The sequence below is a fragment of the Heterocephalus glaber genome, unplaced genomic scaffold (assembly GCF_053883595.1).
Source record: "Heterocephalus glaber isolate CG9 unplaced genomic scaffold, H.glaber_assembly_v1.0 deba00001465, whole genome shotgun sequence".
Lineage (NCBI taxonomy): Eukaryota > Metazoa > Chordata > Mammalia > Rodentia > Bathyergidae > Heterocephalus > Heterocephalus glaber.
This window is the reverse complement of record NW_028258312.1, coordinates 18,264,367-18,527,968: the sequence shown is the minus strand read 5'-3', so window position 1 is coordinate 18,527,968 and position 263,602 is coordinate 18,264,367. Positions and strand designations below refer to the sequence as shown.

The following is a 263,602-nucleotide window of genomic DNA, read 5'->3' as shown; positions in this document are numbered from 1 at the left end:
TTGACCTAGAAGGTGACTGCCCAGATATTTACACATACAATGACTCATCACTCTAAAAATTGGTGTACCTTACTAAATGTACACTATATCTCAAAGTTAGGGAAAATAGGAACTGGGTAATAAAAACAGTTCCTGGGTCTGAGGGAGAAAATCTATTTGCAAATCTCTTTAATATCTAGTTTTGCAAATCTCCTTGATAACTAGTTTTGAAGAACACACCTGGCTTCTCATATCTGTTTCTGGATTTAATCTATTGGAGCACATTGTTTGGGTTAATATAAAGAAAATCCTGCCTCATACAGATACATAGCTGCAAAAGAAAGAAGTATTTTAATAGTTTTTCCAGATAACTATGGATATTCTTCTTTCATCCTTTAACATTATTCAACAAGTGATCATTTCTTTTTTTTCAATTTTTTTTTTGGTACCAGGGATCGAACTCGGGTCCTTGCACTTACGAGGCAGGCGGTGGAACTACTGAGCTAAATCCCCGACCCAAGTGATCATTTCTTAAAGGTTAGTTGCAATTTGGATGCCTTATCAACGAACTTTTTAATACTGTTACATTAATAATTGTTGGTCTGTTTTGTATATTAAATGGCTTTTTCACTAATACATGATTTTGTAACATCATGCATTGATTATTTGGGTAACATTGGTTCTCGGAATTATGCAGATTTTCCATTGATAGATTATAAAAACCCCACCAAAATAAAACAAAAGACAAACATTTGTTAGTAGCATAACTGGGCTTATCAGAAAGTCTTTAAATTTGGGGAAGTGATTGTATTATTCTATTGTTATACAACAAATTACCCCAAATTCCATAACTTAAAACAATAGATTTTTATCATGTCACAGTTATTTGGGTAAGGAATTCAAGAATAATGTAGCTTGGTGGTTCTTGCTCCAGGTCTCTGAAGAGGCTACAGTCAAGCTGTTGGCTGGGGTGTGATTATCTTAAGGCCTAACTGAGCTGATTCACTGCCAAGCCGCTCAAGTGCCTTCTGTAGCCTCCAGAAGACCCACTTCTAAGTTCACTCAGATGGCTGCTAGCGAGTTTCACTTCCTTGTCACATGGGCTGCTTGAGTGTGTGTATCCTCAACTGGCTTCCCTCTCCCAGGGCTGCCTTACCACCCAGCAGCGCATACCACAGCGAGTGCTGAGAAAGAGGGGGGAGGAGGGAAGAGGAAGGGAAAAAGGAGAGAGGAAAGTGGGAGCGCGGAGGGAAGTCAGGACTCTGGGTCATTTTATAATCTAATCTTAAAGTGGCAGCTGCTGTCTCCAGCCACATTCTAATTGAGGTAGGTTAGAAGAAATAAAACCTAAGCAGAAAGGAGACAAGGAAAATTATAATTTTAAAAATGAAAACTGCAACTTCAGGACACAAGCCCAGTTTTGGTGTTTGTTTGTTTGCTTGTTGTTTTTCTCTTCTCCCAGATCACAATAATCCTGGGCCATTCCTTTCACTTGCCAAAGGGTTTGGTCATTTCCTTTACTTGCAAATGGTTCTTTTTCACCTGTAATTAGGATTTCCCCTGTGAATGGATGGCTTACTGTGGCTGAGCCACCTTTTCTCAGCCACCAAACCAAGACTAGAGATTTTCACCATAGTCTTCACCTATAAATTAGGCCAGCATCCAAAACACACAAAGATTGTCTTACTATGGGTGGGCCACTCCCGCACCAGACCAGGACCAAGACCCTAGGTTATCAAATTCCACAGATTTCCACTACCAAAAACACATAAACATTTCCAGTTGCAGACTTTAATGTGTCTCATTTCTCTGGGAGCCTGCACTCCCCTATTGAGTACGTCCTAAAAATCTCTGCCTAATAAACACTTCCTGTGCCTCCTATGACTTCTGAAAGTTTTTTCCATGATGGGAGTCAGTGAACCTGTTCTTAGCCTACACAGACAATCGAGGGCAGGGAGAGTAATGCCTACCTCTTGGAGGGAGCTGACTGTGTCTGCAAAACCACAATTTGTTAAGCTCTTAGGACTGGATGCAAGTTTTCATAAATTCTAATATTTGCTTTAAAGCTCACACTTCTGGTTGGCAATCAGCACTGCCACTTGTTTTCCTAGACGTGACCGACTTCTTTTATTTTTCAAAAAAATATTGCCAAGTACCCAACCCCATATAACAGTAATGGCGAACCTTTTAGACAAGTGCCCAAATTGCGACCCAAAACCCACTCATTTATTACAAAGTGCCAACACTGCAATTAGGCCTGAACAGTGAGTTTTAGTTTAGAAAAAAACAACACATACATTGACATCTTTGGTCTTAAACGAAAAATAAATGACATGCGTGCCATAGGTTCGCCACCACTGCCAAATTATCATAAATGTCAGTCACTTTTTCAAGAGAAAATGGCTATCTATGAAAAAGATCTCGCAGGCTAAACAATTATACAAGACCTTTTCCTTCAGGCAATCATGCATTTCGGTGGGCAGAATGGCTTTGTGTGTAGTTTGTATTCAATTACATAATTGTATCGAATATTAAAATATCTTCTCAAGGGTCACTAACGTATGTATTTAAGCTTCTTAAATAAAACTGACTTTTTGGACTCAGCCTAGACTGCTTGGAATTCAGACGAGTAAAATCACTGAGGGAAAGAGTAGGTCAGGAAGTGCTTCGTGGAAAAATGTGTGCACTGAGATTGGCTGAGAGTAGCATTCAGGCTGGAGCAGAAAAGGAGGAGAGGTGGAAGCAAAAGCAGTGGGCCCGGGGTGAAATGAGCACATCAAATTTGAGAATGGGGAGCAGAGAGGCAGAGCACGGAGGAGCTGTGGACTTGTTATGGATAGCTGTGGAGAGAACCAGCCTGAAACCTTCACCACCAAGACCCCATCAGAGGAGCCACGCGGAGTAGGGCTGCTAGAAGCCAGCAGCTAGGTTGTCACTTCCCCAGAAACACAGTGAGAAGTTCCCAGCAAGGATCTGCGAGGCCACGAGTCCCCTCAGCCTGCTTGCCACTCCTGAGAGCACCAAGGCCAGTCCTGGCCACAGAGCTGACCAAGAGCTTCCCTGCCTCGCCTTTTCGCCTTCCCTCTGACAGCTCCCAAATGGCCAAAAGCAGCAATGGAAGAGGGAGAACAGGACTGAAGAGAGGAGAAGCGGCTAAGCAAAGCTCCTTCCATCCTCTACTGAAGACTTCCACATCAGGAGCAAAACTCAACTGAGAAAGGGAAGTAGCTCGAAAGGGAATGAGATGGGAGTTTGGTGTACACCAAACTGTACTCTATTTATTTTTTTAAACAGACCATTTTTTTTTTTTACCAACTAAGAGCAACCACAAACCTATGAAATTGACTTGAGATTTCAAGGGTATGAAAGTGGAGTACTGTGGGTTGGAATAAATTGACAGTGCAAGTTTGAAGGACAGTGACAGAGGAAAGAGAGACTTGCTGTCAGCAGTACTGTGCTCTGTTCCACTCTAATCAAGTGCTTACAATAGTTACTATTTTTTGGGCATCTATTTTTGCCAGGCTGATGGTCTACTGCTGTGCCTCAAGGAGTGAGCACTGGATTAGTCAGCTTTTTATTGTTGGGACCTAATACTGTAACTACCATACACAACTTAAAGGAGAAAAAGGTTATTTTGGCTCATGGTTTCAGAGGCTTTAGTGCATGGTTGGCTGGTTCCAAGTCTGAAAAGGCATGACAGAAGGCTGTGGCAGAGGAGAACTGCTCAGCCCATGGCAGTCAGGAAGCAGAGAGAAAGCCAGAGAGCCAGAGAAAGTGGAAGGGGTGGGGACAGGAATGCACCCTGCCAGGTCATACGCCCAGTGACCTACCTGCTCCAGGGAGGCCCCACCTACTGACAGCACGTGGAACTCATCGATGGATTGATCCACTAATGAGTACCGTGCCCCCACTTTTTACCTTTTAAAAACCCATCTCTGAACACATGAGACTACTGAAGGACATTTTAAATCTAAACCACAATAAACCTGATGTTGAATACTGATTGGAACCAGGCTAACCTAAGTTCATATCTCATCTCTGCTACTTAAAAAATTATACACATAGTTAACTTTTGCAGTCTCAGTTTTCTCATCTATAAAATGATGATAAATGATGACTAGTTCACAGGGTTATTGTTACGAGTATACATGAGACCATGTATGTATAGTAACAGTGTTTGGTATACTTGATGCACTTGATAAGTGGTAGCAATTATTATGATCATCATGATCTTAGTGTAATGATCTGATAAAAATAGTACTTTAGAAAAATTTACCATGCATTAGCATGCAAGATAGACTAAAGGTGAATGAAGACTAGGAGCAGGGAGAAAAACTGACACACTGAGTAATATGAGCCATAAGTGGTAGCCATAGGAACAAAAGAGAAGGGACAAATATAAAGCATATTTGAGAGGAAAATGAACAGAGGTGATAACTGCCTATATATAGCAAATGAAGGAAAAGGAAGAGTCACAGGTGGCTTAAACTTTTCAGGCTTTGCTGGATGGGAAAATAGTAGAAATGCAGAAATTGGCACAGTGAGCAAGTTGGGTGCTTGACAGTCATGGAAAGAAATATTTCTTTTGTTTTGATATATTTTAAATTTAGGTAACAGTAGGATTTTATAATGCAAATATCTTGTAAATATTTAGAAAGTAATTATTTATTTATTCACTCATTCATTCATTTATCTACTGTTTCTCAAGAGCCTCTGGTACCTCTGCTACCAGACTGGGATCTAGTGAGAACAATCTAGCAAAGAGTTGCAGTCTAAATGAGACGTAGGAGCCAGGCACTCTCAACACAGAACTGGCCCCTGAAACCATGAATCTCAATCAGTTTTCTCTGGAAAATATCAAGAACAGAAAACTGCTGGGAATATTTACAGGGAGCCCCAAGGAGTATTCAAACGAGTGAGAACTACATCAGGATCATATGTTGTAATTATTTTTATATTAAATCTTAACCACCCATAATTTATAAACATTTATCAGCACAATGAATCAGTTTTATGGTAGCTATTTGTATTTTTTTTTTTTTTTTTTTTTGGTACCAGGGATTGAACTCGGGTCCTTGCACTTTGAAGGCAGGCAGCAGAACCACTGAGCTAAATCCCTGGCCCAGCTATTTGTATTTCTACAGCTTTTTCACTTTAGAATAGAGATCCACAGTCAGTTACAAAAATAGTAGAGAGGTCTCATTTCCTTCATTGTAATGTACATCTTGTATAATTATACAACATCAAAATCAGGAATTTTACATTGGTGTAATCCACTGATTTAATTCAGATTCCACCAGTTTTATGTGCATTTGTTCATATGTATATCATGCTTATGTATTACAAAATGTATAAATTCTCCTAGTGGGAAGATAGCTCTTTGAATGACATATTTGGTTTTTGTTCTTATGACTAAATTTTCTCTTCTGTCTACTAGGTTTGTATACTGGACCATTTTGGGACATATGGCAGGCACATGACTGCAGCAGCTCTAGTCTAAGGAGATGGAAAATGGTTTTGTGGAATCCAAACATACTAACATGAAATAGTTGATAGGGGGCAATACTTTTTTCACTTAACTTAGAAATGCATTTTTAGTTTAGACTCATATATAGAATGTTATACACATTATTAATCTATATGGAATGACATTTTCATTTAAAATAAAATATGGGTACCCAGCCAATTAATTGAAGAATATATAATTAAAGTATAAAACAAGCCCTTACAGTATGTTCCATACGTATATATTGTCTTAGTCTGTTTTGTGTTACTATAAAAATACATGAGACTAGGTAATTTATAAAGAATATAAACTTATTTTTCATAGTTGTGGAAGCTGAGAAGTGTAAAATCAAGACACTGGCATTTGGTACCCGAGATAATGCCTTCCTGCTGTACCCTCTGGAGGGAAGAAACACTGTCTTCCCACAGTGTAAAGATAAAGGGTCAAGAGAGTGTGTACTTCAACCTTGACCCCTTTTATAAGGTGCTAATCTCATTCATGAGGTTAGAGCCCAGAGACCAAAACACTTCCCAGAGACCAAAACTCAGAGTACTGTTGCATTGAGGTAAGTTTCAAGATAATTTTTGGGAGGGATACCATTATTCAAACTGTAGCTTGTATAATTGTATATTTCATTCATGAAATTTAATAACTCTATGTTATTGGCCACTTTCTTAAATTCCTTACACCCACATCTATCTATATATTTATCTCTATCGCCTCTATCTCTACATCTGAAGAATTCTGAGTGAGACAGCTGGGGGCAGAGTCAACACAGTTAACCTTTGGAGACTCTGCAGGGGAAGAGCCAGAGGAGGAAATTTAAAAATTTTTAAAAACCAATTACAGTAAAAGATACATTGCCATTAATCCCCCCAAAATACTGAAAATATTCCTCCTTGCTTCCAATTCTACTCCTTCTGATCTCTTCACTAACTAAACCTTCTGGAAGTCACAGGTCAGCTTCCCCGAGGAGAGAAGGTGGAAAAGAGAGAAGACTGGCAGAGGGGGGTGGGGGGTAACCACAGGAGCCCTGGGGAGGTATTACCATGAAGTTCAGGGAGGTGCTCACCTCCAAGAGGGGAAGAAGGTCCACTTAGAAGGCATACATCGGCTTACCTCCTTGATCTGAATGACAGAGGAGGGTTTGTTTTATAATTATTCATTAAACCATGTATTTCTGCATTATGCCTTTTGTATATCTCACAACTTTATAAGATTAAAGAAGAAAATAATGCATAATATTAAGAATTATAAAATATTTAAATTCTAAAAGTCACGCTATTTTTTCAGATGAACAACTTTGGGCCATTTAAAACAAATCTGTTTAAAATACTAGACAATATATTACAGCCAAGTTATGTAGGTCATGACAAGGGAAGTACTGTCAATAAGTAGCTCTGAAATAAAAACATTTCATTTTTTTAAAAAACTGCTTCTAGCCAAACAAGGAAGAAAGAATAATAGCTAGACACTCGATGTCTTTTACTGCTATGACAAACTACTTAGAGCAGGCTGGTTTATTTAGCTGCCAGTTCTGAAAACGCAAGGGCAAGGTGCCAGCAGTGCCTAGTCTGGGGAGGACCTTCCTAGAAGATGACAGATGGTAGCGCAGTGTGGGAGGAAGAGATCCCTGTTATAACAGGAAGCCGGAGAGAGAGAACGAGGCCGAGACTGTGATCCCCAAACCCCTCCTAAGAGCACGTCCCCTAGTTGACCTAAGGACCTCCCATTAAGTCCAGCGCTTGCAAGTCCCACCAATAGTCCCACCTTGGGGACCAAGCTTCCCCCGAATGAACTTTAGGGGAATGCACCTAAACTACTCCAAACCATGGCACCCGCTTACATCTGAATGCTAACAGTAAAGAGCATTAGAGAGGTAAATGTTGAAGCCACAAAAGAAGAAAGAGGAAATAGAGTGTGGTCCCTCTAAAATCAAAAGAGGATGTGAAGGCAGCACTCTTACAGGGACCGACTTTAAATAAGAAAAGAGATTGGTGTTAGTCAGCTTTGCATCACTGCAACTAAACACCTGAGACAGACTATCTATGAGGCAGAGAGAGGTTTATTCAGTTGCAGTTTTGGAGGCCCCAAATCCAAGATCAGGCCTCATTCTATGGCCTCTGATGAGATGGCAGATGGCAAGGCCAGGAGCTCATGTCAAAGGGGAAATCCTATCATAAGCCAGGAAGCAGGGACAGACTGAGAGAGAGAGTCTGACCATCCCTACGGAAAGCACACGCCCCGTGACCTAAGGATCTCCCACTAAGCCCAATCTCTTAAAGGTCCACAGCACCTCCCAGTGTGGGCACCTTGAGGGCTGGCAGGAATCTGGTAGGACATATGGGCCTCTGGAGGACACTCATCCACACCATAGCAGGATTCTTACTGCATTGAGACTGGAGGAGGAAAAATGACGTATCAAAGCATATGGTGAAAGTTTAAATTTTAAAAAATTGACCACAGTGAAAGACATTGCCATTAATCCCCCCAAATACTCAAAATGCCCCCTTTTGCTTCAAGCATACTTATCCCATTGTTCTTGCCACTTTCTGAAGCAGTTCTGGAAGTCCTCTTCTGTGAGTGTCCTTAGTTGCGCTGTCATGAATGCCTTGATGCCCTGAACTGATTCAAAATGTTTGCCTTTCATGGTCATTTTGACTTTGGAGAAGAGCCAGAAGTTGCCAAATCTGGTGAACAGGATGGATGAGAGCACACCATAATGTTTTTACGAGGTTGCCTTTGTGCTGGATGTCAATAGCAGCAGTATTCACCATATTCTTGATCATACCTTGTGAAGACACTCATGAAAGAGGACTTCCAGAACTGCTTCATAAAGTGGAAAGAAAAGTGGAATAAGTGTGTTGGAGGCAAGGGAGAGTATTTTAAGTTTTATGAGGGAGATCAGTGGCAATGTATCTTTTACTATAATAGACTTTATAAAATTTAAATAGCCACCATATCGTTTCATCATACCTTGTGTGTGACTGCATGTAAATTTGGTGACTCAGTTGTGAGATGCTAAGGAGAGCTCCCTAGCTCAGGCTTCCTTTCCCTCTGTGATGTGGAAAGTGCAAACTGATGGAACTATTATTAAAGGTAGAGACTGGAAGAAGGCAGAAGGCTGGAGCCACTAGGAGAACAAGAACATTAACTAGGTTTACCTGGAAGTACCAAATGCCTGACTGAAGTTAGAAACCTTACATTAACAGTGTCATCAATCTGCACAATTCCGTGACTTTCTGTAGTGATATTTCACAACTGAGACATGGGTAGAGAAAACAATCAGGTACCTGGGTTGATTCAGAATTGGAGTTTTGGACTAAAAGATGGTGGAATAAGGTATGTGAGAACAGGGACAAGAAATGTATCGGTAAATCTCAGATGGATAGGGAAGAAGTGAAAACAGAAGAGGACAAGCAGAGAGAGAAGAGATGGGAAGGTCACCAGTTAGGAAGCCCTATGAGCACATGTGCAGGGAGCAATTGAGAGATGAAAACAGGATAGAAGGCTGCTCGTCCAGAAGGTTGGATATTTGATGCACGTTCTCCATGTGAAGCAGCTGCATTTAGTGATTATATTTAGGGCCTGGCTATAGGTAATGTGAGATGAAATAGAGCGGAGGTGAAGGTCAGCAGAGATGAAGAGGCTAAAATGTTGGATGAGTGATCATGAGGACACTAGATCATGGAGGACCATGAATACATCTGGTGTCAACAGAAAGGGAGCCAGACATTGGGCATTTAATGAGCAAAATATGTGGTTGGTGGCCAGGGACCTAGCTCAGTGGTGTGCTCCTGCCTATCAAGTGTAAGGTCCTGAGTTTGATTCCCGGTACAGAAAATAAAATAAAATAAAGTAATTTTTTAAAAATGTGTGGTGTAGTGTGAGATGACACAGTTGACTGGAGGTTGCTAAATGAGAGCAGCATGGGGTGAGGAGTATACAGTAAATCTCTCTCCTGGATCTCAGAAGAATGGTAGTGCTTCAGCAGCATGGAGTAGTAATGGCTTGGTTCTCTTCCAGCCCTACTGGAATTGCAGAAGGTAGACTAGAAGTGGTGGGAAGAAATCAAAGTATGGGTAAAACCTAGGTGATCAGGATAAGTTTTGGTTGGGTCTACAAAAAGGATATCAGAAAGTGGGGCATGCTAGGTTAAACAGGCTAGGAAGCTTTCAAGAAGAATTTGCCTTAGAAATAACCTCTGGTACTGGATAGTGGGAGGGATTAGTGGCCTAGGTACCCAGGTTGGGTCTGGAAGACTCCAAGTTTTTAAGTCACTCCTTGATATGAAACACTAGTAGTAAAAATCACAAATACTTCACATGCAATCATTTTCATATCTGTTCAGGGAGACATAAAAATCCTTGGAAGAACCACATACACAGGTTGGCTTTGTGACTGTGCCTATTGGATGATCCTCATGACTAATATCATCAGGCTGATAGTTCACTAGTCTTTCCTTTCTGATTGATGGAACCTGATAATCAGAAGAGAAAACTCAGAAAAATCAATCAAGGGCCGGGGATTTAGCTCAGTGATGCCACCGCCTACCTCGAAAGCACCAGGTCCTGAGTTTAATCTCCAGTACCAAAACAAAGAAAAAAAAGAAAAATCGATCAAGGCATAGATCCGCTTAATGCAGTTTGCTCTGGAAAATAATGTCTTTCTATGACACCTGAATGTTGGTATAATTGTCATTAAAAATTTTATATATGCAAAATATCCTTGGGGTCAAAATGATCTGTACTGTAGGTGCTTAATAAGTGTTTGTTGAACTGAAAGATAATATTGGGCTTCGCATGTAGTCTTTCCTACTGGGGAAGGTGTCGGCCACATGTCATAAGTTTCTAGTCCCTCTGGTAGCCTGGCTTCTCATTATACGTTAGCAAATAGTTGTTGCAGTTTACATATTGGACTCTTGTACACTGGGTTAGCACAAGCTACTCCCCAGAGAGTGATTAAACATGAGCACCCAGACAAAATAAAGTTTCTGAACTTGCAAAACTGAGGAACGAGCCTCAGAAAATATGACTTAACTAGGGTAATGTCATCCTGAGGCCACCCTGAGGAGCCCAGCTGCCTTCACCCCATGACATATCTAGCTGGGTCGATTAGAATGAGAACTCTATTTAGATCAGTTTCACTTTCTGCAATAAAAATCTTGGAGACCACAATGATAATTGTTAGAAAAAACATTATAATCCGAGTTAATGTAAAAGGCCTGAGTAATTTATTAGATTATAGTGGGTTAGTAAAATTCACTGGCTGAAAATGCCTAATTCCAGAGTCTAGCATGAAGAGTTACTAATAGTGTATAATTTGTGCCCATTTATGGGTAGAGCCTCAGTGACAGATTGTTCTTGTTAAGGCTACTAGTGAGTACTAAAATGCTTGTACTGAAACAAAATGGAACAAAGTAACTTTTCTTTTGTCTGTTCTGTTTTGCTTGTACTACATATGCTTCATTACTTCTCATGTTTCACCACGATCCCACATTTCTGAGTGTCTCATTCTTTTCCTTCATTGATAGACTTTTTCCACAGTTCAGACGTTACACATAGTGATCTGTAAAAATAGAATTTTTTTCCAAATGTAACAAACATTTCAATAACAATTAGCCTTTTATTCTTTTGTTTCTATTCACCCCCCAAAAGATAGTTTCTGACTAGTTAAAAAAAAAGAAATGCCATTTCTTGGGTGATTCCACCAAAAGAAGTTTTCTGGCCCTTCAGGATTTAATAAATTCCCTTTATGATTTGCTAATTTCCATAGTAGTAAATCAAAGCTATATAAAGAAAAACTCACAGCATAAACAACACTCCTTCCGTTTTTTTTTTTTTTTTGGTTGACAATTTAATCCTTACTTTTACATTATATCAAGGAGGTACTTGACCTAAAGACAAAACTTGAGAAGACTTTGAAGAAATCTGGAGTTGTAGCACATCGCGTAATCTGCAACCTGGGTGGCAGCTGAGAGAAAGGCAAATGTCTAGGTATCAGTACTGGGGGGTACTCCAGAGGAAAACTGAAAAGCTCTGCTTTCTCCTGGGATTAGCCCAGAAGCATGTTTGCTTTGCTGTCCTTACTTAGCCTTTCACTGAGAAAGGACAGAATGCTTTCTAATGCAAATTGAGACTGCCTTTGTTCTACCCTGGTCCTAAAGCAGCAGGAGACTTTAATGCTAGAACGATTTAAAGAACACAAACTTGTCCCTACATCAGCTGGAACAGTCCTGGACATGTAGGAGTGGTGCCAGTGATTGGTTGGGAGTGAGGGTGGATCTGGCTACACCAAAATACAGCTGGAATACAGCTGGAGAGATGATGATGATTATACAAATCCAGATGCCTCAAGAGAGGAGAGTATATCAATCAAATATAATACTGAAGCTCTAGCTTAATATTTATGAAAAGTAATGGAGCTCTGAGGAGGAACATGAAGACCTGTGTTAGTAAGAAGGTACCTGGGGGAACCGCTGGAGAAGGTGACAGCAGGAAACAATGAAGTGAAAAAGAAAAGCTTCCTTAACATAAGCTGAAAATTTTAGATGTCTCTGCTGGGTGATGGTAGAATGCCCAAGGGGCTGTTCACCAAGGATACACACTGGCAATTTAATATTTAATGGCATCAGCTGAGCTTTCCTCAGGAAAAAAAAAATCTCTAAGAAAATTTCAATTGCTGTCACTGTAAAACAGAGTTTTTAACTCCAGCCGAGATTGTAGATTCAGAAGTGAAGAGTAGAAAACAAGTTTAGAAAAGGAAGAATAGAAAGTATTATATGAGGGCAAAAGAGGTCAGGTAAAGTGGCTTGTAATATTCTTTGAACAAAAAAGGGAGAGAATTTCCAAGCTTGTTTGCTGAATGTCCCAGTGGATGGCCATGGCAGAGGTGCCTGTCTCCCAATGCAGCAAGTTAAGGAAGCGCAAGAAATGGGGAGAATGCAAGAGGAATCGAGCACTGGAGATGGCACAATTGTTAGCACAGTTAAAACAAGAGCAAATCATAGTAATACTTTAAACATCTATTTTAGTGTATTAGAGATCTCAAAAAATTATCCATTTCAATCTAACATCCTATATTTCTGTATGACTACTAGTGGAAAAATGTCACAAAATATTATGCATCAATAAATGATGATCAATGTGCTTGATAGTAATAACTGTATTTTTAGTTATTAAAATGGGAGTTGTATTTTATAACTCAAAATAGTTGAATTCTCAAGGGCCAAGTAACAGAGCAGACATATTAAAGGACAACCAGATAGCTTTGAAGTTGAAGACTGAAAAGTGCTGATTGTTCTGGCTCAAAGGAGCATATGTTCTGGTATTTTCATGTAATATTTTAAACTGAAAATCAGAACAGTTGTTTGAAAAGCACCACTGACCACAGAGACAAACGTGGGTGGATAACAGAAGTTCAGAGAAACAAATATGTTACACCGTCTCTGAAAGAGCACCCGATAGTTGGGTTGTGCATGTGCATAGCATTCTGGATTCTCCTTTTGGCTTTAAACACAGGTGATTTTTCAGCCTTGCAATTTGGAAGGAGGTCATAGATGAGAAAAAACTGTAGGCTACTGCCCTGAGAAGAATCACCTAGGTAATAAAGTGAGTTAAGTCAATTTTCCTTATGACTGACCAAATGGTACAGACCCTGGTGAATGACTGCTTAGCTTACCCTCCAAAAGTACTGTATATGCAAGCTCTTATTGAAGAGAAAAGAAGAAAGCTAATTTTGAATTTTATGACTTTTGTGTAAATTTGCAAACTTTATCTCTCATTAGATTAGTTAAAACAATACAAATACATTCTTTCACCAAGCTGACTCCTAGGCAGGCAGATCTGCAGTATCTCCCTTTCTGTTCTTTACTTCCTGTCTCACAGGAAGCCCGCACTTCACTTCGGTGTCTTTCTAAGCCTGCCCTCCACCGAGCACTGTTTAAGGCACCAGCCAGAAGGCTCCCAACTTTTCTGACTGAGCACTCCATCAGAATGGATTTTAAGTACACCCTGAAGACTTTCATAAAGTATATGCATATATTACTGTTCATACAATATGAACACAATGTAACACTCTGAAATTGAAATGTTTCAATAGATATGAGAATTATCAAATAAATAGTATTTTAAACAATTCAAAAATGTATTGATAATATGAAAACTTTTCTCTGTAAGATGTAATTATTATAAAGCTTTTAGGAAGAACAATAATTGAGTATGTTGCATTCTTTAAGGTTTAATTTAAATGCTGTTTGCACTCAGATACAGCAATGTAGATGTCTGATTTTATGCTGTTTAATTAATAGGGCTCTGAAAAGAGCTCACAAAAATTTGTGGCATTAAATGAAGGGCTGCTTCATTCACTGGGTTACTAACTCATGATTTTATTTTTTAGCCACATAAGCCATTATGCAAAGGTTTTGCTTGAAATTTGGTTAATACATTTCCATCTTGCCTTGTATTGTTCTTTGTCCCAGCAAACTAATCAGAAGGTGGTGTACATTTTAACATGTTTAACTTACTTCTTCAAAATCCACTGAAACTGTATCTGTAAAATATATAAAGGAGTTAGAAACTTATATCAGATATGAGTTTTTATAAGTTACATGCATTATTTTCTATAGAAAAAAAATCATGTCACGAAGGAAATACTTTTAAACATCCATACACCGTAGTTGGGTATGGGCTTCGACCCTGGTATCCATCACCCGAGTTGTAATCCTTGCTCCTCTACTCAGTGTTTGAGTAGCAGTGGACACATTACTCAGCCTCTCTGTGTCCCAATGTTCTCTTCTGTAAATTAGGATACTAATAGAACCTACTCCACTGGGTTGTCATGAGAATTGAGTCGGTATTTGTAATTAATATAATGCTTGCAAAACAGTGAGTATATTTAAGTATGTAAAGGATTATGGGGAGAATTCTTGTGAGCTGATGTTGGGAGAGTAATGGGTAAAATCATCTTTGGAATCAGCTATTACCCACTGTGGTTGGACACACACATTCCCTGTGGCTCGCAAACTCTCAAGTATTCTGTACAGTAAAGCAAGAGGTCCTTGCAGCTTTGTTTATAATGAGCAAACACTAGAAATAACCCACGTCTATCTACAATGGAACAGATACATAAATGGTCACCTATACCTCCATTGGGTGCTATTCAGTGATGCAAAGATATGAAAGGAACGAACTGCAGCTAAATCAACATGGTTGGATCTCACAAAGATGGTGAAGCAAAGAATCGAGGTATAGAAGAGTGCACACAATGTGATGCCACTTACAGAAGGTTCAAAAGGGAGCAAAAGTGAATTATTTGTTTAGGAATGCATGTATACATGGGGAAAGGATAAGGAAATATAAATAATGATCATAAGGTCAGGCTTATTCTCTCTGAGGCAAGAAGGCTATCACTGAAGGGAGGAAGCGTGTGTGTGTGTGTGTGTGTGTTTGCACGTGTTTGTGTGTGCTATTGCATTAACACTGCTAATGCTGGTTTTTTTTCAAAACCCGGAAGACTTTAAGAATATTTACCTAATTTATAATTATTTACTAAATATAGGATCGATCCACTTTTCTGTATGTTATATTTCACAATGAGAACAATTTTATTTTTATTTTTAATTAACATATGTGTGCAGTACAAACTGTTTATGTTCCTTGTTGGAGTTGGTACATGTACATCACATACTCCAGTTCCTCTTTTCATACTCTTTACCTCTCCACTTCTTTCTCCCTGTATTTCTTTAACCCCTTCCCATTTGAGAAAGATCTACTCCCCTGCTTCCTCTTATCTATCTTTTAATTTACTCTTTATTTATAACTTTGGGTTTCTCATATAAGAGAAAGCATGTGATATTTAAGTTTGTGTGTCGGAATTATTTCACTTAATATTATGGTCTCAAGGTGCATCGAATTTCCTAAAATGACTGAAATTTATCTTTCTTTATGGCAGAGGAGTACTCCATTGTGTGTAAATATCTTTTCTTTCTCCAATCATCCATTGGTGGACATAAAGGCACTTCCAAGATTAGTATAATGACTTGTGTTGCTATAGACACGGGTATGCATGGGTCACTATGTTATGATGTCTTTAACGCTTTGAGGAAGATACCTAGAGGGGAATAACTGGGTCAAATGAAATTTCTAGTTTTATTTTTTTGAGGAAACACCACATTGATATCCATCGTGGTTGTACTCATTGACATTCCCACCAACAATGCGGAAGAGTTCCTTTCTTTCCCCATGAAAACAATTTTAATATGCTATAAAATTCTTGTTTTCACAAATTAACCACTTTTATCACTTCCTGTTCTGTTATATGTTCTGGCTGCAGCTTTGCTGAAATAGCTGCCTATGACCTATGCTGTGAATGAATTTCATGTGTTTGCCCTCATTATGAGCTTATCTTGGAATCCTTTCTTATTTCAAAAACGTTTTCTTAGTCAAAACAACTAATCCATCAGTAGTTACACCTACAAGTTTTGCACAAGATAGTTTTTTTTTTATTTTTAAAAAGTCAACATATTGTTTACAATATTGTTCAAATATGCACAAGAGAACTTGTATCTTCATTATAGCTTTCCTTCATATTCCTTGTGGGAAGTTGGGACATGCACTTAACCCAGCTCAACTCCTTTTCTATTTCTTTTCTTTTCCCTCCTTCCCCTCCTCCATCCATCTCTTGGTCCCCTTCCTTTTTAAAAACACATCTGCAGCTGCCCCTGCTCCCCAATTTCTCCTCCTTGTACTATTCCAGCCACTTTTATCTTGGAAAGCAGAAAACCATTTCCCCAGTGGTGTGTGGCTTTTTGACTTCCCGAATAGTTTTCGTTTGTTTGTTTGTTTTGTTTTGTTTCTTTAGCATTTATTATTGGTGCCTTTTCTTTAAATGATTGGCTCGAATAGGACAATACTACACAGGCTGGAAACATTCTGGAGTTCTGTCTTCATGTTTGGATGTTTACTTTTTAAATGGTAAGGTAATTGTGACTGACTCAGAATATCATTACTAATTAACTATAGAACACACTTAGAGTTTAGTCGATGGCTGCAAAGTGAATGTTAATTATTCATCCTTAAAAGAGTATTCAATTATTATGGCCACTTTGCAGATTTGATTAGTTGTTATTGCTGTCATCCTTCTTCTCTTTCTTCTCCTCCTTCTAACCTTAATGTGGCTCCTACAGCATCAGAACTGTCAGCCTGGCCAATTGTGTTTGTTTCGCTTGCATTTTAAACTCTATCTCCAATTGCTTCTCGGCCTTCTGGCTAAAATCAAGCGAAAACTCTATCTCCATTGTGGCATGCTGTAAGAGTTCGTTTACTTAAGGACCACCCATAATCCCCTTAGCTAGACCCCGAAGCTATAATCATGGCCACACACTGAAGGTGTACAAAGGAAAGCCCTTCCCTGCCCCAGGCTGCACAGCATGTCCTAACTTTATCTTAGTCACTTGCTCCTTTCTGGGGCAAAATACCAAATACTCACGATTTAAAGGAGAAGACGTTTATTTTTGGCTTCTGATTTCAGTCCATGGGCAACCAGCTCCATGGCAGGAACAGGATGGCAGAGGGGCAGGGCAAAAAAAAAGTCCTCAACCACGGCAGGCAGGAAACAGAAAGAGAAAGCAGGAGCTGAGGACAAGAATATACCCTTCCAGTCTGAGGCCCCAGTGACCCACCCGCAACCAGCCGTCTCCTGACAGAGCAATTGGCTATGAACTCATCGATGGAGGAGTCCACTGATGAGCAGAACATCTTCATGATGCAATCACCTCCCACACACATGAAAACTTGGGGGACATTTGAGATCTAAACCTTAACAGCCCTTCCCTCAGAACACCTTGTGGCTGTCCATTTACTGATCAAAAAGGTTGCCCTTGCCAATGTACACGTTAAATATTAGTAAGGCTTAATTTCCCCCTTTTTTTGGTTAAAAATATGCATTTGTGAATAGAAGCCTAAATATTTTAGTTTGGAATTTCAGTGGGATCTCTCGACTCCCATTTTGGAGACCACAGCTATAGATGTCATCTTAAAATATTTGTTTTTAACCTTAGCAACTTTTTAATTTAAGTGAACATGAAACTCTAATACTTAAAAGGAAAAGTAGCTCTGATAAAATGACTCTGGTCAACTTTAATCAGGTGGGGACAGTAGAGTTCGGATCTCTGATTATTTGGCATCTTTCTCTGCTGCCTCCTTAGGCAAGACTTGAAGATACCTCTGTAAAAACCTAGTTTTCATGACACACAGTTGGAAACATTTTTGCCACACCTCATTCTGCAGGGCTTCCCTCACCAACACTTGCTTCATCTTTAGTCACGAAGGAACCAGAGCACTTTTCAAAAGCTGTGACCAGCAATAGCTCATTGAGTTACCTCACATGACCATATGCCACATCTTATCCTGGGATAAAAACATCTAGCAGAGTGAATATGAAACAGCAGCATTTCAGCCACTAAAACTCTAAGAAAAAATATTGTTTGGGCTGGAAACCTTTCCTATATATTCCCTAGTGACCTTGAGGTTGAGGATATGTAATAAACTCGTATGTTCCCATTTGTTCTTGTAAAAGTAGTATGTTTTTGAAATGCTGCCAGTAAAGAAAATTAGAAATACATAAACTGCTGTGGTCTGGATTAGAAATGTTCTCCAAGGCTTGTTTGCCAGCTGATGGATTTTAGGGGAAGCGATTACATCGTGAAGGCTCTCTGGGTTAATACATCCATGAGATCATAATTTGATGTCATTATTGGGAGCTGGAGCTGTCATGGTTACTTTTCTTGTTGCTGAGACAAAATACTCAACATCCAAATTTAAAGGGGGAAAGGTTTATTGGCTCACAGTTTGTAGAGGTTTCAGTCCATAATCAGCTGGCTCCAAGGCAGGGTGGCGTGGCAGTCAGGCATTGCAAAGCAGAAATGGTTCACAGCAGGCAGACAGTAGCAAAGCAACAAGAGATGACCACAGCGCTTTCTAGCCATTATATCTTATCCAGGCTACTTAGGGCAGGTAGCACTCACACCCTTAATCCTAGTGTCTGTGATCCTAGTATTGCACCATGAATCAATCCCAGCATCACACACTCTAGATCCAGCCACCTCTGAATAAGTCCCACCGATGACTGCATGAGGCTTTGGGGAACATCTAAACATAAGCCATAACATTATAGAGTGATAGAAATAGGAAGTGGACTTAGTTGAAGGGAGAGGATCATGGGTGTTTGACCTTCGTGACTATGCCTGACCTTCCCAGACCCCTTCCTCTGACTCTTTCCCTTTTGTCTGCTTCACAGATGCCATGAAGTGAGTGGCTTTGCTGTCAGGTCCTTCCACCATGATGTTTCTGCCTCACCTCAAGTCCACAGCTCTGGAGCCAGCCAACTATGGACTGAAAACCTCTGAAACTGTGAGCCAAAATAAATCTTTCCTCCTTTAAGCTGTTTGTCTCAGGTATTTTGTTACAATGAGAAAAAGCTGAGAAATGCATAAGCCAAATAAAAATTTAAAATAAAAGGAAAGTACTAAAAAATGATCTTATATGAAAAGTATCTTAAGATGTCAGGAAATGGACTATCTATGATAGTCTGTTAGCCAAGACAAGAAACACCAGCTGCTATAATAATTGTCCTGAGGGCGTCTGGCTTAATGCACTAAAGATCTACTTCTCACTGACACCGCAGTACAATGCACGCTGTGAGGAGGGTCTGCTGTAACCAGCCACCCAGGGACTGGTTCCACACTGCGGTGCCAATGTTGTCAAACAGGGATTCAAGGCTGACTGAGCTTCCTCTGATTGATGGATGGAAAAAAGGAAGCAGAGAAGGCATATTGTCTCTCAACTGCTCAGTTAGAGTGCATTCCATGGGTGACAACTAATCATGGGGCTCTACTTGTATGCAGAGTTTAGGAGACAGTTTAGCTATGTTGGCAGAGCAAATGGGTTTGTTATCACCCGGCCAGAGTTGTCACCTATGGGGACTAGGGGGAAGGTGGTCAGGTCTACGCCACTTGGGATTCCCAAGCTATACGTCAGTCTGGAAACAGAAGCCTCTGACTTTCTCCTTTCTACCTGCCTTACCAGAGGTATCTGCACTCCAGCGCTAACTCCAGCTCTAGTTGCTCTTTGAACAAGCCACAATCATGCCCAACTCCACAGCTTTGTGCTGTGCTTTGCATATCTGTTCATTTCTTTCTCAATATTCCTTCCGGCCCATCTCTTCTTCCAGATCTAGCAAACTCTTACTCATCTTTTAAGACTCAAGACAAGGTTTACTGCCTCTATGAACTTTTCTCTGACGACGCATAGCATAGCATAGACTTCTTAACACTAACTGAACTTTATGCTTGTACTTGCACATAGCACCATTACTGAATGCATTAGCCTGTATTACAATTATTTGTTTTGTTCTGAGACAGGGTCTCCCTGTGTAGCCTAGGCTGGCCTCGAACTAGAGCTCTTCCTGCCTAAGTTCCTGAGTGCTGGGATTACAGGTATGTACCACCATGCCTGGCTCTGTATCATAATTATCAGCATATTTTCAAAAGGAACAGGTGTGTTAATGTTCATGATCTAGTGATTATCAGTGAAACTTAGCTTCTCGAGAGCAAGGGGTGAATCTTAAGCATCTTAGTATCATTCATGTCTACCTAGCACAGGCCTGGCTCATACCCTCCTTAACTGAGGAAAAAATGAATGCTTTCTCCCTTCCTGCAATTTCCTGGTTGTCACAGATCTGGTATCTGTTTGCTCATGTATGTTTTGTGCTACGCTAAGAAACACATAACATAAATTTTACCATCTTCACCATGTTTTTGGTGTTCGGTACAGTAGTGTTAACCATATGCATTTTGTTGTGCAATAGATGGCTATAAGTGTTTCATTTTGCAAAACTGAAACTCTGTGCCCATTGAACAACACCCCTTTTCCTCCACTCCCAGCCCCTGGTAAACACTGTCCTACTTTCAATTTCCAAGAGTTTGACTAGCTTAGATACCTCATGTAAGTGAACTAGTCCTCTTGGACTAGAACTTAGCATGATATTCTCAAAGTTCATCTGTGTTGTAGGATATACCTGGATTTCCTTAATCTTTAAAGGCTGATGAACAGCTCCTTGAGCCCAGTATAGTGCAGATGCCCAAAGTCCTAGCTACTTAGAAGCTTCAGGTGGGAGGATCACTAGTGGACAAGAGTTCCAGACCAGCCAGGGAAATGCAGTGAGAACCTATCTCAAACAAAACATTATTTCATTGAATTTATATCACATTTTCTTTATTCAGTCATCCATTTTGTGTCTTTGTGTTTGTCTTGTGGGTTCTTGGAGGGGACTGATTGAAAAATTATATTTGCTTTGGATCTATGAGAAAAGGTGATGTATGCTTGAATTTTTCAAGATAGTTGAGGTTCTAGAGACTAAAAGAAATTATACTTAGTGCCAAGGGAAATTAATTTTTGAAAAATCAGTGACTACATAGAGAATGTCTCCCATTCTACCCCATCTGAGCATGAGAAACTATTTTCAACTGAGCAAAAAGGACCCGGAATAAAAAGCTCTAAAGGCCTCTGTAGTGTTCATTACCCTTCTCAGTACCTCATGCTTCATACACTCAAAATAGCTCTGTTGAGGAAAGAAACAGTACAATTTTAAAGTAGGGCAAAATAAAGGGTAAACAAGAACCCTTTACGTGTGAGAATTTTAATGTTTATGGAGGAACTCCAGCGTGCTCCAGGCCCTCTGGTATTAGCAGTCCTGTGGTGTTCATTTGCACTGACATTAGTTTGGGGCCTTTGAGGGAAACCCACAACCTTTCCTTCTGCATGTCATCAAGAAAGAATCTCAAGTGTCCTCAGGTTAACATGGTTATTATTTTTTTCAGTTGGTTTGCGAAATATTTTTTAATATTTAGCCATAAAGTGTGCTGAAAAATCTCTTAGCAAAGTAGCGTAACTTCCTTTCAAAACGATCACACTAAAAATCCCAGCACTTAAAAAATCTTGCAGTTTTTGGCCAAACATAGCTTGAAATGGTAAATAATCCACCAGAAGTGACATTAGCCAATTAATTGGTGTGCAAACAAAGAACCTTTTCTGCAGCTGCATGAATGCTGCCTTTATTTTTTTCTTTTCTTCCAAGTATGATTTTAGAAAACAGCTGTACTGCGTGTTGACAAATGACAAAGCGGCAGGCGTGGTAGAAACACTTTCGCCCAAGGCCAAGAGGGGGGAAACTTGCGGGGTGGAAGCAGCACAAGGGCTTGGATCCCTCGTCCTCCGCTAGCCTTTCTTCTCCAGTCCACAGTGAGTGGTGGCCGCGTCGCCCCACCCCCTTTTCTGGCTCTGGTTACCCGCAGCCTTTCGAGTTGAACAAACTTGCTGCAGGCAGATTGGCAGCCGCCAGCGCTCGGGCCGGGCGCTGCTGTATTTATTCATTTCTATTCTGCGGCTCCTTTGTGTCCAGCCGCCGCCGCCCGGGCTCCCGGCCTGGGCGGGGAGCGCGTCCCCCGCGTCCCCGAACTCCCGGGCAGCACGTGTGGCTCGGCGGGCTCAGGGCCAAGGCCCCGGCCTCCGACGCCCCCCGCCCCCACGTCCCCGCCCCGGGGAGGAGGAGGAGGAGGAGGAGGAGGAGGAGGAGGAGGAGCGGCTGCAGCAGTGGGAGGCGACAGCTGCCCGCCGGGAGGCGCGGGGGAGACGGGGCTGCGCTCGGTGGAATCCTCTCGGGGCCGCAGAGCTACCGCGCGACCGGGACCCGGCGGTCGCGATGTCGATGTCCCCGCGCGCTTGGTGACCGGCCGGCCGCGCTCCGCCCGCTCCGGGCCCGGCGCTGCTCGGCCGCGCCGCGGTGGAGGCGCGCGAGGCGGACACGGCCGGGGATGAGCGGACTGCGGGCTCCCACGCCGCCCGCGGGCCCCGAGAGGCCGTGAGGAGCCGCTTCTCTCCGAGTAGCCGCCCTGCCCTGGGCTCGGAGACCATGTACGTACGCGTCGCCGTCCTGCCATTGTCCCGGCCGGGCGCGCGCCGAGCGCCCGGGCGCGGGGCTGCTGCCCACCTGGCGGCGCGCCCTGACCGCGCGCCCCTGCCCCTCGCCCGCTCTGTGCCCGTGCAGGTCCATTCACATCGTGGCGCTGGGGAACGAGGGGGACGCGTTCCACCAGGACCAGCGGCCGTCGGGGCTCATCCGCACCTACCTGGGGAGAAGCCCTCTGGTCTCCGGGGACGAGAGCAGCTTGTTGCTGAACGCGGCCGGCACGGTGGCGCGGCCGGTGTTCACCGAGTACCAGGCCAGCGCGTTCGGGAACGTCAAGCTCCTGGTCCACGACTGTCCCGTCTGGGTAAGGGGCGGCGGCTGCCCTTTGTTCCCCCCCCCCCTTCCCCCACTTCTGTGAATGTGGAGGGTCCACATTACCTGGGTAGAGTTTTGTTCTTACATTTTGGGGAAAATCTTAGGTCCTTTGTTTTATAGGCAGGGGACAGGACCACCGAGAAGACAGCTTTACGACCAAAAGCCCGAGTAAATTCGCAGCACTTACTCGTACTGTTAGCTGTCCCTTCCTTCGTGGACAGCTGACAGTTGAATGTGCCGACCCCAAGGGGCAGGGTCACCAACGTTCACTAGCAAAGAGCAATGCTTTTTCATACCAGCCCTGTGGAGGATAGGGTGATATTAGGGTACCACAAATACAGCCCTCATAGCTCAATGCAGGCTCAGGGACAGTTCAGAAATAGTATCCATGGAAACGGTGGGTGGGGCGAGGGGGGACAGGGACTGAGTCTGAAAAGATTTAGTAAGTGTTTTAAATTTTAATAATGCAAACACATTTTTATATTAGACACTTTGTGTTTAACAGCCCATGAATCAGAAATTGTACTAATTGAATGAAATTGTAGTAAAGTAGATGAAATTTAGCCTGATTCTTGAGTGTTTGATAAAAAGATGAAGGAATTTGCCTCTCGACACATAAATATTTTCAGTACACAATAACATATTAAATATATACATGCAAATGTTTTTATTTAATCCTATTTGAAAATGTCTCATTCTTTACTGGTATTGGTACTGGTATATAAGGCTAAAGATTGCGTTTTTTATAACAGAAGAAACTGTTTGACAAATACAAATTAGCATTATGTGAGATTTTATGTTTAAATAGCAATTTAAAAACGAATCAGGGCTACAGGGAACTAGCATACCTTCTAAAGAAATATATAGAATATATTCTAAAAAATTATTATGCCAATTTCCGTATTATGGGAAAAAAATCACTTGTCCACACCCATTTTCAATGAACATTATGTTAATGTGCTAAAATAAGCTAAAAGCAGGGCCTTCCAGTATCAGGAACGCTATTAAACTCTTAGGAACGATGATGGTGCTATCCATAAGAAGCTTCTATGGAGAATTTATTGGCAGGATTCTCCAAAATCAAATGAATTATTTCTTTTACTTTGGCCTTTTCATTCTGAAAGATCTTACAGTCTAAAACCTTATTGGCTCCACATGCAGTTGAACAAATATTTAGTAAGGGCCAGGGATTTAGCTCAGTGGTTCCGCTGCCTGGCTTGCAAGTGCAAGGTCTGGAGTTCAATCCCCGTACCAAAAAACAAAACAAATAAACAAATGTTTAGTGAATAGAGTAAATAAACATAGAGAAAATAATTGGCCAGTTTGTAATGGGTCCTCAAATGTAGTAGATTACGTTTGCAGAGTTCTACATTCTAAGGTGTTTTTTACCCCAGGTGGTAAGTAAAGACCATCAGAGATACTAGAATTGATTGTGTCAGAGGGGGTGAAGGGTGCACAGGTAGTGGGGAAAAAAATAAGAACCAAGATACATCATGTACAAGTACAAGCACCCAATGATAAATGTGAATGTATTCTATACCTAAAATGTACCAATAAAAGAATTTAAGAGGAAAAAAAAAAGGAATATAAACTTAGAGCAGATAGAGCACAAGTTTTAATACCAAAAGGACATGAATTCAGATCTCTACAGTGCCACTTGGTGCCTTTGTGTCTTTGGTAAATCATTTACCTTCTCTTGGCCTTAATTCCCTATCTACAGAGCAATCATACTAATCTCTGCTGCCTAGGGTTGTTCGAGGAATAAGCGAGATGTTATGGGTAGTTTTGTAAACCCAGAGGCTGGCTTCACTGGGAGTAAGCAGTAGCTACTCTTATTACACGGTGTTTATTATACCCTTAGTACAGTCATGTGTCACACTAAACAGCTTCCTAACATCAGTCAAAAATTTATGCCAATAGAGGACATGGGACAGCAATTTTAGTACCTAGTCAGTGCTGTATTTACAGTCCCACAAGTAGAATAAAATTATTTTGTTGTAGAAATTTAGATTTTTTTTTTTTTTTAAAGATGAGCTCAGTTCTCCAGATGTGGCGCCAAGCCCTGTGTTGCATAACCCCCTAGAGGAAATCCTGGAACTGATTTGCAAGGGGTGGGAGCATTTGATTTCCTTCATAATTCTCTTAAGTCAGTGGAGCATTTTCTCTTTGGCATAGCTCGAGAAGCAATGTGTTGTTACTGCCTTGGAGTTGGAATGAGGTAATTGTGCTTCCCTTCCCTAGTTATTTTGTGTAGATCCTTGACCTTACTCTGACTCCTTGTTGTACATAGTTGGCATTCTTAAAATAAATGTGCTTCACGTTTATTAGATGTAGCCTATTATTTAGTATCACTCTCCCATCAGCCTCTTTTTTCATGCAATTATATTATTTCATTTCTCATTTTTAGATGTTTCCTGTTTACCAAACATGTTTTGTAAAAAAGCATTGAAGTAGTACAGTCACAATTGTCTTCTGCAGGTTTTAAGCTCCATTTTTTTTTTTTTTTTTGACAAGGTCTCGTGTAGTTCAGACTGGCCTAGAACTCACTGCAAAGCCCAGGCTGGCCTCAAACGTGGCAGTGATCCTCGGGCCTCAGCTTCCTGAGTGCTGGGATTACACAGTGCCACCGCACCCAGCCTCGGATTTGTTTTGCAAATAAAAGTACTTAGAGTCTTTATATACTCAGTACGGTAGATTTTAATGATGCCTGAACCTTTTTTTTTTCTCGAGAGAGGGTCTTACTGTGTAGTTCAGGCTGGCCCCACAACACACTAGCCCAGACTGGCTGAGCCGCAGCCTCCCGAGTGCTGGGATTACTGACAGGCATACACCACCACATCTGGCTCCCAAACACATTTTTTTCCCCATGATATTTTCCCTTAAATGTCTCTTTTCCCATATACCTCTCCAGCAACTCTGGAATTTTGAACTCTTTGCAGTGTTTAAAGGAGCTACTTTTGATTTATCCTCTCAGAGTTACATGGCTACTGAGTATTGGTCCCACTTACATTAAATTTTGAATCCTATTTTTCTGACTTTGTCTTCCTATTTTTGTGGTGTTACTATGTTGTACTTGAATACTTTGACCTTGAATAGTGTGACAGATACAGTTGGAACTGAATGGGTTTTGTGGTTTGGAATTTGGAAGTTAGGGTGGGGTTCTTTTGGGCCATGTAGCAAATGATTCTGTCTTTCCCCTGTACACTCTACCAAGTTCAGGCTTTTCCCTTTAGTGTTGGTAGTCCCGTTTGCCTTTTTTGTGTGTGTTGTTCATTTAAACTTCCTTCAAACCTGCTCTATCCATTCCACTTTCAATAATGTATTTATGTCTAAAAATCCAGGGATTCTCAGAGGGTGCTTGTGAGAGACAGACGGGGGGTTGGGTATAGGGAATGGGGAGGCATTTGAGTTCCAAACAGGCATTTCTATGGAACGTGCCTCCATGGCAAACAGAATTGTCCATTGTAGGATGAAAGGTCTGTCTCATCAATTTGATCTCGACGAATTGATTAAAACGCTATTAACTCCTGTTTTGGATTCATATTTCAAAGTGCAACCTTTCATAGCCCAACAGAGTTTGGGCTGGTTAGGCACATCTAGCTTTCTTATTTCCTTAGTCTAGCTTTATTACATCCTAGAAATTCATACCAAAGGCCATAGGAAAGGACAAATGGTGATTAATATTTAACCAGTCTAAGAGAAAAAAGCGATTTGTGCATATTTGGCAACAGAATTAGGATACATAATATTTTCTTTACACTACTATTTGTTCACAGATTTACTTATGGCCCCAATTCTAAATATAAACATTATTAGTGGTAGTAGGAAAGTAAAGATTTTAGAACTGGAAAGGCCTATTCTGAATTATGTGAGCAGAATACATGAATTGCAGTTGTATTCCTTCCCATGTTGTAGTCCCTGTAACACACAGTATGAAGTTGAAGAGTATATATGAATTTTTCAAATGTGAATAATATAGAGAACACATGGAATTCACAGTGTGTTGCAATTTGAAATGCTGAAAAATCCTGCAGTGTCTTAACTAGATCACGGAAAATCCCCTAAAGCTTCATTGCTCCTACTGATACTCTTGCATCTAATGCTATGTTGTTACATTTTAAAAATGATTAGTAATTAAAAGGAGCATAATTTTAAAACAAAGTGCTTATTTTTAAATATAAAGATTGAAAGAGCTGGCTTTTTTTTTTTTGTACCGGGGATTGAACTCAGGACCTTGCACTTGCAAGGCAGGCGCTGGAACCACTGAGCTACATCCCCAGCCCAAGCTGGCTTATTTTGATCAAACTTAAGAATTCTTAAAGTAGCCTTTTTAGCCAGTGCATGAATGAATACAAATTTTAAAAAAAATTGGAGAGAGCAGTTTTAATATTATGTAGGTACCTATTCAAAAACAAATTATATTCATTCCAAAAGTAAAATATAGCAAAAAATTGAAACTACTATGCTACAGTTTATTTCATGATTGATTTGAAGATGACTAGACTAAAGCTTACTGTCTGCATTTTGGTCTAGGACATTTTTGACAGTGATTGGTACACGTCCCGAAACCTAATTGGGAGAGCTGACATCATTGTGATCAAATACAACGTAAACGACAAGTTTTCATTCCATGAAGTGAAAGATAATTATATTCCAGTGATAAAAAGGGCATTAAATTCAGTTCCAGTCATCATTGCTGCAGTTGGTACCAGACAAAATGGTAAGTTTTCAATTTTCTTTTCATAATGAGCATGCATGTATGAGATTAAGTTTAAAAAAAGCTAAGTTTATTAATGATTAATTGATTTTGTTTGAAAACCAAAATTATTACGGATTCAAATGCCAGCTCTGATCTCTGTTTGATATGATAATATCAGATAATATCAAATATCTCTATTTGATATGATAATAGCAAAAGCGAGGATCCCAAAGTTTTATTGTGATTCTGTTGCTACGTATGTGTCTTAAATTGTTCTTCCACAGCTGTGAAAGAAGCCAGTAATTCTGTTCTTTTGACGTATGAAAGATATTAGGCTGATGTTGAGCCCTAGAATCCTCTTTCTGACAGTTAAAGGTCCTCGCTGTTGGAAGGGTAGAGAGGTAGGTGTGGGAACGGGATTTTGAGGTAAATGATGAGAGAACTGAAAACACGGACAGTAATGGTTGAGGAAAGGATCGTTTCCCCCCAGCCGATGAATGGATTTTTTTTGGTTCAGGTGGTTCCAGTCATTGCTGCTCTGCGTACGATAGTTTAATAATTCAGGGCCAGCTCAGGGTTCGATAAGATTTGGTGGTATTTTACAGATTTTCCTAGTGGCATTTCCTCAGTAAAGCTATCTTTGACATTTTATTTTTATTCATTAATTTTTAAACTTTTTTTTTTTTTTTTTGCTGTTTAGCACAGTAAAGGACATGAAGTTCGTTAATCTTAGAGTATAGCTTAGTGCATTTGATCCTGTGCACATATCCCTTGTAATGCTCCTGAAAAGTCCTCCCTCTGGCCTTTTCCCCAGATAGTAACCCCTCTCTCTCCTCAGAGGTAACTGCTATTCCCACTTCTAACAATTTACATTAGTTTTACCTATTCTTGAACTTCATACAAATGGAATTATATAGTACCATATGTGGTGCTTATCTGTAGTTTGCTCATTTTATTGCTTTGTGTATTTCTGTATGAATATGCCATAATTTAGGTATCTGTTCTCCTTTTGGTGATACTTAGGAGTAGTATCAAAACTTTGATGTTCCCTAGGGATAGGAATGCTGGGTCATAGGCTTGGTGTATGTTTAGCACTAGTAGATACAAATAAATCGAGCTTGACCTACACTTGACCCTGCATCCTCTCAACTTCCCTGTCTTTTTCTCTTTCTCCCCTCCTCCTCCTTCTCTTTTTCCTCCTCTTCCTCCTCCCCGTCCTTCTGCTTTTTTTTTTTTTTTTCTTCTGGTCATGGTTCTTGAAAGAGTTATTCATACTTCCTGAGTCCACTTCCTATTCTCTCTTCTAGCCTACTATAGTCTCACTTTGAATTTCACATTCACACCAAGTTCTCATGTGGGGTTGCCAGGTATATCCTTTTACTGCCAAATTTAATACACTTTAGTTACAGTTCTATCCTTGAAATTATTCAGACATTCCTCTTACTCCACTTAATAATGTTACTCTTTATTTCTTGGTTCTTCTAATTCTCTCCCACCCCAACAACGAGCACTAACCATTGTGAAGTTGTTGCCTGGGATGCATCCTGTGGCCCTCCTCCTCTTTTTCTAGACCATTAACCTGCTCATTATTTCCTCTGTCAGCACACAGTGATTGTCTGGGCTCTCTTCTGACCCGCATCTCCATCCGCACACTTCTCCACCCACCGATCTCCTGTCTGGATGAATAATGCAGAGCCTCTCCCTGTACTCAAACTAGAATGGTGCTGGACTCACCTTTCTCTCCCACCCCCAACGTTTAGTTGATTAAGAAACTCTTTTGCTTTTACATTTTAAATCTCAAACTCAGCGATCTTTGGGGGCTGTGTAGTTTTTGATTGGTATTTTCTGAGACAGAAGAGTGTGGTCATCAGTTTTCTTCCTGGCATGTTTCTTCACTCTTCCCATCTTCCTGGCCTCAGCCACCAGTTTGTGTTGCATTCCTATTTCAACTCAGCATTCTACAGTCAGCTGCCAAATAATTGTGCACTGTAGGTGGCAGAGATGTCCCTGAAAGTCGTTCCTGTACTAGGACATTTACCAAACACTTAAGTGCACAAGGAAGTGACTGAAAAACACTTCTAAAACTTAGTTTCAAAACCTAAAGTTAAATTTCCCCTTATAGTAGAATCCCCCAGATAACCATGGTTTCTGGAGAGCTGCCTGGTCGAGATAAATTTAATTAGAGTGAAAAGAGACAAATCAAATATAGTTACAATGTCTTAGTTTGCAAATTTGGCAAATCTTATGACCCTGTGAAAGAATATTGTTCAAGTTCTTCCCAGGGCTTTGGAAATGAACAAAAAAGAAAGGAAGGGCCTTTAAGCTTCAGCTTCCTTAGCTTCATGATAAATTGACCTCTGGCCTCTTGTTCTTAGTTTTCCCCATTCTGAAATAAATTCTCTCAGAATAATCATGCTAGAATAAAGGTTAAATTGTGACATCCACAGCTTGGAATTCTTTAGGAACTTCCTTCTTCACTAACTTTTATTTTGCAAAATATCAAACCAAGAAGGTTTACAAGAATAGGACATTGAACACCCAAATTTATAAATCCATAGGGGAAAGGGGCCTGGAGGCAGGAAAAAATATAAAATAAGGACCTCATTGGGCTTTCTGGCAAATCCTGACTAGGAAGAGTTAAAACTTTACTGGAGAAAGCAATTAACAAGGCAAGAGGAGGTGGATGGGGAAGCCAGATGCTCAACCAAGGTAGCTGCCCCTCACTAACCTCCGGTAAAATGCAGAGGAGACAAGGGGTGGCCACTTAAAAGAAAAGTCTTTATTTAGTATACAAAAATACACACCTGTGCATCTGTATACTCATATATGTACACATATATACATACACACATGTACATATACATACATGTATATGTGTGTGTGTATATATGTATTCCCACTCTAGGGCCACTATGTTACTGATAGGTCTCCCACTACCTCAGGAGCTATTATGGATAGTAGCTGCCCTCTTCCTATCGTGCCTTGACCCCTCCCCTGTGTGACATCATGCCAAGATGGTTGCTCCCACCAAAGAAGAAACCTTTCTTCCCAGCATGCCCCTGTTCCCGCCTAGAAAGTAACCTAATACTCGCTCACCTCCTACCACTTAGTGACATCACAGGCTCCTCCATTCCCTAGTCACTACCTCACTCAACCCCACCTCAGCCCCTACAAACCCCACCCCAGTCTCTATAAAAGACTCTCCCTGCCCCGGCCATATTGCTTTTGTCTCTCCTTTGTTCAGAGACAGCCCGGCCGATCTATTCCCCTAATAAAGGCTTGTTGTGGCCTGGTCTGGTCTTGGTTTTCAGCCCTTTTACCTGACATTTCCTGCATTAGATAAATCACTAAGTTAACCTTGTAATCTTGTTTTATTTTATTTTATTTTATTTTGAGACAGGATCTGGCTTTGTCGTTCAGGCTGGGCTTGAACTCACTATGTATCCCAGGCTGGCCTTGAACTCGTGGCAATCTTCCTACCTCAATCTTCCTAATCCCCAAGGCTGGGATTACAGGCATGTGCCTCCACGCCTGGCCACTCACTCAACCTTGTATGCAAGGCTCCTAAGCTTCCCCTATAAATTCCAGAGATGAGGCCCTGACAAGGACAAGTGGGCCAACTTAGAAATGTGCACATAGACAGTGGGCCCCCAGGGTTAGGGTCAGGGGCCTGGGATCCATCTGTGATGGCCCAGGAGAATCCATCAGGTTATGACATGTTCCAGGTAGGAGGAAGGGCCCTGGCGCCCAATAAAAGCAGTGGGGCACAAAGAGCACGTGGGTCCTCTTATCATTCCAGAGGAGCCTGCCCTGATTCTTATCAGGGTAGCTATCTATTTTCTCCTTTTTCCCTTTTTCCAATAAAATGTCTTCCTTTCCTTAAACTTTGTACGGTAATACCTCAGTTCACAAATGGTTCTGTTTGCAAACAATTCGGTTTGCAAACAGAAGCATTAGACAGTATGTTTTTTTCTTTTTTGATACTGGGGATTGAACTCTGGACCTTGCACTTGCGAGGCAGGCGGCCTAACCACTGAGCTAAATCCGCAGTCCCATTAGGCAGTATTTTGCTTCTGTTGGCAAACTCCGCATTGGGTAACAAACATGACTGCGACCATCTTCCCCAGAATCATGAAACGAATGAAGTTTGTGAACCGAGGCAGTGCTATATATTGAATTCATGACTGGTGCTGAGTTTATGATCCTGGTGAGCAGCTCAGGCAGTGGAGCAGGGGAGCTGCTATGCACACCTCCAGATGCCACAAACCCAGACGTGTGTGGACAAACACACACACACATTTTGTGTGTGAACCATGTGAAGAGAAGTTGTAAATTCTGGGACTTCTTCGCCCCTAATTACTTCAGCATGCATCTTTTAAGAAAAAGGCCATTATCTTTTTAGCCATAATAAAGCATCACTCAAATTTAACATACTGTTATTTATTATACTATTTAAAATATAACTCATATATCCATTTTCCCAATTGTTTCAATAATGTGTTTTATGGCTGCAGTTTTCCAATCCAGGAAGTAAATTATACATTGGATTTATTTATGTCTCTATTGTGCATTAGTCCAGAATGGTTCCCCAATATGTTTTGGGGGTTCATTTTGTTTTACTGGGGGTGTCTTTCATGACATTGATAATTTTTAAAGAATGGGGACTATTATTTTGCCTATTTTCTTCAGTTGTGATATATGTGTTTGCAAGATAAAATAGTGATTTTCGTATCATTCCTTCTACATTTCTATCCTTATTTGTTGTTATTCTCTTCTGTAAATAGAACTTTCTATTCTCTTCACTCCTACTCTGTTCTTTTAGAATCACTATGGTTCATGAATTTGTTTTTCAACTCAACATCTTATAATCTGTTCTTCTGATTATTCTTCCTGATGCTCATGTTACTTCTGTTGGCCTTGAGGTGGCCTTGAGGGAGCCTTTCAGGGTAGCTCCAGGTAGTTTTTAAGCCTTCTTATTTTCCTGCATGAGATCTTCAGGGCTCATCTTGCTCTGCCATCCCAGCCCTGCAGCTGGCCCTTTCTTAGAGAACTCTGGTTCCTTTTAATGGGTGATAATACCTAGAAACCAATATCTGTACTTCAGGGTACTCATTACTTTTAAGTGTTATTGCTTCTAGATCCTTTCTTTGGAAAGAGCTGGAGATTATATGTGAGTACAGTGAATATTTAAATTTCAAAATGGCGGGGCAGGGGTTTAGCTCAGTGGCGCTGCTCCTGCCTCACAAGTGCAAGGTTCTGAGTACCAAAAAATTTAAAAATAAATGAATAAGTAAATAAATAAATTTTTTTAAAAAAGAGCTGGGTGTGGTGGTGCAAGCCTGATTCCAGCCCTCAGGAAGCTGAGCCAGGAGGAATGGCACGAGTTCAAGGGCTACATAGGGAGTTTAAGGCCAGCCTGAGCTACATAACAAGACCCTGTCTCAACGCGCCCCCCCAAAAAAACAAAATTAAAAAAAAAACTTTACTACCCAGTAAAAAACACATGGCCTTGGTTCCCTCTTTTCACACATACATAGCCCATCATTCTTGCCACTTTTGTGCCAGTTGTGGAAGTCCTCTTTCTTGAGTGTCTTTACAAGGTGTGATAAAAATTTGGTGAATGCTGCTGCCTAGTGCCATCCAATGAAAAGGCACAAAAATATTGTAGTATGTCCTCATCCATCTTACTTACTGAGTCTGGCACCACATAACTTCTGGCTCTTGCCCAAAGTCAAAATGACCTCAAAGGGCAGCCATGACAAGGCAACTAAAGACACTCATGAAAGGATTTTCAGAACTGCTTCAGAAAGTGGCAAGTATGGTGGAATAAGTGTGTTAGAACTGTGAGAGGGAGTGATAATGTGTCTTTTAGTATAATTTTAAATTTTATTTATTCATTTATTTATTTATTGAGACAGGGTCTTGCTTTCTAGTGAAGGCTGGCCTTGAACTCACTATATAGTCCAGGCTGGCCTCGAACTCACAGCAATCCTCCTGCTTCAGCCTCCTGAGTGCTGGGATTACAGGCATGTGCCACCATGCCTGGCTTGTAATGAATTTTTAAAAATTATATATTCACTATATATTTTGATCACCACTTGTGTATTTTTAAGTCATGGGCACCCATTGACACTCTTATTCCAATCCAGTATTTGGATTTCACTTTAAGAATTTTCTCCAGTAAAATCCTTATGTGAAATACAAGATCCCTCATGGTGTAACTTCCAGCTACTTCTAAAAACTTGTAGGGTACAATCCCGTGTCTACCAGTCACACTAAACTACTTGAAGAACTTAATGCTTTTCTCTAGGTTCTGGGAAAGCTTCAACTTTCTGTAAAAAAAACAACAACAACTTTTTTTTTTTTTAAACATATTCCCATCTCTCTGTTTTTCTACTGTGTTTTATCCTCATTAGGCGGGGGTTGATACTTCTGTCTGTCCTCTGATTCTCTTACCTTGTTGCTTTCATGTTTCTGAGCCTTTGTATTACATTTCTCCTTGGTCTTTTTTTCCCCTCCAGCACATGCATTATTTCTGCTAGCTCTGTTCTGTTTTTCTGCTTGATTAAAATTTTTATTTCAACCGTTTGTCATTCATATCTAGTGACTCTAATTGGATCTTTCATAATTTCTTGTTCCCGTCTTAAAGATACAATTCTTTTTGTTGTTGTTATTGTTTTTTTTAAGACATGGTCTTGCTGTGCAGTTCACACTGATTTTGAACTCACTATGTAGCCAACACTGAAGGATGCAAAATTCTTTATGGCTTTTCTCTTTTTTTTTTGGTACCGGGGATCGAACTTGGGTCTTTGCGCTTGCGCAGCAGGCAGCGAAACCACTGAGCCAAATCCCCGGTGAGAATTCTTTACGGAAAGAAACGCTTGAGTTACTAATCCTTACTCAGTTTTTCATTGGAATATTAAGTCTGGTTGGGTGGCCATCCTGTCTCTCCATTGATGGGATTTTGTTCCATGGTGTGGATGTTTCCACTGATTCTTAATTTGCCTGCGTTAGCAGTTTACTTTCCCTCTGGGAGCAAAGCCTTCATCTTGCCAACTGTTGTCTGGGGATTGGGGTGGAAGTGGGACTACACACAGGATCAAGAGGCCTCACTGCCTCCACCTTGTATCCCAGCTAATCACCAGTTAGCTGCTTTTGGGCCTCCCTCCTACTTCTTTTTTTTGGTACTGAGGATCGAACTTGGGTCCTTGTGCTTGCACAGCAGGTGGCAAAACCACTGAGCTAAATCCCCAGCCCATCCTCCTCCTCCTCCTACTTCTTGCTCCCTCTTTGTTGAGCAGTGGATGTTCTTTAGTTGCTGCCATGTGTGAGGCCCCACGAGTGTTCTGGGTTTTACACTCTGCGCTTGTCCTGTGCTGTCATTCTGTCAGGCTCTGCTACTTTCTGGGAAGGTGGCACCTCCCCTATGATTTTTTAGTGTTGCTTTAGATTCAGTCCTCCTTTCTTCTTTACCTCCCTCCATCCCTGTCTTCCTTCTTTCCTCTCCTCAGCCACAGTATTTAATTGGTCCTATGGTTTGGCATGGAGAGGAGATCATGGAGTGGCCTTAGCTTGCTGTCTAGTTTTTGTTTTGTTCTGTTTTGAACGGGTGGGGTACTGTATTGAATCCAGGGTTTTTGCATTGAGCTCCATTCACAGCTTTGCTTTTCCCTTCCTTCCTTCCTTCCTTCCTTCCTTTCTTTTTTTCTTTCTTTCTTTCCTCTTTCTTCTTTTGAGACAGTATCTTACTGTCACCTAGTTGCTGATATTACAGGTGTGCATCACCACACCAACCTCTTGGGTTACCATCTTGACTGGAAATTAAAGTGTTTACTTTACTTTCATATTTGGCTCTTACATATGCTATGTCCTATAACTACAGTGTCCTCTACCCATCCCTTATATCTGCTTAGCAAATTCATAGTCATGCTTTAAATCATTACACAAAAAACAGGATGCAAATATTAAAAAAAATTTTATTTTGGCCCCAAACAAAAAATGTGTAAAGTTGAAGCCAAAGGAGGTGTGGCCACTGAAGAGATAAGTGCCATTTAAAAGAAACCAAGTACTTTGTATAAGAAGAAAGACACCTTAGGGCCAGGGATTTAGCTCAGTGGTTTCACCGCCTGCTGCGCAAGCGCAAGGACCCGAGTTCGATCCTCTGACACCCCCCCCAAAAAAAAGTATATAGAGATCTCTCTACATACTATATAAGAAGAAAGACACCTTGAGGGCATTTCCGAAATCACTGAGACCCCACACATTACCTGTTCAGGGGTGCAAAAGTATAAACCTTGCATTTGATACGAGAGCCTCTGGGCCCCCTGATTGAGAAGGGCCTCCTTTGGGATTGGTTCCCTAGGATTCTTTTCATTGTACTCAGCCATCAAGGCACTCAGAGGCTGCTGCAGCCCTGGGGTAGGGGGCCCAGCTACTGCTCAAGCTGGCAACAGACCTCGTGTTGTCCACATGATGCAGTTTTGCTGTGCCAGGGAGGCTTCCATCCACATTTCAGAGCAACAGCTGGAGCCCCGGCAAGGAGCAGTACGTGAGGGTGTGAGAATGAAGCTGAAGGTTCAGTGGAGACCGCAGGCTGTCAGATACCAGGAACAGGGATCATTTACTGAGGAAAACTGCAGCCTGAGGGTGGAGCCAGCTCAAGACGGAGCTGTGAGGGCTGCGACTAGCAAGTTCGCAGAGGTAAGGGCTTCCCACACCCTGTGGGACTCAAATCTCATTGCCATGTGCTCTGGATGCTGGACACGGAGCTATAGGAAGGAATGTTTGTCTGCCTGGCTTTCTGTCTTGCTTTGGTCCTATTCTGTCTCTTTATTCCTGTCTTTTGAAATGGGAATATTTACCCTGTACCATTGTATTTGGGGATTATGTAACTTGGTTTTGATTTTTATAGGGGTTCACAGCTATGAGTTTGCCTTGAGTCCCAGAGGAGACTTTGATTTATACTTTTTAGTAAGGTTGGGGCTGTTGAAATTTTGGGGAGGGATTATTGCATTTTTGTTGTATGCAGGATTGTTGTATTATGTTAGGAGAAGTTATGAACTTGCTGTTGTCCTTATTTGAAGATTAAGTAAAGGTTTAAGGAAATGTGTTTGGGGATCAAGTTAACAAGGAGTGGGATGTGGTGGTTAACTTTGTGTCAACTTGGTTTCTTAAGAAAATGCTCAGGGATTAGTAAAGTACACTTGTTGGTGTGTCTGGGTGGGTCATGGAGGTGTGGCCTTGGGTACTGTATATGATCACCGGCTCCTTCCTCTTTGGTATTGCTCCCCTCCTGTGCTTCCCAGCCACCTTGAACTAAGCAACTTTACTCTGCCATGACCTTCCACCGTGATGTTTCTGCCTTGGGCCGCCAACCATGGACTGAGTCCCCTGAAACCATGAGATAAATTAAACCTTTCCTTCTTTACATAGTGGGTATTGTATATTATGTCCCAGCAATGAGAAACTTGACTAATACACATTAACGTTGTGCACCTTTATTTTAGCAGTTATTATATTATGTGAAATCATGATTATCTTGGCTTAATTGACTATGAGTTTCTTTTATATTTCTATCTATATGTCTCTAGTGCTCAATGCATGGTAGATGTTCAGTAAACTTCTGTTTAATAAATGAATGAATGGTTTATGAATAATCTAAGTGAAAAAAATCAATTTTACTGCCAAGATAAAATTAATTTACTGCATAAGATATGATTACAAAATAATTACAGAGTGAAACCTGCTGTTCAGCTCAAGAATATTTATTGTCAGCCTCACTCCTAAACCTGGTGATACATGAAACCGTGCTAGGTGCACTTCTGGTGATTCTCTTGGAACTCTTTTTAGAACTTGGTCAGCAAATACAGTCAGTCTCATCTCCTTTGTTACATATTTTTTGACAAGTTTGACTGTGTGGATATCTTCATTCTACTTGGCTCTGAATACATTTTTTGGCTTTTACTAATATTAAATATCTCTTTAAAAGATTTTTTTCCCCCAGAATGTGCCTAGAAGGTATTCATAGCCTCTTTTCTCTTCTTTAATTTTAATTTTAATTTAATTTAATTTTTTGAGATAGAGGCTCATTACGCAGTTCAGGCTGCCCTTAAACTCACTGTGTAGCCCTAGCTGGCCTCAAACTCAAGGTGATCCTCCTGCCTCAGTCTCCTGAGTGCTGGGATTATAGGTGTGCGCTACCATGCCTGGGTGAAGATGGGCATTCAGTCTTTCAGTTATGTTTGTAGTTCTGATAAAGCCTGGTACATTACCAGGTTAGAATTTTTGAAAGGAATTTCTAAAAATTTCAAACAGTGGAACATTTTAAGAATCATCCTACAGGTTCCTGAAGCCACACTACTTTAAACACAATAGCATTCATTTGAATGTTATAGTTCTATTGTTTTTGCATTAAAGAAAAAGAAGATACTTTATTATGGTACATCTTGAAAGATAACATGATGTCAGGCATGGTGGTGCACACCTGTGATCCCAGCACTTGGGAGGCTGAAGCAGGAGGATTGCTGCAAATTTGAGGCCAGCCTGGGCTACCAAATGTGATCAAGACGAGCCTGAACTACATAATGAGGCCCTGTCTTGGAGGAATAAAAAGATAAAAAAAGACAACATGAAACAAAAAGAGTATAAGATTCCCTAGAAGTGTAACACTCTGATTTCCAGAGCTACAGTGACCATAAGATATCAAAATTTGAAATTATTTTGGATCTTCTGATTGTTCTTCATAAAATGCGTAATATAACTTATTTAATCTAGAGTGTTTTGTTGGTTCTCCTGCTGTAATAACTTGTCAGCCTTTCATTTAGAATTTTAGATTAATAGCTGATTGATATGAAAAAATATAGGAGTGGTTTAGAAGAGAATCACAAAATAACTAATAACTAGGCACAAAAGCCTATGAAGGTTTTTAAAAATAATATTTTAGGGCTGCAGGTATAGTTTACTGGTTGAGTGCTTGCTTAACATGTGTGAGGCCCTGGGTTTTAATCCCCAGCATTACCAAAGATGATCTAATTTTTAAAAATACAGATTAAAAAGGTTGGTAGGCAAGTGGTAACTAGGTAACCTTATATGGTGATTAGGCATTTTCCTTTTTGGTGAGTGAACCAGAAGAATATCTCAGTGACATAGAGGAGATAGAAGGATTGGGCATAAGGAGGACTGTGTACAGGAAGCTGTTCACACTATCACACTACGCACAATGGAGACCCACTTAAACCTAAAATTAGTTGTATTTTCCCCTTCATTTAAGATTGTTTGTGCCATTATTTTATATTGTGTTCACTTCATTTTTCATTTGATTTTCATCCAGAAATAAAGTTTAACAGGATGATCTGCCGGCCCACCAGATTCCACAAACATAAAGAGACTTTTGTAGACAAGAGAAGGCCTCTCTCTGTCTTCAGGAAGGCAAAGGCATCGTTTATGAAGGCTTTGTACAAATGCAAAATGCCAATGTGTTATTTGTTAAGACAGACTGAATTCTTCATGAAAACCTTGGTCCAAACATAAAATGATTTGGGAAAAATAAAAGCAAAAACTCAGATTACAATGTGTGGATAATTAAAGAACCTGCACTTAATGTTTAACATCACTGTATCTTTGGAACCGATAATTCTTTACTCAGACTAAATTTTACCCTATCTTTTTTTCTCTTCCAGTACTGGGGCTTGAACCCAGAGAACACTGAGCTACATCTTCAGCAAACCCTGCCCCTTTTTTAAAAAAAGTTTTTGAGACTGGGCCTTGCTAAGTTGTCCAGACTGGCCTAGAACTTGGAATTCTCCTGCCTCGGTCTCTCAAGTCCCTGGGATTGAGGGCGTGGACCTCCATGCCTCATTTATCCTATCTTCCAATGTCACTTTATCAGGTGGAGCAAGTAACAATTAATCATTTCTCTATCTCTAACTCACCAGGAGACTTGGACAAGTCGCATAACCTCCCAGAGGCACAGTTCTCTCTAAAGTGAGGCTGTACATAACATGGGTTTTGAGTTCGAAAATACTTTCAGTGATGGTAAAATTATCTAAATTGCATGTGTCGCTGTGTAGGTGCATGTGTACACCTGCTTCACCAATATACATAGCATATAGTACACTAAATATCCTTAGTATGTATACACCTCATCTGTAGATGTACATGCTGTGATAAAAAAATCCCATGCATGTTAAATTAAAAAAATTTTTATAATAAAAGACACATTGCCATTAATTTCCCTCATAATACTCTCCTTTGCTTCAATCCACTTATCACATCGTTCTTGCCACTTTTTGAAGTGGCAGTCCTCTTCTGTGATTATTTCTAGTTGTGCTGTCATGGCTGCCCCTGAGTTTTCTCAGTTGATTGAAAATGTTTACTGTTCATGGTCATTTTGACTTTGGGGAAGAGCCAGAAGTCACATAGTGCCATATCTGGGGAATAAAGTGGAAGAGAACATACGTAATGTTTCTGTGAGCCCTCCCTTCTGTTGGGTGGCGCTCGGCAGCAGCATTCACCAAATTTTTTATCACATCTTATAAAAATTCATGACAAAGAACTTCCAGAACTGCTTCCGAAAGTGGCAAGAAGAAGGGATAAGTGTGTTTGAAGTGAGGGGGAGGATTTGAGGGGGATTAATAGTAATGTCACATGTCTTTTACTATAGTAAATTTAAAAAGTTTGAACACTTACCATATATATTGGTCATCCCTTGTATGTATTCCATCTGTATGTGGCCAGTGGTCAGGAAGTTGGTTGTGCATCTGCGAGGAGTTGCTCCAAATGTCCTCTCAGGGACACCGTACTCCCTCCCTCAGTCCAAGCTGGTTGGCTGATGGCACACAGCTGGGTCCCTTTCCAGGCATTATTCTCTGCTGATGGAGCTGCCTTGCCCAAGGTTATGCTCCTTCCTGATGCAGCCCTCAGCTAATTTCTAGTCAGTTTAGGAATAGTGTGCAAAGGCCCAGCTGCCTTTCGCCAGAAGAGGAGCAACTGATTCTCAGCTGGCCAGCTGAGTTCCGGCACCCTGCAGGGTCCGCCATGGCTGTGGTACAACTGCATTGCAGTTTAGGTTTCCCTCTACCCAGACCAACGTCCCTCAGGCCTGAGAAGAGTTGTTCCCAGCTCAGCCAGCTCAGCCGTTGTGCACACCATTCCTTGTCTCAGGGCGCAATTCCAGGAAGCCAGCCTGCAGCCGAGAACGTGTCTAGAAATGACTTTCCTGTCCTTTGACTTGGCTGCCTTTTGAACAGTGACACATCTGATGTGGTCATGAAAAAAAAACCAAAGTGAGCTGATGAATATGGAGTTGAATATATATTGTTAGCCTTAGTAAGGACTGTTCTTAGAGATAGGCTTGTTTGCATGTTCCCAGCTGTAAATCTGTATATGGTGCAACCACAAATCTGTGGACAATTTATTTTTTGAGTAAATACTTCTTTTTCCTTCAGGTTTTAATGTTGTAATCTTAAGATAAAAAGTGATTGAATTTTGTCTATGAAGTTGAATGCTTCAGAGTCAGATGGTTAGAGTGTTCAAATTAATAAAAATGTACTTAATATGAAATTTACAAAGAGAATGGCAGTTTGCAACCTTGAAAATCAGGTCCAACTGAAGGTTCTGTTAACAAAAGAGTATAGGCCAGGGATGTAGCTCAGTGGTACCATGCCTGCCTGGGAAGCTCAAGGTCCTGTGTTCGAGCCTGGTATCAGGGAGAAGCAAAAACAAGAGTATAAGATTGATTCAAACTTGGTGAATACAAGAAGTTTATTACCAAAAAACCCAGCCCACTATTTTTCAATGGGCCATAAAATTACTAAATTTAAATTCTTTTCCAACCGTTGAGAAATGATGTTCAGGGTTTCAAGGTTGTATAAAAAGCATCAGGTCTAACATTACTGGCAGTTAGTCTAATTGCTATACCAGTTTGGTAATATCCATTCACCTATTATTAAACTCTGTGCTCTCTCTCACGTGCTCTCTCTCTCTCTCTCTCTCTCTCTCTCTCTCTCTCTCTTTCTGGGACAGCATTTTGCTATGTACTTCAGGCTGGTCTTGAGCTCCCTGTGTAGCCCAGGCTGGCCTCAAACTCTCAGCCATCCTCCTGCCTCAGCCTCCCGAGTGCTGGGATTACAGGCGTGCATCACCATACCTGGGTTAAATTCTTCTATTTTCTAAAATGCTCTTTATTTTCCTTGCAATGAACGCGTATTTATTTTCCTTGCAATGAATGGTTATTTACTTAGGGACCTTTCTATTATCATTGACACTCTGGTCACACAGTGGTTCTAGTTTGATCCCTTAATTTGCTGTTCAGTGATCCTGTTTTCTATGCATATGCGTTTCTTGTTCAATTTCAAGGCTCTTTTCAAATTCATTTTCTCAGAAGAATTACCTTGTACCTGTCCACTGTGCACCTCTGACCGGGGGAGCTGTGTCAGTACAACAGAAGGAATCCAGCTGGCGAAGGAACTAGGGGCGACCTATCTTGAACTACACAGCCTGGATGACTTCTATATAGGAAAATATTTTGGAGGCGTGGTGAGTGGAGATTTCTGTTGCATATAAAGTCATTGGCGAGGCTGGCTCTTTATCGCTTTAGTTTTCTAGAACATCAGTTAGAACTTTAGTTTTAAAAGCATGATTAGTCTCAACCTAGAGCAGTGGTGGCGAACCTACGGCATGTGTGCCTTGGTGGGCTGTTTGTTCTCATTGAAAGCTCTATAAAAGGTTCGCCATCGCTGACCTAGGGAAATAAGATGAGAGTAAGTAGCAAAGACTTTAACAGGGTAAAATTGTACATCTTCTCTCCAAATAGAAATATTTTCTATTGTCTTGTATTTTAGAATATTTTGATATTTTGGAATGTCTGGGTGGCACTTCACTGGTCCACATTGTGCATGTTTTCTTACACAAACTTATGACGTCACAGGGCAGTAATATTCATACAGCTCAGTGAACTTGGCAACCTGAATCTGTGGGCCCTAACATTTCTCTTTCATTTCCATCTACTATTTGAAAGTAATGCTTTTTCTTCTGTCCATGCTTTGACAAGATTTCACATCCCAATCTTGTGGTTCAAACATACTCAGAGGAACCACTCATAGGAAGAGCTTCGTGTTGGATGAGGGAGTGAGGGTTGGCTTGCTCAGTTACAGAGCTGTGCAGTACCCCCTTCAGACCTGGGCAGTAGGGGCGCCTCTCTGGGAGCCTCAGGGAGCCCCATCTGGCCTTTATCCCCTCGAATCCCTTCCCATAGGGCACACATTGGTGGAGCCAAGGAGATGTGCCCACCCTGAGCTGATATGGCTTCCTTTGAGACTTGCACCAGCCATGATGGTAGCCACTACATGTAGCTATTTACTCTTAAATTCATTGACATAAAATTTAAAATAATAAAATTCAGTCCCTCAGTCATTCTCGTCACATTTCTGGTGCTCTGTAGCCATGTGTAGGTGGTAATTGTTTTACTGGGTAGTGCAGCTGTTGTGCAACATTTCCATCATCACACAAAGCTCTGTTGGACAGTGCAGTGACTCTGTTCCCAAACCCCAGAGCCCAGAATTCTCTGGCCCAGAGGCTGGAGAGTGCAGAGCTACTTGGAGGACACAGAGATCCCAGGGGAACGGGGCGGGGCAGGGCCAAGAGGAGAGGTAGTAAGGGCTTCCTTTCTTGTGCTGCAGGACCCTCCCGGGGGTCTGAGAATTTAATCTGATTGTCCAGGCCTTTATGTTGATATATCTGCTAAAATAAGAGTATAGAATATCTTTTACACACCAGTTTTCTTTCTTAATTTACAACATTTAAATATCTAGTTATGTGGGTGGACATCCATTTGTGTTTTTACCACGGGCCTTGCAGGGGTCACAGGCCTGGAGCATGTGGACAAGATTATTGATTTGTAAGGGACAGGTTTCAAAGACATTTGTTCAAGAGAAGAAAGTGAGTTTACTAGCTTTTAGGAACATCCATAGACATAAAGCCAGGTCCGTTTCTGCCTTGAATTTCACTAGCATTAACTGCATTGGTTGCCCACTGAGAAAATTATTGATAGCTACACAGTTGTAGTGTATGGCTTTTTGATTATTCAAGAAAATGATTCCTTCTTGAGTAGGTAGGTTTATTGTGTTTAGAGAAGGTACAACCTGTTCCCTTAGATACATTTTTAAGATTAGAAAAAATTATTTACGAGTGTTTCTTAATGTGTGGTGCTGACGTTAAAAATAATTGGAGAGCTGGGTGTGGTGGTGCGTACCTTTAGCCCCAATGCTCTGTGAAGCTGAAGCAGGAGGATCACCTGTTCAAGCCCAGTCTGTGCAACTTAGCAAGACCTTGTCTCAAAATTAAAAAATTAAAAAAGGGCTGGAATTTACCTCAGTGCAAAGGCCCTGGATTCAGTCCCCCACACTACATAAAAAAAAAAAAATCAATTGGCAAAGATGATTTGAGGTACAAGCAATCATATCAGAGATATAAGTTTGTTAGAACTCTAATTCAGATTTGATTCATGTTTTAGTTGGAATACTTTATGATTCAAGCCTTAAATCAGAAGACAAGTGAAAAAATGAAGAAAAGGAAAATGTGCACCTCATTTCATGGAATTAGACCACCGCAGCTTGAACAACCAGGTGTGTAGATTTTTGGTAGGTGTTTATTATAATTCACTCCTCACAGGTCTTAGAACAGCATTGTCAGATTTAAGCATCCCCAGAGCCCATTCACTCAACATTCTTACTCAGTGAGGCCCCCCCCGCCCCCCGCCACCGCCTCCAAGTTAGGCATTGGAACTCAGGAGGTTGAGGCATGAGGCAAGCCTGAGCAACTTAGTGAGACCCTGTCTTAAAATACAAATTTAAAAAGTGCTGGTGGGTGTAGAGCACTTGCCTTGCATGTGGGAGGCCCTGGGTTCAAGCCCCAGTATCACAAAAAGAAAAGAAAAAGCAATCACTTGATAGTACAGTGTGATGACGATAATTTACAACAACATATTATGTGGTTTTGGGGGGTTTTTTGGTACTGAGGATCAAACTTGGGATCTTGTGCTTGCGAAGCAGGCGGCGGAACCACTGAGCTAAATCCCCAGCCCATATTATGTGTTCTATGAAGAACTGGAAGAGTAGTTTGAAGGCACCAAAAATGAAATTAGGAGATGAAAAATGCTAGCTCCTGGTTTATTACACATTGGATACATGTATTGGATAGTCACACTGTACCCCATAAATACATAGGATTCTTACATGTCAATTAAAAGGAAATATTTAAAAAGTAGGGATGTGATAAGTATTTGTTGAATGCATGAATATAAATAAAAAACCAGGAAAATATAAATTAGAGTGGGAGGTCATTTCCAGATTTAAAAAAAACATCAACTATATAGGGTTTGAACTTTATAGTTTGCAAAATGCAAGGGGAGCCAAGGACTATTTTAGCGAACACTGGGGTGGAAATAAGTTCTGGGTTGGGAGATGGGAGAGAAGTTCCCGAATAAGTAATGTAGCTAGCTAGTTCTTGCTGATCGGGGGAGAAAGCACACCAGCTCCTCAGGGAAAGTAAAGTGGCCTGTGTCCTTTGGCACCTGGGGAAGCTGCCCTGGGTCCCTGCCGGGCTCTCGGTGCAGTGTGGCCGGGTCCCCAGGTGTCCCTGCAGCAAGTGCTGTCTCCATGTTCACAGGGCCGGTTCCTTTTTCTTCCTCCCCTCCCTATTCCTTCTCCTCCTCCTTGAGTAATGTCTCTCCTTCTCCTCCTTCCCTTCCTTCTCCTCCCTCCTTTTCTTCCTTCTCTTTCTCCTTTCTTCTTCTTCTTGTACTGGAGATATACTCAGCCCTTTACGATTATTTATTTGGACACAAGTTCTTACTACGTTATCCAGATGGGACTCAGACTTGTGATCTTCCTCCCTTAACCTCTCTTCCGTGCTGGAGGTACAGGTGTATGGCAGCGTGCCCGGCTTGGCAGTACTACAAACCAAACCTAGGGCCTTCACACTGAGCTACACCCCCAGCCCTTTTTTATTTTTATTTCGAGACAGTCTTGCTAAGTCCCTGAATTGCCCAGGCTAAGCTTCAACTTGGGATCCTCCTGCCTGGGCCTCCCAGAGTGCTGGCATTACATGTATGTGCCACCACGCCTGGCTCACAGGGCTCCTTTAGTGAGGAGAGCCATGGGCATAGCTCTAAGCATGACCCAGGGCCCAGGGTGATGCGGTCTGGGTAGAGCTCTGTGGCTGACTGGTTGTAATGACACCTCCTGGGCTCCGGGCCGTGTGGCTCTCAGATGTTTCTTTTCATTCGAGGCTCTTTGAAGGTCCCGAGGGCAGCAGAGGAGAGGATGGATGGGGTGCAGCGCAAGGAGCCCAGAGCCCTTGATTGTCTGTTTATAGCCCGGGCTTTGCTTTAGAATAAAGGATTTTCAGCTTTGCTAGAGAACTTGGAATTGCAGTGATTTAGGCAATTGCTTCAGTGGCCCTTCACTTCCCTCCGCTCAGCCTCAGGGAAAAGTGAGGTGGCACAAGTTATGTTGGGGTCTGTGGTGCGGGCCCGGAGAGTGCAGACCACACTGATGGGAGGAGTCTCGTAGTGTTGCTGATCACACCAGGGATGGGAGGTTACGTCCTCTTCAGGAAACGAGGGAGCTTAGGCAGCACCTTGCTCAGGTGTGCTGAGGAGGAAAAGCTACTATGGGAAGCAGTGTTTTTCTAGGAAGAAGACTGCGATCCAAATAAAAGGGGCACAGAGCTTTCAAACCGTTGGAGTCCAAGACTTGAGGGCTGCCGAGGAGAAGCTGCAGGATTTGAGCAGCTCGGGCCTTTGACCTTCTCTTCCAATCCGGCAGGGAAGGGACTTCCAGCGTGAATCTGGGTTCTCTGCTTACTCAGTCCTTTGTGTGCACGTTTTATCTGGTAGAAGTAAACAGAGATGACTACAAAATATTAAAGTTCAGCATTTGGGGCAGAATTTTATTTTGCAGCACACAGATAATGAGAAATGTTATCTTATTTTATTGCTCTTTATATCATTAGTAGTTTTTTCATTTGCGCTATAAAATATAAGTATTTGTGTGTGTATCTGTGTTGTACAATCCCTGAAAAATTAGTTTGCATCTGTGGGCTAAGAACCAACCAAAATTGTTGTCTGTAGGTGAAAAATGGTCACCTACTTGCCCTTTCTTATGGTTCAACCTCGTATTATGTAAAAATATTCTACTGTATTTAAAGTAGATCTGAAATTATTGGGTCTACAGACCTCAAAAGAAATTTATTACTTTTATTTTCTTTTTTATTTAAATTTTAATTTATATTAGTACATGTTTGCTGTACATAATGTCTACATTCCTAGCGGGGAGTTCGTACATGTAACATAACACACCTTAATTCTTTTTTTATCTACTTCTCCTCCCCTCCCTTCCCTCTTCATCTACCTCATGATCCCTGTCTTGTTTGCAAAATATCCATCTCCCTGTTTCCTATTATCATTTATTTTGCTCTTTATTTCTGCTTTGGGTTTCTCATATAAGAGAAATCATGTGATATTTAAGCTTGCGCATCTGGTTTACTTCACTTAACATTATCGTCTCAAGATGCATTCATTTTCCTACAAATGACTCAAATTCGCCCTTTTTATGGCTAAATAGTATTCCATTGTGTATAAATACCACATTTTTTTTATCCATTCATCTGTTGATGGACATACAGGCCACTGCCAAGATTTAGCTATTATGAGTTGTGTTGCTATAAACACGGATGTGCATGGATCACTGTAATATGTCTTTAACTCTTTCGGGAAATTTTCTTTTTTGATACAGAAAAGATGCCTGTGTTAAAGGCTGAAGCTTCGCATTATAACTCTGACCTGAATAACTTGCTGTTCTGCTGCCAGTGCGTGGACGTGGTGTTCTACCACCCAGACTTGCAGGGAGTGGCAGAGGCCCACAAGATCGTGCTCTGCGCCGTAAGCCATGTCTTCATGCTGCTTTTCAATGTGAAGAGTCCCGCCGACATTCAGGACCCCACCATCATCCGGACCAGCCAGGACCTCTTCGCTGTAAACCGGGATCCGACTGCATCGCCAGGCACTGGCCGGGCCTGCCCCGGCAACCCGCCGCTGCACGTGGTTGTCAAGGACGTGGCCTTCTGCTCTTGCCTGTCGGCCATCCTGCGCTTCATTTATTCAGGTACCTTGTTCCGTGGTGTTCACACACTCAGCGAAAATGGGGTGTGCTGTGGCCCAAGTTTTCTGCCTTCCTTCCAAATGTAGTTGCCTTTTTCTGAAAAAAAGCAATATTTTAAATTGTGGCAAAATACATGTAAATGTTACTATGCCGACCATTTTCCATTGTACAGCCCAGTTGTGTTAAATATATTCTTGTTGTACAGTGGCATCTCCGTGACTTTTTATCTTGCGAAAATGAAACTCTGTCTCCGTGAAACAGTAGCTCCCACAAGCCCCTGGCAGCCACTGTTCTGCCTTGTGTCTCTGTGATTTGACTGCTCTTCTGAGGGCACTGAGGACTGAACCCAGAGCCTTCACACTGAGCTTAGCCCCAGGCCTTTTAAAATTTTTTATTTTGAGACAGGGTCTTGCTAAGCTATTAAGTTGCCAGGCTGGGCTTGAACTTTCGATTTCCTCAGCCTCCTTTAGTGCTGGGATTGTAGGTGTGTACCATCGAAATCCACTGTGATTTTGACTACTCTTAAGTGTCTTGTGTAAGTACAGACACACAGTATTTGTGCTTTTTGGACCTATTTCGCATAGCATAGTTACTGTATATGTCACATTTCCTTCCATTTTAAGGCTAATATTCCACTGTATGTGTAGACTACTGTATTATCCATCCATCCATTGTGGACATCTGGATTGCTTCCAGTGTTTAAACTATTATGAATAATTCTGCTATGGTACTAGCATGGTTAAAGATGTATTCCTTTTGGGACCTTGCTTGCAGTTCTTCCTCATATATATCCAGAAGAAGAATTTATAGGTCATATGGTAATTGTATTTTTAATTTTTTAAGGAACTTCCAATACTCTTTTTTTTATACTGGCTTCACCATTTTACATTCCTACCACGTTCTGTGCACGGGGTTCCAGTTTCTCCATATCCTCATCCACAGCTGTGATTTTCTAGTTTTTGATAGTCACCACCTTAATAGGTTTTAGGTAGTATCTCATTGTAGTTTTGATTTGCACTTTCGTAATGATTATGATATGGAGCGTCTTTTTGTACTCTTACTGTGCTTAACTTGCTTTGGTTTTAAATCTGTAAAATGATAATCTCCTACTGAGCAGGTGTATTCATACTTTATTTTTTAAAAATCCAAAATATAAAATAAAATTTGTCAGTTTAAAGAAAATTTTGCAAGTAAAGATGAAGTCAAGTGTCTATACCTTAAAACGTAGCTGCTCATTCTCTAGTTTGACGTTTAACTTTGGAGGAAATTGAGGAGGGAAATTGCATTCAGTTCAGAAACTGGAGATCAGGGTATTTCGTTAAATCTGGCTGTGACTATCCTAGACCTTACTCTTTTTCCTGACTGCATCCTTATCTTTTTAAGATTCAGATTACTGATTATTTTTTCTTCTTGTCCTTTTAAAACTCGGTGACAACTATTCTAACTAATAGATGTCTCATCTGTCATTTTAGCAAATGAATCAATGGTCTCACATCTAAGTGTCCCTTATAAGAATGGAAAAGAATGGATGAAAAATACTTTTTGGAGTCATCACCTAAATATTAGTTTTCTGAAAATTCTTCCTCTCAATTTTCTTTTTCCACTTGGAATGATGTATTTGGATAGTTTTCATTGGAATGGTTGATGTTAAAAATAAGATTATTAACATTTTCATTTGGGCTATGGTTATGTAATTTTATTAAATTTTGAATTATGGTTTTAAAAAGTACAGTTGTAGCATGCAGATTTGTATGGAATTACATATATATATATTGGGGAATGTGATGGTAGGTCTGTGGAAAAAACTTGAATAAGCTCACATCCAGCACACGGCTCCAGTGTACACGTTTCCCATGAGTTTCAGTTGTGAGCAGGTTCTCGTATCTGGGGACCATCAAAGGAATAAACCAGACTGCTTAAGGTCTTCATTTAGTACTACAGATTTTAATGTTTAAACTTAGACTCTCACAGTTCAGAATTTAAGACTGATTTTGAGAAACCAAAATGTTTACAGGTTAAAAGAAAAAATATTTTTAATGACATGCACAAGAAACTGTGAGGAAGATGTGTTTGACTTTCCAATGATTTTACTGCTGAAATTCTATGAATTATTCAGCAAGTTTCCCACAGTGTCCATTCAGTCCTTTCAAAGGCACAGGAACACTCTGAAGTCAGTCACGTCTTCTTTATATGATAACAGTAAAATGGCTGTGGTGACCGAACCTGCCTGACTTTCTCTTTGAGAGTGATTTTTTAAATTGCAAAATAAATGCATGTAGATGGGAAAAAGGGGAGGGAGGGAGGGGGGGGGAGGGAGAAAGTTCTTGCATCCCAAGCCCATTGCCCAGAGTCAGTTATCTGTGATAAGGTCTTTTGTGTTCTCTCTGATGCTCTCTGCTCAACTTCACTTTAATGAAAATGGAGCCCTTGGAACTGCTCTCTTCTGAAGACCATGGGCAGTTTCCCAGCCAGAGCCCAGAGGGGGAGTGATGGCTTGTAGGAGGAGTCAGGCAGGGCCTGTCGGTGCTGTTCCTGCCTCCTAGAAGCCTTGCTAGAGGATCCCCCTTCCCAGGGACGGGGTTGGGACGGAACCCAGACCCTCGAACACGCTTGCCAAGTGCTCTGCATTGAGCTCCTGCCCCGGCCCACACCAGGCTTTAGAAAGCTGTCTCTGGTGATGCTGGGAGCCTGGGAAAGAGCAGGCAAGACCGGAGTCCGGTCGGGAGGCCCCATCATCAGGCCACATCCACAGGGAGGCCGGCATTGGGGTGTGCGTGGCATGGCCTTGGCCCCTCGTCCTTGCCTAGGCCAGTGCATCCGAGTGGCTGCAAGTCACCAGGCGATCTTGTTAATGTGCACATTCCGACACTGTAGGAGGCCTTCCGACACTGTAGGAGGCCTGGGCTGGCGCACGTGCTTCTGTGTTTTGAATGATCTCACATTTTCATGGTTGATACTCTGGGAAGAAGTGCGGATCCATCACAGCCTGCAAATGAGGGCTTGGAATTCAGTGGAGGCCTAGGATAGCGGCTCTGTTTTCACGTAGGGCGCAGAGTCAACGTGGGGTGAGCTGTCAGGCCCACTGATGCCGAGCTATGCAGAGCCGGGGTTCTCGGCGCCCTCCTGGGTCCCCTGCCAACGTGGGGGAGGTGGATGCTTAGCCATGGGGGGAACCAAGTGAGCCAGGAGGTAGGGATTTAGGAACTTGGGAGGGGGGCGAGAGCAGAAAGTGTGGAGAGCTTCCCTCGGGTCCCCTCTCTGAGCCTTTGCCTTTCTGCTGCCCTCATCTATCCCAGCCCACGCAGGAGGAGTGAGGTATGACAGATGCAGGCCCTGCCTGGGGCTGTAGGAGAAGGGGAGACAACTGGTTCTACACTTACCTGCTCATTGCTTTTTAATTATTCACACATAAAAACCTCTGACTCCAGCAAAAGTTGTATATAATTCTGTTTAAAGGAGATATTAAAGTTGTATTTACACAGTCTAGAAAAAATGTGAAAAATGCATAAAATTTGTTAAGAGAGGCAAACCAAAAAAGTCACCATTAAAATCCCACTATTAAAAGAAAATATCGGGCCAGGGATTTAGCTCAGTGGTTCCTCCGCCTGCCTCGCAACCGCAAAGACCCGAGTTCAATCCCTGGTACCAAAAAAATCCAAACGAACAATAAAAGAAAATATCTGAACATTATGAGGTTTTGCATTTTTCCCTCTAGTCCTCGTTTGTGGAAGTTATTTTTTTTTTTTAATTTTTTCTTTTTTTTTTAACCAAATTGAACAGAAATTTAAATCTACACTCTGAGACTCTTCAGTCCTTTTGGGGGAACATTTTTAAAGTTTGAACGAAGCACAGTGTCGAGACACGGCTCTACAGTGCTTTCCCGGAAGTGTGCGGGCCGAGGAAGAAAGGAGCCCACTGCTGGTGGAACACCGGCTGCACGAAGGTGGACGCCCGTGGCCTGGCATGCCCAGGAAGTGTTTGTCCTGAGCAGACACAGCCTAAAAAATCACAATAAATCTATCTCCTGCCTTCTCCCCCCACTTTCTAAAGAAAGAACTAAATAACAAGGAACATCTTAATTATTTTTAAGTGACATACTTTCTTGTTATCTTTATATATTTATATACATATATTTATATATGTTGTTATCTTGTATATATTGTCTCACCACGGGCATTTAGTCCTTTATTTAAGAGGGACCTGCTTAATAGTCTGGTTTTTACACCTATGTATATGACTTCAGTTTATTTTCCTGATCAAGTTTTTGAAGGAATAGTCACAATCGAGGTAGTCCAACTATATGTGAATTTTCCATTGGATAAACAAAGAGCACCGTTTAATGTGTAAGTATTTAAGGTCTAGTGCTTCAGGCAGAAGGAGTACTGGCAAAGTGAGACCTGCAGTTTCCTGGTTTTCGGGGAGTAATCCTTCTGTGGATACTATTGTTAACATTCCTGCAATACTTGATACAGTCTGGTGCTTACAAATTCCTGAGTCACATGATCTCAGATAGTTAGGAATTGAAATATTTGTAAGAGCCTCAAGAATGTAGCTTTGCGCTCTTCCTGTCGCAGATGGCCCTTAGAATTTTATATCACATACTGAAATGCTGCCAGTGTAGATAAATATGTGGGAATGAGCTTTCTCGCTCACTTTGCATTGCATTCTCCCATTCTTGGAATTATTCTGTAGCATGCTCTTTTCTGCACTGCATAAAAACATCCCTGTATCCGAGGTAGGAGTTTTGACACCACAGAAATGGCAAATGCTGCACATCAGGGCTCCGCCTCCCCAGGACACAGGAAGTGCAGCAAGCTCTGCAGTGCTTAGCAGCAAGGAGCTCAAGAGCCTCTGGATTAGTAGTCTGATCCTTCTGGTCAGGTTTGCTTCTGCTTAATAGAGGTTGGCTGCAATTGCCCGATCTCATTGGTTTAATATGTATGGACTCTATGGCCTCCCCATTCCTCACTATTCAGCAGAAGAAATGGATTGGGAACAGTTAAGAAGCATCTGAAGTTACCCAGAGAGGTGACGTACCTGGCTTATACTCATGGCAGAGCTAGAGTAGAATCTGGGTCTCCTGTCTGTGCCCCCACACTATACTTTCGGAGTTATACTTTAAGGAGTTAGGATTTTCTGTAAGTCATGGCATGGATATGGGTAAATCTCTTAAAATATAATCAGAATCATGCCTTTGAAACTTATCAGCATTGAGTAATAGGAAAGATTCCAAGGGGAAAAAGTCATTAGGGAGCAGGGAGGTGAGTTAGGAGGCTTCTGGGGGCCAACTGAGAGGGGCACTGGGGAGAAGGTGAAATTTCCCTGATCATATAGTTGGAGTTTGATAAGACACAGCAGAAAAGAGGTTGACAGACTGGGAGTAGACTGAAGGGACCCTAGGAAGGGCCAGCTGGAAGTGGGCTGGGGTGAAGAAGAGGGTGGGAAGGGCCAGGTGGGGTGATTTTCTTCCGTGGCGTGGTCATGTAGCTCATCGGGAAATGATCTTGCTGCCTTCCTGGGGTTGGTTTTGCAGAGTGGTCTGTCTGACCCACCAACATGTTCTGTCTAGCTGCAGAGCCCCGCTGCCCGATGGTTGTCACTGCTCTCCTTCAGTAGGATTGAGTTCAGAGTTGGGAAAGATCACACCTACATTCTTCCCTGAGGAAGGAAAGAGCTTGGGTGTTGGGCCACTTGTCATGGTAACTCATATTCTGGTTAGTGCACTTATTAGCTGCCAGGCGTCTCAGAGAGGCATTGGCTGGTCAGGGGGAAGACTGTCAGATTTTGACAAATAACTTAAGGAAGACAAACTTATCTGTTGAAAATGTGAGAGTTGTTAAATATATCCTTTAATTATAAGGATATATGTTTGGTGAAGAAAAATTAAGAGAAGATACCTAGAAAGGGGGATATTGATGTCTAGTAAGAGATTTATTTTTCTCACCCCTCCTGTATCCGCAAACTCTAACATGTGCTAATTTGTTACAGGTGCTTTTCAGTGGGAAGAATTGGAAGACGATATCAGGAAGAAGTTGAAAGATTCTGGAGATGTTTCGAATGTAATTGAGAAAGTTAAGTGTATTTTAAAGACACCAGGAAAGGTAAATTAATTTGTTTGGTTCTTGAGTTATAGCTGATTTACTGGGATAAATATATTTAGTCATTAGAAGAGTTAAATAATGCATAAATGGGAATGCTTTCTGTAAGTATATTTTCCCATTTAAGTTTTTAAAATAGAAACACACGTTATTTCTCACTTAGATTTTATTTTATGTAAGAATTAAAATATGTGTGAGTCATGTCTTTAAACTGCTTGTTTGTGAATTCCATCTTCTGAAACGTTCCAGCGGACCTCTGCGATACAAGGGCCATGTCAGGACTGAAGGGCTGTTTGATTTGTGCAGCTGTAGTTAAACTTCTGGGAGGGAGTGATTTCTCGTCCTCACAATTTAAGTCCAAATAGGTTTCAGGAACAGGGCAAAAATTCTGAGAAATATATTTAACCAGGTGGACAGTTAAGTATTCTCTCAAGTAGAGATTCAAATTATAAACTAGGGTCAAGGCTATAAGAATATCTTTTCGCTTGGATTATAGCCATAAAATGTACACATTAAAACTCCAGTAACTTAGATTGTAGAGTCTGTGGGGTCTTTGAAAGTAGATTTGTTAAAATTCTAAGATGACTATATTGCATAATTTAGCCAGTATGTTCTTGTTTCAGATTCTGTAATAAACACATAGACTATAATAAAAAAGATAGTTGTATGCAGTGTGTACGAGAATGTGGGTTTACATTAAATTTACAGGAAAGGTAATTCCTTCAAATGTTTTTATACAGATTAATACACAGCATAAGTTACTAATATTTTTAAATTAAAAGTTCAAAAATATAAATTGTACTACATTTAAATTTAATGAAAATTCCCAACTAGTTTTAACTTTTTAAACAAAGTAACATGAAATTAAGGGACAAGATCTTTGTTTTGATTCAATAACTCATTGACGTAGGTACACAAAAGCTGTCCAGTTTTCCAGATGGCAGGATAGTAGCTCTCTTGCCATCCAATTCAACCAAATAATCATTTTGCAAAACTATGCACATATACCTACATTCTGTTTTCAAAACAGTCTGGTTAACTCATTTATTGACCACTGAAAATGCATGTCCTATACATCTGTGTTCTCACCAAATTTCTGCCCTTCTTCTCTCTGGTTTTGTTTCCTCAAGTTTACAGTAAAAGTGACAAAAGAATCTGTTTATATAGGTTCCTATTCTCTCCTCTATTTATATACATATATACCATATACTCGTAAATAGTATACATCTACATATGACTCACAATATACACATTCATAACCTTTGTACGAATGGAAAGGAAGAAAGTTTTGCTTTTGTTCTGAGGCTGTGCCTTTCCTTGGGTCTGATTCTGCACATATTCTTTTTTGAGTACTGAAAATGAAATGAACTCCCCTTGGGGAAGTCTAGGGCCAGATGACTCCATAATACTGAAATAAACATCCCTCTTTCACACAGGAGGAGGAAAGAATTCTTCCACCCTTCCTCCTGGGCTTTTCTGGGGTTCTAGTCTGTCCCATCTACTAGTATGTCACAGAGGTAACACTGAGTGGGGACTCGGGAAGTACGGATTGAATTGTGAGTCTGTCACAGGTTATGTCTGTGGTTTTGAGCTTTCTGTGAAATAAAGGATAAACCAGATGATTCTTACGGCCCTTGGTAGCTCTCCAGTCCTGTGATGATTTTGACTGTTACTCTCCTTTTTGGATGACAGTCACTCATGTACTGTCGCACAGTTACTTAGTGTGTGTTGTGGCATGTTGTGTGTAGGCTCTGAGCATGTACTTTCTAGGACCAGGATTTGGATGATCCTGATTGCCTCTCTGTCTTGCTCCTGAATACCATTCTGGAGTGGTTTTCTTCTTCCTTGTGGGGAAGAATAGTATCATCCCTCTCCCTGTAGAGATTTAAAAATTCCCACCATAGTAGATTAGTTGAGAATGGGGAGCAGGTGTCATTTGTTCTTATTGATAAAGTATATCTGATTATTCCTTAGGGATAAAGTTTTCTGATCTCCCTAGCTGGTGAGGCAGAGGGTCAGAGTTCTGACCAGGACTGAGGTTCTGAGATTCTGCCAGGGAAGTGGGTGGAGCCATCAGGAAGGAGTAAAATAATGATCCTCATTATAAGGTCACAGTCCTGATGAATCCAGATACTACTTAAAATGACTTATTATTTCTTCATCTTGTGGGCAACTCTACTTGCAAGTATTGTTCCTGCATTTTTCTCCTACTCATTGTAAATAAATTAGAGTAAATATAAAGAAAAGAAATGGGTGGAGGGTGAGGAAAGGAAGGCTGCCCTCAACTGCTAGGGCTGGGCCAAGGGACATCTGGAAAGGCCACAGCAAGGATAAGCAGAGCACCACAGCCTGAAAGGGACAGAGGCTCTGTCCCCAGAGGCTGCCCACTGGAGCAAACAGGAGCGACAGGATGGGAGGGGAGAGGTGTTCCCAGGCCAGAGACTGCTGCTGCTTTCTCTAGGCTTCGGTATAGAAAACCTAGCTGGGATCATTATAAGATTGACAGTTAAGCTGGAGAAGAGCCAGTTTACCATCACACTCAGGTATTTTTTTTCGTGTTCATTCCTTTAGCAGAAAATGTTGAGCTACTAGGCAGTAAAAGGACGTGTGATAAGGAGATAATGTATTTTTCTTAATTGCATATTAACTTGTTGTCTATATACTTTCTTAATGAAAAATCAGATGGGATAACCTGGCATAGTGGCACACACTTATGATCAGTCCTAGCACTCTGAGAGGCTGAGGCAGAAAGATCACAGGTTCAAGCCCAGCCTGGGCAATTTAGCAGTTTAGTGAGACCCTGTCTCAAAGTAAAAAAGGGCTGGGGAAAGTAGCTCAGTGCAAAAGTTCTGGTTTCAGTCCCCGCCAAGGAAGTCAGGAGGTGTGTGTAAATGTATTTTATTAGGTATTCGTGTGAGATTGGACTTGTGTGCAGGAACTCTGGGTCCTGCAGCTTCTCAGCTGTGTGGTAGAGTTTGCTCTCGCCCAGCTCCTGTGCTGCTGCTAATGCTGGGGGGTGGGTGCTGCTCTTTGATGGTGGCAGCTGTGGGGCCAGAGGGTGAGTTTCCTTGAAAGCTGTCATCAGATTTGCCACTGAGTAGGTGTCATTATTTCTTCAAAGAGTTTACAGTTTCCAGGTTCTCAAACCGTATCAAAGGGTACTGGCCAACCTTCCCCCTTGGGTCTGTCTTTTTTATTTTTCTTATAGATTAATTGCCTAAGGAATTGCAAAACTTACCAAGCCAGAAAACCTCTGTGGTTTTATAACACTTCCCTCAAGTTTTTCCTGAATAAACCGATGCTTGCTGATGTTGTCTTCGAAATACAAGGTATGGCTCAATTTTCACAAACTTCCTTCTGTATTTTTATTTCTTGTTGTTTTCCTCAGTTTCTGATACTTAGGGTGAAAGAATGACTGTTGCAAGACAGATTAATAGCACCCGAATTTCAACAAAATTCAGGGAAGTGAAGTAGTTTATAAAAATAAAAAAAGTTATTTATATTTTGCTTCATATTTTTCTCCTCCCCTTACTGTGTAATTCATTAATTTTGGGGGATCAACAAAGGATGGGGTGATCTGACATATATTTTTTTGTTTGTGTATTTCTTTAAGATTCTAGTTTTTTGTTCATCTGAAAACAGATCCTATCTCTCTTTATTTGAGTGAAAGAAACTAACTGTGAGTTGAGGGTTATGCCTGGCCTACCCCAGATGCCCACAGATATTGCTACATTGATTTCTCACAGCGAGCATTCAGAATTGCTACCAGCAGAGCAACTGAAAGCTGCTTTTATCTCCATGGGAAAGTACTGCTAATCTAATTTTAATAAAGATGAGCTGTTGTAATGCCCATTGTTGATTACTGACATAGATAATTTTGTCACTTTAGTAGACTAAAAGCATAATCTTAAAAATGAGTTGTGAGATGCCTTCAATTATGCAGGAAGGGTAGAATGAGTTGCTTCCAAATAAATTAAGTAGAACTTTAGAGGGACTGTGACAGAGAAGAAGATATAATTCTAATGTTAGGGTAGAAATGTATAGCAGGTGACATAGTCATTTACTTTTAAACATTTTTCCCAAGAAAGGTTCATTTTGCTTTTATACTTGGTCACTTGCCAAGACAAACAGGGAATTGGGAATTTTCCAAAGTACTTTCCAGAGCTACCATCAGCACCTTCTGCAGTGTGACCCTGGGCACACTCAAGATGGGACAGTATGAGTGACCTTGAGATATACAAAAAATGATTGGAAAGAAAAAAGCTAACAAGAAGTTATACTTTCTCCAACCCTTCATCATGTTAGAGAAACCTAAAGCTGACTCTGACTCAACCCATAACACTATTACACCTTGATTTATCCGATGCTAAAATAAAACCCCAAAATGTAGATCTAAAGCCAGCTGCCATAAATTATTTATGATAGGTGGAGTAAGTCTTGTCAGTAACAAAGGCCCTGGTGATTACAGAATTTCCTTATTAGCTTCTAGGGGGAAAAACATCTCTTGCTGAAAGTGATTACGAAAAGTGCTTGGTACAGTGTGTCCATATAAAAGAAATATAGGATACATAATTTTTTACGAATCATCTAAGAAGCTTCACATTCCAACAGAAAAGACTACACCCATTGTTGAGAAGAAATATGATTCACAAATAAAACAATTATTTCTATCTTTCCAAAATGGATTTTTAAAAATCTATTTTAGAAAGTTGGAATAACAGTGTCTGTATTCTGGCAGAAGTGCCTGGTGCTCTTTTCCACATGACTTCCTGTGGGGCAGGGAAGGCTGTCCTTCAGCTGTTGCCATGTTTTAGGCTTGACTTCCTGCTGAGCAGACTTCAAAAGCTGAAGATAAGGTAGTGGCAAACCATTCCAGGGACTCTGACAGTCCAGGGTGGGCTTTTCCTAAGAGGAAAGAGGTAGTGATGGGAAGGCCATGTGGTGAACATACAAGAGCAGCTTCCGCTTCTAGTGCACTCTCTCCTGGGCTCTGTGAGTGCTTGGAATGCCTTCCCTTGTGAGGGAGGAGAGCAGTGTCTCAGTCAGATCTGTCAGGTAAAAGAGCCGAAAATCAAGACCAGACCAGAACCACAACAAGCCTTTATTGTAGGGACTATCTGCCGGGCTGTCTCCAAACAAAAGAGAGAGAGCAATATGGCCAGGACAGGGAGTGCTTCTTAGAGGAGCTGGGGTGGGGTTGAGTGAAGTAGTGGCTAAGGATTGGAGGAGCCTGTAAAATCACTAGTTGCTAGGAGGTAGCAAGTATCAGGTTATTCTTTTGGCGGGAAGAGGGGCATGTTGGAAAGAAGAACGTTGTCTTTTGGCGGGTGAAGCCATATTTTTAAGTGGGAAGCAAGGTATTATGGGAAGGAGAAGGCTGCCATTTTATGTAGCAGCCATTTTAAGGTGAGGGAAATCTTACAAGATCCAGTATGTCTGCTTTACTGCTATCCCCGTGTGGCCCAGCTGACCGCCCTCTTCTTACCACACACACAGTATTTGATACAAATCAGTCAGTATAGTCGCATAGGTGATGGCTTAGGTCGTAATCAGGTTCTAGTCCTCAGACGTTCTTGTCTTTTGGGTGTTTTTTTTGGTCACCTAGGTCTCCTTGATTGAAGTTTTTGGTGTTTTCAAACCTCTCAGACATTTATATACAGATAGAATCTTGGGTTTATTTCCAAAGGAGAAACTCATTTGTGTGTGTTTGTGTGTGTGTGTGTGTGTGTGTGTGTGTGTGTGTATGTGTATGTGTACATTATGAGAAATAAACTATAGCTCTAGTTTTGGAGAAAACTCAGTCCACTAAGGAAGGATCTGTGTTATTACATCTTTATGTCCCCTATGGTCCCCAGAACAACGACTTGCCTTTAATAAGTGGCTGTTGGTAATGAGATGAATGGTCCTGAAATTGGGAATCAGAATCTGAAGCATAAATGCCCTTCAAGAAGACTTTGCCTAGTGATGAGCGAATGAGAGGAGAAAGTTGTCTCTGCCGGCGATGTTATTTATGTAGCACAGTTTGAGAGCAGCCTCCCAAGTAAGCACGATATGAATTTATGGCCCCATCATAGATTTCACCGATTTGGAATTAACTCCTATCCCCACCTTTTCTCTGTTGTGCTATAGCATAGCTGCCAAATGTGCATAGCAGACATTAACACCTGCTTATAATTAGCATAGAATGCATTGACACCAAGCATTACGTCAGTGTAACCTACTGAAATGGGTGTCAACAGGAATGAGTACACAATGCATGTTATGTGTTAATTAAAAGAAAACAGAGCATCCTTTCTCCTCGGAGTTCTTGCTTTTCTTCCATTATTTCACCTACTGACCTTCTCTTTTGTTGCACCTGTGCACACCCCACAGGTTCAGGAAGGCTGGGTCAGGAATGGGCAGAATCAGAAGGACTCAAGGGCTCCTTGTCCTGAGAATGTGCAGTGGCTGCTGTGAGCCTTTTCACAGTCTTCCCAGATCAAAAACCAAATTGGGAGCAGAGAGGAACAGGAATGGGTAGAAGCAGGATCTGGCCACAGTTTCTCCACTGACAGCTGCAGGGGAGGCCAATCGGGAGGGTGGTGGGTGCTGGAGGCTGAGCCTGGGGCCTGAGTCCCAGCTCCCACTGCATGGAATGGAGCAGGGTTGAACACACTTGGTTGTGGTCACATTGGCAGTCGGCTCAGCTTCTCCAGTGGTAAGGGAGGAGTGGAGTGCTTAGAGAAATCACTGGCCTGCTGCATGTCCCTGAGTAACAGATGGCTGGATATATATTCACGAAGAAACTTATTATTTCATTCTGATTGTGAAAGTCATGTATGATTGCTATAGGCCACTGTACACATAATTATCTCACTTACAGAAAATACGTCTGTTTTGTTCAAAAATGTATAAAAGGGTCAGCAGGGGTATAGACTATATGACGAGCAGTGGTTATATTTAGAAAATCAGGGGGATAGTAGTGATTAGAAAAATGCTGTAAGTGCTTATTGTAGGATAGTCAAGGTAATATATAAAGATGCAAAAAAATTACTCATAATTTTGTTCTCCAGTGATGTCCAGTGGTTGATTTTTGGCATATTTGCTGGTTTTCCTCTGTTTAAAAAAGGGGACTAGGAGCTGGGTGTGGTGGTACATAACTGTAATCCCAGCGCTCTGGGAGGCTGAGACAGGAGGGTCACAAGTTCAAGCCCAGCCTGGGCAACTTAGTGAGACACTATTTCAAAATTTAAATAAACAAGCAAACAAGCAAACAGACGGGGGTAGGGGTGTAGTCCAGTGTAAAGGTGTTGGACTCAATCCTAGTACCAAAAAATAAAACAGAACAAATGAACAAAAAGTAGAGGGAACTAGGTAATAAATACTGTTTTCCCAATTGAATATCCTTCATTTTTAAACTTGTGCCATAATCATTTTACATAGTATTAAAAACTTAACATTTCAAATGTCATTATATAGTTTTATCTTCTTTTTTACAAATTTAGGTATATCTTAAATTTTCATTATTACAAATAACAGCTACATTGGAAGATTTAAGTGTAAATATTTCACTCTGAAATTACAATTACTTCCTTGGTTAGATTGTTAATCAAAGGAAATAACATCTGTAAGAGTCAATATTTGCTATTAAATTGTATGTCTCCAAAAAGACTACACCATTTTACATTCCTACTGGCAGTGCATAAGAGTGCTTACCCTAACATAGCTTTGTCAGCATTAGGTATGCTTATATCGCAAATGTTTTTCCTTTTTGTGGGGTTTGTTGGTATATATTTGAAACATAATAAATTCATTCAGGGGAATTGGTTCATATGTATTGTATCGTGATCAATTTTGATCGCCTTCTCTTTCCCATTCCATCCTCTGTCCTCTTTCCCTGAAATTTAACATGCCTGTGTTTTTTTAATACTCGAATCTGCAATGAAAAGCCCAGATTATGCAAATTAAAAGCCAAATCTGTTCTGATCCATTGAACCTTTTGGTCTTGAGACATTTTCATGGTGATTATTGTTAGTACAGCACATATAATGTAGTAGTTGCCCTGATTCTGGTGGCATTCCACAGACATCATATATGACAGATCAAGCGCTGAAGCAGTGCTATGTGTAGTGCTGGTGTCTGGCACTTGCCTGGTATTTTTGATTGTCATTTATAGCCCTTGTTGCCTAGTGATGACAGAGCAGAGATTTGCACCTAACTCCAACATGTACACTGAAGAATGTGCTTGAGACAGCTGGCCAGTGCAACTGGAACAAGTCGATGGATTTCACCATGGTTTAGTCATAGCTGTTGCTCTCTTTAAAGCGTCAGAGCACATTCTCCCAGGAATCCCATTGTATTTTCTTGTCATTCTCTGACAATTTATAGTAGGCACTGAAGATATGCTGTTGAGGTCATACTAATGCCTCTCAGTGTGACCACATTTGGGCCTATGGATTCTAGTTGTAGTTAAATTATTACTAGGCAGTCACATTTTAATGTCACTGTGAAAAACTGGCTAATGTAATTAAAATGTCTTACATCAAGAATGAAGAAGTGAAGTGTTCTTATATTTGAAATGATTGCTCTTTGACTTAAGCCAGATCCTTAGAGTAATGTCTGGATAATAACCTATCTCAAATCTTAATTATAAAAATTTTTAAAGTTATAGTGAAGTCTGAAACTTTCAAGTTTTTCTGTACAACTTTACCTAGAATACTTTTAGTGAAAAATACATATCCTGAAAGATTTGTATTTGTGAAATAATTCACAGCTGAGTATAACTTTGGTATCCTTTATATAAATTTATGTGAAGTGACAAACAAGATGATTTAAAAATTAAATACTCGTTTGCTTCACACAATAATAGTAAATCTGAAGTCCCATGTGATGAATCTTTGACTTCTTCCCTCTGGTTTTGAGGACCAGTTCCACTCAACTTGATACAAGGCTAGGGGAAATGCAGAGGAGGACAGAGGCGCTGGGACGACTTGGAGCAGAGCCGATCCATGATAGGCGTTCCTGAGGCCATGGCGACCCGGGCCGGGAAGACCGGCTGGGATCTTTGCTGGGATGTGGACTTACTGACTGCAGAGATTTGGCCGTGTCACAGCCCTTTCTGATCCTTTAAGGTTGACCTAAAATCCCAAGTGGACAGTCCATGCGCATGGAATTTGATAAGTAATGTTGACGTGGTAACAGAAATTTCCCATTCACAGTGTGGAGCATCTTTGTTTCCTCACCTGTAAATGAGGATTGTGTTTTCTGCCTCGTGGGCTGGTGACAGGGCTGGAGGTGGTGCCTAGGGAGGATGAGTGGCACCCGGCCTGCAGCCTGCGGGCCTGCCCGGAAGCCCCTGGATTTCTTCCTGTTGAATCCAGGCACCACAGCGAATCTGCGTGCAATGTTCCCGGCCGCCCCCATCAACCAGCTGGAGCTGACTGGAATGCAGAACTCTAACATGCGATACTATCGCTGTGTAACAGCGGGCCTTCGGATATATATTATTTTCACTGCCACCTGTAATTTGTTTGGATTTATTTTTTTTTTTAAAGTTACTATAGCAGAATAACCCTAAAGCAAGGCTTGGCAAATACATATTTACACATGATGTGGAAGGATAGGCGTTTCCTATCTGAATCTGTGTCACACAAAAAGTTCTTTTACAGAATTCTTTTCCTGTTCCACTTACATAGTGCATATTCACAACCTCTCTCCAGGTGAGTACAGTCACTCTCTGGAGGCCTTGCTGTCCTGAATCAATTTGAGGGAACTCAACCCATCTACGATATACGCAGATACATTTCCTTTTTTCAGAGTGAAATCAAATGTAATTGTAAAAATTTCACTTTTGAAACATGCAATGTATTTGAAGAAGGCATGACAAATGCAAATATTTTATTGTAATACATGATTCCATGTAAAGTGACTAAAACACTTGAGCTTTTAGATTTTGTTTCATTCTTAATACTCTTTTCCTCAGAAAATATTCTTAAAACTGTAACATCAAATGAATACTACAAAGAGAAAGTAGTTTGGCCTTAACATTTTCGGGGTACATATTTATCTTTTAACTAGAAAATTGGTGTCTTTTTTTGCTAGTTTGTACAGAAACACTGCTTTATTTTCTTTCAGCAAGTATTTTTATTTGCAGTGTTAGAAGTGTAACTATACTGGGGTTATTATATTACATTTCACAGCACAAAGAGTTATAAAACCAAAATAGTAAAGAGCTAAGTAACAGAAGTTGCTGTCTTCTTAACTGGAAATGTCATGGTTTTCCAGACTAAATTCCCTGCTTAACATGGGTTTAAAATTGCCTCAGACAGTGAGTGTTTTGTTGCTTGTTTGTAACACTGTTGTAATATCAGCAGAAGTTTCTGCTAAAATTTCAAGGTCTGCTTATCAAATTCCACCTCCACCTACTATCTACTTGGGAGTTTTAGTCAGTCTTAACTCACACATTGGATCATCTAGTTTGTTTAAGGTTTATTTTTCATTTTTTAAAAAAGGATACCCTATTTATCTTGAATAGTTTAAAACCTTAACAGTATCAATCGAACTGCATTACCTGTTTGAATTTCTCGTTAATTGCTGTCTACAAATATACCCGGTGTGCTGGTGTGTACTGGGTAGGGTGGGTGCTCCTTGAAACTGCTTTCTGGCCTCTTGGGCTGTGTGGCTGTGCACATCGCAGAGCCAACCACTGGGCTCAGATAGAGCTCTTCCCTGAACCAAGAGATGTTTTGTTTGGGTTAAAGAGAGATAAAGAACACAGTAATTGTAAATATTGTAGGGAAGACCGTAGAGCCAATATTTTTGAGATTTTAGGGGTATGTAGGCAAATTCGTGGGCAGGGCAGAGGGCTCTGGTTCACTGCGTTGTTTTCTGGAAGGGGACAGCCATGTCACACCCCCAGCAGTGGTGTCCTGTTGCAAAGCAAGGGTGTTTTGCTTTCCCCATCTTTGTACCTTTGATGCGTGGTGGGTGTTTGATAATGATCTGCAGCATGGACCTAGGCTGACTGGAAGGCTGGCAGTGTGGTCTACGTAGGTAAGAACTGCTTCACCACCTTATGAGTCCCAGGCCACCTGTGTCCCCATCTGCACTTCTTTGTGTGGTGGTGCAGTAGCTGGAGAGCTTAGCTTTCCCAAAAGGGTCAGTTTAGTCTGGTGAGCTTCAGTGTGGGGTGTGGGGTTAGGCAGCCTTGAAGATCAAAGGCCATGTGTAATGGTAATTACATGGAAGACAGTGCTTTTCATGTGGAAGAGTGTAAATTTTCTAGGGTCACATTGTGCTGGGAAACAGCAGGGACTGAGGACATCTCCTTCCACTCTTTTCTAACATGCAAAATGCTCTCCTTGGCTGCACAGTTTTCTTGCTATTCCTGCTGTGAGGTATGGACTGCCCATGGTTTACTCCTCACAGTTTCCTGTTTCTGATGTGGGGAAGCCTGGTGTCTTAGTCACTTTTTTATTCCTGGGGCACAATATGCTACACCCACGATAGAGAGGAGATTGAGGAGAAGTATGTTTTTAGAGGAGAGGTATATTTTGGCTCATGTTTTCAGTCCGTGGTTGGCTGCTCCAAGGCAGGAAGGCCATGGGAGAAGGGCCTGGGCAGAGAAAAGCTGCTCACATCAGGGCAGCCAGGAAGCAAACAAGAAAGCACCAGGGAAGGGAGACGCACCGTTCCAGGGCACAGCCACAGTGACCCACCTCCTAACAAGTCAGCTCTGCGCCACCATGATCCAGTCACTGTTCAGAAGCCCTGCATGAGAGCACGCGGCTTTGAGGGGCATTTAGATCCAAACCAATGGCCAAGTCTGTTCTGTCAGTTTGGCCAAGAGGGGGTCATAGGTTGTTTTCATGGGAGAATGATGGGCCGCATGGTGGTAATTCAAGCCAATTAGAAAGGAGAGAGGTTTCATTATAAAAACATAAACCAAAATGTACTATTTCAGTGTTTCTACCTTTAGGGAATGTAAGTTAGGGGCCTGGGATTTAGCTCAGTGGTGCTGCTGCCTGCCTTGAGAGCATAAGGTCTGGAGTTTGATCCCCGGTACCAAAAAAAAAAAAAGAAAAAGAAAAAAAATATAAGTTAAATAACAAATGCTTGCCTGGTTTGCAAATTGTTAGATTCAGAGTCAACTTTTGAATTCTCTTTATTGTTCAACTTAAAACTGAGGAGTCTCTGGAGTGAAGTTGGTCACCACCCGAAATTTTGGTTTCTGCCCATCAGATTAGCTGTGCCTAACGCAGTACCACACTAGGGAACTGCCAGCATAGTAACTGTGCAAGTCTGCCTTACTTGCCTCTGATTTCCTTTTGCGCCTGTTAGGTACGACAGTGCCAGCCCACAGGGCCATCCTGGTGGCCCGCTGTGAAGTGATGGCGGCCATGTTTAATGGTAATTACATGGAAGCAAAGAGTGTCCTGATTCCAGTGTACGGTGTGTCCAAAGAGACTTTCTTGTCGTTTTTAGAATACCTATACACAGACTCCTGTTGCCCAGGTGAGCAGTATTCTATGTAATATCTCACAATTCTTTCTATCCTTGACGCTATTTTGGTAAGTTGCTTTCTGTGAAATCTGTTTTCACGTAATGATTGGGAGCCACTGTGGGCTGTCAGACTCTGGCATAAGTTTCCATGTTTGCCTCATCCAGTGCCAACATGTGGTGATCCGCGAAGGCACTCCACAAACGGAGCCATCTGGGGCTACCCAGGGGCTAATTCTAGAGATTGGGGCAAAGGGCTTTATGGAGCACAGGACCCTTCTCTCTAACACAGAAGAGGGCTGGATAACTGCTCTTATGTCTAACTTCTCACTGGGGCATTTTCAAGGGCTTTCTACAGGCAGACAACACCCTTGTTTCTTTCTGGCCAGAGGATACAGACTTTTAAAGAATCCTTCTGACTTCTGAAGTCAGATTGTTATTATACTGACTTACGAAGACTTTTGGATTTATTTCCACATTCACTGGCCAGAGACTATCTTTGACTAGGAACCAACTATCTTTCGCAGCTACAGGTTGGAACAGATCTTGCACATTTCCTTTAGCTCAAGGTTCCCTGGAGAAAGAGCAAAATCTCTTCAACAAACAGGCCGAGAGCCTCGTGGTACAGGCGCGAAAAGCCCTTTCGTTATTCTTCACCCTTTGGCCACCAGGTGGCGTCGGTCACAAACAGAGCTAGATTATCTCCCATGTAGTTTGCCTACCTAGGCCCAAGGCCCGAGACCCTGATTACAAAACCTGGCCAGCACCCTGGCAAATGTAAAAAGAAAACACATTTCAGACCATGCCTCTCTTCAGATTCACTGCTATAATTTTTAGACTGGGAAGATTTCCTGCGTGTGTTATTGAAATAAGCTTCATACAAGCCATGAGCCCTCTAGTGAAAAGTTTTTGAAGTTCCAAAAAAGAATAATCCTTTTTAAACTGAATTAATTCTGGTCTTGCAGCTAGTCATAGAGTGTTTTGGAGCCAGATGTTACGGTGTTAAAGATTGGCTTTTCTCTTTTGCTTAAGAAAAATGAAAGCATTTGTTCTTAGTGGAAATAAATGTAATGGCTTATTCTTTCAATATTCATAAATTTGTATATTAAGTAAAAAATTGAGCAGATTTAAAATAATAGGAAAATTTCGTTTTTCATCATCTCATTTGAGTAAGTGAACCTGTTTATTTTAGGTTTTACCTCGTTAATTAGGAAGAAGTGCTCAGGAAAGCAATAAATCTAGAATGAAATACTATAAAAGTTGGTTAAAAAGTACAATGGGGAAAATTAATCAAAACGAGCAAAGAGTTATGCCAAATAGCTGAACATACGCATTGGGAGAGTTGCAGAATGTTCTTTATATTAACTGTTTGCCATACGCGGTACTCTTGGTTCCACTGCTGCAAAAGAATGTAAGGAATTCGAGGAGGGAAAAGAAAGAGAATTACAGGAAAGAACAGACTTCTGGACCAGTGTTTAAAAAAGAGGAGTAAATGGAGGTGGCTGCCAGAGGCTGGAAGGCGGGGAAGTGGAGAGTTGCTGGGTAACAGGTGCGGACCCCGCGGTGGGGACCCTATGGCACATGGGCTGCAGCAGGCCGCTTGTTATTGAAAGCTCTAGAAGGTTTGCCATCACTGGTGTAGGCGTTTAATTTAGCAAAATGGAAAAAAAAATGTTCTAGGGATGTGTGGCAGAGGTGGGCGCTCAGGAAAGTGAAGGTACTTCGTGACACTGAACTGTAACCCTGAAATGATTGATGTGAAGTTGGGCACTTGGCGCTGACCTGTAATCTCAGAACTTGGGAGGCTGAGGCAGGAAGATCATAAATTAAGTCCCACCTGGGCAACTTAGCCAGACCCTGTCTCAGAATACAAAAGAAAAGAGGCTGGGGTTAGCTCAGTGGTAGAGTGCCCATCCGACCAATTCCCAATACTGAAAAAAAAAAAGGATGAAAATGGTAAAGTTTAGATTATATTTATTTTATCACAATGAAAACGAAACAGAAAAACCAGGCTGGTGGCTGTATCCAAAAAAGAAAATCTTCAAGGGTTCTGCTAACAGAAGCCTTTACCTGAGAGCTCTGAATTGATTCTATGAAGGGTAATTACAGAATCGCTCCTCTGGAGGATTATAAAACAATTCTCTTCCGGATGTAAAGGCTTCAATGGACCTTTTGTGGTGGTGCACATCTGTAATCCCAGCACTCAGGAGGCCAAGGCGGGCGGAATGCCAAGGTGGATCACCACAAGTTCAAGACCAGCCTGGGCTGCATAGTGAGTTCAAGGCCAGCCTGAACTACATGGTGAGGTCCTGCCTCAACTCCCTTACTCCCCGCAAAATAGCTACAGTGTAGACTGCTGCCTGCCTCAAGGTTTCTAGGCATTTATTCTACGCTGGGAGATGTCATCAGCGTGGTTTCTGGTGTGTGTGTTTAGGTCAGCCTGGCATGGCTTTACCATCTGCGTTTTCTTATGTCCCTCTCCCCAGCTGGCATCTTCCAGGCCATGTGCCTGCTGATCTGCGCGGAGATGTACCAGGTGTCCAGGCTGCAGCACATCTGCGAGCTGTTCATCGTCACGCAGCTGCAGAGCATGCCGAGCAGGGAGCTGGCCTCCATGAACCTGGACATCGTTGACCTGCTCAAGAAAGCCAAGGTAATGGGCCCAGTGGGTCTGGTTCTTCTGATGTAAAAACAATGATAAAAATTTATACTATCCCTTTGATACTTTGTTTTTTAAGAGAGGGGCAAGGGATTGCAAGTTTGGGGAACCTGGGCAGCTTGGCAACTTAGTGAGACCCCATCTCAGAATTTTAAAAAAAATTTAAAAAATAAAACAATGGCTGGAGATGTAGCTCAGTGCAAATGCCCTAGGTTCAATCCCTAGTACTGGAAAAAATAAAATAAACAGATAGATATTAATTCTGTCCTTAGTTTGGAAGTTTGATTAAATGCGGCTCCTTCAAGTTTCTGTGGCTGTGTTAAAACCTTAGAGTTTTTGCTTTGTGCCCCTCTAAGTGGTAGAGATGGAGGGTTTTTTCCCACAGTGGCCCTTAGCAGAGTCATTTGAGAGTGCACTGCACTGTCACACAAGCGTTCTAAGAAACAGAGTTTATAGGGAATTTCCCCGAAGGATCACATCTCAAGGCTCCTGAAAGGAGAATGGCAGGTGGTCCATGTATGCTGATGGGCATGGCTAGGTTAAACTGACTTATTGTTTCATTCATGCATTTTGTGAGCATGTTTTAAAGGTCCAGGTGTGTGTAGGGGATATTATTGTACCTCATTTATTCTTGCAAAATGCCTTTTGTTGGTGTGTTTCACTGAATTAGGAATAGAGTTTTTAAAAGTTTGAAATTGAGGAATATGTCATACTGGTTCTCCTGGGCCTCTTCTAAGTTGAGGACTTCTTTGTTTTTTAAGACGTGCAAATGGCCAACAACCATATGAAAAAATACTCAACAGCCCTGGCCATTAGAAATGCAAATTAAAACAACACTGAGATCCCATCTTGCACTAGAAAGAGTGGCCATCATCAAGAAATCAAAAAATAACAAATACCAATGTGGCTGTGGTGAAAAAGGAACCCTCCCACATTGTTGGTGGGAATGTAAACTAGTACAACCATTATCGGAATCAAATTCTTTGAAGAACTAAGATTAGAAATTCCATATGGCCCAGCTCTTCACCCTCTATGTATCTTCCCCAGAGAGCTAAAGACCTTATACTATAGGTGCATACCAGTGTTTATAGCAGCACAGTTCATAATAGCTGGAAGCAGCCTGTATACCCATCAACAGATGACTAGATAAAGAAAATGTGGTTTCTTTTTTTTTTTTTTGGCACCAAGGATCGAACTTGGGTCCTTGTGCTTTTGTACTTGTGCAGCAGGCGGCGAAGCCACTCAGCTAAATTGCCGGCCCTATTTTTTTTTGGTTTCGGGGATCGAACTCAGGACCTTATTGCTTGCAAGGCAGGCACTGGAACCACTGAGCTAAATCCCTGGTTTCTAAACATAATGGAATACTACTTTGGCTATAAAGAAGGGCAAAATTGAGACATTTGAAGGAAAATGGATGCACCTGGAAAATATAATGTTGTGTGAAATAAATCAGACACATGAGCTTAAATACTATGTAGTATCTCTCATTTGAGCATGACAGCACAAACAGGGCATGCAGAAGGATGGATAGGAGGGGACAAGGGTATAGATCTCTTGCAAATGGGAAGGGGCCCAAGAAAATGTGGATGAGAGGAGAGAAGAAGGGGAAGTAAGTATCATAAAGATACGCCATGTACAGGAACCTAATAACCTCAAAGAATGTAAGCATTATGTGCCATAAACATGAGATAAGAACAATAACATCAACAAGAACAAAAATGAGGAAAGAGGATTTAGAAGAGGAGGGAGGGAAGGGAAGGGAGTTAGAAAGGAAGAAATAAGCTGTGGTATGTACCTGTACCCACTTCCCAAGATGATTGTAAACTGCATGTACTGCAAACATGTACTAATAAAACTGCATTGCTGCTAATTTTAAGGAACAGATGGAGTCTACACAAATTAATTGTGAGTGACTGTATCTGCAGAGACACTAGAATATAACAGATGTGACAAAGAACTGTGAATAAACTAGGATTGCTGTCTTGAAATCTTCTCAAACCTTCAGATGTAGCCCCAGTCACAAGTGGTAGGACACTTTGGGAGGCTGAAGCAGGAAGATTGTAAGAGTCTTACCTGGGCAATTTAGGGAGGCTCTGTCTCAAAATAGAAAAATTTAAAAAGGGCATTGGGAATGCAGCTCAGTGCAAAGGCCCTGGGTTCAATCCTCAGAACCACCACCCCCACAAAAAAAAAAAAAGTCATATCATTGCCACTCTTATTTGTCACTCTTATCCTGGGGACAGAAGACTTACCCAGATGAATCATACAACGATGGGACCTTTGGTTATTTGCGTTTCCATTCACTACCTGAGACATTGTGGACTTGAGGTTATGCCACACCACTGCTGTTATTGAACTTGACCCCTCTAGATCTTTTTCACAGCAATATCTTTGATCCAGCACTACACAATGTCAGGACTTCTTAAAATATGATCTGGTATACAACATACCATCTGTTCCTGGCAGCTTTGACATCCGGGATTTTAAAAGCATGGCAACTTCGTCTTCATCCAAGTTGCTGGAGCACATGCTGGGGCAAAGGACAGAATTCCATGACCCCTAAAAGCTTGCCCCCTGTCAGCATGCATATTTCTGGTCAAAGGGAAGTCATTTAAAGTATCTGCACCTTCTTTACTATCTCCATAACTATTTTGGACTTTATTTCTCTCATAATCATCTTAAAATCATATGTATTCAATATTAAGATTAAAAACACATTTAGAAATCAAGTAACCCTCATCTCTCTTTGTAATATATTCACATTGAGCTTGAGATAAATAAGTAGCCATCTTCCAAATTTAGTTTAAAAATGCTTTTTCATTTTTTCTAGTGTTTTCATAACTTTATTTTTGATGTATTTTTTTTACAAGGAGATGCGATCCATCCCTTGCCAAGCACTCATGATGATATCTTAAATCTTCTCAGAAATAAAATTCTGCATTTGAAGTATGTTTCTATCGCTCCTTGTTTGTCCCTGTGATCTCCTTTCCCTTGCAAAGCCACAGTCCCCAGGCAGTGTCCTGATCCGGAGGTAGGCTCTCTGCCTGTTAAAGTAGCTGCAGTTACTTACTTTGCTCCTAAGAGATCACATTCCTCTCCTAAAAGATAGGGGAGAAAAGACTGTTAAAATGGGACGTGAGATTAGATGAACCACGACATCTTTTCCAACTCAAAAATTCTGCTTTCACATACTGAACAGTAGTAATTCATGAAAGTATGTTATAAAATTTTAAAAGCTCTCATCCTTGAGCTTCTTTGTTAAGATTTGAGATTATAGCTCTCTTCAGTTTAGTGTCGCTCATTGCTTATTTAACATTTTTGAGTTTTCTGAAGAGTTGTACATAGCCAAAATGTATACAGACCACGGGATGTTAGTCTAGATGATGTATGCTACAATATGGGTAACCCTTGGAAGACATTATGCTAAGTGAAATAAGTCAGGGGAAGAAGGAACAGATGCTGTATGGTTCCACTTATTTAAGTGTTAAGAGTAGTCAGAACCATAGAGACAGAAAGTAGAATAGTAGTTACCAGGACCTGGAGGTGGGGGATTTGGGGAGTTATTGATTAAAAGGTACAAAGTTTCAGGTTGGGGTGATAGAATACTTCTAGAACTGGACAGTGATTCTGGTTGCACGCTTACAGATTTACTATGCCACTAAACTGTACACCCATTGGTAATTTAAATGTCTTCTATTATGTGTATTGCACCATGAAAATAATAATAATATAAAAGAACTATAGTCACGTACCAAGTCTCCTACCAGCAAGTTACTGTAACCCAGACTGGGGGCTGGATGACTCCATGATGCTAAGTAGCACCAAAGTCGTGCTGTCAGTGGTCAATTGATCTGAGTTCCCCTCTCCTAGCAGCGGCAGGAACTCAGAATGAGAAGAGTCACACAGGAAGTCCAGCTCGGGGTAACAGTGTGTCCATTAAAAGCAGCTATGCAGATATAACTTTCTTGTAGAAATATAGACACAGCCACCCACACCCTTAGGCAAATGATGTGTCCTCCTCAAAATATTTTTCGATCCGCTCCTCCAGTGCACTTGTTTATTAGGACTTGCTTGCCATCATCTTCCTGTCCTACTATTGTAGTTAGCGAAGCCTTAGATGAAAAGTTTAAACACAATCCCCAAGAACCTCCAGCAGTTGCTAGCATGCATGGCTCTGCTTAGACACTGGCCGTGCAGCAGCAGCAGCAGCTCGTTATTTACCATTGGTTTCTCTTCTTCATTAATATATTTATCAGTATTTGTTGGTGATGTTCCCGTTTCCTTCCTGTAGCTGTAATAGTTCACAGCGTTATGTGTAGACATAAACACGGACTCAGGGTCTGTGATTTCTGCCCAGCCCCTGTCTCCAGCTGCATGCTGATGGTCCTTGTGTACAGTATTGTTTCCCTTTTCATTTTCCTTGTAGTTTCACCACTCTGACTGCCTTTCAACCTGGCTCCTTCATTTCATTGCCACCAACTACCTCATCTTCAGTCAAAAGCCTGAATTTCAGGATCTTTCAGGTAGGGGAAAAAAACCCTTTATGTTCTTTTTTCTTAGATTTGAGGTTATAATTTGTAAACTGCTTTAACACAGTAATCCTCAGAGTAATACATATCTTTTAAATTATGCAATGTGGGGATTGAGGACACTTTAATTTATAGTCACTTGTGTTAGATAAGCAGCTTGACCTGTCTCACACAAGACGTATTCTAATAATTATGTAAAGCTCCCATTCAATTTTAAATGCATTTGTAAAAAATAGATAAAAAGTGGCAAAAATGTCCTAGGGTGACATTTGATTTTGATAAATGAGATCTTGGTTGTCACTAGGTCAAAAGCAACGTTTAAACAATACTTAAATTTTGATTATTATTTATAACATACAGTTTTATTTATGAGGTATCTGTATTTATGAAGAGTATTTGTTATAGGAGTCCCATATATTACTTTGGAATAATAATTTTTTTGTTAATGGTGAAACTTGCTGTTCAGAAGTGTATGTATTGTGATTTGTAAGGTAAACTATAAAGATTAAAACCAACCAAAGGGTGAGATTCCCAGTACTGCATAAGTGGAAGAAAAATGCAAGTAGAAGAGCCATCACAGTAGACGGTGAGGCTAATCAGACAATTAGATGCAGTGGTGCTCTTGTTATTACCTAGCATAGACTCAAAGAAATTTGAGCTAAAAGGGCAAGGCAGTGATAGAGTACCTAGTCAGTACTTTCATACCCTCAACAAAGAAATCTCCAAGGAGGTATGTGAAGGTCTTCAAGTTCTACATAAAATTTTACTAAGTAAAAAAGATTCTACTGGTAAAAGTTGTGAAAATCTCTTTATTTAGCCATTCATACAGGTGTGAAAGCAGGGAAACACGCGGTCAATTGTTAGCAGGTATATTCAGCCAGTCAGTAAACATTGTGTGCTATGGGAAGCGCCTCAACTAGAGCTCAGCTGTTAAGAGGCACTATTAACTGTTTTCTCAAGGGAAAACAAAGGCTTCATGAAGCTAAGGCCTGCTTCTGCTTTACGTCAGTAGGGACATTCTCATGTAGCTATTCTTTGAGAAATCGATAAAAATTAACATCTGTATCTTCATTTTACAGTCATTTTCACGATGCTACATTAGGTCACCTTCATTTGTAAAGAAGAAGAATATTATTTTCTACTTACATTTTGTATACATTTTGTGTGACATGCATGGAGTACTGTTACACCCCGGAGGAGGGGCCGGGGATTTAGCTCAGTGGTTTCGCAGCCTGCTGCGCAAGCACAAGGACCCGAGTTCGATCCCCAGTACCTAAAAAAAAAAAAAGCTGTTAATTTGAGCTTTACACCCAGAGGAACGATGCTCTCTAAATTTTCTTGGTTGTCAGTTTTGACTCTGTTTCATTACTCACACAGTTGCCTGTGGAGTATGGGGGTGACCAGGTGGTAATAGTGAAAAGCAGGGCTGCTGGGAGTTATGGGAGTGGCGGAGCCAGGGCTGGAGGCCACCGCATCGATTTCTCCTGTTCCTGTCTGGGAATGCGCGGCACCCTCAGAGCTCTCTTCCCATGGCGCCTTGGTGTCGGCAGCCTACTGCGCTGTGTAGTCTTCAGCAGAAGAAAAAGCTCCTGGATTGGGGAGAATTGAAAGCTCTAAATCAGTGGTTACAACTGGCAGTCTGTGGATTCAGTGTGCCTGTCAAGGGGTTTTATTTGGACCATATTTTAAAATTTTTATTTTGAAGTACTATGAGGTATGATTGAAAAATATGGTAAATGCTTAAAATTTTAAAATTATTACAATAAAAGGTGTATTGCCATTACTTTCCCCCAAAATACTTCTCCTCACCTTGAGAATACTTACTCCACTGCTCTTGCCACTTTCTGAAGCAGTTCTGGAAATCCCCTCTCATTAATGTCCTTGGTGTGCTGTTGTGGCTGCCTCAGTGTCCTGAATGAATTCAAAACATTTCCCGTTCATGGCCATTTTGACTTTGGGGAGTAGCCAGAAGTCACGCAGTGCCCAATCTGGTAAATAAGGTGGAGGAGGACACACATCAGGTTTTTACGAGCCTGCCTTTCCCTTGGCTGGTATTCGGCAGCAGCGTTTGCTGTATTTTTTAAATAAAACAAAATTTCATGACAAAATAATAAGAGATTAACAATATTGATGTATTAGATCAGACTTTGTAAGGACACTCACGAAAGAGATCTTCCGGAACTGCTTCGGAAAGTGGCAAGAATGATGGGCAAAGTGTGTTTGAAGCGAGAGGAAGTACTCAGAGATTCATGGCAAAGTGTCTTTTACTGTCATCTTTTTAAATTAAATATCTACTGTACAGTTTAATCGCTTCTTGTAATGGTGTTTTAGAACTCTAGATTTCTGGCCTCTTGAAAAGTCGGAAGACCTGAGACTCCAAGGCCATCTTTCCACATAGTGCCGGCCGTAGAGCACAGGAGCAGGGTGCTGGCCACCCTGGAAGACGCCTGTCCTCTGCAGGGCGTCACAGGCACCTCCCTTTCCACCACCTCACACCTGGCCTACCTCACACGGTCACTTAGGGTTCCAAAGGGTTCTTATCACAATTTCCTTACAGCTTCCTTGTAGAATTGCCCATTCTCAGTGACAGAAGTTATCAAACTACCATTGGAATTCTACAGATTGTTCTGACTAAGAATTTTTTTGTCTTTAGAGGTGTTTAGAAATCAGAGAAACTGGAAAAGTTCTCACATCGGTGCAGGCATGGATACCTCAGAGCCCAGTTAAATAGCTCATTATGTAGATATTTAGATATTGGATTCTGAAGAAACCAGCAACACACAGGAATATGTTATCCTTGGTGTCTATAGATTTATTTTTCTCACAGTTAGTTTAATTTAGCTCAGTAGTATATGGTATGGAGGTTTTTGTTTTTCTTTTTGCTGGCTGCCAGGGCTCATCTGTGATAATTTACCTGAGGAATCATCTCATGTTACCTCTGCTTCCTAGTGAGACTTAGAGAACACATTTCCCAAAGGAGCTCGGTTCTTTTCACCCAGGCCAGCACAGCTTGGCGTAGGGCCTTATTCATCCAGATTCCGATAGATGAAGTAGAACAGCAGGTAGAGAAGTGAAAACTGACTTACCAGGAGGGAACCTCAGTGAACACTGAAGGGAAAAACAAACTGCTTCACCCAGCAGGACCTCAAAAGCCCTAGATGGCACTAGGTTTCAGAGGCAGGGAGAAGAAAACAGTGGAATTGGTTGAATATCGATGAAAAAGCTTTTACTGTCCCCTCCACACACACAGGCAAGTGGTGCCCCATCTTTGCAGGAGATAGGAGTTTATTTCTGAAGAAATTCAAGCATACAAAGCTTACAGAATCATGAGCTTCGGGTATGGCTGAGATCCAGGGTGAGGAGCTGACTGAAACTCGGTACTCTGTGTAAGTGTGTACATTATGCAGCTCCCTTCCCTTATCCAGGTGCTAGAATTCCGGCAGCTTGGTATTTGCCAGCTTGGCTCCCTTACCCTGGGAATGAAGTGGCAGCATCCTTCTCTGGCCTCAGAGGGAGGTGCATATGTCCAGTCATTTGGGTATGTGTAGCTGCTACAGCATATTCCATCCGTGCCTCAGAGGTTTCCAAAATTTCCAGTGTCTTCCTCTTCACTATGAGAAGACCAATGGGTGTCAACAGATACAGTACTCAAAGCAATTGCTGACACAAAAAAACAGGTACCAAGAATGAAACAATAAATACAAACAACAAAAAAATGAACTTAGAGGAGCAAAGATCAGAAGAGTGACTTTTGTTTTTTTTTTTTTTTAATTGGAGGCTTAGTCTAGAAGATGCAGTATGTAACAGAGGTTCATATAGAAAAACAATGGGAGGGAATTTATCAGATAATATAAGGAAGTTATTCCAGTACTGGAGAACCCAACTCAACACATTGAGAGGACTAAATGAATGTACAAGGTACATTGGTTCATGTATGAACACTAAGTATAAACAGAAAAATCTAAGTTTCCAGGACTTAAATACACGCGCGCACACACACACACACACACACATATACACACACACCCCACCTACCCAGGACTATGAATCTGAATGGCAGCGGAGTTCTTAACCTTGCAAAGTAGAAGGCATTGGAGTACTGTCAGCAACGTTTTGAGGGGGGTTTTCGATCTGGAATTTCATACCAGACCAAACTATACATCATGAGTGAGGATAAACCAAAGACATTTTGTCATAAACAGGATCTCAAAAGTACTTTTCAGACCCTCTTTTTGAGAAGCGAATAAAGGTTGTGCTTCCCGAAACTAAGGAATAAAGTGAAGCCCCTGGAGTCCAGGAAAGGAAGGCCCAGCATGAAGGCTCGGATGGACCCACAGAGCCAGGGGAGTGGGGGTCTGCAGAGAAGGCCACCTCTGCTGGGCAGCACCACAAGGCTGGGCAGAGTCCTGTGCTGGGGAGGAAACATAACCAGGAGGACTTTGCAGAGCTTGGAGGATGAGTTAGCCACAAAGATAACTAAACAGGAAAAAATGAGTCTGTATCTCCAGGAAAAACTAAAGTTTTATTGAAAAGAAAGGAAAATAATAACCTACGACTTGATGAAGCATTGCACAAGATGTGTGTAATCATAAATCATGTAATAGCATAAATGCCGATGACTGATTTAACCAAAATTGTATTGGATGATTCTGGAAAGCTTCAGAGAAGAGTGGGGGATATACCAGAGCTTGGATTTCATCTATCACGTAGAAAATCAGCAGTTACTATCTTAACTTGATCTAAAATAAAATATGATCAATTAACATTCTTTCTCTTCAAATTTTAGTGGAAGAACGCAGTTTTGTTGAGAAACACAGGTGGCCATCAAATTTGTACTTGAAGCAGCTTGCGGAATACAGGAAGTATATTCACTCCCGGAAATGTCGTTGCTTAGTAATGTAACCTGGAGCTTTTATATACATACATGGTTTCATTAGTATGAAGAATGGGATAGCGCTGGATTCCAGTGACATTCTTATGACTGAATGACAGTATGGGTGTTAAAAAAAAATCAGCTTAATGTGTGTATCAGTTCTCTTTGAAAAACCTACAACTGTATTCTTAAAAGGGAACAAAATATAACACAGACTAAAACTAAGGGTTTACTCTAGAATATAAAACTGTTGTACAGCTATGTTTTCCCTTTCAGATGTTCTCTTGCTTTGGTGACCACCTCCCTGTTAAGAAATGCTTAAATTTTTTAAAAACTCAATTAGGATTAATATAGACATTCATCATGTCTGATTAGTTGCTGCATTAAAATAAGGGCCATTGAAGGACCCCATGTAACTATTTCTACAGTGAGCAATTTAGAGGAAAAAAGACTAATCAGTCCATCCTGAAATGTTTGAAATGAAAATTTGAGACTTTGAAAGTGGCATGCTACTTGGTTCCAAAGTAGTGTCAGTGTTTGAATCAACATCATGAACAAAACTCTCTTTCATCTAGACACTCCAGCTAGATCTCCTTGTCTTCCCCTGGTTTCTGGCCAGGCAGGAAACCCATCCAGTGCTGGCTCCACACTTGGAAGGGCTTCGTGCTTGTTTCAGTGCTTGGCTGTGGCTGTCGTGAAATTCTTGATAATGTTTGAAGAAGGGCCCCATGTTTTCCCTTTACACTTGGCCCAGAAAATTATCTGTATTTCCTGGCAGGAAAAATACCGTATTTACTGCTCAAACATCATTCTCTCTAAAAGCGGAAGAGAGGCACTGGTGTCGAGGGTATCTAGGGCAGCTTGTCTCTCGGAGGGAGAGAGGACAGTGGGGTTCCTGCTCTTGGGGTGTCTGTACCATGCAGGGCCGCTGCTGCCACCTCCCTTGGCGCTTGAGAATCACCTTGTGTTGGCTTAGTTGTAAAACCCCGTTCTGGCTCTGTTGCTGATGAACAAATACTTTTTTTTTTTTTGGTATCGGGGATCGAACTCAGGACTTTGAGCTTTCCAGGCAGGTGGTGGCACCACTGAGCTAAATCCCTGGCCCCTCATAAATACTTTCTTGATCATGCTATAAATCCAGGATATTGGGAAGAGTGACTATCTTGACTTTAATACACACTTATAAAGACACACACAGGAAACGATGCTTTCTGAAGAATTTGCTATGAAGGATCAATAACTGTTTAAAGTATATTTGCTAAGATTAGCAGTCAGTGTCAGTGGCTTGGGTTGTTTGAGTTCTTGCCAGGACTGTCAGGCTATTTGACATAGAGTGGGTTGAGTCTTGTCCTTTAAGGTTACCCAGTAAGTTTAAAAAGGATATAAATCAGAGACTTGGTATGTGTAGAGAAAATGGTACTGGGATAGAGGACAGAATTAGTTTCTCTCCTATCACATATGTACAGACATGATTATATCAGAAGCTCACAAACTTGAAGGTAGAAAACAGATTACTTAGTATTTATTGACCACACCATTGTCATCTGTAATTTAATATTGGAATATGTTATTCTTTTAAATTCCAGTGACTTTAAAATGCACATATTTTTTCCAACTTTTCTAATATTTGATTAAACAATCTTACGCTGTAGTATTAGGATTGTATGCAGTTAGCCCTTATTTGTGTACCAATACTATCAAAAGAAAGAGTAAAAACTTCCTTATAAACATATTTCAGGAAACCTGCTTTCACTTGGATTGTCAATGAAGATTACTTGGATACATTTTGTGGTTTTTGTATTTTAATCACTTAAGTAATCGACTATTAGCAAATCCCATTTAGCTAGGATTAGCATTGTAAAGAATAGATAATATAGCAGATTTCTAGAAATTCCTTCACATTTATGAACTTTTAAAGTGCAGCGGTAGCCTTTTGATCTTCATAAGTGCATTCTCATCCCTAAATTAATTTTAGCATTTAAAATTATAAAATGGAAAAATACAAGTTACAAAACAAAATATTTTCTTGAAAATACTATTTAATATTTAAATAGTAGCTAGTTCTTTTTGGTTGTTTGGCCTGAGTGGGAATTGAGTTTGGAAGCTGGTACTCCTGGGTGTTGCGATGTAGGTTTTATTTGGAAAGTTCTTTACCACCTGTGTGGGTGACTCAGCCAGATGCCTCAGTTCTCCAAAGTTAATTAAAATATAGTCAAATTACTCTTAGAACTCATTGAATGTAGACTCTTTGAATTCACTCAATTTAAAATAGAAAATTTGAAAGACTTATAAACTATCATGGAGAAATGAGTGCTAGTTTCCAGGAGGGTTTTTCAGTTGGCCAGTTATTTCTAGATAGATGTGGGCTTTTTGCTGATCTCTGCTTTAATATATTTCCCAATCATTTTAACTAGAGAAGATATGTATATTTGAACTAAGGCCTTTTCTTTCGGGGCCAGGTTTTCATGCTGCATAACCCTTTGTATACTTCCGGCTACCCTGTGTTCCTAGATTTGTAATAGAGAACTTGCAGTGTTGTAACTGAAGTTCATCCTGTCCACACCAGCATGGTGGCTTCACACTGGGTAGTAGCAAAAGACAGAAGAATTAGATAGATTTTATTTCCACAGTAGCTAAACTTTCCAACTATAATTTTACAAACTACACTACACTACACTACATTGCTATAGCTAATTGGACACAAATGTCCTCAAAGAGTACTTTATTTTATTTAAAGCATCTGTTTAATTCAGTCTTTAATGATTTTGCAAAGAAGGGCATGTGTGTAATTTTAATAGAGGCTGACCTGAATTTATATGTTTTTAGCTTTAGTATTTAACATTTTGTAACAAATAAACTTTTTTTTAAAACAAGTTTAATGAAGTATCCTGTAGTTATTTTACTTTGGATGCTGAATTGCTGAGATGATTGTGAAAATAATAGCTGGTGTTTCTCAGGCATAATTATGACTCACAGCTAATTTCCATAAAACATTTGGAATGTTGCTGATATTATATACAACTCATTGTGTGATGAGACTTCTAAAATTTAACATTACTTTTAACAACTGGTTAAAGAATAAAAGAATTTCTCTTAGCAAGGTGATGGGTTTTATTTAGAAAAATGTTTTGGTAATTATTTATTATCAGAGTAAGCCTTCTGTATACATGAATGCTGGTGAGACCCAAGAATTTGTGAGATGAAGAAGCTGCTGTGTGTAACAGAGGAACAAGAATTTGGAATTTCCCTGGCTGAGGAGCTGGCAGAAGGAGGAGGGAGAGCAAGGCAGCTATCCTGAGAGGATGTGTGGTACACTGAGATGCTCTGGAGATTCTCAAATTGTCAGGAATGTCTGCTACATTCATTAGGGGCCCCACGGCTGCTATGGAGTCACGTTGCCAATACAAATCTGATCTTCCCTGAAGACCCTCATTTCTATCTGTGACTATAGAAGAGCTTTACCATCCTCACAACCAGCAAGGCCGTTCATAAGCCAGCCTTGTCTTTTCAGCCGGGGCCACTCCTCTCACAAGCAGAAAAGATGCCCTATCTTGACAGCTGGCTTGTCATTCCGGTTGTCTTGTACATCTCAAAGGCTTCCTATGGCTTGGGTTAGATTGCAAAATCGTGTATGTCCTATAAGACCCAACTTAAATGTCATTTCTGTTTTCCTTTCTGTGACTTTCCCACAAAGAATTAATGGGCTCTGATGTCTTTTCCTTAGCTCTTTGCACCTTTGGTATGGTGCTCACACCATTCCTGGGTACACCTATATTGGTAATCTCTACTTGGCTCTTACTCAAAGGCAGGGATCTTCCATTATTTGTCTTCCTAATCCTCCATCAAGCATAGGTCTGGAATAACTGGGTCATCTGAAAAGACCAGGTTACCTCTGCTGGAATGATAATCCATAGGCTTGCAAATAAAAGTAAAAAGCATGCTCACACTTGAAGGTTTGTCTGCCCTGTGTCTGGTAGGCAGAGCCAGCTGGTGCATAGGGCCTGAGTCTTCAGGGTGGCCAGCTGCCTTGTTGAGTTGAACATAGAGCATGCAAAGTTTTAAGCCATCAGGGTGCAGAACATGGACAAGGGGTCCTAGGGGACACCTCTGCCCAGGAGTGTGGATGGAGGCCAGACAGTAAGATGGATGAGGAGCCGAAGTTCCTGATGGGCATAATGGAGGGGGGAAATGCCCCCATGTTACTCAGTGTGTGCATAGTAGTATTCTGAATGGGGCCACTGTCCTTACAGGCCCTCAGAAGAAAGCAGTGGAATAAGAATTGGGGCACAAGGCAATGTGATGGTGGCGAGAGATTTCAAGGTAGGGCCTGTTAAGGGAATGGGTCAGGAGCTAGAGGATAAGAACTGGGGTCTAGAAGCTGATACAAGCAAGGGAATGGATTTTTCCCTGAGAGACTCCAGAAGGAACCACTTCCTCTGACACCTGGATGTTAGCCCATTCAGTCTAACTTTTGACTTGTGACCTCCAGAACTGTAAAAAAATTAAATTGTTTCTCTGCCACTACCTGTGGAATCTTGTTGCAGCAGCTGGTCCCTCTGGTAAACCATTGGCTGAATGATGCTGTGGGAGGCCTCCGTGTGTTCAACAGCATGCCCTTGAACCAGTTGCTCAGGCTGTAGCAGTCACCAGAATCACTTGAAGGGCTCATTAACACATAGGACATTAGACCTCAGTCCCAGTGCTCTGGTTTGGTGTACGGGGGTGGGGTGTGTGTGACAAGTCCTCAGGCCGTGTTGCCGCCACGCTTTGAGAAGCCATGGGTCAGTTTGGTGCTCAGCCAGGCCACTCTGGCCCAGACCCGACCCGCCCTCAACGCCCCCCTCCCCGTCCGCTTGACCTTTGACCTCTAGACCCAAGTCCCTTCCTTTCTCCAAGATTTTTTCTAGCCTCTCTGTACACTTGTTTCTGATTCTGCTTTACGATCAGTTGACCAAAAGGCCAGGCTTTTCCCTGCAGACTCACAGTCATGCAAAGGCTCCTGGGACAGTTCCTCTTTGTGGGATGATAGGTAGGAAGTGCAGGCTGGACACAGCCACTTTCAGGGTCCCGAAAAAGGCCCTGCAGAACGCTGGTCCAATGCTGTTTCTTCTTTTTGTATTAGTGCATGTTTGCAGTACATAATGAGTACAACATTTGGGGAGCGGGTACATGCACATGACCGGCTTCATTCTCACGTCCCCTTCGCCTCCCCTGTCCCATCATCTCTTGGTCCCCTTCACATTTGCCAAAGATCTATCTTCCTGTTTCCTACTGTTTATTTTTTATTTTGCTCTTTATTTATATCTTGGGCTTCTCATATAAGAGAAATCATATGATATTGGAGCTTATGTGTCTGATTCAAGCTGAATCCATTTCCCTATAAATGACTGCTTATCTTCAGTCTCCCTAGTCAGAGTCTCAGGCCCTATACAGGGTGCTGGGTCCTCCACCCACTTGATGTGGGGCTATGGATTTTTAAGGAATTAATATAAGTTAAATTCTGAAAGTATTGCATTTTTAAGAGTTTAAAAGAAATTTGGAGGTCCTTAATATTTTTTGTTTATGCTGATAGAGTTTGCTATCTCAGAATATATTTGTTTTCCTGATTTATCTTTTTATCATCTTATTTATTTATTTTGTTTGAGACGAAGTCTCACTTGAGTTCAGGCTGGCTCCCTCCCCTACTTTCATTCCACTTGCCAGGAAACTATTTCAAAATCTAATCTGGTTAGGCTTTTTCATATGTTAGGACTGGTGAACATACCAAAATTGGGATTAATATTTGAAGTAAGTAATCTACAATGAATAATGGAAAAAACAACAGATAGTCACTCCGAAGTATTTGTAGAGATTGATTCCAGGATTTCAGCCCCAGAACAGCAAAATCTGCAAATATTCAAGTCTCTTATATTAAATGGTACAGTATTTGCATATAGCTATGCATACCCTCCCACATGTTTTAAATCATCTCTAGATTACTTAAGACAATATGAACACTATGTAAATAGTTGTTATACTGAATTGTTTGGGGAATAGTGAGAAGAAAAAAGTCTCTCCATGTTCATTACAAATAAGTTGTTTTTCAATATTTTTGATCCACAGATGGTGGAACCCATGATTCAGAACCTGCAAATGCAGAGGGCTGATTGTATTTCTGCATAAAGTGGTCAGAGAGGCGAGGCTGTTGCTACAACAAATACTGAAAACTGGAATTGGGTAATGGGTAGAGGCCGGAACTGTTTTGAAATGAATACTGAGAGTAGCCTGTGTTGTCCTGACTAAAGTCTGAAGGGTGATTGTGGTGAACTCATTCCTGCCTAGCATGAGTTCTTGCTTTAGTACAAATAGAAATTAAAACTAAAGTGCAAATTTACAGGAAAAAAAAAAAAACTTTCATTGGAAAGTCAGAGGGAAGATAGAGAAGGACTCCAGTTTAGGTGGCTGGAGGGAGCCCGCTGATGGAGGGGTTCAAACTGGCCCACACACAACAATGAGAGGCCAGCTTTCAGGAATTGGCCGGAGGGCTGGGGTCCAGCTGATCATTATTGCAGTCCTGGTGTCATAGTTCTGGAATCTTATGGCTAAGGGATGGTTTCATTCCTAGGAAAAGTGTTTCTGTCTGTAATGGCCTTGCTTATGTGGGGCTCCACTTTTCCTGGAATGCAGGTGATCACAGGTTTGGGACAATGGCCCAAGACTTCTGTATACACCTGAACATCCCTGTAAACCTCTTATCTTGATGTCCTCAGTCTTGAAGGGGGATGAGTTCCTGTAAATTCTGGACTAATCAACCCTGTCTGGCCAGCTCTTAGACAGACATTCCCTAAAGAATCAGCATAGCTATATGCAGGGATTTAACTGAAGATTTACAGTAACAAATGGTACAAAATGAAGGTCAAGCTTTGTTCTGCTTTTAGTTATCTATTGGTCATTTGTAGGCCCAAGTGAAGAGTCATGGTTCAGAATAAAAATGGCTTTTAAGTCCCTGACTGTCCTATCAGAAAACAAAAATCATGCTTTTAAGGGCCCAGGATTCTACCTTTCCCCGAATTCCTAAGGCAGCTTCTGACTATGCCATGACTGCATCAAGGGTTAGAAGAGGAGAGTAATAGGGAAAGTCTAAGACATTTTGGACTCTATTTAAGTGGTGATGAGAGAAGACTGGTGAAAATATGGACAGTATAGACCAGTAGTGGTGAACCAATGGCTCGTGTGCCACACGGGCTTTATCATTGAAAGTTCTAAAAGGTTTGCCATCACTAGTATAGACTGATGAGGTTTCAAGGTAATAAAATATGGAGTAAAGGTCGTCTCTGTTGTAAAGTGTCAAGGAACTTAACCATGACCATGCCCTGGGACTTTATAGAAGACAGAACTTAAGAGCAACTAGGACATCTGTGTTAGTTACTTTTCTCTTGTTGCTAAGACAAAATACTCAACACTCAAATTACAGGACAAGGGATTTATTTAGCTCACATTTCATGGAGGTTTCAGTCCATAATCAGCTGACTCCAAGACAGAAATGGCAAATAGGCCTCACAGAGGAGGAACAACATGGCATGCACAAGGCAGCAAAGGTAACAAGAGGATTTAACAACATCTTTCTGCCCCTTTTATCTTATTCAGACTACCAGGATTAGGGCGGTGCCAAACTAATCACTCACATGTAGTGGTTTAGTAATCACACGCCCTTAACCCCAGCCTCATACATTCCAGATGCAACTACCTCTGAAAAAGAAAAGCCCACCTCATCTGCTTGAGGCTTTGGGGGGACATCTAAACACAAACCATAACAACATCTAACAGAAGAAACATCTAAGCATCGAAGTGTTCAAGGTGCTATATGGCTTCTTTTGGCCACTTACAGTAAAATGAAAAAGAGAAACATTACTTAAAGATGGAACTTAAAATCAAAAGGAAAACAAGACTGAAAGGGTTGGAAAGTTTTCAGCCTGACCATGTTAGAAATGAAAAAAAGCATGTTTTGGAAAGGATACCAGTGGTGTAGACATAGGAGATTAGGGTGTGGCAAAGCTAGCTGGGAAAGTAGGCATGACCTGTTAATTGCAAGAACCCAGAATTCATGTGCAGAACAGTCCCCAAAGCCCTGCACATGGACTTCTCTCTAAAAGTTGAGTAGGTTTTCAATAGGATGGCCTAGACCTGATATGTGCCTGAGGTATAAGATCCTAGCACTGCCTTTCAGGACCCATATGTAGAAGTTCTCATGGATTTCCTCAAGATTTGGGCAGTGTAAAAGGACACAGATGCCAAAAAAAACTTGGTATCGTGGCTTTCTTCACAATACCTACCCTGCTTCCTCTGGGGTATACTTTTGTCTTGCTTTTTCCTCTTTCAGTCAGCCCAAGCTTGCTCTGCAGAGCCAGTTTCTCTCTCATTCTTCACTTTTACTCTTTCAAATAAACTTTGCCCCTGCTTTTTGCTCATTTTGTTCAGTTCTTTGTTTGAGATGAGAAGAACCTGGAATCTCACTCCAGAAAGAGAGGTGAACAATTCAAAACCTGGTAACATTTATTTGGTGAGCCACTTTTAGAAGGAGCTACCCAGTAACAGTGTGGCCAAATGACCTTTGCCAAATAACCCTATATCTTCAAGTCAGTTGGAGACTGACCTTAAAGGCACTTCAAAGATCCAGGAGGAAAGCTAAGACTTGAGAACAAAGTTTCCAGAGAGGCACCAGGGGAATGCATATGCTGCTCTTTACCATCTCAAGTCTGCTCTCCACAATCTGGCCAGGACCCCTCAGCAGCCCAAGCAATGGCTCAGACGTGGCTTTGGCTCCAGAAAACACAAGTAAGTGGTAAGCTCTGGTGAGGTTGGAGCTTGGGGCTGGGGAAAATTGAACAACTAACTGGACAGAATGTCACACAAACCCATGGCTAACAGGTAGGGTGAGATGTTTTCTAAAAAGAGATGACATGTGCAGAACACAAGAGCCAAAATGATGTCAGGCTTATGGTTGAACACTGTGTTGCTATTTTCAGTCCTTCCTGTGAATCTTGTGCTCTTTATAGGGCCAATTGGAAGATGCTCTTTTCAATCCTTATCTGCATGTGGGCATAGTCAATCAAAAGACACTGTTCCTGATCCTTCATTTACATCTGGTGGGAAGCCAAGCAAGAGAAGTTTTAATCTTCCAGGCCAAGCAAGTTTTTGATAGGAGAAATGGCCCAAGTCCTTATTTGGACCCAGGAATTTTGGATTCTAAAGATCACTTTCTAGGTACCACTGCTCCCAGCACAGAGGAGTTGAGCCATGTAGGCACCAGCATCCCCGAGTCCCCCAACCCCCATAGAAATGAGAAGACATGTAAACGAGCCTCAAAACCAGACTTCCAGATCACCTACAGCAACCCCAAAGGGAAATGAGTTGGAACACTCTGATACTCAATTACCTAGACTCCCTGAACTGGCAACAATAGAGGATATGGAAAAAATGAAATCAGAAATAATTTCTCACATAACAGCAGAGATTGTGCCAATAGTTCAAGACATGATTAATAAATCTAGAGAGGAGGTGAGGAACATGATTGAATTCCAACATAGGAAACAAATGGAATCCATAAAACAGATGCAAACAGATTTCCAGGAGATTAAAAACTCCATTGATAGTCTATGCAGCAGAATGAGCCAATGTGAGGACAGAATTTCAGATAGAGAGGAAAAGATTGCAATTAGTGACCAGGAAAAGAATAATTGCTTTAAAATTGTAAGGGACCATGAGAATTCAATCCAGCAGCTGCTAACCAATGCAAAGAAAAATAATATAAGACTGATTGGAGTCAATGAAGAAACAGGAGAGAGTGCAGATGACGTTAAAAAAAAAAACTGTTCACAGAAGTAATGCCAGAAAACTTTCCAAGCAGGGGAAAGGAACTTGATATACAGATAAGTGAGTCATATAGGACTCCATCCAACTAGCTGTGATCAAGAAAAAGTCTACACATAGGCATATAACCGTTAAGATTCCAGAAACCCAACAGAAAAACAAAATTGTAAAAGCAGTTAGAGACAAGAAACAAATCACATACAAAGGAAAACCCATCAGAATCACAGCAGACTTCTCAATGCAAACCCTCAAGGCAAGAAGAACTTGGAGTGATGTACTCCAAGCCATAAAGGAAAACAGCCTCCAACCCAGATTGATGTACCTGCAAAACTATCTTTCAAAATGGATGGAGAAATAAGATACTTTCATGACAAAGAGTATTGGTATTTCATGAATACCAAACCAGCACTCCAAAGAATTTTAGACAATATCCTAGGAAAAGACAATGAGAATCACAACCGCAGGAAGCCCAGAAGAAGGAATCCATTGGGCGCGACAAATTAAATGTAAAGGGGGAGAATCCAACAAAAAGAAAAAGTCATGACAATGGTAAGTCAATACGTATCAGTTATAACCATCAATGTTAATGGTCTCAGTTCACCAATCAAAAGAAATAGATTGGCAGAATGGGTCAAGAAGCAAAATCCAACAATATGCTGCATACAAGGAGCACACTTAATTCAAAAAGAAACTCATAGACTGAAAGTTAAAAAGTGGAAAACAATACTCCATGTGACGGGAACCCCCAAAAAGCAGGAGTAGCTATCCTCTTTGCAGATCAAGTGAATTTCAAACCAACACTGATTAAGAGAGACAAAGAAGGACACTACATCCTTGTAAAGGGAACAATCCAACAGGAAGAGGTGACAATCATAAATATATATCCACCAAATGGTAGCGCACCCAGCTATATAAAACAAAAACTAACAGACATGAAAAATCATATATGCACTAATACAATGGTAGTGGGGGACCTCAACACCCCACTGTCACAAATAGAACAACTAGACAAAAAATAAGTAATGAAATACTAGAACTCAATCGAACTCTTGAACAAATGAACTTAACAGATGTTTACAGAGTGTTCCACCCCACAAAATCAGAATACACATTCTTCTCAGCTGCACATAGGTGGTTCTCCAAAATAGACCACACACTCGCTCATAGAACATGTTTAAGTAAGTGCAAAGGAATTGAAGTTTCCCCTGTATATTATCAGACCATAGTGCAATGAAATTGGAGATCAGTAGCAAAAGAAACAACAAAAATTTCATAAACACATGGAAATTGAAAAACATACTTCTGAATAACCAATAGGTTACAGAGGAAATTAAAGAAGAAATCAGACAATTCCTTCAATTAAATGACAATGCCAGTACAACATATTGGAATCCATGGGACACAATGAAAGCAGTCTTATGAGGGAATTTCATAGCAGTGAATATGCATATGGGAAAACAGAGCAAGCCCAATTAAACATCCTGATCCTGAAGCTCAAGCTTCTAGAAAAAGAAGAGCAGGACAAACCCAAAGTTCATACAAGGGAGGAAATTATAAAGATCAGAGCAGAAATCAATGCAATGGAGACTAAGAGAATGATACAAAAAATCAATGAAGCCCAGAGTTGATTCTTCAAAAAAATAAACAAAATTGACAAACCCTTAGCCAGCCGTATCAGAAAAAGGAAAGAAAAGACCCAAATCCATGCAATTAGGAATGAAAAGGATGAAATTACAATGGACCCAGCAGAAATTCAGAGGATCATCAATACCTACTTCGAGAACTTATATGCCAATAAGATGGAAAACACAGAAGAAATGGACAGATTCCTAGATACATATGAATTACCAAAGTTGAATGAAGAAGACCTAAGAATTCTTTCTAAACAACCCAATATCAATCAATGAAATTGAAAACATAATAAAAACATACCAACTAAGAAAAGCCCGGGTCCTGATGGCTTCAATGCTGAATTTTGCAAGACATTTAGAGAGGAACTACTGTCACTACTGTTTAAACTCTTCAGTGAAATTAAAAGGGAAGCAGTACTCCCAAATTCATTCCTGGAAGCAAGCATCACCATGATCCCCAAAGCAGAGAAAGATCCAACTGAAAAAGAACTATAGGCCAATCTCACTAATGAACATAGATGCAAAAATCCTTAATAATATACTGGCAAATAGAATGCAAAAGATCATCAAGAGGATCAGACACCCTGACCAAGTGGGATTCATCCCAGGGATGCAGGGATGGTTCAACATACACAGATCAATCTATGTAATACGCTGTATCAATAGAGCCAAGAACAAAAACCATGTGATCATCTCAATAGATGCAGAAAAAGCATTTGACAAAATCCAACACACATTGATGATAAAACCCTACAAAAAATTGGAATAGGTAAGTCTCTCCCTCAATCTGATAAAAACCATCTATGAAAAACCAACAGCCAATATCATACTAAATGGTCAAAAACTGAAATTCTTCAAACTAAAATCAGGAAGAAGACAAGGATGTCCACTATCACCACTCTTGTTCAATATAGTTTTGAAAACATTAGCCATAGCAATTAGACAAGAGAAAGGAATAAAAGGAATAAAGATAGGAAATGAAGAAGTCAAATTATCAGTATTTGCAGATGACATGATACTATATATAGAAGACCCCAAGAACTCCACCAAAAGTCTTCTAGACTTAATAACCAAATTCAGTCAAGTAGCTGGATGCAAGGTCAACTCAAAAATCAATAGCTTTTCTGTACATAAACAACAGACTCACTGAGAGAGAAATAGGGCAAACAATTCCTTTCACAATAGCATCCAAAAAACTGAAATACCTAGGAATCAACCTAATGAAAGAATTTAAAGACCTCTTCTCTGAAAACTATAGCATGCTGGAAAGAGAGATTGAAGAGGTTATCAAAAAATGGAAAGACATCCCCTGCTCCTGGGTAGGAAGGACCAACATAGTGAAAATGGCCATACTTCCAAAACTGCTATATAGATTCAATGCAATCCCAATTGAAATCCCAGCAGCCTACTTCATGGACCTTGAGAAAACAATCCAAAAATTCATTTGGAACAAGAAAAGACCCAGAATAGCAAAAGCAGTTCTAGGTAACAGAGACATGGCAGGGGGTATTACAACCCCCAACTTGAAATTATACTACAAAGCTACTGTTTGAAAAACAGCATGGTACTGGTGAAGAAACAGACCTGTGGAAAAAAAAAAAAAAAAGAAACAGACCTGTGGACCAGTGGAACAGATTAGAAGATGCAGAAACAACTCCAGACACACTCAGCCATCTCATCTTTGACAAAGGAGCCAAAACCCTCACTGGAGGAAAGATAGCCGCTTTAATAAATGGTGCTGGAAAAATTGGGTTTCAACTTGCCAAAGATTAAAACTAGACCTATATCTCTCACCATGCCCTAAACCAAAATTGAAATGGATTTGAGATCTAAATATTAAAACAGAAATGCTGAACCAACTGGAACAGAGGTTAGGTAGAGCTCCTGAAGACGTTGGTGTAGGAAGAGATTTTATGAAGAAAACCTCAGTTGCCCATGAACTAGCACAAACAATCAACAAGTGGGATCTCTTCTTATTAAAAAGCTTCTGTGCAGCAAGAGAAACCACCAACAGAGCTAAGAGACAAGCCACAATGTGGGAAAAAATTTTTACCTGCTGTTCCTCAGACAAAGGCCTACTGTCTAGAATCTATAAAGAACTTAAAAAAATCAGACCTCCCAAATTTAAAGACCCAGTCCAAAAATGGGCATCTGAAATGAACAGACATTTCTCAGATAAAGAAGTAGAAATAGCAAATAACATATGAAAAAATGTTCAACATCACTGGTCATTCGAGAGATGCAAATGAAAACAACACTGAGATTCCACCTCACCCCAGAAAGAATGGCTGCTATCATGAAATCAACCAATAACAAATGCTGTTGGGGCTGTAGTGAAAGAGGAACCCTGCTCCACTGCTGGTGGGAGTGTAGACTGGTGCAACCACTGTGGAAATCGATATGGAGATAACTCAAAGAACTAGGACTGGAAGTCCCATTTGACCCAGCTATTCCCCTGCTGGTTATCTTCCCCAAAGAAGTTAAAGAATCACACCACAGTGATATATGTGCACCCATGTTCACAGCAGCAGAATTTGTAATAGCTAAAACTTGGAAACAGCCCAAATGCCCATCAACTGGAGACTAGATAAAGAAAATGTGGAGGTTTTAAAAATATGGAGTACTACTCAGCCATAAACAACGAGAATTTAGAGACATTTATAGCTAAATGGATGCACACTGAGGTGATACTCTTAAGTGAAATAAATAGGGCACACATGTATAAATACCAAATAGTTTCTCTAGTGTGAGAAACTGAAAGTGTAAATAAGGACTAAAAGGTATAATAGATAATGTGAAATAGGAAGAAAGGGGCCAAAGGGGAAGGGGAAGTAGGAGGGGTAGGGAAAAGGAAAGAAGGGAATGGAATTAATATGTGAAAATGAAAAAAAGGAAACAAAGTCTTTGTAAATAGGGAGGGATGGAGGGTTTGAAGGGAAGGCAGGGAAAGGGGGAAAAATAAGAATCAAGAGAGATTATGTAAAGGTGCAAATTTCCAGTGATGAATGTCATTATATTGTATACCTAAAATGTACCAATAAAATAAAATATGAAAAAAATTACAGGCCTCAGAGATGTGCTGCACAAATCTGCAGTGCAGAGAGGCAGACATTGAAATGAAAAAAATAAAAAAGACCACTTTCTGTAAGGTATTTCCTTGAAAAAGACCAGCTCAACAGATGTATGAGTATTAAACCAGCTCTTGAGAAAATGCTTAATATTCTTGACAGAAATAATGAAACAGATATAGCTAAAAACACAAAGGAAACCAGTGAAATCAGTGGATGAACAGCAGCAACAACAACAATAAAAAGTCAGGAAAAAAAATAGGATTCACCAACAGATACAGAAGGCAATGACAGTAAATAACCAACACATCTTGGTAATCTTTCAACATTAATGGCCTCAACTCTCCAATTAAAAGACACAGATTGGATCAAAAAACAGAATCCAGGGCTGGTGGTTCTGCTGCCTGCCTCACAAGCACAAGGTCCTCAGTTTGATCCCCTTACCAAAAACAAAACAATAAAATCCAATGATCTCTTGCATTCAAGAGACTAATCTAATCTAAAAAGATATGCATAGTCTAAAGCTTAAAGGATGGAAAACCACATTTCATGCAGCAGGACCCTGAAAACAGGCAAGGGTAGCAATTCTAATATAAGACATAGTAAACTTCAAGCTACAACTGATTAGAAGAGACAAGGTCACTACATACTAGTTAAAGGAATAATTCAACAAGAAGAGATAACATTGATAAACATGTATGCACCTAATACTGGAGCATCTATCTTCATAAAACAAAAACTTGCTGAAATTAAAAGATGAAATAAACACTAACACAATCACGTTAGGGGATTTTAATACCCCACTTTCACAAAGAGATGATCACCTGAACAAAAAAACCAATAAAGAAATATCAGAGTTGAATTACACCCTTGAACATATGAATTTAATAGATATATACAGAATATCCTGCCCCTCTATAAGAGAATATATAGTACATTCTTTTCAACAGCACATGGTACTTTTTCCAAAACAGATCACATGCTAGTCCAGAAAACTAGCACAAGTAAATATAAAAGAATTGAAATTACCCCATATATACTATCAGAACACCATGAATTAAAAATATAAATCAACAACAAAAGAAATTTTGGAAAAGGCAAAAGCTGTTGGAAAATTAACAGTATGCTCCTAAACAACCAATGGGTCACATAAGAAATCAAAGAAAAAAGTAAAAAATTCTGGAAGTTAATGACAATGACTGTACAACTCAACAAAACCTGTGGAACACTATGAAAGAAGTTCTAAGAGGAAAATTCATTGCAATCAATGCTCACATTGGGAAAACACAGCAAGCCCAAATAAATAACCTTATGAGAAATCTTAAGATACTTGAGAAACAACAACAAACCAGCACCAAACTCAAAACTATAGGTTGATCTCCTTAATGAACATAGATCCAAAAATCCTTAACAAGATATTAACAAGTAGAATGCAGCACATTATCAAAAAGATTATATAACACAATCATGTAGGTTTCATCCCAGAGGTGCAAAGATGGTTCAACATACATAAGTCAATAACTACAATACATGACATAACAGGAACAAGGTCAAAAACCATGTGATCACATCAATAGATACAGAAAATAATTTTGACAAAATTCAACAACTCTTCATGATGAAAACCTTGAACAAATGAGGTGTACAAGGACCATACCTGAATGTGATAAAGGCTATTTATGACAAACCAGCAACCTGAAATTATACTAAATGAGAAAAAACTAAAAGCATTCCCCCTAAAATGAGGAACAAGGCAAAGATGTCCACTATCACTTTTTCTATTCAACATAGTACTTGAAATATTAGCCAGAGCAATTAGGCCAGGAAAAGAAATAAAAGGAATGCATACAGGGAAAACTCAAATTATCATTATTTCCAAGTGACATGATACTTTACATGGAAGACCCAAAGAACTGCACCAAATAAACTCTTACAGTTAATAACCAACTTCAGCAATGTAGCAGGATACAAGATCAATGCATAAAAATGATTAGCATTTCTGTACGCAAGATTCATTAATTGGATGAGAAGGAAATTATGAAAATAATGCCATTCACAGTAGCTTCAAGAAAAATGAAATACCTAGGAATTCACCTAAGCAAGGAAGTGAAAGACCTCTACAAAGAAAACTACGGTACTCTGAAGAGGGAGATTGAAAAGGACATTAGAAAATGGAAATATTTCCCCTGCTCCTGGTTGGGCAGAACCAATATTGTCAAAATGGCCATTCTCCTAGAATTGTTACACAGATTCAGTGCACTCTCAATCAAAATATCAACAGCATACTCTACAGATCTAAAGAAAACAATCCCAAATTTCATATGGAGCCTGGAGAGAACTGGAATAGCAAAAGCAATTTTGGGCATCAAGAGCAAAGCAGAAGGCATAGTAATATTTGACTTTAAGCTATACTACAAAGCAGTAGTGATAAAAACAGCATGGTACTGGAACAAAAACATATGTGGATCAATGGAACAGAACTGAAGATACAGAAACTTCTCCAGACACATTCAGCTATTTGATCTTTGACAAAGGGATCAAAAGCATATGTTAGAGGAAAGAGAGGCTATTTAACAAGCAGTACTGGGAAAACTGGTTATCCATTTGCAGAAGACTGAAACTGGACCATTATCTCTCATTGTATACTACATTTAAATCAAAATGGATCAAACATTAAAACAGAAACATTAAAGCTACTGAAAGATAAAATAGGTAAAACACTTGAAGACATAGATTTAGGAAAGGATTTTCTAAACAGAACTTTCACTGCACAAGAAATAACAGTAAAAATCAACAATGGGATTATATCAGACTAAAATCTTCTGTACAGCAAAAGAATCATTTAGTACAGTAAAGAGACAACCTACAGAATGGGAAAAAATTTTGCCAGTTACTCTTCAGGCAGAGGACTAATATCTAGAACATACAAATGCAGGCTGTGGATGTAGCTCAGTGGCACTGCACCTGCCTAGCAAGAGCAAAGTCCTGAGCTTGATCCCTAGCACCAAAAAAAAAAAAAAAAAGAATATATAAACAACAACAACAACAAAACCCACCCCTAAAATTAAAGACCCAGTCAAGAATTGGGCAAGAGAAATGAACAGACACTTCATAGAGGAAAAAATACAGCTGGTCAACAAATACATAAAAAAATGTTCAACCATCAGAGAAATGCAAATTAAAACAATACTAACATCCCATCTTACTCCAAAAAGAATGGAAATCATTAAAAATCAAACAAAACAAATTCTGGCAAGACTGTGGTGAAAAAAGGAACCCTCCTTCATTGTTGGTAGGAATGCAAACTAGTACAACCATTATGGAAATCAGTACGGAGGTTTCTCAAAAAGCTGAAATTAGAAATCCCATATAGCCCAGAGATCTCCCTGCTAGGTATCTTGAGCTTGAGACATCATACTACAACAATATATACGTATTAATGTTTATAGAAGCACAGTTGGTAATAGCTAAATCCTGGAAATAGCCTATATACCCATCAACAGATGATTGGATAAAGAAAATGTGGTATCTATATATAATTGAATACTATTTGACTATAAAGAATAACAAATTTGAGACATGTAGGAAAATAGATGCACCTGGAAAATATAATGTTGAGCAAAATAAACCAGACACACAAGCTTAAGACAAAGTACAAACAAAGAATAATAAAGGGTGGGTAGAAGGGACAAGGGGATGGATCTCTTGCAATAGGGAAGTGGACCAGGTGAACAATAGGCAGAGGGTGAGGAGGAAGGGATGGGGAAATAAGTAGAATAAACATATCCATGTACAAGAACATAATATCCTCGATTCATATTAGCATTATATGCCATACCATGAGCTGTGATTAATAATATCAACAGAATGAAAATTGAGAAAGGGGAATTAGAGTAGGAGGGAGGAAGGGAGAGGGAAGGAGAAAGGGATTAAAAAGAAAGAAAGAAACAAGCTGTGGTGTGCAGGTGTAACCACTCCCCAAGATGACTGTAAAGTGCATGGGCTGCAAACATGTACTAATAAAATAAAAACTTAAAAACGAGACCCCTTTCCCTTCCCCTCAGGTGGCTGTGGGGCTTTTCACAGCCAGGTCTCACTTATTTTCCACCTTTAGTAAATGTACACTCTCCCTGCCTCTTCTGAGTGTCTTGTCCGATTATTCAGCTGGCGTTAATTCTGCAGACTTAGCATGGGGCTATGGTGGTCTCCACCTAGATGGTGGACAGCCTGCCTGGGACCTGGGCACAAATTCATCAGAAGGGTGGAGGCAGCACAGAGAACCCTTTAACTATGGTGTGTGGGCTGCTGCAGAGACCCCAGAGAGACACTTACCAGCTGGTGCCCAGCTCCAGCCTACAAGAGCTTCGGGCATGAGATGCGAGCCCATGAGAGCTGTAGCGACTTGTGCCAAGCAGAGCCCAGGCCTTGGAGGGCCGCTCCAGTGTGCCCAGAAGGTGGGACAGGAGTGAAGGAAGATCGCCCTTTGGGTGTGAGATGGTGTTTTCGCTGTTGGACTTTGGATTTACTTGGCTCCAGTTATCTCCTTTTCTTATTGATTTCGCTCTTTTGGAAAGGAACATCTATCCTATGCTGTCCCACATTTTAATGTAGATAATTGCCTTGATTTCTCAGGCTCACAGCTGGAGGTAATTCGCCTCAGCGTGAATCACGCCTTGAGTCTCACCAGATCTGATTCAAAGAGACTTTGGACTTCCTCGTGCACGAGTACAATGTGCAGCTGAGCATTTCCTAACCTCATTTAAGCATCAAACCTCTCTTCTCATGTAATATTTATTAACTTTCCATGGAACCAGTGTTCTTAGGAACCTACTCTGGGAAACATAGCTAAGCAACACTTCACTTTGGAGAAATACCTCTTCACTTTTTGGGTTTGTGGCTCAGGGTTCAAACAGGCTCAGAGGCCTGGGTGTGTCAAGTGCCTCACTGGGCCAGGAAACCCAGTCCCTTAAGTAAAAGGGTAAATGGAAGACAGTGTGTGTGTTCCTGGAAGCCTCCTGGGCTCAAATCTTGGCCCTGCTGATGGTTCTTGGCAACTTATGTAACCTCCCTGTACCTCAGTTTCTCCACTTGTAAAGTGGAAATGGTCGTAGCAGTAGGCTTGTAGGACTGTCATGAGATCACACGAGTGGAAAGATGTGTAAAAGTTAGAGTGTCCTTGGCCCCTTGTAAGTTCCTGATGGCTAGCCAGCCAGGTCTCTCTACGCTGCCCACCCCCAACACAGCGGGGATCTTCCATTTCAGCCAGTGGAGAAACCGCTTAACCCTTTAAATTGCCTAGGAAGCACTGCCGTTAACCTCAACACCGCTAAAAGTTAGCCATTATTTGAGACGCCCTCACACTGCAGCTGTTTGCTGGATTCTGCTTAAGTGGAACTCTGAGAAGCACCTCTGTTAGCTACCTCGGGGACAGAGGGGTAATGTTCCAAGCAGCACCGAAAAGGGGCGCGGCCACCTCACCTCATGTGCTGCTGGGCTGCAGCCATCACCCGAGGAAACAGCAACAGTCAGAAGCCACCAGGAGGCTGGGGTGCTTTTTTAAAAAGTAAACTAAGTATTCTGAATAGATCCTTAAATGAGTTTATATTTTATTCCCTACTGATGCTGCCATATAGAAAATAAACCAGGAAAAACTTGTAGTGGGCTAAATCAATTACTTATCTTTATTCCAATATTGGGAGAAATACATTTAGTAACAAAGAATGTAGAATAATCCTATTTTTATATAATCGCCGAACATAAGACTACATATGTGTATTCTCTGACACTCTATATCCCCGAGGACACCTCGCCACAAGGGTTCTGCAGCTCACAGGGGTTCAATCTCCTGTAGTCAAAGAAAAATCAGCATAGAAAATGTGAGTCCTCACTCTAAAGATCATGCTGATTAATAAGGAACCTTATCCTCTTTCCTCCTCAATCTCTGAACTGGGGAGATTTCTCTTTGGGGGTCCTATAGGGAACACTTTGTACCCTTTGCTCCTTCCCTCACTTGGAGGAGGACAAGGAGGAGCTTTCCTCACAGTTTACCAGTCACGGGACCACGTCTTAACGGGAGAGATAGGGGGCATGACCTGCAAAGTGGCACTAAGCCACCTTGTCCTCTCTCTGGTGCTGCCTGCTCAGAGCTTCTTGGATGAGGAGGAGAGCCAGGACTCCTCATGGGTTTTCCTGACCTGTCTGAAGATGGCCAGCCCCTCCCTTTCTGAAGTCAGCCTCTGAGTCCCCCTTTTCTTCCTCCTTATCTCTGGAGCTCTCCAATCATAAATGCCTGTCTTGTGAGGCTAAGGGCCGGGGTCTTCCATGCAGGGGCTGCACGAGGGCACCCAGTCAGCTCTACACACCCACTCTTGCCACACACGGGGTCAGTTCTAGGTGTGAGGGGGCAGCCCTGTGGCCACAGATTCCAGCTGAGTCCTTTAGCTTCTGCCTTCCCAGGAGTTGCTGGTCCTCCATCCCCAGTGGATCCTTTGGTTTCCATTTGACACCTCTGGTTAGAACCCACAGCAAATTGTGTTAAAGATCATCCACACCAAATGTTTGAGGCTGACTTGGAAGAATAATAGTGAGAAACAGTGCATCCTGTAAGCAACTTCAATGTTACCCATAAAGTATTTCAAGTCTCTCAGGCTCACAGGATGAAGGCTCAGCTGCAAGTGTCCAGAGCTGATCTGGAGAGCAGAATTTCAGTGGGCAGGAAGGTCTCTAGGGATAAAACTCCAAGGCCCAAGCTTTACAACATTTTGCCCCTTCACTGGCTTTCCTCATCCCACTTCTCTGTGCCCCCTTTAGCTCTCCACAGCTTTCCTGAAAAGTTGCCTGTGTCAGGGAAATCAGAACCTGTGCATAAATACAGACCTATATTTAAATATCACTTGCACTTACAGGACCAGGCCAGACTTCTCTTTCACCAAGGAGCAAAATTAAATTTGGCCCCTTGAGATATTCAGTGAATTTAATAAGAAAAGACGGCTATTGATGTGAGAAATGAATTTTAGGTAAAATATCTCTGGGACCTAGTTCTTGAAAATATTTCCCAGGCTGGAAAATGATATTATGGAGAAGTAAATTAGGGAGCATGGTTTTCTTTCACAACCACATGACAAGATACTGGTCTCATAATCCACCCGAGGGGTTTAAATAGTGTGGCCTGGGCCACACAGACTAATTCAACACTGTTGACTGCTGTTTCTCCTCCAGGGCCATCTTTGGACAGCTACGGATGGGCAGGAGTGGCTGTCAGTAGGCCAGGGCAAGGAGCCAGGCTGGAAGCAGCAAAGATAAAGCAATTAGAACAAGACATTCTTAGGAGAGTGGAGCCCTCGGCTTCCTAAGTCATGGGAATGAAGAGAACGGTGGCTGTGTATGTTTGCTTGGTTATTCTCGTTGCTTTCCTCTGCCTGCCCCAGTCGGTGCCAGCTTTCATTGCTCTTTGGGCCATAGTCCTTTCTGTCCTTGTGTATGTCACAGAATTACTCAGCAGAACGTGATCTGAGAGTCTGCACCCTGGCCAGGGAGCTGCCAAGTCCCTTTGGCCCGCTTGGCAGACAGGACCCTGGCATGGAAGCCCTGCCACGCTGCTCCGACACTGCAGAAAATGAATGGCTCCAAAGAAATGTCACCCGGGAACTAACATCTGGGGATCTCCCAGATCCACACCCGATCAAGGACTCCTTCTCTGAGTTCTTCCTTCGCTCAGCAGATACAGATCCAGTGCCCACTCTGCTGGGTCTCTTAGTGCTGCAAACAGAGCACTGAGCAAAACAGGCACGCATCCCTGGCCCCAAGGGGCTTCCATCATAGTGGTGAAAAGAGGAAGTAAATAAATCAGAAAATCATACCATTTAGTGAGTGATAAATGTCACAGGGGAAAATGAAGCAAGGAAATGGACAGGGAATGCAGGTGAAACTGAGGGCAGGGTGTTCCATGCTAGGCCGGGGGACCTGGGAGCCTGTGCCGAGAAGGTGACATTTGAACAGGTACTCCAACCGTGGCGGAGCCCATTTGTTAACAAGCCCAATCAAGGCACACACGTCTTCCAGCCAGGTGTTTTGGTGCCTCGTTCATGCCTTTTTTTTAGATAGGTTTCCCTAGCTTGCCCACGCTAACCTCTAACACTTGGGAAATCCTCCTGCCTCTGTTTCCCAAGGAGCTCTGATTAGAGGTGCTGGCCACCATGCTGGCGGGCCCAGTGCTTTGTTGTTGCATATGTACAGTTGGATCTCCAGATATTGGAGGAAACTTTTCAAGTGCAAAACAGAAAAATAGGGCCCCAGAGAGAGAAGACTGATAAAGAGAAAGACCCAATATGCTAATTTTCTTTCCATATCCTTTCTTCCCTTCTGTCTTTTGACATAGACCTACCTAAAGGCACTTTGGTACAGAGGCAAGGGGCTTTCCAGCTAGGGACTCCTTGGCTTAGCCCCTCTTGCAGCCCACTGCAACCACGAGACCAAGTTATGGCCATGGAACATGCTATGGTTTAGATCTAAAATGCTCCCCAGAAGTCTCGTATGTTTAAAAGGTGATGGGATCATGGGGGTCCGATACTCATCAGTGGACCAACCCCTTAATGAGATCATAGCTAAATGTGCTATTGGGAGGTGCAGCCTACTCAGAGGTGGTGGGCTCCCTGGGCTCATGACCTGGAAGGGTGTATTCCTGTCTCCAGCTCCTCCTTTCTCTCTTTGCTTCTTGACCACCATGGGTTGAGCTTTCCTCCGCCATATACTTCCACCATGCCTCTTCTGCTTTGGAGCCAGCCAACCATGGACTGAACCTTTGGAAAACCATAGGCCAAAATAAACCTCTCCTCCTTTAAGTTGTGGTATTAGGTATTATGTCCCAGTCACAGGAATACCTACTACTACAGGGCATGAATGGAATGGATGAGTATAAGTCCTGAGTCCATTGTGATCTCGTAACAAATGCCAGCTGCCTGCTCTGGACAGTTCTGAGAGAGGGAAATAAGCTTCTATCAGGCTTTTATGTCTTTGTGATAGCAGCTTCACCTGTATCCCTATGTGGGTCACATGAAATAGAAGACTTAGCAGAGGAGAGAGACAAAGGGATCCCCAGCATGGTGGTGAAGGGAAATGGAGCCCAGATGGACAGCTCTGCCTGAGACATGGAGCAGCTGGTCCAACTGGAGCTGTGTAATTCTCCATATGGAAGGCACTGCTGTTATAATTTTTTCTTTAATTTGACCATGCTGGGGATGGAACCCAGGGCCTTGTGCATGCTAGGCAAGTGTTCTACCACTGAGCTACATCCCCTGCATTTTTTTTTTTTTTAGTTTGAGGACAGAATCCCCAACATTTTGTGTTAATGTGACACCACTGGTGCCAATGAACTGACACCAGTTCTTGTTTGTCCTTAGCATGCCTTGGGCCGATGACATTTCTGTTCTCATGCCACATGCTTGGCCACCTGAGGAATGGTGGGCTTTGACCTGCTCCTGAAAGCTCGAGTGGGCAGTGCTCAGAAGCAGGAAGAGCAGAGCTGCCCATTCCCACTGAACGTGTTTCTGGGGTCACCCAGGCCTGTGTCTCCAAGACTCACTTGGGACCTCTCTGGCTTCCTTGGAGGTGACTCTGGTAAACTCCCAGGGAAGCCGAACCAGTGTAGGACTCAGAGCCAGCCCTCAGCTTCTCATGGGATTGTTTATTGCGATTGTGGTAATAAGGCTGTTTCCTTACACAGCTAGGTTGATATTTGCTGTTGCTATTCAAAAGTAAAATGTACTGCTTAGGGATATCACAGGGAGTAAAACTATAGGGAGTGGCATTAGAATAAATACAACAGAAATGAACTCTGGTCACCTGCGTGGAGGGTTAGGAGACTAGGAGGGGCACATGGGCCTCTAAGGTACTTTGTCAAGAGCCTTAGAAACACTATTTAGGTCTTATTTCTGATCCTAGCAGATAGATACATAGATAAGTAGAACTGAACAGTAAAATCACTCTTCTATATGTCTACATTTTACAGTATTTTTTGTTTTTTTGGTTCTTCTGGGGTTTTCTTTTGGGGGGGGTACTGGGGATCGAACTCAGGACCTTGTGCTTTCAAGGGAGGTGGCAAAACCACTGAGCTAAATCCCCGCCCTGGGTCTTTTGTTTGAGACAGGGTCTCACTGTGTAGTTCAGACTGGCCTCAAACTCACAGTGATCCTCCTGCCTCCCAAGTGCTGGGTTTACAAGCATTCACTACCACACCTAGCCTTTTTTACATATTTTTAAATAGGTATAAGTACCTACGCAATTGGTTAAGTGTATGACAGGGTTTACAAGGAGTGGACCAGGAAAGGCAGGCTTTGAATACTAGTTTTTGGAACTGTACACAATGTATTGCCTTAATAAAATGGAATTATGCTAGACACTGGGTTTACAAAGATGGCTAAGTTGAGATTCTTGCCTTTGGGTTTTCCTGAATCTGGCAAGAGACCAATACAGAGGACTGACTGCAGTGTAACCGGATCAGAGTTGTGACCTAACTGCCGGGTACTTCTGGGTTACAGAAGAGGGAGCAATAGCCTTTTTGGTCGGAAGGCAGGGAGAGGAGAGGGGAGATAAAGGGGGAAAGAAGCTGTAAACCAGGTCTGGAATCAGGAGGAGGAATGTGAAAAGGGGAGGAGGACAGCAGGAGGAGCAATGCTAGGAGCAAGGAAGGGTGATGTTCAAGCAAGTGTGAAAGAGAATGTAAGTGAGGGCTCCGGAGGACCGGGGGCTGTGCCTGACCTGCAGGGGCTATTCATAGTGTGGAGCAGTGTGGAACCTTCGCAATCAGCCATAGCAAGGGAGTGGCCAGGGCCGATGGGGGAAATCCCAGAAACATAAAGGTATCATGTGGGTAATGGAAAACTGGGATCTAAAATGCAAATGATTATTAAAGTCTAAACATTATGAAGCAGCCTAGTGCTAACATGTTTGTCATTTCAATAGGAAATTTAAAAATTACATCAACCTTTTATATTTAAACAGTGATGACACCACCTGTCTTTAATTATAATGGTGGGGACAAACACAAATAAAGCTTGAAGGCAGTGTATTTCACATTACCATTATCCCTTGAAGTCTTGAGAATGTGGAACAAAGCTAGATACAAACCACAAGCCATCTGTAGATACTTCTTTATTAGAAATTAACTGTCCTCACTAGAGACCACAGAAGGAAATTAATCATGCAAATCTAGGACATACAATTAAACTTCTTGGTAAGGGATTCTTATATTTTCCAATTGTGGGAAATAAAAGGAATTATTTAGGATTGTGTTTCTCAAATTTAGCTTCTTTCTCAGATATATTCTGGGGGGTGGGGGCACACAAGTTTTCTATGATACCGTTTCCTCTTTTTTTCTTTTGTACCGGGGATTGAACTTAGGACCTTGTGCTTTCGAGGCAGGTGCAGTGCCACTGAGGTAAATCCCCAGCAGTTTTCCATTTCATGTGTTAATGTTTCTAGTAATTTAAATCACTAATACACTGCTTTAACAGTATTGCCACATGTTTGTGTCATCTGCCCCAAATCTCCACCCACATGGCTCCAGCGAACACCAAGTGAAGATCAGGACTTAATTTTTGTGTACAGGTTCTCACACTGGGTCCTCACACCCTCCATAGAGTTGGAGAACATCGAATACAGGTTATGAGCAGTGATTCTCAAGGTAGGGAAGGGAGAGTGTGTACAATTTGAAGGAATACGTTCAGCATATTCATTGGTTTCATCACATAAAGCCAGCTCAGCAGAGTAATTCTAGCTGATGGGCTGAAACCAACGGTAGACTATCCTGGGGGCGGGGGGTGGGTTAAACATGAGAAACACTGACTTAGAGGTAGAGGCGCTGGCCCTCAGAGAACAGTTAATTAGAAACACGTGCTGGAGAGAACATCTTTTGGAACTTGTCGTGGTCTTCTGGAACCCACGGGGCCGATCCAGAAGAAACCCACAGTAGTCCATCGACCTTCTTGGCACCATGGTGAGTGGCAAGTTGGTCTACTTTTTAATTGTGAGCCAAAAAAAGAAAAACAGCTGCTTTTGTTCAAAATCCCATTACCAGGAAGTGATATCGTCCTTTTGGGTGTCATCCAGCTCTCAGGGGGGACAGCAGCATGTGGTCCGCCTTGGCAGAAAAGAAACACAGGATTAATCTTCTTACAGGGTAGATGACTGTGCCTTCACTTCCCCTCATCACTGGAGCGCTCACTTTGGCTGTATAAACACACTGCGCCACAGATGGCCTTGGGTGGAGTCACCAGCCAAGTAAGGACACCACAGAATGGTGAAGGAAAAGGATTCGTGAAGGCTTTGTGAATAGCCCACTTGAGTGCCCACACTGAGATGCAGGGAGCCTGCAGGGAGCCTGCAGGGAGCCAGGGAGGTGGAAGCACCTTCCCCTCCCACTCTGCAGCTAACCCTGAAGTGCTAAACACGCTCCAGAACAGGCAGCATTCAGAACCACTGATTGGGGGTTTTTTGTTTATATTTTTTTGTTGTTTTGTTTTTTGTTTATTGAGACAGTCTCACCGCGTGTCCCGGACTGCCATCGAACTTACTTCGATTCTCCTGCCTCAGCCTCTTGAGTGCTGGGATTACAGGCGTGCACCACCACACCCAGCTCTAATTGGGTTTTCATGCTTTTGAGCCTCATGTAAGGGCAAAAAGGAAACAGATTGACAGCACTCTCCTGTGCTGGTTGCAGTGAGAAGATCTGTAAGTGGCTATTGGCTATTTTACGTCAGAGGACTCAGTTGTATTTTTTCAAACATTATTTTCCTTCTATTGCTGTTCTGAGTAATCGCCACAAATTATGCATGCCCCGGGGATAAACTACTAATTCTTGGGCAATAGATCCCCTCAAAGAATATTTTGGTGAAAGAGCCACTCGCTTCTCCTTTGACTGAAGAAACTGTCAAGTCTTTCTGAGTCGGGGCAGCAGATTGGCCCCCTGTGGACGCCTGCCAGGCAGACGGCTGGAGAACTGGTGGGGGTTACTCATCCGACCCACCAGCAGCCCAGGTCCTTTCTAAGTAGCCCATCACCCCCATGTTTCCCACTGAGCCAAAGATCTCCTTTAGGCTAGTGACTTTATTAGTGGCCTTTGAGAAGCCCTTTAGACAGGGCAGCTTTGCAATGAAGCAAAAATGACCTGGATTTTACATGTACAGAGAAGAGATGCAGGCTGCTTCTGTGCGCTCTGGCCCTGCCCAGCTGTCTTCTGGCTCTTCTTTCCTCAGCCTGCTCTGGCTTTCCTCCTGCTCCCAGGACATTCCTTACTTGTCATTACACACGGCCCTGGCCTGAGAAACTCTAGCTTCACCTCTGCTTGGCCGTCTCCTTGTGAGCCAAGCTCTCCTGAGGAGGGGCCCACTCGCCGCCAGCTTCCTGGCCTGCTGTCACATTGTCCCATATGTTCCAGGAATTACTGACCCACGTGTGACCTGCCTACCACCCAGAGTGTAAGTTCCAGGTTCCCTTTCGGTGTATCTCTGTATTTAGCTCAGTGCGCATGAAAGTGCTCAATAAATATTGGCTAATGAAGGCTGAGTAATGGTTCCTCCCATCAGCACAATCCATCTTTTTGTGAAATGTGAAACTCATAAATTATTGATGTGACAGTTCCTCAGATTGCTCCCAAATCATTCTTTTCCTCCTACAGTATAATTAAGTGCTGGCAATGGGTTCCAGTCTTCCCTGCTACCCACCTGGAGTCACTTTAGAGCACCCATCTGCTGCAGCCGGATCTTCAGCTCCCCATTTTGCTGCAACTCTACCAAATCACTGCACCCACCTATGCAGTCTTCACCAATAAATACCCGGGGCACCTACAAAAACAAACAACCCAGCAATTTAATTATGAGGCAATTAGAATGAGTGATAATTTATCCTTCTAAATATGTTCCGTGATCCAAAGCTTTCCCTGTCACTTTCCAGCGCTCCCTGCACATTCTCTTGGGACACACATCCTTGTGTTAAGAGTAAAATTATACATTCAAGAAGGCTTTTAAGCCAGAATATTTTTCAAATTGTGTAGGCTGTGCATTTGATTGTCCAACTTGTCAAAGGGGTTTCAGAATTTCACTCTATGGCAGTGTGTTTCAGGGAGAGAACATTTTTTGGCTATAGCCAGAACACCCTGACTCATCCTGGTTCTCTGCAGCTGGGACCACACCTGATACCTTAAGCTGGGCCACTGACCAGGAGGGCATTTATTTCTAAGTACAGCTTGAAAAGTATTTGCCTCTGGTCTCTGTGTCTGATTTGTAGATCTATCATTTACTAAATATAGTTTTCTCTCTCTGTTGTTAAAACGTAGGTGAGCTGTGTGCTCAACTAGGGGAGAGTGGAGTGGTATCTGGGTCTCCTTTAATCCTTGGTCCACTGTATGATGTTTAAATGCTGCCACCCCGGGACCAAGGACATTCACCTGGTTTGGTTCATACATGGCCTGGGCGGGTGACCCAAGGCCATACTGACAAGGTCATTGTACTTGCTGAATAATGGCTTCCTGTCCAGTCACATTCCTGCTGTTGCTAAGAGTACCCACACATTCTGGAGTCCAGTGGGTTTTAGAATTCTGGGGGAGGAGAAAGTTTCTTCCCTGCACACTCAGGCAGCTTCCAGGCCAACAGTGTCCCAGAGGCTTATGGGTTATGAGGAAGGTCCCTCCTCTCCTGGACCACAAGGAACATACAGTACCCCAGGGATGGGACAGGAGGGCAGAACACAGTGAGAATATTTTTCAAAGCATTTGATTTTCCTCAGAAAACATAATACCGTAATTCAAGTGAATTGCTTCAAAAGCAAGAAAGAAGAGGAAAAGGGCTGAATTACTATAGATAAATTCTTATAGTATTTTTATTAAGAAAGGGGTCCAATGCCAGCCGACTTTAAAAATAAAAGCTAACACTAAAAATAAATCCCGTGTCACAATCCACATCTATTTCCTGTGCCCCGAGAAGGGGAAAGGACCCACTGGACTGCTTTCTGGCGAGTGCCTGGTTGCATTCCACTGGGCCTGAGAAATCATTTTCATCAGCGGAGAAGAGAAAAGCTGTAGAAGAGGATGGTGAGAAACCTAAAATTTCCCCAAGTCCTGGCCATTGCTTCAGAGAAAATACGGTTCCCTCTGCCCCATTTTGGGGGCCTTCTATCTTCTTTCTCCCCAGAAACACTTGGCTTTGGCTGGAACAGTTGACAGGATTCTAATGTAATTCCACTGCAGAAGTCCTTCTGCTAAAGGTGTGGCCTGATTAAATAAAAACCGTCTGAGCTTTAAACGAGGAAGCCACACATTCATCCTTGAACTTCTGTATTTTCAAGGACAATGGGGCAATCCTCATGACTCCGCAGCCTGCCAGGGCTCCACACCACATTTCCGCCTTCAACTGACCAGTGTGTTGACGAGAACGTCTGGGAGTGAGGCCTTCTCTCCTTGGAGTTAGTTCTGACAGCATCCTGGAAGGACTGGTTCAAACCCAGATTTCTATTCTCCTACCCCTCTCTGATTTCCAATTCGGGAGGTCTGTGTAGGGGCTGAAAGAATTTACATTTCTAACAAATTCCCAGGTGCTGCTGCCACCCCAGGATCACATTTTTAACACCGGTCTACCCTGAGGGGCCGTTTATTCCTCCAGGGTAACTGAGGCTTTGAAAACTACAGCCCCAGGACTGTCCCCGACCCCAAGACAGTGACCAGGGTGTCCCCGGGCGGAGTCTGTGCTCACACCCCATCTGGCAGAGAATCTGGCTGGGCTGAGAGTGGAAAGGCCGCTCTCCCATCCCCCTCACCCGGCGGCCTGGACGGCGGCAAACCCGCCTTAAATCACACACGGGGCACAGCATTCTCTGGGATGCACAGGACAGCGTGGGGCCCCAGGGAAGGATGCAGGACACAGAGGAGCTGGTGACCCTGTCCACCCTCCCCCGCTGTCCAGAGAGGGAAGAGAACGATCATTAAAGAACAGGCTCGCACGGGCCCTTCCTCTCCTGGAGCAGGTTTTCCCACCTCGCACGCGCCTATTTAAACCTGCTTCCCGCACGCTCCAGCCCGCCCAAGCCCTAGTCATTTCTCGCCCGAGCCACTGCTTCTACTCCCAAGCCACACCCTGGTCTTTGCACCATCTCTTCCTCCCAGCTCCCAGAACGACCCCTGCCAAACTGAGTCAAATGGAGTCGCCCCTCTGCTTGAAAACCCCTCACGGGGTGGCACCTCGCTCCAGTACCAGCCACAGTCCATGCACAGTGGACACTCAAGTTGCCAGTACGACCAGCCTGACATACAAACAACCTGGGTTAATTAGGTTAATGGAAGATTCATCTGCCTCTTGTTATCTATAGCACGTACCCAGGTAAACATCCAGATCTTAGCTGTACTGACTTATAACCAACCCTCCCTCAGGAACTGACTGAGTTTGTAAGTCAAAGGTCCACTGTAATATAATCAGGAAGCCTTCCTCACCATCTCCCATTCTGTCTCAGATCTCCTCCTTTGCCTCTCCTCACTCACAATGCTACAGCCATACTGGCCTCTTTGCCATTCCATGAGCTCGCCAGGCACATTTCTACCACAAGACCTTTGCACTTGCTGCTCTCCCTGCCTGGCCTGCACCCCTAAATTCCTATATGCCTTCTCCATCACCTCATATAGAAACCTACTCACATATTCCCCTCTTAGGCCCTGACGGTTCCATTTACTTCCTTGCTTTTTTTTTTGGCACCAGGGATGGAACTTGGGACCTTGTGCTTGCGAGGCAGGCGCCGGAACCCGATGGTTCCATTTAAAAATACCCTCCTGTCCGCTCCCCTCCTTCTAAATTTGTTTTCACTTACCTCCCTAAATACCATTTCATTATATTTATTACCTTTACCACTAGGATGCAAGTTTTAAAAGGGAGGAGAAGCTTCATCCACCCCACCCCACCCCACCCTACCCCATCCACTGCTATTTTAACAATGTCCAGAAAAGTGCCTGGTACACAGATGTTTAAAAACTTTTTTTTGCAACCCACCAAAACCAACCTGTATGTGAAGAAAAACTAAGCTTCCTCACACAAACAAAAATTGAGAGAATGTGTTGCAAAACAGACCTGCCTTGCAAAAAGTATTCAAAGATGTTCTTCAGGGAGAACGAAGATGCTGTGGTGGATTAAACTCTACTCTTGGAAGAGGTTAGAGGAGGAATAAACACGGGCATTGATCTAGGGCCCTGGCCCTAAACCTAATGTAACGCTAAACCCTAACCCTAACCCTATCCCAACAAGCTCATCTGACTGAAGCATGAGCTTCTGCAATCAATCAAGTCCTGCTGAGCTCTTCCTGTACCAGCAGCACAACTCACTGTAGGGTAATTAGGATGGTAACTACTCTCACGTTTTCAGTCTCCTTGATAGAAACAGAGATCAGGAGGCAAACAATTTGGAAGGACTTGTCCTTCTCCTTAGGGGAATGCATTGTTTTTTGGGGGGTTTTTTGGTATCAGGGATCAAACTCGGGTCCTTGAGCTCGCGCAGCAGGCATCGAAACCACTGAGCTAAATCCCCGGCTAAAGACATGATTTTTTTTGTTTTTTTGGTCCTGGGAATTGAACTCAGGACCTTGTACTTGTGAGGCAGGCAGCAGCACCACTGAGCTAAATCCCTGCCCTGGGGAATGCATTCTGGACTCCAACTGTGAATATATTCCTTAACATGTTAAAATACTCTTAACGTACTGCTACAGATACAGCGTTTCTTTAAAAAGAAAAGAAAGCAAAAAAGTCGGTAATGAGGTACTTTGCTAGAGAACAGAAGCTTCTGGGCTAGGAACAGTCATTCCCAAACTGATGTAAATTGAAATCATGTAAGGGTCTTTCAAACCGCTGGTGCCTGGCCTGGACCAACTCTGACTTTGTGGTGTAATTGGTCTGGGGTATGACTTGGGCATAGGGTTTAGAAAAAGAATCCCCCCTGGTGACTCTAAAAATTTGGGAAACACTGGCTAAGGAGTAGGGGCAGGGGCAAGGCCACAGGGACCGGCACTGCGTCTCTGCTTCAGGACCTCCGCTCACAGCAGCAGGGCAGCATATTTCACCTTTTCCTGCATCGCAGTGCTGATTTCTGGTTGGAAAGAAGGGGAGAGATCTCTAGTGCTGTACACCCAGAACCCAAGAAAACCTGGTAAGTCAAACCCATGCTGAAACGGGACACTTGCTTCTACTGACTCGGAGTCCTTGAATACATCTCAGGAAGGGTGACTCCGGCTCAAGCACCAGGATCTGGTTGGCTGACCATCCCATCGTAAGCCCTGGGCACTCAGAGTCCCACAGTGTGCTTGTCACAAGGGAGACCTCCAGTTACCCGCTGTGGCCTTGTAGCTGGATCCTTGGACCCGAGGCTATGACTTGGTAGGGATCACAGAGCAAGCCATTGTGAGAGTCCAGAGGAAATCTGACCCATTTGAAAAGTCCCGCCATTAACTTAGAACATGGGGCAAACAGAGAAACTGGAGAACTGTTCCACTGGGAGGAGTAGATAAGAAAAGAATGAGCAAATAGGGTTAGGGTTAAAGAAAGCCTAGAGAAAGGACTGAGGGGCGGCAGGTCCCATGTGGCCATGTGAAAGCAGAAGGAAGTGAGCTCAGGGTTCCACGTTGCATAGCAGAAATGTGCAGATCAAACTGGCCTGCCAGCCCCGTCCTGCTGCCAGCCCCGCACGCTGAGAACTGTCAGTTCCCGGCAGGGCTTGAAACAAAGCCTCCGGACATAGCCTCTAGACTGAGACTGAGACTGAGACTCGGGGCCTGCTGGGGCGCTGTGGGTCAGCTGGGCTCCCTCCTCGGCTCGGAGAGGACCCTCTGGCTGTTCAGCTGCCCATTCAAGGGCCCGAGTCTTCTCGTGGGCTCCCTCCCCGGCAGCCCACACTCCACACCCTGAAGGACAGAGCGCTGGCAGTGTCCTAGAAAAGGCACACACACTTATTCATTCGCAGCCCTGGGAAGAAAAACCAGCCAGGATCCTTTCGAACACACCCCACACTCACCGTCCTGGCGCCTGTCAGCTCTTCCAAATAGTCTTGAACCTTGTTTGTGTTGCTGATGGCTGTGATATCCACAAATTCCAGAACCCCTTCTTTGAAGGGCAGCTGACTGAGGATCTCTTGGGTCTTTCTGCAGAAGGGGCAGGTGGGCTTGATGAACACAACCACCCTCTTGGGGTGGATTTTGCCCTTCACAAACGCTTCAGCCATGCTGAGGGCTGCCGTCTCTCCAGGAACCTCTAATTGCAGGTACAGCGCTGAGCAGGGCCAGCTGGCTCTTATCTGCTAAGGAACCTCCCAGGAGGAGGAGTCTGCCTGGTAGTGTGCGAGTTTTAAAGGGACAGCCGGTAAGTCACTGCGCGTCTGGAGGGCTCACTGCTTAAGTTTGCGCTGTAAAAGCACAACCTGCTTTTAGTCCTTGGTAGCTATGGGTTGGATGATTCTGTTGTCCTCAGAGCATCGGGAGTGCCTGATTTTGGCAGAGATCAGAGTTAAGCCACCCTCCCAGGAAGCACAGACCAGCTTCGGAGGCCCGTGGAGACAGTGACCTCCCAGAGCCAGTTCTTTGTTTCCTCCCTCTTGGAGACACGGTTGGTTTTTAAAATATAAACACAATTATTCGAGGAAGCAGAAGCTTTGGCACTTCTGTAGAGAAAGGGATTGAAATGGTGACTTGCCAGCTGGGGTGCTCAGTGTTGGGGTGAGCGTCGTGGAATCGGCACTCAGCATCGACAAACTCTGAAGAGTGCACACAAGCATCTAGACTTGTAACTTCTCTTAGAAAAGTCAGGCCCAGCAATACTGAGCTCAGCATCCCTTACGGCAGCTGCCGTGGCCATGTGGCTGTGGTCCTGCTTTGGAAAAGGCATACAGTGGGCCCTAGACACGGATAGGATCTGCCTTTGGAGACACCTGCCTCGGCCCATGAGCATCTTCAATAGCAGTCCAGTCTGCAAGCAAATTCTGACACCCCCGGGGCTTCCAACAAATCGAGTGAGGATTTTCTTCTGACTGCAGCCTTGCGTTTTCATTGTTTTGGAGTGGAGAAGGGCAATAACTTAGCCACCGTATTCACCGTGTTAGAAGGCAGCAGCGGGGGCTGAACACTCGAAAATCTTTTGCTCTTCTCCAGGGTGCCTGTCCTCTCCACCAGGCAGAGCAAAATCCTTCTACTCCTGGGTTTCCTTCAGACTCCTCCAGTGTGTGCCAAGTTAGATTAAACAAATCAAAGAAAATTCAATTATCCTTTTTCCCAGGAAATGTTACATTGAAACCAGAGTACAGTAAGTCCCTGACTACTAACATTCCATTTGGGAACTTTCATAGGTGTACTGTATAAGACTCACTTTGTCAGCTTACAAATGAATCCAACTTATGAACAATTCTCCTGGAACGGAAATTGTTCGTTAAGTCGGGGACTTACTGTACTGTACTGTACTGTGTCTTCAAAGAGGTGGGGCCAGAGCCAGGGCTGGATGCCACCACTGTCATGTTGGTGGATTTCCAAGCAGGGAAGAAAATAGACTCCCAGAAGCAGCTTTTTTGGAGGGGCAGCTTTGTGGCTCTTAATTGTTATGTAAATAAAATTGGCAAAATGAGAAGCTCAGATTCTGGGTTGTGAGAGCTCCAAGCACAGCACTGTGGTAGGGATGTGAGGCTACAGGCAACATGGCTGCCTCAGGCCTTGAGACTTCAGACCCAAAGCCTTACCTCCCACAGAAAAAGCTCAAGGTGAGACTCTCCCCTGTTCTCTTTCTGTCTCAGACTCAGGCTGCCAGGCCAGCCCCCAGCCTGTGGCCAGGGCCCTCGGTCCGTGGCAGGACTGTACCTGGCTTTTCCCTCAAAATCTTTCTTTCCTCAGTGTCTGCTGTGGTCTCTCCCTGCCACCTTCCGTTTTCCTCAGAATGTGACCATGTTTAACTCTCTCCCGTGTTAAAAACCACGAGCACCACTTCCTGTGTCTTGCTTTCCGGCCTCTGCCCTCTCATGTACCTTGGTATCCTGCTTGTCATGGGTACTTTTTTTTCTTTTGCCACTTCCTCTTTCCTCATCTCATTGCAGTCTGGCCTTGCAGTCTGACCATGCTGTTGAAACCCCTCTGTGTTGGTAAATCACCTTGCAGCTAGGTACCTTGGTTGAATCTAACCCAGAAGTTAGGTGGAGTGAATCAACCCCCGGACCATTCAGCAGAGTGTCATCAGGGAACTGGGGCACCTTGGGCAGAGGATACAGAGGGTCTACATCTGCTCCACCGCTTGGCCCAGGACTGATGTCTGAAGCCATAGGGCAGATGGACATGAGACACAGCTGGAGGTGTTTTTGTGAGACAGGGGAGACAAACAGATGAGATGGCAAACGGAGGGGGTGGCCCCTTCATTTCTCAGAAAACACTGTAGCTTCAGCTCATCGAAACTTTGAGCAGAGTCCTCTGCCACATTGGCTTGTGGGCCAGGTGAGTGTGTGTGTTTGTGGAGGAGCCGGCGTGAGAATCCCCAGGTCCTTCCAGAAATGCTTAGAGGAATGGAGGAAACTTTTGGAGATGTGTTTTTGTTGTGCAGATGGTTGGCAGCAAGCTAGTGCTCTATGGGAAATCTCTGGAATTATTATTCATTTGATCTCACTTGTACCTATAGGCTGACAGGGGTGCATAAGTCTGGCTACAAACAAGTATTTTCCAGGTTTTTTCCTCATTTGCTCACTTTGCAGGATTTGACTGAAGATCACTGCGCCCTGCAGAAGCCCTCTCTTCCCAGTGCCAATGGCAGCATGAGCTTTTCATCCTGCCTGGAGATCCTGGCTCTGCCTCTTTCTCAGAAATTTTGCCCATACATGGTATATTCTGGGGCTCAGCTTTTTTGCAAGCCCTCCTGGTGAGATCGTATCTCCACATGTGGTTCCCAATAGCACTTTTCTGCTGAGTATGACATTTACTTTTCTTGTCTGAACCCTCTCTCCTAAGGCCAGGAATGCTTTGCCTCCTGAGAAACCACATCTGCAGGTCCTTGGCCTCTCAGCATCCCCAGGACCAAAGAGAAGCCTGTTCCTTCCACACCCCCGCCTGTCCCCCTGCACAGAGGGTCATCCACCCACTTGGCCAGGGCATCTTTATGGCCCTGCTTTTCCTTACGCACACTGGCCAGGTGCTCAGAGTTGTCCTCTCAAGTCCCTCGAAGTCTGAAAGCCCCACAGCCCCTGTGGGCCCAGCCTCCTGCCTCTCACTGCTTCCTTCTCCTCAGCACCTCCTCCAGGCCCTGTAGCCGCTCCACACTGCTGCTGTAGAAGTGCAAATGCTCTCATCCCTACAAGCCTTCTAAGTTTCTCCTGGGCAGATCTCAGCATCCAGGCGAGGAGGTGGCCTGGACTGACCTGTTCTCCCTGAGTCCTCTGCCCTCCCCTCCCCCTTCCCCATATCTTCATTTGCCCCAGCTACACAGACTCTGAGCCACCGCTGTCCTTCGGCCACTCACATCTCTACTCCAAAGGACTTGCTGGCACTTGTGCCCAGAGTGCTCTCCCACCCTTCTGTGTGGCTGAGGCCTGCTGGTGCAGCAGACCCAGTCCAGACTGTGGTTAGCTAGAAGGACCTGCGAGCGTCAGCCCTCTCTCTCCAGCTGAGCCCCCGTGATAAGCTGGGCCCTGGCCCATCACATGTCCTTGTTCTTTTTCATTAAGATTTTGTTTTCTAAAATGAGTTCCTTGAGGACAGAAATAAAGCTTTCATACCCGAATAATCAGAGCTCAGACAAGCAGCTATACACTGCTCTTTATCCAGCCACCCATATGTCTAGCCAAGGTATATTAATCACCTGCTCGGGGCCAGACACCAGGATCCCCCATATGCAGCTCCAGGCCTTAGGGATTTATAGTATAGTGGGGGACACAGTGATTCAAGGAAAAAGGCTGAGAGCTTTATGTACAGCATCCCTGACCCCCGCAGCAAGTTTGAAAGGCAGGTATTTTGGATTGCAGACTGGCTAGAGGAATAAGGAAATGGTTCCTGACTTGGAAGACTTTAAGTTCAACCCAGGTCAGGAGGGCAAACTTCTTCCTCCCAACACGATGTGTCTTCCACTTGGAGAGAGCCTCTGGTGGGCACAGTTTCTAAGATCCAGGCACAGTTTGGATGAGGACTCTCGCCTCCCAGTCCTTGTGATCTGAGTGTCCCTGGGCCCCTCTGAGGTTTCTTGCTGACATTTAAGTTCAAGATGGTAATATCTGGTGCCTTTGCAGTTGTTCAGCACACACTGGTCTTACCCCTGCTATTGGGCTCATGGGAGACAATAGTCTCTAACATATTCACGCCAGGTAACCCAAACTGAGCCCTTCTACAGGGAGAAGGGAGAAACAGCCTTTTATTTCTCCTTTCCCAGCCCTCAGTGCCAAGGCAGCGTGTCTCACAGGATATCCTGTTCCCACCCACAGACTTGGCCTGCTTGCCACACACAGATGCCAATTAGTGGAGAGGGAAGGCGGTGGTAGAGAAGGAATTTTATTACTTTGAACTAGCTGATCAGAAGATAGCAGAGATTCTCATCCCCAGAGGGCCATCTTGTCCAGGAGGCTGATTTAAAGACAATTTTTATGGATCATAGATAGGTGGGTGCCTTTCCACAGGTGAAGTTACACATATCGGATCCTAGTCACAAGGTATTTCTCAGTTCTTCAGATCTCAAGAACAAAGGCCATTGTTGCCTTGTGCTATTCTTATCATCGATTAGTTTGCCCACTTGTAGTTCCTGACATATTACTAAAGCCAAGGCAAGACAGGAGTGGCTGTCCTGAGGCCCTCCTGCTGATCACCAAACCCAGGTAAAGAAAGAAAACAAACTTCACCTGCTGATTATGAAAGACAGGGGTCAAAGGGTGTCAAATAGGGAGTTGGTCCCCATGGTGAATGGCATCATTACATTCTGCAAACATGTACTAAGAAAAATAAAAGTTTCGAAAAGGAAGTTGGCCTGAGATCGCGTCTCAGTGTTGGGCTTCCATCCCTGCTGCTGTGTTGGGGACAGGTGGATGGCTCATGGCTACTTTGCAGCGTGACTTGGATTCTTTCTAATACACACTAGGGTACCTGGGGGCAAAGCAGATCAACTCAGAGTTCTGAACACGCAGAACATAATGTCCCAGGTTTTGAAGCTGCAGCATCTAGCCAGGTTTATCAGTTAGGATGTTTCTGGTACAAAGTAACAGAATATGAAATGGGATTGAAATTAAGATATGTTAAATACATGTATGAACTTCACAAAATAAAACACACCATCACATAATATAAGCATGCACTCATTAAAAACAAAACTAGTTTTGATTAGGAGAGTTTAATTTCCTCACCTATGGGGAGGCCCAGGGGTAGGAGTTTGGCTCTGAGGCTTGGTGACTGCAGGGCTTGGAGCTGGGAGCTCTGAGATTTTCTTGGGCCTCACTGCCCCTATTGTCCCGTGATTGCAAGCTGCAGCCAGTCTACACATCCAGTATCCACACACCCGTGCTCAGAGGTAGGAGGCAGAGGTGGCAGAGGCAGGCATTCCTTCTGACATGCTCATCCCCAGCCCGGAGGTGGGATGCCTCATTTCTGTGGGTGGCAGTGTCCACAGGAAATGAGAAAAGACCATTCTGAAGTTATCCCACAACAAGCCTCACCTTGGTTCCAATTACGACGCAAGCTCATACCTGACCCACACACTAGTAACAGGATGGAATGATGGTCCCTCTAGGGGAAAGTGGGTTCATCTCTAGTGCAGAGCTGGTTCCAACTTCTCGTGACTGAAGACCTCTGATGGAGGAATTCCCTAGGGAGGATGCCAACTCCTAGAACAAAGTAGGAAGGAGCCATAATGGAATATCTCTTAGGTGAACAAATCTGAGAGTGCTGAAATAAACAGCAGGGCTTCTGCTGTTGACTCAAGGATTTTATCTACTTTGATTCAACACAGTGCCTTCCAAGCCTATGAGTTCTCAGCAAGGCTATCAAAGTGAGATTGATTGAACACATAACCATTGCCCTACAGGAAGTATGGACACTGCCATTCGAAGTTAAGTAAACAGAGTGGGGACGGTTAGGGAACTCTGACCCTGGCTTCTGGCAGGGGGGGAGCAGGCGTGGGCGTCACACCCGGGTCTGTGAATCCCAACCAAGTGCTTTCTCCCCTTCTCCACAGTGTTAACTCTAAGGTCTTGGAGGGAGGGCAATTTCAGGCTGGACAAGGCACCAAAGACTACCTACTGTAACCCCAAACCCGAGTGCAGCATTGCTGCTCTGCCCACCCTGCCCTGAGGCCTCCCCGGACCAGGCAGGAATTGGCATCCCGGGAAGGAAGGAAGGCTGAATGTACCCCAGGGAGGTGGAGGCTGCTCTCCAGGGCACTGAACGGCCAAGGCTAACACAGACCCGACTTGCAAGTAAGGCTGAGGTTTTATCCTTTTGTTCCGAGAGGGCGCATGTGTGCAAAGACTTCATCTGAGGGAGAATCATAGCTGTGCTAGTGAGAAAGAAAAACATGGTTCCAAGTAGGAGTGGAGATAAATTCAATTCACAAAGCTAGGCTTCTCTGAAAACACACCTGAGGACGTTTTTGTTGGAAATCTTACCGAGCGCCAGTTCTATCCTTGGAGCTAGACTGAACTTCACACAGCTAAAAAGGCTCAGCAAAGCCTCACTCAAACTAACACCTAAAACAGGCTATTCCTGTCAGCGTCTTACTCCTGGTCTAACTTTTATCCAGATACGCCTTCTTGTGTATTCATATCCAGGCCCCCAGCAGTCTATAAAGTGGCAACCTTCCTGGCTAACACCCTTGTTGGAAATAAAAAATAAGACATTGACAAGAGCTCTACTTAAATACCCATCAAAGGGACAACAGTTTCGTATTAATATACCAATATGGCAAAATGCTTTAGAATGCTTTTTATTTATTTATTTTTATTTAAAAAGGTTTTTTTGGGGGGATACTGGGGATTGAACTGAGGACCTTGTGCTTGTGAGGCCAGCACAGCACCACTGAGCTAAATCCCCAGGCCTTAGAATGCTTTTTAAAAAGGAGGCAGACTTATGTTAACCGGAGCAGAATAATGTCATGGCTACAATGTTAAGAGGCAGCATAGTTATGTAAACACTGGTAGACTGAGTGGGACTTTGTTGTCCCAAGCTGAGGACAAAGAAGGGTAAATACTGCACCATGTATAGGAAGCCAGCAGCAATAGACCAGACTGCCTTTCTAGGGCCGCTAAAAGTGACAGAACTCTCCTGAGGACCATCAGCATACACTCCCTGCCCTGCTATCCTAGGCCTGATAAAAATGTTGGAGTTTGTGCCTCCCCCCTGCACCAAACCAGGTAGGACGGGCTCCAAGAGAAGCCTTCTTACGGAGTGGAGTAGGGAAGAAGGGGAAATTCGGATCTCATTTAGCAGCTGGTCTGCTCCCCTGTGCCTATGACTAGGGATGAATAACCTTGGGAGAAACACCAAAGTCTGGCTTGGAAGGAAGGTGTTTCCCATGGGGTGAATCGACACCATAAAGGGTCACAGCCTTGTGTGATCTTATTACCTCCACCTGCTTGTCTTACTGCCAAACAGTCTCTTAGCCACATCCCGGGTCATGGGAACTTCTTGGAAGGTATGGAATCCCACCAGATCTGCTGCAAATGCTTGTCCAGGAAAACTCACCTCATTTAGGGATGAGCAGTCGGAAAGGACCCATTGCCAGATCTGTGTTTGGATAGTGGAAGAGGGAGAGAGTTGGGGGTTGGTAGAGAAGAAACATCACCAAGGAACTACAGGTATATGGATGAAGATTCTCCCATGGCATTGTTTGTAATAATGACAGTAACTACCCTAAAACCCGAGAAAGACCCAAACATCCATCAAAATAGAACTGATTACACAAGTCGGAATAACTCTATATAACTGGCTGCTTTGAAGCCATTAAAAATAATGACCTATCATTAGATGCCAGTAGCACCACTTCTACATTGTAAAAACGAGGATGATGTCTTTAGAGCATGCCAAATATCCCCTGGAGAGCACCCCACCATTTAGAATAACTAGTCCAGATGTGACAGGCATGAATCATGTCACTGATCCTTTCTTTTGGCAAGCAGATACACACTAAACCCCATGATTGTGAAGTTTTATTGGTATAAAGTCATGTAAGCTAAATTTTGAAAAAAATTAAAGCTTCAGCATTATAGAGATAATTTTGATCTAATACTTTAATTATCATTACTCGCAGTTTGCTTTTAAAATATGCTATGCAATTTTGACTTTCATAATGAAAAATCTTTCTTGAAGAAAATTGAGTTGTATCTGTGTATGCCAGTGTGGAAAGGTATTAAGGATAAAAATTTTAAGTGATGTATTTATTGAATAAGAAATATACAGATATTTTACAAAATCCTAATAATAGAAAAAGTATACAATGACAAGGAAGTTGCTTTTTTATCCTTGTCCCCAAGTATTCTTTTTTTTTTTTTTTTGGTACTGGAGATTGAACTCAGGTCCTTGCACTTGTGCAGCAGGCAGTGAAACCACTGAGCTAAATCCCCGGCCCCATCCCCATGTATTCTGATCCTCTCACCAGGGGCAACTTCTGTTCCTAGACTCTTGTGGCTGGATATAATGTTGACTTTTTCTTTTTACAAAATTCAACATTTTGATTCAAACTGATCTGGTGAATCAGTTTACAAGTTTTCCTATGTGTTTACAGGTGTATGTGTTAAGAACATATGTAACATGTAATATATAGACACAATACATACATAAAATCAACATTTTTTCTGAAGTGAACCTCAAGACCCCTATTAATTAATCAATTAATTAATATAATTAATAAATATCTTCAATTATCTTTGAGGACAATGACACAGTCAGATGGGGAAGAGGCAATTATTTTCTATCCTTCTTTATTAAATATTTACCGTATGCATGTATCACTTTTAGGTTTAAGTTTTTTACTTACTTAAAATAGTGATTGGGAGGAAAGGAAGTGGGGAAAACCCGTGTAGACTGGGTTTTAAAGAACTTTGGTAGAGAAGGGGAAGACATAGAACAATAGCTTACAGGGTATGGCAGGACTGAGAATAAAGATTGTCGGTAGGAGGGAGCCTTACATATGTGTTTTGTTTTGGGCAGAGGAAGCAACAAGTTGAAGGAGGGAAGAGAATGCTTGATGGAACACAGTCACAGGCAGAGCTATGCGGAAGGGACACAGGGCCTGCCAGGCTGTGGGGTTTACATTGGCACGAAGCAGGGCACGCCTTGTGGCAGTGCTGGGTGGCAGGGACTCTCAGGAGGTCCCCAGGCAGGGGCAGGCCGAACGGCCACAGTGTAAGTCCAGGAGGAGGATTCTGGGCTCCTGACACTAAGTTGAAACAGCCAATTTGGGTCCCAGCCTGGGCAGGAAGCAGGTGGAGCTGGGAAAGCAGGAAAGAGCAGAGTAGGGAGGCACTGAAGTCAAATGAAGATGGAAAAACTGGTTCAGGGGCAGAGCAATCAATTTTAAAAATGCTCAGTGACAGGAAATTCAGGCTCACATCCAAACACACGGTGGTTGCTTGCTCTATGACTAAAGTATAAGCAGCAATGTCAGAAATGCTGAAGTGAGCAATAAAGATTTAAAAAAAAAACAACCCACAGCTTCCAAACTTTTCTTGGGAAACAGAACTGGCTAAAATGACCCCATGAGTAAATGAGGTCTGTTTGACCAGGGAGGCGGTCCTTCAAGAGAAAAGCAAACCACCTGGGCTAATAAGTTACTAATGCATCAGGACATTAAGGTTTTTCTTTTGTTGTTGTTGTTGGCATCAGAGGTGCAGCAACTGCCTGAAACAGAAGTGACAGCTACATTTATGCAAAGCTGGTTGTAAAAAACCTTGTTTAAATGTGAACTGAGATCTTTAAAGGAAATGAATCCCTTAGGGACAGAGTTAGAAAGGACAGCTCTTCCTACTCACTAATAATCACTGGACACCTGTGGAAGTGAGCCTATTACTTGGAATGGCTCATCCAAAGATTTTGAGGTAAAACTGAAAGAAGTGGAAACTGGGAATAAAAATAAGAACCAACAGTAATTGTTGAACAGCACCACTAGAAAGTTTAGAAAATGAATCAGCAGGGAACTGTTAGGCCCCCTCATGGAGGAATCCTTTCCTCCATTTCTTTTTTTCTAGGATCTTTTCCTTCATGAGATGACTTCCGTGCTTCATTACTGTTCTAAAAAATATGAGGTTTAATTAATGGACTCTCATGCAGATAGATGAGACGCACCTTCCAGCATATCCAATGGGTAGGATGCAGTTGTCAGCAGCAACAAGGGGAGAGATGCTTGGGATCCTAGTGTCTGAAAATCAGAGTCGGGAGCCATGTGTGTGAATTTTAAAATGTAGGGTAACAATAGTGTGTGTGACTACATATGAATGAAATGTATCTATGTATCTCAATTTGACTTTCAAATGAAAAACATACTAAGATTAAAAAAAAAAGAAAAAGTTTCATTAGAAAGAGTACATGGTAGGGGGCTCTAGCTCCAGAAACCAACAAATATTATGCTGGTCCTTAACAAAGGAGAGTCAGAGAAATGGGCAAGGATTCCAGATTGAGCAGCTGGAGTGGAAACATTCTGGATGAAGGGGTTCAGATCCGTCCCCTACCAAGGCGGAAGGGCTTTCAAGGATCAGCTGGTGGGTGGAGGATCTGGCTGACTGTTATCTCAGGTCCAGCTTTATAGCTCTGGAATCCTCTGGGCTGAGGTCTGTTTCCATGAAAGGGCCATCTGTGGTGTGGTTTCAAAGGTGTAAAGCTCTGCCTTTCCTGGAATCTGGGTGATGACAGGTTTAGGACAACGGCTAGAGACTTCAGGGTTTAGCTGATAAACATCCCTGCAAATCCCTTATTAGTGTCCTCAGACTTGGAGGGGGATGGGATCATGGACATTCAGGCCGGACCAACCCTGCCTGGTCAGCTCCTGAACAGGCTCTCCCTGAAAGATCAGTGTACCCATATGCAGTGCTGCGAAGGGATGGACCCAGGGTTTGGCTCAAGATTTACAGCAACGAAGTGAAAGTTAAGCTTTGTTCTGGTTTTTGTTAACTATTGGGAATCTCTAAGTCTAAGTGAAAAGTCGTGGTTTTTAGCAAAATTGGCTTTTGAGTCCCTGACCACTCACTACAGAAGGAAGCACAAATCATGCTTTAATGAGTAGCAGGGAAGGGCCCAGGATTCTGCCTGTCTCTGTTCCCATGGTGATCTCTCTCCCGGTCGTGATTGCCATTCCCCCATGAAAAACTTTGTCCTCCTTAATGTTAAGGAGGAATAGGCAGGGCCGGGGATTTAGCTCAGTGGTGGTTCCAGCGCCTGCCTTGCAAGCGCAAGGTCCCAAGTTTGATCCCTGGTACCAAAAACAAACAAAACAAAACAAGGAGGAATAGGCAAAAATTCCTTTTAATGTTATTAAGTATTTTTTATGTCATGAACTGTTTTACTCTGTGGCTATACTTTTCTCTTGGGTTTTTCAGACCAAGTAGGTAATTAAAATTAACCTCTTTTTTTCCATTAAGGCCTGTTAAGGCTTCAGGGCTTACTTTTTGGGGACACATGAGGAGCCTTTTGGTGCCCTCAGATTTTCACCAGTTGTGTCATCTGCCAGGATGGGCCAATATCTTGTGAGCAGTGGCTTTTTTTGGTAGGATGGAGACATTCCCTTTCTAGTGACCTTCCTTTAGCAGTTCATATTGTTTGATCCCTGTCCTCTGGGGTCCAACAATCCCCCTTCTTAGAGGCTGGGTGACTCACCAGAGTTGTATTCTCAGAGGTGTCCCATTATGCCCTGGGTCCTGGCTAACCTTGGATGGCAAGGGCCTAAATATTGGCTGTCCTCTTACCCCTTTTATCTATTTTAGCTCTCTAAGCCTCAATTGTTGAATGTCTAGAAGATCAGTTACACCTGTCTTGAAGTGAGAGTACTAGGTCTTAACCTAACTTTTGTAATTTTTGTTTTTTGATACTGGGAGTCAATATTACATCCATTTATCTCATAGAGGATGGCCTAGCACCCTAAAGTACTGTTTATGTTGTCTGAACAAGCATGGTGGACCCTAAGTCTTCCCCTGTGGTGCACATTATAGCTGCCCTGCTTCCCCACATCCCATCTGGCTCCCAAGACAATAGGTCTCAGCTGATTATGATGGTGGCAGCCACCCTCCCTCCCTAACAACTCGAGGGGGTTACTGGGGGACTCAATTTCCAACGTGCAGAGTAGCATAAGAGACACCCAGGGGGAGGAAAGTCCCTAAAAATGAGGAGGGGACTTAGGTTTCAGTTGGCCTAATGATTGTGGAGAGCACTGAGACTGAGAATCCGTAACTGTGTGTTTGTCTTCAGAAAAGGGGGCCTGCACCAAATCAACCCATAGCACAGAGGACGTTTAAAATCTTAGGCCTTTACATAATCAGTTTTGATCCTATCTCACCACAAAACTCTCCTGGGAAGCTTTCAGAATACCAGCCTCGGCCCCCCAACCTTGGACCAGTTAAGTTAAAGCCCTGGAATCTGCTTAGATTTAAGCTTCCACCTAAGACTTCCCTCCTCAGAGGAAACCCTCTCAAGGGTGGTCTTCTTGTCTTTGTGGGGAGCCAGGGGATTCACTTGGTCCTCGAGCTGCCAAGCCTTAGGAAGCCTACCCATCCTGTGAGGTGCTGGCTGACCATCAGTATTGCTCTCCTCTGACATTTAATCCAGGGACAGAGCTCTCAGGGACCCCTGCCTTTGCCTCCTGACCAAGACTCTTTGCTTGGGCAAACTTTAGTGAGGCTTCTGACCCTTCTGCTAGGCCCAACTCTGTGCTTTTTGTGAAGAATCCTGAAAGTCAGTTTAGCAAGACCTCTCCCCATCTCTGATACCTGACCGCTCTCGTAATCCGATTGTCCCTGACATGTGATCAGGGAGGGATCTCATCCTCCACCATCCCCTCGGTGATGTCTCATCACCCTGGTCTGTCCTCACTAAGATTCCCTTTAGGTTGATTCCAGTGAAGCTGGAATCCTCCTCAACCCCTGAAGCTTCCTCAGTACTTTTTTACCTGCCATTTGTTGGCCCTATTGAGTTCCGCACCCACTGCTCATGCTGCATTTGGAGCGAACCCAGTTTCTCCCCACCAAGGCAAGACCCTGTTGCTATGGTCCCATACCTAGCGCAATGGTCCTGTGAGAGATCTTCCTCACTGTGCCTTAACAAGGGGCCCTGAGTAGCTTTGTCTTTAACACTCCCTCTGGGGATATTATCACTTATTTCTGAGAAGTGTGTTTCTGTCACACGTAAAGCTCAAAGCTTTACTGAGGCGATGAAGTGTTGGGTTGATAATTCTTAAGTGAAATTTTTTTGCCATGCATTTAACTTCTCCTTCAAAGAACAGACCAAGCCTGGTGTTCCATTTCTGGGTCCCCTCGACTTGGGTAGAAAATGGGCAGGGTGTTGAGCTCTTCTGTTCTTCAGAATAGCAATACTGGTTTTGAAATGTGAAGAGCAGCTGCAGAGTGGCAGAAGATGGACCCTGGGCTATGGGGAGAGGAAGAGAGCAGTCAGAGAGGCCAAGAGGATGGCAGGTGTGGAGCATCAGGAGCATGAGCGCCTCTCACAGCTCAGCACCTGAGCCCAGGTGTATCCGGGCTGAAGACCGAAACAAGGCTGTGGCTACCTGGGGATGAGCATGGAAGTCCCCAAACTGGGGAACCCAGAGAAAAAGGATCAAGGACTTCACTGACTGGAGGTAGCCGCACTTGGGAGTCACCAGCTACTGTGATGCACCCACCGCCCGCCCCCGTGTAGTGCTTCTGGATGGTGGAAACACTAGGACTCTAAAGTTCTCTTACCATCCCAAGGGAAGAGCAGGGGTAAGGCGACTGGGGACCAAACTAGTCTCAATTTTCTTTAGAGAAATTAAATGTGGCAGTTCTTGCGCTCCAGAGTAGCAGGGTGATTCACACCATATGTAGGGCCTGCTTGTTGGCTTAGTGGCAGATCATTGAGGACCGGTGTAGGGTATAAGTTTGGTGTGTGGAGAAATGAGGACATCTGAAAAGACTCCACGGAGTGGAAGGTGCCCGGTGTGGGAAGGCGGGACTGGAGCACTTGGTAGCAGGTGTTCAAGAAGCGGCTTTAGCACTGGAAATCTCTTCAGCCTGTGAGGTTTAGCTATAAGGTTTCGTCTTCCTCCTCGAGAATACTTGTCCAATGCACCTGGGGGAGTGGCATTGCTATCAATGGGCAACTCCCACCACCCTTCTCATCAGAAATGCTTTTAAAGTAACTATGGCTCATTGTTCAAAAAAATATGCAAACACGTACTTCCTCCTATTGTTGACTTTAGCCTTAGTTCTTCTCTCCAGTTGCAACCACAGTTATTGGTTTCTTGTGTGTCTTTCTGGAGATACTTTTGGAGTATTTTTTCTTTAAATAGTATCACATTTGCTACCATTATTTACTTTGGATAGATGTAGCTCTAGCCCTTCTTTATACTGCTACCTAACATTCCATTTCAGGAATGTACCATAACACTTAGAATCAGTTTCCAGTCCAGCAGTGAAGCAACAATGAATGTCCTTGGGCCAGTGTGTTGGCTTGGACAACTGGCGTTGCAGAGGCAGCTGAGAGATACTCAGGAGTTTGAAGTCAGAGGACCAGGAGAGATTCCATCCTGGGGAGTTAATACTGGGGAACCCTGGGGCTTCTCCAGTCAAGGCAATGGGGATTTGAGGGTGACCCTAAAAAGATCTCAAGGGTCAACATTTCAGTTTTGCTTCTTGGCAGAATCCCAGAAACACCCTGACAAACCTTCCCCAGTGTGTCTGCTTGAGAGCTGTAAGCAGAGAAACATCTTTCCTCTATCATGACCTGAAAGCTCTTCATAGAATCCCACTGAATCAAATACACAGCAGTCACTTGGAATCTGGGGATTGTTTCCAGGACCCGCCCGATAACAAAATCCTTGGATACCCAATCTCTTACACAAAATGACATAGTATTTACATATAACCCAAGCACACCCTCTTGCATAATTTAAATAATCTCTAGATTACTTATGATACCTAATACGATGTAAGTGCTAGGTAAATAATTACATATTGTATTTATTAAGGAATAATAAGAAGAAAGTCTGTATGTGTTTAGTTCAGGTGCAATTTATTTCTGAAGATTTTTGATCTGTGGTTGGTTGAGTTCATGAGTGTAGAGGCCAAAGTGTAGAGGCCTCCCAGAGGCCAAAGGCTGACTGTAACTTATTGTTTGTGAACAAAAATATAGCACCTTATTATTTTTTCTCCGAATCCTTCAGTAGAGATCTGTATTCTTTGCAAAGACCTTCCAGTTATTTCTGGGAATCCGCAGAGGGTGTGTTGCATGCGTTAGAAGGCAGGTCCTCTCAGTAACCACATGGTGTCTGTGATTGTGTTTATCTTCTTCTCCATTAGGAGCCTATCTTCCGGCCTGCTGCTGTTTACCTGGGCCGAGCAGGGCTCCTTCTTCGGACATCATACCCGGTTCTGCCTGTAAGCGTGTTGTGTTTGTTCCTTGCCTTGTCACCATGCTCCTCTCCCAACAGGCCAGGGCAGAAATGCTGCCCAGTTGGCTTTTGTGTCTTCAGCACCGGATCCATGTTCACGGATTACAAAACCAAGTGCTTCCCATTCTTTCAGGACCTACGAAGCAAATGATTCCCCTTAGGGGGAATCAGTGGGTGGGTGGTGTGTAGACAGCTGCTGAAGTTTGAGATAAGTGGTAGGAGCTGCCCACTGATAGCAATGCCACGGACATGCATGCAGGGCTTCATTCTGCCACACAGCGACACGCCTGGCTGTTACTCATCTGTGCTAATTCTGGTCCTATTACTGAAACGACAATCAATTCTAAGATGAAGAAATCAGTTGGGAGGGAGGTTTGCATTTTTAAAAAATGAGAAAAACAATCATGTAATCTCCATTTCTTTTTCTTCTTTGCCTGGTGGAGTTTTAGTGCACCATAATCAGATGGATGAGGCCCTGCTGGGTTATATTCAACTGTGGGGGTGCGAGAGGTGCTCTTGGGAAGTGCTGGGGGACCCCTAGCTGGGCGTGCAGGGCTGCGGTCTGGCCAGCATTCACCAGTGTGTGGTAGTGAGTAGCGGTGGTTGATGTGTTGTCAGAATTTTGCACTTAGAAGGGGCTGGATTCAATACGATTGGGAAACACTCAACTGCGTGGTTCTGGCTCCGTATCAGCTGGGGTGAGACCTGCTGAAAATCCCCATCGTCACCTCTTCTGTGGCAATTCTGTCCCTTTTACTGAACGCACGATCGACTCCAAGATGAAGTCAGTCTGGAGGGAGGCGTGTCTATGTGTGTGTGGGGTCAGACAGCGAGATTGGAATCAGCCGCCCTTCTGGTCTTCACAAATACCTAGCCTTCCTGAGCCTTTGAAGGCTCCTGGCCCAGGGGGGCTCTTGCTGGAGGGCTTTGAATTTGTCTGCTTGCAACAGGTGGGGTTTTGCCTTCTGTCAAGAAAGCCTGGGTAAGGATGAAGCCAAAGCCAAATAAAGCAGGGATGGGAAAGACGGCTTCCTGGACCCTTCATTTGTGCCCTCCTCCCGCCCCCGCCCCCGTGGCTGGGACCCGCCCCCCCCCCCCCCCCCCCCCGGGCTGGGCCTCGCCTGCCTTGCAGATTCACCCTTGTGCTTAAGTGGGTTTGAGGTGGCCTTCTTTCATCCAGTCTTCACAGCAGCAAACTGTGGGGACACCTCCTGTTTCCTCTTCACTAGCACAGTGGAAAAGCAATGGCGTCCTTCTCTCTGAGACTTCCGCATAGATTTCCCCGCCTCTTCTATTTAAGAGTTAGCCTCTGTGTTGACCCTTAGCCCTTGAAGCTAGTCTCAAGTTAATTTCACATTTTTAAAAAAAATAAGGAGGAAACAGGAATTAGTGAGAAATAGTCAACATTTTACCAAGAGATGGGAGTTATACATAATCTGCTGTTTGCCAGTATATTCACTGCTAGGCCTGGATTAGAAGCTCCATGACAGTCCTGCTTTTTCTTATTTGTCCTGGAGGCTTTTTTTTTTTTTTTTTTTTTTTGGACAGTACGGGGGATTGAACTCAGGACTTTGTGTTTGCAAGGCAGGTGTGGCCCCACTGAGCTAAATCCCCGGCCCCTTGGAGCCCTTTTAAGAAACGGTAGTAAAGTAGCTCTAAAAGATGGGGAAGAAATTAATTTGCCAGGACAGACTTTTTGAGTCCTATCAGTATGTGTTTGGAGTTTAATAGGTATTAGATATGCACTGCATGTCTGTTTCTCTGGTAAGAGAATATATCTTTCTAAATGGAACCAGGGGAGTACATGTACACTGTCTTTGGGTTCGTAGCATTTGGCAAATACACTTTTCTACCCTGTGGGCCAGGAGGAGGTGTGGTGTTCTCGTTTCCCTGGGCTCAACCTGTTCTCCCTTCTACAGCAAATCCAAAATGTTCCCTACATTTAAGCATTTAGGGTTCAGTTCAAGTCTTGTGTGACCTTGGGAAAGTTCCCCACATGCTTTAATGACCTCAGCTATAGGAGGATATTGTCCAAATATCAGTGGTTTTGACTTTAGGACAAAGAAAAAGGATTCTTTGTTCAGACAAAGCTTACACAGAACCTCAACAAAATAAACTATCAATCTGGAGCTGCTTGGTTGAAGTGGGGGCGGTAGGCTGGGAATCCCCCTTGACTGTCATCCAGGTGGCTCCCAAGGTACCGTCATGACTGTCTAGAACTTGGAGGAATCTTCAGAGCCCAGCCAGATCCTCTCCCCGATGTTTTCCAGTTGCAAACACCAAGCGCCTGCTCTCCATGAGGCTTTTCAATAGCCTGGCCCTTGCAAACTGCTTCCTTTCCTGTGCTGCTGAGTCCTTGTAAGTCACACATCCTGGCCTACGTTTGTGAACTGATTTAGACACAGAGACTTGTCTTTGACGCTTAAAACATCCGTGGGTTTCCTTGGGAAGTGGCTCGGAACTTATTTGGGAAGCAGAATGTAACTGAAGGAACTCCAGGAAGCAGGAGAGAATCTGGATGTTAGTCACCTGGGGGACGTCCCGTCCCTGCTGGCTCAGAGCAAGTGAAATCTGGGAGGGAGGGCGCTACAGGGCACAGCGGGCCAAGGCAGACCGCAGGCCCTGCTCAAGGTCCTCCTCCAGATCTCCTCTTCCGTGGTAGCTGGATGTCTTGGGAGGTATCTGGATGACCTGCTCACGGCCTCGCTGTCCAGCATCGCTAGGGCAGCCCCTAGAGTGAGCGATTAACTTACTGTTGACAGCTCCAGGAGGGGAAGCCTGGGGCAGCCATTAGTACCTCACCTGCCTTAGTGATTTTCTTGCCTCTACAGGTGGAGTTCTCCTTCCCTGAATAGAGTGTCCTTCCACTGTCATCTTATCTCTGGGGCCTATGAAGATCTTACGGGATGTAGGAAGATAATTCACATTGAAGCCTGCTTAGGACTCTCTGAACCAGGCTCGAAGGGCAGGTACAGATGTGGTTGGAGCTCCACCTAGTGGAAACGGAGAGCAGTGCATAGGATGAGTGTGTTAACTCCACTGAAGGGTCGATAGGTAAATCTCGCGTCTCCTATCAATAAAAGCAATTCCATTCAAGTATGGTTCAAAGAAAAACTAAACAGGATATGTTTTTTGCTTACTTTATTAATGATTCCCAAAGAATGTCAGTGTTATTGTACTAAACACAAATTATTAGATTTCTCGATGATAAGATCCTTAACACCAGTCTGTTAATGATCGCTAACGTTTACAAAAGAAATTAGAAGTTATGTGGCCATTTCAGTGGGCACTCGCTGCTGAAAAGCAATTCAGACTGTCAGAATGTCTTTTCAAAATGCTGAATCTTGGTGTTGTGAAAAGTCCAGTCCGATACTTAGCATTTTCTTCGCCATGGAACTCTTTCTTATGAAATCTTATTCTGGTGCCTATGTTTAGATTTATAACCCTTAGAGTTGGCAGCAAGGGAAATCATGAAGTTGTGTGTTAGTATATTCAGATTCAGGGTACACATGAGGTACAACTTAGTAGACTATGGTTATACTGAGTTTTTCAACAAACATTTAAAAATAATTAGCATGAAAGAAATGGTGTGGGGGGGGCAGGCCTTTCACCCCTGTAATGGTACTATAGTGAATTGAGTCAATTTGAGGACTTTTTTGGAATTGTCTTTGTATCAGTGTATACTGATCTCATGAAACTCATATTCCATTGCTTTGGGTTCTGTGTCATTGTAACTAAAACCCGCGTTCCATTTACAGTTTGATCAACTTTCTTAGTCATCGGGCTTCTCAGATGTTGTCCCTTTCAAAAAATTAAATTTCCCTAAAATATGAGAAGACGCTGGTTACGGACCTCCCAGTATGTCACCATGACTAACTTCTCTAACTCTAGGAGACATTTTACTTTTGCAGAAGGTCAAGGTGATAGCTTTCCAATAGTCTGAAGCTATGAGGGGAGGGAAAGACGGTGAGCGAGTGAATTAATATCCAATTAGAAGGCTTTCCTTTCTCTCCAATTAGAAAAGTTTCAAAGGGATGTGGAAGTAATAAGATGAGGATGAAGGCGAGGAGAATGAGAGCCTTTACAAAGAGAAACTGCACCCCCAGCTTCAGGATGGTGTTGGCACAGCGCGGATGATGGTGGAGAGACAGACTTGATTCCGATCACAGAAGAGGACAGAGAACTAAATTTACAAAGCAGTTCACAAAAGTTAAAGTCAGATGCAAGTTAAATTGAGTGCTTAACTAGTTGTAGTACCTACCAATCGAGTACTTTGGGAAGTATTTGTTCATTTAAGAGAAATTAAAAATAATTGTATAAATATAATTTCAATAACTTGAATTATTTTACACAGGCAACACATGATTGGTTTCACATCTGTGCTTGCTGGCTGAGGAAAGGTGTTAGAATGTGGAGTCTCACCCCCCAAGTTTGAATCCTAGTCTGACATTGGGCAAATTACTTAACATCTCTAAGTGACAGAGTCCAGGTCTGTACAATGAGAGTGGTGATAACTGCACTCCAGGAGAGGATGTTGTGAGGAATGGGGAGGAAGATCTTCTGCATCCAGCAGTCTTGCTAAGGAGAGATCAGAGCTGACTACTGTGTGTCTTAAGTCCAGCTCTAACCAGCAGATGCTGGTAAAGGACCATGAACTTGCAGTGCCCACGGGATGCTAGACTCTGGATAGAACTGAAGATTCTTTCCTGAAGAGTGAGCAATACCCAACCGTGGTTAGATCTGCAGACTCATTCCGTCCTTTCCAGAGAACTGGATTTGGATCCTTAGTTAGCAATTAACCACATGAGCCTCTCCTGTCTAGTACTGTGACAACCCCGACTTTTCCCTGCCAGAGAGCTATTACTTACCTTGGTGAATTTCTCCACGAGCCTGTGGCCCCATGTATGGCAAATTAATAAACTCTAGACTAAGCTTTTGATTTTTATTTTTGTGGTCGTGGGAATTGAACCCAGGCTTTTGCATTCAGCTACACTCCTAGCTCTGTTTAATTTTTATTTTATTGATTCATTTTATTTTTTTGAGACAGCTTTGTAGTTCAGCCTGGCCTTGAACTGATTATGTAGCCCAGTCTGGCATCTGACTCACAGGGATTCTCCTGCTTCAGCCTCCCAAGTGCTGGGATTACAGGCATGCATTAGTGTGCCTAGCTTCTTTTTTTATGTTTATTTTTTATTTTTGAAACAGAGTCTTACTAAATTTTTCAGGCTGGACTAGAACTTGCAATTCTCCTGCCTCAGCCTCTCAGAGTGCTAGGATTACAGACATGAGCCACCACAAGCTTTTAATTTCTATGTATCTGTGTAGTCTGTTATCCTCTACCTACCCATCCATTCATCCACCTTTCCATGGCTTTCATTTATTTATTAGCTTTGGTGTCTTTTTTGTTGTTGTTAAATTCTTTTATTGGTACATTGTAGGTATACAACACAATTACATTTCTCATTGGGAATTGTGCCTTTACATGATGCATCTTGGTTCTTATTTTTTCCCCATTCCTAGCCCTCCCTTCACCCCCTCCACCCCCTCCACCCTTCCCTATTTACAAAGACTTTATTTCCATTTTTTCCATTTCTCAGCATTTTTCCTTTCCCTTCTTTCCTTCCCCCTGCCCCTCCCACTACCCCTACCCCTTTGGACCTTTTCTTCCTATTTTGCATTATCGATTATTCATTCTAATCATTGGTACATTTTAGGTATACAATATAATGACATTCATCATTGGAAATTTGCACCTTTACATAGTCTCTCTTGGTTCTTGTTTTTCACCCTTGCCTAGCCCTCCCTTCAACCCCTCCATTCCTCCCTATTTACAAAGATTTTGCTCCTATTTTTCCATTTTCTCATATTAATCCCATTCCCTTCTATCCTTTCCCCTATCCCTCCCACTTCCTTCTCCTTTGCCCCTTTTCTTCCTGTTTCACATTACCTATTATACATTTTAGTCCTTATTTACACTTTCAGTTTCTCACACCAGAGAAACTATTCGGTATTTATACATGTGTGCCCTATTTATTTCACTTAAGAGTATCACCTCAATGTGCATCCACTTACCTATAAATGTCTCTAATTTCTCATTTTTTATGGCTGAGTAGTACTCCATTTTATTAAAAAACCCACATTTTCTTTATCCAGTCTCCAGTTGATGGGCATTTGGGCTGTTTCCAAGTTTTAGCTATCACAAACTGTGCTGCTATGAACATGGGCGCACATATATCACTATGGTATGATTCTTTTAATTCTTTGGGGAAGATCCCCAGCAGGGGAATAGTGGGGTCAAATGGGACTTCCAGTCCTAGTTCTTTGAGGTATCTCCATACTGATTTCCACAGTGGTTGCACCAGTCTACACTCCCACCAGCAGTAGAGCATGGTTCCTCTTTCCCTACAGCCCCGCCAGCATTTGTTATTGGTTGATTTCATGGTAGCAGTCATTCTTTCTGGGGTGAGGTGGAATCTCAGCATTGTTTTCATTTGCATCTCTCGAATGACCAGTGATGTTGAACATTTTTTCATGTATTTATTTGCTATTTCTACTTCTTTGTGTGAGAAATGTCTATTCATTTCAGATGCCCATTTTCGGACTGGGTCTTTAAATTTGGGAGGTCTGATCTTTTTAAGTTCTTTATAGATTCGAGATAGTAGACCTTTGTCTGAGGAAAAGCAGGTGAAGATTTTTTTCCCACTTTGTGAGTTGTCTCTTCACACTGCTGGTGGTTTCTCTTGCTGTGCAGAAGCTTTTTAATAAGAAGAGATCCCACTTGTTGATTGTTTGTGCTAGTTCACGGGCAACTGAGGTTTTGTTTATAAAATCTTTTCCTACACGATGTCTTCAAGAGTTCTATCTAACCTCTGTTCCAACTGGTTCAGGGTTTCTATTTTAATATTTAGATCTTTAATCCATTTTGATTTTAGTTTAGTGCATGGTGAGAGATATAGGTCTAGTTTTAATTTTTGGCAAGTTGAAACCCAATTTTTCCAGCACCATTTATTAAAGAGGCTATCTTTCCTCCAGTGAGGGTGTTTGGGTCCTTCATTGAAGATGAGATGGCTGAGTATGTCTGGTGTTGTTTCTGCATCTTCTAATCTGTTCAACTGGTCCTCAGGTCTGTCCCTTTGACAGTACCATGCTGTTTTTATCACAGTAGCTTTGTAGTATAGTTTTAAGTTGGGGATTGTGATACCCCCTGCTATGTCTCTGTTACCTAAAATTGCTTTTGCTATTCTGGGTCTCTTCTTGTTCCAAATGAATTTTTGGATTGTTTTCTCAAGGTTCATGAAGTAGACTTCTGGGATCTCAATTGGAATTGCTTTAAATCTGTATAGCAGTTTTGGAAGTATGGCCATTTTCACTATATTAACCTTCCTACCCAGGAGCAGGGGATGTCTGTCCATTTTCTGATATCATCTTCAATCTCTCTTTTCAGAGTGCTACAGTTTTCAGAGAAGAGGTCTTTGATTTCTTTCATTAGGTTGATTCCTAGGTATTTCAGTTTTTTGGATGCTATTGTGAAAGGAATTATTTGCCCTATTTCTCTCTCAGTGAGTCTGTCATTCGTATAGAGGAAAGCTATTGATTTTTGTGTGTTGACCTTGTAACCAGCTACTTGACTGAATTTGATTATTAAGTCTAGAAGACTTTTGGTGGAGTTCTTGGGGTCTTCTATATAGAGTATCATGTCATCTGCAAATAATGACAATTTGACTTCTTCATTACCTATCTTTATTCCTTTTATTTCTTTCTCTTGTCTAATTGCCGTGACTAATATTTCCAGAACTATATTGAACAAGAGTGGTGATAGTGGACATCGTTGTCTTGTTCCTGATTTTAGTGTGAAGGATTTCAGTTTTTGACCATTTAGTATGATATTGGCTGTTGGTTTTTCATAGATGGCTTTTATCAGTTTGAGGTAGAGACCATCTATTCCAATTTTTTGTAGGGATTTTATCATAAATGCATGTTGGATTTCATCCAATGCTTTTTCTGTGTCTATGGAGATAATCATATGGTTTTTGTTCTTGGCTCTATTGATATAGTGTATTACATTGATTGATCTGCATATGTTGAACCATCCCTGCATCCCTGGGATGAATCCCACTTGGTCAGGGTGTATGATCTTCTTGATGATCTTCTCCATTCTATTTGTCAGTATCTTATTCAGGATTTTTGCATCTATGTTCATTAGTGAGATTGGCCTGTGGTTCTCCTTTTCGGTTGGGTCTTTCTCTGCTTTGGGGATCAAGGTGATGCTTGCTTCCAGGAATGAATTTGGGAGTATTGCTTCCCTTTCAATTTCACTGAAGAGTTTAAACAGTAGTGGCAGTAGTTCCTCTCTAAATGTCTTGTAGAATTCAGCAGTGAAGCCATCAGGGCCTGGGCTTTTCTTACTTGATAAGTTTTTAATTACATTTTCAATTTCATTGGCTGATATTGGGTAGTTTAGAATTCTTAGGTCTTCTTCGTTCAGCTTTGGTAATTCTTATGTATCGAGAAATCTATCCATTTCTTCTGTGTTGTCCATCTTATTGGCATATAGGTTCTGGAAGTAGGTATTGATGATCCTCTGGATTTCTGCTGGGTCTGTTGTAATTTCACCCTTTTCAATCTTAATTGCATGGATTTGGGCCTTTTCTTTCCTTTTTCTGATAAGGTTGGCTAAGGGTTTGTCAATTTTGTTGATTTTTTTGAAGAACCAACTCTTGGCTTCGTTGATTTTTTGTATCATTCTCTTAGTCTCCATTGCATTAATTTCTGCTCTGATCTTTATAATTTCCTCCCTTGTATGAGCTTTGGGGTTGTCCTGCTCTTCTTTTTCTAGAAGCTTGAGGTGCAGCATCAGGTTGTTTAATTGGGCTCATTCTGTTTTCCTAATATGGGTATTCACTGCTATGAATTTCCCTCATGAGACTGCTTTCATTGTGTCCCATAGATTCCAATATGTTGTATTGTCATTGTCATTTAATTGAAGGAACTGTCTGATTTCTTCTTTAATTTCCTCTGTGACCCATTGGTTATTCAGAAGTATGTTGTTCAATTTCCATGTGTTTATGAAATTTTTCCAGTTTCTTTTGCTATGGCTCTCCAATTTCATCGCACTATGGTCTGATAATATACAGGTGATAACTTCAATTCCTTTGCACTTACTTAAACATTTTCTGTGTGTGAGTATGTGGTCTATTTTTGAGAATGACCCATGTGCAGCTGAGAAGAATGTGTATTCTGATTTTGTGGGGTGGAAGACTCTGTAAACATCTGCTAAGTTCATTTGTTCAAGAGTTCAATTGAGCTCTAGCATTTATTACTTATTTTTTGTGTAGCTGATCTATCTATTTGTGACAGTGAGGTGTTGAGGTCCCCCACTACAATTGTATTAGTGCATATATGACTTTTCATGTCCATTAGTATTTGTTTTATATAGTTGGGTGCACCAGTGTTTGGTGCATAGATATTTATGATTGTCATCTCTTCCTCTTGGATTGTTCCCTTTACAAGGATGTAGTGTCCTTCTTCATCTCTCTTAATCAGTGTTGGTTTGAAATCTACTTGATCTGCCAAGAGGATGGCTACTCCTGCTTTTTTTCTGGTTCCTGTCGCATGGAGTATTGTTTTCCACCCTTTAACTTTCAGTCTATGAGTTTCCTTTTGAATTAAGTGTGTTTCTTGTATGCAGCATATCATTGGATTTTGCTTCTTGACCCATTCTGCCAGTCTGTTTCTTTTGATTGGTGAATTGAGACCATTAATGTTGATGGTTAAAACTGAAACGTATTGATTTGTCATTGCCATGACTTTTTCTTTTTGTTGGGTTCTCCCCCTCTACATTTAATTTCTTGTCATGCCAGATGGGTTCATTGTGCTTTGCCTCCTGGGGTTGTGATCCTCAATGTCTGTTCCTAGGATATTGTGTAAAATTCTTTGGAGTGCTGGTTTGGTATTCATGAAGTTCCTAAGGTGCTCATTGTCATGAAAGTATCTCATTTCTCCATCAATTTTGAAAGATAGTTTTGCAGGGTACATCAATCTGGGTTGGAGGCTGTTTCCTTTTAGGGCTTGGAATATGTCACTCCAAGCTCTTCTTGCCTTGATGGTTTGTGTTGAGAAGTCTGCTGTGATTCTGATGGGCTTTCCTTTGTAATTGGTTTTTGTTTATTTTCTCTAACTGCTTGTAGAACTTTGTTCTTCTGTCGAGTTTCTGGAATCTTAACAATTATATGCCTATGTGTAGATTTTTTTTTGATCAAGGCTGTTTGGAGTCCTATATGCCTCACTTACCTGTATGGCAAGTTCTTTCCCCCTGCTTGGGAAGTTTTCTGCCATTACTTCTGTGAAGAGTTTTTTTTTTATGTCATCTGCACTCCCTCCTGTTTCTTCATTGACTCCAATCAGTCTTATGATATTCTTCTTTGGATCGTCTAGCAGCTGCTGGATTGATTTCTCACGTTCCCTTATAATTTTGAAGCAATTTTTCTTTTCCTGGTCATTAATTACAATCTTATCTTCTATATCTGAAATTCTGTCCTCACATTGGCTCATTCTGCTCTGTAGACTGTCAGTGGAATTTTTCATCTCCTGGAAATCTATTTGCATCTCTTTTATGGATTCCATTTGTTTCCTATGTTGGGATTCCATCATGTTCCTCAGTTCCTCTCTAGATTTGTTAATCATGTCTTGCACTAGGAGCACAATCTCTCCTGTTATCTGAGAAATTATTTCTGATTTCATTTTTTTCAGATCCCCTTTTGTTGCCAGTTCAGCGGGTCCAGGTGGTTGCGTATCAGAGTGGTCCATCTCATTTCCCTTTGGGGTTGCTGTAGGTGATCTGGAAGTCTGGTTTTGAGACTTATTTACGAGTTTTCTCATTTTGATTGGGGGGATGGGTGGGTGCTGTTGGCACCCATAAGGATCACCTCCTCTGAGCTGGGTGAGGTGGGACAGGGGCAGGGAGCAGCAGTAGGGATGGTGGCCCAGAAGCCCCTTCCTCTGGGCTGGGAGCAGCGGAAAGGATGGTGGCCAGGAAGCCCCTTCCTCTGGACCAGGTGCAGTAGGACAGCAGCTCAGAAGCCCCTACCTCTGGGCCGGGAGCAGTGGGACTCAGTACCATGGTCTGATGGTCCAGTGTCCTCTGCGTCTTTGTAGTGTGGAACCAGGTGGCTGTACAGAGGAGCAGGGCCGGCAGGGGGGTGGTGTCCAGTGGATTGCTGCTGGGGGGCGGGCTGATTTGGCATGTTCCACACGACCCACGACCTCGGTAGGGTGTCCGCAAACCTGCCTGTCTGCAGTGGGCCAACCCGGTGTGTTCTGTGCGACTCCCGTTTGGTGTCTTTATTTTATTTGACAAACCTAAATAAGTTATGCAAGTAACTTAGAATAGTGCTGTACACACGGTAAACACTGAGATGTGATAGCTATTATGTATTCACCCACTGGCATCTTGTGTATTTAATTATACCTCTATGAAAGTATGCATGAGTATAATATATCGAGCCTCAGAAATAGAAGTTTGTAAGCAATGATGTGGTATCCTGGGTGGAAGAGGCTGGCATATCCAGGTCTAAGTTCAGGGTCAGAAACTTTGAAATTTGAAGGTTATTCATTCTGATCCTAACTTCTGGGTGTTTGCAAATCATAATTCTGAGCTCTTTAAGGAAACAGGGTTAAAGGCAGTTTGTTGGCCGATGAGTGTTCCAAAAGCCGAGCTTGGGCCCCTCCACGTGCACACAGGCAGTCAGCCTTGGCCTGGCACATTTTGTCAGTGAGACACAGTACCTAAGCGAGGTTTATTTTGGCTCAAGCTTCAGCCCCTCGAGCTCCAAGGCAGCATGCAGGGCTCAGGGGCCTGGTGGAGGAAGCTGCGCATGTCACGGAGGCCTGGAAGCAGAGATATCCCTTTCCAGCTCAGGCCCCCATTGACCCGTCTCTTCCCTCCAGACCCCACCTCCTAACTGCAAATCAATATAACGCCCCCATAATCCAGGCCCTGCCTACGAGCAGGGAGGCTTTGGGGGACATCTAGCCATAAGCCCTAATGGATATCAGACTCCTAGCATAGCAAAGTGTGGGCTTTTGCCTCTTAGAGGAAGGACATTTCTTAGTAAGTGATATCAAACGAGGCTATATTGCTTCCCAGACCTGCTGCTCTGTGTAATCTGAAGCTCTGGGTCCTGTGTTTGCCCAGCTGGCCAATCACTGCTACAGGGGTAGCATCCAATACCCCCTCCCTGCAGCCCAGGGGCTGCTGATACTCACAACCTTCCTCCTCCTGGGCCACGGTGGCACGGGTTTTGAACTGGCTGTTCAGGAAATGTCTCAGGTGATTCTGAGTCAGCCCCTAAGTTCTGCAGAAGCATCAGACATAGAAATTGATGGGGACTCCGAGGTCAGGGACTCAGGGCTCCTGCCTGTGGGGAGAAAGTCTATTTCTGCAGGTCAGTGGAGGACTTTGGGAGACTCCATGGTACAGATGGCAGGGTCACTCAGAGGGACTGAACAGGGCGGGGCATGGCTCTGCTTTACATGTAAGCTATTCCTCTTCCAATTCTCCTTGAATTAAAAAGAATTAATCATTTATTTAGAAGCGCCACTTCCAGCCAGTTGTCCAGTTGACACGGTTGAAGCTCCTTCCATCAAAACAACACTGAAGAGGCTCAGGAAGGAAACATGGACTTAGAAACCAGCAACAAACCATCTGCTCCCCTTCTCTCCTCCCTGAGCTTAGGGGTGAATTCTGACCCGAGAAGCTGTGAGTGGGGTGACAGCGAACAAGAATGCAGATGTGGTTCTACTACTGGGGGCTGTTACCCCTTCCTTCCCGATGCATGGCAGTTGTGTTCCTCCTATCCTTGAGCTCACAAAATGGGAAAGCTCAACACCTGAGGAGAAGAATTATAATAAAAGGAAATCAAAGCTGCACGCTACATACTATCAGAAGCAAAAATAGAGACTCTATTAAGAGAAAAGAATATATTAGCAATTTTGAGCAAGAATAAAAAATTATATAAAGAACCCAGTGGAAATATTAGTTCTTAAAATAAGGTAACTGAAATAAAAGACATAATATATGATGGACATAGGATAAGTAAGCGGAAGAATGAATTGGTAAGTGGGAAGACAAACTTAAAGGAATTTTTTTTAAGAAAGAGTAGAAAAAGATAAAGAGATGAAAATATAAAAGGAGAGCTAAGTTGTAAGGAGGTTAGACATTACCATCCCCCAGATAATAGAATTCCCAGATAAAACAGAGCAGGAAGTACATGAAGAAATGATAGAGGGACTTTTCCCAGAATTAAGGAACATAGGAAATTATTATTTAACTGGGCCTGTAGCATACCCCACGGGGAGAAGAAGAAAAACCCACTCCTAGACATACTAAAAAAATTAGGAGCATCACAGACAAAAAGTGTAAAACTCCAAGAGAAAAAGCAATCATTTTGGAAAAGAACAGGTGGTCAGTTGCCAGGGGTCTTCCCCACCGAGTGCAGGATGTAATTAACAGATTTACAATCTCATATTCCGACCACATTCAAATGGGAGGATTTCCCCTCATAGAAGGTTTACCACAAAAACCCACACTGAAAATACTTCGGAGGAACAATCACACATGTAAAACAAACAAATGATGAAGAAGGGAAAAACAGGTCACCAGTATCTTGGTAAAATTAGAATTGTCTGAAACTTAATCTTCTCTTAAGTGGTCCATGGTTGGGATGGTTGGTTTCATTTCCACAAATCCATAAGAGGAAAATTCTGTCTGCATGAAATGGAGGGGATGGGAATTCATACAAAGTAGCCGACGAAACGGGGCTCCCTCCTGGCACTCGGCTTCTCCCTTCGTTACTCCATTAACTGCTGGTCCTCTAGCTTAACTGTGGTCTTATTTCTTCAGTTCATGTCGTTGCTCTGCCGTAACCGCTGTAACCGGTCCCTGAACAAGAGTTTGTGGCTCCTCGCACATTTCAGATTCAGAAATCGTCTCTCGGACATGTGTGCACGAATGGGTGTGTGCTCTCACACGCGTCCCTTGTCCCCAAGGCACCCCAGAGTTCAAGGTGACTGGGTCAGGGGATGCTCGTGGTCCCTCCATGGGCTGGTCCAAGTTTACTGTGGAAGGCTCTTTCCCGGGGCTGAGGCTGGGTCCCGGGTCAAGACCCTGTCACCCTCACCAGCCTTTGCCCTGGTGTGGCTGCTAGGCTGCCGGCCTTGTAGGGAACTGAAAGGTGCTCAGAGCAAACTTCAAGGAAAGGCAGTGGACACTGCCCACACCTTCCAGATAACCAGGTCTGGATTAGGTCGAGGGGCAGCCTTTGTTACCACCGCTACCCCGGTGTCTTGTTTTACTCTTCCATCAAAGCAAATCCTAACTAGGAGGGACCTCCAGGGGAGTTCGTGGCGATGACTCATCGGGACAGTTACGTGACCATTTCTCTTTCATTTTCTCCCACATCAAATAATCCATTCCAGGGATTATCTTTTTATATGTAAAAGTAGCCATTTTCAAATGGGCATTTTAGGAACAGAACTGTTTTCCCAGAGGAATTGTTTTTTACAGAGGCTCAGAGAATTAAAAACAAAAATGAGACTGTTAAAGTGGACCTGGAAATGAGGGCCTGGAGCCTTCCTCTCGCCTCCTGCTCCTTCCTGCTCCTTCCTGGCAGAGCATGGCCTCTAGAACGAGCCCCTGAGTGTGTGACCATCCGTCAGTGTTCCTGGTTTTAAGCAGAAAAGGATTTATTTCAAAGCACTGCATGCCCTGGGAGGGAGAGGGGGCGGGCTTGGAGGTAGGAACAAGGCTCCACAGCATTTTGTAGTGAAGATGCTGGAGCAGTCGGGGGCACAGGAGCCCGCTGGGCACAGCCGTCCAGTGGCTCATTCCAGGGAGCCTGACCGTGGCCTGTGATCCCTGGGAGGGGCTGAGCCCTGAGGCTTCCGCTGCTGCCACTGCCTGTCCTCCCTGGCATGGAGCCTGCCTAGTCCTTCTTCTTCCTTCTCCCCCTTCTCCTCCTCTTCTTCAACATTAATTTGGTTTATTGCCCCCAGTTCTCAAGCCAAGCTCACACCCTGGACTAGACCCTTACTCATGCTTTGTGCCTGACTACACAGCACCCCGAATCTCTCTTATATCAGTGCCTGCCACTCTACCCTTTGATGCCATTTAATAGACATTTCTCAAGGTGCCCACACAGGCCTCTAGCGATTTAAGGAGCCAGTTGCAATTTCCAGTGACCCAGCCTTCTGCTCTGTTGCTTGGCTCCCAGTCATTACTTTAACCTGCTGTCCTCTCCTGGGCCATTAGGCAACAAGTGTGCAGTCTCTGCGATGGCAGAGCCGAAGACATGCTTACAGGTGCTTTTCCTTTATTTGCAAAACTTACTAAGTTCCTACTCCATTTAGGGAAGTAGGCCACTGACTTTGAGCCAATGTTGTTCCTGGCCCATAGAAGAGTCAGCCACACAATGTTTTAAAACTTTCCATGGGTTTAACTGATGGCTGATGGCGATACATAAATAAAAGTAGAAAGTAGAAAATGAGAACAGTAAAGAAGAGAGAAGCAGTCACTGTCCTACCTTTCAAAAACAGTACAATTAGCATTTTCATTTATTTCCCTCTGGTTATTTTTACTTAGGTAAAAAAATTAATAGACTTCATTTTTGAGAACAATTTTTGCTGTGTGGTAAAATTTAAGGGAGAGTAGCACATTTGTTACAACTAATGAAGAAGTATGGATTTGCTGTTATTAGCTACAGTCTGTTGCCTGTGTTAAGGTTTACTTTGTACGTTGTACAGGTGTGGGTTCTGACAAACATATAAGATCGATATCTACCATTTTGACATCACAATGAGTAGTTTCACCACTTATCTTTTAGGCTGTCAGTTCCTACCACAGTGCACTTCTGTGCACAGCTGCTTTATCTATTTCTCGCAGGTGAGATGACACAGGCCTCCCTTATGTCACCAGGTGGGCACTCGGCATGGTTATAAACACCCATGAATGTCAGGGCGTGCTCGATTCTGCACTGGGCCATTGCCCTGACCATGGATGTTCATGTTGCTGACAGATTTCTCTTACTCTATAGGCTGTTGGAAAATTCGTTCATGAAAATAGCTTTCCAGGAGTTGATAGCACTCAGGGGAAAACATTACTGTAGGAACAGCAGAGCGTGTGTCCGCCAGCACCTCCCAGACAAAGGGCCTTTGTGTGGAAGCCGGTGCCAGCCTCCACATGCCTGCTTGCACCCTGGACAGCCGTGAGGCTGGGCCAGGGACCTCGCCTGCTGGGTCTCAGGTTCCCTCCTTCAGGAAGGACGGGAGGCACAGGATTCCCTCTTGCTGTCAGCTGTCCAGGGTGCCCCATCAGCCCTACACCTGGTAGTGGTTTTTAATTTAATTTTTTTTCTGTCTTATGGTGTTCAAGGAAGTGAACTGGGGCTGTGTAGGAAGGTTTTGATGAAATATGTCACTCTGATCACCCAGCGAGGTCAGACTGCCTCACAGGATCTTCAGACTGTGTCCCCCTGTCCGGAAGCTTTCGCCACAGGACAGACAGCAGGCATAGTGTCCCTCTGCCATGTCTTACGGGAAGGGCACCCTAGAGTTAGTGAAAATAATAGTTGTTTTCTTTATGCTGAGGAACTGATAACCACAAAGCTCAACATCTGCACAGCCCTGGAATGCCCCTTTCTTACTGGGTAGCTCCTAGTTGAAAAAATTTTTTATTCGTATGTTAGTATGGTTGTGGTACGTCATAAATATGCTCACTGTCGGGAGTTGGTACCTGCACACCCCGCGTCTCCCTCCCTTCCTACCCCCTCTCCTCCCTTTCCCTCCCCATCTCCACAGTCCGCCTCCTGCTTCTGTACCGCAGGGCCCCTTTGCAGTGTGGATTCCTCCTCCCCACTGTCCCTAGCCGGCATGTGGCAGGACTGGAAGCCGAGTCAGTCAGCGCTTCCCACACCCGCCCCAGCTCCCCTCACAGTCTGGTCCCTTCCCACGGATCTGCGAGCCTGTGGGTCCCAGCAGGCCCACGGCCTCTGTGCCCAGAGCACCCTTGTTTGTTTGTGCCCTTGGAGTTCGGCCTGTCCCCTGACCTCTGACCGAGAACTATGTGTCCCAACCATTTCCCAGTCTGACATCGTGGCTTACAAAACAAAGTGCAACGGGGCTCCGGGGCTCCGCTCTCCTCCAACCCTGCCGCCACCCCCAGGCTCTGCAGGAGTGAGGGGTGTGGTCCAGTGGCCATGAGTCAGTTTGGCCCTGAAATAAATAGGAAAAGATACCCTTGAAAGTTCAAATTCTGCCAGGGCGCACATTAGAAGCACAGTCTTTGGGCCCCAAAGACCTGAGTATGAGTCCTCCCTTACCCCTGTGCTGTCTAATTTCAGGCAGCTGCCTCTACCTCAGTTTCCTCAGTTTCCTGTGGGCAAAGCAGGGCTGCTCACAGTGTAGATCTCACAGAGCACTGCAAGGATTACGTGGAGAAAACCGGGGTGAAGGCCTCGGACCGTGCGGGTGCAAGGAAGCCCTCCGGATGCTGCAGTTTTTCTTATCCAGTAGCCAGGAAAACCTAGAACCATCTCCTCTGCGGCCTGGTATTCCTAGAACTTCGGCAGACGCCTCCACGCTGCCGGGCAGTGGTGTTAAACTTACATACTGCTTAAATAAAAATTTCATTACAAACTATATAGAAGTGAAACCTTAAAGAAATAAGGGTTGGGGGTTTTTTTGTAATTTTCTTTGTCGTATTTTTGTTAGTGCACGTTTGCGGTACATAATGAGCACATTCCTCGTGGGGAGTTGGGACATGTGCATAACACATCTCAATTCTTTTTACTTCCCCTCCCTCAGCCTCTCGGCCCCCTTCCCACGGGAGGGCTGGTTTGGAGGAACCGTCTGTATTTCTGCTAGGGTTTTTATTCTTGTAACCAGGCCTGGCAGGGGAGAAGCCCCGTTCCCGCCTTCCACCCCGGCGCCCGGCAGGGGGCGCTGCGCACTCGCGCTGTCCCCAGAGTCCCCGAGCGGCCCGCCGGGAAGTGGGCTGCGCGGCACCCGGGCTCCGGCGGGGCGGCGGACGCAACCGATGACACACGGGCCTTTGTCGGAAGCGATGGGGATCTGGCGTCACCGCCCGGTGGAAAACAAAGTGCTTCTGCCGGGCTGGCCGGAGTTCACGTTTGCTCACCAATGATGCTGGGCATTTCCAGGCAGGGTGAGTTCATGGGGAACTGCAGGACCTTGCTGTGACTCAGATTCAATTTCTGTAAACGAGAGTCTGATTACACTTTCTTGCACTTGGGGCGATGATTTGAACTTTTAGGTCATCAATTGTTTTTGTGCTAGCTGAAGAGTTTTGAGTATTTCATAAGCCCGGGGGGGGGCACTCACTCCACTCACTCGGGGACTCGTGGGCGATTTTGTCACTGATAGGACTCCTCCCCCATCCTCAAGGGTTACTTCCCTAGCACCGAGCCCTACAAATGCTGGGGTTTTTGTGTGTCTGTCATACATGCCTTATCATGAACTCCCAAGACGAGCATGAGTTTCATTTTCCTTCCCCGTAATTTTATTCATAGAAGATTCATTCTTACAGGAGATCTTAGCAACCCCGACATACGGATTCCTTTTCCTTTCCTTAAGTGGAGAATTTTCACCTTGTCACTTAAACAGTTCATAGCTTCTCTTTGGCAGATTTAAGTTGGTGGTGCCATTACTCTTGCACTGGGGTTGTTACTAAATAAGACTTACATGGACACAAGCACTGCGCACCATGATGGACATTCTGATGACCACAATGGCTGCTCAGTGACAACCGAGTGGGTGTCATGTACAGTGTGCATACATTGGTCAAAGGGATGGTGCCTGCCGTAGGCCAGACGGCAGGGGACAGGGTGAGATTTCATCATAGCACTGTGAATGGTGTGCAATTTAAAATTTGAGGACTGTCTATTTCTGGAATTTTCCATTTAATACTTGGGAACATTGTTAACCATAAGACTAAAACCACAGAAATCAAAACTGTGGGTAAGGGGGCAACTCCTGTATACTGTTTGTTTACATGTTCAAAAGTGTTCTGTGTAGAAATCCGAGAGAAACATGCCAAGCATTTTTTTCTGGCAGGAAGCCCTGGAGGGGATTTTTCCTGGGGAGAGGGATGGCTGGCCAGGCTTGGTAGCAGGAATGCAGGTGACTTGTGAGGTGGGAAGACACAGCTCAGAGGCAGCTCCTGTCCTCCTCCTTCTCCTCCTCCTCCTTTTCCTTCTCTCCCTCCTCTCCCTCCTCTCCCTCCTCTTCCCTTCCCCTTCTTCTTCCAACATTTAGAAAAATATCATGGAATTGATCAATGACTACAGTTGATCTGTTCTGAAGATTTTGGCCAAATTTGTGAGGGAAAGAGACAAGATGTGGTTAGAAACTAGAGAAAAACAGCAGACTGGGAGGGTTGGAAAGGATTTGAGCAAGCGAATCGGAGGAGCCTGGGTATAACACCCTGGGTTCACACCAGGAGAAGCCCCTGAAGAGAACCAGCCTGGGAGGGAGGATGAAAAACATCATCTGCAGGAGCAGCAGCGGGCCTGAGCTTGTCTGGGCCATGTGAAGGTGGCTCTGTCACTTGCTGCTCTAGTGCTCTGCTCCTGATAGTCCACTCTCCATATTTAAGGGGAAATACATCCTCTAGAAGTTCCCCACACCCCATTCCTAGTTCTGGCCAACTGATCCCTCTGGATTTTTTCTACTAATTTTAATCTCTTTTTCTCAGTTTGTGAAATCCCAAATCTCTGTCTTTGAAAAGTTTTCCTACAGAAATCTCTGTGTGTGTGTGTGTGTGTGTGTGTATGTGTGTGCGAGCGTGCGTGCCTGTTGATTTAGGTACTTTTTTTCTTTTTTAATCTTTAAGGTTTTTGCTCAGGAAAAAAATCTTGGGGACAGGATAACGTGGGAAACTTCTTGCCCATGGTCTCTCCAGTGCCTTCTCTCCCTTCCTGGCCTCTTAGGTGTGGGTCGTGTGGTTGTCTTGCCGATCTCTTGCTCTAGTGGAACTGGGTAGGGGCTGAGAGGAGGGGTGTTAGTGGGGCACTGGGCACTTCTCAGATGCAAGGGTGTGAATGAACATCCCAGGTAAGCAAATGGACAACCAAACACATAAGCGAGCAAACAAACAAACAAAATCCCACACATTTGTCCAGCCAAGTCCAGGAGACCTAACTCTGTCCAACTGAACTCTCCCATGCCATGACACACGGGAAACATGATGCGCTAATGCATACTCTGTTCCCATGGATGTGTGCAGTGTTATGAGTCATTTTGGGCTTGTGATGTAAATTCTATCCCTTTCTTCCTCGCATACTGAGCTTGAGGATAATGAAGAAGTTCTCATTCTGTGTGTGTGTGTGTGCGTGCGTGCATGTGTGTGTGTGTGTTGTGTTTATATGTGAGAGCGAAGGAAAGAGCTGAAACTTTGCCAAGTGGTAGGTTACGATTGCTCCAGGTGCCTCAGGGCAGTAGGGAACAATAAAGCTTGAAAAGAAAATAATTGTGATCAACACACGTAGACTCCCACACGTAGGCCATGCTTTTGTTTAGCACTTTTTAATATCTGATCTTTGCCAAAAGGGTAGGGCAGATTCTAGTGTGGGGGAATCCTGAGACTCACAGAAGGCTTGAGTGGATTTCCAAAGACCATTTATGTCAGAAATGCAATTAAGTCTTTCACGTCCCAGTCATGCCTTTAAACTTCTGCCTCTCAGCCCTTTGGAGGTGACTGGGAAAGACCAGGTTCTGGTCTTAAAAGTGCTTCATCCTCTTCAGAGAAGCTGAGGTCAGGTGCCTCCTACAAGTCAAGAAGCTCTTGCCAAGCAGGCCCTGGCTGTTCTGGGCTCTTGGGTGAAGGTCCTAACCCTAGGCGATGCAGTCTGGTGGGTGAGTTCTGTACTCGTGAAGCACACAGATGGGAGGCTGCTGGGATACTGCTCCATCTTCTCAGGTTGAGAATACCGATTGTATCTGCTTTGGGAGGAGTGTGGAATGTCAGCCACACTTTCACCACGTAGCCCTTGACCCTTCCCATGGACTGTTTGCATATGGAGATTTCCTGCCTGTATCGTTAGCGTCTAATTCTCCACTGTTGCTCAAGTGCACGTGGCCATGCTCCACTGACTCATGCCTGATGGCTCTGACAGAGCCAATGACTGCGGAATGGAAAGAAGTCAGCATGGAAAGCCCAGGAATGGTCCTGTGGCCTGCCCTGTGGGTTTCTGCTGATTCTTCAGGACAAGTTGCAGACAGTTTAACTTTCAGAATCATCAGCTCTGTTTGCTTCCCTTCTTTGTGCTGCATTGGAAAAAGGATATACTGTGGAAGAAAGGGCACTGGGTGTGGCCAACATCCTAGGCCAGTGGTGGTGATCCTATGGCACCCGTGCTGCAGCGGGCTGTGGCTGGTTATGGCTGAAAGCTCTAAAAGTTTCGCCAGCACTAGGCCATTCCTCCAGGTGGCCCCTTCGGCCCACATCTGTGGCCAAGGCCTCATGGTGAAACAGCTGAGTCACGACTTGCTGCTCCTCTGCAATTACAGACGTCATCACCTCATCTGACACGGAAGGGGTGTGGATTGGACATGCAAAGTGCATTAGGAAGAAGCAAACCTGTTTTCATGAAGTGAAGGCTTTTTCCAAAAGTCTATAGCTTAAGTTATAAAGACCCACAGCAAGCATCTCCCCTTCCTGCCCCTACTCTATGGGAGATGAAAATCCAAGGTAAACTGCTCTATAAATCTCTCGTCCTAGAGACATGCCTTCTAGTCACTGTGCTTCATGTTCTCAGCAGTCGTGACTGGCTAATGTACAGGCCCAGCCACTCTGTTGCTCCATTTCTCCTCACTTGGGTGGTGAGCTCACTGTCTCTCAACACCTTATTTAGAATCACCTTCACGATGAGTGTGTTTGCCCCGAGTCTTGTCCTATTCTATTATTTATTATTTTGCTTCTGAAACTCAAAAAAATATTTTGTTGTTCTCAGGTCGTTCCCTGGGTATGGCATGTCTCCTGATGACTGGAAGTTCTTCCAGCGCAGAGGTAATACCTTTGGATGCCTTTTTGTTCTCCCTTCTGCTTCTTCCTTCCCCCGGGCTATGTGCAATATCAGAGGCACCCAGTGTCATTTCCAGTCACTGCCAGCCCAATGTAGTCCCAACCGAGCTAGGAACAAACCCCCTTCCTCCGAAGTTCATGTGAATGCCCCCCCCCCAAGTATCCAGGACATCCGAACTAATTAAATTTTATATTCCACCTCTACCAAACATGACCTTGCTGAAATCTCTCCCATTAGATGACAGATCCAAATGTTTCTATCGCACGGTTGCTATTTGCCACATGCTTCCTGGACAGGTTTCCAGGTAACCTTAATAGTTGCGTGCTTCTGGGGAAGAAGGGGGAGAAAATAACTCACCTCTTCAGTAAGTGGTTTTAAAAATATAACAGCATTTAAAAGCTTTTAAAGAGCATTTCTTTCCTTCTGGCTGCTTGGACTCTGTTTGCTTTGTGATAGGAGCTCCTCTAATGCTCTAGTTTGGCAACATCTGACCGAGACAGAAGGCAGGTTGAAAGAGAGCAGATTGATTTTGTCTTTGGAGGGCTTTCCATGGGGGGCGTGGGAGAGAAACTGCTCAGGGAAGTGGTGGTCAGTGAGGTTTACCTCTCTGCATGTTCTTCACTCATGTGTAAGGCTAAACAGATTCTGTCTCAGCAAGAGACACTGTTGGAGCTGTTTGTCCTGGAGGTCTCAAGGAGGTAGTGGGGGTCTGGAAGGCAGGGCACTGGGGCTCCCATAGCCTTCCCACGCACCCTCATTTCCATCCTAAACTTTCTGGGGAAATGGGCCCAAATTGCTCCTGTGTTTTGATTTGATGTGGCCACAGAGTGACCAGCCAGGCTTACTCCAGGGCAGCTGGTCTCCAGGCTTCAAACTAAGCCTGATTGTCCAGTTTTTGGAAACTGGAAGGTTTAGCCTCTGCCAGGGCTTGGGGTTTACTTTCCTCATTGCATTGAGCAAGGATCTCATGTTTACAAAAATCCCAGGCACCGGGATTTCTTCCCGTCAGGGCAGAAAGAGGAGGAGTAAGGACAGGATGTTGAGTAGATTTCACAACTTTTGTCCCTTCATTCTCGCCCAGCAAGGATATGTGAGATCCTGGAGATGAGGGGATTTATTGGTTATTTGAGTTCTGAAAATATAATTTAATTTTCACTGTAAATCAAATTGTTATGTTTTCCATGTATAGTTTTATTTTTTCCAAAGCTATTCTTAGGGCCACATTAATAAAACATCTACGCTATACTCTAAATGCTCCCTGAGAAATGTTATTTCTTGGGGTTTTTTTTTTGTACCGGGGATCAAACTCAGGACCTTGCGCTTGTGAGGCAGGTGCCAGAACCACTGTGCTAAATCCCCTGCCCCTCTTGTTTGTTTTTGGTAAGTTTGTTTTGTAAGTTTTGTAAGTGGTGTTGTGATTCCTTTGAAAGGTATACATTCTCTACCTGGTTGTGTGTGTGTGTACGTGCATAGCTCAACGGTTTTGAAGTCAAGTGTTCATGCAGTATCTGGTGCTACCTACCAACTACTAAAGGAATCTCAAATCTTCTTGTTTTTCCCATCCATCTGATGTGGTCAAGAGCAGATTGCTGCACCATGTCCACACAGCAACCATGTCCACACTTCAGGTATCTCCCACAGGCTCTTCCACCACACTTCCTAGGTCTTCAAATAAATATATCAATGCCCATTTATATAGTGGGTCTATGTTGGACTTAATTAAAATATGCACATACATCTTTTAGAAGACATTAGATGTTGGGGGTCATACAAGTTCTTACATATGTGAAGACAGTAACCAAATGTACTTGGTGTTCGTGAACTCTCTAAAATGAAGACTCCAACCTCCCACCGTGCTGAGGAATAAAGCTTCATGACTTGGCTTTAGACTCTAAAAGTACTGGGTTTCACAATTTCCTTAATTAATTGGAGCCCTTCAAGGGTGGGCCAAGAGGAACTAAATAGTTCATGTGAAGGCAGGTTGAGGCTTGCAAGTCCCAGATTTCCAGCAAGATTTAACTCTCTGAGTCACATCAACTTTGGATGGCAATTTCACTGGGGAGCAGGGAGGAACAGATCTGTAGGATTCTAGAAAGCAGTGCCTCAGAAAGACATTTAGAGTCTCCACAAATCAGAAATATCTGGATTCATGTTCTGCTACTCTACCTTTCATAATTTAAAATAAAGACCATTCAAAGCCACACGATAACTATGAAAAAATTCTCCCATGATAACTACTGGGTCGATTAAAATATTTTCAGTTTTTCCTTTTTCATTTCTGCCATCCTAAATACATGCTGGGTCCCTTGTTACTTACGTTAGCAAATCTAGCAAGACAAGATCAGAGCAGCTATGGAGGTGCTATCTGAGAGAATATAGGTGGCAGGCTGGGGACAGCTCTAGGTAGTGGGTAGCATGCCTACCCAGCTAAGGGTCCGAGTAGAGGGACAGCCCCAGCAAGAGCTCCAGAGTGGGTAGATTTCACGACGTATAGAACAGTTCCTTTTTGGTTCTGAGTGCTGGTTACATGGTTTATGACTTGCACATATTCATCTTCTGGCTAGAAGGCTGAAGACAAACATATACAGCTCACTAGGAAAATAACCAAGGAGCTAAGTGTAATGGGGAAAGCAGGCAGCCAATCCTGGACAGACAAGGGTGGCTCATAGTCCTTCACAGCTGATGAGAGGCCAAGCCAAACCAATGTGTCTGTCCCTCAAAGGTCAGCCATCTGGGGCTTTGTCAGACCAGGAAGGGAAGGGAGTTTCAAAGGGCCCTTTGTGGAGCACACACTGCCCTGGCCCCTGAGATTCAGCTCAGGATCTGGAAACTTGTGTAGCAACCACCTGCAAGCGCGATGCTTAGATACCAGCCAGGCCTGTCCCTGGTCCCTGCACTCCCTCCCCTCCAACACTTTTCTTTTTATCAGCGCTAAGGTTTCCCTTCAGGTGGGAAAGAGGTCATCAAAACAACAACACCAGCTAATCTAAACAAAAAGTGCCCCCTACTTGCAATATGAAATAGCCAAAAGCTGAAGTTATTTACCTATTTGTAGCTAGAACCAAAAATGTTAGATCATATTTTTTGTTGTGTGTTATTCAACAAACTATGTAGGAAATAGATTTTTGAATCCAAGACATTTTTGTTTGTATCATAAATCATACTGCCTAATGGAATAGGGAATACATTAAAAAATATATGTATATATTGAGGCATGGGCTTCTAACAGAAACTCAACGTATAATATACGTTATATAATGCGTATGTATGTACATATACCCCAACATACATATACCCAAACACAACAAAACTATGAATAGATTAGTAAGAAACTTTCAACTTGCTAAAAGTTGAAACATAAAGTAGATTCTCACTTGTGATTAACTTCCTCTTTCTTTTGCTGGGTCATGCCTTCTGTGTGTATTGTAATTTCTTTCTTTTACTCAGAATGGCTAATGATGTCCTTACATTCCTGTCTGTCTTTTGTATTATAAATTATCAATCCTCTCTCTCTCTCTCTCTGTCTCTCTCAGAAAATCTGGGAATTGTGCCTGTGCTTGTTGTTTTGCTCCTAGGGCTCATCAAGTTTTCAATCAGCACATAGTCCTTGTTTGTTTTCTGTACTTAGTTTCACTGGCCCAGCAACCTCCAGAGCTCCGGGCTCTTTGGCCTTGGTGTTTGAGGAGAAGACCACACCCAGGAACAGAAGGCCTCACCTGCCCTGGCTCACTTTCCACTTTCTTGTCTGGGGCCTTTGGGTGGTCCTTTAGAGGTCCTCTGAGATTCAGCCTTTGCAGCTGCTTACCTCACAGAGTTATTGGGGACATCAAACAAAATAAGGACTACCTAGTACTACTCAGATATAAATTATGTTACTATTAATAACGTTTCTGTTTTATAACCAAGACAAAGGAACACTGGTAGTAATTCATTTGGTATGTTTTCTTTTTATTCTTATTCAATTTGCATGTTCCCTTCTTCTATTTCTGTCCATGGTTCTCTTCAAATTTTGTAAGTCTAAAATGATGCTGTCATTATTGAGTCATGACTGAGTCAGCCATTGAGAACATGAGTCAGCTGAACCTCAGGGAAGAAGCATTTCAGGTCCAGGAGGAACTGACATGATGGAGTCCACATCTGTGGAGGATGAAGAACCTTCTTCTTTCATTGTAAAGTTCTTAATGAAACCCTAAGTCCGAGATACAAACTAGAACTTCCAGGCCACAGAATTCAGGAACTCAATGGACAACAACAGAGTCCGAGGGATTCACAAAAGCTTCACAGTACACATTTGAACTTACAGGCCTGGTAACCTATAATCATCTTTGAAGACAAGAATATCATCCTCCCAGCCAGCTGCATGAAGCAGGCCAAGCCTATGGTTACGTAATGGCTTGCCTTGCAGTCCTGAAAGCTTGCTGACAATAGGTTCTTTCTCTCCACCCTTTCATTGAAGTCTCTTAGTCTAGGAGGGTTGAATGTCTCTTAGAAGCTTGGGCTCAATTAAATTCCTTAAGCATTGGTCATTATCACCCAGCATGTTTCTATTGTGATGGATATATTTATAAATCAGCAATTCCAGTTCATCTGTGAAACCTATTACGAGGAGTCTTAGTCTTTGGTTTTGAACTGTGGTTTCGTAGAGTGCTTGGCCCCTTTTCAGAATATTTTTTAAAGCATAAAACAAAATATTCAAGACACCAAGGAAACCAATTATATTGAAGAATAGTTATCAAACACTTCTTAAAAATATGAATGATGTGATTCTTTGACATAGGTGCTTTATTCTTTTGATGGTTGTGGCAGTACTGGGGATCGAACCTAGGGTCTTTGCATGGAGCCACATCCCTGGCCCTGTTTTAGTTATTATTTTGAGACAGGTTTTCACTAAATCCATAAGTTGCCCATTCTGGGCTTGAATTTGCAATCCTCCTGCCTCAACCTCTCACAGAGCTGGGATTACAGGTGTAAGGCACCATACTCATCTTAGCTGCTTCTTTATTAATATATGAAATGAGATTTGCTGGTAGGTTTAATAAATATTGCTCTCTTAAAATGGTCATGAGTTTACATTTTACATATTTATTTTAAATTATTAGCAACAACTGCTGGCTGATAAAGTCACAAGTAACTCTTGTGGTTTGTTGTCTACCTTCATGATTGAAAGAAGTGCTAAGTTTCAGTTAGAGGTTAGTAAAAATAAATAGGTCTTCCCATTCAAATTTATAGAACCGCCACCCCATGAATTCTAAGCAAGAGCTCATCAGATTTCTCTAGGCCCCAAGGTATGTGCCCTCGCTGCAGGGGCAATTGTTTCTGATCCATAGCACAGTCGCAGGGGCTAAGGACAGCATTGCCTGCGTCTCTTCTTCAACAGCCCCACGTTCACCGTTCAGTCCAGCCAGCAGCTTCTGTCCTGTGGGTTTAGCAGCAAGAAGTGGTCAGAGTAATTTGGGACCTAGGGTCAGTGTACATGGTACTTGCTTGTGTTTTTGCTAAGGTGACCTTACCGCTTCACAACAGGCAGTCGGGGTTTGGGATGACTTGTCACAAGAAACTTTCAGATAAAAGTCAGCTGAGGCCCATGCCCAGGTGTGGCATGAGAGTGGAGTGTGAAGAGACAAGAAGTGTTCAGGCTCAGGCACCAGAGCCAAGGTTGGGCAAAGTTCTGTACAACTTCACCCCCCAGCCCTGGACCTCGGGTGCCAGAGGAATGTGGTCCAGTGAAGACATCTGCAGCCACTTTCCAGCACTGAGCTGAGTACCACATGAGCAGCACAGTTTGTAATAGCTAAAACTTGGAAACAGCCCAAGTGCCCATCAACTGGAAACTGGATAAAGAAGATGTGTTTTTTTAAATAAAATGGAGTACTACTCAGCCATAAAGCATGAGAAACTAGAGGCATTTATAGCTAAATGGATGTATATTGAGGCCATACTCTTAAGTGAGATAAATAGGACACATATGTGTAAATACTGAATAGTTTCTCTAGAGCGAGAAACTGAAAGTGTAAATAAGGATTAAAATGATTAAAATGAGGGTCAGGGATTTAGCTCAGTGGTTCTACTGTCTGCCTCGAAAGCAGAAGGACCCAAGTTCGATGCCCAGTACCAAAAAAAAGATTAACATGAATAATAATTTGAAATAGGAAGAAAAGGTCCAGAAGGGTAGGGGAGGTGGGAGGGAAAGGGGAAAGGAAAGAGGGGAAAGGAAAAATTATGAGAAAAAGAAAAAATGGAAACAAAGTCTATGTAAATAGGAAAGGGTGGAGGGGGTGAAGGGAGCACAAGGAATGGGGAAAAAATAAGAACCAAGATACATCATGTACAGGTACAAGCACCCAATGATAAATGTAAATGTATTGTGTACCTAAAATGTACCAATAAAAGAATTTAAGAAAAAAAAAAGAAATAAGCGTAAAATCAATCAGTCTGTCTATTGTCTATCTGTCTGTCTGTCTGTCTGTCTATGGCTGGAGGAAATTGGTTTTAAGTTGAGGCCAAAAAAGAAGCAAAGGATGTACTGATTTCCAAAATTAGGCAACCTCTATGTAGAATATGTTTAAGAAAGCAGGAGGATTTAATAGACCTTAGAAATAAGCTTTAACATTTCCAGTGGCATAGTTTTTAATATAGACAGAATTTTTTAGTAGATGTTGCTATTAATGTTTCTTATTTTAGTGTGTATAATTTTTCAGTGAATTTTATTGGCATTGACCAAATTTTTTATACATATATATGTATCAATGTAGAATATGTGTTATATATTATGTATATGTAGTTGTTTATAAATCTTCAAACATGTAGGTAGCTAACACACACGCACAAGCTAGATAAACAAGAATTCCTTTGAGAACATGAAGGATGGTAAACCAAAGCCATGATGTGATAGGGGAAGGCTCGTGCTTCTTTACTTGTTAGTCACTGAGTCACATACCCGGTATTTCCAGATAAATGTCCCAGGGAACTACACATGCTTTGAGGATTGAGTCAAAATAAGATGAGAGAATTGCTATGAATAGAAATGAGAGAACGCGAGTTGGTGGTAGGTTTAGGAAATGTGGAAATGAGATCATATCCAGAGAACAACAAATTGACTTTGGAAAATAACCCTTCTCTGAACTGGTGAGGAACATGTAGTCTAGCTGGAACACAGAGCCCACCAGGGGTTCTGGGAAGTGGAATTGGTTGGCTTCGAGTTCCTACTCCTGAAACAGAGATCACTGGAGGAGCAGGCTGTGGCTTCCAGGTCAGGGCCATCTGCTCTCAGGCGGCTCTGTTCAATGCCACGTGCTTCACAGCAGTCTGCCTGTGCCCCATGACATCCTCACTGCTGTTCTGAGAAGCAGTGTGGTCTCTCTGTTCGCCACTCAGTGGTTACTGAGTTTAGCAGAAACTCTCCTGCCGCACTAATATCACCCTCTGCCCTCAGGTGTGGTGGCATTGACCCTTGCAGTCCCCTTCCATGGAAGGTTGATGGTTAAAGACCCAGCCATCGTTCTATCCAGAGTTGTGGTTTCATATTTTAACTATGGGGAAAATAGCACCGTGGAGTTTCCCTAGGATGGATCTTCATAGTGCTCTCAATGGAACTGTGCAACATTTAGGGTTCTTTGCTCTCGGGAAGAATCTGATCTCTGCTTTGCTTTATAGAAGTCATTTCCTTCCTGGAACATTTAGAAAACCACTACACACTGCGTTCTGGGAGATATGGGAGGATTAAGAATGACCTTTAGCTGAGGAGGGAGGCGGCAGAACTACAAGAGATTCTGGCCTATTTTCTTTTCATATGTATCATGTTGCACCTCTGTGTAAAGCACTGGTAAAGTCTCAGGGCCAGCCTCAAATAGACCCTAAATATTCCCAGCAAATTGGCCTTCAATCAGTAGAAAATTTGTCTAATTACACTCCAGGGCAAAATCCAGTTATAATCTTCTAAAGGTGTCTCCCATTTAAAGGGGAGTGGGTTGGGATTTCTTTCCAAAGGAGAAAGATAAGATCAGACCACATGATGCTAACACCATTTCCTTGAACTGGGTGTTAGCTTGATATCTTGAAAAGCACTTTTACAATTTTCCCACTTGATTTTTCAGACAGAAAGCTAAGAGAGCAATGCTATATCTAAGAGTTACACAATTTATAAGAGATATAATCAACAACAGGGAAAAACATGTATTTTAAAATTTCTCATGTGTTAGTTAATAAAACAGGCATGGCCATTAAAGGGATGAATCATGCTACACATACAGACTTCATTCTGAAAGAAAATAAATGTATACAGAACACCTACTCGAAGCCAGGCATTGTGGAAAGATCTTAACATGCAGGATTCCACTTGATCCTTACCACGGGTTGGTGGTATTAGATACTTTATAAAGTAAAAAAGTGAATGTTCAGGAACAAGTGGCATCACTGAAGGAAGATGGTAGTCCTAGGTGTGCCTAATGACACCCAACCCCAAAGCCCACTGTCTTGCCATTGTACCATCCTGCTTCAGGCTACACAGGGTGAATGTTACCCATTATTTCTTTGCTTTCCTCACTTTTACCATCCCTTCAACTGAATGTGATCACTCTTATCTAACTCTCCATAGCTCCATTCATCATCATCATCATCGCCATCATCATCATCGCCATAATAAGGGTGATCATTCATTGAGCCTATTTAGTGCTTCTTATTATAGTTACTTAGAGATTTCTCTTCTTGCTCAGGTTACACCATATGTTCTCAAGGTCTCAAGTCTTACTCATTTTTATCTTTAGCAGCATTTTGCATACTGTTCTACATCTATTATCTCCTAAATAAGTGTTTTTGAATGAAACTAAGTGAAGTGAAATGCTCATAATCCAAGGAGTCTATAAATAAGACTGTTAAAAAAATTAATACTCTAGGGAAAGATGAAAAATGTTTTCTTTACTCATTGCCTTGAAGCCTACCAAAAATGACTTTTTATTTTTTTTAATATGGGGATTGAATCTAGCACCTTCACACTGAACTACATTCCTATCCCCTTACATTTTTCTTTTTAATTTTGAGACAGAGTTTCACTAAATTACCAAGTTGCCCAAACTGGTCTCAAATATGTGATCCTCCTGCCTCAGACTTCCGGAGTGCTGGGGTTACAGGTGTATGCCACTATGCCTGTCTCAAAATGGTTTTCTAAACTGAAGTTTTGATGTGCAAAGCCCATCTATAATGAAACTAGGAAATAGCCAGAATCTCAAATCATATAATCTGCCAAATATATTGAAACTGGATCAAACCAAGAGAAACTATAGAGAGCTCAAACATACATTCTTGACTCCGGTTTGGATGTGGGTTTCTCTGCAAGTGACAGAAGAAACCCTTGGTGCTATTCTTACTTTGAACAAGGACTGAGGTTCTCGATAGGACCCAGGAAAAATGCAGAGCATTCCTCGGGCAGTTGGTTACACTCCGTAGAGATGAGAGGATGGTTGGACAGCTGGAAGGAAGTTACTGGGCAAGATATGTTTATTTTCCTCCAAAATAGAATTCCTATTTCGGAGGGGAGGCAGGAAACATGAAGAAGCAGTAATGGTAACCAGCTTTACCCTGGTGGAGCTGATTCAAAGAAAGCCTTTCCAAATAAACATAAACAACCATGGGGGCCGGGATTTAGCTCAGTGGTTCCACCGCCTGCTGTGCAAGCGGAAGGACCTGAGTTCGATTCCCCAGTACCAAAAAGAAAATAAATAAATAAATATAAACAACTAAACAAAAGATTAGAGCTGGGAGTTGCCCCCACGCCCCTCATGCCTGACATCCTGCCTGGACAAACCACTGGTCTGAGAGGTCAGACAAGGTGGGGAACTCGGCTCTCGTGAGAGACCAGACCATATCTGAAGCCTGCAGGCCACCCTGCTCATCCCCGACACTGCGCTGTAATTAGCAAACCAGGAGAGAACTGCATTTCTTTTAGAGCAGAATCTGTGTTTTTACCTGGACTTAGACATCGACAACACCAAAAACAAATAAAGACTAAACCTAAAACATCAGAGGGAAGAAGCTGTATAGTCAAAAGGCAGGTGAAGAATAAACTCAAGATTATTCCACCCAACCAAAAAGTTTCATATTATCTACATTCTCAAAAAAATTAAAAAATATACAAACCCTTTGTAATGAATTTTAAAATGAGATATAGGAGGTCAAAGAAAAATAGGGAAAAGAAGATGAGGTAAGCTAAAAGGGAAATGAAAGAAGGATTTTCATTCTAGAAATGAAAATCCCATTAGAGCAGAGAGTGTTGAAAATACACTCAGTGGTGGAGTCAGACTACAGAGAATAAAATAGCATTTAAGTTGGAGGGGGGGGACACCAAATAAAATTAAACTGGGAGAAGATGACAGCTATTAAAGGCAGCTATTAGCCAGCCAACACACGGAAGAATGGCATTTCTGATTTAGACAAGACAGCAAATGAAGCAGAAAAAAATGTCCCAAGTAAAATGAAAGAAAATTCTACTAAAGAAAAAGATGATGCAATGTGTAGATTTCAGGTGGGAAAACGTGATCCAGGAAGATCACCAAGAAAACACATAGTAAGTCAAGCTACTGAACTGTAAAGACAGTGTAAGAATTCCATGAACATATAGACAGAAAAGGCCAATTTCTTAATGGGGGGAAAGATCAGGCTGCCCTCAGGTGTTTCAATGGAAATATTCAACTAGAAAAGAAGGGGACAATAAAAATCTAGTTAATCAAGAGACAAATCAAAATAAAGTCTCAGGAATGGGAGAGCAAGGTCAAAGGCAAAGGTCGAGCCTTGAACCTGCTTAAAGATAGGGCTGAAACCCATGCATGTAAAATTCACAGTCAAAGAACAGAATGCTGGAGCAGATGTGGGGGAAGGAACTCTACTACGTTGTTGGTGGGAATGTAAACTAGTATAACCACTATGGAAATCTGTGGAGATTCTTCAAAAAAACTAAAAATAGAAATTCAATTTGATCCAGCTATCCCCTTTCTATGTATCTTCTCAAAAGAGTCACAATCCTAGTACAGGGATACATGCATACCCATGTTTACAGCAGCACAATTTACAACAGCTAGATCTTTGAAACAACGTACATGTCCATGAACAGGTGAATGGATAGGAAAAGATGGTATTTATGTACAATGGGGTACTATCCTGCCGCAAAGAAAGATAAACTTGACCCTTAGAATTTTTTTTTTTTTTGGTACCGGGAATCGAACTCGGGTCCTTGCACCTGTGCAGCAGGTGGCGAAACCACTGAGCTAAATCCCCGGCCCTTGAAAGATAAACTTGAGGGATTTGTAGGTAAATGCATGCAACTTAAGGACATAATGTTAAGTGAAATAAGTCAGACACATAAACTCAAATATCACATGCTTTCTCTTATATGAGAAACACTATATTTATTATACTATATATAATACTATATATAGATATATAATATACCCAAATAGAGAGTAAAATAGAAGAGAGATAAATAGGAAGCAGAGAGTTCAAAGATTTTCCCAGATTATATATTCTGTTGTTTGAAGAATATTTCAATATATATGATAATTTGTTTCATTTATGTTACTAGTTTATCTTAGTTCATTGAAAAGAAAGTTTATGTTATCAACTGTTCCTTTTTTGTAAGAAACTTTTTTATTCATATTTCCTACTGATTACTTCAAAGATAACAATACACAGTATAATGACTATTGTTATTCTCTTATTTGGCTATGAAATTTTGTTTTTTTCATAAAACAAAAAACAACAACAAAAAGAACAGAATGCAACATGTCATAATATAATACAAACATGTAGCATAACATGATATAATAACATAATACATCAAAATTGTGGGCAAGGAAATGAGGAAATTAGCTTTTATTTTTCTTTCCTGATCTATAGCATGGAGTCATAGTTACCACCAAAACTTGCTGAATTCAAGAAGCAAAATTCAAAAAAAAAAAGAAGCAAAATTCACTTTCTCATTTCTCAAAATTAATGATGTACAGTGTTTCAAAGTTTTGTATTTATGAATGATTTCTGAACAGCCTTTGTCAGTTATGGTGTTTTTTTTTTGTTTTTGTTTGTCTAGAGAGAATTTGATGACTAAGGCAAGAATTAATAATTAAAATGGTAAGCCACTGAGATAAAAAAATAATTTCTCTGGCCATTGTTGGGAATGGTTCCTGTTTTGTTTTTGACAGAAAGTCTCACTATGCAATTTAGGCTGGCCTTGAACTCATTATGCAGCCCAGGCTCTCCTTGAATTTGTGGCAATCCTCCTGAGTCAGCCTCTCAAGTGCTGGGATTTCAGGCATGCACCTCCACACCCTGTTTTTTTTTTGGGGGGGGGGCGGTTTTTTTGGTACTGGGGATCAAACTCGGGACCTTGCACTTTTGAGGCAGGCGGCAGCACCACTGAGCCAAATCCCTGGCCCCTACACCCTGTTTTTTACTATTAGGAATAGTCTGAGTCTCAATCAGGAGAACTTATTACAATGCATAATTATAATATAAATGATAGTATACCATACAACTGTTAATAAGAATAAAATAAGCCAAGAGGGACTATCATGGTAAGACATCCAAACAATATTGTTAAGTAAAAACTTAAGTTGCAAATCTGCAGTTTGGTATCCTATTTGAACACAAGAAAAAGAAAAGAACTGCATGGAGATATACAGTCTCCTTTGAAGCCTGGGATTGGTGAGTCAGAACAGGAGCCTTCTACTTTTTGCTATATTTACTATGCACCACTTGAAAGTTTTTGCAAAGAACAAAATGGGTTTTTTACATCAGATGAAGAAGTCCAAGGTCGAATCTTTGTTTTTAATTGGATCACCATTACAGACACGGTTGCTGAGTTGGGGAGGTGATCTGGTAACATTGCTTTGCTCGAGGGTGTCCCTCAGACTCTGTTCCTATCCCAGTAGCACTTCTCAGGTGCACTCAGGACCCAGTGTCCACACCTGGCCCTCCTGTCTGTCCTGTCCTGCCCTGGCTGTACGGGGTCCAAACTCGCCCTATGATTTCCAGATGTAGTATTACCTCAACATCTGGACTTGATGTCTGGCAGTGTTTTTTTGTGGGGGTGCAAATACTTTTTAATGGGTAATTTAAAAAATATAAAGACACTGCAGACCTCTGCACTGCTGCCAGCACTGGCCACAAGGCCACACGCTCCTTTGCACCCAATCCTGGTCAGCTGGACTGGCCATTTCCCCTTTGTTGTTTACTATGCCCCTGCATTGTCTTCAGACTAAAGGAACACATTGTCTTTTCTATGGTATGACTTTCGTTGTTGAATTGCTACTGCTGATGTGCCTTGGTTATGAGCTCCGATTTGCCCTTCTTGGCATTGGCAGTAGGAAGTCTGTTCAGCCATGCCTGGGTCCTTTCATGGAAATTATATGCAAATTCTCTCTGTGTTGTCTGCACAGTCAATCACGGCTCCTGCCCAAAGACCCAGAGTAATGCGACAGTTTGTACCAGAGGACTCATCCCGTCCTTGCCTTGACATCTTGAGTGCTGTTGGAAAGGGACTGAAAGGTGACAGGGACATTCTTCTGATTCTCCATTTTTATTCTTCTATACCAGGCCACTCCTGGAATGCTTCTCTATGGACCTTGATTCAATTCAATTCTTTAGACACAGAGTAAAGGAAAACTTTTCTGAAAAGGGAAACTTTCAACCTTCGGTTGTGGGTCAGTGTTTATACTCACACTTAGTGAGCAGTATGTACTGTTTTAAATTGGCACCAATGATCACTCAAAAATCAGAGACAACACTTTTTGGCAGTATGGTTGTGGTAACAAGAAAGCACTCTGTGGCCATCTTGCCTGAGCTCAAAGTCCAGCTCTGTGGGTCTCTGCCTAGCGGTGTGACCCTGAAAAAGTTACTCAACCTTTCCATGGCTCATCCATAAAGTGGGGATATCAGACATGGATAATTATGAGGAATAGATTATTCAATTGTTTCCAAACCACTACAGCAACACCAGGCATAGAGTGAAAGTTATGTGTTTGGTAAAGCATTTGAACACAGCAGAGTTTGTTTCCTCTGTGTTCTTCTCCAGGGAATGCTTGGTGGTGACTTTCAGATTGCAAATGTCCTGAGGGCAGGGACATCATTTTGTTCACTGTGTTATCGTCAGTGCCTGGAGTGGCCCTGCCACGTGGTAGATGTGCCATAACAATCTGTTATTGAATGAATGAGTCATCCCACTGAGGCAAGGCGTCTAGAGGCAAACCATTATACGTGGATAGGTTTGATCACCTATTTTTCTTGTCTTCTTTCACATTTTCCCTCTTCTGTATGTTTTCATATCGTAACCTTGAGTAGTCACATCGTAGACTGCAGGATCCCTTTCTGTCCTCTACTTTATAATTTCTTGGATGAAAATCAGCTAAGTGTTGTTCAAGGGTTGATGAATCCCAGTGTTTTTTTAACAACAACAACAACAACAACAACTGTAGCTTTAGGGCTATAGTTTCATTCCTAAAGGAATTATAGTGTAATGGAAGCTGTTATAGAAATGTTATTTAACATCAGAGCCTGCGTTTCTGAAATTAGGATATAAGGGATGGTGACTTTCACTTTGGGTGCGATCACTTGTGTTTTCGCTCATCTTTCTATCTGGCAGAAGCTGGTCTCTATGTTTGAGGACATTCCCCAAGGGTGTGGACAATTCTCCATGGTGAGGAACAGAGCGTTCCAGCCAACAACCATGTGAGTAAGCTTGGAAGTGGGCTCTCCAGCCCCAAAAAAGCCTTGTGCCGAGTACATGCTGTCATCAGCTGCATTGTAACCTGTGAAGGTTCCCAACTAAGCCTCTCCTAGAATTCTGATTCTCAGAAACTGCATGAGATAACATTTAGTGTTTAATCTACTAAATTCTGGAGTGATTTGTTGCATAGCAATAGACATATATTTGGAAAGTGTTGGTACAGGACATTCAGTTTACTATTTGGAAATTTCTTGAATGATGAGGTATTTGTGGAGCATGTTCATAATGAGACCAAACAAAAAAAAATGAGTCATATTTTCAGAAGTACTAATCTTTAAAATATATGACCATTACAGAATTTTAGATTTCTTTCAGGCTAGATTTTATGGAGGGTAAGAGTGGAGACAATGGATGGTTTTGAAGTTTTCTTTGCAGTTCTGTCATTCAACTTCTGAGCACTGGTAGTATAAGTTTTTAGACAAAAGAAACCCACAGAAATACAAACTCTCTGTTGCTTCTTTTTTCCTTTTAGAAATTATACCAAAACTATGTATCTTTAATCTCCTAAAAAGATTAGAAATAGGAGACAAGAAATACTACCAAATAATAAAATTATTAAAACATAGATGAAAAGACACCACTGACTACAAATGTGGGGAGACAGGAACATACCAGAAAACCCGATGAAAGCAACCAATTACAACTGAGCCCTAAACTTAGTTTTCAGCTTCCCAGGCTGACAAGCAAATAGGACAACACAGTGGGCTCCAAAGTTCTCTTTATCCAATTTAAGGAAATATATTGGCTCACCAGAAAAGACATACTTTTACCTCCAGCACAAAACTAAGAAAATTTTATTACATAGATTTATAAAGAATGGTGGATTACAAAGAGCTTTTAGAGAGTGACGGGATAAACAAACAAAAGGATATTCTGTGTATAGCCGTTTCTTTTTTTTTTTTCTGTTTTGGTACCGGGGATTAAACTGGGGACCTTGCACTTGCAAGGCAGGCAGTGGAACCACTGAGCTAAATCCAAGGCCCAGCCATTTCTTACAGGGACCTCAGCCCTAGTAAAGAGATGAGGGATTGCAGCATGGCATTCTAGTGATCCGATTTGTTGCAGGAATAGTTTTTTTTTTTTTTCCCCCGAGACAGGGTCTCCCTATGTAGTTCAACCTGGCCTTGAACTCACTATGTAGCCCAGGCTGGCCTTGAACTTATTATGTAGCCCAGGCTGGCCTTGAACTTGCAGTGATTCTCCATAAGGAATCATTTTTAACAGAAATTCTAAGAATTTTCAGAATGTATGCTCCTTGCTATAATGATTCCAAGAGACTCTGATAAAGTGAGTACACCGTGGTGTCCATCCCCTCTTGGGGAACATATCAGCATATTAAAGGTTGAGAAAAGTCCTTCATAAAAAGAGAAGCCTTCTCTGTTAATTCCAGAATTTTCCAAATTTCTCTGGCTCAGTGGCACTTGGGTAATGCTGCACACATTCCCTGATGCTCATTCGAGAGACACCAGCCTCACTCGAAGGCAGCCCTTGCTTTTCGCTGTGCACTGACTGAACTGTGTAATTCTAGCTCTCTTGCTCTGAGAGGGGACCGATGATGGTATAATTAAAAAGTCCCTGGTGATTCCAATAAATCAGAAGGCTGTGGATCCAGATTTGGCCTCCAGTCAGAACCCTGTGGAGAGCTCGTGAAAGCAACTGCTGGGCCCATCCCAGAGATTTCAGAGAAGTAAAGTTGGGGCAGGGCCCGGAAGTTGGTGTTTTGGACAGTTGCTGCTGCTGGTCAGAGGACACACCTGAGAGCCGCTACTCTGGAGCATGGGTTGGGGTGGGCTGTCCAGCTGTCCTCGCTGAGTATTCGTGTCAGTTCTACTGTGGCTGATAATGCAGATTACACAGAGGTCAGGAGCAAGGGATCGGGACTGTGAACAGTGCCGAGTGCCCTTTGTTAGGGGCTACAGGGAGATCCAGATGTTGCAGCACTCAAGAACCCAGGCAGCAGTGACCATGCAGCGTACCAACAGGTGAAACACAGTCTGGCCACGGGGATGGGACCCCACTCCAGGCAGAGCACAGGGAGAGGAGCCAATTACACTAGGGGCAGGGCCCCGGGGTGGTGTGGAGGAGGTCAGGGACCTGTGCAATGGCCTCAACCCAAGGGCTGTGTGAGCAGAAAGGGAGGCATTGTCATGGTGGACTGCAGTGTTTCCCAGCTGGAGTTAGACAGCACGATGAGGAACACCTGGCTCAGAGCACAGGCAGGAGAGTGGAAATTACACCTGCCATAAAAGAGGTTTACTTCGATACTCTGGGGAAAGTCAACTTCATTGAGGCAGAGCATGAACGGGCTGTGAGAAGAGGTTGCTGGGTCCCCTCACTGGGTGCCCTCAAATCTTGGGCAGCAGCACTGAGCCCAAGGATGAGCTCTTAGAGCAGGCTGGTAGGGATTGGGGTATAGTAGAGAGACAAGAGCTGTGTCCTCATCCAGTGCTAGTACTAAGTGACCCTTCAGGGCCTGGTTCTTCCTGGTGTGTCCTCCCACCTCCCACCAAAAATGGCTTCAAGGGAAGATCAAGTGAGACCATCTGTGCAAGTGTTCAGAAAAGGCATGAAGGTGTAAGTGGTCAAATGGCAAAGAAAATGCTCACTGTGCATCCCCACTCTTGCTCATTTCCATTTCAGAAGGGCTCCTCTTTAGCTTTGCTGACCCTTTGGCATCTTCCTCCCAACCCAGGAGTTTTAGTTTCCTGCCTGCCTCCCAGTAACCTGGTGGAAGCCCTGCCTCAGGGATGGTCTACCTGGCTGCTGACGGCACGTTTAATAGTACAGTAAGTCTCCAACTTATGAACATTTAAGCTGTGAACTTTCACAGATGCCAATGGACCTCGAGTTAAGAACATTCGTAGATGGGAACAAATCTTGGAAGCAGCTCACATGTCTGCCGGGCTCTGTCTCAATTGTGCTGCTGGGTGCTCACTGTACAGTGCCGTAATGTGCAGCGGGGCAGTGCTCGCTCAGAGCCCAGGATGTCTGGAAGCAGGAGGGAAAACAGCGGGATGGGGAGGGACTGCTAGGAAGCGCAAAGCAATAACCATGGAAAAAAAAGTGCAAATTATTTAAGAGATTGTACCGAGGCAAAAGGATAGTAGACATTGCTCATTCTTATAACTTGAACTATTCAACCACTGGCCCAATTCTAAAGAATAAGGACAAGATTATGGAACATGCTAAGTTTCTTATCCTTTACATTGTGTATTTGTGTCAAAGGCGTGTAAGACCCACTTTGTTGGACTTACGAAAAAATCCAATTTAAGAATGTTCTCCCAGAATGGAACTCATTTATAAGCAGGGAACTTAAGGTACACTTTATTTCTCTTTTCCTGACAGAAACAGTCTTTGGGTGATAGGGCTCCAAGCCCAGGAACAACCACCCAGGGAGGGCACCAGCCAGGCTTGGCCCTCTGTGCTCTCCTTGGGCCCCCGCCTCTGACTTCTGGGAAGAGCGAGGGCTCCACAGCTCCTCAGAGAACCAGTCACAGTCGCTCCTCAGCTCAAATTTTCTCATGTGAAATCTCATGGACCAGCCTGGAGTCCATGGGCCCACTAATATCTATTTTGGAAACTTTCCTCAGAAGGAATTGGTAACATGAGGCCTCTAGATAAGAACCTCAAGCACGGTGATGTCTTTGATAAGACAGTATCTGAAATGACCGGACTCGTGGAGGGAATCATGCCCGGGTTCATCATCCCAGAAATGGTCCATAAAGGCAAAGCAGCAATGGAAAGAACAAGTTCAACAACAACAAAAGCGAGACCCTAAGTGGCTTTTATCACTGAGAAGCCATCTGGACAACATGCGTGTGTGAGCGGCACAAGCCTTCCTCTTACTGCAGGCCTTTCTGACACATTCTCTTTCTGCTCCTCTCCTCCCATCAGGCAAGTCTTAGCTCCATGCTGCTTCCCTGGGGGCCTCACCTCACTCCCTCACTGCTCTTTGTCCTCTTATCCTCATCCTCACAGCTAACCTTATTTTGCAGCATTTTCCACAATCAGAATCAATTTCTATAATTCACGTTTGTCTTGTTCAGTGCTATTTTTCTGCTACCAACCACAAAGCCTAGGTTCGTGTAAATATGTGCTGAATTAATGCACAGATGCTAGACTGAGAAACTCACAAAAATATGTAACAGGGTATAACACAGCACTTTCTGACAGCTTTGGTTGAAGGCACAAGGCAATCGGTGCTATTTCATGTCGGTTTTCCTCCACAAGAAAAAGTTGCATTCTGAACCACATATGCAGGGTTGCAGAGGGAGTGATGAAAACCCTAGTTTTGCTCCCCCTTGCTTCTGGCTCCTTTCACTGGCATGAGGAAGGGGTGGCAGTTGAGAAGTCAGTGGACTTCTGACTGACTTCTTTTGGAAAGCAGAGAGTGTCTGTAGAGAACTCATGTAGAAAGCAGTGCCATGAAGACCACTTAGAAAAACTGACTGGTGTCTCTTCACGCTTGGGAACTCAGGGCTGGTAATTCATGTCTCCAAATAAAAGTCCAGAGTTGAGGATGCACTGGGGAAGTTGCTGCACTCCCAGCATTGGCCCAAAGTGCGAGTCTGTGGCTGGGATAGGAGGGTGGATGAAAGCCCAGACATAACACCTCTGATTGGCATGTTGGCATGCCTATTTTTTTTTAAATAAAAGGGGGCAGCAAGACACTAGCTTTCTTTGTGAAGAGGCCAGGGATGTCCCACATGCTGAAGGGGCATTGCACGGGTTAGAGAAGGGTCCAAGGTGCACAGAACAGACTGACAGTGCCCGGGTAGCTTTCAGAGGTCCCATCCAAGACCTTTCCTACCTCTCACCTCTCACCTCTCCTTTGCTCTTTCAATTCGAGAGGAAGCTGAGTTGGAAGAAGAGAGGATAGCAAGATATGCCCGGCTTCCACTTCAACTAGGCCTAGCTGGAAAGGGAGATGCTTTAACTGAAAATTCACTTCAGAGTTTTGGGTACTATACAAGACTGGACTTGTACGTTGCTGAACTGAGACCATGCTAAAGGGGACCACGGGTTTATATAAGAGAAGCTGTTCTGAAGAAATGAGAGGACCTGCCAGAAATTTCATTTCTGAAGGCAAAGAGCCCTCTGACGTGGGCTTGCAGGGGTGCAGGTGAGAGGAAGGCTATTCTGTGACTGCCCTACTCAGCCCCCTATTGAGGGGCAATGATCTTATTTACTCCTCACCTAATTAGTATGCAGCTGTTATCCTAATTCATCAGAGATGATGGAAGGAATTTCCAGGAGTTCAAACAAATTGCCCTGGGTCACAGAACTAGGATTCAGACCCAGGGGGGAGAAGTCCATGTTCTACTCCTCTCTTCCTCCACACTACAAAGCCCTTTCGATTTCACTTCCCAAACTTTTCACACTTTGCTTTTAGTCTTGTAGATGGTAAACTGGCTTTCTCGCCATCTATAAATCAAATCATCTTTAAGCACAGACAAGGAAAAATGGTAAGCTGTGTATGTACATTTACAGAAGGGAGGCGCAGGATAGTTCATTCAGGCAAGAAGAGCCAAGAACAAGGAGGAGCAGGTGGGCTGGGGATAATTAACTACCACAGCAACACAGACTTGTCAGCAGGGCCAGAGAGCTAGAGAGGGGTGGGGTGGACAGCACGGTGGCTGTACCAACAGTCCCCTGTGTCCCCTTACAGCTGTTGTCAGCTGCAGTTTTGTAGCTCAGGTGGCCACGTGACCCCTAGAGACCCTCTTGATGCTCCTTAGGTGAGCTGATTGAAATGAACTCTGTCTGTGAGAGAAGGAAATGTTCACAGGTGTAAGAGGGACTCGTTTTCGTAGCAGCCTTGTTCTCCCAAAGCATCTTGCCTGTATGAATTGTGTCAATCCCCTCCGGTAACTAAGCACTTAGGGTTACACAACCCCCGCCCCCCCACCTCCATTTGAAAAACTGCATTTTATATAACAAACTGGAGAAGAGAATAGAAAAAATATTCAAAATTAAACTCAAGTTTGGAAAAAAGGCATCAGCACTGCATAGGTTCCTGGGAGCCACGAGGCCCAGATAATGTGTACCTGAAAAGATTCACAGAGTGATCAGGAGCTCAATCAGTCAAAAATCTAAATTAACCCAATAGAATTATTCTGTTCTGGCAGGCTGCTTTCTCATGTATATTGCAATATAGAACTTTCCAGATTCAAATAAAAGATGGAGAGAAATAAGTTCAAAACATGCAATGAAAGTGCTTATACCTGTCTACACGTGCATTTTCCCAACCACCTCCTGAGGCAGCTGCTATCCCATTCATGGATTGGAAGCCGAGGGCAGAGGATGTCAGAAACGCGACTGTAGTCTGTCGCTGGCGAGCGGCAGAGCCAGGACTCTGAGCCAGGCTGGGCTCTACTCTGTGCTGAACCCCGGGGCCTACCGCCCGTGCCGTGGCACAGCGTCTTTAGACTCTTTCCCACTCCCAGTGTCGTTTCCCAGTAGCGGCTGCTGGGCTGTTCTCAGCTCTGCGAGGGAGGAGTGTGCAAGCTGCTAGGGTCTCAGCACTAACCCTTCCTGTCATGGTCTACAGAAAGAAGGCAGTGGTTCCCGGACCGATGCGCTCTGCTAGCTCTACCGTTATGGGACCCCGGCATCTTCTGGTTCTCCTCAGGGCGTCTGCTTAGAAGCTGACACAGGTGCTAGGCATAAGATACATGCCACTAAAACACGCCGGATTTAAAAACTATCAGGCTGGCATAAAAACCGAGAAATTAGAGACATTTATAGCTAAATGGATGCACATTGAGCCCATACTCTCAAGTGAAATAAACAGGACACACATGTAAATACTGAATAGTTTCTCTAGTGTGAGAAACTGGAAGTGTAAACAAGGACTAAAAGGTATAATACATAATGTGAAATAGGAAGAAAAAGGGCAAAAGGGAAGAGGAAATGGGAGGAGTAGGGGAAAGGAAAGAAGGGAATGGAATTAATATGAGAAAATGAAAAAATGGAAACAAAGTGTAAATAGGGAGGGATGGAGGGATTGAAGGGAGGGCAGGGGAAGGGGGAAAAATAAGAACCAAGAGAGACTATGTAAAAGTGCAAATTTCCAATGATGAATGTCATTATATTGTATACCTAAAATGCACCAATAAAAGGATATACAAAAAAATAAAATAAAAAATAAATAAAACCTATCAGGCTGCAGGTGCTTAAATAAAGGTGGAAGACTGCACCATTTTACACCATTATTCTCCACTGTGTCCTTGAGAAGTGAGAGAAAGCAACTGAAAAAGTTAGGAAATGAAATCAGAACCTATTTGTAAGTTATGACAAAAAATGTAACTATTAAAACCATTAGATTTCATATTCCAAACAAATGGAAACTGTTTCAGGGGTAACTAGAAGTGTGAATACTAATATTGGAAAAAAATGTCCCAATAAGGGTTCAGACAGTTAATCATGGCCAAAGACTCCCAATGTGTCATTGTTAATTCCTAAATCCCTGGGAAGAAAAAGTAGCAAGGCACAGAAACCGGAATGATAGTGGGTGCTTGCAGTAATCCGAATCTGCTGCTGGCCATGTCAACTGAAAATTGACCTATATGAACAGGTCTTCCTCATTCATTCTTTCCATAAATTATCTAGTATCTTTTATATGCCAGGACTAAGCTAGGGGCTGGGAACACCCTGGTGGACAAGATGATCTCTAGTACTATCATAATTATAACTGGCTACTACAATTAGTATTCATTATAATCGTGGTAAGTGCCACAAAGGAGGAGTACAAAATGGAAGAGAGCAAGTATCAGGGTGACCTGAGCGAGTCTGGCAGGCTAGGGAGTGATTAAGTGGAGCTCTTAAGGACGAGAGGACTTAGCTGGATGAGGAAGGCGAGATGGGTATCCCTGGAGGTGTAGAGACCTCCCCTGCTTGCCCCGCCGTGGGACGGGAGGAGCAATGCGTACGCAGGGTGGGGTGCGGAGCCCCAGGGAAGGCCTGTGGCTGGGTGCAGAGTGGTGTAGCAGGAAATGATGGGAAGGTAGATCCGGCCGCCCAAGTCACAGCACAATGGGCTCTGTAAGCCCAGGTGGAATTCATGAAGTCAAAAGGGTATCAGCCATCCCTCCAGAAGCCTCAGCTTCAAACACACTGGCTAATTATGTGGGCTGTGCTCTAGGAAACACTTTCTTGCCTTTCATAGGCCTAGAGACACAGTTGTTATTGCCCCATCTCCAAATGCCCCCTTGCAGCAACTATCTAACTACAGTAAGAAAAACCAGCCTGGCTGGTCAGTTGAATCCGGCAAGCAGGTGAAAATGACACCTCTTCACTGTCACTCACAGCAGAATCATCTGACCTCCAACTTGACTATTAAGCAACCCTAAAATATCAGAGCCACCTGCTGCCTCTGCCAGCCTCCTGGCCCAATCTTGGAAAGGTAAAACCAGAAGAGCAGGTATGGTGTATTTCAAGCATTCAATAAAACCAACCCTGAACACCCCACCTTGAAACTTCAGGCCTCTCTGCCTTTGTCCCCGGTGCAATCAGTCAAGATTGGTTCATCCTTCTGGAAAACAAACACTCCTAATTGAACTGAGCTAACCCACAATTTACATAGCTATTTTTCTCAGTCCTCTCAGGTGCTTTACATAGGGAAACTTCTTTCCTAGCTCAAGAAGGAGGCATGTTTTCATTTTAGAGCCAAGGACAAGGACAGCTAAAAGGCAAGTGCAGTGTCAGACGTTGGTGGGGAAAGGGCTGGCAGGGCTGGTGACACAATGACCTTCAGAGCCTTATTCACCCTTGAGGCTCCTTATAAACCTCACCAGTCACTGCTGGTACTAATTGTCCTAGGCTTTTAATGCCAATGCTCAACTGAAGGTTTCTTTTCTCCTACAACATTCTTTCATAATACTTTTAGTAACTGGAGGTTACTAAACTAGTAGTGCTTTTACATCTGATTTGAACTGGGCACACCCTAAAGCTGGAGCCTGTTCCTGGGGTAGCCTTTTAATATGGAGAAAACAGTATTGCAGGAGTGTACTCTTTACCTCCTACCTCTGCCTGTACCACTTCCTTTAAATACCCTGTGAAGACTGAACATACTCAAAAGGAGCAGCGAAGGAAGAACCTATTCTCAGTATTTTAATCTCCCGTCAAATTTATTCTATCACTTCAAATTAACTCAGCAAGAATAATCCATTAGACAACAGCCCGACTCCTACATTCTACCTCTTTGGAATCACAAGGGTTGAGTTAGCCTGTGTGACTGGAATTGGGACTTGGTGAAGTTTTGCCCTATGTAGACAGGAGGGCAGTATGGAGAAGTCAGGCTGTCCCAGATGCTGTCATTCATCAGCCATGTGATTGAGAAGTTTCTTTTCTAAGCCTGTTTACTCACCTGAATGACAGATAACAGGTAGTAAAGAGAAATGGGATGATACATGCAAAATGCAACCAACAGGGGACCCTTGGTGAATGGTGACGGGGGTCACTGTGCCTCTTTGTGATGTTTCCCTGGAGGATATGTCCTACACTCAAAACAGGTGGGTCCTGGAGCAAATACCCTGTTCCCATTTCCTAGATTCATGGACAAGCAATATTTATGTTCCGGAAGATCCCTCGTTGACATCAGGGCGTTAAAGATCGTTTCGTTGTGGGCAGTGGGCGGTGTGTGTACGTGCACACATTTTTTTTTTTAATAGACCAGGAGCCTTGAGATGAAAGGAAAAACGAGTACCAGAATTGCAAAGTTAACGTTTTTATTGAACTGAAATCAGTAAAGAACAATGGGGGCCGCGACAGCTGCTGAGCTCAGTGACAACTGAAAAGCCCCTGTGACATTTTACCTCTGAGAAGCCTAACATGGTTGGGTGGAACAACTGAGAAACAGCGTATAGGTATATATGTGTGTGTGTGTGTATATATATATATATATTCTTTTTTTTAACACTTCAAAATAGTTTGAAATGAGTCTCACACCCTTGTTTTCTGGTTACAAAGAACATTGACAACGTCTTCTGTCACCTTCATTTGGTAGTGTCAGTTAATATCCTTTCCTAAAACATTCCTCTCAAAGTAGTGGCTATATTTTTCCCCAATCCAGGACACATGAGAAAAGGGTTTAGTAACACTTGGGCAAGTAATAAAATGCAAGAATTTTCAAGGTAGTGAAGCGCATGTCACAGGCATAGAGACAGCATGCATGCTGCCGTGAACTGGCCAGAGATTCTGCCGAGATCCGGGAGCAAAGGACACGCTGAGGGAACGGCTAAGGCACCCACAGAGTGAACTGATGGGCCATTTGTGTCTAGGCCTCAGTTTAACATCTTGCTTTTGTTTTACATAATAGGGTGAAACACTTTACAGGAAAAGAAAGCTCCTGTAAAGGTTATAAGATGAATCAGAGAGGAAAGAAAATTAATACTGAATTTTTATAATCAATGCATTGAGCAATGATAAAAACTGACCACACCAATAACCTCTGTGGCAGAACTACTGAACATCTTTTATTACTTAAAGCTTTGAAAGTTAACTTTTCTAAAGCATTTCAAGGGAAATAAATAAATAAATAAAGGAGGTGAAATCCCTACATAAAAAACCCACATGTATTTAATGTTTTTAAAGTCTGGTTTAAATTAGCTGCTCACTTAATATGGAATAGATTTGTGGGTGTTGGTAAAAATCTTCAAGATTTCAAATTATTTTCAATGAAATGTGATAAAAAACAGCACAGTTCATTTTTTAATATTGACAATGCTGTTTTACACATAGTATTCCTCAACACAAAAACAAAAAACTAAATTCTTCCACCAGAGTAATAATACCAAGTGGTCACTCATTCCTACAGCAATCATTTGCAAGAATCTAAAAATCTTGTAGTATGGGATGGAAAAAGATTACAAATATTTTAATAGGCTCATGTCCATCTTCAAAAGGGATGCAACCCTCGGAATAGAATACTCCGAGGTTTGCAGCTGTCAGATTTGCAACTGATAGGCAGATACACATTTTACAAGGATCTGTCCAATGTAGACAACAAACATCTAAATTAAGGCTTTTATTGGTATGTGGTCAAGTCCGTAGTGTGCAATGCTGGATTTCCACAGAGCTTCTCCAGCTCCCATTGTTACCCAACTTGTAAACCAGAAGATATGCTGATGTAGGTGGGTAGGAGCTCCAAGGTATAACGATTAACCAACTGGAAGGCTTGTTTGTGAACAGGTTCTGAAATAAGAGTTGGCAGTGAAACAATGGAGGGGGTGCCTCAGATCATGCAGAGGGGAAAAGTGATTTGCAGCTGCTGACAGAGATGAGCTAAGAAACAAGTAAAAAGCCAATGGCTGACCTTTAGTTCAAAATTTCCAGATTTATAGACTTAAAAGTTTAGAGCCTCATCCAAGCCTCTGGTTCTAATACGTCAGCCTGCAAAAAGTTACCCACAGGGAACTTGTGAAATGGAGAGATTCTCATTTGGGTAAGGCCAGTGGTGCAAGAACCTTGGTTTTGAGAAACACTGATCACAGCACATAGCAGCACACAATCTCTAATTAAAAGGCCAAGATGTCCGAGAAGTAACACCAATGAAATCATTCCCTATAGACAAACTCCTCAGCAGACTCTACCATAACAGTATGAGGACCAAGTTTATCCCCCACCAAGGTTCCTTTCTACAACTAAGAGTTCGAAATAAATTAACATTTAATAATGATTGTACCAATTCTGAGGTGAAAGGAAGAGCACCAGGGATCTCCATGCTAAAAGAAACAGAATTCCCAAGGATGTCCATGCTACACAGAAATCAAATTTCCGCAGTAATGTTTTAGAATTGTGGTCCAAGGGGTCTTTGTAAAGTCTGTATAAAATTAAATGTGTATATTTTTGTATACTACTTTTAATATATTATGTAATCTTTCCAGTTAACGTTTTAGAAAGAACTCCAAAGAGAAAAGTTAATCTACATATTCTCTTATATTTCCTAGATACCAACATTTTCTGGTTTACAGTGATACGCGACAAAGTTATTTATTTGTTTTCTTGGATGCTGGAGACAGACATCTTTATTAAAGATACTACCAAAATTTTGGCAAACATTTCAAAACAGATTTGTAAACATAATGCTTCCCTTTTCAACTGGCAGCACTTTGAAAAGAATATAAGACAACACAACTTGAATCAACATTAGTTCAAAATCCTTTCTTTTTGACCATATAACTTATGTTCCCACATGATAAAACAAGTGATAGTTTAAATCAGCATCAACAGATAAACTCCATGAAATGAAAGTTTGTGCTATTTTGATGAATCACAGTATGTTATGGTTAAATATATCCGCTTTTTAATATTCCTGGCAGCCAGGATGAAAAAAAATCTTTAAATATACATCTCATGTAGGTAATAGCTTCTTTGCATATCTCTCTTCAAAAAATACTTTATAGCAGTATATAAATAGGTTACCTACACATTTAATTTTATAATTTTGCCTCAAAACTATAGATCTGTTTCATTTTTATAACATCAGTTTTTGTCCAACATTTATAAAGCTGACAAACTGTTGAAATGGAAATGCTTTTGTCTTCCGTAATAGAAGTAGCAATTTGACAGGAAAAAAAACCCCTACAGTAACACTCGTCAGTTGTTTAACCTGAGCGTTTGGCCTACTGAGAGTAGCAGCTTTGTCCTTCATGCACGCTTGCATCCACATCACCTCTGCACACACATAGGTCGGGCACATGCTTTCAAATGCCAGTAGGCCACAGTGTGCTTCCCATTGCTCGACTCACAGGGAAGCAGTGCAGCTAATGATTAACCACACTATGTACATGACTAGCAAACACCTTAAGGCAACCATTGCAATGGGGGGTTAACTTGCAGGGTGGATTTAATAGTCTAGATCAAGTCAGCCTATATATACATATGCGTATAAAAATCTATACACATACACAGTCATACAACTCTCTATTTTTAACCCTCCAAAACAATGTTTTAATTTTTTTTTTGTATTTTGTGCAAATTTCTAAATATTCTACCATTTAAGGCAAAGAGTTTGCATTAAGAAAGGTCAGAAAATAGGCTTATGTTTATCCAAAAGCATTTCACCTTACACATTACATTACTGTTTTTTTTTTTTTTTTCTAAACACACACAAGTTTTAAGTGTGGACATTGGATCCCCAATATCTAAAAAATCATTTCTAATGACAAACACAAGTTTTTAAGGAAAAAAAAATGATTTGAAGTATATAAACACTGGATCTCCAATATCTAAAAAATTACTTCTATTAACAAACACAAGTCTTGAGAGGAGAAAAAAAGGACCGGCCAAAGCAGCTTCAAAATGCAGGGGAGCAAGGTAAAATGAAAAAAAAAAAAAAAGGAACTCAAGTTTACTAATACTGAAACTTCCAACAGGCAAAGTTTCATCTTTTTAGGATCTAGAGCAACTCATTTGGAATTTTAAATAAATAAGCTTAAGTTTATTCACATTTTCTGGTCCAAGCAGAGTTTTAGTGCCATGACTCTGCTTGCTGTTGGTCAAATTCACCTATTAGTCTTTTGATGTGAGCCAGCTTGTTATGAAGATACTCGCATCTGTATTTTTCCTCATGGTAATTGGGCCTAGACTGCAGATAAAAAATAAAAGTCAAACAGTGAGGAATTAGCTTGCAGAATTTACCATTCTCAACTACACGTTAGAAAATCAACAGTGATGATACTTACCTGCTTGATCTTCTGATATTCTTGTAAGACTTCTTCATGAACATTCTACAAAATTAAAAATTAGAAATCAGAAGAAAACAAAGGTTTTTTTGGCAATACAGTAGTTAACATGGAGTCAGTCAGCAAGGATGTAGCAAATGTCGATGGTGAGAATGTAACTTGGCACAATCTTTATGAAGGCAATTTGGCAGCAGGTATCAAAATAGCAAATGCAAAATTGACTCAGCAATTCTGCTCATACTACAGATTTACTTTCCCCCGAGTGAAATGATGTACACCTAAGGTTATTCACTGCAGCACAACTTGTAAAGCAAAAGATAGCAAATGATGTCAAGATGTTCAGAAATGTATACAAAGAATAGTAGGAGGCCATTAAAAATGGGGAAGCTTTCTGTACGGTTATAAAAAATTTCTCTGTGATGTATTATATTAGTTGGTGAAAAGAGTAAAGTACAAAATAATAGCCTGATGCCATTTGTTAAAAGAGGAGAAACACATAATGTAAGGATTTTATTACTTTTAAGATGTGCATATCTTTCCATTTTAATGAAGCCAGGACAAAAAATAAGATTATCACAGTTTACATTGCTGGGGTAAAACACAATGATGCATTTTACAATTGAGGAAATCTTAGATTCAAATAAATATAGTACATATGTAAAATTACTTTCATATGTACATAAACACATTTTCGAAACACACTGTAATAAACTTCTCAAAGACTATGCTGGAACCAGTAGTAATGACTGACTCTGGTGGGGCAGGGAGCTGTGGAAAAGAGCTAGCTAGCCTGGATACAGCAGGTACTCAGCATGGATCTAAGCAGTTTATAAATGCTTACTTGTATTTATTACCCACAACAACTCTATGATTATCTATGATTTGTCTCTTTGAGTCAAAGAGGCATTAAATAACTAGCTCAAGGTCACAGAAGTATTACATGATAACTTGGAATCCAACCCACAAAGCATGTCTCCAGAGCCTGCTCCTAACCACTAAGCAATCCTCAGAATTACATTTTAGTTTAAAGACGATCATGTATACCGACAACTGTGTAGGAAAAATAACCTCAAATCACCATCTTGCCAACCTCTTATATCTGCAAATACTCATTCCTGTGGAAAAGTCTGTAGCTATTACCAGTTTTTGCTCCAGGCCCACTAGTAGAAGACCTAAGGAGCCTCTCGGATACAAATGGTCTTGGACTGTTTTTTTCTGTTGTGGGAAAACTCATCCATTCTCTCACATAGGTAAAAACAATGGTAGCGGGCTGGGATGGAGGCCCAGTGCCACCGATGATGTGGAGTGTGTCAGTTATCTGGCTTATCCAAAGAAGGAAACACTCATTTCTCTTCATCTTTTTGCTAAGAACTATGAAAACAATCAGGAGACAGGTCAGGGATCTACTGCTCTTTGAGAGCTACAGTACTGCCATGTATGGCAGAGAAGTAAAGATGGATTAATACTGGTTACAAACCATCAGTGTCTGGAAGGGCTGGAAGCACCTAGTTTTCTTCATCTCAACCCAAAACTCTGTAGTCTTTTGTTCCCTTCCTAGCCTACATCTGTATTGTCTCTATCCTATGTCACAGTGAGGTTTTTAAAAGTAATAATTTAAAAAATCTGCCGGGGATTTAGCTCAGTGGTGCCGCTGCCTGCCTCAAAAGTGCAAGGTCCCAAGTTCGATCCCTGGTACCAAAAAAAAAAAAAAATTTACTTGAAACAACACAGTTGGGGGAAAGTGCCAGACCCGGGATCTGCAGTCTGAGATGAGTTGGCAGTGTAGCCAACTTAAAGTCATCCCAGGATCCACCTTTTTTCCTATTTGTGTTTGGCATACTGCTCAACACACTATACATCATATTACCGTTAAGCAAAGTTTCGCCAACTGTGTTTCTTTATTTTCAAGAACTACATCAAATGTTTCATTTTCTAAACAGCAGAGAGGCTCATCTTCAAGAGACTGGCATTTGGGATGGCTGGGGCTGGGGTGGGCAGGGACAGAAAGAAAGAAACTAACATTTGAGGACAAATGTGTTTACCTGATACTCTTTTGAGCCTGGAGAAAGCCGTTTTCGTTGTGCATCCAGTTTGATAAATCTTCGAGCTACAGTCTCCATTCTGGCGTGCAAAGCCCTGTATTCATCATACTCAGCATTGAAGTCATCCTTGTAATTCTGGCGTTGCTCATAGGAGACAATAGCGATATATTTTCTATTAAGAAGAAAGATAAACGTAGATTAGCTACAGAACAAACTTGATCGCCTGAGTCGGAGATTTAAACCAACTCCCTAGAAACTATATCCCATGGCTATCCCGAGAATTTAACGCTACTCTGCCACTGGTCTGTTGGCCAAGTCACTCCTTCAAAAGACCTTCTAGGTGTAATGGTCACACAGGGACCAAAAGTAAATGTGAAAAAGACATGGTAGCAACAGAATTAACGTGCAACTACATAAAACGAAAATGGAATTTACATAGATTTGGTTTCCTGAACATTTCTTTCTGAAAAACAATTCACTACCACACTGATGGTAGAGGCCAATCCATCTGTCACCAGTCACACAGTCACTGAGTGCTGAAGTCAAAGCCCTCCCTGGACCCACTCCTTTATGATAGGGAGTCTGTCTTTCAGCCTTCCAGTCCTGTAGCAAGCAGAAATCCTCAACAAGGTGCCTCTGGCTTGCTGACCTCTATCCCTTTCCTTACATTTCTGATGAGACAAATATGCAAAATACAAGGGGGATTGTGTATAATTTTTTTAAGTGCAAAACAAAAAGTACACTTCTTTAGTTCTTTTCTAACACTTACATGTCATACTATATGTAGCAGAAAGCCAGCGTTCTAGCATTAGTCTAATATACTTAATAAAATGTACAAATCTATGTTCTCTTCTGGGGTGTGAATACTGCTTGGCAAGTGAAGGGCAGTTTCCCAGCATGTCAGTTTATTCAGTGCTAAGTAAATTAGTATTAGACAATATTATTTATTTGTAGATTTGGGAACTAGGGTATCAGGCCTGGATCTCTGCGCTCTATGCGCCTGTCATGGAATGCAAAATTTCCTTGACTACTGGAGATTCAAAACTCAGATTTCAAGCAGGTGGTGGGACCATCAGGCTGCACCCTTCAGTACACACTCTTCACGGTGGTAACATCCTGGAGTTCAGGCCTTTCCAAGTGGCTTTATGTAATCGGTACCAGTTTTATTTAAATTCCTCTATCACAGACGCCTAGCTTCAAATGTGAGAAGAGTGACGCGGCGAGCAAACTCAGTGTCCTCATTAATATTTTTATTCACGTTGGCACAGACAGCGGGGGGGTTTCCTTTGCTAAGTGTAACGGAGACAGCGGCAGGGTGCTGATTTAGAGCCACCCTGCTGGCGGCTCAGCTGTGAAGGCAACACTGCCCGCCAGGAGGGACGCTGTCCTTCCCAGACACCAGAGGGAGCCCAGAAGGGAAAAAGGTTCCCAGGCATAGGCAGATGCAAACAAGAGGCTAAACCAGTCTTGAAACTTGGACTTCATTTGTTGTACATTTCTCCTGCTTTGTTTTCAAAAGCCATACCCTTAGTATTTTATTTAATAATTTTCTCGGGGAAAAAATACCAAACTGGTCAACGCTTTTGTTGCTGTTTGCTTCTACTGGTATTTGAACAACAAGCATTTCATTATTTTCAACGAAAACTGTAATGGCTTTACAGCTGGTTCGTAATGAGGTAATATCATAAAACCTTAAACAGTCTGGATAACTCACAACCACAAGTAAGAAAAGTATCCTTAAATAAAAATTAATGATATTATGTTTAAGTATGAATGATCCAAAAGCTGATCATTTAGGCTTTCTAGTCTGTCCTTTTGGATTTCTTGTGATGCAATTTAAATTCTGTATTTTTTGAATTTTCTCATCACATTTATTTATATAAGACTCAGTTTTTGGTTAAAATAAATTGCTTTTATCTAAGTACACAGCCCCAGCACTAGAACCATGACAAACATACAGAAATATTCTGAGGCAGATGCAGCAACCACCCTTAGACCAGTACCTAAAAAAAATCCTTTAAATATAGAATTAACTAATTAGGTTGGCAAAACATAGCAACAGCCTCAAATCCATAGGGAAAAGCTTAGATTATTTTTTTAGTCTCCCCACCTGATTTTGTCATATACAAAAAGATATGTCACTATTAAGAAAAGAGGCATTCAAAATCTGTCACAAGAGAAGGTGAACGCAAGTGGCATCTTGTGGGGGCTATGTGAGGGGCTGAGCTGTGAAAGATTTTTAAGGAGAAGTGGATGTCAGTGGAGAGGTGGGCCCCACTCAGCAGGACAGCCAGGGGCAGTCCTGGAAGCCTGGCTGCAGACCAGCGACCGTTCTGGGCCACTTGGAGGTAGCTACTTTGCGTCAAGGTTTTTTTTGATACTGGGGATCGAACTCAGGACCTTACGCTTGCAAGGCAAGGGCAATGTCACTGAGCTAAATCCCCGGCAAGGTTTTCTAAACCATACCCTGTCTCAGATGACAGAGCAGTCAGTGAGATGATGACCAGCATTACGGGTTCCTGCCATCTCCTTCCTCAATAAGTATAATTTCCACACAATGGATTTTCAGTCTAAAATGTTCTGTCCTCTGGAAATAAGCAGGGCCAAACAGCTTAGTTTAACTTTGTTACAAGTTAAAAACGATGGAGATGCCACAACAGGGAAAGTAAAAAGTTCACACAGCACAGATTCTGCTTTCCATTCTACATTCTAACTATTTTGCACATTTGTTCATTTTTAAAAGTATCTGTCTGATGTTTGTTCTTTCACTCTATTTTTCAAGGCCCTTGTGACTTAATTATTTTGTTCTTACAGAAGCCTTTTATTCTGTAGAAAAGCTAGAATTATGTGTCCAACTTATAATTTCTGTGATAACTAGTTGCAAATATGTCTCCATCTTAGTGTTTATCAACTTGTTGTCATAACAAGAAAAATATTAACTGGTACTAAAGTGAAATGATCGAATTTTACTACTGTCTCCCTTAAAATTAATTTTGAGGGCAGAATGCATTTAAGAGAAAAACCAACCGAACTCTACTTTGTATTACTAAGTGCAGAGTTCAAGCACTGTCAGTAGTAAATTATCCCTTTGGGGGGCCCAAGTGAATGGCTATGGTCATTGATAGACTGTCAGCTTTGAAGAGTCAGGTCCCTGAAATCTCCCATAATCAAAAGCTTGGCCTGGCCCTGGAACAAAGAACAGGCTTCTCTATACTTAAAAGCCAATGAACACAGCTCAGAACAGGGAGGCACAACCTGCTCCTGCAGACAGGGGTAGATTTGGGACAGCAGGCTTAATGGCAGCCTTTCAATTGCAGAGGTGGCTCCAGGACTCTATTTCTGGAATTTCTGGCTTTTTTGATTTGCAAATTACGGGAAAAGAATTTGCAAACTTTCCTAAAATTAAACAGTTTTCTCCACTGGCAGGCGGATGAACTTACATCAAATAATCTGGGAGTTCAATTGTTGAAGATGGCTCCATGGAGGCAGTGCAACCCTCTTTAACTCCTATGGAGGGAAAAAAAAATTTCAGAGTGTTTGCCAACCAGTATGGTTATCAAATGCCTGCAATTCTAAAATAGATTAGAACCATCTGGAACACTTTTTCTCAAATTCTATTCTTCCATCTCAATAAGCAACAGTGAGCAAGGAATACAATTGAACACGAACAATAGAGGCCCTCTCACCAGCACCAGCAGAACTGACGCCAGGCATTAAAGCGCCCTGGCTACTGCAGTGTCTGCACAATGAAGGAATTCCATCTTAACCCAAGGTCAATCTGCTATTCTTTCAACAACAGTTGTGGCATCTGCCCAGCAATTCAAAGACTGTGGTGGCAGATGCAGCCACACAATAGGAGATACAAATTTTACATCAACATCTACTTTTTATGGAAGTCAAACAAGGCACATGAGACAATCAAGTCAGGTAACAGACTGCTTTGGTCACTGTATTTTTATTGCCGCCCTTTTTGTGTATGCAGACAGTGGAATTGGGTAGGAAGCTTTCCCATCAGTTAAAATATGGTGTTACTGAATACTGATTTATTTTCCTCTAACCTCTGGTCCTCATAACACTAAACAGATATTTCTTTAAGGCCAAAAAAACAAACAACAAAACAAAACCTCACCACACACAAAAAGAAAAACAGAAACCCCCCTCAAATTCCTATCAGTCATGACTATGCTGTTAAGCTGTATAAATTTGCAATATTGCATTTACAATGCACCATTTCCAAGGGCTATGTTTAGATCTTGCATTAGGGTAATGTTTTTTATCATTTAAAGTAAAGTTAAGCTAGTAACTCAAGCCCTAACTTGCCTACTGGCAAAATATTTATGTCTGCTATAAAATAAATGTAAATATCTGTCCACTTCTTAGTCTAGTATTTTAAATGGCAAAGTACACTGAATAAGTTACATAGACCTGGTGGGCTTACTGTTCACCTGTATACATGTGATTCGGGCTTGGGTACCAGGAAAGGACAATTCTCCCTTTGCCACAGATGGCAGGGAAAAGATAGAGAGCCGGGGTTCTGAAAGATACTCTGCATAAGCTCAAGGAAGGATGCAAAGAGACTAGGTCTCTAAGAACACTCCAAGTTCTGCTGGGGGTCTCAGTCCTCCTGGCAGGAGGCAGGGACTCAGGATCTCCCTGAGGTGGGAAGCGTGGAGAGTGGAATATGTCCAGGAACCTGGCTGATTGATGAGTGTTGAACACAGTTGTACTTCTTCATGGCTTTTCCTGACTTGACAAATTCAAGTACCAGAGTGTTGGAGGGGGAAAAAGCCTATACCTACCTCTTAGGCCATTATATAGTATTACACTGGTCTAAATACTTCAACAGATATGCAACACACCCAATCCAGGGCGACAAAGGCACTGTATGCTAGTATTCTACAACTCCTCCAGGAGATCAATCAGAGCTCCTCTCACATAGCAAAAATGGTCATTAAACTTAAGGTGGTATGGGCATGAGGCAGAAAGTCAACACTCCTTAAAACTCTGTGAAACTCTGCACATTAAGAAACCCCAGTTTCCTGGGGGATTTTGCCTTGGTTATTCTGAATTTAAAATTGGCTGCTATGCTAAATGATGGATTTAGATCTTCTATGTCCTGGCACAAGAGACATTATACTTTAGGGGGTTTTTTGGTGCTGTTGTTAAATAAGGAAAATCTAAATTTGCCATTAGATTTTACAGATTAGTATACCTCAGCTAATCAAAGCAGCCTTTCAGGTGATAACTTTTGTTTAGAGATAAAGAATTATTTTAAACTTCTTTGAGTCTCTAGATATTTGACTTCTAAACTTCTCCCTAAAGCCTTAATTTTCCTAAAACCTAAATTATAAATTTTAATCACAATTGATGTTAGTTTACTAAAAATTGAAAAATCAAGACAAAAAAACTTTAAGCTCTATTAAGCCAATGGCCCACAGCTTTGCAAAAGACAAATTGCTTTCACTGCAAATGAAGGTGACGTTATGTGTCTGCAAATGTAATTTTACTTTATCTATTTTATCAAGAATTTGACATTTCCCCTGTGCTAATATTAATTAAAGCAGAGGTGCCACTGTTTCTTTGAGAAAGAAATGAATATTTCTATAGTTAATTGTGTCTGGTTAAATCAGTTCAAGAATGGCATATAACATTCATACCGAGGTTGCACAGTATCTAACAAATCAGGAAGAGTACACTTCTAAAAGGGAGTCTTTGGAGGATGACAAGGCCATTATCTTATTAACAAATACAGAAATCATGTTTAATAGTTGGCTAGAGAGGGACAACACACAGCAGTAAAATAAAGGAAAAATCTGCTCAAAAGCACAATATTAATGGTTAAACAGGTCATTTGCTTAAAAAACATTACTAATTCTAAGCAGCATAATCTCAAACTCACAATAGTATACACTTCTAGTTCCTTTAAAACAAAAGGTCAGTTTTTTACAGTACCTTCATTGGAATTCAGACTGGAGTTATTCAGCTTGGCAATTTCCTCTTCTCTTTGAATGTCTTCTTCCTTATCCTCAATAGTCTCAAGGTCATGCTTTTTCATTTGGTCCTTTTCCTTGTGTTTTTTAGATTTCTTTTTGGACTTTTTGTGAGACATTGAATGGTTTTCTTCCATAGCCTTTGGACACTTTAGTAGAACTGAACCAGGGGATAATGTTTCCAGAGAAGTCCTAGAGGTATATTTGTCTTGCTGGTCCTCATAGATGCTACCATTTTGACTAAAACTGTCAACAGGCAGGTCTTGAGTCCCCCCGCCTTCTGGAGTGCTAGGGGAATTGGAGTTAGAGTTTACAGTCTGCGGAGGGTTGGAGACAGGCAGGTGCGTCAAAGGCAGCGGTGGAGGAGTGGGGATGGCAGCGGCTGTGGGGTGTGGAGGGAGGCCCGCAGTGGATTTCTCACTGGTGGGATTCAAATGACCATTTAATGTCGGTGGCACTCTACTGGTCAGGTGAGATATGCGAGCTTTTTTATTCATTAAAGGATCAATAAAATCTGAATCCAAAGGCCGTTTCTGAGGGGGGAAAGGAAAAAAAAAAATGAGCCAGTTTGTACCAAAATTTAGTAAATTCAATATATGTATGATTGTTTAAACAACTGAGTAAACTTACTCATACTAACTTTTCTCCAAACTTAAGCAAAAACAAAACAAAACTCTACAATGACCCCAAACCAAACCAAACCAAACCAACAAAAAAAAACCACAAGTAAAATAAATTTTCACGTCTAATTTCAAAAGCAAAATCTGGCAAATATACATCTCTTGGAGGGCTTATTCAGTTCTTTCTGGTCATTCAGTCTCATCCTAAGTTCTTAAGCATTTATGCAATTTACGTGGATTATTGAACACAGGTGCCACCCTCCATCCTGGCCTTTGTTGGCCTAATTCTATTAAATGGGGAGAGAAAGCAACTGGTACCATTTGAGTGAGAGCTGACAAGGCTGGGTGAAAGGCAATATGCCTATACTCATTTAATGTCTAATGTGCTGAAAGGCTGCAGTTATGAATATTTTAGCTGTCACTTATCATTGTATCTGTCTTAGAATGGAAAGTCAAACTTTTCAGAGCAATTTCTTTAAGTATCCCTATCATTGCTGAAATGCTATTGCAATTTTTAAAATAAATTTTTAGATATCTCTTCACCATATTGTAAGGCATTTATATGATCCACTAAAGTAATGTGGACGTACTTTTTAAAAAGAATCATGCTAATATCAGCTCAGTTCAACAATAACAACAGCATTTAAGTTGAAAGGGGATTCAATAGCCAAAAGCATAAAAAATTAAGTCCATATTTATGAATAAATGTACCACTGTGGGTTGTATTTGAGCATAAAGAAAATATTAATCAACCCATGAATTTATTCTCTTTTTAATTCAGCACCATTTGGCACCTGCTATGCAAGTTTTTTCTTTTTTTTACAGTGTAAGCAAATTTATTTAAGATACAGAGGCAAGAAAGTAAAAGATATAAAGGCAAGGAAATAACGTTCTAGCTATCTTGAACTCACCAAGCAGCCCCCGCTGGCCTCAAACTCCCCTGCTATGTAATTTGATCAGAGGAGAAATAGCTTGGCATAAGGTAAGGCTTCTACAGACAAGGCACATGCAAGGATAAAACCTCCCCGATCCCTCACAATAGGTTTCTAACATGTTCTGGCGTGTGAACAGCCTTTTGGCCTGGGCACACTTCCTGTTCTCCACACGTCTGCTTCTCCCCTTTACTTAGGGACAGGGTCCAGGGACAGAGAGCATAGCAGGACATAGCAGGTCTTTCCCACTGTCTGTCCAAAGGACTCAGGACACTGGAAGTCTATCACTCAGGGGGAGCTGGAGCACTGGCCGATCAGCTGAGGAGCAGAACACTCAACTCCAGCACTGCTCAGGAACTCCTTCAATCTTTTGTAGGATGGGCTCATCTCACAGGGGAACTAAACTGGAATAGTCTGATTGAAAGTATTCTGGTTCAGATCCAAGTGGGAAGAGCTCTTGTTGTTTATTTGCTTATTGCAAATATATTTTTCCCTACAAATATTTTTCTAGAATATGTTTCAGATAATATTCCCAGATATAATCTGAGAATTGGATGAAATTGGACAAATCTTCTAGTTAATGACCAAACTGAAAAGTAGGTACTCTTGTAATAAAATGTACACTTTAAAAATGGAAAGCAAGCTGCGCATGGTGGCACATGTCTTTAGTCCCAGAATTCAGGAGGCTGAGTCAAGAAGTTTGCAAGTTCGAGGTATGCCTCAGCTACACAGTACACAGTGAATCTGAAGCTAGCTTGGACTACATAGTGAGGCCCTGTTTCAAGGGCATTAAAAAAAAAGTAAGGTATGCATTAAGTACTCTGACAAGCAGTATGGCTTTATAACTTTATCATATACCTGAGGAGAGGAGGCAGCATCTCTACTAGAACATACGGGAGATTCTGAACGGCTGGTGCCAGCAGAATTCTGAGATGGATTTAGTTTTCTGTAAAGGACACATGTTTCAGATAATTAAAGAGAACTTTAAAATGTTCATGATAGAAAGCTCACCCTTGCTTCTCTTTCCCACGTCAACACTAAAATAACAGTGATTGAAACAATTACTTATTTGCACCATCTTTAAAGAAAAAACGGAACAAAAGAACATACCTAGCAAGCACCAACTCTAATGACCGCCTGTCTGTTTCACTGTAACCCGGCCAGTCTCGCTGAAGCTCCTTAAACACATAATCCTTTAAAGTATAGGACAGATCCTTAGGGTTCAGATTGGCTACCTGGTATGCGGTGTAAAAAGAGAACATTAGATATTTCTGCTAACTATTTAAAACAGGTGATCTTTAGGATGTAGACCGAAAATAATTATACAAATTTGCCTTAAAGAGACTGCTAGTTTTATACATGGCAGACCTTAATAAATGTCATGCAACCTTATTTTGGGAAATTGAAAACATAAAATGTATTTTTTCCCGGAAGATCATTTCACTTGCAAAATTTCCAATCAAATAATAAAGCTATACTAGGAAGAAAAATGGAGGAAAAATTTTTTAAAATCAGTTTTCCCTTGTCAAAAGGATTCAAAACAGTTATATTAGCAAAACCATTATTTACTTCTTGTCATTATCTCCGTAACTTTTGAGTCACAGTAAAAATCCCTGATCATGTGTATTAAGTAGAAAATAAACAATGAACAAATGTTGGGTTATCCTTTCCTTTTAGCTGTCAACAGAAATTGTCTTTATAAATAGCATCAATTCTGATAACCTCTTCTGTCATTTTCTTTTGGATAACCAAGTTCAGGCTCGCTCCTCATAACTGACAGGCCTCCTGAAGAACCACTTATTAGAAGTCCTTGAAATTCCCCCAAACCAACAAACGGAAACATAAACTAAAAAAAAACCCAAATAACTGTTATTAGCCAGACGGTTTATTCCCAAGTATAATCTCTTCCTATCCTGTAAATATAATTCATAGTGTTGAGGTCTATAATCCATTTACCATAAAACAGAAGTAATTTTTAAGGCTAAGAAAAAGATATTTCTGCCTGACATTTAGATTAGGGATGGTCCATTTATTTATTTATTGACTGATTGGTGGTGGGGATCAAACTCGGGACCTTCCGCTTTTGAGGCAGGTGGCAGAACCACTGAGCTAAATCCCCAGCCCAGGGATGGCCCTTTTAATAACTTGACTTCTGTGTTTTTAACAAGTACTATAAAATATAAAATAATTTATGCTTCTCTCACAGTCCAGTGAAGTACTATTCTGATATTAAAGCTGTTATAAAGTAGAAATAGTAGGCTGATTTTTTTGGTACCGGGGGGATTGAACTCGGGTCCTTGCGCTTGCTCAGCAGGTGGCAAAACCACTGAGCTAAATCCCCAGCCCAATAGTAGGCTGATTTTAAAATTCAAATTTGCCAATAAAGTATAGGCTACAAGCAGATTTCTTTAAGTGGGATAAAATAGAACAGTTCTTCAATTTTTGAACACCTCCAACACTACACATTAATACCCCAGCCCATGGCGCTATATGGTGGAGTGCTCAGGGCTTGTCTTCGCCCTGCTGTTTACATTCTATGTCTTTACATTCCATTCAACTCTAAGACTCTGAATGCCCAATCTATATGGGTTCATTCCTCAATGTATTGCTTCAGCTCTAACTGTCCTCTGAATACCAGACCAGACCTCACATGCAATTACCTATTGACCTCTCTCTCCATTTGGATACGTCTAATGAACATCTTCCAAACAGGACGTATGTATCTTATGGAGAGAATTTCCGAACACCATTCTGAACTGCACTTAGGCCCGTTCCTTTTCTATCCCTCCTCACTGAGTGGCTCAGGCTGAAAACCTAGTCATGATCACACAGATTCCATTCTTTCCCTCGCCCTCTCACTACATCAGACCCATAAACACATCTTGTCACAAAATATATCTCCACTCTGATAAACCATCTTCACTGTGCCCACCAGGTTAAGCGACTAACACTTCACACCTGGATTTCTGTAGTGGGCTCATGTAAATAGTTTCTTTCTTCTGTTTTTGCCTCTAAGCTAATCATGCCATAGAAGTTTGGTCTTATTAAAAGTTAAATTAGATTGTAGTATATTCTTACTTAAACTTCTAATGTGATTACCCATCTTACTCACAATCTAAATTCCCTGCCCAAGGCCTGAAAAGGTCCCCTGGAATCTGGCCTTGATCCCTCCTCTACCTTGAATGTACCAAGCCCTCTCATCTTCCAGGCTTCCTGCAAGGCTGACTCATCATCTTCTTGTCGCTTGCTCATCATTTCAGTTAAATTGAACCATCCAAGAAAGGCATTCCCTGAATTCCCCCCTGGAAGCAGTGGCTCTCTCTCCCAGCTCCTCTCCCTTATTCTCCCTGAAACTGTCTCATGAATGTGCTCCAGGGAGGCAGGGATTGTCCGCTGGGGACACTTTGGGATTCCAACACTTACAACAGTGTCCCATGTACTGTAGGTGCAGGCATCTGTCAAATCACAGCAGATGGGTTCTAGGAATCCCATGGATATCAAAATATTCAGTTTCAAGTCTCATATAAAATGGTATAGATTGTAAGTATCGTCCCATATAACTAAATAATTACTAGGTTACTTAGAATACCCAACGTAAATATTACGTAAATAGTTGTGACACTGTATTGTTCAGGGAATAATGGCAAGAAAAACAATGTGTACAAGTTTAGAACAGGTACAATTTTCCCCTCAAATATATTAGGAAATGATAGGAAAAACAATATGTACATATTCAGTACAGATACAATTTTTTCCTAAATATTTCTGATTTGCAGTTGGTTGAATCCACAGATGTGTAGGGCCAAATGTACTTAACAAATTGAAGTAAATGAATGAATGCTGAGCTTGAGCCAAATATCCAAATGTTAAGCTCAAGAACATTATTCAGCTTTATATAGTTGGTTTTTTGACTTAAAAATTTCTTTTTTTCAAGAAAACACTCATTGTAAGAAAAAGGAAGCTTTATAAATATGTAAGTTTAGTGATAAACAGTATTTAACCAAATTTCCTGATGAACATTAACTGTTTTTAAATTTGGGTACAATCTTTCAGCTTTTACTGAGAGCTAACAAGTTACTTTAAAAACCTATTACTTTGAAAAAAAAACCTATTACTTTTATAAATTAAAAAACATAGAGTACTGAAAACTGCTATATAAAGAACAAATCAGCAAATATCGATCGGCATAGGCAAGGCAGGACTTATCATTTAGGCACCCCGTTTGCCCACTAGTTTGTATTGGACGGAATTACCGGCTTTGGATGATTTGTACATTTTTGTACTCGTCTCGTTTTCTCCCTTTCATGCCTGCGTTTGGTCCATTTCACTGAAGCACAGTCATTGGATGTTAGCTGTTACGTATGTTCTAAGGGAACATTTTGGTTTAAGTCAAAGTTCTGAATGTGCCTTTGTTATCTTCCCTGAGAGGATTAAATGAGATTATGCACGTGAACTGGCCAGAGCAGGGCCTGCCTCACAGTACACCCCCCCCAAGTGGTAGACATTATTGGCGCTTGTATGTTTTCACTGGGCTGGTGGTTTTCAGCCCACGCACTTTAGAGTTACTCAAGAGCTTTATACAATGTTGGTGCCCAGGCTCTATCTTTAGACACTTGGATTTAGTTGGTCTAGGGTAGACTTCCAGCACAGGCATCCCCCCCACCGCCCCCATTAAGGTTATTGGTACATTTTCGGCATACAATACAGTTATATTCATCATTGGGATCTTGTACCATTACATGAGTCTCTTGGTTCTTATTTTTTTTCCCCTTCCCTTGCCCTCCCTTCACCCCCTCCACCCTTCCCTATTTGCAAAGACCTTGTTTCCATTTTTTTTCCTCTTCTCATATTTTTTCCTTTCTCTTTTTTCCCTTCCCCTACCCCTCCCAATTCCCCTGCTCTTTTAGACCTTTTCTTCCTGTTACACAATATCAGTTATACATTTTTTAAATTACAATATCAAGATCTAGGCGACATTACCACAGATTTTACAGAATTTAAAAGGATACAGAAAGCATATTACAAAAATCTTTTTTGAAATAAATTTGACAACTTCTAAGAAGTACCTTGGAAGACAAATTAATGAAACGAACTCTGGAGGAAATATAAAATTTGAATAGCACCTATTAAAGAAAGTATATTCCTGGGCCGGGCATTTGGCTCAGTGGTTTTGCTGCCTGCTGCACATGCGCAAGGACCCGGGTTCAATCTCCGGTACCAAAAAAAAAAAAAAAAAAAGAAAGTATATTCCTAGCTTGCAAACCTACCTATATGAAAACAGCAGGCTCATAAACATTTTAACTGATAAATTATACCAAACAATTAAAGCAGAAAAAAGAAGGAACACTTCTCCCCTCATTTTAGGAACTCAACATTAGCACAGGCATTTTTTTAAAAGCTCTCTGGGGTATTCTAATATAATATACAGCCAGGATGAGACTACACTCTAGATTCTACTAAGTGACCAACACTTTAACGACTTTTATGTCTCACTTGCTCAGGGTCAAGAATATTTACATTTTTATAAGTCTTTTTTTTTTTTTCTGGTATTGAGGATCAAACTCAGGACCTTGCACTTGTGAGGCAGGGGTGGCACCACTGAGCTAAATCCCTGGCCCATTTACACTTTTAGATATGTCTGAGTATGCACAGATGCAGTCACAAAGCTACTGCCATCTCTCAGTAGTGGCTTCTTTGGGAACCATCTCTGCCCCTGTCTTCGTGTTGCCTTCTCCATCCTCAAACCAGAAGGTAATTCACAACATTTCTAGAGATGCAGCTACCAAATATTTTGTGGTAAACACCTCCCCTTATCCCATTTTGTTCTCTCTTTCTTTTGGTCTCTTAAAACTGCTACATGACATATGGACTTAAATTGTTTCCAGAAGATATTCAATGGATTTAATAAAGATCCTTGAGACTCACCAACATGTCTAAGAGACTGGCTAACCCTGAACTGGATTTATAACATTGTATTTTATGTTTTAATATAAGAAATAATGAGAATTAGACTGCTAATCTGTAAGCTTATGATTATAAGGTAAACGATCACAGCTAATACTTTGCACCTTCATATCCTATAATGCAGGCAAATGGCTGATCTGGGTTTACCGAGGGGCAGAAAAAAGGCACAGCCATAAGGGCAACGAGGAGTATAAATGCAAGAGACATTCTGTACCACTTAGTAGACAAAAATATTCTGACTTACACCAAATGGAGACCAATATAGAATACATCATACAACTTTATATAAACCAATGAAAAGTAAAGCAATAGTTTAGGTAATTCAAGACTAAGAGCAGACAGCAAAAACTTCTTGCTTTCTTTTTAGTGGAATTTCAGGGCAAAATTTGACCCAAATGAAGACAATGTCTACATTTTAACTAGTTTTTAATTAAATGCATTAAAAGGTGATTTCATTTAATTATTATGAATTCCTTTCATATACCATTAATCATAATGACTGTGAAATCTCTCTGTCTCAGTAATAATAATGACAACAAGAATCCTTGCTAAGTGAACTTCTCAAGATGGGTAAGCAGAAGACTAAGCTGCCCTCACCTGCTGCAGAATCGCTCCCAGGGAGTTCTTGTCTTTCTGATTGACACCATCTCTCTGCAGTCGGGCCAGCAGCTCAGGTTTCTTGTAGGCCTTGAGAGCCAGTAAGTGAATCACTCTGTCCCTATAAGGCCGCTGAGAAACACTGCCGCCGCCATGTGTCTTTCGAATTGTATTGGCAGGGTTCATGGGGGTTGACCTTTTCCTCTCAGGCACTGCATCTGAGACGGCTGGAGGTGCTTTCCGAATCTGCACTCTTTTCCCTAAAGTCCAGGAAATGACACAGTTACACATCTGTGGGTTAAAAAAGCCTCTCAATCTCCACAACTCTGATTAGATGCCTCTTCAATTCTGGAGGAGTAAAGGCCACTTTATTTCAGTTTTTTTTCTTTAAAGAACCATACAATGTATTCTTAACAGATGGCCTAAAATATGAATTGGAAACCTTTGATGGACCCCTTTCTTAGAACAAATATTATAGATGGATTCTGGCCACTTAACTATACATGGATAATAATTAGTGACACAAACTGTAACAGACTAGAAACTTTTAGACTGTAGGTTATTCAATGTTAAATCGAAATAAGGTAATTTCCATGCTCACCTGTGCTATTTACGGAACTTAAATCAGAATATTACATATGCCATTTCTGAAAAGCACACATGAATACAGTGAACATGGTGAAATGTGAAAACTACCTCAGACCTCAAAATAAGAGAATACTCTTGGCAAACCCAGGGTTTTACTTTAATAATTTCAGATTCAGAAGCTGCAAGGAGGGGAATCAATATCCACTAGTACTATTCCTTTTCAACAGGCCATAGCAAACTTTAGGAGTCAAGAAATAAAACCAACCAACCAGCCAACCAACCAACCAACTAGCCAACAAACAAAACAATCTCAGAGGGCCAAACAAATCTTTCCTCTGTGGAACTGGACTACATAGATGAGTTAGAGGAATGGAAAATGGTACAAAGGGGGCCTTTACACCATTTACGCATGGGCTGGTACCATTCATGAAGGTGATTCATTTTCTGCTTGGACTGAACACTGACACTTGGCAAGTGGCTACTTCTGGAGAACGTGTGGGCTGAAGCGACCTGGTTACTGTGTGTGCATGTGTGCGTGTGTGATGCTGGTCACTGAGAGCCCAGTATCAATCGCTGCTGAAGGAAGAAAAAGGAACATGAAATTTATAACACTCTCATTTTATGATTTCAGGTTAGACTCTTTTAGCTCATTTAGTAAACATGAAGGCCAACTCCATGCTTTGTGGTTAAAGTGAGGGAATAACTAGTAGTGACATGTGATATGGGGTGATTACATTAAGAACAGGACTAGCAACTAGAACAATGGGTAACTAAAAGCAACTTCCATGAGCTATGAATCAGCTTACCAGGGCAGCAGCTTTCCTGAGCACTAACTGTGGCCAAGCTGGGTTTCCTGGGCCTGGCCAGAAGGCATATTTGCCTTGTCCTACCATATCCTACCTCAAGTAAGTGAAAAAGGATGAATGTTCTTAGGAAACTGCTACCAGCTGGTTTATTTCTTTACTATTTGTACATAACTAATCACAGGGATCAAATCAAACCACCGTACAGAAAAGGAACTCAACACTAAGTGGACACTGTCTCAGAAGAAGAAAAACTATTAAATTAAGTTACTTAGTTTTAGAGACAGACTTGGATCTGGTTTCTGTATTCTTCATAATGTAGAGACAGCTAGGTCAATGTCTGACGGGAAGGGAACTATTTATTATGCACTAACTATGTGGGGAGGCAGTGTGCTAAGAGCGTCACGCACATCATGTCGCTCAGTCTCACGGCCATGGGAAGAGGTGAACACTGTGCTCATTTCACAGTGGGAAGTCTGGGGCTCGGCGGGCTCTGTGCAGGTGGTACAGTGCTCACTTAGCTCACTTAGGGATGTCCTCGCTTGTACTTCTTTGTGGGAAAGGTTGTGTGAACAAATCCTTCATGTTGTGCTGTTGCTTCTTGTGAAACTGTAAGCTCTGTAAGGAGAGGGCTGAGGCTGCTTTCTCCACCAGCTGAATCTGAATCAGTATTTGATGACTAAGTGAATGACAGCAAAACAGCAAATAAGCAGATTTGCCCACACTGTCAGGCTGCCAAAGCACGAGGACACACTGAAGTCCCCAAAGAGATTTTTTTTTCTTTTTTTGTAGTGCTGGTTATTGAACCCTGCACCTCCAAGATACATCCCCAGCCCAGCCTCTCTTTTTCTTCTTTTCTCTTTCACTGTCAGTCATTTAAAAAAATTACTTTGAGGGCCGGGGATTTAGCTCAGTGGTTCCGCCGCCTGCCTCACAAGCACAAGGACCGGAGTTCAATCCCCGGTATCAAAAAAAAAGAAAAAAAAAATTATTTTGAGACAGATTCTTGCTAAGTTGCCAGGCTGGCCAAAACTTTAGGATTCTTCTGCTCCAGCTTCCTGAGCAGATGGGATTATAGGTGTGCACCACCATGGCCAGCTTAAAGTGAAATTTTAAAAGCAAAACTTCCAATCTACCATTTCTCAGTTGTCACAGGGTTAAGATTTCTATTCTTTGAAAATTTAGTAAAAATTTGTGGGAAAAAAAATAGGGGGTGGTGGTCATAAAAGGTTAGGAAATTCTACATTTGCCAAGTCTTGTAGAAAAGAAAACTGTTTAACTCACCCTTTTCCAGACCAAGCTGACTGGTCATTTAGAATGAATCCAAGCCAGCAAAGCAAACAAATAAAAACAGAAAGTGACAGGACGGGACTGCTGCTGCCTTCCTTCCTGTGTGCTTCTGTGTCATTTCTGCCCCTGGGTCTCAGAAGGGCTCAAGGTCTGTAGTGTTTGCCCTCCTCCCAAGCACCCCAAGGAGTAACCAGATGGGAAACAAATAAGGGAGGCTAACTTTGCCCTTCAGAGGCGAATGCATGTATTTGATAAAAATGAGACTGTTCAGGGAGAGGACAGAGTTGGAGTCTCACCGGAGGTCTAGAGCTAGGTTGCTATATCCCTCAATACACCCACTTCACCTTTTTCCTCATTTTTCTTTTAGACAGCCAGTTATGGCATAGCCCATTTCTTTCCGATCCTTGAAAGAACAATTCAACCACTGTGAGCCACTGAATGTACTCAAAGATCACTTTGCTCACTGATTCCTCATCCTTTTTGTGCCTATTCAACCAAGGAGCCCTCAGCTTTAAGGCAAAACAAGCTACAGGTTGAGAAAACATTAGTGATGTAAATATTTACAGAATTGAGATGCTACAGAAACGAAAAAGTACAGTAGGAATATGTCAGGTTCAAAGTAGGCAGAATGGCTTTATTTTTATTTTTAATATTTGCCTCAGAAAAGCCCTTTTAATAAAGCCGATGGGAAAACCTAATTCTCTTCCCAGGTCCAACTGCTAATCAATTCCCTGGGCTCCTTTATAAGCAGCAGCAATGGTACCAACAGGGCTGGGTAATCTGGGACTACATCGGCATCATTGTTTCATAACAAGGAGTCTACTTCTAGCCCCTCCTTTAACACGAGATGGTAGAAGTATTTATCCCTCAGTCTATTGGCTCTGAGCAAACAATCTGAAAGGCAGATGTTAGAGCAGCCCATCAGGAAGGCAGCAGACTGTAGCTGTCTTCCCGCTTTTTCTGTTTTGTAGAACCTGACCAGAAGCCCTGGCAACACAAACCCAAGGGTTTCTACGACTGGCTTCTCTTAGTTCACTGAAAACAAAGTTTTGTGCTAATATATTTATCTCTTTTTTGTGAGAGAACCTTTTCTATGTTTTTTACTCTGGGTAACTACTTTGAAGATAGCAATATACAGTGTATTAACTCTTTTTATTCTCTTATTATAAAATTTTGTGTTTTTTTTCATAAAACAAAAAAATAAAGCAGGTTAATTAGGTTTATTAAAAAAACAAGAACCATCAGCAGGTTCATGACAATAATGTAGCCTCTGCATGATTAAACACTGCAAAGGAATCCATCTCTACCATTTGGCATTTGTGACCACCTTTCAAAAGGATATATATATATATATATACACACATATCAGACACAAAATGTTAAACTACAAAGGGCTTTAGATATTATCTACTTCAAATCCTCCTCCTTTACTACTGGAAAAAATTAAAAAATTAAGATGGCAAATGATTTGTCCAGTCACTTAAATATATAGCCCATCAAAAATAAGGAGACCAGGGGCAGAAGCTGGGAAAATTGAAAACAGAATCCTAGATATTAGGTTGGTTGGGTTATTTTACATACCTAGATAAATAATGATAAATATTTGCAATGCAATACATTTCATAATTTAGGTAGGAGCCAATGAATAGTCTTAACACTGGGAAACTAGAAAAGTGGAGTGATTTTTCTTTTTCCTTAAACAGAGAGAAGTGATAACAATTTGGTAATATTTACCACTGACATAAATGTTACAACCAGAGGTAGAAATGTTACTGAAGAAATGAGAGTAATGTTTTCTAGGCAATGTTCTCTGGCTCCTGCCTAGGTGAGAGGTTTTCTTTTCCCAGCCCACAAGAGGGAAGCAGAAGTCCCTATTCCCTCCGACCTCTAGCCCCCTAGGACAAAGCTTCATCCCTTAAGCTGGGCTGGTGCCCAGTTTAGCTGTCAGAGGCTGGCCTGGCACCACGCTACCACCACAGCACAGTGGGAGGAGCAGCAGTCTCCTCTGCCTTCACCCAGCTGAGTGTTGAAAGAAACCTTGTTCTGCAGGTACCTAAGTTGGCACAGGCGAGGAGTTTTGGTGCCATTGTATATGGTGTAGTCAATTATGAACTACAGGTTTATTTCCTGCTGTTTTAGGAAGAAAACACAACATATTCATGAGGCCAGGCCCATATCATTTGCTATTTTGCTGAGTTCAACAACTTGATATGTAAAATGGAGACGTGTTCATAATTTACTTCATAGAGTAGATTTAGATGAGTAACTTAAAGGGTGATTGACTAACATTTTAAAGAACTGAATGAACCAAATAGTTTTGAGATACTGAAAAAAGAAAGAAGATACAAATAATCTGGCTAGCAGGAAAGAAATACGTAGTAAAGGACTGGTAGTGGGTAAGATAAAAAGATCAAATCAAACATGACATAACAAGGTACAGTGAAAAATCAAAACAACAGAAATTCCAATCAGGATACTAGTCTTCAGAGTTCATCAGACTTTTATTAAGAATTGGGATGTCCAGTTTGGACAGAGGTGAAGAACTGGAGGCAGCCCAGAGGTGAACAATAAAAATAATTAAAGGGTTCGGATACAGGCCATATTAAGAAAAGTTAAAAGGAGCTGGAGTTATGCGCCCCAGAGAATAAAAGGCTAAAGAGGTTAATGACAATATTTAAGCCCAGAGAAGAGCACTGTGCTATGACAGTGAGTCATCAGGTTATGGAGGACAAAACACAGAGGGAAAGGCTGGACAGGACAACTGGGCTGGCAAATGTCACTGCAGGGCTCCAGGGGGAGGACACTCCTTTGAAGGGTGGAGATGGAATTTGGTTCAGATTTAAACTTTGAAAACCTCAAGTTTCCTGTGGCCACTCTCAAAATGCATATAAATTATGCCTATAAGACACCCTGCAAGTTCTTGAATTTCCATACAATTACGAAGTGTATAGCTTGTGGAATTTTAGGCACTGATGTTTGTTGAACGGCATCTGACCCTATCAAAATAAACAAAAGCAGGGTGAAGGGAGGGCAGGGGAATGGGGAAAAAATAAGAGCCGAGATACGTCATGTAAAGGTACAAGATCCCAATGATGAATGTAACCGTATTGTATATCTTAAATGTACCAATAAATTTAATGGAAAACAAAACTTAAAAAAAAATAAACAAAAGCATATCAAAATAGGGGATACACACAGACCATTTGGTGAAAATGCAGATTCAGTAATCAGCGCTGACTTTCAAGCTTTGGAATCAAACTGAGTTTTCAGCTGATTATACTGGAAGGGAAAAATCACTTTGATAGCTTAAGTTTTCTAGTGCTTTGACATGCACATCAAATTATGTCACTGTTTCTAAAATCGAGGTATGGGACAGATAATTCATAGTTTGTGCCTAAGATAGGTGTGGCAGATCTTAGGTATTTTAAAAATAATTTGGGATTTAGCCTACTAGCACAGAAAGCTAATTAAATTACTTATGAGGAGAAAGGAGAAAGAAAGGAAGTTGAAAGTTGTTGTCTCACTCAATAGGAGAGAGGTGAAAAATCTCATTGCTGTAACTTACTAGGCAGGGAACTGGGCCCACTGGGCCCAGACACCTGGGGAAGCCATGAACTGTTGTTAAACCAAACTTAATGTATCTAAGCTAAGCATCAAGTCCCAGGAGCATTGGCTTTGTTCCAAAGAAATACTTATTAAAGGCACTAGTTGAGTTTCTCAAAGCTGAATATATGGTAGTTGGATCAGCAATTGGAAAATACAGATGAAGAATTATACTAAACCTGAAAAGATGTTGATTAAGGGATTTGGTTCTTCAAGAGACTTTTTGTAAGCATTTGAGTTTTCAAATTAATATCCTTTCATCATTTACTGTAGTGACTTGTGTTATAAAACTGACCAGGACCTCAAAGAGCTCCTCCTTGCTTTTGATCTTCTGTCCCTGTGAATAATCACTATACATTGACTCCTCAAAACTGTTCAGGGCACTGCTTATAAAGGAGACTCATCTCGCTGGTCTGATCTTCCTTCACTTCAATCTGATGCACTTTTGAGTGAGCTGATGATAAACATGATGGGAGTGGGGCATGCTCTTAATTAATGGATACATGAGGATGAGCATCATAACTGTGGTACCAAAGAGTCATCATCCTAATGCTTTACTGTACTGCTTTGCCATAAGCACACTGTACACTTTTGCAATAAAAATTCCTTGTGCAAAGAACTTCTGAAAATACAAAATCTGCAATAATAAGGCTATCAGCTCAGAAGTTCAACTAATAGATTTTACTGTAAAAACAGTTCTATGAAAGTGTAAAACAAGAACCACACTGTCTATCATGGAAATTACATCATCCAATGACAAAGAAAACACAACAGTAGCACTGTTACAACCTCAAGTAGTAATGTGAACAGATTCCAGTACTGTAAAATAATAATAGACAACAGAGGATTCGAGATTTAGGGAGGACACAAAACTTTCAAATCTGCTCTTCAATTTACCAGTAGTCTGAAGAGAGTAAGTGAACTTTTGGGTGACCATGTTATGCAAAATGTTCTGAAAACTAATCTCTGTGTTTTTATAAAGTTAACATTACCAGTATTTACCTACAGTGAGCTTGAATTACTCCCATCAAGCATCGGGAGGAAGAAAGACATCTATACAAACCTACATATGGTCCACCGGGTTTGATAACTTTTGTGCTTCGGTTGCGGGATTCCTCCTCTGCCTGGGTCATTCTTTCTCGTGTCATCTGATATGAGTCGTTTGTTGCACACACTGTAATTTTATCTTGGATAAATCCCAGGCAATTGAGCTGGGAGGCTCCAGAGCTATCAATAAGACAGTGGCTTTGTTAGAGATGACCCTTATTTTACATAATAAAGGCAAGCAAGAATTGTATTATCCTAAAATTAGAAGCCCGGATAAGTTTGCCATCCTAAACTAATAACTATTTTAAATGTAAAGATTATTTAAAACATTTAAGTCCCTCTTCTTCATTTCATATCACTTTTTTTTCATATTTTGAATATAATAGGTAACATGAGCTTTCAAGGGTCCAAATCCATGAATTTTTAAAAGCAATCAGTACAGTGAAAACCAGAATTCTAATGGGCATTGTAGTTCAACTTTCACTTAACAGTCAAATATTTTTAAAATTAAAACATGACATGAGAAATGTTTGACATGACAAATGTTTAGAGTGTACTTTCAATTGGCAGCAATGTGCATGCTTTAGAACTGACTGGATGAAACATACTCACCAGAATTCTTCTTCTTCTTTTTTTTAAGGTACTAGTTTTAAGGCTAAAATATTGACAAACATCAGAACATTATTGATCCAAAGTTCCTCCAAATTTGTAGAATTTATAGTTACTACTTTGTTAAATCTCTGTACAGCAAATATTGAAGAAAATATGGTGCAAGTGATTCTTCCAGAAATTTTTTAAAAAACTTATGGAAACAATCATGAATCTTAGCACTGACTTTGATGATGGTATTGTTTGAAAGTAACATCCTAGTATTAGAGGAATCATAACTGGTATTTTTAAAAGAAAATACTATAGCCTTAAAACTAAGTGGAATATAAAAGTAAACTATGATACTACAGCTTTGATCCTTGATTTCCAAACTAAATTGGAAATAACTTCGTTAGGACCCTAAGAAATTAAGGTTACTAAAAAATGTTGTAAATTGCTAGTAGCAGTCTTTACAAATGCTATTTTTTAAAAAATGTGTTCATTCATCTCATAAATATTTATCGGGCAGGACTATACACTAGGCAATAGGATAGGCAGAGTCTGTGACAAAGACTAGACATTCGTATTCCTTCCAGCAAGGAGCTCTTTTTCTAATAAGTGACAAGGAGGAGCAAACTGGGATTTACATCACAGTGTAACAAATGCCAAGGAACAGGGAGGCACCTCTGGCCCCCCAGAAAGGTGCTTCACTTGGACTTTACAGGGCAACTGATGCCTGAGCTGATTAGAAAGATCCCTGGACAAAGGGGAGCAAGGACAAGTGTTCCAGGAGGAAAAACCAACCAGGGCAGGCCCAAGGTGTTTAAGAAGGTTTTCAGTTTGGCCCTAGAGAGCTGGAAAGGACAAGTGCAGAAGAGGTGGAAGAAAAAAATGAGAGGCAGATCACAGGGAGTCACGTTATGGATTTTTGTACTGTGTCCCAAGAAGAGAAAAGAGGCTAAAAGCAGAGAAAACATTTCACTTGTATTATTGCGAGACCAATCTAGATGGAGAACAGATGAGGAAGAAGGGGATGGAAGAGCAAAAGGCGGGAGTCCTGTCAGAAGGCTACTGAAGGGTTATGGGTAGGCAGTGACGGCCTCAACCACAGCGAGGCAGAGGGAATGCAGATTCCAGAGACGGCAGGAAAGTGGATTTGAGACAGGTGGAGAGGAGGAAAGTTGGAAGATTGAGCCCAGGTGCGGATCTGCCGTTCACTGAGACATGAGAAGCAAGGGCGAGTAGGAGGTAGGGCGGAAGAGAGAAACGAGTTCAGTGTTACAGGTGGCGCCTCTGAAGGAACGTGGAGGGAGAGACGGGGTCTCAGCAGAGAATCAACCATGAAGAACGTTAAAATGTGAACGGAGACCATGAGACTAGATAGAAGGGCACAGTGAAAGAGGTAAGAGGGAAGGCAGAAAAACACTGTCACAGAAGCCACTGGGGCAGAGTGCTGCAAGCAGGAGAGAGCAGTCAACAGTGCAATGCTGGCTAGAAGTCTGGCACGGAAAGGACCCTTTAAGCCCCCACTGAATTTAGGGGCAAAGGAGCTCACAGCCTCTTGCGGGAGTGATGTCAGTGGAACAGTGGGGTCTGAAGCCAGACTGTGGGCCAAGAAGTAAGTGGAAGGGTGGTTGTTTTGGTTTTGTTCCCTTTTTTAATGAGACAGACTTGAGTATGTCTGAATGCTAAAAGAAAAACAGTGAGAGAGGACAGGAGGGAGGTTTAACCCTCAGGGAAAGCAGGATGGAGCGGGAAGAAGGGGAGGAAATTACTGCAGTATGGGCAAGGTCTGACAGCCCGAGGTTTGTATTTTAGCACCTCTTCCCATTATTTACAAGGTAATTCATTTAGGGAATAAGCTGAACCTACCACCAATCACGATGAAGTTACTGATTATACCACCCAAGGTCAAGAATCAGATCATTGCATGAAAATAAAACAGTGCTAATCCCATTAAGATGACCACATAATTTTTGTTTCTTTTTAACTTAACCTATAATTGCCCGAATATATGTTAATTTTGCTTTCTATAAATTAACACCTTCTGAACATATTTTTCATATGAATTGAATATATCATGGCGATAGGCCTATGGTCATCTTAATGGGAAGAAAAACTTAAAATTCTTTCAGTTGTGTGCCTTATTCTGTTATCTCTGCCTTCTCTTCTTGCCTTTCTGCCATGGACCATGAGTGCTCGCCCAGTGTCAGCAGTGTCAGGGGCAGCACAGAGGAGCCACGGAGAGGGGCCAGCCCTCAGTACTTTCAGCCCAGGTCAGAAACCTGCACCCTGAAGGAATGAGAACCCCGACTTGCTCTGTCTCTACCCAGGAGCAGAACAAACTCCCCCTACTCAAGGGCCTATTCTTTAATCAGAAACAACAAAAGCAGAGCAAAGGGAAACAAGTGGTTTATTGTTTCCAGAGGATCTAAGTAGATAGGGTTCCGTGGTACCCTTAGAGTGTGTATTCTTGTCTTCCTTTCTCTTTTTTTAATCAGAAGAAATGACTGCTATACAGTGACTAATGTCTAGTTTCCATCCTGCTGTGAAACAGATTTTTGAAAATCGACCTTCAAATAAGGCTTGAGCAGGGAAGCTGAAAGAGGACATGAAAGATGTGTATTTTTTCTCCTCCAAAGGTAACTCTGGGTGTAAGCCTTAAAGACCCTCATTTAAATGCAATGAATAAAATCTTTAAAAAAAAAAAAAACGTTCAAAATGGATCCTCAAAATCACCAAAAACTTCAAAAATTTCTTTAATCGGGAGCCGGGGATTTAGCTCAGTGGTTTTGCCGCCTGCTGTGCAAGTGCAAAGACCCGAGTTCAATCCCCGGTACCAAAAAAAAAAAAAATTTCTTTAATTAAAAAATTCCTTATTATATAAGCAACACATGTTCTGTACTTAATACACCCCCCCCAAAAAGAACCTTGGAATAATATTTGTATTTGTATTCCAGTGACAAATATAATGACTAGTATACAATAGTAGATACTTAATATTTTTCAAATACATGACCTCTGCAATTCAATTCTATAAATATCTGCACAATAATACATATTTAATTAAGTTTTTTTTTTTAAAAAACTGTTAAATAAAACTTTAGCTTTCAGCATACCTTGAAAAGTACTTACCTGGAGAACGTTTGCTGGATGCAGTCAAAGCTGCCCTGAGGGTTGTCTTTGCCCACATTTGACAAATAGAAGTTAAAGTTATGTACCTCGTTGAGGGGATCATTTTTGGGAATTTTGACAAGCTAAAAGAGGGGGAAAGAAACACCTTAAATTACAAATTTGCCAGAAAAGATCTTATGGACTAATTTGACAAGTGAGTCATTTTATAACCTTGATATTTAAATGACCAAATAAATCAAGAAATCTGACAAGCACACCTATATCTCACCCCACTTTTACTTCCATTTTCTACCCTTTAGTGTCACTAATTACTTCTGCTCAGTAATTGGCCTATGAGAGGAGCCCTCTTCATTTCAAATAAGCAAATGATTCCAGTTCACAAGAAAGGGTTATTAGTAAATTTGCTAAACCGTTCTTCCTCCTTCCAGCTAGACAAGTTCTGTCTTTGGCTGATATAATTCTCTACTGACTAGCTTCAGTGTTTAAAAGGTCTTTGAGATACAGGCAATACCCTAATCTTTTGTTCTCTTAATAAAATCACATTTTATCTTAATTCTTACTTCTCTGAGTGTATTTGTGCGGATGAATAACAATAGTACAAGGTTAATGTCCTAATTACATTCACAGGCAAATGCAGCTGTGGCTGTTCTCCTGGCCAAGATTCCTGATTCCTCCTACTGTTTATACAAGACCAGCAGCCTACAGAGAAGCTCTTACAGGTGGGTCCCAGCCTGAGCCCCAGGAAACACTGCAACATGTGTAGTGTTTCCCGTAGTCTTGCTCAAAGTCTAGTTTCCCTCCTAGATAAGAAGCCCCCTCAGTGAAAGGACAGGGTTTCTCTAGATGACCAAGGCCACAGCAGGTACATTTCCATTTCAGTGGTGGGAGCCCAATGAACCTGTGTCAGCAAACTGTAATCTCACTTTGTCAACTGTACCACCCTTCTCAGCACATGGTTTTAGGTGGTAAACATTTCCCCCACCCTCCTTCTCTACTAAATTACTAAAACCGAGCTTGGGGGCTGGAGGGTGGGAAATGAACCATATTTTACAAATCTGCCAACAAACCTTTTTAAAAAATCATTGCCTTGTACTGCTAAAGACCCCTTCTTCTAGAAATCTGTTATTTCTATTATTGGAAGATGAAGAAGCAGAGCTAACTGGCTATAGTGTACACACTCATGAAGGTGCTAGTGAGCACAAACATGTGAGGACACTCTGCAACCTCTGACCTAATCATAATTTGTGACTTGTAGGAAGGACTTGGAGCTGCCATTTCCAACCCCTCAGAAGGTGAAGAAGGGTGAGAAGGGAGAGAGTCTGCAGTATCTGGCACATAGTAGACTTCTAGTAAATACCTGCTGAAGAAATGAATGTACAAGGACAAGAAATAAGTCAAGGAAAAACATCTTTTCAGAGGAGATTCAGAAGATTCGTGTGGTACTTTGAAAGGTCAAATTTCCCCAAAGGTGCTGAGTATTAGAAAATAACCTACAGAGCTTCCCTTATCCATGAATTTAAACCATCTGTGACTCCAGATTGCAAATTAGTACCAATTCCTAGAAAAACAAGTCTCTACATTTATTACCTACTCTATAAATAGCATCTCTTGGGGGTCCTTACAGTTACTCTTTAATTCCCCCAATTTCAAAATGCTGTTACTTGGTGAACAAGTCTTAATTTACTTTGTCTGTAGGTACTCATCAGGTCGTCTTACTGGGTGTATAAATACCACACCTAGTTGGCACACACTGCAACTTCTGAATCCTACAGCAGTGGGGAGAACAGCAGCAAATGGAATGCTTCAGGGGAACACAAAGTCCACGTGCATGCTAGTGTACCAGCATCACTGGTGTCTGCTTTGGTTTTCCTGAGAAGATCAGGGTCCTACTAACAGAGAAGGAATATGCACTATAGCCTAAAGCCCCTCTAAAGGCCAGGAAGGAAAGACACCGGAATGAAATACCCTCCCCAGCCATGACTCCTTTAACTTCCATCTCTCTTCCCTGCTAACCTTCTACCTCAATCTGCAGAACATGGTTGGGGATATTTTCATAGTGTTGAGGTCTTTCTATTTTCTAAGAGTGACTGGAGTCTTTACTCAGGTTCTACAAATATGCATTATTCTTTCACTGAAAACTTAATTACTAAAGTCCTTTAGCTCACATGTCTACTAAGAGCATTATAGGAAAGCTGTTAACCAAACTTTATACTAAGTATAAATTTTTCATTTCTCAGCCTCCAAACCACTCAATCTTCCAAAATTCTTAATTAACATTTATACTTTTTAAGATGAAAGAATTATCTTCTGAAACATCTTTTCATTTCATTTTTTTAACGAACACACATACAATTAGAGTCTTGTCTAAATTCGGAGAGTTCAATCACAAAACATCTTATATGAAGTAATCACTCCTCAACGCATTAGGGATTCTCCTGATGTTTGACACTGGAGACTTTCATATTCTCATATCTTAAAAATCTCTTGAATAGAAAAACCTATAATTACTTTAAAAACAGGATAATGACCAGAATAGGAAAGAATCAGATTAGAAACAAAAATTTTTAAGTATATATAACCCATGTTATGTACCTACTGAAATGTTTTAAAGCTTGTGGTACACATAGACTAGAAAAAATTTTCAACAAAAGGCCACCTCCCCACACATACTTAGGGACATTCCATCGGGGAAGGAGTTACTGGCATCTGCTGGGAGGCCAGAGATGCTTCCTAACACCCTGAAGTCCATGGAATAGTCCCATAAGGAAGACTGCCTGGTCTGATGTGCCAGAAGTTGATGTGCCAAGGTTGAGAATTTTTGAATTAAAGAGACATTGGTCAGTGTCTGAGAAGGGAAATCAGACTTTGCACTTCCCTGACTTCTGAAAGTTAAAAAAATGGAGAGGGGGAAAAATGGTGTCTCTGAAGAAATAAAAGCACTCTTTTTATTTCCAATGAAAGGGGCCATCTTAACTTTATTTCAGATACTTATTCCAGTTCTGTAACTTCCAACCTGAGGAAACTGAAAAGCAGATATGCTAAGTGCACGTGAGCCACAAATGCCTCCAGATTTGTTAAGTATGGTGTGGTGGGGAGGGTCAACTTGATTGGCTTTGGGATCTGCCAAAGCAGCACACTTCTGGGCGTCTCAGCAGGTTATGGAGGCATGGCTCTGGGTCTACGTCTGCCCCCCCCCCCGGCCCCGCCCCACTGTTCCCCAGCCTTACTCCACTACACTCTGCCCTGGGGCCAGATGGCCATAGCCGAGTCTCCTAAAATCATGAGCTCAATTAAACTTATCCTCCTTCATGCTGTTGGTGTCAGGTATTGTGTTTCGGCACTGAGAACGCTGAATATGTAGGGCTCATGTATACTTATTTGCTGTTCAGTTACCTCTGATTGGAAATTACAGGTCTTTTTGTTTTGGGGGTTTTTTTGAGACAGGGTCTCACCATGTAGTTCAGACTAACCTTGAACCTTGAACTATGTAGCCTAAGCTGGCCTTGAACTTGAAGTGATCCTTCTGCCTTCACCTCCTGAGTTCTGGGATTATAAGGCATGCGCTACTATGCCCAGCTATGACTGTAAATTATAAAACTTAAGGCATTAAACTAAAAGTTTCAAGTACATAATGAGTTGTTAAATACTGTACAGACATTCCCACTGACCTGTAGAAAAAAAACTTAAATATTTATAATTGAAATTGAGACATTCCTATCTCACCAAAGAATGTTCTCCCAAAATTGTTTCTAAATCAGACCTCAGAATAGATTTCCTATGGTACTATTCCAGTCTTCAAAAGCTGATCCTAGATGCATCAACATCAGTACATCTTCACCCTACCCTCTGTATTCCATAAATTTGAAGGCTAGTTTGTAACAAATGCTTCATAATCACCTGGAAGAAAGGACTATCCAATCCAGACAAAACTATGGAATAGGCTCCCATATACCACAGGAGCGATACATGCCCAACAGTTCCTCTGAAACACTAGCTTTCTGAAATGGGTCTGGATTACACAAGGGCTCAGACCCACCCCAAATGTTTCTTCAACAGTCTCATATGCTCTGGTCCATGCTGAGATTCCCCCTAGCTTAGGGGTGAAGTCCCTCTCCCCGGCCTGTTCTAATGGTCCTATAAATTTGCTCTTTCTATTAAGCCTCCTGCTTTCCTGCCCTTAGGCCAAAGTATTATACAGACTTATCAGCTATAAAGACAAGTACTACTTGGCATACATATTTTATTCTTGAGGGTTTACATAAGACATGGATACAAGTAAACTTTTAAGCTACTTTATACCTTAAGAATGAAATATTGTTTAAAAAGTATTAAAGATTGTATGATTCCAAATAGTTTCTTACTCAAAGGATATAAAAGGATATAAAAATATATCACCATGTCTGGGCAACTGGTAGATTTCAATTTTCTTTCCAAAAATAAGAAACTAAAAATCAACGGCTTAGGACCACAATCTACAACCCTCCTACCAAACTCTCGCCTGTCTTAGGTAAAAAGCTACAAAGAAAAAGTTTCCAGAAACTTTCAGACATTTATAATTAACACAAACACTGTATACCAAGACGTGTAAGTCAAAGCTTCTAATTATTCTGAGATACGAGCTCAGGCATGTGGCAATGGAATACTGTCTGAAAGGTCATTTCAACATCTAGTCCCAGACCTGCTATTTACATAAGGATCTGGGGCAGAAACGCAATGTGCACTCTGCTGCAACTTTCACACCCTGCATGCTAATATCTGCCTAAAAGTAGTTGGTACTGTACTACAGAGGCTGCCTATCCATAAGTCAAGTACTTTCTGCTCTCAATATTGGATATATGTACTACAAATAGGGCAGTGCTTTTTTCCCATTTATTTAACTCCATTGTTCTTCTGTTGGGTTTCTGGAATCCTAACTACTATATGCTTATGTGTAGATTTTTTTTGATCAAGGCTAGCTGGAGTCCTATATGCCTCACTTATCTGTATATCAAGTTCTTTTCCCCTCCTTGGGAAGTTTTCTGCCATCACTTCTGTGAACAGTCTTTTTATGTCATCTGCACTCTCGCCTCTTTCTTCATTGACTCCAATCAGTCTTATGTTATTCTTCTTTGCATCGTCTAGCAGCTGCTGGATTGATTTCTCGTGTTCCTTTATAATTTTAAAGCAATTTTTCTTTTCCTGGTCACTAATTGCAATCTTTTCTTCTATATCTGAAATTCTATCCTCATATTGGTTCATTCTGCTGCGCAGACTTCAGATGGAGTTTTTAATCTCCTGGAAATCTGTTTGCATCTGTTTTATGGATTCCATTTGTTTCCTATGTTGGGATTCCATTATGTTCCTCAGATCCTCTATTTTTTTTATCTGTGTCCTTTCTACATTTATTAATCATGTCTTACACCATGAGCAAAATCTTTGCTGTTATATTTCTGATTTCATTTTTCCCAGATCCTCTTTATTGCCAGTTCAGAGAGTCCAGGTGGTTGAGTATCAGATTGTTCCATCTCGTTTCCCTTTGGGGTTGCTGTAGGTGATCCAGAAGTCTGTTTTTGAGGCTTGTTTACATGTCTTCTCATTTCCATGGTGGTGGGGGGGGGTGCTTCTGGCACCCGCACAGCTTACCTTCTATGTCCTAGGAGCTTGGGATGGCAGCGGGGGGGCTTCCTTCTGGGTTCTGGGACCGGCTCAGCTTCTCTGCCCTAGGAGCTTGGGATGGTGGTGGGGAAGCTTCCTTCTCCATTGTTCTTTTTTTTGATACCAGGGATCAAACTCAGGACCTTGAGCTTTCGAGGCAGGCGGCAGCACCACTGAGCTAAAGCCTCGGGCCTCCATTGTTCTTTTGTGGATATTACAAATGATTTAAATGGCAGAGCCCTTCTTTGGCAGTAATTCTACGAACATTAATACCCAACCTTTTCTGCCAAGGAGACACTGAGATACTTATGAACCAGCAGTACTATGGTTTGATATGACAATTCCAGGCTTTACAGTGGATGGATAGGGGCAGGAGAGAGAAAATCATCCAGTTTAATTTCTTCATTTTATAAATTAGGGAAAAAGAGGCTCAATGACTTGCTGAAGGTTATATTCATATTTAAAATCACCAATCCCCGGACCTGGAGCATAGCTCAGTGGTAGAGCAATTGCCTAGCATGCATGAGACCCTGTGTTAGATCCCTAGCACAGCAAACAAATAAAACTTTAAATAAAATTGTAATCCCTATACTCCTAACCCCTTACTTTGCTCCATGGGTGTCTAAAGCACTCATTGCCTTGTAACACTTGTATATTATGTTTATGGTTTTTCTTCCCCCACTAGGATATATGCTTTGTCTGTTGTTTTCCTTGAATATGTTGCTAGCATCTCAAATGATGCATGGCACAAAGTAGTCACATATTTGTTGAATGAATAAAAATGTTGATTAATGTCTAAGCCAGCACTAGACCTGAGTGTCTGCTTTCTTTCCCATAGGATTTCCAAAGCATGCTGAAAAGTTTCCTTATGTAAAAAGGACATCCTATCCTCAAATAAATTTGGGAAATGCCAGGTTAAACAAAATGACTTTCTTTGCTGTAGGTTCTTTCAAACTGAATAGTTGTTTACCAATTTGTGTAACCTCAAAACCCACCTCCTCCATCCCTCCAGTATATCTCAGGAAGCTGGTCTTCCTGTTAATATTATTATTATTTTTGGTACCAGGGATTGAACTCAGGACCTTGCACTTGTGAGGCAGGTGCTGGAACCAGAACTAAATCCCCAGCATAATATTATTTGATTATTTGATATACCTGCCTATGTATTATGTAGATAGTACCTCTTAGCTTAGCTACAGATAAAACCTATAGCAAAATTTAAACACTGGAATTCTCTGTTGCTCTCAAATTCTTTTTAGCCTCTTGATGTTTCTGATTTCCTAACAATCTAGAAAATACAGTTTAAGTACAAAAATGCATTTGCATGTACTATTCTAGCTCCATAGTGTAGGGACAGAACAGATAAACTAGAATCAGAACAGAAAATAGAAACCTCAACCTGAAAGTCACAAGTCCATTTTTCAAACTAGAGCTGCAGTCATGGCTTTAGATCAAACCTTACAGGTTTAGGGAAGGAAAAAAACCCTTTCAAATTAGCCTCGGATGCACAAGCTGGTGCTGGGGTGGACTGGCCATGGGAAATAGTCGAGTCCTTGAGAGACTAGTAAGAGCTAAGCATTCTTAATGACTAGGAAGGGTGGGGCAGAGAGATTCCAGAACATACTAGAAACATCTGGAATTTCATAAGATAGATACTTTACTAAGGAGAACAGTACAAATACCAAACTCATCTAACACAAAGAAAAATACTGGCAGTTATCCAAAAAAATTCAGGTCATGTAGCAATTAACAAATAATTCAGGACAAAAGAAGCCCATTTATTTCCTTGCAGTCTCCTTAACAAGATATATTTTAAGGAAGGAAAAAAGATTTTATTCCACAAAAATTAACTGAGTGCTATTGTGCTGGGCGCTGTTTACATTTCTGTGACCTATTACTGAATAAAACTGACAAAGATCCTCACTCTTGTGGCAAATATGTGAAGAAATTCAGGAGGTAGATGATGGTGGCCAGGACCAGAAGAGAAATGGATGGATTTGCAATGTATTGTACAGTTAAAGGCAGGACAATTCCTAGACATAGTCATGTGAAGAATGAATGAGAAAGGATGACTCCAGAGTGCTTTACCTGAAGAATTAGACCATGTGTGTGGCACACGTAAGGACACATGCACGGATACACACATGTGCACAGTATCTTGGATATGATGATGAGCATCTCAGTGTAAGTGAACCCATTAACTAGCTAAGTACACTTCTGAGTTTTAAATATAATTGACCAGTGTTGGTTTCACCAGCTAAAAAGGAACTCCAAACTCAGTTTTGTTATGACTCAAAACTTTAGCTGCATAGCTAAAAATTATTTAGAAGAACCCAGGTGGCTGGGTGTAAACTGGTCGGTAGCTGGGTATTTCCAGGAAAAAGGGGGGATGGCAGTTATGGGCAGGGGAAAGATGCAAATAACAGATACTAGAGATACTGTATCAGGAAAAAGATGTCCCATGAAGCACAAGAGAATGAAAACTTCTGTTTAAAAATGAATGCAAAAGTAAGCCAAATGCTAAAGTAGCTTTTGGAAGAAATGCAAGAGTCATGGAGAGAATCTAAGTTGTTTTTAAAATGTCAGGCTGGACTAAGCACAAGTTCTTTGATGGCAAAAACTAAAACCTCCCATTGAGGGCAGCAATTCTTATCATAAAGCTGTATTTCATTTTTATTTAATTAATCAGTTGCTCCCCAAACTTGAAACACTTCATAGAAATGAACTTGTTACCTAAACCCTAAACTTTCCATTTTCTTTGTTTGTTTGTTTTTCCTCCTGGTACTGGGGATCAAACTCAGGACCTTGCCAGGTGTTTGCCCGGCATTTGCCAGGCAGGCATGGGGCTGTTGAGCTACATCCTTGGCCCAACTTTCCATTTTCTATCTCCCATTTAACATACCACAGATCTACTTACTGGCATCCTGGGGCATCAACCTTGAGTATTCTCTCTCACATTCCCACATCCAAACCATAAATTCTACTGCTTTTTCCTCCTGGAGTATTCCTTAAATGTACTTTCTCATCTCCATCCTCTGCTTTGACTCAGTATCATCATTTGCTGTGGCCAATTGATCCTTCGGCCTCCACTTTGGTCTCTTCTCTATTCACCTGCTGCCCCCTAACCCCTCAGTTTTTATCAAAACTTTTCTCATAAAATGCCAATCTGACCATTCCAACTTCAAGCATAATTTATTTTTACATGTTCCCTACTACATGTTAGTATTCATGGCTTCTGAGTAGGTCATACAAGATTCTTTAGCAACAGACCAGCACTCTTGCTGCTTAACCACTTTACCTGGGCCTAGGGCCCACGCTGTCTTATGTTTCAGAAGCAACGCTGCCACTGCGCACCACAACACACTTGTCTGGGACCCTACTTCAGGTTTTACCTTGAGCTAACTTATCCTTTACTTATGAGGGAGGCCGTGTCCTCCTTCAGGGAGCCTGTCCTTCCCCAGTAAGGTCCCTCTTTGGGGTCGCCATGGGAGCCTCACCTTTACTGCTGCCTTCACTACACTGTACTGAGTACTTAGTGCTGAGTACTTTGGAGGCAATGACCATGGTGTTATATTTGTATATACACAATACATACTGTTGGATTTATCTGAAGAAATTTGTAACTAGGTTAAATTCTCTCAGAAGATACCTTATGCTAGTGATTTATAAAATATTAGGAATGCATTTGAATAGATCACTTGTGAGTCTCTGGAAAACCAGGCCTCCTCACAGCAAGCAAGCAAACAGAAACAAAAGGAGAAGAGGACAAAAAAGCCCACCAAGCTGCTGCTGTGTGGCACAAATCAGAGGGTGAGAGTTTCTGACCTCTCCTGTGGTATGTTTAGCCCCCAAACTTAGGCCACATGGCATTCCAGGTTTGTGAGACTTAAATTTACACTATATACTTTTCTCTTTAAAAAGTATCTCCATTTTATTAAAATGCTCACAGAAAGCCTGGTCTCACCAAATTCCATTTGAAAATATGCCCCAACCTCTTCCAAAGCATTTTATATTTTAAAGAACATTGGGAGACCAGACTAAATAATTCTAAATTTAGTAAGTGGGAAACAGAATTGTTTTTGTTTTACGGTTTATTTTTCTCAGAAACAAAGCCCAAACCTGAATTCTACAAGGAAAATGTCTTAAATGTGACTAGCAAGTTGTAGTCAGTGCCAGTCTCCTCTACTTATTTCCATGGAGTCCTGAGGAAAGTTGTCCTGAGATGCCAGGAGGAGCCATGGCACTGGCGGGCCAGAGCCTGGCAGCTGGCAGGACTTGTATAAACCTAGGGGAGAGGCTGCACTTGACAAATGTGAGTCCTCAAGATCAACCCAGGTTCTGAAAAGTGGGTCAGGCCCTAGATTTTGCCAAACACATGGTTTCTCCTCAATCTAATCAACACCACCATGAAAACTTGTAAGCTCATTAAAGATAAACAATGGTTAAGTCTGAAGAATGTGTCCATATAGATTTGAAAGTATATTTAGCTCTTAATTGTCTATTTTTCAGTGTTGATTACTTTTAAGACTTTAAGGAAAAAAAATTAACCAGAATATTCTTCTGAAAATAAATCTTATGGGGAAACCCACCATGTATTACAAACAGAGGCAGAGCTGCTCTCTTGGAGGAAATGGAAGTGCTGAAGCAGCCACTGTGGATATGCCACAGGATGCCCTGGGGATCAAGGCACTAAGCCATGGGCTACCCTAAGGAAGCAAAAACAGTGACAGACACCCGATATCTAGGGGATATTATTTTACTAATTAAATTGCAGTCACATCTTTTTTTTTGTTTTGGTACCAGGGATCAAACTCGGGTCCTTGCGCTTGCACAGCAGGCAGCGAAACCACTGAGCTAAATCCCCGGCCCCTGCAGTCACATCTTAAACAAAAATTCCAAAAGTGTGTACAAGAACACACTCTTTCGCCTGCCCTTTTTCTTCTTCAGTACTGGAGACTGAACCTGGGTCCTTGCGCGTCCTAAGCAAGCACTCCACTGAGCCACACCCCACGCCTTCATGTGCAATTTTTAAAGGATATGAGTGCCAATCACTTGAAGGATATGAAAGGAAGATAGGAAATGGTGTCCTGCTGACTTGTTCTCTCTCCTTTTCAAATCTTTCATACTGAATCCTTTTCTATTTCCCGTCTTAAGTTGGGCTTCCCTCAATAGTGTGAGAAGAAAAAGTGCAAGCCTTTCTTTTACCACAGATGGAAAGGGAGCAGCCCAAACCAACCAACCAAGTCAGACAATGGGCTCTGGAGCAAGCTGCCCAGTTTCCGCTCTGGCTCTAGACCCTACTGACCAACTGTGCTACCTTGGGCCAGTAGAAATCCCAGTAGTCCTCAGTTTCCTGGCAGCAAAATGTAGCTAGTGACATCACCACTTTGTATGTCTGTTGTGAAGTTCAGAGGTAACTCATCTAAGGGGCTTTGTGTAATGCTCAGCACACGTGTACCCTAAAGTGTTTGCTCTGGGGACACAGAGCTCCCGCTCTGATTTCTAGCTGTTTGATGCAAGTACACACATGCCTTCCTTAGCATAATAACATGTTTGACTTTTAAATTTTCCAGTTCAAGGGTAAATCTTAAATGGGCAAGGGCTGATAACACATTCCCTGTGGAAAGTCAAAAGTTGATTGTACTTATTCCGAATCCTTGGTTTTTACAAAAGTAGGAGGCTACAAAGCCTTCTGTGTCAAAGCTTTGGTGTTGGCGTAAATGGAAGCCAAAGACATTATTTGGGAAAACATTTAAAAATATTAGAATATTGTCCCAAACCCAAATCACACAGAGAGATAAGGTAGAGAAACAAATCAGCCACAACAAGTATCTGTAGAGGGTGAAAAATTACAGATGCCGGCTGCTAACTCTAGAAGGGAAGCAAACACTGCTTCCCAAGTGCCCTATCCATAAAAAAATATGCTGCCTTCAGAGCCCCAGAGAGCCCCACATACTGGCTACCGCACAACAAAGAAACAGAGGAAATAGAATTAAGGGTTCTCTTGGGAACCAGAACTTCTGACTCTCAAGTACTCAATCTTCATATATGCAAACAATTTGTTTTTAAATTTGTGGGCTTTTTTCCTTGTGCTAAAGCTACAGGTAACCCTAAAAATGAATAAAGCCTGTGTATTTTAATTTTTAGAGATCTTTCCCCAAATATCTGCTCTGAAAATACATTCTTTTTTTTTTTTTTGGTACCAGGGATTGAACTCCGGTCCTTGCGCTTGCGCAGCAGGCGGCGAAACCACTGAGCTAAATCCCCGGCCCTGAAAATACATTGTTGTGATAAGGTTAGTTTCACAAAATTTATTTCTATTAGATTTTCACAAGTAAACTTCATTTGCTAATTTTCAAGCCTATAAAGGAAGCAAAACTTTGCTGATTTCATTGCTTATGCACAGCACATCAGAAACTAGAGACCGCATTTGATTTCTCAAAGACTTGGCACATCTGTTATAAATAAGAGGGCCTGTAAACCCTCTTAGATAAATTGATTTATGATTGGAAGAAATGACAAAATTTCTAGGGATGGTATGGAAAGGCTACTGACAAAGCCATCAACCTATCTTTACTGAGAGAAAATGACATGACAAAGAAAGGGCAAATATTTACATATGAATAGTTAAGACAATTACTGTACTTGGATAATTTATATCATGAAACTTTGGCTTTTTTACAGATGGTTGCCAGGGATTCAGCTCAGTGGTTCTGGCGCCTGCCTCGAAAGCGCAAGGTCTCAAGGTTGATCCCCGGTACCAAAATAAGTAAATAAATAAAGATAGTTATTTAATTCTGTTAGGAGGTAGTACCATATACCTAGAGGGCTCCTCTAGGACAGCAGAACGATATGAAGCAGTAAAACATTTTATCCCCTGGCCAGTAAATCACTGCATTGTCACATTAAAAAAAGGGGACAGAACCATGTCACTAGGCTTCATGAGAAATTTGTATGTTCTTTTAAAGACAGGCACCTAAGGTGAAGGAGTAAATTTAAAAACACTAAATTATTAGGATCATAAAACAATATACAGAGAAATGTCAAAACAGCAAAATATGTAAATATATGTAATATAAAAACAGCACAATTGTTTTTTTTACAGAAGTTACGGAAATAGAGTAATTATCTATATTGGGAGAAACATGAATAAGATAAAGAAACGAAAAAGCTCAAAACTATTCCTTCTGGCATTGTCAAGTGAAGAGGGCAAAACAAACATATGATGATACTTCATGATATCTTAAAACACTGCAATATTTTACCCCTGGCAGATATTACTGAGCAAATCACACTGTCAGTTTTTAAGCACTGCCAAATGATTAATCTTGAAAAAAAAAAAAACAACCCAGGCATTTAATATTGGCCAGGGAAAGTACCTTGTGACAGTACTTACCCAGAGCTAGGGAAATAGAAAGCAGCAGCTTTCTGGGGATGAGGAGGGACGGGACGGGATGGATGGATGGATGCACAAATCATGGCAGTTACTGAAAATCTAAAAAGCATTCATATCTTCTGACCTAGTAAATTTTTCATCTAGGAATCTATCCAGAGGAACTCATCAGAGATAGAAACAAGGTTTTATGCACAAGGATGTTCATTGGTACATAGAAAAAACATAAATGGTAGAAGAATGGCTAAATTAGTGATAGTGCATCCTATGCAATTAAATGTTAGGCAGCTACTCAAAATTAACGGTTATTGTAGGAAAATGTTTATGCTACATGCTAAATGGAAAAAAGTATAATATAAAAAAACAACAAATATACCACTGCAATTTTAAAAATGTATACTTGAACATGAAAATGAAGACTAGAAGAAATCCAACAAAACTATTTTCACTGGTAAGTACATTTCTATTATTCATCTGTTTTCTTTTGTTTTGTTTTGTTTTTTCAGTTTTTTTGATAGAGTCTCACTGTATGTAGCCCAGGCTGGCCTTGAACTTGCCATGATCCTCCTACCTCAGCCCCCAAGTGATTTACAAGTGAACACCTCCATACTGGCTTATCTGTATTCTTGTATATACTTTATATAATTCTAAAATGTTCATTTTGCTTTTCAATCTGAAACAAGAGGGTACATAAAAATGTTAGATTTTAGATCATCACCATGACACTTGCCCTTCTTAAATTAATCTCATTTTTGAAAGAAAGTAGAGATCTTTTTACAGTCAGAAATTGTAAAATATAAGACTTTATCCAAAGTTAATCCTCAATTCATAGTTAACCCATGCTTTAAGTTCTCCAAGGAAGAATAGCACACCATTTTCTTTAAAAGCAAGACACAAAACACCAAGCATCCCTAGCAGTTTTCCGCTCTAATCAAATGCAGAACTTTCAGATCACTGTGGAAATACAAGTTTATATCGACTTATTGTTCAGTGGAAATGGAACCCCCCCAAAGGTCTTCCTTCCTAAACTGTGAAGACTGACTTTAATGAATCACCAACAAACATGACCAGACTGAGAAAACTAAAAATTATTCAGATTAGCTGTAAGAAAAGTTTTTAGGCTTGATAAGCATATTATTCCATTCACAAATATGGCCATGACTTATATTCTCACTCTAAAATGTGATATTCCTAACAGAATTTATTGAGAGATTACTGAAGACAACACGCTTTTTAAGTACTAAAGTGTTAAAAAAGACTGCCCTTTTCCTTTGCTGCGTATGTACCAAATCTCTACTGGTATAGACCCAGTTTAGTACTTAATCAGTTCTCTGTTAAATTTTGAGTTTTGTTACTCTAAGCCCTTGAAGAACCTCATTTTTAAAAAAATTCAATCAACTGCCACTTTTCATTTCCCTATTCTATCCTTTCCAGACTGATCTTTTCCTTCTCAGGACACTTCACAATGTCACTTCTCCAGAAGGTCAAGTGTTACTCAAAGGAAAATGGCCTCTCCTCCCACACCCTGGATCACACCAGCAACTCTGCCTGCACCACCTTTCTACTGGGGAGAGATCACAGACAGGGAGAAAACTTTCTTTCTCCGCTGATAGATGACAAAGCAACTCTATCAAGAAGTTGACTAGCAAGATACTTAGCCAGTGTCTAGCTGCAGATAAATCCTCAAGGCCTGCCTTCTCTATTCTCCTTGTCAACCTGTTTTTTAAACCTTTAATATTCAGCTTTCCTCCTAGATTTTTGTCATATTTAAACTTGGCATCTCCAAAAGGTTCTTTTATGTTTATAGAACAATTAGGAAATAGAGCTTACAAATGCTGTTTGGGCATCTATTATTGTATGTTCTGATTTTTCTCAATTGGCCCATAAGGTGACAAATTATATTTAACATGAATGATAGTGAGACAAACTTTAACTCATGTAATATTGGTTCTACAAATAAATACAACTTGAATTATGAAGGCTGAGGACAGATGAACACCTGCAAACTCACCACCTGAGAAACAGCAGTACCAGATCTATCCATCTGCTCCTCTCCTTTCTCTGCTGCCTTCCCTTCCCTACCAGAGGTGACCACTATTATAGCTTTTGTGATTATCATTCCTGTTTTTGTTTTTAATAATTTTATCATATATAAAACCTATACAGTATATTGATTCTGCCTATTAAACTTTATAAAAATAATACTATACCATATATAATCTATCCACTTGGAGTTTCTGATGTCCTTTTCCAGTTACCGCTTTCAGTGTTACAGAGATTTCCACTGAATGAACAAACTTTGGCAAGAGGAGCTTCTTAGTAACAATACTAACAATTTTTATGTAAACCAATTTTCTTCACAGCTAATAAAAACAATTCTTTAAATACAACTTGATACCAGAATTCCTTCTGTAAATCTACCTCTTCTTTTTTCTTACTACTGGACTTCCAGGTATTGCTCAGCCTCAGAAAATATCCTTTGGAGTTGCTTCTTGAGGATCTTTTCCAAATCCCCAATGCTAATGAAGCCCCTTATTCATCTGGATTGAATAAGGTTTGGAATATTATCTGATCACTTCATGTACACCACGACCCAAACAAACATGCCTCCAGTCTCCTGTCTCAACCTGCTTTCATCTATTTCAAATCTTGAGTAATGGCCCCACCATCCAACCAGACCAATCTTTGACTCTTCCCCCTTCATCCTTCTAATACACAAGGAATAACTAAGTCACAACAGCTACTGGAGAAGCATACTAAAATGCATATCTACACTGGATCTTAGCCAAAAGGCCGAGAAGCAATCTAAAATGCCTATCTGACCACAAGGCTCCCCACTGGAAAGTAATGATATTAATTTAGTGGATTGTAACTGGGATCCTTTTGCAGAGAAAGAGAAGAGAATAGAAAATATCGCAGTGCAGTGATGAAGTAACAGTAAATGTTATGCTGTGAAATTTAGGCTTCAGCTATGTGAATGTGCACTCTATATGTATAGAGAGCCACAAACCTACCATAAGAAAACGTGAGGGGAAAACTTTTGAAGTCTAGATTTCTGGACCCCCCTTAGAGAACTCCAGAGATTTTACAGATAAGAAGCACTGATCTCCTTAAGAGAATGAAGACATCTGCCACACCCACTTACCACTTCCTCATATTGTACCTTAGGGCCAAAAAGTCCCTGCCCCTATCAGTCACCTCCTGGTAATCCTTCAAGTCAGCTCAAACATGGGTTCTTCAAACCTTTCTGACCATCACCCTTCCCCTTGCAAGCTGAGGAAGTACTCAAATGTTTATGTGAACATGAGAATGAATAGAAATGCTTATCAAACATTTATTACAGAAAGGTAGGTGCATATAGAGGTGAGGACATGAAGGCAGGCAGATCTGAGTGCAGGCCCCTTCACCGAGAAACACAAATCCAACAATAACACTGAGTAAGCTTCAGCACGCAACATAACTCTGAAGTCATAGTTTATACATCAGAAAATGAGAGTATTTGCTTCATAGCAATGTTGTGAGGATTATATGTCAGAATAATATATGCAAAGTGCTTTGTATATAAAGTTCAATGGTACATGTTGAAAAACAATTAGAGTCTATAAACAAAATAATAATTAATTTTATGCTGCATATTGGAGAAATTATAAGATCTTAGAGTGATTTGAAAGTTCTTAGCCTGACAAAGGTAAATTCATTAGTTGCAAAGCATGTCTAGGGTTTTTAAGGCCTTCAGTCAATAAAATTCTTTTCCTCTAAACTCTGCAAAACAATTTTTTTCCCCCAGGGTTGGGGATTAAATCCAGAGCCTCACTCATGCTATGTAAGCACTCTAGCTCTGAGCTACATCACCAGCCCTAAAACGAATCACTTTTATAAGTAAATGTTTTGGGCCAATTTATAGTAGTTTCAAACTAGAATTCTATTATTCTTTGAGAGAATGAGTGTCCAAGGGTAGTTTATACCTTCAACTAAAATGAAATTTTAAAAAAGTGCATGTGTGTATTATCGAAGTTAGATATATTTTCAATTAGGTATTTTATTAATACCTTAGTAAAATAACATGTGGTTAAAGAGTTGTAATTCAATGTAAATATTAAAATGAATGCTATCTACCTGTGTGAAATACTATAATATTAAAAAAAATTAAAACAGAGCTGCCATTACAAAAGGATGTAATTTTAACATCCTTCTAGTATTAATTACATGCAGAACCAAGAGTACAAAGGTTAGTCAGCAGCCTTTGGAGCAGACTGACTAAACATAACTGTTGGCAAAACCAGCAGGCTAGCCAAACCCAAGGTGGCAGGCAACGAAGTCAGAGGGGAGGCATATCATCTAAGAAGGGTGGCAGCACTGGGGGTTTATTTTTGTCTTTGCTGCTTGTTTGAAGCCGATAGTTATCTTTGCTACCCAGGTACCAAGTCGGGTAGGGAAGGACAGTCTGTGGGAAGCATTTTCGAGGCGGGCTGAAATTGCCTACTAATTTCAAATACCATATAATTTAGTTTTCTAGACTCAATCTTCTCCTTAGCCTCCACAAAGTAAAATAAATAATTAACAACGTATTTCTGAATGCTGTGCTAACTTTAGAGGTTAAAAAAAAAAAAACAAGAGAAACATCCAACCTTGTGTTCTTTGGAATTTAATGACTTTACTACAAGAGTTTTATAGTACCATTCAAGCCTTTAAAGTTACCAGTTAAATGTCATTTAATCTTCAGAAGGTCACCATGCCTTTTTGGACGGCACACATTTAGAGCTTGTTTGGCTGGCTATTCCTTTTTTATTCTTTGGTTTTTTTCCTTAATCATTCTTGAAAAAGTGTGTTTGATTCAGTGTAAAAAATGCATTACTACTTATAGAAAACATTTTATATTTTCTTTAAAAATTCTAAAAATTACGTAAAACGTTTCTAAAGCCTCTTGGATTATTGAGTCAGAAGGTAAGCAATTAAGTTAGAAAGAAGTTTTGAACAATATTGTCATATCTAATAGTAACCTAATTTGGAGCCATACTATGACAATTGCCCTGGGGCAATCAGTCTGCTCTGGATATCAGCCCCAGGGGCTGCAGGGAAATCAGCTATGCAAGGGCTCTACATGCCAGCAGATGTGGCCATTATTTACTGCTGAAAACCATGCTATTTCAGATTTTATCTAAGTCATGCCACAGATGTGTGTGTGTATGTGAGTGTGTGTGTGTGTTTGCAGTGTGCAAAGTTCTTAATAGGCCTTTGGAATTTTATATACCCATTGCCAAGATATAACATTTTGCCTCTACTAAAACCTTTTTAAAAACACTGGTTCGTACCAGAAATACACATGCGCTTTCTTCCTGATAGTCTCTTGTTTCTATAGAAGCTTTGAGTGGAAGGAGGGTTCTAACTAAATCCTTCATATTAATTTTTTCCTGAGTCATTAGTCCTATATGTTTTTCAGACTGAATTCCCTAAGGATAAAGGTCATATCTACCCATCATTTCATACTAAGCACTTAACTTGGCTTCAACACAGGCTGAGAGAATGTTTGGGCAGTGAATAAGAAATATGTAGAGCAATAAATTAACCTATTATAATATTCATTGATTAGGAATGTATTTATTATAGTTTATTGTTTAGATAAGTACATTGTTGATAACTGCATCAGTAACAAATGTCATTATGTAAAAATATTGAGTTAACTTGCTTCCAGCTCTCTTAAAACTGTACAATATAGTGGGAAGAATTTTTCACTGTAGTTACAGCTCTGACTTCATCAACTGTGTCTCTAGACAAGAAACTTTCTTTTTGGTACCAGAGATCAAATTCGGGTCCTTGCGCTTACAAGGTAGGTGGCGAAACCACTGAGCTAAATCCCCGGCCTGTACTTTTATTTTTTTTTAGAAACTTTCAATAGGCTTAAAAACCCAGAGTTTAGCTGGGGATTTAGCTCAGTGGTTCCACTGCCTGCCTTGCAAGCGCAAGGTCCCGAGTTCGATCCCCCATACCAAAAAAAAAAAAAATCCAGAATTTAGTTTTTAAAAATTCACTGAACACACATCTTTGGAAAACATCCACTGCCACATCTTCCGTGTTTGATTAAAATATAGAGACTGAATGAACTATCCCAGTTTTTATAAAGTGAATTTAATAGAGATACAGCTTTTGGAAATTGGGTGCATTATGCCAACACATCCCTCTGAATGTTGTACCTCAAAGAACACCTCAATGTTCTTGACAATGTTCACCCAACTATCTTCTCTGTTCAAACATGCTGGTCTATAGATAGACATTTACAAGCCTAGTAAACCTTTAGTTATGTGTATCTTAGATATGGATTAATACTGTGAAGATAATCAGTTGACTCACTCTTCAGAATCAACAAGGCATTTTTAGATGATGGAGTCAGCCCCTGACATTCATGAGTAATCAGAATCAACTGCTTCCATAGACATTTTATTTTTCTGAATCCAGAAAATGTCTTCAATGACCATTCAATTTCTTGAGTGCCCGCTTCCACTAAGGGAAAGGGGTGGGATGAACTGTGAAAGACATAATTTTTATTTTTACGTTATGAAAGCTGCTGCTCAACTGTGATGATAAAAGTTCAATGATTATAATTCTTTAATAGTATAATGCTACATTTTAATGGTTCAGTCTGAATTTATTCAGAAGTTAGCTTCAAACTAAGGGAACATATTCAAGTAGAAAAGTAAATATGCTTAAAAGCTAACTTGCCAAGACCCAAATTCTGGCCTTCTAAAGACACTGCTAAAGGGGAAAAAAAGTCCTTTAATTAGTGACAAGAAAGTGCATAACCATGTGGTGTTTAGCATAATTCTCATTTTGGAAACAGGACACAATTTGAACACAACACATTCACTTTTAAAAGGATATTTTAACAGTGTTTCAGTTATACTTCAAATAGGCCTACATATGACACTACTGTGATAGTTAAGGTACATTTTCAATCACGTCTGATGTAGAAAGACAACATTTTTTTACTAAGAAAAAGTATCTATCCTTGTGGGAAATCTAAATTTAAACTGTCCAATTTAAAGCCTTGCACATTTCCACATAGGAAAAGTCTATAAGCAGACTTCAAGGTTTCTAAAGCAATCAACATGAGCAATGTTGAACTTTTCATGGCTCTTGAGAAAAACAGAGGCACACTGTATGGAAGACCCCTACATTTATGGCTGTGCATATTCCCTGTGAGTTGTGCCAACCCACTCTCTCCACTGTAAGGACTCTTTGTTTTTACTAAGTCCCAGAGGGCTGGGGAGAGCTCTGCAAAGAGAAGGGGAAGGGCAGATGGAGTGCAGCTGCAGGCTCTAAAACAATGCTGAGTCCATATATTTTGTTCTCAGTTAGAATAATAAAAAGGGTTGGGGGTTGAGGAGTCAGACCTAGAATAAGCAAGGTAGGGTCAAGCATCCTATAGCTCTCAGTCTGCACACAACTACTGCACCAAACCCAATCACCATTCATTCGGGCTAAATGCTTATCTGCTAAAATTCAAACACCCACTAAGGGTTAACACCATCAGTCATTTATAACGAAATTATCTTTAACAGCAGACTATATTCAGGCAAGGGACAGAGTGAGAAGAGCAGTGCAGGCAAACACAAACAGGGGTGAGGGGGGCCCTTGAACACAGGAGTACAGGCAAACTGTAGAGAGATGCAGGTGGACAATTCAGCATACAGGTGGAGGCCCAAGGTATCAAATATAAACTGCTTGGTTTGTAGTGGTGCCAGGGAAAACCACGCTCCTTCAGAGACTGCTAAAACCTGCAAGTGTTTGAATCAAGAGTTTGGAAGTCTGCACATACTGGTTCCTTAAGAGTCCTTCAGACTCACTTGGTGCTGCCTAAGAAACATGTCCTTTACTTGCATTTATTTCCCTTGCTTGGATGTCCCAAACTAGGTAAAAGAGAGAATTGAGGAAGCAGCAGCCATAGAATAAGGTGATAGCTCTATAACTCCTAGTGAAAGAAACGAAGCTCAATCCTTAGTTTCCTCCCCAGCTCTTACGCTGCCTCCCACAAAGTCCCTTGGTGAAATCCATGGGGCCTTGCAGACTAACAGCCTAGGCTTGCCTCTTGAACATTTCTTCAGATATTACTGACACCATTAAAACATGCAGGGAATCTCCAGAAGTCTTAAATAAACAATTGAATTAACTCCTCAAATAAAGATTTGGCATGCACTAAAGACTACCTAAGAAGCTATACAACGAAATTCAGAACACTTGTCTAATTAGGATCCCATTCATGAGCACTCAGTTACTCAGAGGGGGAAAAAGGACTTCATTGTAAAGCTGTCATGTAGAAGCAAAACCCTGACATCCACACAAACATCTCCTTCAAGTTAGCATTACACAACAGATTTAGAAGTACTGTACTCTTAGTCCATAGTGAGTGATGTAATTAATCTGATTCTTGAAATGTATTTAAGTTACAAAGTTTAGAAAGATTACATTCACTTATATTGACATTTTTAAAGGCTATACCTTCAGGGATCATTTCTATAGTTCGTTACTTATATTGACATTTTAAAATTTTGTGACACAGAAATTCACAAATATGTAGATTTACAATAATCAAGAACACATTTCCTTTTCTCTACAGTTCTATAAAACCCATTTACAAGTATACCAATCTCTACTTTAGTTAGCATATAGGCATAGAAATGCATATTAATTTAAGCAAGGAAGCAAAAAAGTCTAATATTAAATATTCGTAATTAAACAATATTGACACTGCTCCTGTACAGTTTATTATCTGTTGTAAATACAATAGATTTGAATAAGTTTACACATACTATTTTGGTGTGTGTGTTGGGGATTGAACCCAGGGCCTCTCACATGCTAAGCACATGCTTGCTCTACCACTGAGCTACACCCACAGTAATCTTGTTCTTTCATACAGCAATAAAAGGGACACAGAAAACTTTATTTGATATCGTAGAAAAGCTCAATTGCTACTACTCTTTCATTTCACAGTCTGTACAATTAAAAAATTAAGTGAACAGACAGTAAACAATAAGCACATAATCATAACTTGCTTGAAATTAGTAATTCTTTGTTTAGTTGTAGCAAATAAAACATTCACATAATTCCTTGATGTTTGAACCTTCAATTAAAAATTTCAAATATGCAATTATCCATGATTTAGAGAATAACATATTGGAAACATAACTATACGTGAATTATTTTTTTAAAAAAATTAAGATAATTCAAGAATTTTGACCAAAGGTGTCATAAGTTAGTCTCAAAGTTTACTCATATATGAATGACTGATTATATTAAAAGGTCAAAATGAAATCAAATTTTAAAAGTTTTGTGGTGTGTGGGAAGAATATTAGACAGTACTTACCCCCTGGAGCCCTTGGAACTGAATTGAAGGTCGGAAAGGAATTAAATTCTATTAAAAGAAACATAAGAAACAAACAGGTAAATCTTAGTTCTGTAACACAGGAGTAAATATTTAAACTTTAAATCTATGTATTTGGTCAGTGCCATAATATGTGAAAATCTCTCTTCATTATATGATTACTGTTGCAGTTTGTTATATTAAGATCCCTTGATGAACTGTTAACAGTTTTTTGAACCATATAACCAAAAGGTATATTTTGGCAGTGTAATTAATCATGTTTTTAAAAATGACTGACACAATTTGCAAAAAAATTCCAATCTATACAAACTCAAGTTTTACATAAAAAATGCCTTGCTTAATTTCCTGACATATTAAAATAGGGGTGGGGAGATAAAAGAGGTAACTAGAGGAACTCTGAAAAATTCAGAAGGATGCTAGAAACATAAAATATAGAGGAATTCTGTGTACTTTTCTATTTTCTCACCTTTTACTGGAGATTAGCTTTCATTTGAATTTGTCAATTTTCTAACAAGATTTTCTCCAGGGAAACATAATTTGTAGAGCAATGTTTCTGCTTTATTATGAACGCTCTCTTCTTTTAATGTAAATATTTGATCACAGAATTGTGAATTTGGGAGAAAAGCTGTGATTGTAAATATTAGCTAGTCTCCAGCATCGTTTTCTGTATTCAAGATTACCATTATGTTTTTCTATGGAGATGCTTGTTTTCTAAATTTGCTAGCAGAAATGCATGGGAAATTAGATTTGAGTAGTTTTTAACAGTAACACATCAGCCTATAAACCCTCATATTCAAATCCAATGAACAGTGAATTCTGGTCTCACCTTCACCCCAAATAAAAATATAAAGGCACTCACAGATCCCTCCGCTTAACCAGAGCACATCACCTATTTCTAGCTACTTTGCACAACTTCTTAGCAGACTTGAGAGTTTATTAATCAAGATTATAATAAACTAAAGAGGAAAAAAAGGGAAAGACAGACTACCTGAATATGAAATCAAGATCTAACATTGTTAATATTAATAACATAAGTATGGCTACATAAGATGGACACATTTTGAAGAAAACATTACAATGGACACTTATTTATTTTATGAAAAAATAAAAAATTTCATAACAATAAGACAATAATAGTTATTACACTATGTATTGTTATCATCAAAGTAGTTACTCAGAGTACAAGACACAGATCAAAAGGATTCTCACAAAGAAGAAAACAGATAATAACAAAATTTTCTTTTCAAGGAACTAAGATAAGCTAAGTAGCATAAATAAAACAAATTAATATATTTATTAAAATATTTCTGAAACATCAGAATATGTAATTTGGGGAAGTATTTGAACTTCTTCCTACTTCCTATTTATTTCTTATTTGCCTCTTTATTTGTATATACATAAACAGTATGCTGTGTTTCTCATACAGGAGAAACCATGTGATATTTAAGCTTGTATGTCTGAGTTATATCACTTAAGATTATGTTCTCAAGGTGTATCCATTTACCTATGAATGCCTCAAGTTTATCTTTCTTTATGACAGCTTTATACTTCACTGTATATAAATACCACATTTTCCTTATCCATTCATCTGTTGACGGACATATACACTGTTTCCAAGGTATATTATAAATTGTGCTGCTATAAACATGGGTATACATGTAACCCTGTAATACGATGATTTAACTCTTTTAGAAAGATATCTAGAAGGGGAATAGCTAGGTCAAAGGTAATTTCTATTTTTTAGTTTTTTTGAGGAATCTCCACCTTGACCTCCATAGTCGTTGTACTAGTTTATACTCTTACCAACAGTATAGAAGTTTGGGGTTTTTTTGAGACACGATCTTGCTATGTAGTTCAGAATGGCCTTGAACTTTCGGGGATCCTCCTGTCTCAGTCTCTCCAGTGCTGGGATTTACAGGTGTGCATCACCACGCTTGGCTACAATGGACAGTTATCACCATTCTACCACATAAAGTGGAAATTCAGCTTTAGATTTATCAACAGAATCAAAATACTAACAGGTGACAAAAATTCATTTTTTGGTGTAAGAGAAATGGGTTTTTGAAAAAGGAAATATAAAAATGTTATTGTTTAAATTTCTAACACCTGACTTTTAGTAGTGATTCATTTAATTTGTAGGTTTTTATGAAAATACAAACTACGGGTTACTTTTCTTTATGGGGGGAAATACCACCCAAAACTACCTCCCATGGCTAAATTTAACTCTTTCTAAAATAATGAAAGCACCCCACAGGAGCCCAGGGAGCCCCTCTTTGTGTGGAAGTAACGTGGCCCATCCCTAAGCTTGCATCTCACAAAAGCCTACAGTGACTGCTCCCTGAAGGGTCCCTTGGATTAGAAACTCTTAAAGGGCTGTCTAACTGACGAGCACTAAACCAACTCCCTCACTTGCCTGGTTCTCCAGGCTCACGCCTCAGTTAATTGATAGTCAATCTCTTTTCACACCCCATATTCCATTAGTCAATGATCTGTCATTAGAGTCACAGAATTCCCAAAGCCGAAGAGGTCTTAGAAATAATATCGCTGATGTCCACCCTTCCACCCCAGTCCTCGTGTTCAATTAATAACTAAGCTGGGACCGGATCCCAGGACTCGATCGTCCTATTGTGCCTTGCTACTTTTCTTGTACTACCTTGTCCTCCACACACATCTGCAATGAGAGATATGAGAATGTGGGGCCTAATCCTTCATGCCAGAGTTCACATTTTAGTTGGGGAAAGCTTGAGAATGATTAAGTACTAGAATCAGTACTACCAGGAAGTGCAGTAGGAATTCTCAAAAAGGAGAGGAGAGTATGAATTAGAAAGATACTGGAAAAGTCAAAGGGTTTATGGAAAAAGGTGGTCTTAAACAGCAGATTAGAAAAAGATGAACTCCAGGGAGAAAGAGCGCCCTGGGGAAAGAAAAAGCATGGAGTGGTGAGCATGAGGTGGTGAGTAGGTCTGTGTCGGGACTGACTTTTCTCCCACTGGAAATGCAGCACCAAGGATGGAAACTGGACCTGCGACTTCTGCCTAAGATAAGCTTTCCTTGTCCTCAAAATTTGTCTGTGTTTTCAGTTTCTGTCTGCTGTAAAATAAAGAGAACTATAACTTTTATACCTCTGGCTGTCTGCTCAGAGGTTTATCACCCAGTGGAATAACCCTGCTTTAACCCCCCGTTACCTGCTCGTTGCTGCTGATCTTTAAGCCTTGCCTCTAATGTGGCAAAACCGGAGCCTCTCCCAATTTTCAGAATAAAGAATGAGCCGCTGAAAGAAGTGTTTGGTGGTGGGGAGGCAGTTCTTTCAGCCGTGTATAAAGAAGATGGAGGGAGAGATTGGGGTGGGAGGGGACTGCGGGGAATGGCACTGAGAGTAGCTCCAGAAGATGCTTTCAAAATACTTTTCAAGTGGTGGTAAAGGCCTAAATTAGAATGGCTGCATCTAGAGCCAACAGGAGATGGTGGATGGTACGGACATTTCCAAGGAAGATTAAGGAAGGCTGACAGCTTGAGCATCGGGAACCAAAGAAAAGTGATACTGAGGTGGCTCAGGGGCTACCAGTCATCCACTCAAACCAGTCTATCCCACAACACCTCAAATTAAGCTCTTAGTGTCTTCCTTGAAGGTCCCTGGCCCATTTCAGGCCCTGATCACCAGGCACCTAGATCAAGGCCTTCCTTCAAGTATTTCCACATTGTTCAAACTGCTAGCAGAATCCCTCTTAGACACCACCCAGCATGTCACACAGCCTGCAGTGGGTTCTTTTCCACCATCTACCAAAGCAGGACAAAGCAAACTCCTCCACAGACCTCTACAGCACTTAGGCATCTGACCCCTGTATTAACAGGATAGCTACCAGGAGTAGTAAGCTCTAAAAGCAAGCAGCACTCTAAGCAGGTGTTTCAAGCATTTTAATTTTTTGTTCAAATGTTTTAAAGCCTAATTTCATAGTAAAACAATCATCTCAACTCATAGTATTCTTAAAAATCTTTAAAAAAGCAATTCCATTTTAAAAGATAAAGTAATTATAGGTGGCCAAATATGATATAGCATGCTCAAAAATAATGCTTTACTTTTTAAGTACACTTCTAACAGAAATGAATTTTGGTAGGGCATTGACCTTTGCTTTTTAGCTTTAAAACATACACTCCATGTAGCTTCTCTGAAAATCAAAAATTCTAGGATTTAATGAAACAGTATTTGAGTGATAAGTAAGACAGTGACCTGGTGTCTACATCCAGCCAAGAAACATGACAGACTGCAACCAGTTAGAGAAATGCCTTTTGACAAATGTTTCAAAAATGACAGAGGTGATGGCTTTTAGTCAAGATTCTATTAAACTCTTAGTTTCACTGTTTTTACTCCTTGAATTAAGCCCCGACATGTCTTCTGAAAGATAGACATCTAAAGTACAGACTAGAAGTGTAGACAATACTAAAATGCTCCTAAGTTTACACTATTGATGTATTTATACCATTGCAACAAAAATGTTTTAAGACCAGAGATCTATGTATACTTATTTCTAGGAACTATTCCTCAAAATGTATCAGGACTATAAAAGTAATATATAAGTTACTAAGAAATATTAATCTTACTATGTAATATTACTTCCTGATTATTCCTTTAGAGTGGAACAGAAGGAGAAAAGTTCAGGAGCTAAATAAAATAAAGTTACTTATAAATGTAGACTCTATCTCCTGAATATTTATGTATTGCTTATCCATGTGAGTAAAATGGATCTATAGTTATTTTTACCTTATCAAATGCCTTCTGTTTGTTTTTTGAGACAGTCTTGCTATATAGTCCAGGCCAGCCTTGTGTAGTTCAGGTTGGCCTCAAAGTCACAACCCTCCTGCCTTAGCCTCCCACATGCCAGGATTACAGGTGTGCCCCATCACCGAGCTCACCAGCTTTGCAAATATACAAACATGAGAGACAGCATTCTGCTCCTGGAAAAGAATAGTTTCTCTAAGAAACAGAAATCTTCTGAACTTTAGTCTCTAACATTAGAGATTTACTTGAAATACCTGTAGCTTCCATTCTGAGCCTATCATGGAACTGTGTTAAACTCAAAGTTACTGAGTTTATTTAAAATCCACAAGTATTTATTAAATACTTAGAAGTTACCTGTGCACTTAAGCCATATTATATATAAAACTAAATATAGTACAAAAAAATTGCAAGTCAAATATAATTTTGGCACTTTGCCCGAAACAAACAAACCACTTTCTACAAATGGCAAGGGTTTGGGTGACTGCTTTGAGTGAGATTGTGTAAAGGAACAATTGCAGCTAACCAGTCACCACTGACTGAGGGCTTAAAATATGTCAACCATGATCATTTTTACCTATCATTTCCAGGAATTCTCATAAATGTTCTTGAGGGGAAGATTCTACCGTATTATTCTTATTTCTTGGGTAAGTCCTCAAGAATCACCTGAGGCTACACTGCTAAGGAGTGACATGGGACTAAGACCCTGTAACACTTTAAGAACTGGTATGAATAACCCTTTAGGGAACTCCTCTCTTGTCCACCACTGTATCTTGCTTGTAAAAATGCAACTTTCCCCCATCATTTTAGATAGCTAGCTTTTTCCTTTTCCTCTCTCCAATACATATTTAAAATTTGAAAAATCTTAAACCTAGAGAATGAAGACCTCAAAGTAAAGTCATTCTTTTGGATTTGCACTACAGCTTAAAGAGCATATTAGGCAATTGAAAAATTGTTTTCACATTTTCAGGTAAACAGTAAAAAGTAGGTATGACTTTCCTGAGGTACAACTTGTATGCAATCTATCATCTTTCTTTTTTTAAAAAAGGCACTATGCTACTTTAGAACTTGTGGGTATGGCTTTTTAATTTAAAGAGTCATTTTATTCTTTGTTCATTGTAACATCACCTGATAAAGAATTACATTTTAACCAATGTAGTAAAATAAATATCTAGTCTGGGAAAAAAGAAGAAAGAAAACTGGAGCTAGAGCAGGAAATCAGACAGTTGATCCTGAAAAAAAAGGTCAAATATTTTCAACTCTTCTTAAAAGCTAGTAAATGTACTCAGAATGACACCTGATAGAATTTAGAGATGATACAAAACTACTTTAATAAGTGGTATCTCCTTTTCCTCAAACCTTTCATTAGAAACCAAACAAAGACAATCCCTGGTACCAAAAAAAAAAAAAAAAAAAAGAAACCAAACAGAGTCATTAAGCTTCACAAAACCAAATCTAGTATGCTGCCTTGTCATTCAATCCAACCTTAGATGCAGGAAAAACTCTACAGATTTGGAAGAATAAGATTAAAGAATATACTGTATACCTAAAATGTACCAATAAACTTAATTAAAAAAATAAAGACCTTTGAACCTCCCTCCAAAAAAAGATTAAAGAGTATATGGGGTAGAGAATAATTTCTTTCTAGCTATTATAGCACAGAAAAGAGTGAAATAAAAAAGAAGTTACCCGAACAGTGAGAAGAGGGTAAAAAGCTAATCGATTTAACACAATTCTTGTTTTAAAGGATAGCTTTTGACCTGATTGATGTAGGTCAAATTTTAAAAAATTATTGTCTTAAACATTAGGGCTTCAAACAGTTCTTAAATAAACATGGAAGACAAAAGTCTGGACTGAAAATCCCGCCAAATAGCTACTGTAACCCACACTTTAAGCAGTGCTTGAAGCATAATATCTCCTCATTTTTTCTCAAGAGTTTAATGTTGGCCTTACAACTGTACAATAAGCTTACATTCAAATCTGATCTGAAAAGGCAAAAAAAAAAAAGTTCCAGGAATTGTGTATAAAAGAAAGGTAAAATAAGACTAAATTAGAAGATGAGGATTACTTTCAAAAAACTATGATTTAATAAAATGTAGCATCTAAACCACTTTTTCAAAGAGTGCCACTGCTGGCTCAACACTGGAAAACTCCATGATCGGTGTTTTCAAAGATCATTGCCATGAGCAATGGATTATAGGGAGTGAGAAGGACAGAAATTTGGAGGCCAGCTAAGCATCTGTGGTAGTGATGCTGGACAGTGGCTGGAATGGGAATAATGGTAATGACTGGGGTAGACTCTAAATATTTTTAAGACTGGCAAGACTTGCTGATGGATCCAATATGTCAAGAAAGAACGAGGCAAATCAAAGGTTACTAGTACATTTCTAGACAACTGGAGAGTGCTGCCACTTGCTTAGGTGGGTGTAGGTTTAAAGAGTAAAGTCAAGAGTTGTTATTGGTGTACAGGAATGCTATTGATTTTTGTGTGTTAACCTTGTAACCAGCTACTTGACTGAATTTGGTTATTAAGTCTAGAAGACTTCTGGTGGAGTTCTTGGGGTCTTCTATATAGAGTATTGTCATCTGCAAATAATGACAATTTGACTTCTTCATTTCCTATCTTTATTCCTTTTATTTCTTTCTCTTGTCTAGTTGCTGTGGCTAACGTTTCCAGAACTATATTGAACAAGAGTGGTGATAGTGGACATCCTTGTCTTGTTCCTGATTTTAGTGTGAAGGATTTCAGTTTTTGACCATTTAGTATGATATTGGCTGTTGGTTTTTCATAGATGGCTTCTATCAATGGAAAAATAGGAACAAAATCTTTGTAAATAGGGAAGACTGGAGGGGTTGAAGGGAGGGCTGGGCAAGGGTGAAAAAATAAGAACCAAGAGAGAATATGTAAAGGTGCAAATTTCCAATGATGAATGTCATTATATTGTATACCTAAAATGTACCAATGATTAGAATAATTGATAATGTAAAATAGGAAGAAAAGGTCCAAAGGGGTAGGGGTAGTGGGAGGGGCAGGGGAAAGGAAAGAAGGGAAAGGAAAAATGATGAGAAATGGAAAAAATGGAAATAAAGTCTTTGTAAATAGGGAAGGGTGGAGGGCATGAAGGGAGGGCTAGGAATGGGGAAAAAATAAGAACTAAGATGCATTATGTAAAGGTACAATTCCCAATGAGAAATGTAATTGTGTTGTATACCTACAATGTACCAATAAAATAATTTAATACAAAAAAAAAAGTCAAGAGTTGTTTGGATATGCTAAGTTCAAGATGCCTCTTAAACTTTGATGAGGACAAGATAGGTTGAAAAGCTTTGAGGTGAAGATAAATATTTGAGAATCACTTAACATATAAATGACATTTAAATCCATCACCTAGAGTGAATAAAGAGAAGGGTACTGATATCTCCAACATTCCGAGCAAAACGGTTAGCAAAGGACAAAAGGGTAGGAAGAAAACCAGAAGAATGTTGCTAATATGTATGAAGAAGTGGTCAACAAGGTGGAATCCCACTAAGGTCTGGTAAGGAAGGAAGAGAGAGATGACTGGTGACAGGGCACCTGGTCAGGTGCAATCTCAGGGGTGTGGGAGAAATGGGGCGCTCAGCAGAGGACAGCAGATGAAGACAGACATATCTTCAACATAACCCTTCTCTCCTTCAATGGTCCCCTTGAACACAGACTGCACTGTGTTTATTTTTTTTAACATGTTTACCTGCTTCTACTACATGACAAGTACCTTCTTGATAGCAGGACCAAGCCATGACCTATTCAGCTTTATATCTCTAATGCCTAGTTCTATGCCTGGCACATGTCAGAAGATGAGTAAAAATGTTGGACAAATGAATATTTGGTAGTTGTACTTCTACCTCTTCTTCTTTTAATGAAAAATTCTCAAAATATTCAACTGAGTTTTTCCTACATGGACACCTTTTCCGGTTCCCCGAGGCATCATGGTTTCTAAAGATGGTGCCAAAAGCAATGACACTAATTAAACGAATGTAACCTTAAAATATGCTAACACTTAGGTAAGCTTACTCAGATCCTACGGTCTCTCTGGGACTCTCACAAGAAAGTTCAAGCCTGCTTTCACCCTTGAATAAACTCACTGTTAAGTGGGAAAGTCTTGCTGAGGTTAGCTCCATGGATCACGAGCCATGCGTATGTATAAAAAGAGCTTTATGCATTTGTGATTATTTTGCTTTGTTTTTTATAAGGAACTGTCAAAAAAACCCCAGGAAATTAAAGAATCAAAACACCAAAATGGGGGCCAGAGTTATAGCTCAGTGGTACAGTGTATACTTAGGTTTGATCTTCCAGCACAAAAATAAACGTGTATGTATATATACTATGTTATATATACTATATATAATTATACACACTATATATTATATATATTATAATAGGGTATATATCAGACTGCAACAGAAATGGAGGTAATCCGGAAGAAATGAAAACACTGACCTTCTGAAGGCCTTTAGGAATTATATTATTTCAAAATGATACTTCAAATGTAAATCCAGGCACATGTCATAAAGAGTTAATTATGTTTCAATAATCACTAGGAACAGAAACCACAGGGTTGAATTTCATTTTAAAATCAACTCAGGTGTTCATATTATCTATGCTCTATGATGGCTTTAAATGCAATTTTAGAGGTTAATCAATAAAGGAAATCTAAAAATACAAATAAAATTTTAAAATCCCTGATCAAATCCAATTTTTTCAATTTCAGCATTCCCCAAATCAACAATCTCCAAAACTTCCATAAAATAGTAGAGTTGATATAAGACATAAAAACAATATAGCACTGCTCTAAATATGCTTGCCTCAGACTCCTAAATATACCTCTAAATAGAAAACATTTAACCAAACCTAAATCTCTCAGGGACTAAATAAAAGACTGAGTGAATGTTCACCAAAATGGTACTCATCATCTTTATCAGTGGCTAGAAATTTCAACTCAATCTTCTTCCTTTACAGTCCTGTTAAATTCTACAGATTCAATCAATCTCTCCTGTTCTCTACAGTATACTAGGGTAGACCCCAATCATCTTTGGCCTGGATCACATACTTTTTCCTAACTTGTCTACTTCCTTCCATATTCACATTATAGTCATTCTGCACACCAATACCAGAATAATTTGAAAGCATCTCTCAATTCATTTCACAAATCTATTCAGTATCTCCCCAGTGATGACAGAATAAATGCAGACTACTTAGTAAAGCCATCAATCTACTCTGATCTCCTATTACTCTCTTAAACCCAACTATCTTTCCTGCACTCCAGGTTACATGAAACAAGGTCTTTCTGGTAATTCTCAGACCCTAGCTTTTCTGGGACTGTTCTTTCCTTACCTACAACATTCCCTTTGCTGGAGATATAGTTCCTTGTCCAGTCTCTATTTGCTGACATCTTAATACTAAAACCCTTTAAGTACCAAGGATCTTTTCTAGACTGATAACATAAGATTCCCATTAAGAAGCTCATGCTATTTGTCTAATAATCTAGTCACTATGAAACTAGTAGGCATATAAATGCCTTGACTATATAGGCCAATTCAGTGTGCTAATATGATTCATGAATCTTGAAGAAATTTACAGTTTAAAAGGATTCTCTCTTCTTATATTCTATATTAGATTGCCAGCCAGGAAATACTAGCTAGGTTTGGCTGTTGCTGGCAAAAATTAGCAGAGACCCTTAAATCAGTTCTTCTTGGGAATTTAACATGGCTTTCCAGAGTTCTAATGCAACAACAGAAATTATAAATAGGTAGAGACTTAGGAAAGAAGGGAAGGAGAGAAGAAGAGAGATAGGGAGAGATGGGCGAAAGCAATTCTCCTTGATAAATCTGACCTGCATTAAGTCATGTTTTTCAGCTTTCATTTGGCAGGGGAGACATGAGCATTAACTTATTGTGTTCTACACCAGATCTGCTTTTCTAGATTTTTGCCTCAGTCATAGGAAATGTATGGAGCTACGTATGCAGCAGAGTAAAATGGGGCATTATATTACATGCTGTTTTTATTGTAAAACCCCTCATCTTAAATGCAGAAATGCCTATAATATCACATTTTAGGGATGTCTTCTCAAACACTTCAAATACACTTGACCCTCACTAGCTGGACTCTGGTGCCAGCTACTGAGACTCTTTGTGCCAGAGAAAAAGGATCACTGCAAATTGTTAAAAACGATCCAACACTGGTTCAGTGGAAATTCTCATTTTTTCCTCCTTTGCTAGCTTTATCACAAATTATCTACCAAGTCCTGGGAGCACAGCTTCCATAATTTTTTAAAAGTGCAAATAGAGCAAATGAAAGGGTGAATCTGGTGACAGTCCTTGGTAAGCTTTCCTGGAAATCATTCCAAGAATTCTACACTCCTTTCCTTTCAAATCCTTTTCTTGAACATGTTCCAGTCCTTCACATATGTTCTTTCTTTCTCCTCCCAATTCTGATGCCAAGGTTCCCTGTCTATCTTTTTAGGCAATCTGGCTACTACTTTTCTCAGGGAGAAGCACCCTGCTTTGTATTGAGCAACAAATGAAGCACATGAATAAACTTTTCAAACACTCCATCACAGGGCACAGACTTGGCTTTCTCTGATTAAGTTAAAAGTCGGTGATGTTAACTTACTTATATTAAACTGGGCTACATTTTTGAAGTGGAACAAATGGAATCTGCCACAGCAAACCTCATTGTTTCACTTAATAAATGTGTCTGCCAGTAAGGGCAGCACTATGCTAGCAGGTCTGGATGCTGAAGCCACGGCTTATGTAGTACACAGGCTTCTGCGTTTATAAGGGAGACTCTTGAAAACACCAATAAACTGTTTGAGGTCACAAAGAAAAAGAGAAGGGGGCTGGGGATTTAGCCTAGTGGTGCCGTCACCTGCCTCGCAAGTGCAAGGTCCCCAGTTCGATCCCTGGTACCAAAAAAAAAAAAAGAAAACAAGAAAGAGGAAGCCAGGGATGAGATTTTTCTGCATCTTAAAGCACGAGTTAAAAGCTGAAAAGTTCACCTCATAGAAAGGCTAAGGTGGGGAAATTGCCTACCCCATGATCTGTGCAAGCAGAGATTAAAAAACTAAAAACAAGTAACACATTAAAAGGTGATATTATGAAGGACAATAACTTTGGGGGGTTAAATAATATTTATGCTTTGACTGGAAATAGTATTTGTTAATTCAGGGAGACTGAGTTCTTCTTGAAGTATTAAAGTATATTTGTACAAATTTTGAAAGCAGTAACATTTTCCTAAATGGTACTAACCAAGGCAGGAAAATTTATTTCAAACCAAGAGAGTTGACACGAGAATATATTAACAGAATCCTATTCTGATCTCAGGTATAGAGAAGTAACTTGAATACTCATTCATACAAAGTACTTTTTAGGTAATAGTTAAGTATAATAATTGAGCCATCATCTTTGAAACTCTAAGCAAACATTTTTTAGAAACCAAGCTGACAGGCTAGGCAATGTTCAAATCTAAAAACAATATTTTGGTAACATTTTTGTTTCATAAATGTATTATTCAAATGTCAAAAGAAAGCCAGCTACATTACTGGGGGAAATCAGCCAAAATATATTACAAAATGTTGCATTTTTGGGCCGGAGATGTAGCTCAGTGGTTCTGGTGCCTGCCTTGCAAACAGAAGGACCTGAGTTCGATCCCCGGTACCAAAAAAAAAAAAAAAAAATTTGTATTTTCATTTTAAATGTAATTTCACATTTGGAAGAAATATATATTTATAGTAACACATGCGCATTTGAAATAAGTAGGGCTTATGCAGACCACACACTCATAGATACCATTTTAAATGAAATTAAAGTTGTAATTTGTGACTTTACTGACTTATTCTTTCATTCAAAAATCATCTATCTACATTTGAAAAAAGCTTGATATGCTAGGTATTTGTAATAGCATATTTAAATTTTTCTGGAAACCATCAAAATATCTTTCCAGTCAAAACCGTACATATAATCAATTTGAAACCATCTCCATATTCAAAGTGACTAGAAATCAACTTTTAGAAGATGTTCCAGCCATCGTTCCTGTCCTGTGTTTACACTGTCCCCTTACCCATTTAGAAAAGCTCCCAAGAGCTCTCTAAAAGTAGAAAACTTGAATAATAAAGGTAAATCAAGTTTGTCTTTTCAAACAGTGAGGAACAGTGTTCTGAGAAAACCAAGATCTCTGTATTTTCAAAGATTCTGTTTCTGTGAACCCTAATAACTTAGTATTTTTGTTCAGTTATATCTAAAGAATTTAAAGAACTTCTCGATTCACTTTAAATCACAGCTTCCCAAAATCTTAAATTTACTTCTCTGAAACCTTAGGTCAAGTGGGTAATGTAAAGGTGTGAATCAACTGGACAAAATCATATGTACAGAAAAGAACTCTCTGATGCTTGGTGTGGCAAATTAACCTGTTGCAATTTCTGGCCCTGACAAAGTCATTAGAAGAGAAGGAGTAATAGTCATCACTCTGCACAGGCTGTTTGTCATCCAGCATCCAACACCCTCCTGTATATTCAAAGGTGGGAGCAGTTCTTTGTCAATTTTTTTCCCTTACAGAGAACAAGCTTAACCATCTAAAATCTTTTCTGTTATCCAACTCATGCCAACATATTTCCAAACAGTAGCTACAATTTCAGGTCATGAACCCTATTTCTGACAAAGATGGAAAGTGAAAAAGGCCGAATAGATATCCTTCCAGGGGAAGATGAAAGCTCAGTCAGATGCCTACTGCTGATAACTGTTATTCTGCCCGGGGCGGGGGAGCCCCGCCCTGGCTAAGAGGGGAGGAGAGGCAATGGGAGCGCATATGGAGAGGCTCAGTTGAAGACTCCAGAGATACTGCAGTAAGTACCAACAGCACTTAGTCCGGCATTTCTTCAGCTTCTTCCCACTTTTCAACCCACTGGCCTTGACATTTTTACCCCAATTCCAGCTGGCTTTCCAAGCCCCATAAAAAAATGTTTCTGAACTGAAGTGACAGAAGCTAGTTAAGGCAGAAAGAAGATAATGTCCAACAGCATATGTCAAGTCAGCGTATTCAATCTCCTCTCCAAGTTGCAGCATGTCACTGCTTCTACCTCCAGTTTTTCAGGAGAAAGGGAATTCGGAAACTAACTCAATCTATGGGGCTTCACACTTAGAAAGGTGGATGGATTTAGAAATTAAGTCTTCTCCATTTCCCTTTCTGCCTCTGTATAATTGACCAGATCCTTTAATATGCATGTCCAGAGATGGAAAAAGTCAGTAACGATATTAATAGTCAATAGAAGCAGTTAAGAGCAAACAAAGCCATTAATTTCAGTAATTTTAATAAATTTCTTTTTTAAAAAATCAAGAAATAAGAGGTGAGTTGAGAAAGAATTTCTGATGTCTTGTCTCCTGGAAGACACTGGTATATAAGTGTAGGGTTTTCCCACACATGAAAATATTAGCGTACAGGAGGCAGAAATGAAGGCCACACAGAGAGGAAAACAAGCTGTGCTCCCTTCCTGGGATTCAGTGGTTCCCCAGATCAGTGTGTGTGTCTGTGTGTGTGTGTCTCTCACTTTACTCACCCTGGGCTTTACCATCTCCCTTCCCTACCTGGGCTTCTTCACCCTGCCCCTTCCCCACCGAGGATTGCACTGTTCAGCTGCACAGTTTGCCTGCTGTTTCCTAAGGTGGGTACGTGGCTGACCCACTGCCGCGAGAGGTCCTCTCTCCACCCACTGTGTGCCAGTCTTTCTCTGCTCCTAGGCCTGTTTCTTTCTGGGAGCTGACCTTTTCCTCTCCAGACCTGTGTGTGTTTCTTTTTCCATCTCCTGCCCTACCTTCTTCCCACAATCATTCCTTCCCACGCCCTTCCCTCGGAATGGGCAAGCTTATCTCTCCATCTCGAAGGACTTAGTTTCTCTCCTCCGCCTACCTGCCTGCCTTCCCGTGCCTGGCGCTCCCCATACGGGCCTCCCATTCCATGCTGGTGCTGGTCTCTCTGCTGCAGGTGTACCGGTGCAGGAGCAGCTACTGGCACACGTGCGGTTTTCTATGTCTTTTATCTCCCTGGATCTTTATTGCCGGTATACATTGAAATACCAGCCATACTTGAGGCTCTTTTCCCTTGGGATTTCACTGTGGGTAGTAAGGTATTCTCTCCTTACACATGCACTCCTCCCTGTTGTTTTCCCCACAACCCCGTAGGAAGCCTCGGTTTTTCAACATAGCGCCTTCGGTGGGTGACACATGCATCCTGGTATTTACATTGTCTGTGCAATTCTTTGAGTGTCCTCCTGAGTATGCTCACCTCTGAATCTCTCCTACTGGATCAGACCTATCTCGTGGGTTCATATAGTTCCCGAGGGGTGCGGAGCTGCGAGCCTCCCGTGTGCACGCGTGTGGAGGGGCCGCTCTAAGCTCAGCTGGCTCAGGTTCACACTAGCAGCGCTGCCTGGGACTCGGTCTTCTCCCTGTGCATTTAAAGTGCCTGACACTAGTGGGAGCTCAACAGATGTTAATTCTTTTCTCCACTTTTATCTGAATTAAGTACGCGAGGCTGTGTCTGGCTGTCCCTCGGTCCCTGGCTTTATGAAATCTATTGAAGTGTGTTCCCTGGTATGGACTGGGCTATTTGTCACAAGGACGCCTCGCTGGTTTCCTCTCCCCTCATCTAGACGGTCTTCGGTCCTCTCGGAGTAGTTTTACCGTCCCCATACGGTACAGCCTTTCCCATGCAATGTGCCCAGTTGCTCTCAGGCTACTGTGTACCCCTGTTGTCAGCGTTTCTTCTTGGTACTCCACCATCTCTCACTTTTTATCACCGGGAAAGCGTTCCCGGATTCGTGCTCCGGCTGCGGCGTCTTTGTGTGTGCGCCTCTCCCGCACTCGGGCTGTGTGTCCACGGGAGAGCCCCGGGGCGCGGGTTAGAGGCGGGAGTCTGGCGGGGCGGGGGCGAGAACTCAGTGTACGACCTTCCCACCTTCAGGATCGCTCCTAGCCGGTGAATCCCACAGTCAGCCCCGGACGCGGTGCGTCCTTTGGGTACCCTGCGTTTCCGCCAATTTCCTTCCCCGGAAAACCCTCACTAGGTGTGCGCGAGTCCTCGGGTGTCTCCGGGAGCGCACGTCGCCTGTGCCCCGCGTCCCAGGGTCTGCAAGGTGCGTCCCCTCCCTCCTCGAGCTCCGAGCGCCGCGTTCCTGCCTCGGCGAGCACACGGGCTTCGCTCGCCCGCCCGCCCGTCAGCGAAGCGCCTGCGTCCCCAAGTTCCCGGGAGCACAAGTTGCGCCCCGGCCCCCAGGCACGGCGCCGGTGTCCGGGTCCCTGAGGGTCCCTGATGCCCACAGACGCGCCGACAGCCGGCGCCGCCCAGTTCTTTACTGGTAGGCGGCGCGGTCGCCCCACTCCCCGGCCCGGGGCCTCTCTCTCTCCGGGGAACCGGGCGAGCCGGGAAACCCGCGGACGCCGTCGGAAAGTCCCGCAGCGCCCGCGCCGCCGCCCGGGCCGCGGCTGCCCCGGCCCCGCCGCCAGGGGCCGCGCGTCCTCGAGTCGCCCTCCGCCCTCCGCCCCCAACGCCGCGGCATCCGCGCCCCTGCCGGGCTCCGCGGGCGCCGCGCCGGGCCTCTCCTCCCCGAGCGCGGCCGGCCGCCCCGCCTCACCTTGTGGCTCTGGTAAGTCTCGAGCGCCCGGATCGCCGTCTCGGTGAGCTTCACATGCAGCACGGTGATGTTGTCATGCCCCAGCCGCCCGCAGGACAGTCCGTAGCGCTGCTCCTCCCGCAGGCCCGCCGTCCCCCCCGCCGCCATCTTAAACTCCCCGGGGTGCCACCGCCGACGCCGCTCGGGCTCTAGCGTCCACTGCGGCCGCGGCTGCTCGGACTTCTGCAGCCGCCGCCGCAGCTACGGCCATCCCGCTGCTGACGTACTGTCATAGACTGCACGCAGCCAGACCTCGGGCTGCCACCGTCGCCGTCCGCCCCACCCTCGGCCGCGCGCCCCGCCCCGGGCGCGTCTCATTGGCTCGGTTTCCCTGGGGGCCGCCTTCATTGGCCACCTTCCCTCATGGGGGCCGGGCCCAAAGTCGCCGGAGTTTTGCTCCCGGGACGGGACGTCCGAGCGAGGCGAGGCTGACGTCAGGGTGACGCGCCAATTTAATCACACCTGACGTCACGTCTGGTTGTTTGGGCTCGCCGGACGCGATTGGCCGGGCTCGTTCAGGGATCCCTTGCTCATTGGGTGTCAGTCCAGGTTGCCTGTTGCGGTTACTTGGAGTCGAGCCCCGCTCCTTGAGGGGTAGTAGTGCAAGGTCGGGAGAGGAGCGGGGGTCTTGCCGTCGCGGTCCTTGGAGAGGAGAATGATGGGTTACTGGGTCAGGATTCCGCCCCCCGACGTCAACGAACTGAGTGAGGAGGACGCGGCCGGCGGAGTCGCCGGACAGCTTCTCTTCGAACTGAAGTTCAGTACTAGGGTTGAGCAGATGGGATTGGGAAGACACCCTTCGTCATTTTACTCTGAACTTGAAATGAATGGACTCTAGGCTTCAGGAGCTGTGTTACTTTGTGTGGAACATCTTAAATACAAAACCCCACCGAAAGCTTAAATGGGCTTCGTGTGGTGGCCTCAGCACAACAGAAAATGAACTTCGGGGTCTTTTCCAACTTTACGATTTTATGGGATCGCGCCTGGTTGTGAACCCATAGAATCGGAGTGTGTTCCTCTGAAACTCACCATATGGTCAGGATTATGCCTTTTTTGTGGGTTATGGAGAAGCAGCCCTTCTCTGGTGGTACTGTGTCTCCTTTCAAAGGACCCCGGAAGAGTAGAGTTGGCCTGACCTAAGTGAGAAGAAACTGAGTTCTGTCTTATTTGCTGGAGCTGGAAGGAAATAACAGGGTTTAAGGCCAGGAGATGGGCCGTTGAGGTAAATGAGGGAGCTAGGGGCCCGGCATACTTGTCATTCTCTGCTGGTGGCCTGTGCGCATGGATGTGGCTAAAGGAGGGAACCTAATCCAGTCTTCAGGCTGTATAGGTAGGCTGGCAGGCTTCCCTAGGGGATGCATTGATTGGATGGTTAGAAGCACCAGATAAAAACAAACCATTGAGCCGCGCCTGTAATCCCAGCAATAGGGAGTTTGAGGCCAGCCTGGACTACATAGTGAGACCCTGTCTCAAAAGACAAAAACAAAAGCAACCACCACCACCACAACAACAAAATTGAAAGGCTTGAAAACATTGAGAGGCAGTTTTTAAAAATAAAAATCGCTTTTAAAAAAAAGCAAAACGCATATCATTACCCTCAGATTGTAAAACCTTGTTGCTTTTTGTTGGGATTCCTTAGGAAAATGTATGCAAAAATTATATTTAACCAATACTAAATATAACCTTTTAAATGGAATTAGTGCTATGTTTTTCCATGATCCACACCTTCCCACACCTGAATAAATCCCTTCCCCCTCTACAGATACACTCAATTCAGCCCCTTGCATTGTATGAATATAATGTGAATTTCAGAACAAATTCTCTTTCTATACTGCATGGGTTAGGTGGGAACACAAATGTTTCATCACAGGGGAGTAATTTGTAAATGGACTTAATTTCAATTCACTAAAGTTAGCTAGCTGTTAAAGCTTGTTAATGTTAGTTTATGTTAGTATTAATACAGAGTGTCAACTACCTTAAAACATTAATAGGAAAATTAAGGCGATCACAAAAAATTGGATTGAGAATTTGACTTTGAGATATTGAAGTTTTATTATGCAAGTTTTCTTAGCTTCCCAAAACTAAAAATCTTAGCTGGGCATGGTGGCCACACCCATAATCCCAGCATTTGGAAGGTTGAGGCAGGAGGATCGCCAAGAGTTTGAGGTCAGCCTTCTACATAGAGAGTTTAAAGCCAGCCTGAACTACATAGTCTCAAGAAAAGGAAAAGAAAAAGAATAATCTTACCCCAGTAATAGTTCATATATAACTGAATACCTCCATAGGGAAGGTTACCCACAAATGTAAAGCCTTAATTATTTGCTGGAGGGGCGTGGTGACCAGAACAAGTAAAACCTGTATCCCACTGTTTTCCGGTGAAGTAGGTAAATCCCACCCCCACCCCCATGACCCCACATGACACCCTAACTTGGTCTCCTCTTACTCAGAACTTCTATGACATCCAAAGAGTGGGAAGGAACAAGGGTGATTTTCATTGTAGTTTTCAAATGTCTAAATTGTGGTCTCTTACTAGTAATTGATTTTTTTCTCTTAATTGTGGTAGGGATATTTTTCGTATGACCTATTTTAGTGGGTAACAAATCTTTCAGTGAGTAATACTGTAATAGAAGTATTTGCTTGCATTTTTTCCCTTTTGAGCTTTTTTACTGTTGAAGGAAACTATGATTATGTACAAAGGCATATGGGAATCTAATAGTGTCTCCTAATTGCTGTCTCATTGGCATAGTACACATTATCCCTGCCTGAATCAGATGATCAATTTGTGTTGCTCATAAGGGTAATTAGTTTTGAGGGAGCTGATGAAAGTTGCTCTTTGGGAAGGTTACTATTGTATACATATTTTCTATATCTTTATTCACTTTCAGTAATTAATCATTGAGCTAAGTAACAGGCTGTGGAGGATTTGAAAATCAAGCTTCATAGCCTCTAATTTTCTGTTTGAATGTGGCAAATAAACTGCTATACTCAAAGCAAAACAACTAGAGTATTAGTGAATGCTAATTTGGATGGTGTTGGTGATAAGCTCAAAGATTCAAAGAAAGAAGTCTGAAGAAGGTTTGTGGAGGTGGTGAAACTCCAGCATCTCACAAAGGCCAAGTACAATAGATTCTAGATAAGTGAAATGGTATAGATGGGGAGAGGCCAGCTACAAGTGATCTCAATGGTCATTCTAGTAGAACCCATTCATTTTATGAATAAGGAAATGGAAACCCATTAATTTAAGAGCAACCTGCGTAACCTATTATAATCAGAAGAGTTAGGTTCTGAATCAGCTCTTTAAGTGTCCTTTTGGTACCTATGTACACTGAGTAGCTAGTAGCTATTGTTTAATTTAACTGAGAGGAAATCTGCCTTATCAGGTAGTTCAGCACTGGCAAAATACAAAAAAGTAAGTAGACACAAGATCTGCTCTACCTCTGATGGATAAGTGTGCAGTGCAGTCAGTCAGAGGCTGTGGAAACATCGAGGTCTTCTTTGGTCTTCAGAAGCTGGGGTATCCCTCATTCCTAGTTGCGTTATCATTTCTGACATTTTTGATGCTGAGGTCACCAATTTAGATACCTTTGGGAACCACTGGGTACACAAATGAATGAAACAGACCAGGGACTGAAGGTGCTAGACTGGTGAGCTGGGGGTATTTAAAGAACTCAGTGGGTTTTTTTGGTCCAGCTGATGGTTGCCAGGTGAATATATAGGGGCCCAAATCTGATTTTTCAAAAAAAGCTAGAAAACAAAGATTTTTATGTGAATCGATTTATATTTGTTAACACCTACTTAAAATTTTAAATATATACTTTCTGAATATTAAAAGTCTTTGAGCCAGAGTTAATCTATAGGTTTCTAGTTTTCCATGTTTGCTTTAGTGATTTCTGAGGCAGAAAGCCATTTTGTCTTAACAATTTTGTAAGTTTTTTCTTAATCTGAACTGTATAGAAAGTCAATACACACTAATATTGTAGTACAAGACAGTGGTTTTTGTTTTGGAAACAAAACACAGGGCCTTTGGAGTTATAGCAGAGAAGCCCTCTGGGTATAGAATTTCTCTCTGATGTCTCTCCCCTGCATCATGTTTGACCCACACCATTACGCTGCTGTCCTTTCAAGACTTTGCCTAGCTCTATACAAAAATCTCCTTTTTTTGAACAACCCAAGTAGGATCTTGATAGTTTTTTAAAACCTTCATTGTTTATGGAGAATGAAAATGTAATGCCGACAGTAAAGGTGTACATGTTTGTTGTATAAACCCAGTTTTCAAGCTAAATGATTAGTATTGTATCATGTATGAATTTTTTTTATCCTAATCCATGTAAGAAATGTCACATTGCATCATCATCATCAATTTTTGTAAATTTGGCTCTGAGCCCCCTCATCTCACTGAAGGGTAGAACAATAAATCTATAGATCACACAAAAGTCCCTAAATACACAGGGGCAGGGGCTCTGGTCTATGTCCACCACTGCTGGTATAACCCATTAGAGGCTCAATAATTTCTCTTTAGGAAGAATTAGGGTAGAGTGCAACGTAGATGGAAGGAAGTAGAAGACCTGAATTGAAGCTGGGTTTACACAGCAAACATACTGTTTTTATTTGTGTATTTTGGGTAAGGCTCAGGGTAGCACTGATGGGGATTATGAGAAGGGAGAATGAAGCTCTCTTGTCACAGAGACGATAATGGTCCCAATCCACATGATTTTCTGAAACGGAGAGCTAGCTTGTCGGGCATTTCTATGGAGACAGGCAACCTTTAGGGTACCTAGTCCAGCCTCCTTCTTGGGCCCTGCAAGGACGCTGAACTTGGATGGTGCACTTCCTGGGACTGGCTACCTCTGCTGCTGCCCACAAGCTGTGCTTCCCCGAACAGCCACCTCTCTCATCTTAGTCTTCCAAGTACCCCGCTTCTAGGGAAAATATTGGGGTTCAGGTTCCGGGCAAGTCCCATCTGCCCTGTGCCTCAGTCACCACTGCAGTCCTCTCCTGTTCTAATCCCTCCTTCACTCTTGGAGCAGGAGGAAGGCTGCCTGGGCAGGGCTGCCTCTCATGCTTTCAGATATATTGAAAACAGCACACTCTTGCTTCCTATGATGGACACTCAGCCTTCTCCAACCCTTCCTCAGTTTCCTTCTCTCTCACCTTTCCTCACTTGAAGAGCAGCCTTTAGGAAGTTGTATGTCCTCTGGAGGAAAGAAAAAAATCAGATTTAATCCTCCTGAAAACCAAGAAAATTTTCCTTCTTTCTTGAGGGAAATGTCCTGTCCACAATGCACAGTGTAATGAGCTAAGTGCCTCTTTCTCACACCTGATAATTGTTTTACGGCTTTTCAGCATAGTGCAAAGTGCCCTAACAGCTGTCAGATAGGCCCTGTTAAGGAGGAGTACTAAAGAGTGACTTTAGTACCCATGCTGTTTTATGCTGAAAATGAGCACATGTATTTCTAAATAAACTGAGGGGTTAGGTAGTGGAATATCTGTTCAAATATGACTTTTAAATATGCTAATTGTGGGCCAAATGTTATCAACATCAAGAACAATACCAATAATTCTTTTTTTTGTGTGTGTGACATGGTCTCACATTGTAGTTTAGGCTGCCTTGAACTCACTATGTAGCCCAAGCTGGCCTTGAACTTCTGGCAATCCTCCTGCCTCAGCCTCCTGAGTGCTGGGATTACAGGTGTGCACAACCACCATGCCTGGCTAATACCCATAATTATTAATAGCTTATTCTAATGGGGCTTTGTGGCTTACAAAGCATTTAAGTTATATTATCTATGAATTTTCTCTATAACTCTGTGAGGTTAGCTGTTGTTTTATACTCTTGTTACCTTTGAGATAACCAAAGCTCAGAGAGCCTGGATATCACCTACTTGACAGGTGACTGAGTCAAACCAGAACCTAAGATTTCCTTTTTCAAATCCAGTACATCTACCTTTGGACATGACTCTAAGGTCTGAGTATGTTAGGTTGTCAAAATGAATTAATAAAGAGAAAACGATTCATTCTACTTCCTTGGACGTGTTAGGGGCTGGTTTAGTTGTTGGTCTTGAAAGCAAGATGTGCCATTTGTCTCCCTCCCTCTACACCAAATATCAAATGTCCTTCCAAATAGCAAGAAGGCAAATAAAACAACCCATTTGGTTTATTGTTGCTAGTATAGTGGCTTTAGTGGGATTTAGGAATGCTAATTCTGTTTTTATGTATGGCATATATATTTGTGATACACTAGAAGTCTTAGTATAATGAATATGCATAGGACATAGGTGCCTACTTGTAAAAGCTCAGATTACAATTTTACATTATTATAAAGATTGACAGTTGTTATGTCTTGTCTGCATGTGTTACTAGGATTGAACCCACGGCCTTTGGACTGCACTACACCCCAGTCCTTTATATTTTTTTTTACGTTTTGAGGCAGGGTCTCACTTCACTAAGTCACTAAATTGCCCAAGCTGGGTTCGAACTTGCAGTCCTTCCAAAATGCTTCCTCAGCCTTCCGAGAGTGCTGGCATTCCAGTGTGTACCACCACCCCTGGTTTACTGATTCTATTACATGTTGTTTGTATCTGTGATTTATCTGATAATGAGCCTTCTGTCAAAAGCACCTGAATAGTATCACTTGTTCCTGTAGGATTAGGTGTTCCTATAGGATTAGGATTAAGTAAATACCATTTACTTTGTGATATGATTTCCAGAATGCATTATGCAAATAGTAGAGAAGAAATATATCACACCTATGAATGCAGAAGATTTTTCTGATTCAGTTTAGAGAGTTACAGTTGTAGCTTTTTTCAAGTAGCCATTTATTCAAGCATCATATTTATCATCTTTGATATTTGGACCTGTTATGGCCTCCTCTTCGGCGAGCTTTTGCTATTGCTTTAGAGTTTAGAAAAATCAAGAAGAATTAAAATATTTACAGAATTAGAACAAGGCACACTAGTGTAAGAGAAGGTATAAAATGTAAGGACAAGACATATTCGGTGGAATACCATATAAGCTCTAATTCAGTAATGTAGAAGTTCTGATTGCTAGAAATCATTCAGCTCAGCAAATTATGAAAATCATTATGGGAGATTTGGCATTGGAATGTCACAGGTGTGCAGCTGCGAAAATGGCAGTATTAAAACATGTCTGTTGGAGGATCTTATGAGGCATCACGGAGTATTTGGGGAATAGAGAGTAAACTGATTTAAGTGGCACATAAAGGAATTTGTAGCAGATTGTGAAGAAAGCTTTCAATATTGGGTTAAAGAACAGTGGGGAAACACTGGAAGCTTTTGACCAGGAAGTGGTGTGATCCATTCTGGGTTGGGACTAGCCAGGTGACAGCAGTATGAGAAATAGATTGGACTGGGGATACTGGAAAAAGGAAACTCAGGGAAAACAGTCATGAAGCTCTGTGTTCAGTTGCAAATTGTAAGAATGGAAAAGAGAAGGAGGCTATGAAAGGCCTTCTGAAGGTAGAGTTGGTCGATTTGGCAACTTTATTTAAACATGTGAGATGAATGAGTATGAGGAATCAGATAACTACTAGTTTTAAGTTTGGTTTCCTAGAAGACAACATGATATGAAAAAGAATAAGGAAATCAGGAGGAGAAGGAGATGGTTTTAAATTAGAAGTATTGGTGGATTCAGTGTTTGGCTGAACATTTGAAAATGTGGGTCTTGGGCCTCACTGTCAACCCCATGCAGTAATAATTAGAAATGTGGAATTGGACACGTTTTCTGAGCCAGGTTGTAAGGTAAGGGGATAAGATGGGAAAGAATCGGGATGTTCTCCCAAATCCCATGCCCACCCTAATGGCTTCATACCTCTTTCCTGTTTAGAAGTATGACTATAGTGGGCCACTGTTACTGGCACAAGTATCTTACGCCTGACGTGTGTGTGTGTGTGTGTGTGTGTGTGTGTGTGTGTCCCCTTTTCTATATTTCCAAGTTTCTCCCAGTGGTAGCATCACTCTCAGTTGCTTACATTCAGAGGATGAGGCAGTGGACCTAATAGCTGCTCCTTAGGGACCACACTTACTTGGTGCACATGGAATGTGTTGACCTTGCATACCTCATCCACTGGGTATGTTATGGTGGAAGATAGGTGGCCATTCACTGTCGTGAGCAGTAATTGGGGAGCCTGAAGGCATTTTTATCTGGAAAGTACAGGGACTTAAAGAGATTATTGGGGAGAGTAAGCAGGGAGACCAAAAATCAGAGGAGGCTCTGAATTATTTGGGAGTGAAATAGGGTATACCAGTGACATAATGGGCTGGGCATGGTGGTGCACGCCTGTAATCCTAGCACTCTGGAGACAGAGGCAGGAGGATCACTTCGAGTTCAAGGCCAGACTGGGCTACATAGCGAGTTCAGGGCCAGCCTGAACTACAAAGCAAGACCTTGTCTCAAAAACCAAAAGAAAAGAAAAGAAATAATGAACAGTGATGCTTATATGATAATTGGCAAAAAGTATTTAGTAAAAGATCATTGCTATTTGTAATAGCCATGTACTCACTGCATAAAAGTTTTCTGAGTATACAGCACATATTATCTATCCTAGAGTGATCAACATTTCAGTTTAGTCCTAGGAAATGTTACTTACCTGGGAAAAGAAAAGAATACATTTATGTCCAAGGGCTGGTACTGTTGCATAGTACTAAAAGCTATACCACCTTCAAATTGTTATAGCAAATTAATTTTAGTGATAATTAATGAACAGAAATGGGTTTGAACCAGTGTAAAAAAGATGAAAATTGTAAGGTATGACTTGATTTATATGCCAAAAAGTATTAGACTCTAACAGGGATAACCACATTTCTTTAAAACAACAACAGTCCAGAAAGTTGATAATGTAATAACTCTGAATCCTGGTGAAAATACTGATACTGGAGCCAGCAGATCAGATTAAACTTTTATAGTATAGAAAGCCAAGTAGCACAACTTATCTTTGTCAGATGTTGAAAAATGTATTTTGCATGAAGGAAGAAGTCTGTGCTAAATAGGTTTTGACTTTGCAAGCATCTGCCTCATTTTTTGGTTCCTGAGTCTATTTAAAAAAAAAATCTATCATGTGATTTTAAAATTAACCTTTTTTTGTTATATACTCACTCTAAGCACATAATTTTGAACAGATCCGGTGAATGTTATTTTTGAATATTTGCCAAAACAGAAGCATAACACTGGAAATTTACCTTAAAAATAGAAAATTTGAAGGCATTTCTTGAGTTTGTAATGATAATCATCTTAAAAAACTGTACTGTAAAATAATCGTGTTAGCTCAAAATAAACTTTAAAAAAGTTATTTTTAATTTGCATACAATAAAATTCATTCTTTTTGTTATAGAGTTTTAAACATTTGACAAACAGAACTGTTCTATTACCCCCAACAAACTCCTTGAAAATATATAATCCCTTTGTGGTCAGACTTTCCTTCCACCACTCTTAATTCCTGGAAACCACCTAACTCTTTTCCATCACTGTTTTACCTTATCAAGAATATCATATAAAAAATTTTTTTGAGACAGGGTCTTACTATGCATTTCAGGCTGGCCTTGAACTCATTATGTTGCTGAAGCTTCCTTGAACTCTCAGTGATCCTCCTGCCTCAGCCTCCTGAGAGCTGGGATTACAGGGATGAGCCACCATGCCCAGCTATCTTCATTAAATTTAACTGGTCTCAGATTTTCTTTTAAACAATAGTAGTATCTCATGGTGGTTATAATTTGCATTTCTCCACTGACTAATGCTATAGAGCATATTTTCATGTGCTTATTTGCCATCTATGTGTCTTCTCTCTTGAAGTATTTTTCCAGATCTTTTGTCCTCTTAAAACATTGGGTTCTCATGTTGTTAAGGTTTTATAATTCTTCATATAAACTGGATATAAATGTTTTGTCAAATATGTGGTTTGTAAATATTTCCCCCCATTCTGTGGCTTGTTTTTTTCATTTCCTCAAAGTGTCTTTTGCAAAGCAAAAAGTTTTACGTGAATATTTAGGTCAGTGGACCCTTTAAGTTAACTTTTGTGTGAGACATGTGTCTAGATTTACTTTCTGGCATTTGAATCTGCAACATTTGTTACAAAAAGACAGTCATTTCTCTATTGAATTGACTTTGCACCTATATCAAAAATCAATTGGCTATAGTATTTGTGTGGGCCTATTTCTGGATTCTGTATTGCTCTGGGCCTATCCTGTTGCCAGTACCACACTGTCAATTGTTGCTTGATAGTAGAATTAGCTTTTGCACACCTCTGCTAGAAAGGAATTTTGTGAAGCACTTTAGCCAATTTCCTTTTCAATCTTCTTATCCAAGCAAATAGATATTTCTCAGCATTTTTAATGTCTTCAGTCCTCATTCAGTTTATAATTAATTATAAATTCAAAATAAATTGTAGCCATGCACTTTTATCCCTTCCACTGTTAGAAAAAGACCCCTATGCACTATGGCATTTAACTTGTATTTTCTCAGGATCAAAGTCAAAATGAAAAAATTTCAAAGAACCATCTACTACACTACCATCTGCAGAAATCCCCTGGAGGGGCTTCCCGGGGAGCCGCCACCTCTTCCAGGCCCTGACAGGCTGCCTGAGCACCCATTGATAAGCCAGTTTCCTGTCTGGCAGAGTGGCGGTTGGTGAGAACCAGCTGTTATGATTCATCCCATTTAAGATTTCTGCCTTTTGAGAAGCGATGCTAATAGAGGCAGTCTGAATAGTGTCTGATTGGGAGAATTTTCTATATGAAAGCAGTTTGATTTCTAATGCCTTGGCAATTGAACTTTTTATTTTTTAACAGGTACATTCCAGTTTCCAGTCACTGTGTGAGCTCAGTGCATAAATAAATGTTATCTTCATCAAGTGTTTGTACGAGCTGTTATTTCTCCTTGAAAAACAAACAAGCACAGCAACTTCCACAAAAAGTACTGATAGCAGTTCTTAATAATTTTCCAAGCTTTCTGGCTTCTGATATTCCCCCAAAGGCAAAATATTCCCTGCTCAAGATATGATTTGTTACATCTGGATTTGGTGGAAGAATTGAGTGCTAGAAGGGATACCTTGAGGGCATGGCCTTTCTCTTTGGCTGCTGAAGCCAATTTCATCCTGTTTTGTATCATTTTTGACATTTTTCTTAGCTCTGATATACTTGTGAATATTTTTAAAAGAATATTTGTTAAAGGCTTTGAGCCATTTACTACCATAGGGATAACTATTGTAAACTTACTGAAAAGAACAATGTAAGAATAATACATTTTAAAATATCAATAAGGGAAAGGTGTACTGTTTTGTTTGCTTTTCTGAGACAGGGTCACTCTATGTAGTTCAGGCTGGTCTTGTACTCACTATGTAGCCCAGGCTGACTTTGAACTCCCAGCCTCCCCACCCTCCAGAGTGCTGGGATTACAGGCGTGCACCACCACGCCCAGGTAGGTGTACTGGTTTTTATAAATTAATCAAAATTAACACTGTCCTTAGAAGATGAGAGAGCAAATCATGGAAGCAGAATGACTGAGCAAGTTTGAGACATACCAGTAACACAGTAGCAGTACTGTGCATGAGAGATGGGAAGCCCTGTAAGGATGGGTGAGATCTCTTCGGCATCATTATAGAAATCTTTTTCTACATGAAGAATCACACTTCCAAACACAAGTCAAATTACAGCTGAAATTTTTCTAATCCTAGGAAGTGCTGGTTTCTTCTAGCCAATTAAAATTGCGCTAGAAATTCAATATTTTATAACATTTCATAATGGCAAGTGATTTTTTTAGCCTTGGATTGGGGCCACCTAGGGTAGAAGCTCTCACACTTTAGTATACATAATAATCACCTGGGGAGCTTGTTAAAATTTAGGTGCCTGTGCTCCAGGCCTCAGAGGTTTGGATTTAGTAGGTCTGGGAAGTGGCTAAGAATCTGCATTTTAACAACCTCACTTTGCCTGGCACCCTTGCAAGATTCTCCTAACAAAAACTATTACCCTTCAACTGAATTTTTAAAATACCATTTCACTTAGCACAAGTAAGTTTTATATAAGTTGGTGATTGAGCTTCAGCGTTCCAAGGACATTAGTAATGAGTTTAGAGTCCCTAGATGTAAACTAAGGTTTAACATCCAGTGAACAGTGTACATAGACTTAAGTTAGATCTCTTTCAATTAGAAGTTATTAGTTACACAATTTCCATTTCCAGGTCATCTGTGTGTCCACAGATGGTATTAGATAAGGGAGATAGACGAGGCATAGATACCTGGGGAATTTCACAAGCTTCTTTCATAATCATTTATTGCCTACTGTGCCCTTAATGATGTTACTCAGGATCCCATTAAGTTAGCTGTGAATATAGTAATTGGTCCCCTGACAATATCCAGGGGGGAGTCAAATCCTGTAGCTCCACCCTATTCTGGTCCTGCTGAAGACAAGATAGAAGTTGTTGCTTGCAATCTTCAAGGGCACTCTCCTTTCTGGGGATAAGGCACACTGTTCTCCAAAGGGCGTTTCTTAAAACGCAGCAGGAGTCCCTAGAGAGTCCTCCTCCTCTAATTCAGGGAGGCACTGATGGCCTACTTTGAAAAGTAGTTTGAAAACCCCATCAAACACAAGCAATCAAAATCCAGACTCTCCATCAGCTACTCTGTAGACCTAGCATTGCATTGTTTCCACCTGCCCACATCAACAGCTTAAACATATTTTTGATAGACTTTTTTCCTCCTTTTGTTGTTATTGAAGTAAGACAGAGCACTTCTAGTGTCTTGACTTAAAGCAATGGCACAAATGAATATGACGTAAATTGGTTCTTTCTGTATGTAGGTAGCAAAGGGAATCAGATTTAGTGACCTGGTGTTCATATTCATAGTACTAGACTGCACAGAATTAGAACCCTAAGCCAAAGGTTACTCCTTCTGGTTGGAATGAATCCTTGTACTTATGGTTCCTGTATGTACCTGACCTATGAAACTTCTGAATTTGAACTGTAGGATCCCCAGTTTTAGAGCCTTTGGACAGTCTTCTGAGTCCTAAAAGAATCCTTGTTTATCTGAGTAACTCATTCCTGATCACCACTAGCCAGAATCTGCTGTCTTGATTTTAATTGTCTCTGTTTTTTTTTTTTTTTCAGTATTTATTTATTTATTTTAAAAATTGTTCTCTTTATTTTAAAAAGTGTTTATTATTGCTTCTCGGCCTTCTGGCTAAGATCAAGTGTAAAAAGTGTTTATTAGGACATGTTTACAGTGTGTAATATTTACATGATTTTGGTCACCTACTTACACTAGTGCCTTTCACTCTCCTTAAGAATCAGTCTGTATTTCTTTATTTGTTTGTCTCTGGCTATATTTTATCTGGTAGAATTCTGGAAGGGCCTGGAAGATAGGTTAACAGGCTATCAGAACAGATAGCAAAATCCAGGCTGTCATGGAGCCTGTGTGTGATCGTGGATCTGCCACTTACTTGTTTGACTGGGCTAAGTAAATGTACTTAAGGAAGCCTCAGTGGATCACAAGTAAAGGTGACAATAGTATTTATATCATGAGATAGAGTATTAAAATGATTGAACATAGAGAAGCACTTGGAACTGTGCCTGGCACACATAAAATAGATACCATGCCCAAGCCCCATCCCAAGATTTTGTACAAATTGCTCTGAGATAGGGCTCAGGCATCATTATCTTGTAAAAACTCCCCAGGTGACTTTAGAATGCAGCTAGGATTGAGAGTGACTGTACTTGATAATTCCTGAAGTCTGGACTAATTAGTAGTATCAGAGACTTACATGTTCATGTTCCTGGCCTTTCCTTTTATAGCCAATGTTCTGTCTAGAAAACACTAGGAAATCAGAAGTTATTTGAAAACTGTTGGAAGCACAACACATTAATATTAAGTCCATACTGAATACAGTTGATTATGGTAGATTTTTTTTCATGATTCTAAGTCAAGCAATTTTTCAGTTGAAAATATAACGAGTTTTCAGGCTGCTTTGACTCACTGTCTTATAACATTATACGGAAATCCCTGTCCCCCCACGTAATAAGATTCAGTTAAATAAGTCAGGGTCTGTGTGCTCACATAGAATAGAAGAGTAAATTAATTGGATATCTGAAGTCTGATGCATTGTAATGAATTGGGTTATCAGGTGGCGACTTAATTGTGCTACTGAATGAATTAACACTTCTTAAATGTAGGAAATTCACACTCAGTTTTATCACTCTTTGAAATGAACTGCTGGCAGTATCCACAAGATCAAAGTACTTTTCGGAAACAAATTCAAGTGGTTCATATTAAAGAATAATGAATATGAGAGGCATTAGGGACTCACCATGTAATGTTGCTAATGTTCCCTGTAATAGTCCCTGCAGATAAACTAGAAAGATGCAGAGAAATAGAAAAAAGAAAGCTAAATCCCCTGCAACTCCACAATTAAGAACTTTATATACCAATTCTTCTATGTATTGCATGCTGTTCAAATTCAAGTCATATAACAGATAAAAACTTATATTTACCCCATTAAATAAAATTACTGAAAGCACCTTTCCAGTCAAAATAATTTTTAAGCTTTATCCTTCTCTTTAGTTATACATGACATACGCTAAATAATATAAAAGGAAGATTGATATTTCCTAGGGCGGAAAAACAAGATTAGAAAGAATAAATAATGGGTGTTTTTCAGACTATCATTGTAAATTCATCAGTAAGTTATTTATGGGGAAGAGTTAAAAAGGCAGGGATATAAAATTATTTATGAAAAAAAGTATAGGATCTCAAAAAGGTTTCAAAGAGAATTAGTTTCAGTTCACTAATTATCTTTTTTGGGAGTGGCTCAATGAGTACTTAAATTGTATGAATGATTTTAAGAAGTGCTGAATACATAAGAAGATGAGCAGTCGTTGCTCTGGTTTGAAAGTATCCCCTGAAGTTGTGTTGGCAGCTTAATCTCCAGTGCAGCCGTGTGGAGAAATGAGAACTTTAAGAGGTGAAGAGGTCGCAAGGGCTCTGCCATATAAATGGATTAATGTTCTCATGGGAGTTGAGTTGTTATAAAGCAAGTTTGGCCTTGCTGTCTCTTGCTGGGCCATGCCTTTTGCCATGCTAGGACACAGCATGAAGAACCTCGCCCGATGTGGCCCCTCAATCCTGGACTCTCCATTCTTTAGACTCATAAGCCAAATAAACTCTCTTACTTATAAATTTCCAGTGTCAGGAATTGTGGTACATACAGCAACACAAACTGGGTTAAACAGTCACTAATAGTCATTTTGGGAGTGGCTCAGTTGTATAAATGAATTTAAGAAGTGCTAAATATATAAGAAGATGAGCATAGTCCTTGCTGTGGTTTGAATGTATCCCCTTTTCCTTTAGAAAGAAAAAGAACTGATGACTTGAAAGTGAGGATAGTGGAAATCCTTGATAAAGAGGCTGGGAGAGGCAGTGATTAGGATCGGGAGGAGGCTTCCAGAGGACTCATGTTGTTTTACTTTTTGATCTGGGTGGTGACTGCAAGGGGGTTCACTTTGTGGTTTTGTACACTTATCTATGTGAATATTAGACTTCACAGTGAGAAGTGCTGGAAAGCATATGTCATAACTGTGTGAGGTGTTTCTTACATACACAGAATATTTCACAAGGGATCCAAATACACATGAAAAGAACTATGGACATTTGTTATTACTTTTGGGTTGTAGGAATATGGAGTCAGGGAAATTTCACTTTGTATTTTACAATTTGCATAATCATGTGTTCTCGATAATCATGTGTTCTTTATTTTAAAGTACCCACTGAAATATTGTATGTGAAAATACTCCACTTTAATATGCTTCTGTATTACTTGAATTTTTTTCATAATCATGTTACCTTAAAAATACTTTCTCAAAACTTGCATATGTGTTTCTATGTGTATAAGAGGCATATACAATGCCCATATGTATTTATATATGCTTGGAGAATTCTTCAATACAACTCTAAAAGTCATTACCTTTAAAGAGAGGGGCACCTGAGGATAATGCAGTAAGACAGGGGAGAATTTTCACTGTTTATCTTATAGACTTCTGATTTATTTGACTATTTTCTTTTACAATGAATATGTGCTACTTTTTGATTTATAGCATATGCCAAAAATGATATGTAGCATATTTTAGTATATTTTTGTTTTACAGGTAGAATAGATTTGAAGGGTTAGAAAGGAACCAGTTTGAGAATGTGTCAGATTGTGGGGGAAGGCTCATCTATATGAAAAGATACCTATAACACAAACCTATGTCTTCTCTGCCTCAATACTCAACATGCAAGAGTCTCTGATAATGAGCCTATATGAACCTTTAAAATTAAACCACTAGATCGGGAATCATCAACACTAAGCATAGCCTGTGGCCTGTGGAGGGTATTCAAGAATATTTCTTGAACTTATGGGAAACCAGTGCGGTGTTTAAATAATATTTGACCCACTAAACTTTCACTGCTTGTTGATGCTTTAGGGGATCTTTTTGTTTTTTAGTGAGAGGGTGAGAGGCACAGAACATGATTGATGGGGTGCAGGAGGCTGGTTTCTGGAAAAAAAAAAAAAAAAGAGAAATGTTAGCCCTTTAGGTCCACCAGAATTTTAGTCTGGTTTTTAAAAGGCTCAGGTATTTTTCAAATTGTTAATCAACAACGATACTATACCCTAATTGTTCTGTGAAGTTCTGAGTAAACAATCTGAAGGTCAATAGGAATGACTCAGTCAGACAAGAAAAATTCACTTGAAGACCAAATTTATTATGGGGAAATAGCATCAGTATTAATCAAAGGTCAGATACTGAAAACTCTCTGAGTAATTTAGGTAGGTTCTACATTTTGTTGCCATAGTTAAACTTTGCCAATAAATGACAAACAGTAATAATGATTTAGGGGAGGGAGCAGCAGAGGCTTTAGTAAAGAGATGTGAAAGTAAACTTCTCACCAAAAATAGAATCTGTATGGAACAATGTCCAGCACTAGTATTAGAATGCATTGTTCGAAACAGTAGCAATCAGCTATATGTGGCCACTGAGAACTTGAAATAAGGCTGATCTAAACTGAGATATCTTGTGTTAAATAGACATCAGATTTTGAAGACCTAGTTTGAAAAGTAAACTGTTAAAAATATTATCAAAATATTAATGATTTTAAATGATTATATGTTGAAATTATACTATTTTTAATATGCTAGTATGAATAAAATGCATTATTAAAATGAATTTTACCTGGCTTTAAAACATTTTTTAGAGTAGTTACCAAAAAATATTGATTGTGAAGATGTTTTGGGTAGGAAGCAAGCCAAGAATCAGCAGTTTTATCTCCCTTACTTCGCAGAAAAGGGAAAAGAATACCAGAGAGGAAAAATGCTTTGTTCAAAAGCACAAACCTGGTTGGGAAGAAATGAGGAGTCAGACTTCCATTGTTCGAGTCTCTGTCTCAGGTTCTTTTGCTTACACAGCTGTCCCCGAATGGAAAATTTAAGACCAGAGAAAAAGACTTTCTTAGGGGGAAAAAGACTTTCTTAGGGCATTTCAATATTGGATACCATGTTTCTTTAACCATTTAAGATATAGTCAATAGTTTAAAAATTTTGAGGATATTGAGTAGGATTGGGAGTAGATGCATGTTACAAGACTTCAGTATTTGACTTTATATATCTCTGTGTTATTTGTAAACTTTGGGCTTATATTACTATTAAGAAAGAAAAAGAGGCCGGGGGAAGCAAACAGATAAGCTTTTTTTTTGTTTTGGTTTTTAAAGAAGCCATGTCTTGAAATTGAAGTCAATATATTTGAAATGGCTTTTTCTATTAGTATTATCTTCTTTCACATCTCTAAATACCTTGGTAATTCTTTCTGCACCCTTGGGGTTGTTTTATGTTATGGAAGCAAAATCAACTGGTACAAACTAATTTTTGAATCTGCACCTGTAGCTTGGAAAAAAATCTATGTATTTCCCTACTTTTGTAAGTAGCAGGCCCATAAGAATGACTGGTGATTTTGTTTTAAGAGAATTGAAGTTCTTCCTTCTGAGAGGCACTTGTCAACAGACTAGCTGTTTCTGTTTGAAGGCATTTGCTGCAATCATGTTTGAGAATTTTTGCTGATGGCTTTCAGAGCCTTTACTTCTAAAGGCAAATTCTCAGAACACAAGTTCACTGAGCTTCAGAGCATACACAGACTCCTTATTGGAGCAGCTGTGCTGAGTACTTGAATGGAAAGATGATTTCCCCAGCACATTTTACAACCACACATCCTTCTCAAGGATATGCTAAAACACAAATTATTTTTATTTTTACTCCTTTAATGTATAGCAGAAAGAATTAGCTAGTCTGAGGGGCAGTGGTGACACCAGCACTTTCTATTTTGGTGGCATTTTCCTTCAACCATTTCAGTTGTTGGCTTTCTCAACCCCTAGATCTTGACTTAATGGTCCTCTAACTTCAGGCATGGACAGACATGGGTTACTTGTAGTTAACTGTACTCCTGGGTTTTGTACAGGTATGATAGGCATTCTTCTGTTCAACATTTTGTCAGTGTCTTCACTTTCTCTTCTTATGTCATCACTTTCAAGCCTTTTCAGTCTCTGAAACAAAAAATAAGGCTGTCCTAGGGATTTCTGTCATTTTCTTTATCCACTCTTCTGAGTTAAGTGCAAAGGCTCTGAAAAAGGCCTTTTGTATTTAAATTTTAAAGCATTATTTATCCAAGATTTCCAGACCCATATGGAACATAATCCCAGTCTTTTGAATTCTAAAATCTGCTTCCATTCATTTCACAGCCATACCTTTAAACACTTGCATACCATGGGCCAGGTGGGGGCACAGCCATGGAAGGAACTGTGACAGGTTGAAGGGTGCTGCACAGCAGACAGGAAGAGGGGCTGGAGAGGGTGAAGCAGACGACTGGGAGAAGAAGAGTCCCCACCTCCAGATATTGGAAGTGCTGCACAACTGCAGTTTATGGCTGTCCTCAGGCGTCTTGCTGCTGCCTGGGACTCTGAGTCCCTGAGCTGAGGATTCTTGAACCCAGAAGCTGGAGCTTTTACCTGCACCCCAATCCCAGGTCCCTGATCTGAGCTGTATCGTAAACACCAGCTCTGTGACCTCACCTTCACTCTCTGATCTGCAAAATGAAGGCCTAGGACTCCCTTTCCTGCTGTAGCTGTTAACCATGAGGAAGAGAAGAGTAGAGGTGGAACTCCACAGCTCCCTTTCAGAAATGGTTTCCCACCACTGGAGGAGGGGCCTCAGTCTGTCAGTGGTGTGGTGCAGTGGGCATTTTGGAGACATGCATGTGCAAGGGCACTGCCCCAGTCCAACTAAATAAACATTTCTGGGGACTTGGGCCCGGCTATTTCTGGGTTTTTTTCTAGTGCTGGAGATCAAACCCAGGGATTCATGCATGCTAGGCAAGTGCTCTGCTGCTGAGCTATACCACCAGTCCCAGGAAGATGCCACCACAAGCCAATATGCAGCCAGTGTCGAGAACCACTGGTAGTGAGAGCATCAGACCTTGAATGGGAAAGATGTAGGTGTAAGAACTAGAATCTACCCCTT

At 41.5% G+C, this 263,602-nt stretch overlaps 4 protein-coding genes and 1 long non-coding RNA gene across 20 annotated transcripts; 2 read left to right on the top strand and 3 right to left on the bottom strand.

Annotated features, from left to right (window-relative positions):
- Window positions 1-9,879: 9,879 nt before the first annotated feature.
- On the bottom strand, window positions 9,880-17,566 carry LOC147826602 (uncharacterized). The gene is made up of 3 exons (XR_015438962.1): window positions 16,973-17,566; window positions 14,010-14,035; window positions 9,880-11,053 (listed from the first exon to the last, which is right to left on the bottom strand). It is a non-coding gene; the product is annotated as an uncharacterized LOC147826602 (long non-coding RNA).
- A 4,576-nt stretch (window positions 17,567-22,142) lies between these two features.
- Window positions 22,143-92,612, top strand: Rhobtb3 (Rho related BTB domain containing 3). Of its 5 annotated transcripts, none has more exons than XM_021255789.2 (12): window positions 22,143-22,455; window positions 22,589-22,814; window positions 27,359-27,545; window positions 41,905-42,059; window positions 44,035-44,146; window positions 47,318-47,686; window positions 53,672-53,784; window positions 56,990-57,110; window positions 66,100-66,273; window positions 68,745-68,911; window positions 73,344-73,440; window positions 84,422-92,612. In XM_021255789.2, coding segments are annotated over exons 1-12 (1,767 nt in total). In that variant the 5' UTR covers window positions 22,143-22,453; the 3' UTR covers window positions 84,466-92,612. The 5 variants fall into 5 exon arrangements, with proteins under 5 accessions (XP_021111448.2, XP_021111446.2, XP_087037074.1 ...); XM_021255787.2 differs by lacking the exon at window positions 84,422-92,612 and adding an exon at window positions 78,233-81,192 and having other exon boundaries at window positions 41,908-42,059; XM_004841702.4 differs by lacking the exon at window positions 84,422-92,612 and adding an exon at window positions 78,233-81,192 and having other exon boundaries at window positions 22,144-22,455.
- Window positions 92,613-103,998: 11,386 nt separating this feature from the next.
- Window positions 103,999-112,172, bottom strand: Glrx (glutaredoxin). Its single transcript, XM_004841704.4, has 3 exons — window positions 111,899-112,172; window positions 106,586-106,705; window positions 103,999-105,003 (listed from the first exon to the last, which is right to left on the bottom strand). The coding sequence occupies exons 1-2, from the start codon at window positions 112,103-112,105 to the stop codon at window positions 106,592-106,594; spliced, it is 321 nt and encodes a 106-aa protein (XP_004841761.2). The 5' UTR covers window positions 112,106-112,172; the 3' UTR covers window positions 103,999-105,003; window positions 106,586-106,591.
- A 5,668-nt stretch (window positions 112,173-117,840) lies between these two features.
- Window positions 117,841-211,625, top strand: LOC147826601 (uncharacterized). Of its 12 annotated transcripts, none has more exons than XR_015438956.1 (6): window positions 117,841-118,294; window positions 127,352-127,429; window positions 149,466-149,521; window positions 164,161-164,246; window positions 166,997-167,090; window positions 167,650-177,409. XR_015438956.1 is itself a non-coding variant. In XM_087180949.1 (6 exons), exons 1-6 carry the CDS (start codon window positions 118,222-118,224, stop codon window positions 206,482-206,484), a joined length of 426 nt encoding a protein of 141 aa, XP_087037075.1. In that variant the 5' UTR covers window positions 117,851-118,221; the 3' UTR covers window positions 206,485-211,625. The 12 variants fall into 12 exon arrangements, 6 of the variants coding, with proteins under 6 accessions (XP_087037076.1, XP_087037075.1, XP_087037078.1 ...); XM_087180949.1 differs by lacking the exons at window positions 166,997-167,090; window positions 167,650-177,409 and adding exons at window positions 205,816-205,907; window positions 206,444-211,625 and having other exon boundaries at window positions 117,851-118,294; XM_087180950.1 differs by lacking the exons at window positions 164,161-164,246; window positions 166,997-167,090; window positions 167,650-177,409 and adding exons at window positions 205,816-205,907; window positions 206,444-211,625 and having other exon boundaries at window positions 117,850-118,294.
- Ell2 (elongation factor for RNA polymerase II 2) lies at window positions 174,016-244,342 on the bottom strand. The gene is made up of 12 exons (XM_004841706.4): window positions 244,026-244,342; window positions 227,574-227,621; window positions 205,189-205,310; window positions 201,482-201,645; window positions 194,135-194,394; window positions 188,684-188,808; window positions 188,432-188,519; window positions 185,984-186,554; window positions 183,472-183,538; window positions 180,032-180,203; window positions 177,990-178,034; window positions 174,016-177,892 (listed from the first exon to the last, which is right to left on the bottom strand). Exons 1-12 carry the CDS (start codon window positions 244,170-244,172, stop codon window positions 177,776-177,778), a joined length of 1,926 nt encoding a protein of 641 aa, XP_004841763.2. The 5' UTR covers window positions 244,173-244,342; the 3' UTR covers window positions 174,016-177,775.
- Between the last annotated feature and the right edge of the window lie 19,260 nt (window positions 244,343-263,602).

Excerpts from the sequence above, each read along its gene's own strand:
- Glrx (XM_004841704.4), bottom strand. The coding sequence starts at position 112,105 with ATGGCTGAAGCGTTTGTGAAGGGCAAAATCCACCCCAAGAGGGTGGTT. Across the intron at positions 106,706-111,898 it reads AGCTGACAGGCGCCAGGACG|GTGCCCCGGGTATTTATTGG; the intron begins GTGAGTGTGGGG and ends TTGTTTTTGTAG.
- LOC147826601 (XM_087180949.1), top strand. The coding sequence starts at position 118,222 with ATGTACCCCAGGGAGGTGGAGGCTGCTCTCCAGGGCACTGAACGGCCA. Across the intron at positions 118,295-127,351 it reads AACACAGACCCGACTTGCAA|GAGCCTATCTTCCGGCCTGC; the intron begins GTAAGGCTGAGG and ends CTTCTCCATTAG. Across the intron at positions 164,247-205,815 it reads GCGTTCCAGCCAACAACCAT|GCAAATGCAGCTGTGGCTGT; the intron begins GTGAGTAAGCTT and ends TTACATTCACAG.
- Rhobtb3 (XM_004841702.4), top strand. Across the intron at positions 66,274-68,744 it reads CACAGACTCCTGTTGCCCAG|CTGGCATCTTCCAGGCCATG; the intron begins GTGAGCAGTATT and ends CCCTCTCCCCAG. Across the intron at positions 73,441-78,232 it reads TGAATTTCAGGATCTTTCAG|TGGAAGAACGCAGTTTTGTT; the intron begins GTAGGGGAAAAA and ends TTCAAATTTTAG.
- Ell2 (XM_004841706.4), bottom strand. The coding sequence starts at position 244,172 with ATGGCGGCGGGGGGGACGGCGGGCCTGCGGGAGGAGCAGCGCTACGGA. Across the intron at positions 201,646-205,188 it reads ATCCAGCAAACGTTCTCCAG|CTCTGGAGCCTCCCAGCTCA; the intron begins GTAAGTACTTTT and ends TCTTATTGATAG. Across the intron at positions 188,520-188,683 it reads TTAGAGTTGGTGCTTGCTAG|AAAACTAAATCCATCTCAGA; the intron begins GTATGTTCTTTT and ends TGTCCTTTACAG.